Source organism: Pseudochaenichthys georgianus, chromosome 18 (genome assembly GCF_902827115.2).
Source record: "Pseudochaenichthys georgianus chromosome 18, fPseGeo1.2, whole genome shotgun sequence".
NCBI lineage: Eukaryota > Metazoa > Chordata > Actinopteri > Perciformes > Channichthyidae > Pseudochaenichthys > Pseudochaenichthys georgianus.
This window is the reverse complement of record NC_047520.1, coordinates 13,438,639-13,708,121: the sequence shown is the minus strand read 5'-3', so window position 1 is coordinate 13,708,121 and position 269,483 is coordinate 13,438,639. Positions and strand designations below refer to the sequence as shown.

Sequence of the window (269,483 nt, the reverse complement as noted above, 5' to 3'; positions counted from 1 at the left end):
CAAAAAACCTTTGAATCAAGTTAAGGATGATATGTGATTGTTTTCTAGAAAGTTATATTAATTAGATTTTGTCAATTTTTAATGTTTTAAATATATTCCAGTCTAAACGTCAACATGTAGGTTATCCTTCAGGTTGTTTTTCTTACCTAAACAAGTATGATATGTAATTTTCTTTGCTACAAATCTGTAACAACTTTTTTTTCTTTCAACTAAGTACCTGATATCATATTTACATTTATTTATCACTTAAAAGGTCATTCAATATAAAAGTGCTCAGAAATCAATCACATGGTCTTACTGAAAACTGTCCTTTACCTATTCATTGTACTCCAGCAGAATACTGACATCTAGTGGACATGAATTGCAACAACACCCACTTTAAACTCAGGATTTCTCTTTCTAATTGTTATTTTTAAAACATAAAGACATGATGGAACCTTAAACATTTCTTAATTGTACCTGAAAATTAAATTAAAGACATTCAATTTAAAAACACAACCGTAGCCTCAAGACATGCAAAGTGAATTAAGAAGAGCAACTATCTGCAATTGACAACAACTTAATGTTTAAGTACAGTTGTCCCAACTGAAGCTCCCGTCACAGTGTACTGACTGATTCTGCAGTCCATTGCTGCTGTCATCAAACATCTCCACACACAGACAACACATCATATCTGTCTACTGATTTATCGAGAAGGGTCCAGCTGCGGCCGCGGCCAGTGGAGGTTGAACCTGTAGAAGTTGTAGGAAATTGTACTTCCAAATATGGTCAGAAGAGAGCACGCCCAACACGTGAGACTCTGACACGAGGATATTTAACGAGAAATGGGCCCTTCTCACTTCTCTTACTTTTCATTTCCTCGCTCCTCGGTCTCGGTCTCACCGGAAGTTGATTTGTTCTAGGCGAAGTCACGCCCATCTACTTCCGGCCCATGGGACCCCGGAAGCAAAAAATGTACATTGAATTCAATGGAGAGAGAAAACGTATCTTTTCATCCCGTTTGAATTGTGCCACGAACTACACATATGATGTTTGTCAATCTTAAACAATAAGTTCCATGTCAAAAAAGTCACATTTTGTCGTAAAACTGTTGAAATATAAGACTACGAAAAATACTCGACTACAAATCCCAAATCCCATTCTGGCTCGCGTAAGTGATGTCACAGGCGATAATGCTCCAAGTGGTTGCGACTCGTAATTAAAGCGAAGAAGAAGAAGATCTCATAACTGATTTATTCCCTCCAATAAATAAGAGATTGCTAAAAATAAATTCACTTTTACAAGATGCCTGTGTGCTTTGTACCAGGTTGTAATCACATAAGTGATCATACCACTTGCTCGTTCTATCGCTTCCCGTCTGATGAAAGGACCAGGAGTTGTTGGATCAGACATATCAGGTAATACACATGTTTTGCATGGAACATAGTCAAGTTAGCTACATAGCTAGTAGCGAGCACGTTAGTTAGCATCACATTACTTAGCCTTGTCATTTGTATTAGCCTTAACATGAAGTAAACCCAAATGTTAAACAGTAAGAGTAGTCATGATGGTAAGTATTTTGTGAAACATTTGAAGAGGAGCCTATCGCCCCCTCTACCAGGTGCCAAGGGGGCGGGAGGTAGGCTAACGGCACATTAGCATCTGCGATCTTTTCTACTTAATGCTATCTGCTCAAATGGTTAACATTGAACATTAAAAGATCCTGCAGTTCATGGAGAGTCGAAGGAAGGCAGGCAGGCAGCTTTGCATGACATTTATTTATTTATTTATAGAAGGACCATGCATACAAAAACATTAATCTCAGCAAAGAGAAGAGATGCAATATGCCAGATTATAGCTAATAGCTAATTTCCATCTGTGGTCCATTCTTCTGGACGTGTTTCATTGTGATGATAGTGAGTCAATCTGTTTGTTGGAAAGACAGTAGTTGAGTGATTACTGATAGAACATTATTAAAAGAGATAATTATTCAAAGTGTTGTTACTTTAAAGTGTTGTTACTGACCTTTTTCTCTTTTATTTTCTTTCCCTCACCTGTAACTGCTGAGACCCTGAGGAACATGCACACTGGACTGACCTGCTCTGGCAACCTGATTTCCACTGTACGTAATAGTATTTGGTTATGGTATATTATTTATATACATCAAAGGCACAATGCACCCCCAGAGACACACATGTATTGAGTGTGATATTGTGCATAGGTCATGTGAAATCATCTTTACACACTAGAAAACTGTAGGAGCGGCAACTTGTTTTGAAATTGAATTTTTAATATCTGATAATAAAGTTGATCTGTTTTCTTTATTCTTCTCTCTTCCCAGGTCCATCCATCACCATGCTCTGTTCCTGCAGGTCCTGCTTGCTAATCAATGCTCATATTTGTTTACACAATTACAAATAAAGTCAATGTATTGTATGACATGAAGTTGTGTTTCATTCGGAGTCAATAATAAATTCATTCTGCCTTCATCCATTCTGCCTTCAACTGCACAATGATTGTGGACTGTACCGACATCCATGTAGCTGCCCCCCAGTAAGATGAACCAAGCAAAGAGGGTCACCATCATGCCCAAGGACATCCAGCTGGCCCGCTGCATCCGCGAGAGAGGGCTTAAACTGACCTGAGACCAGCACACCCAAACACAACGGCTCTTTTAAGAGCCACTACAGTTTCAAAGAGTTGCAATCCTACGTTATTATAATGATTAAACTGGTTCATGTATCACTTAGTTTACTGAACCGTGATGAATGGAAGAAATTAGTGAGGTAGTGGTTTACTGAAGTTACAATGACATTAATATATGAGTAACAGGTCAGTGTAAACACAAGCTTCTGTCAATTATGGATCATTCAAACTATTTATATAAAAATATGTATTAAAGTTCTAAAACAAGTATTCGGTATATTCCTTGATAGCTTTTGGAGAAGGTTGTTTTTAAGTTTACTAAAATCTATCGTTTCAACTGTTTCACTTTATAAAAAGGAACAGGTGAGTAGAGCATCATTGAGTTTCTTATTCTGTCAGTAAATTATCCAAATGAAATGTTTATCATTATTTTATTCAACCCTAAACAAATTGATTGTACCTTTTTAATAATGACCTTACATGGTCGGCAAAGTTAAATTAACTTCAGAAAATTAAATCTGTTGAGAAAAAACTAATAAATGTTTAAAGATAGGAACTTGCCATCCTACTGAAGAACAGTCCGTAGAGATTTAAAGGCGTAGTTGTAGTTCAGTCCAACGTTTAATTTGGATTAATTTCGCCAACAGGCAACTATTTTCATAAAGAATTATTTTTTTTTTCAAAGTCAACTTTGTTGTCAATCTTACTCAGTTTGTGTTTATAGACAGAGAGATCAAAAAGACGTTTAAATAAAATTATACAATTTACAGATATGTATACAAATATATATATATCCTATATACACCATCATGTATAATGATGGTGTATATGATGTAGAAGGGAGTGTGGTAGATAACAAGTAAATATAGAGTTACATACAGATCCATGTTACAGCAAAAGATGGAATAACTAAGAAGCACGCAGTATAATAATAATTACATGCAACAATTAAATAACAGACTCCGGTCTGTGATGTGCAGCTGCCCTTGGACTGGTGCCAGTATGGGTGATATATGACCCACCCTCCTCACGGAGACAGAAGGATGGTAACTGGACTGCCTCCGCGATGGTAACGTTCATGTCACCAAAATCCTTGAATCTACACACAGCAAATAAACTCAAATGACACAACGAGATGTAAAAGGAGATCACACATACAGTATAGACTATACTGTATAGTCGATATAAAACTGGCCGCTTCAATCTGAAGAGCAACTAAAACAAAACACGTTAGTGTACCTTGTTAGCTAATGTTAGCTAGCTGACATTAACGTTACACATTGCACTCATATTACTCACCGAAACCTTGTAAAGCCGGTCCCGCTGCTCTTACAGAACCGACTAACTCCCCTTTCGTGTATGTACAGCTCTCAACGTGTCCAGACTTGTAGTGATGTTCACCTCGTTTTATACTTTTATTCTCATTCTGAAAGAAACAGGTGAAATTTGCTAACGTGACGGCCGTCTTTGTGATGGTGACGCGTATTGTGCGAGACCAGAGACCTGTAGTTCACTCAGCGGTTTCACACAAAAAAAATTGTAACTTCACAGTTTTACGACACATTTTTATTTTTTTGACTTGCAAAATATTCTTTAAAATTGACAAACATCATATGTGTCATTTGTGGCACAATTCAAACGGGATCAAAAGATAACCTTTCTCTCTCCATTGACTTCAATGTATAATTTTACGCTTCCGGGGTCCCATGGAGGCTCCCGGAAAGGGAGGGACTTCGCCTCTCTATGGCCTTATTTTTGCCGGAGGACCAAGGAGCGATAATGGAGGAGCTATAACAGAGGAACCACCAGACCAGAGCCATATAATAGAAGAGTTACGACATCTCCGTTCACTCCAATGGACCACTTTTTTACAGCAATGGCGGATCGTGGAGCCTCTCAATCGTTCCCCGGAAGTTAGCGCCAAGGCTGGCAGAGCTGTTGAGTTGCAGCATAATAGACCGTTCGTGACGGACTTTTAAAGGTAAGAAGAAGTTTAAAGATTTATATTGCGGATATTATCAGTACATCTGATTCAAATTAACATGTGTATTAAAGGATGTCAGTGGATTATCCCTAAATTAGTAGATTTAGGGAACGTTTACAGATAACAGATTAAGCTAGCATACCGAAGCAAGTTAGCAACACACATTGAACAGCCTTTTAATTGTAAATTCCGTTCTCTTAATGTCATTTCGTCCAACATGTTGAATTAGAGAAGAGGGGCTTCTAAACGGGATTGTATGCGGGGGTGGAGGGAGTTAAATATGAGATAAATATAACTTTGGTGCGTGTAAGAGTGAGTGTTTTTAGCAGAGCCATATTGTGTCCTTGTGATTCTGTTGATTATTACCTGTCTGTATAATGTTGCAGCTCAGCTGATTCTGGATTGATGGCAAAGGGAGAGGGACTTAAGTGAGAGTGAAAACACAAGGTAAGTTTAATACTACTGTTTTATATAAGTAAACACCTTATCTCCCCAAGGCAATTTCCCATCCAATAGGTGTGCTGAGTTCTATCTCCTGTTATCAATGCATTCACATTGCCCGCCATGAACTTCCGGGGAACGATCCTCGTCTACATGAACCACGTGACGATAACCGTTTTTGGACTTCCGTTGTCGTAACTCTTCTATCTATATGGCGCTGGGCCTGTATATATAAATGGACGTAGGGTCCGTGACGTCACCCATAGGATTCTGCAGAGTTGCCGAGAAGCCCTTAGTAGGCGGAGTCAGCGAACACTAACGGCTCAACAGCAGTGCCTGCAGGGGCCCCTGGGCACTGAGCGCTCATGGGCCCCCCAACCCAACAAGTAACACCACGCCTACCCAATCCTACCAACATGACCAATATTTAGAATTTTCAGTCAATCTGGCATGTCAAATCGCACACCTATTTGTCAAAAGCAGGGACGCAGCCACATAGTTCAACCAAAGTAGGTCTAGCCTTTTGCCCTTTTAATCAAACATCACAAGACAAAATACAATGGATAAGATTCCAAGACAGTGTATGGCTCAGGAATACCTAGGTAATATCACTCAAAACCTCAGAGTAGCACCCGACTTAATGCCAAAATATGACTGGCTGGCTGTACACGTACACGAGGAGTTTTATTAGTTACAAACATTGAGAGTTACAAAAGTATAATATGTAGTGAAATGGTGTGGTTGCTCAACTAAGTGATCAGTATATGTGATGGAAGATAGTGTGTATATGTGAGAGGGAGAGAGAGTGAGCGTGTGTGAGAGAGAGAGTGAATGAATGAGTGTATGAGAGACAGTGGATCTTACCTTTTAGAAGTGTTTCTTCCTTGCCTTTCTCTTTGAAAAGTCTGTGATTAGGTCATCAAAATCCTGATCCCTCACAAGATCAGACTCGATGGCCATCAAAGAAAGGGCTGAAAGTCTCTTCTGAGCCATGGTTGTCCTAAATTCATTTTTTGATGCGTTTAAGCTGTGAAAAGGACCTCTCACCCTCGCAGTTGGTTACAGGTAGTGTGAGAAAAATCCTGAGCGCAACAAAAACATTGGGGAATGTTGTCTGTAGTCCATGTTTTAGCACCACCTGCAGTCTGTTTGCAGGAGTTTTATCTGGCTCTGTGCTGACAAAAGCCCTAAACTGGATCAGCTCATCTCCAAATGACTTATCCAAGTCAGTAGGATATGATGAGGAGAGAATATTGGCCCGTCTGCGGAGATCAGTGTCATCACAGCAAATGTCAAATAGGACTCCAAAGTGATCATTTATGACTTTGTATGCATCCAGGCGTTTGCTAAGTCCTGAAAGCAACCTGTCAATAATGACATTGAATGTCTCAACCTGGAATTTTGTACTGCCAGTCAGTACCACCTCGTGCTCCACTGTCTCGTCATCAAATACTCGTCTTTTACCAACACGGTGAGTCTCGTGCTGGTATGTCTGTGTCACGCCGGTGACGGCCCGGGCAGATGTCTCAAAGTCCGAAAATGTCCCTCGTAGTGATACAACAAGTGTGCAGCGATTCCAAAAGTCGCACAGCTGTCATTAGGTCAATGTCTTTCTTTTGCAAGCTAGTGCTCATAAGCTTGAATTGGTGCAGTACAGCGTCCCAAAATATTGTCAGCAGAGCAGTCTCTAGTTTCCCAAGTTTGCCACACAGCGCAGAGGCCTCTCGCCGTGTGTCCTGGCGCTCTTCGTCATCAGCCGCCAACATTTGTAAAGCCCCTCTTATTGCAGTGTAATTCTCACAAAGAGCTCTTGTGGAGTCTCCTCTGCAGCTCCATCTTGTACAGGAGAGAGATTTTAGCTTCAGTGTGATGTTTTCAGTGAACACTTTATTCCATCGGTGGGTAGAAGCAGAGCAAAAAGCATAAAGTGCTTGAAGTATATCAAAAAACTGGCTTGCTTCACGACAACTACTTTCAACACAGTTGACACCAACCAAATTCAAGGAGTGTGCTGCGCACGGAATGTAATGTATGAGTGGGTTGCTTTTCTTGAGATGAGCTTGCAGCCCATTATATTTTCCTGACATGTTGGATGCGTTGTCATAAGCCTGGCCACGGCAGTTTGAGAGATCCAGCCCCATATCAATGACCATCTTCATCACGCAGTCAGCCAGACTTGACCCAGTGTGACTGTGAATGGGTTCAAATCCAATAAATCTCTCAATGACTTTTCCTTTCTCACTCACAAATCGGAAAACGAAAGTTAATTGGTCGACGTGAGACATATCAGGTGTAGAATCTACGATGACAGAGAAATACCTTGCTCGCTGTAGTTCTGTTGCTATTGCTTCCTTTGTTCTGTCACCCATCAAACCAATAAACTCCTCACAGATAGTTGATGACAAGTATGAAGTCCTACCACGTCCCTTCTGGCCAAACTTCTGCAAATTATCCTTTAAAAATTGATCAAACTGCGCGAGCAGCTCCAGGATTCCCAGGTAGTTCCCGTTATGTGCGGATCCTAAAAGTTCGTAATTTCCCCGGAAAGGAAGCCCCCTCTCACTCAAGAATTTAATCACTGCAACTACAGGTCTCAATACATCCTTCCAGTACTGACTTTCTGTGTCGACCTGCATCCCTAGAGAAGCATCCACAGTGCCCATGAGTTTAGTGCGATGCATAAGTGAAAGTATGCATTTTCTGTGCTCACCACTCGTCTCATGTTCCGTTATCCTCTCGGGATGCTTCCAATCACTAAAGCTGAGAACAAATGCATTACTGTGGCTGTGAGTGGATACAAGTTTGCAGGCAAAACAATAAATTGCTCCGGTAGATGGAGAATAAATAATCCAATCGCGTTGAACGATTTCTCCATTGTGAAGCTGTCTGGTCAGCATATCATTGGTCAGTGAGCGTGTCTGGCCGCTAGCATCGGTCTCCCTCCGAGATGCTGGATACTTCGTTGCCCGATTATGAAAGTATGAAACCTCTTTCATCAAAGTCTCCTCCCGGACATTTCCAGCAATTTATCCCCATTGTGCAGGGAACTTCCGATGAACTCGAACCTTCACCCTGCTCTGTGACGTCCTCGTCAGGCTCGTCTTTAACTTCCTCTTCTACTCGCTGCTGCGTTAGCATGCTAGGTTCAAGGCTAACATTGCTCGCTAGCTCAACAACATCCTCCGTGACCGCCGCCACTGTTCCTTGTGGTTGTTGCTGGCCTATTTCGTGACTTTTTGCTTTTTTGAAAAAGCTATTTATTGTTGACACATTTTTTAATGCAGCCGCCACTCTCTCTTCTTTTTCTTTCTTTTTCTTTCTTTCTTTTCGCAGCCCCGCTGGGCGTTCGGCTACCGGCCCCATCCATTTTTTCTGCTCACGTGACAAAATGTGACATGAGTGAGGGTGCGGCTGTGATTCGGCTATACACTGCCGCCGCGTAGTAATACATTTGAGCGCATACATGGTGAGACCTACAGTAAAGAGACGGTTTAGAAAATATATTAATTTGACCCTATAGAAAAGCTGTGTTATTTATAGCGAAGAGTGAGTGTCATTTAAAAACAATGTATGATGAGTGAGGTTGTGTCCGAAAAAAATAAAAATAATAATAAATATATATATTTTTTAAATCTTGTCACTGAGGGCCCTCTTTCCTCAAGGGCCCCTGGGCACTTGCCCAGGTTGCCCATATGGTTAATCCAGCCCTGCTCAACAGTGACGTCAGAGTTTAACTCCCGCCTACTCCAAATAAGGGCAAAGAGGCGGAGCCGAGGCGGGACCTGCTGCCACCAAGAAGTTCCAGAGCTAGCTGAAGCTACCAAGCTAAGCTAACATGCTCCCCATCTGTACACTGCCGTGTCATTTTACGTTTCTAAGGTAAGCGGACATGAAACTATTCAGCAAAACTATAAATAATAATCTAAGTTATTGAGTTTTTAGCATAATACTTCAGAATCTTAAAATCCCTTAACGTTTGTATGCAATTGTGCTAAATTCAATACTGGAATCAAGCAAATATTAATGATTGCATGACATTAGTCATTTATATTTTGATATCACTTAACTATACGTTTAATACATTTAAGTCAAGCTAAGGTATGCCTCCTCCAATCAGCATAATAACCAGACTGTATCATTAAAACTAAGTACCAGTTCTAGATCCTTGACTTTAGATAAACAATTCAAAAAACATGTATTTAAAGACCAATCTTTATTTGAATGTGCCTCTTAACCTGATATATTAGTTATACAGTAATAGTATTGACAATCTAACAAAACTGAGCAACTCAACAGTCAACTTTATGTTTCTTATTGTCTAAAGCATTTATTATTTTCATTTTCCCCCTCTCATATTCAGTGTGGACGGATTGAGACAGCGTGGTGTCCAGAGAGCTGCAGAGACTTCAGGGAGAAACCTCCATGTGATGGACGTCCAGTCTGTTGGTTTGGAGAGGACTGAGGGTCTTTCCTCAGCGAGGAGGACCAGGCCTGATGGAGGAGCCCATGCTGGGCATAGCTGATACCAACTGCACAGGCCTAGTCTGTCACTTTATTTGACTAAATGTGTTCACTTATACATTTAATAGCTTTACACCTTCTGTCCATATGTGCTTTTTATTTAAAACATTTGATTAACTTTTGGTTCACATTTCAATAAATTGTATTTGTACTCCTTTTGTCCATTATTCTTACTGAAAATGTTAGATTACACATTCACATCTGACTGAAGATTGGCCCCATTTATTTGTGACGTTGCAAACTCTGCGGTACAAGGCACCAGCGATGTGAAGCTCATAAAGTGAGGCAAATATAAATAATCAGCTGATGGAGTGTAGATGTGGAAATAGGTGCATTCGATCAGCTGACTGTTTTTACAATAAAAGTAGTTTCTTAGTGTACTGGTCTTAAAATCTCATAACATCAGCTTTTAATGTTACTCTTGGATGTTCTTCTTGACCCTCAGAGAAGGAGAAAATGTCGTGTCTTTCAGGCATGTCGTTTCCTAACAAAATTTACAGGAAACATAACATATTATTGCAGAACAAGTGTGTTATTTATGAAAGCGGTGTGTTTGTGTGTTTAGGGGCTGTAGATATAATTATTTTGTAATTGTAAAGTTTTTCTTTTTTTCAACAGTGAGCGACGAAGACATCAGATTATGAATTAACCGTATGAAATATATGTTATCATCAAAATAATATTTAACTGTTATCAAAACGTAGTGCAACTGTAGAAGCTTGCTCTGTTGTCTCACTGAAATAATAACTTTTACCACGTTTTTTACAGACAATATTGAGAGATAAATAGTAGCAGTTCTCACTATGTGTTAAATATCTTTGCCTTCAATACATTAAATTAGAAAGCTGACAAAGTTATATTGCTTGTTAACATCTAAATGTAACTTTTTGCATGGAAAAAACCCTCAACTTAACTGATGTGTAGGTGATCTAGTATTTAGTATTGTTTAATGGAATGTATATCAGTGTATTCAAGTCAATACTTCATTCATTTAAACCAATATCTTTCTTGATTCTTTGTACAGTATGAAAAAAAGAGTCTTTGTACCTGTGCTGAAGTTCACTGCTGTGAGGAGTCCAGTTCTGTCTCTCACTCTCTGGTCCAGCCTGCCTGCATCACCTGGACACCTTAAACAAACAGATATATATGTAAAGTACCATGTGTACAAACAATATGACTGATTCTCTTCTGTTGAACATGTTGGATTGTGTATTGTCCGAGTCAGGGTCCTTTTTATTTTACTGTAACTTTGGAAGTTGTGTTACCAATGTTTATTTGATACCCATTTAGTAATGCAATTAATAAAAACAACAAGGTTTGGGTTCGTTCTTCAGATGACTGTGACGTTAACGTGTAAGCTCGATAATGAACTCCAGCTCAACCAACCATATTGTAATATCTAAGTAATCATCTTGAAATATGACATTAATAATTGTAATATACACACATCTTATTGTGAGGTTGATTTCACACAATACTTCGACATTAGCTTGTCTACATACTTGAGCATAGCCAATTTAAATTAACCTTAGCAATGCATACAGTTTCTACCTACATAATAATATATCTCTCTAAGTTACAAGGATGTAACCTTATTTTATCAACCTCAAACAGAAGCCGTTTGTTCAACAGTATTATCCCACTTAACGCTTGTCTATTTCATTTTAACCTTTATATATGCAATCTATGATTTTAACTTGGAGGCTACGATTAGCATCGTTAGCACCGATGTAGCTACCACTAGCTTACATGCTAACCCAAGCCTTACGGCCCGTCCACACAGCGGCGTGCGTTGATGCTTGCCGGCGGGCGTGTCTGGCCAACAACCAATCACATGAATCTCCCGCCCCTGACACACAAGCAGTGGTTTGATTGGCTAGAGCTTGTACTGGCATATGATTAGATTGGCTGACGCTTCTGCAGAGGCGTCAAAAGTTGACCATTGCTCAACTTTTGCAGCGAGCCACGCCAGCAACGCTCCCCGTCGCTTCCCACGATGCAGTTCGGCTAAAGGTGACGTCACCCCATTCAAAGTGAATGGGCAGAAGCGTTGGAAGCGTCAACACTGTGTGGACGGGCCGTAACCATTCATTACGTAGCTGATTAAAATCATTAACACATAAATAAAGCACTCAAATTTCACTTACCACATTCATGCACAGTCTGTTTTAACCGCAGAGCGAGACACAATAGTCCGATATATAAGCATGAAGAACAAACAACCACGGCCGGCTTCAAGTTGTGTTTCCTGGATGAACTGACCAGGCAGAGTCCCCGTAGCTAGCTTCACGGAGCAGGTAGCAGAGAGACAAGAAGCTAGCAGCAGCAGGCACTTGACAGAGCCGTCACTCAATGTGACCACGCCCTAATTTATGCACAAACTTTAAGACCTAATATAAATAAAAGGGTCGCGTTAGAAAACAATTCACTCACAGATCCATAATCATGAAGGTGGAATCTAACTATATCGATAATATTGTATGGAGCCAGGGGTAGAAACATGTTTTTTTCTGCTGTAAAATTGGGCATTTTAACATGGGGGTCTATGGAAATTGCTCCTTTCTGCAGCCATCGCCTATCGGCCAGTATATGAGCTGCAGTGTGTGGCACTTCCGTATTGGCGTCCCGGTTCTACCCCACAGTTTGCCGCTTGGTTCAAATCCAGTTTTGGACAGTCTGCCGTGGTTCCATCCCATTTCAAGTGCTGTTCGACGCTCGGCGTAACCCTCGGAGCACACTCAAACATCCAATCACAGAGCTTGAGGACTATCATAGGGTTTGTCAAGCGAAGCGGAGAGAATACTTACTTCCGGGTGTAATATTCTCTAAAGCAAATGAGCTGCTCCGACCCTCGGTCCCAATAGTATGAAGCTGCAGCGTCGGAGGCTGCACCCTCAGGACCGCACTCCCACGACCCTAGTTGTTTTGCGTATTGTGTTGTGTACTTACTGTGGTGGTGTGGTGTAGGTAAGAGTTTGTGCTGCCAACAACGCCACCTAAGGGAGTTTCACCCCCAGGAACTAACTATTCATTATAAAAGATTACCCCACAAGGAACACAGGTTCGTTTTACATAACGGGCCAGAGACAGTTTCAGTTACAGTTAACACAATTACTTTATTTTATAACGATCAATTAACTATTCTAAAAACACCAGATCCACATAATACAATCAGCTAAAAGTTCATACTGGGGCATAGGAGGTACAAGACAGGGCTGGGGCTTACCAGGCGGCAATAAATAAATAGGGGGGAAGGGTCCAACTCAAAACCACCCGTGATACCGCAAACCAAACAATAGGACTTGTGAAGACCACCACCACCAGGGACTGGGGTTGCCGCCTCAGGCCCACAGCACCTGTCTGACAAGAGGAAGACGGTTAAAACCTCCACACAGTATTACACTAAAATAAACTCACTAAATAAATAACCAAACAAACAAAACCAAATGAATGAAGGTATCCAAATAAAGTCGGTGCACCATGGTTAATATAAAATAAGAAAAACACTAGTATATAAACTAAATTAACAAAAGAAAATAACAAAACCAAAATAACAGTTTCTCAAAGTAAACAGTGAGTTGTATCAGGGAGACTTGGTTGGCGAGTTCCCTGAGAGCCCGAACCGCTCCAGAGTCCCGAAAGGGGGGGGGTACGTCACCAGACACGGAGCTCGCAACGCAACGGCAAGTTATTCCAGTAGTGAGTCACTGCAAAGAGCCAAAACAGCAGGACCAGTTGTCCGAAGGTGGGCCTAGCAGTTAATAGCACCCCTGAAAAGGGCACACGTACATATAATATTATTTAGAGGCCAATTAAACACATGGATATCAATAACTGAATTTACCGGTTCCCATACATACAATCCATTCAGCCACAGCATAGCACCCGAGCCGTCAGGGGAGAGGGGCGCACAGGCCATGGCAAAATCCCGCTGCCGCAATAAATAATATAAAATAAGCCAGGAGCCAAGTGTCAGATGATAAAGGGAGGCAGACAATGGAAACTCACCAGGTGATAACAACACTGCGCCCAGGGGAGTCCTCAGCGGAGCAATTTCTCCGCCACTGCACCGGCAGTCAGATGTGCTGTCCAGATGCGAGTGTTGCAAAACGGCTGCCACGACAAACAATTCATTCGGGCCACGCCGTGCTCCAGCCACCAGCGAAGGGTAACAGGTAAGTCACGAGCTAAGCCACACCCCTGTATTTATACTTCCGGCGCGCCCAGCAGTGACAAATGCGGAGGCGCATGGCACAGTGCCGTGCAGCGGTATGGAGGGAGAAAACCTCCGGTCACATCCACCCCCAGCTTTTGCATCATCGACCCGATGATGGATTTCAAAAAGGGTGGAATCAACACCAAGGCCTGAAAACTACAGATTGGGCGTTGGACATAGGGCTTGCATGTGCACTGTCTGAATCGTCCTGAGGACCAGAAGGACGAGGAAGATGGTGGACATTAGAATGGTGGCCAGCAGTAGGGCGGACAGTTCTACGCAAAGCCTGCTGGCTAGAACTCGGCTGGTTGGTCGTGGATGTAGAAGGGACTGAGGGTGAGGAGACTCCATGCAATGAGGCTTCCGGCACTGGTCAGGACTGGTACAAGATTTCATCAGAGGGACCCAGTGGACCAGAGGCCCTTGGAGCCACTTAAAGTTGTGGAATGTGGTTATCAGGGACCAAGAGCCAAAGGTCACTGTTGCTAGAGCAGTCAAGGTCTAATGCGGGCACGGCAGGTGGAGATGGCACGCGGGATGGAGGAGCGGCATTCTCAGGCTGGAGAACCGCCTTCATCATATCCCGATGTACATTCCGTACCCTCTGTGGGTTGTTGACATGGGGCAACAGTATAAACTGTTCCTTCACCAGAGGGGGCCCGTACAACCTGGTAGACCACAGAGCTCCAGAGATCCTGTATTTTATGTCGACCTCTAACACCATGGTTCTTTAGGTACACCATTTGGCCCACTGGGAAAGGTGCACCCCGGACTCTCTGATCGTGCCGATCTTTCCGGCGGCCAGCAGCCACTAGCAGCCGCTCACGAGCACCCTCAAAAGCAACCCTGAGTCTTGCCTGGTGTTCAACCACCCAGTCCTGTACCTCACCCGGTACTGGATCCTGTATTCGACCCAAAAGGAAATCTACAGTAAGCTGGGGTTCCTGTCCAAACATCAGGTAGTAGGGCGATTCACCCAGTGCCTTGATGAGTAGTGATATAATAAAACAACACCTGAGGCAAACAGGAGGCCCAGTCCCATTTCCGTGATACTGGCAGGGTGCGAAGGAGATTATGCAGAGTTTGGTTAAACCGTTCGCATTGCCCATTATTGAGCTTCCAGTTTGTGTTCGGGCGGCAGACACCCTATCCGTTTTTAAGAGTGCGCTTAAGACCTTCCTTTTTGATAAAGCTTATAGTTAGGGCTGATTAGATTCAGCCCCTAGTTTTGCTGATATAGGCTTAGTTTGTCGGGGGACATCTTACTTCTTCCTTCTCTCTGTTTATACCTGTGTACTCTCATGTTCCGATTAATCCAGCTTCCCCAAATTTCTTTCTTTTTGGTGTCTATATACGCCGGGATCCGGAGTCATGGATGATCCTGCGGTCCTGTGTCCTGGATCGTGAGCCCTGGATCGTGAGTCGTGGCTGTGGTCCTGGATCATCGGTCCTGGATGGATATCCTCGTGGATTCATCTTCCTATTATACACACATGCATTTCCAAACATTTGGACTACCTATGTTGCAAATGTATTATCTTTTCAATTTACACACGGCATCTATTGCACGTCTGTCCGTCCTGGGAGAGGGATCCCTCCTCTGTTGCTCTCCCTGAGGTTTCTCCCATTTCCCCCTTTAAACTGTGGGTTTTCTCTGGAAGTTTTTCCTTGCACGATGTGAGGGTCTGAGGACAGAGGGTGTCGTATTGTCATACTGATATTCTGTACACACTGTGAAGACCACTGAGACAAATGTAACATTTGTGATATTGGGCTATATAAATAAACATTGATTGATTGATTGATTACCCGCAGGATGGTATGGGGTCGTACAGGATTTTGTGATGCCGTACAAAGAGCAAAGCTGTTGGATCAGGGAACTCTCGAAGCTCCTGCCTTGGTCTGAGTGAAGACGGCTCGGAACACCAAACTTGTAGAACCACTCGCAGATCAATACTTGGGCCACGGTAGAGGCCCGTTGATCCCGAGTAGGAACAGCTACAGAAAATTTGCTGAACACATCTGTCATGACCAATACATTCTCAAGCCCATTTCCGGAAGGTTCCAACAGAGTGAAATCGATAGCCAAGATCTCATTGGGCCGTGAAGCAAGCAAATGGCCCATACAACTATGGGGCACCTGGCCTGAGTCCTTGGCCACTTGGCATCGTTCACACTCTTGGACCCAACTCTTTATATCGGAAGACATACCCGGCCAATAGCAGCGCTGTCGGACCAGCTCTGTGGTCCGTTTAATACCTTGGTGGCCATGCTGTTGATGCAGCTGGGTTAAGGTCTCCGGTTTGAGAACTGCAGGCAAAATGAGTTGGAAAGACTCTTCCCCCCCATCAGAGCGGAACACCCGTCGAAAAAGTATGCCATCTTTCTCCACCAGGCGGTCCCATTGGCGTCCAATTGCCATGACTGGCCGCTGAAGTTGCCGCTTCTCAGCTGAGGTAGGTGGGGTTTTACGTCACCAAAACACCAACACCTCCTTTAGGAGGGAATCATTTTCCTGCAATGAACGGAGATCTGGCACAGAGTGGGATGGAAGGACTGAGATCAAGGACTGAGACACAGGCACCACAGAACCTGAAGGTGAGTTGTGGTAAAGGCCATCAGGGATGGGAGTACCAGGCACATACTGGCGTGAAAGTGCGTCAGCATTTCGGTTGCTTCGACCGGAGCGGTACTTGATATCAAAATCAAAAGAGGCAAGCTGGGCCGCCCACCATTGCTCAGTGGCCCCAAGTTTTGCCGACTGGATGTAGCTCAATGGATTGTTGTTGGTATAAACGATGCACTTATGCCCCAATAAGTACTCCCGAAACTTTTCCGTCATGGCCCACTTGAGCCCAAGGAATTCCAGTTTCATGGAGCTATAGTTGGACATGTTGCGCTCCGTGGGCCGAAGGCCTCGGCTAGCATAGGCCACTGGTCTCACAGCACCGTCCGTGTCCTGGGAGAGGACAGCCCCAAGGCCACTATGACTAGCGTCAATCTCCAAAATTAAGGGGCGTGAGAAGTCTGCATAAGTCAACACTGGGGCTGAGACCAACTTTGACTTCAAGGCTTCAAGGCCTTCCTCACAACTGAAGAGTCCATTCGGCAGCCAAAAACTGACCTGATTTTGTCTTGGTCTTGGTGCCTGCCAGTTTAGCCACTAACTGGTGCAGAGGTCCTACCAGCTTTGCAAAGCCCTCTACAAAGCGGCGGTAATAGCTGGCGAAACCCAAAAAGGAACGCAGCTCGGAAACATGACGGGGACGCTTCCAATTAGCGACAGCCTCAACTCTCTGAGGGTCGGTTGCAACACCCTGGCTCGAGATGACATGCCCCAAGTATTTAACCTCATGTTGAAGGAAAGCACATTTGTCAAGCTTTACTTTAAGGCCCTCTCTTTCAAGTCGACCAAGCACCAATTCCAACCGTTGCAGATGTTGCTCAACAGAGGATGAAAAGACGATGATGTCATCAAGGTAGAGCAACAACGACCGGCCCTGTTGGTTGCCAAACATCCTCTGCATCAGCCGCTGGAAGGTACTTGGGGCGTTGCATAAGCCAAAAGGCATCTGATTTAACTCAAAGAGGCCGAAGGATGTACAGAAGGCAATTTTGGCCCGGTCGGGTTCCGACATCGGAGCCTGATTGTAGCCACTGGCAAGGTCAAGGGTGGAGAACCAACGGGCCCCAGAAAGTGCATCGGGTTAGGGTCTTTAACAACAAGAATCCCACAGCTAGCCATCTCCTTGCCACACAGTTTGATATCTAGCTCCAAGTAGCCAATATATGGAATGGATAGGCCATTAGCTGCTCGCAGCTGTAGCCAGTGACAGGAGCGGAGGCGATCGTTGCCCCAAGGTGCAAAATGCGACAAGAAGAAACTTTCCGTGACTGTGGACACCATGGAACCAGTGTCCACCAAGCAGGTAACAATTACACCTCCTATCAAGACATTTATGTTTGGGCAAGGAGCAATCAAGTCGACCGTTGCCCTTTCCTGTGAGCCTGTGGTCTCCCCAACTGAGTTGTGACTCGAAAGCTCAGTGGGCTCTAGTTTTCCACCTGGTGGGATGAATGGGAAGGCCCAGCAGCACTGGAGTTTACGCCAGCATCAGGAAAAGCACGGGGCCGGGAGGGAACCCGCTCACTTTCACACTCTCGAGCTATATGGCCAGGCTGCTGACACCTTCTGCAGATCAAAGGACCATTACGGGACGTTTGACCTTGGAAGCAAGGGGCCTGCAGGGAGGTTACAGTCTGGGTGAGTTGGTTAAGCTGTTCTTGCTGACGCTTCAAAAGGTCCATCAGGTCACTCAACCCTGGCTCAGGCGGAGTGACAGGAGGAGTGTGTTGGAAGCGTCCCTGCACCCCATACTGAAAACCATAAGCAGATGGCAAAGAAGAGCTGCACACCCTGGCACCCCCTGGAAGACCCTCCCTCTCCCACCTAATAGCCTCACCACAAAGGTCCAGCAAGGTGGTATGGTGGTGGCGACGGACAACTTGTTTGAGCTCCCGGCGAAGAGAACTGTCAAGAACGTGCTCAATGAACTGATCACGTAGTAGGATATCTGCGTTGGGCATCCCATCAGGTGCATGTTGCGTGACCTGAGCCATTAAAGCCATAAGGACTAAGGAATACTCCTGCAGGGTCTCACCTTCGAGTTGGTGACGAGAAAAGAAAGCCTGTTGTAAGGTGACGTAAGACTGAGCGCAACCATATAGCTCCTTTAAGATAGCGAGCACCCAAGCTGGGTCTCCTCGCTCTGCACTAGTGCAAAACTTGATCTCTTCTTTGGCTTCGCCCTCAAGATGATCAAAGAGGAATAGGGCTTGGTCGGCCGCAGAAAGATGGCGGGCACGCGCACATGCCTGCACCTCCTCTGACCACTCAGCTATGCTTATGCCTGTCTTTCCGTTAAACATGGGACATTTACGGTCCCTTGGAATAACAACTAGCCTCTCAGTGACAGCAGCAGCAACCCCCGCAGGCGGGGCCTGACTAACCGTAGCAGAAGAGGAAGAAGCACCACCAGAGTCCGCCAGGGGAACAGTACGCTCCTGACGAAGTCGCTCGTTGTCTGCCCTAAGCTCATACACTAGGTCCCGGAGCTGCTGCATCTCCTCCTCCATAACGACTGGGGAAAGCTACACCAAAGCTAAGAAAAATGGTATGGAGGGGTTACTTTTGGGATTACGCACGCACGCACGCAATATAGAAATTAACGGCGGGATATCTCTCCCAGCTTAGACGCGGTTTGATTGGCTACGGCTTGAGCCGTCAGATTTTGCTACCCACAATTCAGTTCGGCGAAAAAGCGAGGCAACGTGACGTCACCCCATTCAAAGTGAATGGGCAGATTGAAGCTGTCGACGCTGTAGTGTGGACGCTCCGTAACGGAGCGTCCACACTACAGCTTAAAAAAAAGCTTGGAGCTGGGCGTGTCTGGAGCTTGGGGATTTTATTCAAGCAACACGACCAACAACCAATCACATGAATCTCCCGCCCCCGACATACAAAGCAAAAAACCCCGGGGATTTTATGGGAGCAATATATATATATAAACTCCCCAAACAGGCGAAAACCTACCAGTTTCACCCACTGTCTCTGCCACCTCCCTCCATGCCTGGTTCCTCCGGTTTGTATCCCGGTAGGTGAAGAGGGTCTGGTCATACAAAACCGGGTGATTTGCTACAGCGATAATTAGTTTCTCCTCCAACTGTTTTTAAAATATAGAAATGAACGGCGGGATATTTCTCCCAGTTTAGACGCGGTTTGATTGGCTATGGCTTGAGCTGTCAGATTTTCAGAAACGGGATTTGATTGGCTGGCGCTGGCTACTCCGGCGTCTCCGGCGTCAGAAGTTGAACTTTCAACTTCTGACGGTGGAGACGGCGGAGACGGACCGCTCTGCTACCCACAATTCAGTTCGGCGAAAAAGCGAGGCAACGTGACGTCACCCCATTCAAAGTGAATGGGCAGATTGGAGCTGTTTGTTAATCTAACAAATAAATAAACACAAGGATAATTGTGTGTTATTGTTGAGTAAATGGAGAATTGCACAGGGGAAAATAACGTAGATCTATGCCACAATTTTAGATGCGGATTTTGTTAAACTAATAAGTTTGCGCTGTGGACCAACACTATACATTGACGGGGAAGGGGGTAGCAATACAGATAACACCATTAAACAGTTACACAACATAACAGAAATAATATCGATACCAGCGTCTCTAGCAACCACCTTGGTAACAATGAAAACGTTGAATGGACACAATTTCCTGAAGTAATCTTCGTAATAACTAGCAAACTAAAGATCATGTACATCCACTGCACACATAATCTGAAATAACAACTCATATTTCTCGCATCAAATTACATCAAAACGCAATGGCCAACTAACCTTAAAATAGGCATTTTACACCGAGAATAAAACGAATGTCGACCATGTTTTTTTTTTCTGCAGGGAGAAATTTGAAGATCACGTGACATATACGCCAGCCATTGGAATGAAAGGTGAAAAAAATCGTAGGGATCTTACAATTTCAGAGGCGTTTTTGTAGAAATACTACGTCCCAAGTTGTGGACCAACGTAGTTATTACACGTTTTTTTGTGAGACTGGGTTGGAATGACCTTCAATCATGCCTCAAACTGATGGCACTTGTCTCAATAGCATGTTTTACATTGAAGTTGTCTGAGGTCCTTACCACCAGCTGCTCTTGCAGTAATAAGTATTGTACCTTTCTTACTGTCCTAATGTGCACAATGTAGTGACTGCTTTTTTCGTCTTTTGTTTTCTTAGTTATGTTCTCTGTATTTTATATGTTTGTGTTATCTGTTATGTGTAACGTTGCTGCCTTCTTGGTCAGGTCAGCATTGCAAGTGAGATTCTATCTCAATGCTTTTATCTGGTTAAATAAAGGTTAAATACAAAATAAATATATATATTGTTAACATGTATACTTTACTATTTCAATAAAGAGACCAAATCTGCAGACTGGCTATGAATGTCTTTAATGTTTCCCAGATTAGAATCACAGCATACAGTGTATAATAACTTCTAAAGTAAACAGAAATATCATCAGCTCATTTATTTATATAGTTTTACTATACTTTTTTTTAATAATCATCTTTTTTTTTTATTCCATTATTTAACATTTTTCTTCATCTCAAGTCTTGGGTTTCTGAATTCAACAAATAATGTAAAAACAAGACAACAGGTGCAACTCCGCAATGGAGGTTGTGTGTGTGTGTGTGTGTGTGTGTGTGTGTGTCCCTGTCTTTACCGTGGGCCATATGAAGTCATTTTGGTTTGCTTGTCTGATATACATCCAGTCTGATCCACAGCTAAACACACACATTCAACCTCTGTAAGTGCACTGGCCTTTTTGAAATGTACTTAAAATGTCCTCCCTTTCTTCACGGTTACGAAGATGAAACTGTTCACTGCTACATCAAATGGTCCACACAACCTCCATGATCACAGCGGAACACAGTGAGTGTAGGGAAAAGGTCAGCCCCAGCTGTGTGATCTCATTACCTCTGTGAGGCATCTTGGTATCAAAGCCCTCATGTGGGCCCACGTGTTTAGGGGCCACAGGTTAACAGTGCTACATGTGAAGTGAGCTAACATTGAACTGTCTTTGTGTTTAGTGTCTTGACCATTGTTCAAACGCCAGGTCCTAGGTTAGTTTGCTTTTATCAGTGCTCTTAACCTCCATAAATACTTTGAAGTTAAATCCCTCACACATTCATCAGGACAATAGTTGGATCATATCCCTAAATAATAGATTGCTAAAGCTTAAACCAAAAAGAGAATAACAAAATGCAGAGTAATTGACCCCCTACTACAACCTCAGATAAAGAAGACTTAAACTATATTTTTACGTTTTAAATTGTAATATTCAAACTAACTACAGAGTCTGGGGCCCTCTGTCGTGTGTGGGCTGCAGTGGAGATGAATTTCTGCTACAGTGACTTTCCTGCTAATGAATCAGGATGCTACAGGATACCCACGTGATAATGGGCGACATGACACAAAGTAAAGGGAAAGGTCATTTTTGAATGGCATGAAAGGGATGTCGGCAATCAGTCGATGTGAAACCTCAAGCTGGTGGCCCTTTCTTTTGCTCACTGCACCTGTTGTCTTTTTGTTGTCACAAAGTAAGCATTTCATTCATTCACTCAAAAAGAAAAAAAGAAAAAACAAACAAGAAACTTAATATTTACAAATATTTTGTCTGTTTGATTCTTACACATAAAAATGTACAGTTTTGATCTTCTTCCAGATGTTGAGTGTCTGTTTGCTGTCCATTTTGGCGTTTTTCTTCACACATCCAGTTTCCTCAGATGTGGTGTGTTTGTGTGTTTAGGGGCTGTAGATATAATTATTTTGTAATTGTAAAGTTTTTCTTTTTTTCAACAGTGAGCGACGAAGACATCAGATTATGAATTAACCGTATGAAATATATGTTATCATCAAAATAATATTTAACTGTTATCAAAACGTAGTGCAACTGTAGAAGCTTGCTCTGTTGTCTCACTGAAATAATAACTTTTACCACGTTTTTTACAGACAATATTGAGAGATAAATAGTAGCAGTTCTCACTATGTGTTAAATATCTTTGCCTTCAATACATTAAATTAGAAAGCTGACAAAGTTATATTGCTTGTTAACATCTAAATGTAACTTTTTGCATGGAAAAAACCCTCAACTTAACTGATGTGTAGGTGATCTAGTATTTAGTATTGTTTAATGGAATGTATATCAGTGTATTCAAGTCAATACTTCATTCATTTAAACCAATATCTTTCTTGATTCTTTGTACAGTATGAAAAAAAGAGTCTTTGTACCTGTGCTGAAGTTCACTGCTGTGAGGAGTCCAGTTCTGTCTCTCACTCTCTGGTCCAGCCTGCCTGCATCACCTGGACACCTTAAACAAACAGATATATATGTAAAGTACCATGTGTACAAACAATATGACTGATTCTCTTCTGTTGAACATGTTGGATTGTGTATTGTCCGAGTCAGGGTCCTTTTTATTTTACTGTAACTTTGGAAGTTGTGTTACCAATGTTTATTTGATACCCATTTAGTAATGCAATTAATAAAAACAACAAGGTTTGGGTTCGTTCTTCAGATGACTGTGACGTTAACGTGTAAGCTCGATAATGAACTCCAGCTCAACCAACCATATTGTAATATCTAAGTAATCATCTTGAAATATGACATTAATAATTGTAATATACACACATCTTATTGTGAGGTTGATTTCACACAATACTTCGACATTAGCTTGTCTACATACTTGAGCATAGCCAATTTAAATTAACCTTAGCAATGCATACAGTTTCTACCTACATAATAATATATCTCTCTAAGTTACAAGGATGTAACCTTATTTTATCAACCTCAAACAGAAGCCGTTTGTTCAACAGTATTATCCCACTTAACGCTTGTCTATTTCATTTTAAACCTTTATATATGCAATCTATGATTTTAACTTGGAGGCTACGATTAGCATCGTTAGCACCGATGTAGCTACCACTAGCTTACATGCTAACCCAAGCCTTACGGCCCGTTCCACACAGCGGCGTGCGTTGATGCTTGCCGGCGGGCGTGTCTGGCCAACAACCAATCACATGAATCTCCCGCCCCTGACACACAAGCAGTGGTTTGATTGGCTAGAGCTTGTACTGGCATATGATTAGATTGGCTGACGCTTCTGCAGAGGCGTCAAAAGTTGACCATTGCTCAACTTTTGCAGCGAGCCACGCCAGCAACGCTCCCCGTCGCTTCCCACGATGCAGTTCGGCTAAAGGTGACGTCACCCCATTCAAAGTGAATGGGCAGAAGCGTTGGAAGCGTCAACACTGTGTGGACGGGCCGTAACCATTCATTACGTAGCTGATTAAAATCATTAACACATAAATAAAGCACTCAAATTTCACTTACCACCATTCATGCACCGTCTGTTTTAACCGCAGAGCGAGACACAATAGTCCGATATATAAGCATGAAGAACAAACAACCACGGCCGGCTTCAAGTTGTGTTTCCTGGATGAAACTGACCAGGCAGAGTCCCCGTAGCTAGCTTCACGGAGCAGGTAGCAGAGAGACAAGAAGCTAGCAGCAGCAGGCACTTGACAGAGCCGTCACTCAATGTGACCACGCCCTAATTTATGCACAAACTTTAAGACCTAATATAAATAAAAGGGTCGCGTTAGAAAACAATTCACTCACAGATCCATAATCATGAAGGTGGAATCTAACTATATCGATAATATTGTATGGAGCCAGGGGTAGAAACATGTTTTTTTCTGCTGTAAAATTGGGCATTTTTAACATGGGGGTCTATGGAAATTGCTCCTTTCTGCAGCCATCGCCTATCGGCCAGTATATGAGCTGCAGTGTGTGGCACTTCCGTATTGGCGTCCCGGTTCTACCCCACAGTTTGCCGCTTGGTTCAAATCCAGTTTTGGACAGTCTGCCGTGGTTCCATCCCATTTCAAGTGCTGTTCGACGCTCGGCGTAACCCTCGGAGCACACTCAAACATCCAATCACAGAGCTTGAGGACTATCATAGGGTTGTCAAGCGAAGCGGAGAGAATACTTACTTCCGGGTGTAATATTCTCTAAAGCAAATGAGCTGCTCCGACCCTCGGTCCCAATAGTATGAAGCTGCAGCGTCGGAGGCTGCACCCTCAGGACCGCACTCCCACGACCCTAGTTGTTTTGCGTATTGTGTTGTGTACTTACTGTGGTGGTGTGGTGTAGGTAAGAGTTTGTGCTGCCAACAACGCCACCTAAGGGAGTTTCACCCCCAGGAACTAACTATTCATTATAAAAGATTACCCCACAAGGAACACAGGTTCGTTTTACATAACGGGCCAGAGACAGTTTCAGTTACAGTTAACACAATTACTTTATTTTATAACGATCAATTAACTATTCTAAAAACACCAGATCCACATAATACAATCAGCTAAAAGTTCATACTGGGGCATAGGAGGTACAAGACAGGGCTGGGGCTTACCAGGCGGCAATAAATAAATAGGGGGGAAGGGTCCAACTCAAAACCACCCGTGATACCGCAAACCAAACAATAGGACTTGTGAAGACCACCACCACCAGGGACTGGGGTTGCCGCCTCAGGCCCACAGCACCTGTCTGACAAGAGGAAGACGGTTAAAACCTCCACACAGTATTACACTAAAATAAACTCACTAAATAAATAACCAAACAAACAAAACCAAATGAATGAAGGTATCCAAATAAAGTCGGTGCACCATGGTTAATATAAAATAAGAAAAACACTAGTATATAAACTAAATTAACAAAAGAAAATAACAAAACCAAAATAACAGTTTCTCAAAGTAAACAGTGAGTTGTATCAGGGAGACTTGGTTGGCGAGTTCCCTGAGAGCCCGAACCGCTCCAGAGTCCCGAAAGGGGGGGGGTACGTCACCAGACACGGAGCTCGCAACGCAACGGCAAGTTATTCCAGTAGTGAGTCACTGCAAAGAGCCAAAACAGCAGGACCAGTTGTCCGAAGGTGGGCCTAGCAGTTAATAGCACCCCTGAAAAGGGCACACGTACATATAATATTATTTAGAGGCCAATTAAACACATGGATATCAATAACTGAATTTACCGGTTCCCATACATACAATCCATTCAGCCACAGCATAGCACCCGAGCCGTCAGGGGAGAGGGGCGCACAGGCCATGGCAAAATCCCGCTGCCGCAATAAATAATATAAAATAAGCCAGGAGCCAAGTGTCAGATGATAAAGGGAGGCAGACAATGGAAACTCACCAGGTGATAACAACACTGCGCCCAGGGGAGTCCTCAGCGGAGCAATTTCTCCGCCACTGCACCGGCAGTCAGATGTGCTGTCCAGATGCGAGTGTTGCAAAACGGCTGCCACGACAAACAATTCATTCGGGCCACGCCGTGCTCCAGCCACCAGCGAAGGGTAACAGGTAAGTCACGAGCTAAGCCACACCCCTGTATTTATACTTCCGGCGCGCCCAGCAGTGACAAATGCGGAGGCGCATGGCACAGTGCCGTGCAGCGGTATGGAGGGAGAAAACCTCCGGTCACATCCACCCCCAGCTTTTGCATCATCGACCCGATGATGGATTTCAAAAAGGGTGGAATCAACACCAAGGCCTGAAAACTACAGATTGGGCGTTGGACATAGGGCTTGCATGTGCACTGTCTGAATCGTCCTGAGGACCAGAAGGACGAGGAAGATGGTGGACATTAGAATGGTGGCCAGCAGTAGGGCGGACAGTTCTACGCAAAGCCTGCTGGCTAGAACTCGGCTGGTTGGTCGTGGATGTAGAAGGGACTGAGGGTGAGGAGACTCCATGCAATGAGGCTTCCGGCACTGGTCAGGACTGGTACAAGATTTCATCAGAGGGACCCAGTGGACCAGAGGCCCTTGGAGCCACTTAAAGTTGTGGAATGTGGTTATCAGGGACCAAGAGCCAAAGGTCACTGTTGCTAGAGCAGTCAAGGTCTAATGCGGGCACGGCAGGTGGAGATGGCACGCGGGATGGAGGAGCGGCATTCTCAGGCTGGAGAACCGCCTTCATCATATCCCGATGTACATTCCGTACCCTCTGTGGGTTGTTGACATGGGGCAACAGTATAAACTGTTCCTTCACCAGAGGGGGCCCGTACAACCTGGTAGACCACAGAGCTCCAGAGATCCTGTATTTTATGTCGACCTCTAACACCATGGTTCTTTAGGTACACCATTTGGCCCACTGGGAAAGGTGCACCCCGGACTCTCTGATCGTGCCGATCTTTCCGGCGGCCAGCAGCCACTAGCAGCCGCTCACGAGCACCCTCAAAAGCAACCCTGAGTCTTGCCTGGTGTTCAACCACCCAGTCCTGTACCTCACCCGGTACTGGATCCTGTATTCGACCCAAAAGGAAATCTACAGTAAGCTGGGGTTCCTGTCCAAACATCAGGTAGTAGGGCGATTCACCCAGTGCCTTGATGAGTAGTGATATAATAAAACAACACCTGAGGCAAACAGGAGGCCCAGTCCCATTTCCGTGATACTGGCAGGGTGCGAAGGAGATTATGCAGAGTTTGGTTAAACCGTTCGCATTGCCCATTATTGAGCTTCCAGTTTGTGTTCGGGCGGCAGACACCCTATCCGTTTTTAAGAGTGCGCTTAAGACCTTCCTTTTTGATAAAGCTTATAGTTAGGGCTGATTAGATTCAGCCCCTAGTTTTGCTGATATAGGCTTAGTTTGTCGGGGGACATCTTACTTCTTCCTTCTCTCTGTTTATACCTGTGTACTCTCATGTTCCGATTAATCCAGCTTCCCCAAATTTCTTTCTTTTTGGTGTCTATATACGCCGGGATCCGGAGTCATGGATGATCCTGCGGTCCTGTGTCCTGGATCGTGAGCCCTGGATCGTGAGTCGTGGCTGTGGTCCTGGATCATCGGTCCTGGATGGATATCCTCGTGGATTCATCTTCCTATTATACACACATGCATTTCCAAACATTTGGACTACCTATGTTGCAAATGTATTATCTTTTCAATTTACACACGGCATCTATTGCACGTCTGTCCGTCCTGGGAGAGGGATCCCTCCTCTGTTGCTCTCCCTGAGGTTTCTCCCATTTCCCCCTTTAAACTGTGGGTTTTCTCTGGAAGTTTTTCCTTGCACGATGTGAGGGTCTGAGGACAGAGGGTGTCGTATTGTCATACTGATATTCTGTACACACTGTGAAGACCACTGAGACAAATGTAACATTTGTGATATTGGGCTATATAAATAAACATTGATTGATTGATTGATTACCCGCAGGATGGTATGGGGTCGTACAGGATTTTGTGATGCCGTACAAAGAGCAAAGCTGTTGGATCAGGGAACTCTCGAAGCTCCTGCCTTGGTCTGAGTGAAGACGGCTCGGAACACCAAACTTGTAGAACCACTCGCAGATCAATACTTGGGCCACGGTAGAGGCCCGTTGATCCCGAGTAGGAACAGCTACAGAAAATTTGCTGAACACATCTGTCATGACCAATACATTCTCAAGCCCATTTCCGGAAGGTTCCAACAGAGTGAAATCGATAGCCAAGATCTCATTGGGCCGTGAAGCAAGCAAATGGCCCATACAACTATGGGGCACCTGGCCTGAGTCCTTGGCCACTTGGCATCGTTCACACTCTTGGACCCAACTCTTTATATCGGAAGACATACCCGGCCAATAGCAGCGCTGTCGGACCAGCTCTGTGGTCCGTTTAATACCTTGGTGGCCATGCTGTTGATGCAGCTGGGTTAAGGTCTCCGGTTTGAGAACTGCAGGCAAAATGAGTTGGAAAGACTCTTCCCCCCCATCAGAGCGGAACACCCGTCGAAAAAGTATGCCATCTTTCTCCACCAGGCGGTCCCATTGGCGTCCAATTGCCATGACTGGCCGCTGAAGTTGCCGCTTCTCAGCTGAGGTAGGTGGGGTTTTACGTCACCAAAACACCAACACCTCCTTTAGGAGGGAATCATTTTCCTGCAATGAACGGAGATCTGGCACAGAGTGGGATGGAAGGACTGAGATCAAGGACTGAGACACAGGCACCACAGAACCTGAAGGTGAGTTGTGGTAAAGGCCATCAGGGATGGGAGTACCAGGCACATACTGGCGTGAAAGTGCGTCAGCATTTCGGTTGCTTCGACCGGAGCGGTACTTGATATCAAAATCAAAAGAGGCAAGCTGGGCCGCCCACCATTGCTCAGTGGCCCCAAGTTTTGCCGACTGGATGTAGCTCAATGGATTGTTGTTGGTATAAACGATGCACTTATGCCCCAATAAGTACTCCCGAAACTTTTCCGTCATGGCCCACTTGAGCCCAAGGAATTCCAGTTTCATGGAGCTATAGTTGGACATGTTGCGCTCCGTGGGCCGAAGGCCTCGGCTAGCATAGGCCACTGGTCTCACAGCACCGTCCGTGTCCTGGGAGAGGACAGCCCCAAGGCCACTATGACTAGCGTCAATCTCCAAAATTAAGGGGCGTGAGAAGTCTGCATAAGTCAACACTGGGGCTGAGACCAACTTTGACTTCAAGGCTTCAAGGCCTTCCTCACAACTGAAGAGTCCATTCGGCAGCCAAAAACTGACCTGATTTTGTCTTGGTCTTGGTGCCTGCCAGTTTAGCCACTAACTGGTGCAGAGGTCCTACCAGCTTTGCAAAGCCCTCTACAAAGCGGCGGTAATAGCTGGCGAAACCCAAAAAGGAACGCAGCTCGGAAACATGACGGGGACGCTTCCAATTAGCGACAGCCTCAACTCTCTGAGGGTCGGTTGCAACACCCTGGCTCGAGATGACATGCCCCAAGTATTTAACCTCATGTTGAAGGAAAGCACATTTGTCAAGCTTTACTTTAAGGCCCTCTCTTTCAAGTCGACCAAGCACCAATTCCAACCGTTGCAGATGTTGCTCAACAGAGGATGAAAAGACGATGATGTCATCAAGGTAGAGCAACAACGACCGGCCCTGTTGGTTGCCAAACATCCTCTGCATCAGCCGCTGGAAGGTACTTGGGGCGTTGCATAAGCCAAAAGGCATCTGATTTAACTCAAAGAGGCCGAAGGATGTACAGAAGGCAATTTTGGCCCGGTCGGGTTCCGACATCGGAGCCTGATTGTAGCCACTGGCAAGGTCAAGGGTGGAGAACCAACGGGCCCCAGAAAGTGCATCGGGTTAGGGTCTTTAACAACAAGAATCCCACAGCTAGCCATCTCCTTGCCACACAGTTTGATATCTAGCTCCAAGTAGCCAATATATGGAATGGATAGGCCATTAGCTGCTCGCAGCTGTAGCCAGTGACAGGAGCGGAGGCGATCGTTGCCCCAAGGTGCAAAATGCGACAAGAAGAAACTTTCCGTGACTGTGGACACCATGGAACCAGTGTCCACCAAGCAGGTAACAATTACACCTCCTATCAAGACATTTATGTTTGGGCAAGGAGCAATCAAGTCGACCGTTGCCCTTTCCTGTGAGCCTGTGGTCTCCCCAACTGAGTTGTGACTCGAAAGCTCAGTGGGCTCTAGTTTTCCACCTGGTGGGATGAATGGGAAGGCCCAGCAGCACTGGAGTTTACGCCAGCATCAGGAAAAGCACGGGGCCGGGAGGGAACCCGCTCACTTTCACACTCTCGAGCTATATGGCCAGGCTGCTGACACCTTCTGCAGATCAAAGGACCATTACGGGACGTTTGACCTTGGAAGCAAGGGGCCTGCAGGGAGGTTACAGTCTGGGTGAGTTGGTTAAGCTGTTCTTGCTGACGCTTCAAAAGGTCCATCAGGTCACTCAACCCTGGCTCAGGCGGAGTGACAGGAGGAGTGTGTTGGAAGCGTCCCTGCACCCCATACTGAAAACCATAAGCAGATGGCAAAGAAGAGCTGCACACCCTGGCACCCCCTGGAAGACCCTCCCTCTCCCACCTAATAGCCTCACCACAAAGGTCCAGCAAGGTGGTATGGTGGTGGCGACGGACAACTTGTTTGAGCTCCCGGCGAAGAGAACTGTCAAGAACGTGCTCAATGAACTGATCACGTAGTAGGATATCTGCGTTGGGCATCCCATCAGGTGCATGTTGCGTGACCTGAGCCATTAAAGCCATAAGGACTAAGGAATACTCCTGCAGGGTCTCACCTTCGAGTTGGTGACGAGAAAAGAAAGCCTGTTGTAAGGTGACGTAAGACTGAGCGCAACCATATAGCTCCTTTAAGATAGCGAGCACCCAAGCTGGGTCTCCTCGCTCTGCACTAGTGCAAAACTTGATCTCTTCTTTGGCTTCGCCCTCAAGATGATCAAAGAGGAATAGGGCTTGGTCGGCCGCAGAAAGATGGCGGGCACGCGCACATGCCTGCACCTCCTCTGACCACTCAGCTATGCTTATGCCTGTCTTTCCGTTAAACATGGGACATTTACGGTCCCTTGGAATAACAACTAGCCTCTCAGTGACAGCAGCAGCAACCCCCGCAGGCGGGGCCTGACTAACCGTAGCAGAAGAGGAAGAAGCACCACCAGAGTCCGCCAGGGGAACAGTACGCTCCTGACGAAGTCGCTCGTTGTCTGCCCTAAGCTCATACACTAGGTCCCGGAGCTGCTGCATCTCCTCCTCCATAACGACTGGGGAAAGCTACACCAAAGCTAAGAAAAATGGTATGGAGGGGTTACTTTTGGGATTACGCACGCACGCACGCAATATAGAAATTAACGGCGGGATATCTCTCCCAGCTTAGACGCGGTTTGATTGGCTACGGCTTGAGCCGTCAGATTTTGCTACCCACAATTCAGTTCGGCGAAAAAGCGAGGCAACGTGACGTCACCCCATTCAAAGTGAATGGGCAGATTGAAGCTGTCGACGCTGTAGTGTGGACGGGCCGTAACGGAGCGTCCACACTACAGCTTAAAAAAAAGCTTGGAGCTGGGCGTGTCTGGAGCTTGGGGATTTTATTCAAGCAACACGACCAACAACCAATCACATGAATCTCCCGCCCCCGACATACAAAGCAAAAAACCCCGGGGATTTTATGGGAGCAATATATATATATAAACTCCCCAAACAGGCGAAAACCTACCAGTTTCACCCACTGTCTCTGCCACCTCCCTCCATGCCTGGTTCCTCCGGTTTGTATCCCGGTAGGTGAAGAGGGTCTGGTCATACAAAACCGGGTGATTTGCTACAGCGATAATTAGTTTCTCCTCCAACTGTTTTTAAAATATAGAAATGAACGGCGGGATATTTCTCCCAGTTTAGACGCGGTTTGATTGGCTATGGCTTGAGCTGTCAGATTTTCAGAAACGGGATTTGATTGGCTGGCGCTGGCTACTCCGGCGTCTCCGGCGTCAGAAGTTGAACTTTCAACTTCTGACGGTGGAGACGGCGGAGACGGACCGCTCTGCTACCCACAATTCAGTTCGGCGAAAAAGCGAGGCAACGTGACGTCACCCCATTCAAAGTGAATGGGCAGATTGGAGCTGTTTGTTAATCTAACAAATAAATAAACACAAGGATAATTGTGTGTTATTGTTGAGTAAATGGAGAATTGCACAGGGGAAAATAACGTAGATCTATGCCACAATTTTAGATGCGGATTTTGTTAAACTAATAAGTTTGCGCTGTGGACCAACACTATACATTGACGGGGAAGGGGGGTAGCAATACAGATAACACCATTAAACAGTTACACAACATAACAGAAATAATATCGATACCAGCGTCTCTAGCAACCACCTTGGTAACAATGAAAACGTTGAATGGACACAATTTCCTGAAGTAATCTTCGTAATAACTAGCAAACTAAAGATCATGTACATCCACTGCACACATAATCTGAAATAACAACTCATATTTCTCGCATCAAATTACATCAAAACGCAATGGCCAACTAACCTTAAAATAGGCATTTTACACCGAGAATAAAACGAATGTCGACCATGTTTTTTTTTTCTGCAGGGAGAAATTTGAAGATCACGTGACATATACGCCAGCCATTGGAATGAAAGGTGAAAAAAATCGTAGGGATCTTACAATTTCAGAGGCGTTTTTGTAGAAATACTACGTCCCAAGTTGTGGACCAACGTAGTTATTACACGTTTTTTTGTGAGACTGGGTTGGAATGACCTTCAATCATGCCTCAAACTGATGGCACTTGTCTCAATAGCATGTTTTACATTGAAGTTGTCTGAGGTCCTTACCACCAGCTGCTCTTGCAGTAATAAGTATTGTACCTTTCTTACTGTCCTAATGTGCACAATGTAGTGACTGCTTTTTTCGTCTTTTGTTTTCTTAGTTATGTTCTCTGTATTTTATATGTTTGTGTTATCTGTTATGTGTAACGTTGCTGCCTTCTTGGTCAGGTCAGCATTGCAAGTGAGATTCTATCTCAATGCTTTTATCTGGTTAAATAAAGGTTAAATACAAAATAAATATATATATTGTTAACATGTATACTTTACTATTTCAATAAAGAGACCAAATCTGCAGACTGGCTATGAATGTCTTTAATGTTTCCCAGATTAGAATCACAGCATACAGTGTATAATAACTTCTAAAGTAAACAGAAATATCATCAGCTCATTTATTTATATAGTTTTACTATACTTTTTTTTAATAATCATCTTTTTTTTTTTATTCCATTATTTAACATTTTTCTTCATCTCAAGTCTTGGGTTTCTGAATTCAACAAATAATGTAAAAACAAGACAACAGGTGCAACTCCGCAATGGAGGTTGTGTGTGTGTGTGTGTGTGTGTGTGTGTGTGTGTCCCTGTCTTTACCGTGGGCCATATGAAGTCATTTTGGTTTGCTTGTCTGATATACATCCAGTCTGATCCACAGCTAAACACACACATTCAACCTCTGTAAGTGCACTGGCCTTTTTGAAATGTACTTAAAATGTCCTCCCTTTCTTCACGGTTACGAAGATGAAACTGTTCACTGCTACATCAAATGGTCCACACAACCTCCATGATCACAGCGGAACACAGTGAGTGTAGGGAAAAGGTCAGCCCAGCTGTGTGATCTCATTACTCTGTGAGGCATCTTGGTATCAAAGCCCTCATGTGGGCCCACGTGTTTAGGGGCCACAGGTTAACAGTGCTACATGTGAAGTGAGCTAACATTGAACTGTCTTTGTGTTTAGTGTCTTGACCATTGTTCAAACGCCAGGTCCTAGGTTAGTTTGCTTTTATCAGTGCTCTTAACCTCCATAAATACTTTGAAGTTAAATCCCTCACACATTCATCAGGACAATAGTTGGATCATATCCCTAAATAATAGATTGCTAAAGCTTAAACCAAAAAGAGAATAACAAAATGCAGAGTAATTGACCCCCTACTACAACCTCAGATAAAGAAGACTTAAACTATATTTTTACGTTTTAAATTGTAATATTCAAACTAACTACAGAGTCTGGGGCCCTCTGTCGTGTGTGGGCTGCAGTGGAGATGAATTTCTGCTACAGTGACTTTCCTGCTAATGAATCAGGATGCTACAGGATACCCACGTGATAATGGGCGACATGACACAAAGTAAAGGGAAAGGTCATTTTTGAATGGCATGAAAGGGATGTCGGCAATCAGTCGATGTGAAACCTCAAGCTGGTGGCCCTTTCTTTTGCTCACTGCACCTGTTGTCTTTTTGTTGTCACAAAGTAAGCATTTCATTCATTCACTCAAAAAGAAAAAAAGAAAAAACAAACAAGAAACTTAATATTTACAAATATTTTGTCTGTTTGATTCTTACACATAAAAATGTACAGTTTTGATCTTCTTCCAGATGTTGAGTGTCTGTTTGCTGTCCATTTTGGCGTTTTTCTTCACACATCCAGTTTCCTCAGAGTGGGTTGACTGCAGTGAAGCCGCCTCAACGCTGCCCTCCAGTGTTAGCTTATAAAATAGACAGGGGAAAACAGACCAAACTGAAGACCTTGTTGCTGTTTTCACCTCTGATGGTGTCATTGTAGCTGTGTTGTGGTGAGGTTAACCTCACAACCACTCACTGCCTCATTATCTGCAGCAGTGAGTAGATTACACCCATCAGTCCCTCCATGGGACGATGAGCAGGGTATCCTCCTGTCAAACATTGTGGGTAGAAAGATGGTCATGCCTTTGAATGTCTTTATTTGCTAATGATTAGTTTCCCCTCGCTGTCCATCATCTGTTCCACAGCATTTATCCACGGGCAGCACACCCAAGTCAGTTGTTTTGTGTTTTACATTGTGCACAATTCCTTTTCAGCGGGCTTACAAAATCTCTGACAGGAGCAGCCAGGTATATCTCCTCCTCTGCAGCCCTCCCCCGCTACCCTGGTAGGCAGTAATAAAATAGAAAACAAACAAACAGGCTAAAGCTAGGGCACAAGCAAAGACAGCACCAGTGACTTATCCCATACTGGACGTAGGCTACCATGTGTTCCTGTGGGCTCAAACAACAGTTCATTAACGCACTGTACTAACCAGAGATGACCCATTTTTGAGATCCAGCAGAGAATTGGAGGAGGTGAGGGGAATCGCTGTTGGCCTGCACACTCTTACTCCAAAGAAAGGAGCACAATCAGAGACAGCAGCTGTCCACCGTGTTGCTTTTACCCTGTTTAGGAGATCCGAACCCCTTTTTCATCTTGCAGCTCTGCGATGCAGGCCACGGTTACCCTCAGTGTGCTTAAAGTTTAATTTACAACACAAACAAAGTCACAAGCTTAGTGAATTAACCCTTGAATGTGAGAGCTGAACTGAGGTCGGAAATTGTGTGGAACGCAGCTGACACAGTGAAGTCAGGTGTTTCTGAGTGTTGCGGTCACGGCAGGGAGTCGGTCGCGGGCGATCACCGCAATATGGGTGCAAGAAATCAGTGGGAGGGGAGTAAGTGCTGTAGATATGGAGCGGGATGTTGGCGTACGCAGCTGGACGGAGCCCTACGTTTTTTTACCACAGGGGGGATCCTGCCTGTCTGCCTCACTATGTCATTGCTGTTTAAATAGGGCCCACTGACGCCCATGTTAAACAGTTCTGACAACAGGCACAAATAAAACAGAATATGCATGTGCTGGAAATAGGGGTGCAGACAGGAGGACGGTGTACGCTAACGAGCAAAGGCTGCCTGTTTCTGTTTTGTTTCTCACCCTTACTGAAATACAAAAATAATTCTGTACAGGCAAGCTACAACGACAGATTTGGTACCCTACAAAACGATCGTCTTCATACAGATGGGAAGAAAAAGTAGCTCCTGTAGGATGGTTACTCACACCTTGTGGGAGAGAACCCTCTAAATAACGTCATATAGGAGAAAATGATTGGAAGAGTTATTCAACAGCTCATGAGATTTGTGGCGATTACTCTTTTTTTTTTTTTTAATAATAAATGTTTGGAGGTGAAGGGATACCACAGGACCTTCTGTGTTGCTTTTGATCTGTGAGATAAAACAAGATATCCAGAGTGGACCGATATGATTTGATTAGATTTGGGAAACGTGCATTGACAGATACAGTGTCCTCCCCGCCCCCCCGCCCCCGTCATCCTCTTTAAAAATAATTCATGCATAGATCCCCACTGAGAAAACCCATTTATATACTTTCTCCTTTGTACACATTTATATATAACTATATATAATATCATTTCTCTATATCTATATTTTCAGCAAAAAGATCTTTCCACAAAAAACAACAATTAAACAAATGCTTGAAAAAAAGAGAACAGAAGATGTGAGAAAGAATAAAACACAATCAAGGGCCAGTTTGGCACTTTGTCATGAGAACACACAGCATCTGTTCATTGACAGTAAATAGGAATACTCGAGAATCTTCTTTAGTTTTTTTCTCCCTCGATGCAAACACAGTAGTACATACTTGGCACAAAGAATGCTGGTAGTAATGAAAGTATCAGATATCAATGTTTTCATAGCTATGTGATTACTGTATGTACTCTATGCCCACTCCTACAGCTCAGCTGCTTGTGAGTCCTTGGAGCAAAGGAGTGCTAGGGAGAGGGAGAGAACCACATGTCGAATGAGAGGAACAAAGCAGGGAAGGAGACACAGATGTAGAAAAGAGAACAATATATGCACATAACACACCAGGGAGCGAAAAGAAGAAGATGATGGAAACTGCATGGGTCGAAAAAAGCATTCGTCCTTCTGACAAATGTCAGGGGGCTTCAGTCTAGAAAGAGCAGACCTTTGAAGAAAGTATCTTTGAAAGATCTGAGTCACCCCTTAACTGATCATCTGCTGCCATGCAGTTCAGTTGCTTCTCCACACGCCACCAATGGAGCTGCTAAGTTTGACAGCATGATGGAGGAGGTGGAGTTGTTTTTGGAGAAACAAGAGTATAAGAGAACAGAACAAAGGCCCAAATCCAGAGGCCTCCCTTCTCGAGCCAGTATTTCTGGTCCTTAGTCCCTACTATACCCTGGTGGTGGAGTGGGGATGGGGCAGGGTGTTGTTGTGGCCGGTGGAGGGGAACGTGTTGAAGGCATGAAGAGGCTGCATGCCAGTGATGGTACTGGGGATCATGGTGATGGTGTTAGGCGTCATCAGCGGCACGTCGTCGGGGGCACGGCGCAGCGCCAGCGTGTAGTCGGGCGGGCAGGCGGGTCGTAGGATGTCGTGGGGCCGGAGAGGCTCCATGTCGTGGTGAGGGTCGTGCTCCGAGTGCTTCATCTGCAGCGACATGATCTCCTCCTCCTGGCTGTGAGCCAGATCATTGGCTGGCCCGCCCCGTTGGGGAGACAGCCGGTGTCGTCGCATCTCGTGCCGCTTGTCACGCTTGTAGTAAAGTGCGGCAAAGGCCAGGATGTTGAGGAAGAGCAGTGACGCCCCCACAGCGACTGTCACACTCAGCTCAGTCGAATAGTCCCGGGTGTCTCCGGGGAAAAGCTCCTGCCGTGGACGCTCCGAACCATAAGGCTCCGGATCAGACGGGAAGGTAGGGTAGGGGTGACGCGTGGTGCGAGGACCCGGTGTTCTTGGCCAGGGTCTCTGGCTGCCTGAGCCAGGACCCGACGGAGAGCGGGTGGTTGTGGGGAAGAGCTCCTCATGTAGACTGTGGAGATGGGGGACTAACTCCAGCCAGAAAGCCACCTTGTTGGCCCTGTAGTTGTCCCTAACACGAGGTTTTAAGCCAATGTGGAGGTACTGCTTGTCCTTGGAGTTGAACTTGGTCCAGATGACCTCTTCAAAGCGGTTGGGCTTTGTGTGAATGAACTTGGTATCCTGAGGGACTGGCAGGTTGGGGTCCCTAGTGAAGGAGAGAGGGGACATATCGTCAATATTTTAATCAATCTGGTTCAAAGTATATAATAATTGTGTTGACATCTGAAAAAACCTTTCAGACTCAGGACACTTAGCTTTTAGAAACTCTACCGATATCTGGTTAGTAAACAGAAAGAAAGAAAGACACTACTCTACAACTGAAGAGGCCCTACCCTTAGCTAGTCCATCCTGCATTTGCACTACAACGCAAAAAGAGACATTTTAATATACCGTTACGAAAATTATCAGAAAGACCTACCCAGTCTTGGCGAAGTTGGTCCAGTAAGTCATGACCACGGCACTCAGCATCACGTCGTTCTTCGAGAAGTTGCATGGGAACAGATCCGTAGCACCGATCATGGGCACGCCAAATACGTACGGTATCTCATCTCCATGTGCGGCATCGGCCCATTCGGGGCGCGTCTCCGTCTGGCAGTGGTGGTAAAATGTGTAAAAGTAAACCGGAGACTGAAACTCGGCGTGGAGTTTGGCGGTGGCCACTGCCGGCGCCACCCACTGGTGGTCTGTGAACAGCGCTAAGAGGGTCTTCCTTCGCATATCGCCATTGTCTCTGTCTGCCCAGTCTGTGTACATGAATTTTATAGTCTCCCTCAGGATGTCTTTGCCTGGAGGATAAGATGCGGGAAGGGAAAGGGACAGGAAAAAAAAGGAGAAGGGGGGAAAAGAGAAAATTGTGATAAGTTGAGACATGGATAGAAGATTTTCATAGACGTACAAAGAACTGGAATGACAGGTAAAGAGTCTTTGTATGCATGTGTGATAGATACAACTGAGTCAAATAGTGACACAAAGGGCAAAAGCGGAAATATGCCTCTCGTAGAGAAGAATGAGTGACAGGCACTTGAGAGGAAGCGTGACTGCATTATCAAAATGCGTTAGTATTTTGACTGTGGCCCGCTGTGAGGGCTTTGCAGGCTGATCTGTGGAGAACAACAGCACTGTGATTGGGAGCTGCCTGGGGGATGATGAGAGACGGCATTCGTGTCCACGGAGTCTCAAAGGCCAAAGCACAGACCCACCACGGTGAAAGATCATCTCGATGATAGGCAATCTCTTTAGCATGCCTGTCTTGGTTGGTGCTCTTTGCCGGGCTCACATCGTATCTCTTTTTCTCATTCTTTGCCCACATATTGTGTTTAAAAACATTTGATTCCAATGGGAGTTGCGACGAAGTTTTTGTATTTTAATTTTTTTAGAAAGCCTACATTATAATGATGAATAACAGAATATGAACCCCTTTTTTCATAGTGTGTAACACACTCATCTACCAGGGAATATTACAGTATTTATTAAATAGTTTAGGTCAGTTTTGTGCTAATCATTTATTCTGTTACTGATTTTTTTTTGGTTTGGCAATTGATCCTTTCATTTGAGTTGTGTGTGTGTGTGTGTGTGTGTGTGTGTGTGTGTGTGTGTGTGTGTGTGTGTGTGTGTGTGGACCCCAGGAAGTTTTCATTACATGGGGGTGTCATCTTAGAGGTGGTACACTCAGAGAGAGTACATTACAGCCTGGATGGAGTACAATGTCGACAGTCCCTACCTTCAGGGTAGCCGTAGAGGTTGTCCACGAAGTTGGAGATGGTGTAGTCGAAAGCAGCAGCTGTGATGCCGTCGTTGTCCTCACTGTCGTCCACAAACTTCAGCCCCTCGCCTTGGTTCACTCCTATCAGGATGTCATAGTTGAGGAACTCCCCCTGGTGGTGCAAGAAGGGAAGAACATGTTGAGGGCTGAATTCAGTACACTTATGAAGGCTGCTAAACACGACTTTGTTTTGTGCATTTGTAAAGTAAAATCAGCTTGTTTCCTACTTGTATGTGATATCTATGCCAATAGTGTTGATGTATAGCTTTTGTTGTGGGACAATAACAGGAGCAAGGTGAAGGAGTATCGCTTAAAATAAGGGCAGTAGCAGTATTACATAATGAGCTTTTAATGTAATTTCCCCAAGATAATGCAATCTTTTCTTAACATATGTTTCAGGTTTGAGTTATTGTTGCATGTTAAGATTATATTGTCATTTTGGTCTATCGTGAAAGCAATAAAGTATTTATCATAATAAAAGTAAGAAACCAGGAAAATAAATCCAGTTTAGATACATTTATATTACATTTATCCAATTATACCGTATCCATTATATGATAATAATCATAGTAGTATATTGGAACTAATCACTTTTTGTATTAGGACTGCATTTCTTTACAATACTTTCCCTCAGTCCGTCACATTTTTGTACCCTTATGTGAGAAATGTAAACAAACTGACGTTAATTGTGAGTATTAAGAACTTATAGAGCTTACAAGTAAAAGCAATATTAAGAATAGCAAAATAAGAATGACAAATAACTAAATATGAAATCAGAACGTTTTTAAAAAAATCTTTTGGACTATTCCTTATCTTTCCTATGTCCTTGTGTAATACTGTATGGTTTTACCTCCTAAACTGACTCCATTTAAGCTGAAAAAATAAAATCAGTCGTGGATTGAATGAATCACACAACCTGTGAAGAAAGGATTTGCAAGTACTTTTTCCCTCATTTTTCTTGTACAGCTAACGGCCACTAGGGAACCTCCTAAATCTATGGATTTTACAGGTAAAATTAACCACCTTTAACACTATGGGCTCTATGACCGGTCCGCGCCCGCCACCTCTAAGCGGCGGGCTCCAGCAGGAAAAGCTGGAGGCCGGAAAAGAGTGAGACAGGTAGCACGCGAAAGTAAAAGTGGAACCGAGAGACAGAACGAGAGCAAGACAGACGGATAATTTAGCTGCTGCGGATTATATGCAGGTGCGCTTTATAGTCCGAAAAGTACGGTACACAATGATTGAGATAACAAGCATAAATAAGTTGTGAACCATGGGTATAGAATCCACCACCGAGGCAGTGTGTTTCAGCGTTTTAGGATGCGAGGTCACACCAGCTGCTAAATGTCACAGCCAGACCCTAACTCTGTGGAAAGGTCACACCTCTTTCATCAAGTTGTCCATGTTCTCTTTGCATGGTAGACCCTCACCTGCTGCATGAGGATCTCAGGGTCGTCGGGCACCACGTCTCCGTCCACCACGGGGCCAAAGGCGATGTGGTAGCGGGCTGGCTGGATGTCCTGGTCCACCAGCTCCCGGAAGTTTTTGCGCCTCAGGCAGTCAACCAGGTCGGCCGTCTCCGTGTACGTGCAGCCCACCTTCCGGGCCAGGATCTTTGTGTACTTGAGGGGCTGGTAGTTGACGGACCAGCTGGAGATGGCTGTTCCACTCTGAGCTATGGCCCTGTGGAACAAACCTGAGGATATGAAAGAAAAAGAGGATTATAATACTGTATGAAGGGGTGAATATGACCAACATCGTTTACAAATATTGGGTGATCTCTCTAAATGTCATGTGCTTTTTCCCGCCACATTTGTTTTTTGCCGGCAGGACGGAAACGTTCTCTGTTAAGAGAGACTTCTTGATATGAATATCGCACATCTCTTTTTCCACTAAAAGAATTACCCTTTATAAAAAAAATCTTCCAATTTTACTTTTTCATCTCATTATTCTCATTGGAATACAGTTGGCAGAGGTATTATGTCACTACAGACCCCAGGCATCTTGAATAGAGCATGCTACAGGGCTACAAAAGAAGCCAGACTGGGAATAAGCACATCTGAGACGTCAAGAGAGCCATTTTCCTCTTTTTCGTGCGAGCTGTTTCTTCTCTCACTCTCCCTGGCTGTGTTCTTCCCTCCCCCTCTTCCTCTTTGTCTCTCTCCGTCTCTATGGTTCCGCCTTTCCGGTGCCGTTTGAACCACTCAAGTGGCTCGTTGAGAGGCCGGCTGACTCACTCCTTTCCTCTTGCGCTCCCCTTTTTCTTTCTCTTCCCTCTCTTGGGCTGAAGATTGGTCAGTTAATTATTAAGCAGAGCTGCAGAGCCTTCTTTCCCTGGGAAATCAATTATAGTAAGAAGCAGCTCGGAAACAGCTATACCTACACATCTGCACCGAAAAATACGCTATTATTTAATTCAAAATAAGTTCTCACTCCAAGAGAGCCTTCGCCGCTCAGTATTTAGCTAGATTTGGCTACTATATTCTTCCTCAATAATGTTATAATGTCTCCACCTCTTTCCTTAAATAGAGGATGCTTTGGGTGATGTGTCTCCCCCCTTTATCATATCAGCATCACTTACAACCCCTCTCTCCGTCATGTCTACCACTTCCCTCCTGCCATCCATCCTGTGCGTGTCTGCTGTCGTTTTTGATTTGCGACGGCGTGTAGGTGACATGATTGGTGTCCCTAAAGGGTGGAGATGACAGACTCCTTACCTGGTGTCCCTGGCGGGGGAGAGGGGGGGAGAATGACAGACAGGCGGCGTCTAGAGGGCTGGTGTTAGATGCGGATGATGACGATGGGTTGATGACAAAAGCGGAGGCATGAGAATGGACTGGTGGCGGGGTGAGGGGGGTTGGTTGTCAGCAACAGGAGACAAGGGGTTAATACAGGCTTTCCCAACCGTTAGGGTCTGTCTGCTGCTAAAAGGGGGGGTCCCTGAAAACATATAATTGAGCTACAATGAGTGTCAATGGCTGGTTGCTATCTGAACATAAACAAGCAAGCAAGATAGCCAGTGCACATAGGCCATCTGAGAAATCAACCCAGTCTCACGGCATTTCGTGTTCACCAACACGACTTTTAATCTATTGATTCGTGTTCACATCACGATTTGCCCCTTTTTTTTCGTGTTGCACAGCACGATTTTAAAAGCAATGTATTTCTACTGGTAATGTGTTTCGTGCCTGCAGGCTGCAGCACGTCTTTTTCTCCGGTCGGGTCGTGGAAGACCGGAAGCTGTGTGGTTCATAAAAACATGTTCTTACTCAATATCAAGCCACAGTTATTGCTTTTATTTTAAATCGTATAATTTCAGACTTTTGTTGCCGTCTGTGAGGAAAATAAATGGGGCTCAGAGCCTCAGGATACTGAAATCTGTATTTTAAAATATTTTTTTCCTTCTAATTTGTTATTCTTTTCAAAATAACACACTGTTATTTACTCACCAATAACACACAATTATCCTTGCTTTTATTTATTGGTTTAATTCCATTATTTTTATTTTGAAATTCAGTTCCTGACGGACGCCAAAAAAGCCCGAGATTATGGAATTAAACCAATAAATAAAAGCAAGGATAATTGTGTGTTATTGGTGAGTAAATAACAGTGTGTTATTTTGAAAAGAATAACAAATTAGAAGGAAAAAAATATTTAAAAGATACAGATTTCAGTATCCTGAGGCTCTGAGCCCCATTTATTTTCCTCACAAACGACAAAAAAGTCCGAAATTATACGATTTAAAATAAAAGCAATAACTGTGGCTTGATATTGAGTAAGAACATGTTTTTATGAACCACACAGCTTCCGGTCTTCCTCGACCCGACCGGAGAAAAAGACGTGCTGCAGGCAGTAGAAATACATTGCTTTTAAAATCGTGCTGTGCAACACGAAAAAAAGGGGCAAATCGTGTTGGTGAACACGAATCAATAGATTAAAAATCGTGTTGTTGAACACGAAATGCCGTGAGACTGGGTTGGAGAAATACTACATCATCAATAAACTTCATTTACTTTTCTACAGTCAAATGAAATGTATTCAACACTTGTGTCTGTACTGTTGGTTAAGAACAGACCTGGAGCTGGGAGGTAACTAAGCTAGTGATGTGTATTTTAGTGTAAAGCCAAGCTAGCTGTTTACCTTTCTTCTCTGCCTTTATGTTAAGCTACTGTAGACTAACCATCCTGACTCAGGCTTCATACCTTATGCAAAGACAAGAGTGGCATGATATAGTATGCTTCTGAGATATGACTTTACTTCATGTCATTTCGAGTTACAAAATATCATAAACAAGGTGGTTTAAATGTTGCTTTCTTCATTCTAGAGATGCTAATAACCTAAAAAAGGCATGGTTAGCAGTCATGCTAATGTCAATGCTAATTCTCGACACTGGAATTCATTTTTAATATTTGCTCTTTCCATATTTTGATTCCTAAACACAGTGCAGAAACGTAAGGAAAACATGTGATATTTTCTCGAATGCATTAGAAACACACTGGAAATGATTTACTGCTTATAGCACTGTTTACAAAGTTATAAGCACTCATACCGACACAGTCTCACGGCATTTCGTGTTATAGTCACAAAATTAATCTATGGATTCGTGTTCACCAACACCATTTCGCCATTTTTTTCGTGTCACACAGAACGATTTTAAAAGCAATGTAAATAATAACAAATTAGAAGGAAAAAAAGATGACAAAAATACAGATTTCAGAATTCTGAGGTTCCTCGCGGACGGCAAAAAAACTCCGACATTATACAATTTAAAATAAAAGGGTTAGGCTTAGGGTAAGATATTGAGTAAGAACATGTTTTTATGAACCCCACAGCTTCCGGTCTTCCAAGACCCGACCGGACAAAAATACGTGGTGCAGGCACGAAACACACTACCGATAGAAATACATTGCTTTTAAAATCGTTCTGTGTGACACGAAAAAAATGCGAAAATCGTGTTGTTGAACACAAATCAATAGATTCAATTAATTTCGTGACTATAACACGAAATGCCGTGAGACTGGGTTGCTCATACATATTCAAAATGCTTTATAGCAAAACATTGAACATTTGAATAACTTAAATTGCTAGTCAGTCCATGACATTTGTTTTTGCAGGAATTAAAGCATATAATAATTCCCATAAAACATCATCTTTTTATAATGGCTTATCCATTAACTATCCTGAGATATAGATATGTATAAGTGCTTATAACTATTGAAAGTAAAACGCATACTATAATGCAGTATAAGTATGTTTATATTGTATTATAGACATCACAGAAATAAGTTAAAACTTTCCACACACTATGCATGGCCCCTGTTACGATATCAATATCAAATAATTGGGGTTATGGGAGGTTGCTAACGGCTAATTGGGTCACCTGCCGATGAGTGGAGAAAGGTTGGGTGTGCTGGGTTAATATGAAGGGTAGGCAGACATCAGTGTAATTATAGAGGCTGGGATAAATGGACACAGTGACACGGCAGCAGAGTACAGATGCTCGCTGGAGCTTTGACAACAGACATTTGTTACTAAAGCAGATTTACACAGACAGAATGAGTCAAAGTTAGAGGCGTCTGCTTGGTGCTTCAGACACAAACAAACACACTTAGACACACACACACACAGAGAGGATTGAAACAGATGTGAGGTTTTTCTCTCTTAAATCTCTCTATCCACCGTTTCTTCCCTGTGTCTGTCCTACACGGTTTATGAATGAATAGAGGAGAGCGATATTGAGAGAGAGTCCTTGAGCAGTGTCGAGTTACGATTTGAGGAGGGCAGCTTCAAGAACGGCATGATCAAAGGCGCCGAGTGCGTGACCGTGTGGCTGCGGGTCGGCAGCCACACTGATCTCAATTCAGATCAAAGTGGATCGGTCCGTAGGCGTCTCTCTTTTGGTGGTGCAATGTTAACACTTAGCCCTCGGGGTGTGCTGTTGGTAATGGGGAGCATGAGGTCAGACGGATGTAGCTTTTTTCCGACGGAGGTAGAGCCTCTCTGCTGCAGAGCGGTGGACCGTTAACAGGAGCGCTCGCATACTCCGGTAATGTGGGGAAATGTTGGGGATTCATCCTCCGCAGACATGTACGACACACCCTGAATCAAACCTTAACATGACTGGTCAAATTCTTCAGTTCAAAGGATGCGCAGTGTTTTCCTCCGACGATAGAGGTGTCAAGCGAACATCACAGGACTTAACGATTTCTGCAGTCTCCATCTGACCACATGGGACAGGACCTTGCTGCTATGATTACATTTACACGGGTCATGAAATAGCCAAAGGCTGTATGAAGGAACAATTATGTTTAAATACAGAGCGAGTCATTCCAGCGACAGATACAGGATCACACATTGTTTGTTTAGAGTTTTCAAGGTCGAATGGGACATGAATGGGACATTTCCCAGCAAATATGCATTGTGGATGTGCGGGGATCAGCGAGGAATGATCTCAGCTTTAACATGAATGGATCAGGTGGAATTCATGCAACCAACCACAATCCGTTTGTCAAAAACGGTCCTTTTCAGGGTTGGGCCGAGACTATTAGCATCACAATGTTTTTTAAATCCAGGAATCCTGTGACCAGTGGGAAGAAGCTGCATGGTAGCTTTTCTATTAAAACAAATGGTGAGACACAAACACAGTGAGTCTCTAATTACCTTCCGAGTGGTGCGAGAGGATGAGGAGGTTGACGCAGGACGCCCCAGCTCCGGAACCGAAGATGGTGATCCTCTCTGGGTCTCCTCCGAAGTGGCCGATGTTCTCGTTGAGCCAGCGCAGGGCCTGAATCTGGTCCAGCAGGCCGTAGTTCCCCTTTGCAGACTGATCGCCGGTACTGAGGAAGCCTGAGAGAGGATATTAAAGAGGGAGAAGGGATGGGAGGAGGATAAAGAGAGAGACAAGAGGACGTTAGTATCAGGACATTTAGTACCTGTCAGGCAAATGTTCCCTACTTTGGCCTGTAGATCATCTTCTGACTGTGAGAGATTTGCATATGTTTGAGCGTGTGCGCGACATCGTCATTCACCAGGAGCAACAGACAGAGAAAGCGAAGTGAGTGAGAGACGAACTTGCTATCTCAGCTCCTCTCTTAATAACGTTTACTCTAATGGCAGGGACACAAAGCCACTTACAGTACAGCAGCCCCAGAAATATAGGTGACCCCAATCTGAATCACACCCATAACTGGATTACAAGTGATGACACATCATGCTTGGAATCAGGATTGTGCAATGTATGTGTTTCTTCTTTTTTTGGGAGTAAAACAACTTTTCTTAACCAACCATTTTTGGCATGAGAAAACATAACTTTTTAAGTGAAATGATTTTCCTTTGGCTTTTTTTAGGCAGCAGACTTTCTGATTTTGTCACAGGAGAGAAAGCACAGATGTTACTTAAGTTTCCCAGCATGCCATGGTACAGTGTGAAAGTGAGCAGCATGCACAGCACCAGGAAAACAGGAGGAGCTAAATGAAAAGCAGACGTCATTCATTTTCATACTGTGACATTTTAAAATGCCTTGAAGGAAAAATGTCTTAGAAGCCAAAATATGATGTGATATCCCTTAAAGTGCACCTGTCATGCTATTTTTAGGCAATAGCATAGGTCTCAGATATATACAAATATATAAAAAAACATGTCTATGAAGCGTTTTGCTCAAAATACCAAACAGATCACCCATTCTAGCCATGCCTCATATCCCTCTATTTCACTTCCTGTTGCAAAAGTGCTGATTTGGGGTATAAAGCTTTACAAAAAAAAAGAATTAATAAAAAAAAAGAGGGGGCGGAGCTCATGTGGGACCCGGCAGCTACTGTCTAAACTAAATGCTGCCGTGATGAAACGCCATATCATGGATTATCAAGGATTATCTCTGAAACAGTCTGGAGCTCAACGGCTTTCTCTCTTGCCGGTTATACCACAGGTTAGCTCTGAGTGTTAGCGATGCTAATGTGACACCTGAGCATATTACGTCCAAAACAGTCGGGCATTGTTTCTGATAGCAACTTTCTGATAGTGCCGTGGGTCCACATTTTTTCACATTACGTCATATCGGACGCAAATCTGGATCAGCTCCGTTGTACCCCCGTTTTTAGAGATTTGGGTACGGAGGAAAAGAGAGAGGGCTTTTTATTTTCTGACGCTGCTTGAGTTCCCCGACACATATTTATCTATAAAAGACATAAAAAAGTACATTTTGCATGATAGGTCCCCTTTAAACGTGTATGATAATTTAAGAATAAACTGTTTAATGTTTAAATTCCCTGGTAAAGGATAAGACTTGTAGCATTCTATTTGTGTGATTTCAACACATCCCAAAACATTGAGTGATATTTTCATTCATTAATATGAACATGGACACTTTAATTTGATTCAATCCCAAATACATAAATAGAAATTCTCTCTAGAGGACAGACATGTGTATTAATCCGCAACTGAAAATAGTCCCCAATAAATGTATTATTTACCCCTCTAATAAGACTCAACGTAAAAATACGCAACTAGAAAGACTACAAATCCCAGAATCCAGGTCCTGCATGCTGGCTCTTACGGAACCGACTAACTCCCCTTGTGTATGTACAGCTCTCAACATGCCCAGACTTGTATATACTTTTCGCCTCATTCTGAAAGAAATAAGTGAAATATTTCAACGTGACGGCCGTCTTGGTGTGTGGTGCGAGACGGGAGATGTAGTTCATTGAGCGGTTTCACAAAAAAAAGTGTTACTTCCCAGTTTTACGACACATTTAAAAAAATGTTGACTTGCAAAATTATCTTTTAAATTGACAAACATCATATGTGTAATTCGTGGCACAATTCAAACGGGATCGTAGTATACTTTTTCCGAAATAAGGTCCCATGGAGGTCCACCAGAAAGGGAGGGACTTCGGCACTCTAGTCTATACAGTTTGCAGCGCTCCTCCGAGGCTGTGAGCCAATGGTAGCGCTCGTAGCTAGTGGTGGGCGGACAAACCCTTTCCCCGGCTGCAACATGTTTGCTAGCTTCGACCAAATCAATTTCTCTTCCGCTGTCAGCGATTGTGGGCTGAAAAAAACGCTCTAAAATCTAAACACAAATATTTGTACCTTGTGCAGGTAGCTAAGGAGGCTACAGATGCTGTGTGCCAGCCGTTCGTTACCGGTAGCTACCGCAACACACGCAAGTGTTTGCTAATGAAAAGTGAACCGTGAATATGCCGACGTCATCGTAGGCCTGCTAGATGGCCCCGGTGTCGCCAACTCGAAATCTGATTGGTCAATGCAACAGTTCATTGCCACTTTTTTAAACTACAAGCGCACGCACTGCTGATTCTGAATGTCTCCAGCAGATTCATTTGACCCAGCAACACATTCTGACTCAAATATGATTAGATAAAAGAAGCCCCAATACCAACATTAACAACTATTACTGGACGCAGCGCAACCGAGCGCAACACAGAGAAAATGCTATGAAATGAAGAGAATATACTATTCTATTGGAAATAATTGAATACATGTCAGTTAGGGGTGTAACGGTTCACAAACATTTCGGTTCGGTACGTACCTCGGTTTTTTGGTCATGGTTCGGTTCGGTACAGCAGAATTTTTTTTCACAAAACAAAACATATATATATATATTTTTTTATTATTATTAAACTGTCAATAATGTATTCACTCAAATAAATGCAAAATATAATAAAATAAACATTAAGGTGCAGCATTTCGATGAACTGAAATAATCTGTATTTGAACTTTACTGTACAAGTACTCACAAAACATAAACTATTAGTTTTGGGTTTTTAATTATTATTAAACTGTGAATATTCACTCAAATAAATACAAAATATAATAAAATAAACATTAAGGTGCAGCATTTCGATGAACTGAAATAATCTGTATTTGAACTTTACAGTACTAGTACTCACAAAACATACACTATTAGTTTTGGGTTTTTAATTATTATTAAACTGTGAATATTCACTCAAATAAATACAAAATATAATCAAATGAACATTAAGGTGCAGCATTTCGATGAACTGAAATTATCTGTATTTGAACTGTACTGTACTAGCACCTAAGCAGCCAGTTTGACATTAGGACTTGCTTGTCATTGTATTTTCATGTTGTTTAAAGAAAAATGAACTTTTCCACATTGCTTGCCGAAAGGGCAGATCAGCTGGCACTAGCAATGTCTCCTGCTGTGGAGAAAACCCTCTCGCTAGGGACAGAGGTAGCAGATACAGCCAGGTAGCGCTTTGCTAACATGGCAACATAAGGATATTTGGCGTTTGTAATAGCTTTGGCTCGGTCTGAACTTTTTGCGAGTGGTGGAGGCTAAATGCTAGCGGGAGTTGGGTTTGCACTTCAGTCTTTTTTCTTTTGGTACCGGTTATATTCACGTTCCGGTGATGCCTTTTCAAGAGTGTGCAAGTTTGATGTATTGCCAGCCGCGTAATTAATTTTAGTTGAACAATGCCGACAAACAGCTTTGGTTTGGTCCACCTGTCTTTGTCCGTCATCCTTGTACGTAACTGCGATACCAAAATGTTCCCAAACCGGAGACTTCAATGATGCTGGAGGATTTTCGAGCTCAACTTTATCTGCGTTCGCCATTAATTTTCGACAGTTCCTCAAATTACTGACTAAATTTGAACGCATCCCTCTGACCAGCTCTCATAGCATGCCCTCTCATCCAATGAAATGACTTGCTCGCTCTATGACGCGATGAGCTCAATGTGAGGAAATTACTCTGAATGCTGCGACGCAGCACCTGAGATTACTTCCAAGAAGTTGTTCACGTTCTCAATTTTTTACGTTTAACGTTATATTCGTTCGGTACACTTCGGTACACACGTGTACCGAACCGAAGGGCCCGTACCGAATAATTTCGGTACGGGTACGTGTACCGTTACACCCCTAATGTCAGTAAAACATATATTAAAAGGTTAGTCAGTAATCCGGATAGACTTTAGGCAGAGAAGGCCTTGCTGGCCGCCAATGACAAAACTCTTAACGGTTCTGGATGTGTATTTTGTAATTTATAGTTTTATCTTTAATATTTGTATGCATGCTTCTTAATACTAAGCTATCTTTGGTTCTTAGCTGTACCAATGTAAATGACCCCTCTGTGGGAAGAATAAAGGTGTTCTGAGTCTCATTAATTTCTTAAATGCAACAATTATAGTTGTGTTTTTAACATGGAATCCTTTTTGCAAAATGTTCCATGTTGAAATGAAAAAGTACTAAATATTCCTCAACGTTTACCTCTCTAGACTATCATTCATTTATCAGATTACTGCAATAACAGCTAACCTCTTCTGTTTGCTGACATTTGCCTCGAGTGATTACCTCTGAGTATCTTCCACCAAACACCTAACTCTTTTTTATTTAAGCACCCATTAACTGGTAGCCGCTCAGGTCCTCGTGGCTCTCTTAATTAGAGCTTTATTAAAGGCAGGTGAACTGGAAAGGTCATCCATTAGGCCTGTACAGTAGAGGTTAAACACTCAGACCAGATGCTAGGAGACAAGCACGCAGTGTGTTGTCTGCTCTGGGTGGCTAATTAGTGTTATCAAGATCCTTGATCAACATTTCTAATTAGACTCAATATAAAGTCACAAGCATTCCTCACTTAACTACGCTTATTGGATCATGAGCCTACTCCTACGGATATGAATAAGGTGCACTTTCTCTGAATATTATAGAAATATTAGGATGTGCATTTAATTCAAAACTATAATGCAAAACAATACAATTCACAACGGCTGATTCATACAAATCTGGCATAATAATAATAAGTTAAATTATTAATAATACTTGATTTAACCAAGTCTGCCTTATCACCCTTTTACACATGCATATGTGTACTGAAAGTAAAAGTGTATGTGTCTGCCTGTAATATCCATACTTATAGTAAAGGCTAACACCGACTGAAGTTACAATATCACTTGATAATTTCTGTCTTCATCCTTGAAATATAACCAAAACTAATCGATAATAATAACCTCCGATGATCCTGAAAAAGGGGGATCGAAGCACAGGCAGTAACCGCATGTTGTGCTGCCCTTTAAACACACCAGAAACAAGCCGCTGTGTTAGAGTGCATTAATTAAAGCGGGCACAAACACGAGCGAATAAGCCGCCTAATGCCCTACTGTAATCACCATGATATATTAAACATAACCAATTATGCTCATGAGGTCCTTAATTAAGCTAATTAATGCAACACAAAGCAATGTTTCTAAGTCAGTGGAGTTCTTGCACAGAAAATAGGAGTGAGTCCAAAAATGTATTAAGGAAAATACACTTTGAGACACTTTTTTGTTAGCATTCTTATAAAAATAGTGCTGGTGGGGCTTTAAAGGCTGATCTAGGTTACACAGTGCTGGAAGACACCCTACATCCCAACGTTATCTTGTTACAGTCAAGCTGCCGTCTTTCCTGCACCTCCACGCAGCGTCCATCTGACTGTGAGTCAGTGCACACCAGCGGGCCACTTCACCCGTCCTGCTCTTCCTCTATAATCTGATAAAAGGCTCGGGAAAGGGAAAAAACAGAGGAGCTGGTTAAAGCGGCGCAATGCAAGATGAAAGCGCGGCTCGACATGAATAGCCTTTAAAATGGCTGTGATAAGGAATGGTGGTTAGGGGGGGGGGTAAAGGGAGCGAGAAAGGAGAGAAGGATAGAGGGTGTTCTGTGAGTCCCGGATAGAGGCACAGTGTTTCATCTGCCTCCAAGACCCCAGAGGTTGGCTCTAACACACACACACACACACACACACACACACACACACACACACACACACACACACACACACACACACACACACACACACACACACACACACACACACACACACACACACACACACACACACACACACACACACACACACACACACACACACACACACACACACACACCACACACACACACACACACACACACACACACACACACACACACACACACACACACACACACACACACACACACACACACACACACACACACACACACACACACACACAGGGATCAAAGGCTGACACGACAGAGAAGACTGCCTCCTTCTCTCTTCACCTCCTTCTCTCATCCACACACGAGGACAGAGGAATAATGCAAATACATACCCTTAACCCTTTTGTCTCCAGTGCACATACAAACAGGACACACAGCAAGTCAACACATAATCATAATCATGCTAGCGCCCACCCATGCTAAATGTTTCTGTGTATCCATCGTGCAGTCACAAGGAGCCGTTTATGAGTCACCATGACATCTTTTGATAGAATGCACGAACAGGTGTCTTGAATGTATGCAGCCATATTTGTCATAATCATTTGTGCGTGTGCGGAGTTGCGTGCATCTGTGACTTTGAGTGCAGCCGCACATGTGATTATTATTTGTGTGCGTACAAACCCTATGGTACAAACAGAGCTCCTAACACACTGCGCCCCATGGGAATCCATTGTTAGAGGTTGACATGGGTGCCAGAGCTCTCAGCGGCAGAGTGTGTGTGTTCTTGGCAGCAGAGTAATTATTGTTTATCAGAGGAGAGAGTGTGTCGTCTGGAGAAATGAACAGATGTGGGTGGCTCGGAGCATCTGAATAATGTATTGGACACACACACACACACACCTCGGATTGGTTATTTCGGAGGGGATGAACGCCGATAGAATGCACGTTTGCAAACTAAGTATATTATTGCGATTACAGCAGCGTACCTCACTGCCACCACGCCTGTGTAAAAACGCACTTTCATCCTGCAGCCCTGCTAAACGCTTCACTTTTAGAGCGTCACGCCAAAGAAGGGGGAAAACGAAGTGGTTTATAAAAAAAGAAATCCCCTTTTTTTTTTTCAGCCAGCGAATAAAAAGGGCTTCTTTTCCACAAACACCGCTCTGGCTTAGACACAGAGATTGGCCTTGGGTGATTGGCTCCGCTCCTCTCCTCCTTTCTTATTCCCTCTCTAATGTTGTTATTACTATTGGCTGTCTGTGACAACCAAATTATCTGTGAAATTATTCAGATGTTATGCCATCATACTGGCCAGGACCCTTCTAAGTGTGTGGTCTAATGTAAAGCACTTCCAGAGCAGTAAACAGAATCATTTAAAGATGTGAACGGCTGAATGCAATGGAGACGTGCGTGGTGTCAGTCAGCACGTCTCCCTAATCTCTTTTCCTATTTCACTGTCTTGCTCTTTTTCTCTCCCATCTCTCTCCCAAATGTACTTTTCATCCATTTATTCCCGTCACAGTAATCTTTGACTCTGTTTTTAGCAGCTACTATCTATAGCAAGTATTTTAGTGTAGTTGAACTTGTCATTACTGCATTAGATTAACATTTCCTAACTATGTATAAGGGATTCCAAATATTGGATGCGTTTAATCCAGAGTTACTGTAGTTTTATCTAACTGTTCTCTTACCTAATGCCACATCCGATTAAAGGGGCCCTATTATGCTAATTGTCTGGTTCATATTTGTATGTAGTGTCTCCACGGTGACTTGTCTCCATGCTTTAATGTTCAGAAAGCTCTTTATTTGTATCATACTGCCTGTGCTGCAGCACCTCTTGTCACCCTCTGTCTGAAACCAGAGCCCAGTCTGCTCTGATTGGTTGGCTTGCCAGCTCTGTTGTGATTGGTCCACCGCGATATCACATACAATTTCTTTGAGCACTAACCAATAGAAACGTAAGTGTTCCTGAGTCCAATGGAGGTGTTTCAGGCACAGGGGGAGTGTACTGGAGGGAACACCGGGATTGTAGCCCCATTTGCAGTACATGCACACACACCTATATAACGCACTACAGCACAGGGGAAACCCCAGAGAGCACTAGAGAGCATCTTTAGGTTTCTGCTAATGCTAACCAAGCATCTCCTCCTATAATAACTCAACTGGTAAATGGTGGAGTGGCTTATATTGTCAAGTTGACGCAGATAATGCAATGTGGATGCTAATGAATGCAAAGGAAACGGATCAGGCGAGACTTGGAAATGAGTACACATATCTTTGACCAACATTCCTAGTTGTTGTGCAGATTTCCGTGGCCATTCCCTCGACTTTATACAGGCCGGAACTCATTTTTCAGAATATAAAAATGCCAAATTAGTTTTTTGGTAATCCTGCTGATAAACAAAAAGGACAAACGAAAAACCCAACTTCCCTAAAGGAGGTAAGCATGCTTTGGTGATTCAAAGTTTAAATGTTGTCAAAGTTTCTTGAGTTTCTGGCACTTTTCCTCCATCTCTCTTTCACTGGTTGTCCTTTTCATAGAGGCTCCTTCATTCCCTCTCTCATCCCTCTGGGTTCAGTCTGGGGCCTCTGAAGTCCTGTCCTTTGTGTGTGTGTGTGTGTGTGTGTGTGTGTGTGTGTTTGTGTTTGTTTGGTGGTTATCGGACGCACTGTCAGTGGACTTTCTTTTAAGCCTCGTCACTGTCTCGCCTACCCTTTAATGAAGTCGTAGTGTGTGTGTGTGTATGTGTTTGTGTGTGTTCGCTCGCATCAATGTGTTTTGATGTTGTCTCAAGCTGTCTCAAGTGTCGTATAACAACACAGACATACCGCAACAGCAGAAGTCAAACGTGTGTGTGTGTGTGTGTGAAGGCTGGTGAAAGAGAAACCAGGCCAACTCCCAGCAGATTAGGGCTGTGTGCACAAAAAGTGTTTCTCAGAGCTTCACTCTGCACATGCACTTTTATTTGAAAATGTGCATGTGCGCGTTTAGCATTGAGGAGTGTGATTGCTTGTGTTTTTGTCGCGGGCCGGTCCAAGTGTGACACACACACACACACACACACACACACACACACACACACACACACACACACACACACACACACACACACACACACACACACACACACACACACACACACACACACACACACACACACACACACACACACACACACACACACACACACACACACACACACACACACACACACACACACACCACACACACACACACACACACACACACACACACACACACACACACACACACACACACACACACACACACACACACACACAGAGGGAGAAGGACGAAAGCTTCTGACAGAGACAGAATGAGTCACAAAGGTACAAACACAGTCGGAGGAAGTGAGATGATACATTGTCAGGTGTGTGTGTGTGTGTGTGTGTGTGGGGACAAATAGGAGTGCCGGTATCCATTTCACTCTCCTTCTTTAACTAGAGTCTTTACAGAGTGGCGTTGTGCGTCTATCGATCAGGTTTTGTTGCCTTGTGAACATGTTTACAGCCCCCAGGAACAATAGCTCACCTGCCTGATCACACACTCCCGTCATGATCCTTTCGTGTGACTGTGCTCAGAATTGCAAAGCCTTCACCTGCCATGTCTCCTTCTTCTCCTTCTTTGTGTTGGATCTCTTCCTCGGCCTCCTTCCATCCCCTCCCCTCCTGCTTAGCCATCATTTGGCTCCCCCGGGTGTTGCTCTCTCTCGGGGCTTCTAACCAGTCAGAGGGTAATGGCGGGTGAAATGGGGGTGCTATAGGCCAGATCGGTATGATGTGTGTGCGTCGGTGTGTGTTACATTCCTACAAAGCTACAGTAATTGTTTTTAGTCATTGCTGTGTTTGACACCGGAACTGTAAAGACTTGAACGCCTCCCCTGATGCTTTTGAATACAGTTATTATTGCTGCCAGACTCATGGTGAACGTGAGAGTAATATATTTCATTTCATTTGATAATTGAGGTCAGGTCCTTGGATTGTTGAGTACTCTGCCTCAAGCTGATCAAAAAATAGTAGTCAGTTGTTTGGTTACATTATGTGAAAATGTTTCAGATGCTAAAATAGTAAAAGTATGTTCAGCAAGTAGAAATTCTCCTTTTTTGGCCACTGACGAGCCGTAATCTGACTTTTAAAGACGGTAAATACCACATTTCTCAACCACTTGTCCATTAAGCCAAATGTACCCTTACAATTTGACAAAGTTTATGACAAATGTAACCAGTTTTGGTAATTTTCATTGACAAATTGTGTTATTTTTGCTTCTGTAACCAGCATTGTTAATATAATCAGATCAGACCACGCCCACACAGTCCTGATAAAGACGAGTGTGAGTATTTGACTTAAAAAAGAATACCTTAGGAGGCTTGTTTCATTACTTTTACTTGAATTGTTGCTTTTTTAGTCGGTAATGTTTAATACTACAGATCATTTCAACATGATAACGTTTTCAGGGCCTTTTATGGGGCACTAAAGTGATTTTATATTACACTTACATAGAGTTGAGGGACTTAAGCAGCAGAAGATATCATAACTTGTATTTCAAAAAATGTGTGAAGCTCCAAAGACACTGGAACCTATTTCCCATGATCTTACTGAATAGTATGTTAAGTTATCGCTTCATGTGTAGGGCCAAGCTGAGATAACCCTGATGACATAATGTTTGCCATTTAACAGTTCCTCTAGAGACCTATTGGGGTCAACACTGATCAAGGATTCGGTGGAGTGGCTAAAACTCCCCCCAAAAAGAAAACATCCCAAAAAGCTCCAGAGGGAGACAGAGGGAGGAGGAGAGGAGCTAATGAATCCCCAGACTGCTGTCCACGCGGCTCCAGCAGCAGCAGCAGCTGTGCGTGGTTGGGATTTATCGAGCAAAACAAACAAAAGTAAATGGATAAATACTCACTGTGCGTCTGCAGGGGCGTGCAGATGTGTGTGTGTCTCGCATGCAGGTGTTTTTTCTCATGTTTATGTGCATGTGTGTGTCTTCTATTTATGTGTTTTTCCTCCACGGATGCTAGTGGAGTGATTAGCCGTTGTGTCGGTGCATCTCTGGAGCTAAAAGTAGACTTTTGCTATTCCACTACGCGCTGGCAAAATGCTGCAACACTTCAAACGGAGCCCATGCTGGGTTGGCCTAGATATTGTCCCTCCTCCTCCTCACACATCACTCAGTGTGTATGGCACCCAGTATCACCAGCATGGTGCGGTTCAGCTGAGCGTGGGTTTTGTTCAGCTGGCACCTAAAATGCTTTTATTGGATTTTTATTTGAGCATTTGTTATAGATTATTACAAAATGGACCCTAAGCTTCAGGAGTAACGGGTGTCATGTAATGGGATACAAAATAAATACGTTCTAAGATTACAAGCAGGATTACATTGTTAGTATAAACTAGAAGAGCATATTGTGTGAAAGGAGTAGATTTCATTTTGTTCTTTGTAAGCTGTACTTTACCGCAGGCTAATACTCGAAGTGCTCAATACGCCTACTGCCTCGAAGGAGTACATTCTTAATATACATATACGTTTGAGTAAAGGTTTTAATAAATAAGTGGTTTTTCCTTCTGTGAACTAAGCGTGAGACCTGTTTTGAGCCATAACATATCCAACATTATTGAGGATAACATTTTCCTATGTTCTGCAGTGACCAGAAAGCCTTTCCCCTTACAAATACATATTTAAAAAGGCTCTGTTCTAAAGTGTTGGATTAGTTATTCAGCTGCTAACCTCCTCCTCAACTTGATACTAAAACTCAGCACTGCTAACTCAACACCTCACTATACACATCGTCCCCACACAGCACATATTTACTGTCCATCAGACGCACAACAACAGAACAGACACTAATGGAGACGCCTGATATTCCCCCTTCCATGGCAGTGTAATTAAAATATGCAAATGTACAATAATATGTATTTCTCTCTGATGTCAGTTACTCAGTATTGGAAGGTGATTGCGAGATAAGGCTGCTTTGCGTTAGAGTGTGGATGGCATGGGTGTGTGTGTGTGTGTGTGTGTGTGTGTGTGTGTGTGTGTGTGTGACAAAGAGAAGTTTATCTCAAGCGCATAAAGAAACCAATCTGACTCGTGCTTCATACGTTTGGAGGACGACTTCTCAAATCCTCTGATGACTTTGAATGGCTGACCTTTCTCTTGCAGTAATATTGGGTAAACAATTGAAATAAACCTACGCGTTTGTTGTGTATTTGTCGAGATATGCAGCTCAAGATAACAATATTAAATTGTCCTCCGATGTTCACAAAATGGTACTTCAGTACAGTTACTTTCCACCACTGTGTGATTTCATCCCGGTGCTCACCAGGGGCAGCCATGGTGAGCAGAAAGGCAACTCGTGAGCAGAAAACTCAAGGGAAAGCTAATAAAAGCGTCTTCATGTCAGTGGAAATAAGTGACCAATCAGCAGGGTGAACAGCACAGAGGGCAAGCAGCTGTCAGGGAACAGAACGCAGTATACCTTGATAGGCAGAGCGGATCTATTCATCCAATTCCCCCCCACTCTCTCTTCCTCTGTTATCTCCTGTATCTGTGCCTCGCTGCCTTTCTTCTCTCTCATTCAGCTGTGGACCAGCCCAGGTTTACACTTTGTGTGTGTCTCAGTACCAGTGGGTACATCTACTCAAGTACTGTACTCGACTACTTTATACTTGCACTTTACTGCATTTTGGAGTCTTTTTCTTTTAACACTAATACACTTATTTATACAGCTTTAGTTACTTCTTTGCAGATATAAATGAATAATACAGAATATAAATTAGCTAATACATTATTATGTATTAGTATAGGCAAAACTACCCAACGGTATATCAATTAATTCAAATAAACTGCACCAAGTGAAATATTGACATTAATGCATTCATTCATCATAAAACAACAATGTATTATATTTAAATAAGGTATATTTTGATGCCAATACTTTTTTTACTTGTACTAGAGTACTATTCTGCAGCACTTGTAACAGGATATATTTGTACTGTAGTAATGCTGCTTTTACTGTGCTGCACTTCATCTCACCTTTCCCCCCTTTCTCCCTGAAGCTATTCTATCCATTACAGCAACAAAGCCCGACTACTAAAGCAGTATTCAGAGACAGTCCCTGAGCAGCTGACTCTAGCAACAAGACTGTAGAAAACATTTCATCTCCTCTCCTCTTTTTTAATCTCGCCGTCCATCGCTGCCCTCTTTGATCTCTGAAGCAGACTAAACTGCCCGTATATAAGAAGTGTCTGAGCAGCAGAGCAAGCACTCGCCCTGTGAGTTACGCGCCGTGTTCAGGGTCAGGGAAATACAATTCATGACGCAGAAAGAATGATTCACGCTTCCACAAGAAATGAAGATGCCTTTGTGGAACTCACGTCTCGAATACTGGAAAAGTGAGTAAGTACAGGAGAAAGACAACAATATAAACCTGGTAGCTTCAATTGGTGACTTATCCTGAAGCTTCAACAAGGACTTGATATTAAAGATAGCCCCTCATGTACACATTCTTTTAAGTTGCTAACTGCTCCCAGCGTGCCAACAAGGTTCTTAGGATTTAGTTTTCTTTTACATGACATCATCATTATCCGTGTTCCTATTGTTTGGTATTGGTTTGACAGTCTGTATTATTGCCAATTATTTGTTATGGTGTTACAGTTGATAGTCATTAAACAGTGAGCAAGCAAAATAATATTTGAGCTAATAATTCTGATAATACACTCAAATATTTCAGAAACGATAGGATAGGGAATCCAAAAAAATATCCGTGCTAAAAAAAAACAAAGGGGGCGGCCTGTGGGGACTTGGCTTTGAAACTGAAGGGTCTCCAGTTCAAGTCCCTGATCACACCAATGATGATGGAGTATGGACAAACTGGCAGCCTTGATTTCTTTCCATATGACCAACAAATGCATGTGTTTATAATATGTATTTATGTTGATGTAATCAGACCTACTTGTGTATATTTCCTTCGTGTATTGTACTGTGTGAACAACAGCATTTCCCCTTTGGGAGGAATAAAGGGTCCTCTTCTTCAAATACTGCTACTCAAACATATTGGAGAGAAGCCCTTTTTACCCCCCTCTTGTTAGCCAGAGAAACCTTTGGCTTTCCAATTGGACCATACAGAGTTTGAAGAGTACACCCTTTTTCAAAGTGCTTCAGCACCATGGACAGCTCCAGGCAGAGTCACTGAACTAACATAACACATAGTATTCCACCTCTCCCGGGTTGTCAAAACACCTACACAAAAAGACACAGATCCTTTGAAAACCCTCTGTCTTTCATTTTTTATTCTAACGTTTCATGGGGTTGTGATTATTGATTATAGGTCACCATTTTTACAGTGAGGTATAGTTTCAAAAATGGGTATACTAAGGGGAATAGCCATAACACACATGAATAGAAGTGTGCATAAAGTCAGTATGTGTGTGTGTGTATCGTCAATCTACAAAAGACTCATATGAAAGTTGTCTAAAGCCGTTATGAATAATGCATCGAACAATATAAATAGATGCAAGGCAACCTGGAAACCCTTCAAAGTGTAACGTTTCCTTTACAACACATTTCACGGTTGTGTACACCAGAAATGTCCATTATTCAAATCATTTTTAAGCCACCATCAAAAACCAAGCTATGAAGTCTTTAAGCGTAGCAGACCACACAAACACCAAAGGAACACAAACACACTCGGCTGCAGTGGAGCTTTTTGAGGATTATTTACACTTCAGCACAGGGATTCAATCTTCTGACCCATCCAGAGTCACAGTTTGGCCGATCCATTTTGCGAGGGGAAATGTTGCCAACAAAGATTGGCACTGGGCTTGCTTCTGCTGGACTAACCCATGAGTGGAAATTGCAAATAGGCGTCATCTTTTTTTCTGGCAGAGAAACTGCGTTGACTGTTCACCGACAGTAAGCCATGTTGTTTTGCGTGGATACTTCCTGCATCCAGGTGTTATTTTGAACGTGACATGTGTGCAGCGTCTCACCAGTTTAAGTAGAAAAAATACATGTATTTTCTTCTCCTCCCTTCCTCACAACCTTTGCTTTCTTCTTCTTAACCCCCCCCCTCCCTCCCTCGCAGCCCCCACACCATCAGCCCTCAAGGCGAGCCACAGTCTATCACCCTCCCGCAGCATGAGACTATTAGACTTATCTTAGCCGGAGTTGCTCCTAATTTGGCAGCCTCAGAGCAGTGGGTGTTGTGTGTTGAAAGTTATCAGAGTGAGGCCAGCTCGCTATTTGGCAGGCGGAGGGGCAGTGCCACCGCTGTCCGTCTGCCAGGTTGATTAATAAGCAGTGGCAGCGCGGCTACGCTAAGAGACTGGCCTGCCTTAGCGCTTCCAGAACCCTGCTAAATTAATGGCACACAAACAAGATGTGTTTACCTAACACAAACACACCGCTCTCTCTTCCACGTTTCCTTTGCACACACTCAAAACGGCAAGCAATAATGCAGCACAGCACCACCGGTGTGCTGATAGCACAGGACAGACATGCTAGATTAGCATAAACATGAGGAAACCCACACACATGCACTCACGCTATTAAACGGCCTCATCTGTTTGAGCAGCGTGTTGTTTGAGTGACACCTCATCAGAGCAGCTTTACCGTATTGTTGTGAATGCACCATTGCTCTTAAGCAGCGCAGGCAGCCAGGCAGAACGGAGTGCTTCCTGCTTTTACTGACAGTAGCTACCAACAAGACGGGGGAGGGGCGGAACAGCATTCACAACAAAGAAGTGTTTTGTCACTCTCATTTTCATTAACAGACCCGTTAATGAAAATGAGTGACACAATTCTTGATTTGTCTAATTGAGACTAAATCTCTAAAAATACATATATCTCTTTTGCATAATTCCCCTTTTTTTGGTGAGGGTGTCAATCTTTCAAAAATAAATCACATACATAGTTTGTTTTTCAATAGTGCCCTATTTTGGGGTTTTCCCATTCCTGTAGTATGTTTTTGTGCATTTAAAAAGGTCCCAAAAAGCTACAATCCCTGTGACCTTCTCTGATTTACTTTTGTAACAAAGTGACATCACTATGTAACACTCACGCTATTTGCTATTGCGCTCCAGCATATTGGAAGTTATAGGATAAGGATAATGAGTTTGTATACGTTTTTGATGGAACATACATTTTCGTTGTAGTCATTTAAATAATTGTTGTTGGTAAATTAAACTACAATTTAATATATCATATTATATTAATATAATATATCTTCAGACTCAATTCGGACTTTCAAAACGAGACTTCTGAACTTTCCTTTTTGCACTCATCAAGAACTGTCTGATTCCGTGTAATGTTCCTACTCTAACCCTGAAATGCAGCTACTGTTGCAGCGACTGGAGGTGTTTCTTCTCCACTCCCACTGTGGCTGTTCAGTTTGTGTGTGCGTGCATCAACGGTAGCATTAGCATAAGCAACAGGTGTAAACAGTTGTGGGTCTCCATGAAGGTGTTAGCTCGGGGAGTAAGGGGGAGCAAAACACGGGCAGGTGGGCTTACGCGGTGGGACGCACATATATTCACTTATTCATGGGCTCAGCGTGAGACGGTGGGGAGGAGTATAAACAAGCGTACATATACACAAACGACTGCCAAATTCTGACTCTGATATTAACACCCACGCTGTTGGGCTTACATGGATATGTTTCTATTGGTGTGTGTACCCAAGCTTGGGGAGTCACGGAATACATGCAATTGATTTTCGTAAAAGTAACTGTATACCTTTATTACGATAGTAGCCGATTAGTGGTACTTGCAGAAATAAAATACTGCAATACATACCTGTGTGTGTGTGTACCTGTGTGTAAGTGTGCGAATGTGATACGACCGTATCTCTTGACACACGCCAAAGGAGCATGCCATGCTGTTTTCTCTGTTCTCCCGTTGGTAAAAGATGAGTGCCCTCATATTGACCTTGTGTGTGTGTTTCGAGGGGAAGGTTGTTTGACATTGGCTACCCACGATTCCTCGCTGCGACCGGAGAGACATATAACTCATCCCCGGCGGTTGTCAAGCACACCGTTGCCTGGCAACTGGCCTAAGGTAGCACGTCGCAGGAGATGACGAGAGGAACGACCTGTCTGTTTGTCTTCTCACTATTTGTCTTCACTCATCCGTTATTTTTCCTCAACTCCATCAGAATTCCCTATTCATCCTGTGGCCTTACACCACTTCCTGTTAGATTGATTTCAGAGTATCAGTAAAGACTTTTATAAACAACTTTTGATGTGACTTTTAATGTACAGTTAATTAAATGTACTCTAAAACATGAGCCTGAGCTAGAAGAGGGAGTAAGACATCTTCTGATACTGTACATTTGTTTCCTGCTCTCTTATTATCTCTCCTTTCTCCCTTCCTTGTGTCGTCTATGTCAACACAAACACATGTTTCTTGCTCTACTGACTACAAAAAACAACATGTGTTTGTATTGATGAAGGAACAGTATTTCACTTTTAAAGTATTCCCTCTGTTCTCAGAATAATTAAAGGAAAGTGGAAACAATGCCTTCAAATCCAACATCATTCAAAACGTGTTACTGGTAGGTTTGTTATTTTTCTATATGTGAATTACACAGAAGGCTAGGCTATCATTAGCATCCTAATCATTGTTGTATTTTTCCTATAGCAAGTAGCACATTGCAAATATATGTGTAATTACGTCCAATTTTTCAAGTGTTTACAGGCACACAACAAGGAAACCCTGACAACAGAAAGAGTAACATCACATCTAACTTTCCTCACCTAATCCTTTCCTGTTCCCTTGCTTCCTTCCTCTTCCCTCCCTCCACATCGATCGTACTAACTCGACTCTCTGGATGCCTGGCTGTGTTTGCGCTGAGGGCAGCACTTTGTCACGTTCCTCATACATATGCAACACACACTCCGGGTGAGACAGGAGAGAGGGAGAGGAGCCTGAAGTGAGGTAATGAGGAGATGGAAAGGTAATGGAGGAAACAAATGGACAAACGGAAGGGAAAGGCACGGAAGGGGATGGCGGCGGTATGGAGGTGAGGGAGACTGGCGGAGATTTAGACGGAGAGAGCAAACATTTGACTAAGACAAAGAAATGACGGAGAGAGAGGGGGAGACGGAAAGAGTGAGAGAGATGGAGTGGACAGGAGTCAAAGCCATTAACCTGCAGTCTTGCTGCTGCGCGTGCGTGCGTGCGTGCGTGTTTGGTAGGTGGATGGAGACATAGTTGCATCCCGGGGCTAGGCCAGCTAGGTCTGTTGTCAACCTAACCCCCCCCCCCAGTCCTCTCCACCACCCAAGATGGATGGCCGGCAGTGGAGGCTAATCACGCGCTCCGCTGGCCGAGACAGGCACACCTGAGGCCAACGGACACATGCATCTGTAACAGGTGCACTCTGGGAATGGTGTGCACCATTTTGTACCATAATGAACCAAACATACAGTGGTCATTGGTGCTACGTGCAGCCATGTGTTGAAACTGTGATGAAGCAATGTATGAAGTCCCCCGCTCTTTAACTAAAGTGCTTTTTTGGCTTAAACATGCCCACATGCAGTATGTGAACCCTGTTTTCCAATGTCCCGCTGCTGTGCTTTGATTTGGTGCGTACAACAATGTAGCACATCCTTAAAGCCGTCCTTTATTTTTGTTTGGGGGGGGGGGTTTCCCTATCCTGTAGTTTGTTATATAGGGTTGTGTGCATGTATATGGTCTGCAAAGGCTAAAGTTCCCTCCAAAGAGAGTTTCTCTCCCACACTCTCCCCCCCTGCCTCAAACAACACCCTTGTAGTCCTTCGTTTACTTCTGTAACATAGTGACATAACTCTCTCGTTTCTATTGGATATCGCTCCAACACATTTAAAGTGATATACGGGGCGGGGCATGTGTATGCGGTTGATCTATCACAACAGAGCCAGCCAGCTAACCAATCAGAGCAGACTGGGCTCTGGTTTCAGACAGAGGGTGAAAAGAGGTGCTGCAGCACAGGCAGCATGAGAGAGATAAAGAGCTTTCTGAACATTAAAGCATGGAGACAAGTCACAGTAGAGGAACACCATATAAAGATGGAACTGAAAATGAGCATCATTGGGACCCTTTAAAGATCCCCTACACCAGGGGTGTCAAACTCAATTTCATCGCGGGCCACATTCACATAAAGGTTGCACTCAAAGGGCCGGTTGTAACTATATAAATATACAATATATATAAAATAATGTATTATATTACTTTATTGCCTCTGAATTGGATTATTATCGGATAGGATAATAGCTTAGTAATTAACTACATCTGAAAGCAGAAGTCCAGGTCTCTTCAGTGCGCACGTCACAAGACGAGATGGGCAACCTGCTTCTGTAAAGTGGCATGTAACCGTATAATAAACTTATTATATTCTTTGCAAGCCCTTGCTGGGCCACATAAAATGAAGTCGCCGGCCGGATTTGGCCCCCCCCTGAGTTTGAGACCCCTGCCCTACACTCAATGATGTGTTTTTCTTATGTTTATCTCACTCAAAATGTCTGACCTTGCCTAACAGGCTTCTTATATCTGTGCACATGTTTCCACATGTCTTACCTAGGACCTGAGATGCAAACATACCTTAAGCAAACTGAAGTCACCAAATTGAAGAACGTAAAGCACAAATGTATGAAAAATGTGCCTGAAAATTGTTTTTCACTTAGAAACCTGTCAGGTTAAGTGTTTGTAAATGTGTTGTATACACCTTATGTCTAAGGCTTGCTCTAACACTCTTAATAGTCTTATACTCGGTGTCTCTGAAAGGTTCTATAAATACTAATGTCTGCTCCTAGCTTTATTTTTAACAGAAGCCCGAGCCAAAGAATAAATGCAAACACTCACAGAATGTGCCTGCTGTTCTACAAATAGATCCACTCACACTCACACACTTCCTCCCAAAAGCACAGGACATTATTGGGCTTTCTACTGATGTATCTGTGCAGAGAGCTTTCAGAAGAGTCCAAATGCCCTCCTCTCCTCTTCCTCTTGTAAAGGCAGATGAGAGATTCCAAGTCCCTCCATCCGTCTCTTATTTCAGCGTGTCAGAACTTGGAGTTATTAGCCTGCTAATTACCTCTCAGAATCCCTCATTTACCCCCAGAATCCAATCACTCTCTGATTATAATGAGAAAATTATGAGAGACCGCATTAAAGATAGAATGTGGGATTGATTGGTCCGCAACGAGACTGGAGGGGGGGGGGGGGGGGGAAAGAGCGGGAAAAGTGGAGAGGAAGAACAGAGAGAAAACAATGAGCATGTAGTTACATCTGTAGTTGAGGAAATAATCAAGCACTATCCTAGAATAACACCACTCCACATGTTCCTTTGGAGAAAAAACATGGCGCTGCAACACCAATAGAGTGTCAATACGTCAATGTGTCTATGTGTGTGTGAGAGTGTGTGTTCAAGCCTCCAGACTGAATGGTAGCAGATTGGTTGTGGTGATTTAATCGCAGCTTGTAATTATGGAAAGTTTATTCACACATGGCCCTTTATCATGGCTATTGGCTGGGCTCACACACACACACACACACACACACACACACACACACACACACACACACACACACACACACACACACACACACACACACACACACACACACACACACACACACACACACACACACACACACACACACACACACACACACACACACACACACACACACACACACACACACACACACACACACACACACACACACACACACACACACACACACACACACACACACACACACTGTCTTTGTCAGCTGGTCTCGGACTACGTTTCATCCACACACACCTTTCTCCCTGAAGATATAGGTTACCCACAGAGTAATTGGTTCGCTATCTCTGCATTCTATCATTCACGGTGTACATTTGTGGGCAAATATGTAAAAACTGGAATTATATAACCACGGTTTCTACAATGGCGGAAGATTAAGGTTTGTTCTAGCCTCTCACAGGAAATTAATCATGTTTTAATGACATGTTAGGGAAGGTGGAAACACACAGATGTGTTGCTAGTGGCCATGGATGGAACAGGAGGCTTACAATGTGCGTGTGTGGGGGATAATCACGTTGTATGTTTTCCACAATCATGCAAAATAAGTATGACATTATCAAACTACATGCAGCTCTCACAGACAATGCATACAATCTGTACATCCATCTCCCCAGCAGCTGATAATGACGGGCAGATTGCACTGCTTTCACTCTTCCGCGCCATATGCTCTTGCCGCCTCCCCATTTTACGAGAAAAGCAAATCTTGACCGTGCTGAGAAAACAAGAACAAGCTGCCGCTGTGGACATGGGGGGGGGGAGGGAAGTGGGACAACACTGTGATAACATTGGGGATGTGTGAATATGGGTTGTTTTTTGGGGATGAGGTGGAGGTGGAAAAGCTGGGTGCTCATCCTAACAAAAGGCTTTATGCTCTCATTGTTTTCTTGGCAGGGCAACAGGGTGCCTGTGGAAAGGCCGATAACAGCAAAAAAAAGAGATTCCATTCAATAATATCCCTCTCCCGACCGAACTAGAGGTGGGGAGCATGTATGTATGTTCGGTGCAGGCGCATTAAGCCATCCTAATGCTGTTGTTTTCTTTGGGGAGTTTGAACAGATACAGTGTTCATCCACATTCCCATTAGCACATAGGCAGGATTAGGTGCTGTGTGGATGGTATGTCAGCGCTGATAAGGTGACTTGACTGGCATGTTTCACAGGATTACACTGTGTGCTAGCATCAGCCCTATTTTGCTGCAGCTGCTGCATGTGCGATTTCATTCAAATGCACCTCCAATAACAAACTAAATGGTGCCGAGGCATGATATGTGTTTCTCATTTCCTGCCTACACAATGATTTCCGGTGTGCTGCGATGGCTATCAGCGGAAAGTAACCACGATGATTAAGATGCTAATGATAGCTTAGCCTTCTGTCGCCGGTGGAGCGTGACCAAAGCCGTTAATCTTGAGCACCGCACGTAGTCCGCAACAGGTTAGGGTGAAACGCTTCCCGTGTGCGGCCTGACACTGTGGCAGAGAGCGATGACCTCACTGTATGGATCGCTTCGCCGAGGTGTCTTGTGATGTTGATCAGCGCGTGCTAAAGAGGAAGGAGAGGGTGCTGAGCGAAGGAAAGCGAAGGCAGTCGATGCGTCATTAGACTTGCTAATTGTTATTGTATCCGGGCGTGAGTTATACCACAGCGGAACAGCATCGAAGATCACACTTTAAACAATGTCAGAGTCTAATTCTGTGTGTGCGGTTGTGTGTCACGCTGAGCGAGTGAATGAAGAATCAATAAACAACTAGTAGGGGATACAGTAAGGAGTATCTTTGAGTTGTTTACAACATTGAATCAAAGTCGATTCATTGACACTGAGAAACAAAAAGACTCTTTCATTTCAAAGTGAAAATAGGTGATTTAACACAAACTGATACGAGCTACTTGTTTGCATCAAGTATTAACACTCTCAGGACCAGCTTAGTAGATTCTCCTTTTCACATCCAACCCATCTTGGGTTTAGAATGTCACGTCTCCAGAGAACAGATTGGCATTGAGCCTCCATTTCTATTCACTTTGCATTCACGTAGACAATGAAAATCAGGCAATGGTTGCAAATGTGACCGCCTTGACACCATCAACACAGTGGTAACATCCTGTATACACACTAACACACACTAGGCGTGAGGTATTATGGAAAAGGCCCCTGAAATTAAAGTGAATATATGAACGCCTTTTTAAAATTTAACATATGGTTAAAGCATTTATATAATAGCCACATTAATTTTCTTCATAAGCGTATTTACTTGAATTTAAGGATTTATTTAATATTGAAAGGGATAGCATTTAATATACAGGGCTTTTTTTCTTTACATTGGCTTCTTACCATAACTGAACTCGACAAGGACGACGGCTATAGCTGACAGAATAATAAGAAAAACCTATATGACACATAACACATATATCTCTGCACAAACACTCCATTAAAGACGAATGACCCTTGGTCCTGGGGAGATGGAGCTCTATCTAGATCACCAACAACAACACAGAGCCCCTCGATGCGCTAATTGCTTTCGTCAACTCCACTTGCACACCGACTATCTGATCACTGGAGGCCACTGGGGAGTACAAGGGCTCTTAAGTTGCTGTTCCACGAACGACAACAGGTAACAAAATGGTCGAGAGAGGCGATCAGGAAATGAGGATACGAACAAGCAGAGTGAAAGAACATGTAGGTTAATGAGAGGTCTCGCCATGACAGGGAAAAGAGCTTTTGGAGTTAAGGCAGAAAAACAGTGGTGTCTCATTAAGAGATTCTTCATCGGGTTCACAAAGAACAGAACAAGACGAGCACGGACTGAACATTGTTAACTCCAAACCCACTTGGGATAAGAGAGTAGGGTCGGCAACAACAAAGCGTACATCAGAGGAAGATTCTTCAAATCGCCCTTTCTGAATCTAACAGGGTGTTATACTGGAGTGGGACTTAATTAGGAAAGCTTTTTGACCTGAAAAAGATCTTTCCATCACCAACTAGACAAAACATTAAGTGATTGTGGCTTGTTATAGAACGTCTTTTCAAAAACTGACCTCAAAAGGACTTTTTAAGACTTGCTTTTTTCATTGAAGATATGAAACCTCGGTAATAAACATCCCTAAAAGACTCCTCCATTTGTCAAGTCATGCAACACTGCTAAAAGTGACTCGGCGATCGTGTGTCTGGTTGCGTTGATGACATTTTGACGGATAGTGTTTCCTAGCCCGACCTGTCTGCACTCTCTGCCCTGATTACGAGGCAACCACCTCTTCCACACACACGCACACAAAAAGTCAAAGTGCACACTGCTCGACATTGGGGAATTGAAGTGGACAAAGTATGGAGCTTTGCCTCAATTTACTTGATTGCACCTCTGTCCTGTATTCACTCCCCGCAAAGTGGGTCTCTGTGATGCTATTTTGCCGGTGAATAGGTGAGCCAGCCACCTGGAAGTAGTGCAGAGAACACGCGTGAGGGGGAGAGAGGAAGCGTTGTCACATGCCACTCAAGCTACTTTTTTACATGAATTCATCACTCTGAAATGAAGCAGTGGGCCGACAGATTCCACTCTCAGCAATATTATTATCATTACTACACATAATGTGGGGTAATTATAGCTGTATACCGCGCTCTACGCCTTCAGCATTTCCCTCCCGCCTTCCCCTCCATTCCTTGCACATACCAGTAGCGACGTGAATTAATAAATAGAAAATGAAAAAGGCATTGCTACCGTAGGCAGCGTCAACAACTCAGGAGCTTGCCAGGTCTCTCTGCCGTCTGGCTGGAGCGGCAGCGGCTTCGCCCTGTTCATCCTGGGCCTGATTCATAATTAATGGAGGTTATAATTGCAAAGCGAGAGCATGACAGCGAGCGTGCGGGAGAGAGAGATAGAAAGAGATGGGAGCAATAATGGAAATTAAAAATCGCACACACACATGCATGTGCGCAGTTGACATTTTACACAGCCTTTAATTTAGCCATCTTTCCATTCCTTATATCATTAACATTTACACCCACACATAAACACGCACACACCGCTCATCGGATGGCTAATGAAATCACCGTCCTCTGCTCCTGTGTTTCAAGGTCTCTTCAGCTATAAGTGAGGAGGTCAGATCACAAAGATGAACTTTGTCCTCAAACTCAAGTTAAACACATTTTCTATACCTTTTTTACACTGACTTTATTTTCATTTTGTTTAGGATTTATCTCCCCTGCTTGATCATCATTGATGAAAGGTATATACATTTTGAAGTACCTGATGACGTTGAACAGTACAATGTGAATCTGAAGGATGCGATATAAGGGAGTAAACTGCACGAACAGAGCTGTGACAACATCTGTCCATTTAAAGCCATAAGTAGACCACTAATCCCTTAAGAATGACTAAGAGGAGAGTGACTAAGAAAGGGTTTATTTAGTTTATTACGAACCACTGGTTTTATCAGTGGTAACAGCTATTTTACCTTGCGTTCATTGGCAGAAAGAAACACAAAAAATAAATGTCCTTAAAGGTCCCATGTCATGCTTTTCTGGTTTTTACCCGTCCCCTTGTGAGTTATGTAGCTTTGCATGTAAACGGTCTGCAGAGTCACACACCTCAAAGTACACCCTGTAGCGAGTAAAACTCTAACACAGAAAAGACCTGTCCATGCTGCCCCAGAACGCCTCGTTGGAGATTTCTCTTTTTCCATTGTTTACTTCTCGGGTATAGTGACGTATTTTGGGGATAGTGACGTTACGTTACGTCCGCGGAGCCGTTACGTTTGGACCAATCTGCGGACTTCCTCACACACACACACACACACACACACACACACACACACACACTCGGTGGGACGTTGCGAGGCTTGCTGCTGCGAGGAGCGGGACATTGAGCACGCTCACTGGTGTGGGGTCAGCGAGACACTGCGGAACCCAGCCTGAGCACACATACAAACTCCCAGCCAGGCTGCGGGTGTGTGTGTTCGGGCTGGGTTTTGCTGTGTCTCGCAGACGGCCACTGGGCTCACAGGGAGGGGGGGGGCAGGAGCTCCAACAAGCCGTTTAGGACAGAGAGTGAATACACAGACTATACAGAGATGCTGTTTGAGAAACCAATGTGAGTTTGGAATATTGCACAATATAAATCTATTTTAGTAGACCTCAACAATGGAATTATGATCAGTAGAAATGGCCATGACATGGGATCAGAGGTTGCGCTAGACTTTTTCACTGCCCGTAATTTTGACTCCACTTCGAGCGATAGAATTACTAACAAAGAACTGCTAACAGAGCACTTATATACTAATAAAGGACTGGCTTATCTATAGCCAGTTGAGTAGCACTTGAAATGCTTGGCTCTATGAAACCTGATGTACTTTATGATTCTGTTTTCTTCAAGGTTGTGTCTTCCTGGTCGAATGTACTTATTGTAAGTCGCTTTGGATAAAAGCGTCAGCTAAATGCAATGTAATGTAATGACGGACAGGATCGTAAAATGTCTGTCAAAATTACCCATCTGCCTTTACACTCTGGGGGGGGGGGGGGAGCGCACGCTCGTGAACTGTTAGCGCCGTGTTATGCATGTCCACTGCACCTCACGGGAGTGTGCACAGCGTAAAGCCAAAACTCACAGACATTTCAATGATTTGTACGGCAAAGTTGGGTTTGGAAACGGTATCATTTCCTTTTTGGCAGGCATGCTTAACACCGGAGCCTCGCTGCGGGTAAACTTTGGTGCTGTTCCGAGTTTGTGCTAATCTGTCAAAATGATGGACTGCTTTCAGATTTTTCCGTCATTGTTAAAAAAAATCTGTCATAGACGGAAAATATTCGGTTAAGGCGACCTCTGCATGGGACCTTTAATATATATTTGCTGGTAAGTGTAACTTTTTTACATAAAATATATTTTTGGGATGCTGAGAGGCCTTTCTTTTATTTTTGTAAATTAGGGGTTTCCCCCATACTGATATGTGCTACTCTACTATATTTTGAGTATAAAGTTGCATTGTCTAGTTACTTATAGGTCTTTAACTCCATAGCTAGTGCAGGTCTAGGTGCAATGTTTAGGACTGTGCATCAGCTATTGCGTGAGGATTGAACATATCTGCATTCTCAACATCAGAAGTCAATGCTGTGAAAACATGTTTAGACAAGTACAGCTGTGGATCGGTTAATTATCAATCTAGCGAAGAACAACTTCTGTGTTATCTTATATAAGAAACGGCATATCTATACAAGTACAAAACACAGCTCTTTGATCTCAGTCTCCTTTTTGATGGCCAACACGCTGCACTCAGATTTCTCTGTGTCTCTATGTGCATCTGTAAATGCCAGCAGAGAGAAAAATGCGACAATAAAGTAACCTTCGATTTCCTTGACTTTGCCACCTTCGCTTTCAACAAAAGCGAGGCGAGCGGCTGTGAGCTATTGAAGCTAGAGAGATGTAGGACTTCTGCAGAGGATGTGAATTAAAGGGATTCATAATTCATTAGCAACCTTGAGAAGGGAAGATGGAGGTTGTGGGAGGAATGTGGGAAAGGAAGATGGAGTGAGGGGTGGAGGAGCGGCGAGGGGGCTGGAGGACATTGATTTCCGTCGTGTTCGGGTCAGCTGAACATGATCGCCGCCATGGCTGGTTTAGTTCCCATCAGATTCTTGCCTTTGGGATTAAGAGCCACGAGTGGAACAACGAGTGGAACAATGGGCCAGAGGAAGCGTGTTCCAGTTTAAGTGCTCAATGCGGCGACATAAATTGAGTGCCTCTCTGTGATTCTTAGACGAGGTAATCAGCAGGTACACGTAATTGGGTCAATCTTTCCTCGACATTGCACCCACTCTTAGTATGGATGACTGAACTTTGATTAAGAAGCTCTTGGAGGAATGACTCAGGCCTTTTGAATAAAATAGTCATAGACCACTCTGAGCTCTAGCATCCTTTTAAATTCAACAGCCTGAATTATACTTGTGTTAAAGGAGTTACGGTGAAGCGCGCTCTATGTTGGTTGGCTATTGATCTAAGTGCAGCCTGTGATTGGTCAACTTGGGCAGCTTGTTCCACATTACACACGTTTCGGAGGGACATTGGGGGTTGACACTGAAGACCTTATCAAGCAAGGTGAGATCGATAGTACATTCTAGACCCAGTCAACAAAGAAGATCTCAAGACAACTTCTACCCAGTTCCTGTTCTGGAACTTTTTTGATCGAGAACATTGGCTTAAACATTAATGCTTGACCTTGGTAAAAGAACCAGAAGTTCAGTGAAGTAGCTGTTCTGGAGCTCGATTAGCTTTCAAAATCTTCAAAGGCGTAGTAACGAGGCAGCAAAAGTGGAACCATGAAAAGACTAAAGCTTGTGACTAAACCTTAAAAATAGCAGTTATGATGTCCCCCTGCCGATAGTCAGATTGGAAGACACTTGTATGCTATTTTGTTGTTTATTTGAAAGACTTTTTGGGGACTAGTCATGTCACATCTGTTTACCCTCAGAGAAAACCTCAATTTCCATATGGAAAGCTCTGTCCTTGTCACGCTGTGAATCTGTGATCTTTGTTCCATCTTCTCACTTGACTGCTTTGACTTGTGTTTGATTTAGGTAACGACTAACACACACAAAAGTTGAGTGATTGATGGATGAACCGATTGGCTAGTACATGCATTTAGGAAAGGAGTGTCTGAGCATTAATCCACTGTCAACAACTGAACATCAAACCATCCTTCCCGAGTGGCCTGCAGAGAGACGGAAGATATGAGACCCCTTTGTTTTCTTTGACGAGTGTCTGGAGTGGTTATCGTTCTGTCCTCCTACCCTTCTTCCCTCCTCCTCCCCACGGATCGATCTTTTCCCCGGGAAACCTGAGGCAATCAGGAGGTGTTGATTGGTGTCCCTTTCGCTTGCCTGATCAGTCCTTTCCATTCTCATCAACTCTGATACGTCGCATACATTCTCCTTCTGTCCAATTCTCCTACTCTCATTGCCATCCCTCATCAACCCTCTTCTTTCCTTGCCAATCACTCTGACTGATAACTCACTCCGATGCCTTCTTCTTCTTCTCTCTCTCCATCTTTCCTCCCACCCTTGAGTTCTTCATCCCTTTTCTGTGTGGTCTCTCACGTCTTCTTGCAACTCTTAAGGATCATTGAGCATTGAGTCGTGCCTCTTAGGAGCTGCGGATGTTCCTAGAGATCCTCAGTCAATGCATTTATATAGTTACTGACATTTACGGGGATTATAAGAAGGCATCGCTTATCAGGGTTTCTTTTACTTCACTAATTACCAACTTTCGATAGCATAACGTTAAATAATTTGCAACGGGTAGCATCTAAAACCCAATGTAATATATGAAGAGATTTTAAATTAAGTTCAGAGTAATAAGCACACACCATGGTTAAAATAATGGACCGATCTTGAATACTTGACCAGATTGAACATTCATTCTTGTTTGGTGTATAACTGCTCAATATCAAGAGATGCTACTCATAAAATATTAAGCATGGAGGATGCAACACCTCATCTCCGGTGAGACATACTCATGGATGTAGCTCAACAACCCCTATAAATTGCGTGATAGTGGAATCAATAAAGTATTGGCTTTGCATTCTCAGGCCGGTGTAAACACATTTATCACTTGTTAAATAATTTAAGCCTTCAAGGGTAAGGGTAAAGACGTATTATTGTATTGAGAATATGAGGCGAGTTTATTTTTGCAGCTGTACTTTAGAAGGCCCAGAAACAAGCACAACACAATCAAAAATACTGAACATGATAGCAACGAAGCGTAGCCACAAGGGCACTCAATCTGGCAGCCGCTGCATGAGGATATGGAAACCAGAAGCATGACCCAGAAAAACTGCATAACAGATATACTCTGCCTCCTGTGCCACACACCCAAGCTCCATTGTTGGCTATGTGCACATACACATCAAACTGCTAAGAGACTTTTGGGCATTTTCTCACCATATAGCTCAACAAGCTTTAGATGTTCATGTTGATTCAGAGGTGCAATGTATCATCCTTATCCTTGAAAATAGTCAGAAGCTGATGCATAAAGGGAAATGTATCTTGTATTTGTTGTTTAGAAGTGATGGAAGTGCTATGTACTTGTGATCATATGACGACAATAGTGGCTTGTGTGCATCATCTGCTGGCTGTTTGTTTGTTTGTGTGTGTTGGATGCATAAGCAGAGTGAAATGCGCGCTGGTCTATCGTCCTCTGAGTGTTTAGTTCTCCTCCAGACGGCTGGTCTGTCAGTCACAGTAATGGGAAGGGAAAGCCGGGGCTAAACAGCTGCCAATGGGAGATGACTAGGGAAACGTTAGCACTGCCCTCGCTAACTGCTAATGCAACCCAGTGAAGAGGCGAGAACCTAGCACTGTCTCGGCTAATGCTGACTGCTAATTTAAAGTAATGAATAGCGAAAACTCTGATAACACAAGAGAGAAATATTAAGACTGTCAGTGCTTATGGTAACCATTAATTTAAACCAAAATGTGACATTTGCTAATACTGGTTTGCAAACTAATGAGGCTGGAAACATAACAGTCTCACTGGCCTCAATAATGGCTGCCGATGCGATGACCAATTAGTTCCATAACACTCATAATGTGATGCAGGAATCTCTCTTCACTAATGCCCTTTCCGACAAGAGGTCAGGGATCAAGGTTAGGTACAAAAACAACTGTGCAACCTCAGCTTTTTTTCCCTCTTTCCAAGTGGTAGTTACAAACATACAGGGTTCAGGAAAGTCCATTTACATTTTCAGAATTATACAATGATAGATGAATAGCAGCGGAGTCACTTTAGAAGCTAAAGTGAACATGAAGTATCTGGTTCTTTCATAAAAGATAATAATAATACTAATCATTTGGGCATTTTGGAAGATACACTTGTTTTCTATCTTGCAAAGAGTTAGATGAAGAAATCAATGTCTCTAGTATATGCAACCCAGGAGGCGTGTGGCGCAGTGGATAGAGCGTTGGTGTTCGGATCAAGGGAGCACAGGTTCAAACCCCACTGCAGTCAGCATGTCGTTGTGTCCCTGAGACACTTCACCCCAAAGTGCTCCTGTGGGGATTGTCCACAGTATTGAGTATGTAAGTCGCTTTGGATAAAAGTGTCTAACATGTAATGTAATATATTGTAATATTTCCAAACAACTTGAAGCTGGAGACCGCAGATGGTAAACTTACTGTAGCTTAGCATTGAGAAACAAGGGAAACAGCTACTGTGCCAAACTGTAAAATCCTTTGCATACATGCATCTCAAAAGATCAACAATTTACACCATATATTTAGTTTCTTGAATCAGTATAAAACGAGATTTAGTGTAAACCACAACTTTACTATTAGCTAACCACCCCCGATAAATTATGTTCATACAATACTGTGAACATATGCTTTTGTTTAATGTCGCAAGAGTCTTCCGTGTTTCTCTGGTGGGGAGCAGTCAGACAATCTATAAAAGACTTGGATTGAATTCACACGGATGGAAATGCAACAAAATGCTTCTACCACCCCATAGCTTTAGTCGTTGCCAATACCAACAAGCTAGCATCCCAGTTAGTATGTTCTCCACTGTTTGCTGCATTATAGGCTCCTTGAGATAAACACCTCCATAGGGAATATGTTGCAAGGTTATGATGTAAAGTGAATAAATTAAGATCAACATTGATTCCGTTCCATGTAAAGGCACGCTCACTATCAGATGTAATTATACAAGGTTGAGGTTTCATTCGTACCCATCACTAATTGCTGAAGTGTTAGTGCAACAAATCAGCTCTGTGAAAATAAACACGTACAGGTAGTATATATTTCAGACGGGAGTGCGTTTCATCTGAGAAAGAGTGGTTGGAAGTTTGGAGGAGCTACATATAGAGGCAGATAGATGATAGATTAGATGGAGGAAGACAGGGGAGTGCTAAAGATTAATGAACAGACGGACCGCTTGTAACGTGAGAAAATGAAGATGAATGATCACCAGGTTCAGAACGAACGGATCTTTTCATTAAGAAAAAGTACAAAAACAGAAGAGAAATGGGAGAGGGGGAAGGGTGACGGATGAGGGACGGAGGAAGGGTGATGCGCGAGAGGAGGAGACAGATTTACTGATGGAGACGGAGACAGAGGGACAGCCATTAAGGGTTTGAGACACATGCACGGCAACGAGAGGGGACAAGATGAGCCGGTGATGGATGGGAGGGCCAACGCGGGGTTACAGGGCAAGAAGGAGAGATGACAGCGGCTGGACGCGAGCACGGGGGGAGAGGGGGGGGGGGAGGAGGAAGGAGTGGGATCACAGTGTGAGGGTGGATCAGGAGAAGAGAGGAAAGAGGAAGGTGTATTCACTCGGACAGGCTGTCATAACCGGAGCCGACTGCGCATCCTGACGCTGTGAACTGGCGTGACCCGCAGTGGTGAGGGGGATGAAAAGAAGGGCATGGATGAAATGATGAAGATGGAGGATGAGATAAGACGGCCAACAGAGAGAAAGTTGGAGGCGTCACTTTGGATATCACAGAGAAAGAGAGAAGTATAGATGGAAGGAGAGAAGGGGCTCTGGACTCATCTACTTTGTTGTAGGGAGGGAGATGGAGAGAAGAAAAAGGGAGGGGGGGGTGTAGAGAGCAGCAGGAGATGTGTCTGAATGTTGTCAGATTCATACTTGAGTTGCATCACATGTAATACTCGAAGAAACAGACCATGGTTGCTTGGATTTTTTTGCAAATAGTCTGCAAAAAGTGTAAATAGAGTAACTCACTTTTGGAATTGTTATGAAAATGCTTATTCTCAGGTTCATGTTTGTATTGTGTGCTTCTACTGTGATATATTTTCATGCTTTAATGTTCAAAAAGCTCTTTCTTTTTCTCATACCGTCTGAAACCAGAGTCCAGTCTGTGCTGATTGGTGAGTTAGCCAGCTATGTTGTGATTGGTCAACCATTTAGAGCTGTCCCGCCCCCTAACTTTGGGATTGGGATGAACGCACTACAGGAGAGAGAGAACCCCACGAATAGTGCCACTTTAAGAAAGTGTTCATTTACCATGCCTTACAGTACATATTAGAATAGTTATATACTTGGTTGGGAAGGAGAACGTGATAAATGAAGTGTATATGGAATATATGTGTTGTGTTACCTTAGTCAAACACAAATGATATACAATATGTATTGTTTACATTTTTTGGTGTAGTAAGTCTGCATGAGTCAAATAAGATGTACTTCTATATTCGAGCAACTCAGCTTTGTGTAAATGAGCAACAAGGCTTGGCTTTGTTAATGGATGTTTTTTGGACGTTACACTGCAAATGGTTTCGCTCTGAGCATTTCCACTATTTATTTAATATCACACATACTCGTGAATTATTGTTTTCAACTCAGTTCAAAACAATTTAGTTCTTTTTAAAATGATCTAATAAGGTTTTTAACTGTAAGTGTGAATAGGAAATATCAGCTGACAATATCAACCACGTCAGTAATACTTCAAATTCCTCGTCATCATCTCTGAGAGCGGGGATACATCGTTTGATAAAATAAAGTGGCACAAACTTTCAAATGAGCTGAGAGCAAGCTTTTTGTCTTTTAAAAGCTTCATCTTTGACCTAAAAGCAGATGATCGAGTCCTGACATTGAGTTATTTGTGACGGGTGTAAAAGAAAAATGGTGACAAGTAACAATGATGTTGCTGTCATTCTTTCACTCAATGACATGTTCCTTGTTACCTATATTAAACGTGGAATGAGTGAACTTGTCAAACTCTTCTCATCCTCTGAGAGAACAAGGACTCATTATTTTAAGAAGAGGGAAATAAGAGGATGATCAGAACATGTTGGATATCTCATCATTAATCTTGCGGAGGGACAAGAACAGTTATTTTTTTAATTAAAACTAATGACTGAAGTGGCTCTTTCAAAGTTTCCCTCCCTTGGTCATCTTGTGTGTTTTATTTTTTGCAAAAGAAAATTAGGAACAAAAGAAAGGAAATGGACTTATTTTGAATCACACTGAGGAACAGAAAAGGAGGATGGAGAAATGGAGGGTGGTTGCCGGACTAAAAGGTTGGGTTTGAGGAGTACCTGGTGGTGCTTTCTGCAGATTTCCTCACAACCAAAGGTGGGAAACATAAATCCATTCCATACATCAGGAATCCATTCCCTCTCTGTCCTTCCTAAATCTCAATTCTGCCTGGAAATCTGTCACACACACACACACACACACACACACACACACACACACACACACACACACACACACACACACACACACACACACACACACACACACACACACACACACACACACACACACACACACACACACACACACACCACACACACACACACACACACACACACACACACACACACACACACACACACACACACACACACACACACACACACACACACACACACACACACACACACACACACACACACACACACACACACACACACACACACACACACACACAGTATACATCACTTCAGGGGACATTACATTGACTTACATGCATTTCCTGGGGACTTATCCTAACCTTAACCATAACCAACACATGCCTAACCCTAACCCTAACCCCTACCCTTACCCTAACCAAGTCTTCACCCTAAAATTAATGATGCCCCTTATGGGGACCTCCAATTTGTCCCCATAAGGGAGGCGAGTCCCCACACGTGACTGTGTAAACAGATTTAGGTCCCCACACGTATAGTAATGCTAGTACACACACACACACACACACACACACACACACACACACACACACACACACACACACACACACACACACACACACACACACACACACACACACACACACACACACACACACACACACACACACACACACACACACACACACACACACACACACACACACACACACACACACACACACACACACACACACACACACACACACACACACACACACACACACACACACACACACACAAGCTATATTCATGCCATGCATTATCCATGGTATCTCTATTGCATTATTGAACAGTGTACGCGGCAAGTGTAAGGAATCAAAATGTACTGCGTAAACCTAAAACTCAAATGGTTTATGTCATGTTTAAAATGTGTCGTACAGCCTTCTACAGTTTGAAGCTATTTAGAAATAAAAGCAGGCGGTAAAACTTGCTGCCAAAAATACATTTCTTTAACTCCAAAGGGAGTGCTCTTTTAAGGATGGGCAAATCTATGTGAGCCAGGAAAGAGAAATAAACAAATATATTCTTTTTCTTCCCATATTAGCTTCTACTTAATTTACCGTATGTCATCTGACAACCGCCAAGTTGTCAGATGAGGTGCCAATACCACCCCTCACATCTGCTGAAAGACATTTCATTTTCGCAAAGTCACCGGGACGTCTCGTGCTTTCGTGTTTAACGCAACTGCCACCGTTTAATCCTACTCTATTTTCAAATAAAATACAAAGTGTCTCGACACATGTACAAGGATTTCCCTTTTTGATCTCCATGCACGAGCAGAGGACGATATCTTTTCATTTGTTTTGTTTTCGTCTTTCCTTCAGTCTTATCCTTTATAGTCAGCCAGTTAATAAGCACATTGCTTCTTTCTAATTAAAACAACACAAGCACGCGGGCAAATGTGCGAGGTGGAGAAGGAGGTCAGATAAAGGCTTTAAATAACATGTTTTGTCGCTGGATATGAAATACGGTTGATAATATGTATTCTGCACAATTAATTATACTCTCCGCCCACACCACAAAGGACAGAATTCTCCTGCGGTGTAATAAGAGAGAAGAGGCATTTGAAAAAGTGGCACAAGAGAGCTAACCAAGCACAGATCAGAGGCTGGACAGAAGCTCCAGTATGTGTTCATGTTCAAAACACGTTATAAAACACCTAAGAGTCAATGAATCCCCCGGCTTTCGAGACCAACTATTTGACGCTCTACTCCTTTAATGAGTGAATGTCCTGCGGAGGAGCGCTCCCTGTTTCTTGGGAGTCGCAGGGTCGTACATCACACGGTCTGCTCGTGCGTTAGCCTTCAGGGTGCCGTAGCGCTAATGCTTCAGACAGCGATGTATATGGATGGCCACGCAGCTGCGGGCTGGAATACATTACAGACAACTCTCAACTGTGAATCACAAGCTCGGATATATGCTCACAGTCACTCACATACGGTTTAATATTGTAACACACAGCGAGTTCACGACTTCACAGCCAGGTTAGCCTCAGTCTGCAGTAGGACGTATCTCCATCAGACCATTGGCTCTTGGAGACAGTCTGGAATGCCGTATTGATATTCTGCACAAACTGTAAAGTCCACTGAGACAAATGTAACTTTTGTGATATTGGGCTATATAAATAAACATTGATTGATTGATTGATTGATTGAACACCTTAACTGCTTGTCAAGCCCCGCCCCCCTCAATAACAGCTGCTATGCAGATTTAGCATCAGATTTGAGCAGCAAGAGCTATCAAGCTTAAGCTAATGCTAGGTCTGTTGGGATGTACTGGTATTGAACATAATCATAATATTCAAAAATGGTATGTTGATACAATTTTTATATTAATAAATGATCCAGACTCTTTTTACTCTTGTTTTTGTACAGTTATGGTTATAGCTTCTCGTCTTCAACTCTCCATATTGGGAAGCAGAGTGAAATCCTTTGCACTAAAACGAGACAAAACGTATAATAGAGACAATTAGAAAGGAATTTGACTGATAGAAAATGTGGAATAAAACAAAATAGGCTATAGATACCAGAATGATATGCGTTTTCACTTGGATGCAGAATACTTGTGGCAGTATTATTCTTATATTTCAGCGGTGAGCTACTTAACCCGACACCAACAACAATCGGGTTTCTATCTCCACCGAGGGTAGTTATGATAAACACTTTTTCATCTTCTCCCTGCACTTTACCATTTGCATGTTTGGTTCAGCAGAGGTTTAAAACAACTCTAAATCTTAACAGGCCTGCCGTGCCTAGTTATGTTTCCGAGCTATGATTCAATAATTGCTGTTTGGGGAAGGGTTTAGCAAACGGTCGCTGGGCTCTAGCAGGGTTTTGTCTGTGCTGCGCTTTTTGGATTCCTAGTGTGAATAAACACACTTAGAAGCAAAGAAACACACACCGAGGACAAAGCGGCTTCATAACTGTGTTCATCATTACTAATTCAACAGTCCACTGTTATGCTCTGAGTGTGTGTACACATATTGACAAGAGACTAGCAGAGGGCACAAGAGAAGCCATGAGTTGCTGTCGAGAGATCAGCATGCAAACCGGCGAATGGGCATGAATCACAAACACTGATCAGGGTTATATAATAATAATAATACGTTTTATTTCGAGGCGCCTTTCAGGACACCCAAGGTCGCCTTACAGTGCATTTAAAAGTTAAAACAGCTAAAACAAAAACGGAAAAAAATGAATCGAACCGACAAGGCAATACAGCAGCATAAAAGCATAACACAGGCAAGACAAGAGTGTGGAGTGACGGAGTGACGGAGTGAGAGGGGGATCTGTGATGGCAGGTTGAATGTGAATATCCAAGCATATTACATCTCCTTAATTAAAATGAAAGCCTGTAATAACTTCTGTTTTCCATTTACGTTCCACGGATCATGGTGTTTGCAAAGCCACGAGGCTTTGTGCCACAATTTGAAGCCGTCGTTCATTTGGTGCGCTTTGAAACGTTCCAGGAAATAGCCTCACACGGAGGGAAAAATGTTTTTGATACACGAGCTCCAGTCTTTTTTTTTTTTTTTCGTGGCACCACCTTTGGAGGTACCATCTGCCACATTCAAAGCTCAACAGATTACAGAGCTTTCCAAATTCCAAACTAATTTCAGCGCGTGTGTGTGTGTGCATCTGTCCAGGACACGGCACTGTTTGTACAATTAAGCTTCCATTATCATCAGCCAGGCTTTGGTGTGAGCAGTGGGAGGAAGATACACAGGCGAGCGGCACCTTCCCTTTAGGTTAGCGATAGCGTCCCGTATAGGCTCTCTGATTGGCAGAGGGCTGGTTCCCGCAATGGGCTGCTTAATTACTTAATTAGCTTAAGCAGCTTCCTAATGAGATGCCTACGCTGCTTCATCCTTGATCAGAGTAGAAGAGCTGGAGTAGTACAGGTGGAGAACACACACACACACACTACCCACACCTTGTACATATGTATATCCCATCTCCACCACATGAACACGTACACATACATTCGTTAATATGCTGGACTGGGGAATATGTGCAAATGCGCTCCCACACACAGGAAGCCCCTGAGAGAACCACGGAAGGGTTTCAATTAAAAGGCCAGGTGTTGAAGCAGGTTGAAAAGGAAAGTGTGTGTAGCTACTTAAGACTGCAGTATACCAGAAATTAACATGGATTTTTAAGCTCTTAATATCACAGCTTGGCTTTAAAGTTAATTAACAAGGGTTAATTTGCATGCATGCATAACGAGTGCGATAAGAGAAATACACATAGAACTTTGTAGGGCAAAGCCGAAGTTCTTGGTGTAAATGGAATTGCCAGCTGTGAAAAGCCGATGTTAGGCTATACACAATGCAGCCTCATTTATGTCACTGTCTGTAAGCTAAAGGTGGATCAGATTATTACGTGATACATTTCTGAGAAAATGCTTTTTTAAGACGCGTAAAAGCATCAAACTTCACAATTGAGTATTTACAGATGTATTATATGTCGTAGTAATGATATTCACAGACCGTATTTTAGGCATCAAACCAAAACCAGGCATGTTAGGCAACAGGAATATGTAATCAGGATACAATAAAAAGTAATCTGTAATAGATTACTCGCACATTTACATACACACAATACACTTAAGGCTATCTGATTGATATTGTTCTCTATGGTTCTCTATATATATGTATTGCATTCGATCACGAGGTAATCCAAAAGTAATGGAAAGTAATCAGGTTACATTACTTATATATTGTGATACTTCGATAAGGTTAAGGCATTTGTAATTGCAATGGTAACCCTGCCAACACATTTTCTTTTTAACGGTGTGTGCGTCTGTTTTTGTTGGACAGCTTTGTGTGGGGGAACCAGGTGGCGAAAAAGAGGGGGGCATGGCTCGGGAAGTGTCCAGGCCGAGAGGTGTCCTGGCTGGGGAAGGGGAGAGGCAGTGTGTGAGGATGTGTGTATGGATGTGTGGCTGAGGACCAAAGCGGAGAGCAGCTGTAGCCTGGCTCCCACACTGCTCGCAGCATCTGTTACTGTGCCACCGAGTTACTACGGCCAGCCTGTGTTTGGCGTGTGTGTGTGTGTGTGTGTGTGTGTGTGTGTGTGTGTGGAGGCGAGTGAACTGCACGGTCGAGTGAACTCCATTCCTCTCACTGCTCTCCTCGCTTAACCTTTGTCCAACTCCCTCTCCCTCGGCCCTCTGCTGTTTCATTGTATTATGCGTGTGTGTGCGCGCAACTGTGCGCGTGTGTGTTCACGTCAGGCGTGCTATCGCCTCTGACATTATCATGCTTTCTCCCCCTGTCAATCACGGGGCACCCTGGACGACCGCGCAGTCGCGTCCTTGACCTCACCTTCCCGATAATGCGAATGACTTTGTATTACCATGCATGTGTGTTAAAAGTAGTGCCGCCTGACATGAGTAATGAGGTGTACACGGCCACACACACTCTCCTGGCTCCAGGTGCTGCGTGAGCCAGGCTTGATGGGTTAATGCAGTTGTGATGGCAGGGTGGAGATGCATGTGAGAAGGGAGTAGCTGGGTCACGGTGCCCCCCGATGCCCCGGCGCAGAGCCTCCTCCAGCTGGAGCCTGACGATGATCCAGTGTTTCTGGAACCAAAGAGATGTGGCAACAGGGCAGCCTGGCATGGAGAGGCTGGAATAATGGGCTTAGGAAGTCGCAGGCGGCGAGGCAGCAACGAGGAAATGATGCGAATAGAAGCGGGAACACATCGTGGTTGAAGCACGGGGTAAAAAAAAGAAAAGCTCATTAAATAACGATACGCAATAATACTACTTGGTTATGTGAAGGGAACAAAACTACATGGTTCAATTTAAGTATTTGTAACAGTTATTTACATTAAGAGCTGCCTTTAGGGCTAAAATAATTAGATTTATAATAAAATAGGGAGAAAAATGTATCACTGTATGCATTTGTTTACCACCAAGAGCAGCTCTATGCAACCTATAGTGAATAGAACCACTTTTTGCGTACACACTGCAGAAGCCTCTGTAGACTGGGATGTAATGCAGTCTAACAATGAGGTTATTCTCCAGGAAGAGGCACAGCAAAAGAACCTCAATTGACTGGCAAACGTCTTTTCTGCTGCTTCTGTCTCGCTTACCAACAACCAACAGGTGCCAGCATCAGCGTCACACTCTCAGGAGTAAGTCAGTCAAGAAAGCTGACGCTAAGGAAAAACCAGGAAGTACGTACAGAAAAATGTAAATACACTAACGAGCTGAATTGATGAGTAAACAAACACACACACAGCCTACAGTTCAGCAGAATATGAATACTGCTGCATCCCGACGCCATATGCTGTTTATTTTATGTTAAGTGTTGAGCTCAAAGGCTGTTAGTTTCAGTCCACAAACATCGTGTCACAGCAGATTCTCGCGCAAATGCTTGTCTTTGCCGAAACACTGTGTGTACACTCGCTAACAGCTTGTCTTTACGAGTGTCAATCCCAGTGTTAAGATGCATGGGATGTTATTTTGGCTCCCCAAACAATTCTGTCGTTCCGGAGGGAGAAGTAGTCTCCCATTTAGCCCGTAGCGCCGCGCGATGACTCAAACGGCTGTCATCCCTCCGTAATGATGATCCATCCGCGGCTATTACCAGCCCATGGTTCCTCACTTACAAAGCTGATTGTTTGACATGTGAAACATACATCAGCATAATCTGCCCCATAACTCAGTTGCCCACAGAAAATTGTAGGGGGGGGGGGGGGGGGGGGGGGGGTTTGAGGTTTGAAGGGAAGATTAAAATAAAAAAGAAGAGTATTGCAACAGATACAGGAGAGAAAGGAGACATATGAAGAAAACAGAGTTGATTGAGATTGAGAAGACAGAGAGGAGAACAACAAGAGACATATGTTGGATCTGGAACACTTAGTGATTCATTCCTCTGTCATTATCTCATTACTTTAACACAAGTGTTGAATGCTAAGTTGTTAATATATCCCCAAAAACCCCTACATGTAACAGGAGGTGATATTATGGGACGGGTGGCGCAGTGGTCTGTGCGTTTGATCATCAGATCAAGGGGGCGTTGGGGAACTCCAGTTCGAAACCCGCTCCCGCCCCACTGCGTCAGGCCGTTGTGTCCTTGGAAGACACTTCACCCGAATGTGCTCCTGTGGGTATTGTCCACAGTCGATGACCATTACATGTATGATCTGTATGTGTAATGTGTATTTGTAAAGCGCTTTGAGTCTTTGATAAAGCGCTATAATAAATATAAGGATTATTATTATATCATTTCAATATGTTTAAAAGAACACTGAAATTGAATTTGTATCAAAAAGAGTTACCATGCCCAGACTGTGCAAGAAAACAACACAAATACAGTTGTGTTATGATTCGCTTTATGTGCCGTGATGCAACATGGAACTCGGATAGTTCAAGTGGATTATTACGGTGGCCGACAACAGCTTCCATTAAGACAAATGTGTAGCACTTTCAAAAGTGATGCAAATCTAAAAACACAAAAGTGCCAAAACACATGCAATGAAGAACCATCTTCACCAACTTGACAACACATGCGCAGCGTCGACTGAAAGCGCTGCACGAAGCTCCAAACACAACGGAAACCAGCGGACACAGCTGGGGATGGAGCACTTGTTGACGTTCAGGGATTATAAGGTTTGCAAAGTGTCACTGTTGGCAGAGTTTGCCTGTTTCACCGCGTTTCTCCAATGGTTAAGATGTCGGCCATCGTGACGCACCTGTCGGCCACCGTAGATCACAGACTTAAAACCTAATTCTTTTCAGATTTTTTTAAAGTAAAATTGTCTTTTTTCCAATATGGGTCTCATTTTCAATAAGTAAACAAAAGCCATGTTCTCTATGCATTCACATACCTGCTATAATAATATGAATAACATGGTTAAGGAGGAAAAAATCACATGGTAAACTTCCTGAATAGTTTGGTCACGGAAAGTTTCTCTTTTGAGCTAAATCCCTATGCAGGTAGTTACAACACTTAACCTTTTATGCATATTTTCACTTCAAAGTTGCAACTGACATTATTACCTTCATAGGTATAAGCATAACTCTTGTGTCGTCCTCTTCCTTTGTGTCGTAAATCAAGCCTTCATTGTCCCACAGAATTGCATAGTGGAAGCGAGACTTCTAGAGAACCACACATTACTCTGCGACCATTACATGGGGCAATCAACATTTACTTCAGTTAAAGTCAAAACAAGTCTATCGCCACTTTAATATTGCATCGTTAAAGAGGCGAATCCACTGCAGCGCGGGGGAAACTAACTAATGGCATCAATGTGTAGAACTACTTGTAAAATAAATATTTAACGAGGAGACCCTGGGCATACACTTTAAGAGCATTTATTACGTTGTGAGACTGAGAGATTTGCAATTAAAGAAGTGAAATATACCTGGATTGATGATAAGAGAAGACAAGACGTCCTTTTTAAGAACCGGTACACATAGCACTTGGAATATTTTCTTCTAGGAAAGAGGCGAATTAAAGACATTAGACGGTATCTATACATGAATTTTTCACAAGCTCCTGTTGGTGTGAATCTATAGGAGGAGACGGGTGGGAAAATAGACGAGCGGATAATTAGAGGAAGACGAGAAGAAAAAAAGGTGATAGAGCATCGAGGCCACGGACAAACAGAGGAGAAGCAACATCTGGGGAGCGATGAGATACAACACAAGTCTGTGTCAAGGTGTGTGTGTGTGTGTGTGTGTGTGTGTGTGTGTGTGTGTCCCACCTGTGTGTGTGTGTGATGCCGGCCAGATGAGGTGCTAATCCCCTCTCGGAAAATAGTGTCCTCTTTTTCAAAGTCACACTCCATCCCGCCACACACACACACACACACACACACACACACACACACACACACACACACACACACACACACACACACACACACACACACACACACACACACACACACACACACACACACACACACACACACACACACACACACACACACACACACACACACACACACACACACACACACACACACACACACACACACACACACACACACACACACACACACACACACACACACACACACACACACACACACACACACACACACACACACACACACACACACACACACACACACACACACACACACTTAAAGACACTACAGTCCCCCTGTCTCTCCCGTAGCACGGAGTCAAGAGGACTCAATTCTGCCGGGGGTTGCTATGGCGACCGGGGAGTGTGTACGGGAGAGTTGTTCAACCTGTGTGTCTTAATATCTTGTCTGGTTTTCGCACCGTTGTCTGGTGGTAGGACCGCACACACGGACAGGACTTCCTGCTGAAGGCGTTTTAACACTCCACACTCCCTGAATACCACATGTTGACATGGTAACAGTGTGTGAGTGTGACACGTTTCGAGCAGGACTCCTCACAGCCCGTGTGTGCACAAGAAGCCGTATCTGCTTTGAGCACGTGCAGCGCGGTGCATACAGTATATAATTGTGCGCTGGATGGTTGTCTGCTCTGGTGCACATTCAGAAGTGGCTCTGCAGGTTTTATTTTTAGCATCACAGGCAAATGCTGCCCCTCTCTTCCATCCTCCCCCCGCTCTCTGCCCTCTCCCTCTCATCTCTCTCCCACTGTCACTTCTCTCATCTCTCCGCGTGTGTGTGGCCACAGCGTGCATACAGTATCGGTGTCGACATAAGTGCTGCAGCTCCCAACAAAAAAAAAAAGGAGAAAAAAAAGAGAAAATGCTCCGAGCTTTGTACGCCGCTGTTCCACCTCTCTGCTCTCATCATCATTGTTAATGTCTGAATGAATGCGTCGTCTCACTTTCATCTCTGTCTTTGTCTCGCTCTCGTTCTGCCTCCCCGACTTTTGCATTGGCGGGTGTAGGGAGGGGAGGGGGGAGGGGGGGTATAAAAAGCTCATTGGGGTGGAGGTGACGTACGTTCTGTAAGCATGTCTGTCGCTAAGGCAGCCGAGGCAAGGTCAAGTGCTCAGTGGCCCGGCGAAGCTTTTCAGTACATATTGAACTCCGCAGAATTCCACACACACACACACACACACACACACACACACACACACACACACACACACACACACACACACACACACACACACACACACACACACACACACACACACACACACACACACACACACACACACACACACACACACACACACACACACACACACACACACACACACACACACACACACACACACACACACACACACACACACACACACACACACACACACACACACAGCTGGAGAGACTCGTCTGTGGGTGCAGACAGGTACTTTTCCACATTAGCATACGGACAGGCGTGTTGCGCTATGTGAGTGATTAAATGGCGGTTAGCATTAGCGTAGCGCTGGCATTTAAATAAGGGGAATCGGTGGAGACGGAGAGATCACGTCTCTCAATCACTAAGATGGAAAGAAGATTGAGACGGATGATTTCTCTGCCCCGACCGCCGTTAATGCCGTTCCTGTCTCTGTGCTCTATTTTCTTATGTGCTTTTTATAAAAAGGACAATGCATGAGTGCAAACAGACGGATACTAGAGAGTGCGGAATATATTTCCATAGTTTGCATATTAAATATAGTATAAATATATAGTTAACTCAGAAAACTGTTTTATAATAATTAAAGAGGACATATCATGATTTTGTGTGTTTCTTATAGTGTGCTATATAGTGCATGTAAATGGCTAAAATCCCTGTGTCCCCATTGGGCTCCTTTGTTTACTTCCATAACATAGTGACATCACTTCCTAACACATGCTTCTATTGGCTAGCTCTCCAACACATTGTACGTGATATGCTAAGGGGGGGGGACATCTCTAAGCAGTTGACCAATCACATCAGAGCCGGCCAGCTAATCAATCAGAGCAGACTGGGCTCTGGTTTCAGACAGAGGGTGAAAAGAGGTGCTGCAGCACAGGCAGTATGAGAGAGATAAAGAGCTTTCTGAACATTAAAGCATGGAGACAAGTAGAGACACTACATACTGATAATTAGCATCGTAGCTCCTTTCAGAAAAGAATGCAGAGCAGAGACTAGGGTTGAATGATTGGACGAATATATTGATATTTGTTTCAGGCAATTACATTGGGGCAAAAAAACGTTGTATAAAGAGGACATATTTTGACTATAAAATATTCAAAATGGCCGTTCAAAATGGCAGCACACTGCTCCTAACACTAGGATGGGTCAAATGCAGAGAAACAATTTCCCCACGGGGATTAATAAAGTATATCAAAATCAAAACAAAAACAAATCAAAAAAAATATGAATCCAGGGTTTATTTTGACCAAATTAATGTACAGTATATGACATCCTTTTTTGGAAGACTCCGTGTTTAAAGATTTCACGTTGGCAGAGCGCTTTGCAATCGACAGTCCGTTGCTTCTAGAATCCATGTTTTAAAGAGCAGCTTTACATTTGAATTAGCAGCGGTGCATTCAAATGAACTCCAGCTGCAATCATTTATTTGATCGTGAATATTAAATACCCGGCTAAATTGAAAACATATGGAACTGCAAAACTCAAGGTAATTCTGGAAGGCTTGCTAAACCTTGACCGCTGATTGAAACTGCAAAAGTGTACAGCATCCAATATGTGTGACCCTCGAGAGATTGTGGGTCATCTCATGCAAAGATAACCACTTGCGTCTGGCAGGCTTGCAAACATTGAGTTTCACATGACCACATCTAGCTTCCTGTATCAATACTTCCTGCTTTCCCCCTTTCCAAATCAGCATGTCCGATTGCTGAAGCAAGAACACAAACACAGCGGGAGCAGCAGCACACATCGATATGCATGAATGCACTCGGCTACTATGTGCTACTAAAACACACACACACATATATACTGGCTTCTCTGTGTGTCTCTCTCTGTCAAAGTTAAACACCATCCATCATATGGGATGCATGGTGCGAGAGATTACTCACATTTCTCCCAATGATGGCCAAATTGCACTGGATGGCTCTCATATTGGGGAGATAGCGGCGGCGTTCTCTTTGCATACAAATGACAAAGTCTCCGTCTCAATTTGATTTCTCCTCGACTCAAAGAATACGATCAGAGTGTCGCGGATGGGAAAGATGAGGATGCGAAACATGCCACCAGACTAGCGAAGAGAGAGATGAAAGATAAAGGGATAAATCCGTCCTACCTACCGCATCCGCTGACATGTAATCATCGGAGAGAAGGAACTTGTTTCATTGAAAAACTAAACTTCTGTTACTAATCCACTCACTTGGATTCCCTCGGATTATTTTTGTCCATCTGAAAAATCTACATATGAAGGTTAAAGTTGGATAAAAAGACTAATCTGAAAAGAAAAACAGCTGATGTCTCATGCCGAAGAACCTTCAGTGGCAATTAGGAACCGTCACACATTGATTGGATCAAAGATCTGATGATAAACTCCAACAATCAGAAAGACGATGCAGCTAGTTTTTATATCTAAAGGAAAATTCCCTTTTTTCACAACTTATTATTGCCATGATTACACGGCACAAAGTAGTTCCTAGATATGTGAACTCAGGCCCATTGATACAAGATGGCTGCATGAACAAAAACACTTTCCAAAGGTTGTAACAAGCCAACACCCGGGCCAGAGTATTGACACCACTTCAGTTGGAGGTGATGCAAACCACAAACAACTGTGTGTGTGTTCGTTATTTCAAACGGTTCCGGTTACAATAGTCCTTCTCAGAAAGGCGGCTGTGTTCCCAGATCTGAGCAATTAACATGGAGAAATACTTTTTGACAGAGGAAGATAAAACATTTTCTACCACTGCTCAGCAATGATAAATAAAGGCAACACGCTGCTCCTGACAGCTTCACGGATCTCTGATCATAGTCACATTTTAAATTGCAGAACCAAAACACTTTAGGTAATTGCCGGCAAATGAAAATCTTTCATCATTGTAAAGTCTGTGTAAGTGCCTCGGAAAAAACAACACTGTTGTTTCTTTAAAAACAAATGTGAGGCAGCCGATTATGAAACGGCTTCCAGCAGCCCACTCTCTCCCCAGCTAATGAAATATCTAATGCACTTAGGTTCCTTTAGTTAGCACCTGCCTCCTTCGAGGCATGTTCCTCCTCTCAGAGCTAAATGACTTGGTCTCAGTGGAGCGAGACAGAGTGCGGTGAGTAACACAGAGGGGAAGTCAAGTGTATTTTCATGAAAAGGATGACAAGCTCGTGCTGGAGGTGACAGGTGAAGCAGTTTCTTGCTCACAGCGACCGGAGGAGACAGTATACTTACAGCGCTCGGCCTCTAAAAGCCACCTTTTCAAATCTTTGCCGGTAGCGGAAGCTCAAAAGTGCATCGTCGTAACTGTGCCTTCTTCAAGCAAAACACTTTGTAAAGGCCTTTTTACAATCCTCGCTCTTTGTGGAATGAATTATACAGCTTTGGAAACAGAGCTGGAGAGATTGGAGGCGAGGCGGCAGGCGAGGGTGGGCCGTTAAAATGAAGAATCGTGAGGTTCTGGGTCAGTAAAAATGCCAGATCTGCATCTGATTTGCATGCTTGTTGCTGTCTCCGCGTCCCTCCTCATAAAGGCCTTTCCAGTAGAGTTACTGGCAGAGTCAGAAAACATGCAGGACTCAGTGGCAGAATAAACAACACCATAAATATATTTTAAGTGTAAGGGTGTAAATATTTGCATGTTGACCTGACAGATAAATAGACAAACAGAACTCTCCCTGCTTGGAACAAGTAGATGTCATCATGTGACCTTTATCTTGTACATTGGAAAAGGATGGATTTACTTGATGTATAGAACAACATCTAAAACTAATATATATCCATACAAATATAGACAATGTTGAGTCTTTGTCTTTACTCAAACAAATGTTCCTGTCATTTATCTTCCAACTAGAGCATTTCATTGATTTGTCTTTTTTTAAAGAGGCCCTATTAGGATGTTCGGGCTTTTCCATTTCCTGTACTGGGTTATATACTGTAGGTTTGCGTGCATGTAAATGGTCTGCAAAGGATAACATCCATGTGTTCCCTGAGAGGGAGTTTCTCTCCCACTCCCCCGCCTGAAAGGCCTCCATTGTAGTCCTTTGTTTACTTCTGTAAAATAGTGACATCACTATGTAACACTTGCGGCTAGCTCTCCAACACATTGTACGTGATAGACTAAGGGGCGGGACATCTCTAAGTGGTTGACCAATCACAACAGAGCCGGCCAGCTAACCAATCAGAGCAGACTGGGTGAAAAGAGATGCTGCAGCACAGGCAGGGTGAGAAAATAAAGAGCTTTCTGAATATGACAGCATGGAGACAGGTCACAGTCGAGACACAAAATACAATTCTGAATTCTGAAGAGGAGCATAATAGGGCCCCTTTAACTTTATCATCTTTGAAAATAAATAGTTTTAACGACAAAGACAACAATCTGATAAGATCTTCAAAAACTGCAGTGACAAAACGTGTCCAACATATTAAATGCCTCTTCTAAACTAAACTCAAGAAGTACTGTTTTTTTGTGCGAGGATACAAGTGACAGATGAATACAGTGCTTTTTTAGTGCGAGGGGGGGGGGGGGGGGTAAATGTGACTGTTTGCAGCGCTTTCATGCAGCATTCAAAGAAAGCACATAATTACATAATCAGAGTGTTGAGACTGGAATAATCAACAAAAGAAATCCATAGGAAAGTGAGCGCTCACGATCAACGGCGGCACGGCTTGTCATTAGATTGATGAATTCTATTGATGCCATCCATCAACGACTAATCACGAAGAGTCTGCGGAGGCGAGATCGACTTGCATGTGTGCGCGGATGATTGAGTGCAGAGGGAAAATGAGAAGATGTGCGCTTTTGATTTCCAAACACTTACCGAGCACGCCCAGTCGGTAGTTCATGGTGACCACGATGACGTTGCCGTAGGCGGCCAGGACGCTGGCGTCAAACATGTTTCCGGTGCCTTCCATGTAGGAGCCTCCGTGGATAAACAGCATCACCGGCTTCTTCCTGCGGTCACGAATATCTAAACGGGAGAAAACAACAAGTCAATAAGTGTATGTACTCTTCTCATATTCTTTTTGATCACATATTGTGTTGGACTATAATATGCTCAACAAACTGAAAATTGCTCGGCGGGATGAAAATAAACATTTATGTCAGAGCAACTCCCTGCAGCTGGATGTCAGCTCTTAATAAAAAGGGAGCACAAGGTAATTTAGATTCCAAGCACCGGTTCCAGCAATAACAAGAGTGATCTCATCAAATGTTTCCTGGTGATTAAAGCAGTAATGCTGGAAGAAAAGCACCGGGTGGTGAAGCATATCGCAGCTTAACCTGTCTATCAAGCCTCTGACAGTCTTTATAGCACACTGAAGCTAGGGCTGACCAAACCACTCGAACAAGGAGACATGTGCGATGGATTCGAGGTGTTAATAAAGCACAAACTGGGTGATGAGTTGTAGCTGATCAGAAGTCAGAATCAGAAACAGGTTAATTGCCAAGAACAAATAGAAGGAATTGCCCTTGGTATGGTGCATACATAAACACAGTTAAAGAAGATAACATGTAAGGAAAACAACCAGGACATGTTAACTATTATACAAAATTATTATAACATTAAGATATAGAAAATTATTTACATGAAATATAGATATACCAAAAACCTATGTACAGTATACTATGACAAAATACTCATATGTGCAAAGTTGTTCTGAAAAGTGGAGAGCTCTAGTAGATATTAAGACAGGTAGCTTGTGTACAAATGTGCAGGGAAAACGCTACTGGCCCCAACAAGCGCAATATACAGGTACAACATATCAGCGTCAATATGTCACGAGGAGCGTTATTAGGGAGGAAGAAGGAGAACCTGAAGAACATTCTGTGAAACCGACAGATAACAAAAGGCCATCGGCTCCTAATGTATCTCGTCTTTACAGAATTTCCTCATTTTATTTTTGCACATTGGAACTCCCAAAAATGCAAATGGAAACTTACCCTGAGCTGAAGACACAGCAATATCAACCTTTTTCTAGGTCAATTACCCTGTGGGGAATCTCTAGAGAACTGCTTTCTTGGATGCTATCGCTTGTGGCAAAAGGATCCTACCTTGAGGTTCAAAAATGGAAAGATAACTAAAAGGTTTTATGTGAAAGTCACTTCTATTATTAGAACACAACGTTTAGGGTTGGTTTTATTGAGAAACTCTCAGCAAGTGATGATGATGATGATGATGAGGATGAGGATGATGATGATGAGGATGAGGATGATGAGGATGATGACGACGACGACTATATCATGGGTTATTTTGGCTGATTAATTACGTTTCTCCTTTAGCAGAATAAACATTGTGCCCGGGCAAAGTGAACAAAATATAGGCAGCCTATTATCTTATTAATGATGCTGAGAGACTGAAGGGGCTACATCCTTCTTTCTGTCATTTTTACTTATTTTAAGATTGTTGTAGGTTTTATCGTGCAATTATAGACCTCCACACTGCAGACACACTTGTTGCACCCACTAAATCAATGCTTCACGATGCATAACTAAAGCGCAATTTCATTGGCTGAAGTGTTTTATACACAGGCCGGAGCGGACATTGGCCGACAACCACGGCATGCTGATATCGACTCACAAGGTTTTATCCAAAAGTGAGTCTCAGATTGTTATTTATCTTAAAACAACATTTGATTTCACTTAGAATTGGCTTGATTGTCATCTGTCATGTCCTTGATTTAATGGTGTTATTCTGCTTATTAAATAGGGAGTGAGTCCTTAAATGGAATTGCTAAATGATGACACATTCCAGCAACATTCTTCCAAAATGCATGCAGGAAATATCAAGTGAATGTCAATGTCAGATGCTATAACATACGGCTGGTACCACGGCGCTGTGTTCACGGTCCCTGATGGGCCCTCGTTGGCCTTTGAACCAGTCCCCAGCTGACCGAGAGCAACGATACTCCTGCCTGCCAGGGGCCTCGCTGTAGCATATGGCTCACAAGTCTTAGAACCGTGGCACAGTGACAGTCCTCTGTGTGTGTGTGTGTGTGTGTGTGTGTGTGTGTGTGTGTGTGTGTGTGTGTGTGTGTGTGTGGCCTGGGGATATGAAATAGCAGTAGTGCAGAACAACCACATAAATAAACACTACAGCATCTGTTAGAAGGGAAGAGAGATGAGAGGGTGTCTGGCTCCCTGAGTAACCTGCTCACACACACACACACACACACACACACAAATATATGTGTAATACCTGCTGAAACGTGCATCACATGTTACACAAATGCTGATATTCCAGTGACTCAGGGTATCACACACACACACACACACACACACACACACACACACACACACACACACACACACACACACACACACACACACACACACACACACACACACACACACACACACACACACACACACACACACACACACACACACACACACACACACACACACACACACACACACACACACACACACACACAAAGCTGAAACCAGTGCATCGGGAGGGAGGGAGAAATGTACAGGCAGCTGCAATGGAGAGTCGCTATGGCAACTGCTTCTCCTCCACTTGCTTCTCTCTCTCTCTCTCTCTCTCTCTCTCTCTCGGAAGTCTCATCGACTGTTGCTGTGGCAACATATTGCTCTCGTTCATCTCTAACCCATGGTGCCCTTCGCCATGTCGCTACCTGAATCTCATTTCATTAGTGGGGAATGACCACACACACACACACACACACACACACACACACACACACACACACACACACACACACACACACACACACACACACACACACACACACACACACACACACACACACACACACACACACACACACACACACACACACACACACACACACACACACACACACACACACACACACACACCACACACACACACACACACACACACACACACACACACACACACACACACACACACACACACACACACACACACACACACACACACACACACACACACACACACACACACCTCTGCATCAGGAGATGAAGACTGACAGCCGCTGACATCATGGGAGACAGAATGCAGATGCACTTGATGTACACACCCACGCCCGCATAAGACACAAACACACACACACACCATGAAGCTGTCACAGCTGACCTGTAGACTCTGTGGGCATGGATCAGTAACGGGGCGAATTGTTCTGGCACGGTGACAGGAAGGAGTGAGGCTCTCCGGCTACGAGCCTCCCTCTGTCTCTCCTCCTGTCTCAGGCCTTCTATTTCTCTCGGCCTCTGGCTTTGTTGCATTTCTACTGAAAGAAAAGTCTGGAATGCCACGCATGAACGAGTGATCCCGGCCTCAGAATTCACACAATCGATCAATCAATGTCGGATGAACTGCTTTTCAAAGTAATATTTCCGCATTAAAATGTTTAAAATGGACTTGATCTGTTGAACTTTGTACTTACATTACGCCAAATGTCTCCAACAGTATTCAAACTCTGAGGCATACGTATGTTTTTAAGAGTTAATGGTCCGTTTCATCTGGTCATTTGTTAGTGTGATGTATCCCCTTTCTTTATGAATTACCATCGTGGTTTTTCTACCAGAAGCTGCAATACATTTACTTTTTATCCAAATCTCTACAATAAATAATTTAGACCTTGGACATTTGTAACTATATGTAGTTCTAATGAAGGATCTTAGCCATTAGATGTCTGGATGTTAAGTTATCAGAGAAACATGCAAACAAATGTTAAGGGCAGCCCTCTGAGAGACCTCTGCAGAATAGTCTGCTTCCGTTTAAAACCTTACGAACGATGAATAGTGAAGGAATCTTGACCGGGAGCTGACTGCGATAACATCAATGAATAGCACCATCTTTTTATTGTATTCTATAAGACACTATTATAATGACATCACGTGTTCAAAGCTTCCAAAAAAAATCCCTGCCACCCAAGGCTGCCATCATCCATCTCCTAAAATTATGCAAATGTTATGCATCAAGGTGCTTCAAAACCTAATCACATCATCAGCTCCACTCGGAGAACCTGTGGTATGTGTATAATAATGCCATCATATGCTTCCCATTAGTCATGTTGTTTAGCATGTCTACAGACAGACAGAACAGGTGCTGAAGGACAACATTGTATACCATGTACTGTACCATGGAGACAGTTGGGGACAGCTACCAGAATATACATGCAACGCCTCAACAAATCCTAGACATCCTATACTAGATTATCGGCTGGGGAACGAGAGGCGTACTCATAGTGACATGGCAAGCTCTGATTTGTGTTGAAGTGTTAACTATGTCTAAAGGAAGAGCAGAAGTTCAGCAATAGGCGCATTCACACTGCGGTACTTTTCCCACAAAGGTTCATGCGAACTTAGTTCATGCGAACTCTTTAGTTCGCATGAACTAAAGAAAGTACAGATCGCGTTCACACCGGAATAAGTCCCTGGGGGTGGATTCAGGGTGGATTAGGTGGCTTTGGGTTTACTGGCAGGCCGCAAACCACTTCACGGCGTATACTGCCGCCCAAAGTCCCCGGCCGGAAGTCCCCGGAGTTGGGGACTGGCTTCAGTAGAAGCTGCTGGGAGTCCCAGCAGCTTCTACTGAAGCCTTCCGAGTCAATCGCCTGAACGCCGACACCTCCTCATCTCCACCGCTCCCATGTTTTATTTTGTGTTGCCATAAGTTAGTCTCTCTGCGTTTCTGCGCTGGACTAATGCTAATGCTAATAATGCTAATGCGAGGATAATAAAATGGCAGCTTCACACAACTTTTTGGGAGTTTTACGGGCGTGGTTTGCAATCCGCCCAGCCAATCAGGAATATAGCTCTTTTCTCACAAAAGAGCCGCTCGAAAGTCCCTGCTCTCTAGCAGGGACTTTCGAGGGTAATTTTAGTACCGGCTCTTTTTGGTGTGAACGCGATCATGAACTAAGTTCGCATGAACCTTTGTGGGAAAAGTACCGCAGTGTGAATGTGCCTAATAGGTCAACGTCACCAAACGATATCACTCTTACTTTGCTTTTCGGAACGAGGACTGGCGATACGTCGGAAATCACATATCACATGTTGAACCCTACCTCTAATACCTCGATATCGATATTGCAACGATTTGGTAAGCTTGACCCCTGACGCTTTTAGAAAATATAAACATAATGAACATTTCATTTTGTATGTATTTAATGACTAAGTAACCAAATAAATAGAACAGGTAGAACAGTCAAACTCAGAAAATAGCATCACTTTATTCTAAAGCAGATTTCACAACCAGGAAAATACGAGACGTATTAGGATATCTGAAATCTAAGATATCCATACATCGCCAGCTTCAATTGGAAAAAACGGGATAATACAGAACAAATAAAGGTGTGAATTCCTACAGACAAGGGATACTGACAGGCAGTGTCACTTCCTCTGTACCAGCACCGCAAGAACGACAGAAGGGAACCATAATGAACTGGAAACCAACATTGAAAAGGTGAACAAAATAAGAAAAAAAAGACAATGCCACTGAAAAAAAGAATCAACAAACAACAAGATGGCAGAGAGCAGCTGAGGGCTGGTACCCAGAGGAGCTTAGCACGGCTGCTGATCCTCTCAAGCAGAACGGAGACAATGAGACGATTAGGCCTGAACTTGTATTGGAGTGTTCCAGTTTAGCTCGCCGCCCACCGCGGCACTCGGAGACGCCACCCCCCACGGGCCCCTGATGAGACGCGGCCCTTAGCTTCCACCACTTTATCAAGCAACTGATTAGTCACGACGATAGAGCGCGGTCCGCTGTGCCCATACGTCACTGTCTGCTGTTGATTTGATGGGAAATGATGTTGGCTGTCAGTAAACACTGAGGGCCAGCAGAAGAGGAGAGGAATGATTGATATGCTGTTAAGAGGCCGGCTGAACTTCACGGTGTAACAGGATAGATAACAGATGAAAAGCCTTAGATTGTAAAGTCTTTGTTAATATTTTCTGGTAGATTTTTCTTGTTGTTGTTTTTTCAGGGTAATATGGATGTAAAAAGAGGACTGGATACAGCTTTGAAGGCGGGACACATTGATCCCAATAAAAGTTTCTCAGTGGGGCATGAAGCCAAAATGGCATGCCACTATGAGCCCCTATGTTCCCTGGATCTTCGACCATTGGGCTAATAGAGCATGCTCACTTGGGTTCTGATGGATGTCGTCTTCGAGCACCTGTAAAAGCGCTAACAAAATAAATCTATTATTATGTTGTTGGAGAACTGAATCCACCTATGGAGGCGGGACCTTGTTCCTACCTACCAAAGTTGCTTAGTGGCACATTAAGCTATAGAGGGCCTTACTTTAAAAGTAAATGCAGATTGAACATAGTAAAAAAATGTAAAGTATAGTGTCCGTCCAAAGAAAAACCATTACTTATAGTGAAAACCACCCTTAATGATGGGATAGTAGACTAAAATATAACATATAATAAGTACCCTGTATCAAGATTGATGCATAATAAGTGACATTTGATCTTTATAGAGAGATTTAGAAAAGAAAACCCACTTCTGGGGTAATTTGGGTGCATTTTCCATATCTCTGGCCCCCTCGGTCGAATTTGATGATTGACACCTCTTTTTACCCGTTAGAGCCAATAGAATCGAGGGGGAGTTCCTAAAATCCATCTAAACATTACCCATTGGTGAATGAGTGATGTGCAGCCAGAATGCCCCGGAACCGGAAGCTGTCATACACTCTAGTCTAGTAGCTATCGTAGCAGCTAATATGAAATCTCCGTTATTGACATACAAATTGAATGATGGATTATCAGTAATAATTTCAAAGTGACACAGACACAGCGGATTAACCTATGGATTAACATTCAGCAGCAGTTTTCTCATTTTAATGCCATTGAACACGACTTTTGATCAGAAAACAACAAAGGTATGACGTTTTTTGCCGTGTTGGCTCCGTAAAGCAATTTATTTTATTGTTGTTCGTTGTCGTTTCGCCACGAGTTCTGGTCACTCAGTGATGATAGTTATACGTCTGGAATCTGTGGAATCTCAGCTTGCTAATCGATCTCGTTTGTGCAGATCCGATAAGTAATAAGGGTGTTTTACCTTGAATTCTGTGCTAAGTGCGTTAGCATTTCTTCGCTCAGGGCTAATTCAGAGCCTTTGTTATTACCCTTTTGTTTCGTTTAGCTAAAAATTGTTAATATTGTCTGATAGCTGAGTTTCTTCCCGTTAAGTGGGTATGACACATTCATAGTTTGTTAAATATTAAGAAGCCCTCAGACGCTGTTTCTTGCAAGATGTTGCGTTTTTGCAATGTGCTTCCTCAGGCAGCGTCACATGCGGTCTCGAGTCGGATTAATGGAGAGGAAAAATATGGAATCAGGACGTTATCATTTAAACAAAGGCTATTCAAGTGCTCGTAATGGGTAGTTTATTTACCTAAAAAAAAGTTAAAGGCTGATGCATCAGCTCACTTCCTAGGAACTTCAGCCCACATACTTTCCTGTTCCTCACTGTAGAGGGAAAAAGCATTTGACTTAACAAAGGAGAGAGCGTGGGAGCCTGCCGAGATATCATCTTCCCATACGTTAAACTGAGAGATGAAACCCTCTCCTTACACAGAGCCGTAATTTAAAAAGATATTGAATCCCATCGTGGTGAAACGACAACTCAACGCAGAACTTCATACCTCCTCAAAATTTGCATTTTCATTTCTCCCACATACGCTCTACTTGAGTATATTCTCCTACCTTTCCTTTGTCATTGCCATTATTATGGATATGCCATGGAGTGTGTGCACAAGCACATGTGGGGGTGAGCTGTAGATAAATATTGACCTTTTACGTTGGAGGTTCAACGCTGTAATAATAGGGAACTTGCTCATGGCAAATGATGAACTGTCATCTGTGTGCAAATACACAGAAGCTCTTTGTACAAGTGGTCCAATTAACAGAAAGGTTACAGAGCGCTGGTAATATTGTAACAGCGTAATGGAAGGACTACTTCTCGGCATTTTTCTGTGTTTCTGAGACCTGTCATTTGTCTCATGATGGGATTGAATTATTACTGCTTATCTTCTTTGAGAAAGTCAAAAACATGTAGATTTATATATATAATTTAAAGTCTTGAATGAGGTTTTATTCACAATATGTATCTTATTTATTTAAATACTAATGACATGTGTATTATTATTGTGACCAAAACCATCTACAAGCATCTATTTAAAGGTGATCTGCTGCATATTTTGTAAAACAAAGTTTCAAAACTTTAATTTGTACATAAACACGTTGTTTTACATTTATGATGATCTCCAGCTCTTATTTTCATTAAAGTGCAAAAAACATAACGGCAAAACTGTATTTGTAACTTTACATTTAGATTATCTGTATAATATTCATGGATGTGTAGGAATGCCAGTTTGAAAGTGACTGATTTGAATTAAAATAGAACAGTGGGCAACAAAGATCTTCTATTGACGAGCGCATTTGCTTCTTAACCTTGAGTTAGGCATAAACTGAGGTTCCTTCAGGAAAAAAAAAAAAGACACACTGTGCCATTATCTTTGTGTGTGGCTGTCCGTCTCTCGTGAGTGTGTGTGTGTGTGTGTGTGTGTGTGTGTGTGTGTGTGTGTGTGTGTGTGTGTGTGTGTGTGTGTGTCAATAGTAGGTCATGGCAGGCAGACAGGGTGATGAATGGGATGTGATGAGATGCACAGCAGCAGAGCAGCCTATAGGCCACCAAGCCGGGCTAAAGCTGAATCATTAGAGCACAATGGATCAAGGCAAAGGCCATACGGATTGCATCGGGGACATGCGTGTGTGTGTCCATGCTGTGGCATTTTTATAATGGGTTTTTGATACAGGGAATGAGAAGAAAAAGAAGACATATCACAATATCGCTGTTTTTGCGTGATTTAACTATTTAACATTGACTGATGTCAATGTATGTCCTGTTATAACCTCGATACAGAGTGAACATCAAATAACAACGATGGGAATCTTGCTTTATTAATGATATTCTAAGTTATAAATATCATGTCACTTTGACCTATTGATGTATTTTTTGGAAAACGTTTATGTTTGTAGCGTAGAACATGGACTCAATTGCAGGTAATGCTTTAAAACATCTTCCCTGGTGGTGCATTCAAGTTCTCATAGCAACCTTTTGCACTCAAAGGTGGGGGTCAGCTGCTAGATAGGAATGCATTTTCAAAATGTGCGTTCAGAAAATCCAAAGCCGAACAAACAAGCAAACTAAACTGAAGTATTGAGAGTTTCTGCATCCTAAGCTTTCTCTCAAGTGTCTGTCCCAGGGCACTGTGAGCCACTTCCACCCTGATTGAAGCATGCATAATCATATAAAGATAATTAACAATTATATTGCCTTGTAAAAGATTCATAAATTCTTAAACTCTTTTTTCATAACATTTGCATTTTGTAACACAATTAAAACCTGTTTTGACAGATTATTTGACACATATGATACAATATACTTTATTTGTTATGGACTGTGTCCTGCAGTTCCACATACATGAACGTAAACAAGCAGTTAACATTAGAAGACATTAACATACTATCACTCATACATCGATCTCACATACACAATACAAAGACACACCTACTGACAATGGCGACCTATTGAACAACCCTCATGGCCAACATTTAATTGTATATTACATGACGTGATGTGAGTGTTGAGAAGTGTAATGGACATAGGCAGGAGTGAGTGCTTATCGCGGTTCAGCCTGCTCTTGGGAACCCCCGAATCTTGTACCAGAAGGTAGGAGCTGGAATTCTGGGTGGAGAATGTGGGATGGATCAGATAATCAATGAGCCTGTCTAATAAGGGACAGCTCATATATGTTTTAGAGAGATGGATGTTTTTTAACCCCCATCAGTTCATAGCAGTCTGTACCAGGCGAGCGATCTGTGGCAGTGATACCATATATTATGCAACACTGCGTGGTGAAACAATAACATGCACTTCTGTTCCTTAGGCCCTGAGTATATGCAATACATCAGCTTGAACTTTCCATTCTCAGCATGCAACATATGGTATGAGGGTTTATGGGATGATCATGTTAAGTGGAATACACAAGGCACATAGTGTGTAATGTGTGTCTGTATTAAATGTTTTTATTTTTATTTTAAAGCTTCTATTGAGGTTTTTCAAAAAAGTTTATACTTTTCTCAATTTGAATTACATAATCGGATTAAATTAGTATGTTTTTTGTATATACAATCAACTTTCCTTATATAAATAAATAGGATATATAATATACATAATAATATTTAAAAGATATTTAAGAAACATGTTTGAAATGATCTCTTTTTAATTATTTTATATTTTCGAAATATTGGCGTATTGGTAATGTCTGGATCACAGACGTCACGTAATCCTATGCAGACATCAATGGCAACTTATACAAATAGTGAAAAAACAAACATAATATAAATAAATCCTACTGTAATGTTTATCTGCAACTACATATCAGCATAAAACACAAGAAAAAAAGGGTGCAGAATATGAATAATAAATGAAGCTTCACACTGAGAGAAAATGTATCTGATCCGTCACATAATTAGAAAATATTCCAAGTCTATTTTTGTATCATGTGTTATCATCAACTACAAGAAACACTCACACATCCTAGAAGCTCCATGCCCTCCACACTGGTCGGTGCACGACTGAGAAAATACACACGTACGTACACAGTCAGCAGACAGCTCTGCTCTCACTGTCTGCCTGAGCTTACAGCACGGGGCTGTGGGGAGCAGCGTGGAGTTGAGGTGATCCTCACTGCTGTACTATTTGTTCTCCGTCTACACCTACTGCAGCAGCCAGTAAAGACCCATCTCACAGCTCAATATGCTTCAGAATATCAGAGCAGCAAACCTATCCAGCTGAGAAACAAGCAAACAACTGCTGCTCAAAAGGAATCCGGAGTATCTACACTTTCTTTCTGGGGCTGTATAACAATTATCACGGCTTTAATACACGTAAATACTGTCAACAACAACAAGAAATAAACAAAAAAGCTATTTTTCAAGCAATTAGCTGTAGCCGAGGGGTGTCCAAACTAGAGCTGCCAACACTCTGGCTAATCTAAAACACTGGTTCTCCTGTTGCTGTGAGTCTATTAGCAACCATCGTTGTTTCTCCCTCCATTTGTCTTCCTCTATCTCGCTGTCATAGGGGTTTTTGTAGTACTTCCACTGTTGCATTATATCTCTCCCCCCCCTCCCCCATTTGTGTTATAAATAGAGGTTGGATTAGGCTGACTTTTTGTTTTGCTCACTATTAGGGAGTGGATCAATTCTACAAATTGAGTGGGTGGGGAAGGGAACTAACACACAACTCTGTCGTCCAAAATGTCACGGTGACAAAGACGACTCAAACACAGGCATTGTCCTTGTTTCCTCACTGCTGCCTCTCTCCATGTCCCTCATAACAGTCTTCCTCTATTCCATTGTGGAAGTCTCTTTCTTTCAGCCTTTTGAACTCCAGTTGACCCCCTTTCCTCTTCCTTCCTTCCTTCCTTCCTTCCTTCCTTCCTCTCCAGTTTTTATGAATCTTTTTCTGATAAAAAACAAAATATCTGTGTGCCAGCGTCTGACTGCAGGAGTCGTAACAATTACTGAGTCTTGTTTGAAGATGCATGTTAACAAAAAACATATTTCACCACACAAATGCCTCCATTGGACTTCTTTGTTTACTTCTAGTACATAGTGACATCGCTATGTAACACTCAAGCTTCTATTGCTATTGCTACAACACATTGTGTTTTTTCTTTAGTCCTTTTCCCCGGTCACAAGGATATAAAATACTCTAGTGAGGATACTAACATAATACATTAGATGTGGGGAAAACAGGAAGTAGGGATATCACCCAATTGATTTAATAAGATAATATAGGCTTACTGGCAGGTTACAAAGGTAGGCAGTCCGGGTAAAGGGGCCAAGTAAGGGACGCTACAAAGCCAAAATCAAAAACTATTCGGGTCTGGCAGGGAATGAAAGGGCCAGAGAGAGGCTGATGAGGGGATGAGATGCAGGTTGGGGTGAGGTCAGGTAACTGCAGAGCTGATGAGGAAAGTGGGAACAGGTGTGTAGATAAGTGGGGCAGTCATGTGACGAGGGCCTGGTTAATTGGGAGTGTGGCTCTAACAGAGAGACATAAAAAGGATTACATCCAGAATAAAACTCAATTTGTGAATACATGTGGGCTTGGAGTTAAGATGTATTTGTGTGGAAACAATCCCTAACTGGCCCTGGGTTTAACACTCCTGTGTAAAATGACTTGTACCCCCATAAGAAAGTAGCAATATTGATTTGTTTATATTGCATATGCTGCAGGTTATTACTGTAAGGAAGCGCGAGGAATGTCAATGAAAGGCTCTGAAGATATCCTTTGTGTCCTGTAGAGAAATGTACATCAGTTTTCTTTCCTCTGCTATGTTCACTCTGGTGGATGTCTCTGCATATAATCAAGGCCGCTCCTCCTCATCTCCCTCCTGGTCTGTCCTCATGCAACCTCCCATTATCCCCACTCCACCTCCCTCCCTCCTTGCCTCTCGGCCCTCGTTACTTCCCTCCCTCCTAGAACGATGTGTCCGCATGGGGCTGTCACAGGGTGTCTGGGATCTAATTGAGACTCGGTGTGTGTGTGCGCGTATGTGTGTGTGTGTGTGTGTGTGTGTGTTGCTGCGGGGCATCATTGACACATGCTGGGATCCTACAGAGAGGGGGTCTCTACCAGAGGTCGCGTTAACCGAATATTTTCCGTCTATGGCAATTTTTTTTTTAACAATCTGAAAGCAGTCCGTCACTTTGAAAGATTAGAGCAAACTCGGAACAGCGGCAAAGTTTCCCCGCAGCGAGGCTCCGATGTTATGCCGTGTTATGCATGCCCGTCAAAAAGGAAATGGTACCGTTTCCAAACCTAACTTTGCCGTACAAATCATTGACATGTCTGCAAGTTTTTGCTTTACGCTGTGCGCGATCCCGCGAGGTGCAGTGGGCATGCATAACACGAATAAATTCCTTATTATAAGCTGCTGAGTAGTATATTAAATAATTTCAATAAACACTGAAGGGACGAACACAATAATGCACTCATTATTATAATACAATAATTTAATATATATAGTGCATATTTGTGCCATTTTGCATTGTGGGTACTTTTAATTGCGGTACTTAAAGTATATTTAAATGCAAATTGTATAATGTTACTTAATAACAATTGAATGCATCACTTTTACTTGTAACCGAGTATGTTTACACTGTAGCATGGCTTAGTTTACTTAAGTAAATAATCTGAGTACTTCTTCCACCTCTGTTTACATTCAAGATGTGACTCAAATGTGTGTTCGACCTCGAGTAGATTAATACAAACTACATTCTTCACATTTGTATGATCGAACATTGATTTTTGTCTAGGCCTATACACGTTAAGCTGCCTCTTCTGGGGTCTGAAAAACAGTTGCAAGAAGCAGGCGATTTATATGATTATTTTTCTATTTGTGAGTGTCGCGGGAGGAGAAGGGGAAAATAAAAGCAGGTGTAGAGAGTCTCCGCTGTCGTATTCCATTCAGACACCAGCGTTCCCATTAGGCTCTGCTGTCAGATCAGCCTCCAGCAACTCCATCTCATACATAACAATAGCTCCATAATTGGAATGCTGCTACTGACAGTAACAGTACAACTCAGGTGAGAAAGAGACAAAACACCGACGTGGCTACGAGTCAGAGTGGGCGGAACATGTACCAGCATAACTCCATGTGCACAGGGGATTGGTCCTTCCTGCTGTGGTGTTGTGAGCGTGCCGTTCCTCAGCAGGTGTTGCCGGGAGCTTGGCTTTTCGTTTCACTGCGGGGGGTGTGTGTGCTGCCGTTCATCCGTAATCGAACATTTTCACATGCATGGAGACCATCCTGTTCGTGCTGCAAGCCGCCCCGGGGGGTGGGGGTGGGATTATCAGCAGCCACTTATCTCGTCTTGTCTGTCTTGACAGTTAATCTGATGGTGGAGTTGCAAATTCTTGCTGTCAGACCTCCAGCTCCGATTTGGGTTTAGCAACTCAAATTCAACACATCCTTATTTTCCTCCTCTATCCATGCAGCTAAAACAAAATGCCCGCTGGTAAACATTGTGTTGCAACAAGATTAGGGGAAGTGTTCTACCTGTAGTCATCACATCTGTCCCCTTAATTCCCTTCCAAATACTAGTAAATTTATGTGCCAAGAATATTTTTTACAATTTCTTTTTAAAATAACATCACTATAACAAAAGGTTTTCCTACACGTTTTTTATTTGGTTTTTGACATTATTGAAAGCTGGTTAAGTTAGGATTCATGCAGTGTATACATACTTCTATGAAGCTACTGGTGTTTCTGGATACAGCCTATTTGTGTAACTGCTTCACTTTGATGACTATGTATTACTTATTTACTTTGATTAACCTCAACTAGCTGTTTAATTCACAGTCAAAGATACATTCATTTACATAATCAAGGAATTCAGACAGCAGCAATAATCAATACTGTCTTTTCAAAGTTAAGTTTAAACGATTACTTCCTGTTTTAAATTCAATTCAATTAAAAGGATTATGTGTACCATTCATGAGAGTTTTACACGATTGTAGTATTTTATCCAAACCACGGGGTTGTCAAAGTGTAAGGGGTTTACCTTTTGAAACATATCCCATTTTTTCTCTTACCTAATTCTGTGTCAAAACACATCCATTAAAAAACTTAAACGGATATTATATTCAAAGAGCAGGAAAAAATATATATTGCAAATGTTATTTACTTGGAGAAACAGATGCAAATATATATTGTATCAGTTTCATTCACTGGAATTAGTTTTTGTGGAATAAAAGAGACAATTACAGGTTTACTTTATTTAAAATAAAACCTTTACATGTATTTCTTATTTAAGCTAAGGCACCAGCAACACAGTGCTTAAGGTACTGGTTATCCATTTCATCAAAATCTGTAATATTATACCATTTTCAGTATGCTTAAACGTGCATTAGCTTCCAAAGTCATGCTTCACCACTATTTTCCTGGAGCATATTCCTGCAGTGCTATTTTTATATTGAGGACTTCTCTGCAACACAATTTTATATTTTCCAAACTTAATTTGTTTTTAGTGTACACTTTGAAAGTTCTTTGATTTGGAATAAATAAACCCATGACAGCTCATGGCCGAAATCAAAGCCAGCATGGTATTCACGGAGTTCCAGGAGTGGAAGCGGAGCCGAGCCAACCTTCGCTGTTGCTTCCCTTCAGTCCCTTATAGCCATTACACATGGAAATAAACCCAGCCAAGTGAAAAACACAGAAACTGTGTTGAGCTTTTTTCCCAAGCGCTACGCTAACTGACAGGCGACGAGGCGCCAACTACTTCTCTTTCCTCGTCTCGTTCTTACTTTCTTTCTGGGCCCCTCGTCCCGCTCCGTCTCCCGGTACCTTCCAAACCTTTTCATCTCCATCCTTCCCTCATCCTGCCTCGGCTCCCTCCTCCTCCTCACTTTCTTTGTCTTGTCAAAGGGGGATTTCAAGCTCAATAAAATACTATCTGTCAGGAGCGATGGAGTAGGTGTATTCGACATAATATTGACACAACCTTGACACAACGTGGGCCGAGAATCGAGGTAATGGGGAGGATTGGAGCTAAGGCAGGAAAAAAACCGACAGGTCTAGCGAGAGAGGAGTCATAGAAGGGGATTGAGTCTCTGTAGTAATGTTAAAATAAAGTTGGTTTGACGGATCTGTTCCTGTAGAAGATTACATGGTGCTATTTCAGTCACGTTCACGTCTTCTTTCTGCTCTTTAACTGTTTTTATTTCCATTTTAGTTCTTTAATACGCTGCTCATTCATGTCTCTGTGCCACCTTTCAAGTTCCTAGAAATTTGTACTCGGCACATAACGATGTAGAAATTGAATAGTTGGCATTTGCTTAGGGCTGCACGATTTTGGGAAAAAATCTAATTGCGATTTTTCTGACAAATATTGTGATTGCGATTGGAATTGCGATATTTATTTTTAAGCGAACCAACAGAAGTTTATTGTAAAATGCGGCCATAACTCCGGCTAGGAAGGTCGTATCAACATGCTCCCGTCTCTAGCACCCCCGCAGCCCGAGCTACGAGTGAAATAACTAAACTTACATGAAACTTCCGTTGGGTTGCTTTAAAGTCAAGCTTCAGTTTAAGATTCACCCTGTAATAGAAACATGTGATGGAGCATTACTAACCTGACTCAGATGCTTTGTTTCACCAAACCATCTAGGAAAGCTCCATTGGAAGCCATTTGGAAAGGGCAGGCACTTTCAAAGATACTTGGCAGGTGATTGGATCAATCTGTCTATCACCTTCTATCATGGGCCACTTCTGATTGGTTAACAATGGCTGGTACATGTGGAACACAGCACTTCTGATTGGTGTGGATGACTGACATACAAGAAGAAAAAAAAAAAAATTGGAAAAAAAAAAATAAATAAAAGTTTTTAAAATATTGCAGGCTTTGCGATTTGATAATCGCATCATTTCAAATCGCAATTTCTATTTAAAATTGATTAATTGTTCAGCCCTACATTTGCTGCGTCCATTTCTATTACAAATGTTGTATTTTTGTGTATTGAATATTAGGCTGTGTCCATGGTGAAGATGTAGCCGGAGAGCAAGTCCCTGGATGCTCCTAATTAAACGAAAAAAGGGGAAATATGCCAAGTCTCCAGCCTTGCATGGTGCTTTCCCCCAAAACAAGGGAGTGTGGGAGAGGATTGCGATAGAAGGAAGTGTTTTAGAATGAATGTGTGTATCAGAGAGCACGAACAGAGAAGCCGATATGCAGTGATGCTGCGTTGCCCACGGGCCAGCGTCTGTTAACAGAGTTATAACCACAGTGGAAGCAGCGCATAATACAGAAAAACAGGAAGGAGGAGAGGAGAGGCACAAAGAGGAGGGAATTGAGAAAAATACGTTGGCGCAGACAAAAACAGAGCGGAGACTTATTATTTCTCGTCAAGTCGTCCGGGAGAAAGCATTGGATGTCTCGTAATGTTTGCTGAAGTGTCTCCGCGATAAAGCCACTCTGACGTCTTTCATCTAGCTCGCCATCAACAAACACAAAGCATCGACTTGCTCCGGAGCCGCCATCGCTCTCACTAATGCCCCCTTCATGTCTCTGTGTCCATTTTTCTTCCCTCAGATTTCAATCACGAGCAGTCAAAACTCTTTTTCTGGGTAATACTGTGGCCATTGTCAGCCATATTTCACTAAGAGACACATTCATTTAAAGCTGCTTCAGTAAACTGTGCCCGCTCACCCAGCAGGGGGTGGACCAGTTTCCACAGAGCCGGTGGCAGGCAGTTAATCAACAGCCGCTTTGATACAGAGCCATTGTTTCTCTCCAGTGGTCAGCAGAGACAGTAACTTTTATAGATAACGTTTAACAAGGCTTCGGTGCTTGGTCAGTATACTGTAAATGTAAAGACCCTGCGTTTAGTCACGCATTGTGTTTCAGGGTTGCGGCTTATGCCGGTTATAATATCCTGGATGAGATAAAGACTTGTGAGAAACAAAAATGAATGCCGAAGTTTCTAAATGGAGCTGTTAACACTGAATCCTGGTCATTGTTGTTTTATTAATACATGGTCATTTGAGTTAGTAACTTAAACCAGCAGGAAATGGGTCAAGATTAGACTGTTTTTTTTGTATTTCTTCATATATGATATATATAGATTAGATATAATATAAGGTTGTATTTGTGTGTGAGAATGTTTTTCAATGGCTCTTTTTTTCCTTTTATATTGCAGGGTTGTGTAACATTAATGCTGAGGGCTTTTGTGTCCAATGCCACAAAGATTCTCCTTTTATATTTTAGTTTCAAAGACTGCATTACGCTGCACTGAACTTATTTGACCTTAAAAAACGTGCCTTGAAACATCACACCGTAATTCATTCTGTCTGTAGCTAAAAGCACTTATGATGTACTGATAGAATATAAATGTGCATCCTGCAATTGACTTTTACCGCAAAGTATTTTTTAAGACGCCATAAACAGAGGTTACACAAATAGTATTTAATCCCTGGCAATGTTGTACTTTTCTATACAAATAAATACAGAAGGTCTTAGATAATTATCTTGCTTATTGTCTGTAAACGGTGTTGCCGTGAAGTAAAAGAGCTAGCTTGTGGTGGTTAGCGTAGCATTTAGCGGCTAACACGTTTGATTTGTTGGTGATGAAAAAAAAGGCTAAAACAAGTATAAATTGTCGACTTGGATACAAGTTATTATTCCTGATGCTCTGAGTCAAACTGTGACCTCAGTTGTGTTTTAATCAGGGCTGTCAAATTAACGCCGCTAATTATTTTAACGCGATTAACGCATGTGTATTTTTTGTCCAGGCAGCTCCCGTTCGAGCATATGCCTTGAGCTGCACATAGCTCCAACGATCGATCGCACGCACGCACGCACGCACTCACGCACTCTGACCTGTGAATCAATCGGAGACTAATAACTGGTCAAAATCTCTGGTTTTAACCCCTTTTTTCATTTCGCAATAATAAACGGAATTTTGTTAGACGTATAAACATATGCCATCATTTAACTTTTTTAATTACTGCCTTATTGGGATCTAGCAGTGTCCTGATCGCAATAATAAAAATAAAAAAACCTATACTTTACTGCATTATCCTAGAAATCCTAATAATACATGTCACCTGTACATGTTTGATTTATGTTATTGCAAAACAAATGGAATTTCCTTGGGCATAGGAAAGTACAAGTAAGAGTGACATTCATTACATATTATTACATTTCTGTAGTACAGCTTGTTCCCATGAAAGGCAGTATTATATAGCATTAATAGTCTTTTAAGTATTAAAGAAATAGAAGTAGGGTCTGTTTGATCAATGGACTTATATCCTACCAATTCAGTTCACGTGCTTGTTATAAAAATAGAAAATCTGCAGTCTACCTTATTATGAGAGCTGATTAATTGAGTGTAAATTGAAACCTTTCACTGCTGTTTGATTAATGATGTTCAATACTGTACTGTAATTAAATAGTATATTTGAAATGACTTGGTTAGCTATCATAGCTAGCTAGCTTACAGCAGATCTGCAATAATACCTGAAGGAATCATGCGATCACATTGTTAAAATAAGCCAATACAACTTACATTTTAGGTATGTTTCCAGTCACAGCGACAGGTCAATTTTATATTCCCAAAACATCAACAAGCACTCCGGTTCCAGCTGTGTGCATCACTTTTTGATGTCCCCATTTCTGTTGTGTTTTGAGATTCTTGCAGCGACTTTTATTTGCAGCGTAATGTATTTACAGCATTTGGTTTATGCAGCGCTTTCAGTAAACCCTGCGCATGTGTTGTCAAGTTGGTGAAGATGTTTCTTCACTTGCATGTGTTTTGGCACATTTGTGTTTCCGTTCGCATCGTTCTTGAAACTGTAGCGTCTAATGGAGATGTTTTTTACCGTGGTAGCGCGTTTACACCTGTCAGCCACCCTACTCCTCAGATATAAATCATACAACATGAAGAAGTCCTAGCTTATCCCTATACTAAATGGATTTATGCAATGTGAAATTGTAATACTATAAACTGTATTTCATCTGGGTCTGTCAATTAGGTTTTGATTGGACATTTCCTTTTATGGGCATGTCCATGTTTGTATCGTGTGGCCCTGTTTATTTTTTACTGTGTGTGTGTGTGTAGGTGTGTGTCAGAGAGAGGTGACATTGTCCCTGGCAGAAATATGTTCCAGGTCGGGGCTCAGGTGGCTCTGGTTTGTCTCTGATCAGAGCTGACACACACACACACGATGGAATAGTAACACACTCCCTGTCTCTTTCTTGATTTAGCTCAATCTCGCTCTGATTTGTAATCCCACACACACACACACACACACACACACACACACACACACACACACACACACACACACACACACACACACACACACACACACACACACACACACACACACACACACACACACACACACACACACACACACACACACACACACACACACACACACACACACACACACACACACACACACACACACACACACACACACACACACACACACACACACACACACACACACACACACACACACACACACACACACACACACACACACACACACACACACACACACACACACAGAGCTGTGCTGTGCTGTGCTGTAAGCCCTATCAATCTTTTTGAACACTGCGGCCCAGCATCCTCTGCTCTCTCACACCTGATGCAGAGTGCTGAGTAAAGACATCTCACCGGGTGGAGGATGCTTTAATTCCTCGCTGCTCCTCTTGAGTGTACAGTGTTGCTTTTCACTTGAATAGATCACCTCATGAAAAGGATCCTGCTTGGTATACTGCTTCAAAGCATGCCGAATTTGATACAAGCTGTTGATACACAGCTGAAAGAATGTGGACAAACTGATTGAACTGCTGTGATAACAAATTGAATCTGGCCGGGTATTTAGAAAATTGTCCGGAATGTTTTTTGTTGGTTTGGAAAATAATTTTCTTAAGAGGGATTGGCCTTGTTATTATAAGTCTATAACACTGTTTGCGATCTGGTTTCTAACACTGGGATTTAATTTGTGCAACAATTCAAACCGTTGCATCGTCTTTTGACAGTTAACATTGCCTCTCCTCAGGGTGGAGGATTGCGCAGGTCGTGCTTCGGGCAGCTTTGATCAGACTGCATGTATCACAGCACTGACTGAGTATGAATCATTTTCACCAGGCTTGTACAGTAGGAGCCAAAAGGTCAACGTGCAAACAGCTATCCATTCTGCTGGATTACTTGAGTTCCAGTTTGGCTTTCTTTATAGAGTAATACATGTTCGGATTTCCAAAGGGAGGTTCTGTGAATAAATTAAAAATCAAGAAACAAAATAATTGAACTATTCATATTTTAGACTGCACTGTAACTTTTATCTTTTAATGTTTATTTTATTAGCTTTTCTTTTTAATGACTGATTTTAAATGCCATTTTCTTAATGTCTTTCATTTTTCTTTTAATGTTTCTTTTATTATCTTTTACTGTTTTTAAATGCCTTTGTCTGAATGTCTTTCATTTGTGTAAAGCACCTTGAATTGCCTGGTGCTGAAAGGGGCTATATAGATAAACTTGCCTTGCCTAATAATTAGTGCTGGAGTGACGCGTCGACTTCAAAATATCGTCGACGACATATTTCCGCGTCGACGCGTCGCTACACACACGTGGGTGTGTAAACAAAGCAACAAGCAGTTCGCAATCGCACTTCAAACACAATGGAGACTGAAACGGCTACCACCTCCTCACAGGATTGCGCACGAAGCCCTCAAACGAAAACATCTCGCCCTAGGTCTTCAAAAGCATGGGAATATTTTAAAGTTAGTCCAAAACGCAAAGATATTGTCATTTGCAGTCTTTGCCGAATGGAGTTGGCATATCACACAAGCACAACGGCTATGTTGGAACATTTAAAGCGGCAGCTAGCTGTGGTGGCTACCATTAGCAGCTAGCATTTGCTCTCCGATTTTTACATAAAAATGGAATTATGGATTATAAATTCAATCATTTTTTTATACATAGACGTTAAAAACCTATGGATTAACCGATTCAGCCGCGTTTTTTCTCATTTTAATGCCATTGAACACGTCTTTTGATCAGATTGACAGCTACGGTGGTGAGATGATCTCCCTAGAAGCTCTGTAAAGGTACGTGTTGTGATGACTGTATTTGCTTCCCCTGTCGCGAGTCCGGATCACTCAGTGATGATACTATATACCTACATAATCTGTGGAGTCTCAGCTTTAATCGGATATCTTGTATGTGCAGCTACGATGAGTAATAAGGGTACTTTTATCTTGAGTTCTGTGCCAATGTCCGTTAGCATTTTTCGCTCATGGGTCATTTAGATGCTTCTTATGAGACTTGTGTTTTTTTTTGGTAAACATGGTTTGTATCGGCAGTTAGCTGAGATTATTGCCGTTAATCTGGTATAACACATTAATAGTTTGTTAAATATTAAGATCCCCTGAGACACAGTATTGTGAAATTTTTTTTTTTTACATTACGTTTTTTATTAATTGAACAACAGAAAAATAATCGTTAGATTAGTCGACTAATCGATCAAATAATCGCCCGATTAATCGTTTTCGAAATAATCGTTTCCCCTCAGCACTACTAATAATGCACCTTTATTGCATCTAAAGGAGAATTTTTTTTCAATCGATATACTGTACACTCTTTAAACACAATCTCACTTGTTGTCAGCTTATCCCGATGTCGACTAGTAGACCTTTGCAGGGTTGTAGCTACCTATGAGGAAACGTATTCACTACCTCCGTGTTTGAAGATATTTTAACAACCTAAAGAGGAGTTTACATCATGCAGGTGGCAGGTTTTGGATACTGGTCCTGATACTGTTTTGGACTATTTGAAGACGGTGAATAATGATCTGTTTTAAGATATATGTATGTCTAATATCGATTTTCCACAACGTGTGACGTTATCAAATGTTTTTAAAATGACATCTACTTATTCTCTCTCACCAAGAAATCCAAATTCTACAAATATCCTAATAGAAAATATCTCCTCCTTTAGCAGATACATGTGAACATATAAAGTGTTAAGTGCATATCATTCTGAAGTGATAATAATCCAAACATGTTTTTGAAGGAGGGGGACTTTAAATTGGACTCCTTTTAGGCAAAATCTTTCAAATATATTGAAATACCGTCAGGGATTCAGGCTTTATCTCCCAGGATTATATGCAGGGATATGGAGGTCCATTTAATCAGAAACATTTGAGAATATTTTAATTTTTTCAGGCTGATGACGTTTGTTTTTGTTGATTTCCCATGCATTTATTTCATGTTATGGTTGAACAGTATTTCTTAAATCCTGCCCATGATAGCAGTGCAACTAATTGGACTTAATCCAAATGAGTCCAGAACCTATAGAAGAAAGTCTGATAACATTACCTGCCTTTTTCTATTAACAATGCTTTTTTTTGTTGTGTTTTTATTTATTTATTTTTTTTACTTCTGTGTTGGTAGGATGCTGTTATCTGTTCACTGACTGACTCCAGTTTCCCCCCTTTATCTCAGCTGCTGAGTTAGTGCAATGGTATTTCCCAATTACATGAGGATAATCACAGGTCGTGATGAGGGATGAAATACATATCTTAAAGGAAGGTGGAAAGGCATCTTCTCCGGGCTCGACTTTTCCTGGTGTTTGCCAACTGCTTTCGGCTGGAAAAGTTGTGTCTGTGCCTCGCCGTTTGATCACCAAGAAAAATCCTCCTTATGTCAAACTTCCTCCGACTCCCGACTCAAAAAAACACCCCAAATCAAAGAGCATCACGGAGCGAGAAAAAGACTCGCCCCGCACAACCCTCAAAATAGCATAAAGAGAAATATGTAGCAAAATATCATATTTTTTCCTCCAATGAACAAGTCCAAAAGAACAAGAAGGGAAGAAGTAGGGGGGGGCAGATCAAATCACCTCCACAGTGTGTATGCTGCAGGAAGGAGATAAATTAACTGTGAATTCTGTATTGTAGCAAACCCAAACCTTCCAAAGCAGGGCACAAGCGTCCTTGGATGTCCCCGATTCTCTTCCTTGATTTGATGTTATCATCGCCGACTCAGAATGAGGCTAGCCTAATATTTGTCTAGGTCCTTACTCAATAGCAATTTCATCCTTGAGCTGGGGATTGAGGCGCAATAATAATACACCTCATTGTGTACGCTGGTCTCAATGGGTGCTTTGTTGCGCCGGGACAATGCTGTTAGTTGGCCAATGTGTTTTCAAGGGCACAGTGGTGATGATGATGTCCGAGGCGCGCTCTTTTTTTTTTTATGAGGATCTTTGGAAAATGCATTATGACTTTATAATGAAGGGTGTCTGGGTTCCATTGTTATGATCATCCGAAGTTACACAAGGCTAATGATGTTCATAGGAAAGACAGCTTTTTTTGTCAAACTGCAAATGGACATACACTTACACCAACACATCGGTATGCATCTCATATCCAAAAGTCCCACCTGATGTTTGACGTGTGTGTGTGTTCTCCACTCTATGTGTACACATCCCCCAAAAAGACTTCAAAACAAGAAAAAAGGAAAAACATGCAACAAAAATACCTTCGTCTCGAGGCTTGTTCATTGAAGATTCATCATGTTTTTTTGTGAGCGGACCTAGGGTTAAGAAAAAAAGGGGGGAAAAAGAGAAAAGAGAAAATTCAAAAAAGATTACTGGCAAAAACGGGAAAAAAAAGAATATCAAAAAAAGAAAAGAAGAAAGAGCAAAAAGGACAAATCAGCAAGAGTTCATGGTTGCTTATTGTTTTTGTTTTTTTTCTGTTTTTTGCTTTTAAAAAGAGTACAAAAGCAAAAACAAAAGGCATCACAGACACAGTTTTATCACAAGAAAAGACACAAGATCAAAGAAAGCTGTTTTTCTTTCTCGCCCCCTGCAGAAGAAAATGGCTGCCTCTTTGTCTCTCTTATTTAACCTTGTTTGTTCCCTGAACCTTTTTTTCGGTTGTGGGGTTGGGAAAAAGGAGAATGTGGAGTACTAAGGCCTTTGTGGATTGAAGAACAGGACCCTGCCTTTTTTTCTCCCAACATATGACCAGAAAAACTTTGATTTTTGAAAAATGAACAGGCAAAGAAGCGGACACCTAAAGGAAGAACGGTGGGTCCTGATGCTCAAACCCCAAAATCTTAAATGCAGCGAAAACACAGAACACTTTAAAGGGCATTTAAACAACATTAATCATTTTGTACACAACACAGACACTTTTATTGACCCTGTAACGGTAAAAGACATGTTAAACACAATTCAAGATAAGTAGGGCACAGGTGATTTTTGTTTTGAAGTGTGTGTGTGTGTGTGTGTGTGTGTGTGTGTGTGTGTGTGTGTGTGTGTGTGTGTGTGTGTGTGTGTTTGTAATTTTCCCCAGGCGGGTAAATAATTACATAGCACAACAGCAGTGTGTCAATTTGAAATGACAAGTAAGCGTGACGCTAATTGCGCAGAGGAGTGCAGGTAAAAGGTGAATGCAATTTGATCCACATCTTCCCACTGGCTGTTTTTCTTTTTGGTAAATTAAAAGAGTGGGATGGAGAAAGAGGGGAAGAAGGAGAGAAAAAGCACAGAGAGGGGAAAGCAAGAGAAAAATAATCCTGTTTTTCTCCCTCATCCATCTCTTTTCTTGTATTTGTTGATGACAACTCGCGTTACATTCAAGGAACCTGACTCTCACACTTCTCATGGATTCATTATCAGGTAGTGAGGTTGTTAAGGAAAAAATACACCCTTGGCAGATGTCACAGTAAACCTTCTTCACAAAGGTGAAAAGTATTTTCGGTAAAAGTACTTTGCACCTTTTTATTGCTTTCACCCACTTTGGGAACTTTGGCACAGAATGTTATTCAGTTAAATCTGTGAAAATAAACACTTGTGTAACCCAACACTAAGTGACATTTTGGAACAGGTTACCACCTCGAAAGGGTGTTGCAAGGTGAATTACATCCATTTCAAGACTTTGAATTTTATTTTTTGTGTTGGAAATGCTACATCCTTGAGAAAAAAATGACAACAAAATGTTAGAGTAACTCAGAGAATACACAATCAGGATACAATTTAAGACATGAAGAAAACAACCCAGGTTTAAAGTTGGGAAAAAAGCTAGAAAGCGACCATGAGGAAGGATTTGGTGTTTTCGATTAGGAATTATGAAAAGCAGGAACTTCCTTCAAATCAAAGTGTTTGACAATTTTCCGCAGAACCACCCTCTCCACTTATCAGATGAATAAGTGACTTTATGGTTTAACCAAATGCCTTGAGTAGAAAATGTATTATAACACATTGGCGAGGTTTTCCAATCCAGGATGCGTAACATTCTTGCCAAAATGGAGGAGGTTTTGGTAGCTGGTAGGCATACGGAACAACCCTTTGTGTTAGCATGCTAATTAGCATTGAACACAAAAAACGGCTGCGACAGATGGATATGTAATTGTTGTCAACCTGCTGGTGGCCCTCTAGCAAAGTTATAGTCTGGGAACAATGAATGTTTGTTTGGGACTTTTTGAGTAAATGTGGAAATTGCATCAAATAGATGATACAATTGACATGATTGTGGCTCTGGTGAAAAAATGGGCGGAAACATCAACGTCATGAGGCGTTTCCGTAGACCATGAATGTCTGTCTGTACCTCATTTCACAGCATCAGATATGTGAAATGTTTCAGTCTGTGGTAAAGTATTTGACGGATGACAGAGCGACATTGCAACCAACATTTAACAAAGAAATGGCTTAGGATGGCATTTTGATAGAAAGCGTTTAAACAGAAAAGTAAAGTGTAAGACTTAAAGGTTGAGGTTTACAATATCTAGCAGTGGAAGCTGAAACAAAGTACAGTGGGGCAAAAAAGTGTTTAGTCAGCCACCAATTGTGCAAGTTCTCCCACTTAAAAAGATGAGAGAGGCCTGTAATGTTCATCCTAGGTACACTTCAACTATGAGAGACAGAATGGGGGAAAATAATCCAGGAAATCACATTGTAGGATTTTTAATGAATTAATTGGTAAATTCCCCGGTAAAATAAGTATTTGGTCACCTACAAACAAACAAGATTGCTGGCTCTCACAGACCTGTAACTTCTTCTTTAAGAGCCTCCTCTGTCCTCCACTCGTTAACTGTATTAATGGCACCTGTTTGAACTCGTTATCAGTATAAAAGACACCTGTCCACAACCTCAAACAGTCACACTCCAAACTCCACTATGGCCAAGACCAAAGAGCTGTCAAAGGACACCAGAAACAAAATTGTAGACCTGCACCAGGCTGGGAAGACTGAATCTGCAATAGGTAAGCAGCTTGGTGTGAAGAAATCAACTGTGGGAGCAATTATTAGAAAATGGAAGACATACAAGACCACTGATAATCTCCCTCGATCTGGGGCTCCACGCAAGATCTCACCCCGTGGGGTCAAAATGATCACAAGAACGGTGAGCAAAAATCCCAGAACCACACGGGGGGACCTAGTCAATTACCTGCAGAGAGCTGGGACCAAAGTAACAAAGGCTACCATCAGTAACACACTACGCCGCCAAGGACTCAAATCCTGCAGTGCCTGACGTGTCCCCCTGCTTAAGCCAGTACATGTCCAGGCCCGTCCGAAGTTTGCTAGAGAGCTTAGATGATCCAGAAGAGGATTGGGAGAATGTCATATGGTCAGATGAAACCAAAATAGAACTTTTTGGTAAAAACTCAACTAGACGTGTTTGGAGGAGAAAGAATGCTGAGTTGCATCCAAAGAACACCATACCTACTAGGGGTGTTGAAAATAATCGTGTCTACGATGCATTGCGATGCGGACGATTCGGTCTCGATGCAGTGACGGAAGATAATCGGTTATAGAGTAGTAACGTTGCTTCCTGATTTTCCGGCCGCGGCTTTACTATAACGTTTTTTCTGTCACTTTAATATCAAATCGGTCGGTGACGCAGAGATCAGGGAACATACGTGACAGCGGCACAGCAACACCGAACACGGAGCAGTCTGCTTTATCCACCAACACAAGAACACCAGTCCAGAACCCACAGCAGAAGGACCCGCTCTGAATCACTCCGTGTTGCTGCGGCTCAGAGACACAGACAGGGATTTATGTTTTTCAAAAATAATCGCGTTACAATCATGTCAGGTTTTTGGTGGATTTAATTAAGTCTTGGATTGCAGAGTATGAATGTCCTCTAGCAATTTTCAGATGATATATACGTGTGTAAAGTTTGTGAAGGCAGGAGGAAAAAAGCTTCCGCGATCACCGTCTCCTCTCCGTTCCTCCAAGCCCCGCCCCCTCCCTGAAAATAATGAGTGACATGCTTATAGTGACCCGATAGAAACTTTATTATTCACTTAATCACTGAGATATAATGAAGCTAATTTTATCTTTCATTCATTGGATTTATGTAACAGTAAAACAGAGAATGTAAGTGTGCACCCACATGCAGTATTTTAGTTTGTATATGCTGTTGTAAATACTCCTGTTGTCTGCTGTGTTCAGACTCACGTCCTGTGTGTGATGCCTCATTCAGGACATTCAGTGTCCTTTCTTAACAGAAGGCCGTGGCTAGAAGCTGCAGCTAGACTGCAGAAGCATTAGCTTTTTGTTTTTGAGGATGGAACAACTTCACACACGGAAGCTAGACCTATACAATTCATTTATTTTGGTTTATAAATTAATGTCAAGACATTTATGTTATTGATTTCTGAAGCACTTTCTAAATAATAAAAAGAGAGTTCATATGTATTGACTGCATGTATGCATTGATGAAAAATAAGCCATGTGCAGTAATATAGAAAATTGAGGATGCAACGCATTGGTATGAATCGAGATGCACCGTGATGCACCGGGATATCGAACCGAATCGAATCGTTGACAGGATAATCGTAATCGAATCGAATCGTGAGACCAGTGAAGATGCACAGCCCTAATACCTACTGTGAAACATGGGGGTGGAACCATCAGGCTTTGGGGCTGTTTTTCTGCAAAGGGACCAGGACGACTGATCCGTGTAAAGGAAAGAATGAATGGGGCCATGTATCGTGAGATTTTGAGTGACAACCTCCTTCCATCAGCAAGGGCATTGAAGATGAAACGTGGCTGGGTCTTTCAGCATGACAATGATCCCAAACACACCGCCCGGGCAATGAAGGAGTGGCTTCGTAAGAAGCATTTCAAGGTCCTGGAGTGGCCTAGCCGGTCTCCAGATCTCAACCCCATAGAAAATCTTTGGAGGGAGTTGAAAGTCCGTGTTGCCCAGCGACAGCCCCAAAACATCACTGCTCTAGAGGAGATCTGCATGGAGGAATGGGCCAAAATCCCAGCAACAGTGTGTGAAAACCTTGTGAAGACTTACAGAAAACGTTTGACCTCTGTCATTGCCAACAAAGGGTATATAACAAAGTATTGAGATGAACTTTTGTTATTGAACAAATACTTGTGATTTTCTGGATTTTTCTCATTTTGTCTCTCATAGTTGAGGTATACCTAGGATTACAGGCCTCTCATCTTTTTAAGTGGGAGAACTTGCACAATTGGTGGCAGACTAAATACTTTTTTTCCCCACTGTATATATATTATGAATTATTATCACCTGAAATCAAACATTGAAAATCTTCGAGGCTAAAGATTGAGACATGTATGGTATTTTCCAGTATTTCTTTTACATTTTACAGATATTTGTTCAGTCATTTATGCATTTGCCACCTTATAATTAATCAGGGAAAACGTTGAATAACTCTTAACCTTGCAAAGAGGAGATGTTAAGCTCAAGGTCCACCTTCAAAACTTCTTGACCTAAGTTTTTCATTGACATACTGTAGCTAATGTACAAATGACAATAAAGCCTTGAATCTTGAATCTTCTAGCTCTCTACAGATTGTTCAGTGTATAACTATAGGGACATGTTATTGACTGAGGTCCAAACTTTTTACTTAAAAGTTTCTCAAGTGATAAAAAGGTCTAAATAGCAACCTTCCCATCAAAGACACCAGAAATCACAACACATTTTTTCGGTGGGGGAAAATTGGGAAAAGCAGAAATCAAGCCACCATTATGAGCCGGGCACCACGCTGAGAAAAAGCGTAGAAACTGAGCTTGATTGACGTATTTTTTCCGCAATGAGTGGAGTAGAAGCCTAGCGGTGTAAATCAAGCAGAGCGAGAAAAAAATAGCTGCTTTTTCTGGATATTTCCAATCAAGGGGGGCACGAAGACAAGAAAGTGTGCAATTGACCCCCCTCCACACACACACACCTGTCTGTAAATGATGACAAATAACAGCAAATACAGTTATAATACACACAGAGTAGACATTTCGGTACAAAAAGAGGAATAAAGCACCATATATTGTTGTCTTTAGCACCATATTTAGACTGACTCATATAGTTTTCCATATGTTGTTACTAAACAAGCATGCTGCTTAAGAGTTTGTTTGTAGCCTTTATTTAACCAGGTGAAAATCCCATTGAGATCAACGATCTCTTTTTCAAGGGAGACCTGCGAGAGTATCTTCCACCTTAAGTTGCTTACACCCTCTCTCCTCTACACACTCATTCTTTTATCCCCTCTCTCTTTGCCACTTTGAAGCGGGTTATATAAGGCTTCACTTCGGCTCCTCTTCTCCCAACGCCCACACACACATCCTCGTCCAGTGCACATTCATGCAAAACAGTCATACAACACTGAATTAAATGCAACAGGGGGGAAGACATATATACACAAAGGGTCAGCAGAAAGAAATAATACGATACAGAGACTAAAGAGATCGATATTTGTGGTATGATGTGTGAATGCAGCTATTGAACCGTCAGCTGTGTGTGATCATCAAGGGCTAGACAGACAGGGTTTATATATACTGTATACTGTAGGGCTGCTCAATTAATTGTATTTTAATCGCAATTACGATTTTGGCTTGCAACGATTATGAAAACAACATAACCGAAATAAAACGATTTTTTTTTATTTATTTTTTTTATTGGTTTTTCAGTTGAATTGTACTTAAAGTTCAGGGTCATCAACTGTTAAACACATACTGTTCAAATAATTTTTGCAATAAATGGATGTTTTCAAAGTAAATGGATAATCGTTTTTAATAATCATGATGTCAATTATTGACCCAAATAATCGAGATTATGATTTTTACCATAATCGAGCCGCCCTAATCTACAGCCTATGTTTAGAACAGAGGCTGTTCCAGTTCACCTACATGGTGCAGAGATAGTTCCTATGGAGTAATCACTAACAAAAAGCATCTTTCTGAATTGCTGCATTGGGCTACTACGAGACTACTACCTTTTATAGAAATAGGTAGTGCTCTTGATTGATGTCTTTATTCTTCAAATGTATTATATTTTACAGTTAAATATCTAAAGGGCCCACTTTGAAGTTTTACAATAGAAATATAAGTTTGTGGTCATTGACAATGGTATTTATAGCACTGATTGAATTGCCTTGCGTTGAAAAGTGCTCTATAAATAAACTTGCCTTGCCTTGCCTTGCCTCGATTGAAATGTTTTCTTTCATTATATTTTTTTATATTTTCCGTAACCTATACACTGTACTGTATGTTTACATCCTTTTCCAGGACGTTTTTTTGTTATTATTTTGATTATTGACCGTATTTCTTAAGATGCCTTTTATTAAAACTCTTAGAATTCTTTTTTTTTCTTTACATGGTCAGTTTTTAAATATACTGCTGCTTGATTTTTTACCATGGTGTAATTATCGCTGTGATGCCGGAAATTCAACTTACTGTGGGACAAATAAAAGATTTGGGACTTTGATTTTGATAATTATAATTTTTTCTATGAAGAACTACTCTTAAGTAAGGGAAGGCAGAAGAGCTCAGATTATTCCTTATTTATTTTTTGCATATATATTTTATATATAATCTCCTTTATAATCAGGGCTGCACATAACTAGTGCGCAGGTGCGCACCTCCGCCAACAAAAGAGCACCGGGTCATTTGAAAAAAGGGGCATTTGCATACCAGCATTGAGAGAGGGAGAGATAGAAGGGAGAAGAGAAAAGAGAGGAGAGAGAGAGAGAAAGATATTTGTGAGTTGCATATGAACTCAGGGCCGGCCCGTAGCACTGGCGTTATAGATATTTTCGCCTAGGGTGCCAGATCTGGGGGGCGCTGCGCTGGCAGTTCTGGGAGGGAAAAAAACATTTTTGTCGGTTGGGGCTCATCCTATTTTTCGGCCTTGATGTAAAAATATTCATAATTAAGTCAATGTAACACCCTTTTCCCCCCCGGTTACACGTTTCATTCGCCCTGTACGATGGGTGCTGTAAGTGATGAAAATCGGGGATGTTGGCTTATCTGGCGCCCGCAGCTCACAGCCAAAATGCGAGTGAGCGAGAGAGGGAGGGAGGGTGCACCGATACCGGCGCTGTTGTTATTATAATCTGGTGCTAGCTGCGGATATAAGAAGAAGATGTGTCTATAATAACGTGGAGGAGAGCTCTCTCCAGTCAGGCTGAGAGGCTGATAACTGCAGCTCAGTGAGGTAAAGGACTCTTGAGTGTTTAGATAGTTCACTTTAGTTCAAACGGTTTGGTCACAATTTATGTAAACACATATTTCCAAGGTACTCCTTTATAATTATTGGGATAAACAGGTTTGAAATAATGTCAATGTATACTATAGGACAGTAACCAAAAATATGTTTTCAAACTGGAGATAAAAAAAAAAAAATGCATAAATAAATAAATAAATGTTAAGGTAAAATAAGATCTGAACAACACAAATAAAATAAGTTACATTCATTTGTTATTGGCTATGGTAGGTTATTGGTTATGTTCACATACTTATTTGATTACATCCACTTGTCTAAGATGACAACAGAGACTTTCGACCCAAACCCAGCTGTTGACTTGTGGATGCAAGCATCTAATTGCAGACTCAACCAGAGAGGAAGAAGTAGGCCTACATCATCAGCTACCATGTCTGACAGAGAGGAAGACAGTGAGGAGAACAGTCAGGAGGGAGTGATGACGGCTTGTAGGATTACTGGTCGTGCTAATGTTGTCTTGTGTTCACCACTGCATGTGTGTTCTGTGTTCACCTCTGCATGTGTGTTCGGTGTTCACCTCTGCACGTGTGTTCAGTGCCGTGTGTCTGGCAAATAAAGTCAAGACCCCTCAAAAGTTACAGTTCATTTCATTTTAAGGATGAGCACCAAGCAACATCTCCAGGTGCCCCTTTGAGAACCAGGGCAAAAAAGTTATGTGCACCCCTGGAGATAATATTAAAATAGTCTTTCAAAATCTCCTCAGCCTGCCATATGCAATATGTTGTTTAGGCTAAGATGTAGCAATGTAGCATTGTACAGAATACAGTATGCATATGTACTTTTTTTAAGCATCTAAGTCAGCATTTCACTGATATCACTTGGTACTGTGATTTAAGGTAGACAGTAGGCCTTTTGGAAAACAAAAGGCCTATTCGTTTGTGCTTATGGATATGAGCGTGTGTGCAGGCACAAGAGTAAGTAGGTGTTGAGTAGCTCATTTAGGCAATGTGTGCCAGTCCGGCATGATCTACGGGGAAATGGAAGTGTGTGTGACAGCTTGTGAGTGAGCATAGACAAAGGACTGTGTGTGTGTGTGTGTGTGTGTGTGTGTGTGTGTGTGTGTGTGTGTGTGTGTGTGTGTGTGTGTGTGTGTGTGTGTGTGTGTGTGTGTGTGTGTGTGTGTGTGTGTGAGAGAGAGAGAGAGAGAAGAGATGGGGACATTGTCATTGTCCTAGGGCTAAAATACTGCAGCCGAAATGCAGCGAATAACTCAATAAGATTTGTGCAGAAGTGTGTGCACGGTAGAGTCGGCTGTGTATGAGTAACTGGGATAAGTGAGATGTGACTGAGAGTCGCTCACCCACACACACACATTCTCAACAGCACACTTTGTAAGTAGATGTTCTGGTGTGAGATACAGTACTTAAATGTACAGACAATCAAGCAGGCAGACTACACTGACTATCTTCTGCCTCACTAACACACACCACCAAACGGTGAGTGTGTGTGTGTGTGTGTGTGTGTGTGTGTGTGTGTGTGTGTGTGTGTGTGTGTGTGTGTGTGTGTGTGTGTGTGTGCGCAGGTTGAGGATGAGTAAGATGTGACTACACTACAAACAACTGTGAAGTCCATGTTCACATGAATGGCAGCTAAAATAGGCTTTCACTGAAAAATACTCTAAAAGGATTTGTATGGTCGTCATTAGTCACCCTGTCGCAATTAGTGTTCTGTTGCTCTCGTAACATTAAGCCTCTACTCACTTCTCTCTATTACATATTTATTAGAAAATGTCAAAGAACAAACCATTTGAAAAGCTAAAAAGCTAAAAGCTAAAAAGAAAAATAGAGGGTGCATTTCGGAACAATGATCTGCTCATTGAACTGCTACAAAGGGAATCGATCAATCATTTCACAGAGGGCAAGGGAAATACATGACTATTATATCCATATGATGATATGAGAGTTGATATCACATTTATATTGTCTTTTTCTGGTTTCAAAGGCTCGATACCGTAAATTGATCTTTGAATTGACCAGACTAGTGTTTTACCTTTACTTCACTAAAAATGATTGTTATTCATTGCAGTGGTGTGCTAAAACGCCATGGACTACAATCATCGGCCAATCAAAATATCATTAAAGCTATGTAACAATATAAAAAGGACATAATTACTAGTACTCCATAACTAATCAAAGTTGTATATACACATCTAAATAAGGTGGAGTGCAATCGCAGTAAGTGCAACTTTCAAGTTCAAGGCAAAATATGTAAAAATATATTTCTGAATGTATTATGCTGCAGTTCTAAGGTCTTGGCCTACAAATAATATTCTACAAATACAATTAAAAGTTCTTGTTTGGTAGAGGTCCTCTAAAAATATATTTCATATATTTTCCATTGATAATGCCCTCAAATATTGGGAAAGATATGAGTCAAAATATATAAATGTGGAGGGCAGTAATGCTGATTCAAATAATGAAAACACATGTTCAGGTTCATATCAGTATGTAGTGTCTCTACTGGGACATGTCTCCATGCTTTCATGTCCAGAAAGCTCTTTATTTGTCTCATACTGCCTGTGCTGCTGCACCTCTTTTCACCCTCTGTCTGAAACCAGAGCCCAGTCTGCTCTGATTGGTTAGCTGGATGGCCCTGTCGTGATTGGTCAACCGCTTAGAGATGTCCCGCCCCTAAGCTTATCACGTACAATGTATTGTAGCAATTGAAGCAATAAAGAATACATTTGTGTTACATAGTGATGTCACTATGTTAAGGAAGTAAACAAAGGAGTTAAATGGAGGCATTACAGACGGGGGATGGGAACTTTGGGATTTTAGCCTTTCCAGCACATTTACATGCACTAAAACCCATATGACACACAGCGACAACCCCATACTGTAGTACAAAATAGGGCCCCTTTATAGATAGAAAATGCAACATGTACACACACTGTCTTTCTGTTGTGGTCATTACAATGATTCAGCAGTGTGCCTTTCTTTCTGATGCTGTTGAGTCACAAGACCTTGACTGAGGAGGACGAGGGGGGCTCTTCTGCTTCTGGCCTGTCCATCTCACTCAATGCTCAGCAACCTTGCCTGTAGCAGCGTTAGGTGAATAATGGGCTGCTTGGGGTTTTGAAAGTTACAGGACAAGGACATGACACTGTCCCAGCAGTCTACCTGAAGTGAACACTAGAATAAATAACTGACGGCTGTATGAACTGTTTTTGTGGGGTGCAAATATAGAAAACGGGATTGCGGTGACGCTCCGGGATTCTGCTGCCCATCTCAAATTCAGTTCTGCTTTCATTCCATCCTTGGGTTTTTGTTATAAGCAGTAGATGTTGTGGCTGAGCTGGCAGGCTTTAATCTCATTCTACATTCTTCTCGGGGGAGGATATGCACATAAAAAAATAAATATATGTAGAAGGTTTCGGCAAATATATTCGATGTATTTATATCTGAACTCAAAAAGGGTTATTTTTGAAGCATCAACCGTACGAAATACAATCTTTGCTGCTAGCTGCAAAAACTGTAAATTAGAAATGTGTTTGGGGAGCCAAAAATAATACACAAATAAATAAAGGAAAATGTTTCCTTTTTATTTAAACATAGGGTTATTTTGTCATAAACATCTTTACAATTTGACTCCTTTTTGCAACCAGAGGCCATGTTGGATATTTAAATAATGCAGGTTCAAATCAATTACACACATTCTTAGTTCTTTAGATATGGATGTTGCCGCTGGGTGTGATTTCCCCGTAGGCTTCCATACAATCTCACTTTTGTTTGCAACCACAGGCCAAATTTGCTTTTTGAAATGACGCAGATTTGAATTAATTCCACACTATCTTTGCTTTTAAACACGGATGTTGACACTGGGCGTGGAGTAGGGTGGTTTTCTCATAGACCTCTATACAATCAGACTTCTTTTTGAACCCAAACACCCATTTCGCTTTTTGAAATAATGCAGGGTTTAAATAATTTCCGCACTGGCTTGGCTTTTCAAACATGGATGTTGATGCTTTGAGTGAATAGCAAACAGAGGCTACAAAGGATGGAACAATAGAAGATTGGAAACATTTCTACATGGTCCGATGATTTATGCTGCGGAAGGACTCTGTAGTAAAAGCTGACTGTGCGCTGTAGTTGATGTATGTACATATTGATACACTGGCTTTTTTTCTAAATGCAACATACAGTTTTTGACAGCAGGCTGGCTGACTGCCTCACATCAAGTAAATAAACTGACACACTGTACGGCTCCTCATTCAGATACTCTCAGCTTTTAGATCTGTCTAATCAGAGCTGTTGGGTACCATGTTCCTGCCTTGCTTGATCCAGCTGTGATTTTTACTCCTCCGCTCTCTTTTTTAATTTCTACTTTTTTCCCCCTTGTTCCCCAATGATGTTCCCCCACTCGCCATTTTTCTTTCTTTCCCTCTATCTGTCAGCTTTCTCTCTCTTTTCATTCTCCTGCTGCCACATTCTGAAGCTTCAGTCTGCGAGCCTGAAAAATGTTTCCAACGTGGCTGAAGGGGAGAATTAGAAAGAAAAGGAATGTAGAGGACGAGGGAGCACAGGGTTCGCTGAGATACGTTTTTTAAATAGTGCTTGTGATAAAGACGGAGTGACAGAGACGCAGTGTATGCTTAAGAAAGAGAGAAATTAGAGAAAGTGATTACAATGTATTTTCACAGTGGAGGAAGTGAGAGAGATAGTTGAAGTTAGAGAACATATGAAGTATAAATGGAGAAGAAAAAGGAGAAGATAAAGAATCGGAGATGGGAAATGAAAGCATGGAAGACCAAATATGGAGGTGGGGAGGGGAATGAAATGTATAGAGGGGGGGAAATAGAGATAAAAGTGAGAAAAAGATAGACAGATTCTGTGAGGCAAAGAGAGACCGAAAGAGGTAAACAAATGTAGTGACATTTACAGAGTGGTGATGATCGAGTAGGCATGAAGGTTAAAGCCATTTTCTCCCCATGTAGCCACACACACGCACACGCACACGCACGCACACACACACACACACACACACACACACACACACACACACACACACACACACACACACACACACACACACACACACACACACACACACACACACACACACACACACACACACACACACACACACACACACACACACACACACACACACACACAGCTTATCTGCTCATGCGTTCATGCATCCACAACGTCTACAAATGTGTGCTTTAGAGTTTAGATTGCAGTCTGAATGTGGATTACAATGCACTTACTATGGAATTATTACTATACAGTAGTTGTAAAAATGATTATGGGATTAGCAGCAAACTCTCACACTGTCAACTGTAAACCCTGAGCAAGAATATTGCTCGAGGATATATCCTCGTGGATTCATCTTCTTATTACAGACACATGCATTTCCTAACATTCGGTCTATATGCTGTAAAATGTATTATCTCTTCGATTTACACACGGCATCTATTGCACGTCTGTCCGTCCTGGGAGGGACGTCCTCTGTTGCTCTCCCTGAGGTTTCTCCCATTTTTTCCCCTCGTTTATAAATGTGCTATATAAATAAAACTTGATTTGATTGATTGATTTGATTTGAATATTGAACAGAATTGTGATCCCGTGTATACTTTTCATAAGTTGACCAAACAAACAAAATACAACAGACAATGCATGTTGAGTCACTGCACACACTTGTAATGAAAAACGAATCAGACCTAACCAACCATCAGATGCATTATTATATCTGATGGTATCATTTAGTACAAACTATAATACCATATAAACCGTAAATACCGTTTAATTGAAAGAAAATGATCACATTTTGTCATATGTGAGCAGGGGCGGTTCCAGGGGCGGTTCTAGGGGGGGCAGTGCCCCCCTAACACTGACTTTGGACCCCCCCTGTGGCTCCCCTAAAAATGAAAGGTTTATGATTAAACGATTTCTTGGCTGACGGAATAGGCGGAAGTAACGATATTTGCCATTCTAGTCGGACCCATTAGAGCAGGGGTCTCCAACACGTCGGTCACGAGATACCGGTATCTCGCAAGCCCTCAATAGACCCCACTTCACAAATATGTAAGAAATCATTCCAATGTGAACTATAGGACACTAAAAAAAAAAAAAGTTTGAAAGGGGAGTGATTAGTAAAATATGCATATATAAAAAGAAAGAATACTAACTATAGGTAACATAAGATAAGAATAAACTAGTTTAAATGATTTGTTATTGGTTGTGATCATATTCTAAAGATTTGTTGATTATTGAAAAGTATACAGCTCTCTTTCATGAGTGTTGAGAGCTGTATCCATAAATTCATTTTGTGCTCAAAGTGCACCAGATTTAAAAAAAAAATCTTCCCGGGGTGTGTGTGTGTACAGTATGTGTATGTGTGTGTGTTGATCCAGTCAATTCCAGATCTCAATAGTGTGACTCCCTGCGCTCCAGAGGTGATAGATTGCTGGAGAGACTCTCTCACTCCATCTCCCATGATACCCCGGGAGTGTCAGAACAGCGCCCGATGTTTGTCTCCTCATGTAAAAGATAAGTTGAGAAAAAGCCCATTTTTAACCGTTTTGACATTTGCAGTTTTGTCAGCAGAGCTCCGTGTGTGTGTCTATTGGGCTAACCTTTGAAGAGGCTTTATGCTGTCTGACATATGGGGAAGGTGGAGAGGGAGAAAGGGATGGGGAACAGGAAATATATGGAGGGTGGTTGTTATGTTGATCTATCAAAATGTGGACAGGTTCAGGTGCTCTGTTGCCATTTCATGTTTCATTTCTCAGGTATGTGTATATGTTGCTTTTCTCTGTGAAAATAAGAACCAGTGTTTGTGTTTGAACCCCTGGGCTATTTGTGACCTACACAAAGGCTTGTAGGTGATCTGTGCAAAAACCTTCCAGTATGATCCGAGAGCCCTGTCGCTGTCCAGGTGGGCTTTGAACTCTCCCTGCTGCTTCAACACTAAAGCAGTTTCCATTACATGGTACACAGAGGTCTTCTTCCTACCCCTAACCCTTCTTTTCTCAGTCAGATCATTAAAGATACGCTTATAGGTTTAGATACTAAACATATATCAGGCTCAAAATCCTTGTTTGTAATTGTTCCTGCTATGAAAAGATCCAATTAGAACATGGAAATTCAGTTAAATTGTTTTTGTTTCTGTTGTTTATACACTTAGCCGAATTGAATTAGCACTGAGACAATTTTCGTTAATCATGTAATTTATTTATAATGCCAAAAATTAGTGCCACCTAATGAAATGAGTTTTCCTGATTTCTATTTTATGGATCACGTTGACGTTGGAGAATTCACCTTGAGCTCTTGGAAGTTCTGATGGGATTTCTTATGTCTACTGACATTTGATAGACTTTTTTGCGAAAAATTAACTATCAAGTTATCAGCGAGCTAAATAACTTTTGCTGAAAAGTGCACACTTGCAGGACAATGGCATGTACGGAAGTACCATTTGGGATGTTTGACATATACTGTATAACAAGCTACAGGAAAAGGGAAAACCCCAAATAGCATAACAGGGCCGCTCCGTAGATTATTCAACTTTTCAAGTGTCTGTAAGAAGACTTAAACTTTAGATAAGTGTCCTAAAAGTTGTATTATTACACACTTTAAGCTGCAGACTTAAGTGACAAAGTCTAAAATATGAAGGCTTCTTAATATCATCCTCTAGGAACACTTGAAAGCTCACAACAGGCAGAGGAAACAGCAGCATCAGTCTCCATAAGAGATCCAGGCTGAATGATGACACAAAGAAGGTGAAGCACGAAGCCTGTTTTGCCCACCCGTCCTCCCTGTCTCCAATCTCCATCTGAATCCATCTCCTCCTCCGGGGTCAGCGTAGGAAAAGCGTATTCCTCCGCGGGCCGCAGCGCTGGGACATTACTAACCAGAGAGCTTCTAATGCTGACGGAGAGGAACACTGAGGGAGTGCCGGGACGGAGCACGGCAGTAATTTAGGTCAAAGGCCCCGGAGGGACACAACGATGCAGACATATATTTTTAAACTTTCTTTGTGTCCTCTTGTGGCTCTTCTTCTGTCTGTATGCCAGCTGCAGAAGACATCGGAAGTATGCCTGCTAACACTGAGTGAGGAAGAGATGTTCCTTTCATAATCTGTCCCACTGATAGAATCGCAATCCAGTAGAGGAGACTCCTGGGAAATAAGGTGGAGCTGACACCAGCGATATAGCAGAATACATGTTATTTTAATGCTTTTGGACATTTAAATTGCCATCTCTCTTCCAAGCCCCCGAAGCTACAACACCCCCAAAACAGCAACAGCGCAATCTGTTGTGTCACTAGAGAGTAACGCCGGAGCGTGCACTGACTGTACAATCAGGTAAGGGTCTGTGGACTTTTGATTGGATATGTCAATAGAAAGCTTGATTAAGAAAAAATAAACATTTAATATATCGAGCACCTTAAGGAGAAGTGTTTATATCCTTGTAGGATGACTTAATGTTGTGTTGAAGTGCTGAAAAATTGACTACATTTTCTCCGTTGGGCCAGGGAATTATTTGTAATCTTTTAAAAACGTACTGAAGTTGTTAAAGCCAGATGGGGTGAACTGAACTTGAATGTATATTATTTAGTTTTAATAAAGCTCAAAATGTGCCAAATTGAATTTATATTTGACTGCATGAATCAATTTTTTTATTTATTCACGGAGTGCTGAATATTTAGCAAAATATATAATATTAACCATTTCCGATGAGCAAAATGTACTGTACTTCAAATATCAGTGTAAATGTACTCAGCAGAGTGGTTTTTTCACAGTATTTTCAAATATTAGATTCGACATATCTCTGTAACAGAGATATGTCGAATGCAATGCAACATGTATTGTACAAATACATGTAACATCATCTGCATGTTGTATTTTGTCAATGGGGAGCCAATTTCAGTTTACTTTTAATAATACTGGGTTGATTTCTGCATCATACTCAGATCAGCCATAACATTATGACCACCTGCCTAATATTGTGTCGGTCCCCCTTACACACAAACAGCCCTGACCACTCGATCCATGGACCCCAGTAGATCTCTGAAGGTGTGCTGTGGTGTCTGGCACCAACACATTAGCAGCAGATCCTTTATGTCCTGTAAGTTTCGAGGGGGGGGCTCCATGGATCGGACTTGTTTATCGAGCACATCCCACAGATGCTCGACTGGATTGAGATCTGGGGAATTTGGAGGCAAAGTCAAAACTTTGAGCTCGTGTTGGTGTTCCTCAACCTGCTGAAAGAGGCCACTGCCATTATGGAATACCATCTCAATGAAGGGGTTGGCATGGGCACCCTGACCAGTCTGTGGCTACTCAGACATACGTGACAAACTACCATGCACTGTGTGTTCTGACACCTTTCTAACAGAACCAGCATGAACTGTTTCAGCAATTTCAGCTACAGCAAATTGGATCAGACCACACGGGCCAGCCTTCGCTCTATTTGCGCATCAATGAGCCTTTTCTACCCGTGACCCTGACGCCGGTTCACTGGTTTTCCATTCCCTGAACACTTTTGGTAGGTACTACTGATCACTGCAGACCTGGAACACCCCACAAGAGCTGCCGTTTTGGAGATGCTCTGACCCAGTCGTCTAGCCTTCACAATTTGGCCCTCGTCACTCACATCCTTACGCTTGCCCATTTTTCCTGCTTCCAACACATCAGCTTTCAGAACAAAGTGTCCACTTGCTGCCTAACACATCCCGCCCACGGACAGATGCCATTGTAACGAGATAATCACTGTTCTTCACTTCACCTGTCAGTGGTCATAATGTTATGGCTGATCGGTGTACAGGACCACATCATCATTAAAGCATTGGATTGGATTGGATATACTTTATTAATCCCCGTGGGGAAATTGTTTCTCTGCATTTGACCCATCCTAGTGTTAGGAGCAGTGGGCTGCCATTTTGAACAGCGCCCGGGGAGCAGTGTGGGGAACGGTGCCTTGCTCAGGGACACCTCGGTAGCACTTGGTCTTGCCGGGACTTGAACTGGTGACCTTCCAGTTGCCAAGCCAAGTCCCTATCGACTATCACCATATTGTGTGTTATCATATGTATAAACTATAGCAAGAAGAAATGTTAAATAGATGAGGTGGAGGACAATATTTGCCACTAAAATGTAGTAGATAGGAGGCATATGTAGCATAAAATGGAAATACTCAAGTGTGTTAAAATAGTACTTAAGTATAGTACTTGGGGTAATGTTACTTTACATGCCTTGACACTTGATGCATGTGTCTACAACCAAAAGTGCTGTAGGTCAAATTATGAAGAAATGAGTAAGAAAAAATGTAATAAAGGTTTAAGAAACACAATTAATCATCTTGAGAAGCCGAGAAAGGTGGTGTATAATTAATGAGAGCTCGCTAGTTAGCATTCTGTGAGGGGAAATTAAGCCTCTCGTATGAAAGGAACAGCCTGAGTAGTTCCTGAAATGTTTGTATTATATCCGTAGAATTCCCTATGAAGTGAGTCGTCAACGGATTGGAGGAATACAGGTTTACACTTGATCCATCACGACTGGCTCCTCTGACGCCGTCCATTATTGCTTTCTTAAAACCCAGCACACTAAATGAACCCTAGATTGCCAGACTGACTGCCTGATGCATTGCGGTAGTTAATAATAATTAAAATTAAAAGAAGATGCTGGAAACAGAAGTCAATCTAAACCGCTTTCTATCCCCAGTGGAGTAAAACCCACCAACATCTTGCTTTTATATTTACGTAACGTTTACGAACGCACACTGTAACTGCTTCTTATACTTGCTTTCCAGCACTTTTGTGACAACAAGGGAGGGACACCACGAAATAAACTGAAATAAATATGTTGTGTGTATCTTCTGTGTTTAAAAACCTAGATTAAAGCCCTATTTTGGTGGAGAAATCGTTTTGGGAACCATCTTTAGGATGATCTTAAATTCAATTTTAAAAATAACGTTTTAGCTAAAGACAAGATTATGATTTAAAATTGTCATTTTGTAATTGATTGTGCTCACATAAGCATGAATTGAAAGTGTGCTAAACCCAGTGTGTTTACATGTGTGGCCCAAGTGTTGGAGCATAGCTGAGCGAATCCCAACGCTATGGATTGCACTGATGCTCCAGTCATTAATACAAGGTGTCAGGTTGAGCCCAGCAGCGACTCTGGCTAACTAGTGATGAATAGGGTGGAAGCGAAGCATTGGCGTTCTCCGGTGTGAACACATCAGCTGACTATTCCACCAGAGGAGGAGGATAACCTTACCTCCGGATAACCTCCTGCTCTCCACGTCTATTCCTCTCCCCTTCCTTTCTTCTAATCTCTCCTTTTTTCTCACTGCCTTGTGTTGTGGGAGGCACCGAGCAGCAGGACCTGGCAGAAGGAGCTGTATATATGTGTGTGTGTGTGTGTGCGTGTGCGTGTGCGTGTGCGTGCAGGAGGGCTGATTTGCATTCCCTGCCACCGGCCACCTCGGCTTCAGAAGCCCTGAAGAGATGGCCCTTTGAGCTGTATTGAAAGAGATGGAGTGTGTGTGAGGGGGAGAGGCGGAGGGGAGGTAAGTGAGAAAAGGCAATATATAACTCATAATGCAGTGAGGAATTCATGTGGATGTGTCAACAAGTGTGTTGGTTTCTGTGTGTACACGTGCCAACAAGTGTGTTGGTTTCTGTGTGTACACGTGCCAACAAGTGTCTGCCTATGTGTGTGTGTGTGTGTGTGTGTGTGTGTGTGTGTGTGTGTGTGTGTGTGTGTGTGTGTGTGTGTGTGTGTGTGTGTGTGTGTGAGTGTGTGAGTGTGCATACATCTTCAGTAACAGCCAACCAGAGCCATTATTAATCCCCTGCCAGCTGAATGCTGCTGTGCGCTTTATAGGGTGCTGGGCCTCTTTGGTCTTCCTATATCGCCTTTTTTCCAAGGTTACATTGTTAAGTACACTTCCAGTATGACCACTGTTTTTTTCCAAATGCCATGGGCAAGGAGCAAAGGTCGATATGACCCTGTAAGAGGTCCAGTGTGTACTGTAATCCTTAAGATGTTCTTCTTTCTATAAAAGTGAAAATACATTCTATTCATAAGTATATCAATATCATTCAATTAAATACTACAACTCAATAGAACTCCCCGGTTTCTATACCCGAGCTTATCTCCTTTGCACAGCATTGCTCAGTCATTTTAAAATGGGCTCGGTCTCATCAACAACATGGTAACAGAATAGCTGACCATGCTGTCCTGAAAGGGCCGACTCAGCAGTTCCGCATGTGAACTGTATCAATAAACCGGAGGATTAATTATAAGAGGGAAACGCACCGAGAGCTGAGGACAATTTACGACTTTTCAATCGGGCTATATGTTATATGACAAAGCTGAAGGCTGTTTATCCTGAAGTACACAGGAAAGGTTAGCTGAAGTTCGGCAGAGAATGCGTCACTAAAGAACTACGAATACATACAACTTTATATGGGATACAACATGAAAAGCAACAACTTAACAACAAGAGAATGTTAGGTTTAATATATAACCAATACACTTGGACATTTTCCCTGGAACAAACAAGTAAATAGCAAGTGGAAGGGTATTGAAAGAAAACCCTGACTCTAATACTCTAATAGAGGTCTGGTTGTATAGAAGTCTACGAAAGAATTACCCTCATTCTCACTTCAATTATATTAAAACTTTGTAACTGAAAATGAGTTCAACGTCTGAATTGCTTCATTAAGGTCTTTGTCAACACAATGATGGTCCTATTCAGAGTGAAATACACGTTATAGGTTTTAGGGAGGGGCTACCATGTGATTGACAGGTCACTACAACAGAGTTTTTGACAGCTAAATATATATTTTTCAGCATTAAGTTCATCCCTGTAATATATAAAAAAGATGGGGATGGCAAAAAGACAAACCTTAAAGGTCCCATGTCATTGCCATTTCTACTGATCATAATTCCATTGTTGAGGTCGACTAGAATCGATTTATATTGTGCAATTTTCCAAACTCACATTGGTTTCTCATACAGCATCTCTGTGTAGTATGTGTATTCACTCTCTGTCCTAAACGGCTTGTTGGAGCTCCTGCCCCCCCCTCCCTGTGAGCTCAGTGGCCGTCTGCAAGACAGCGAGACACAGCGAAACTCAGCCCGAACACACACACACACACACACACACACACCCGCAGCCTGGCTGGGAGTTTTTTGATATAGAAGTTTGTAAATATCCAGCTATCAAACAGGGGATACAGTGTAACTGTATATATTCTGTAGCTTTGTCAATGCATGTTTAAATTAAATACAAATTGATAAATAAGTTAGCTAGTGTCCCATTTTTTGGTATTACTAAATATATCAATATATAAATAATACTGTACAGCTTTCAAGTCTTTTTAATGAGTTGGAAAACACCTGTGTGACATTTAAAGACAGACTTGATCAGAAAGTCCGTGTCAGAAAGCTGTGACAGAAGGTGTTCCTTTAGATGACTGTGTCTGAACCGCTGTCCCACCTGAGCCTTTTTATAATGGAATGTTTCATTAATAGGAGCGAGTACATCGGGCTTCATCGAATCCCATTAGACGTCCTTAATCAATCCCCGAGTGAAATCGGATGATATCCCAGATTGTGCCGGAGCGCTGCCACAGAAGCAAAGCCAAAAGAACATGCGTAGTCAAAAGCCTGGGAGCTTATTCTTTAAGTACTGTTGTAAAGTCAATTCACTCTCCTGAGGCTAAAGCCATCATTTAAATGCACTGGTTACAGATAAATCCTATTTCTGCCTTCATTGCTCATCCAAAACATATGGGCATGATGATGGGAAGCTGGGACAATTGAAGGTGGTAAAAAGAGAAAAAGGAAAACGGTATGCGGCGTGGAATGTAAAGTGAAGAGAGGTTCAACGAAAAGGGTTGCAATGCATGAAGAAGAGGAATAAAATAAGCTGAGGGAGAAAGAAAGATGGAGGGAGGACAGTGGATCAAACCGATGACCCACATGAACGCGACAAAATGGGTAAAAACACACCGCTGACTGCGATTTTTAAGATCATGTGATGTGCATGCATTCACACACACCCACTGAATAAGAAAAAGCCACACACGCGTCCACACACGCGTCCACACACGCGTCCACACACACTCCCTCTTTCTCTCCCTCTCTCGGGCTTACAGGCTATAAATAGCTGGAACTGAGCCCTCGCTAATTCCTTCATTCAGAGTCTAGTGGAAAGGCAAAATGCAAGCAGCCTTTGATGCGCGCCCTGACAGGAAGATACAGGAAGTGGTGGATGGTTGCCAAGACAACCCCCTCCCCACATCCTTGGATCTACATTCTGCACTCCTTCATCCTCCCTCCCTGGTGCTCGTTTCAATGCCTCTCACTAACCATACTCCTAACTGAAGGCATCAAAATGGGATCAATATCATAATCTCTCTCCGTCTCAGTGATGTAATCGCATTATGAAAGCGCCACATCCTCGCGCAGCCACAATAAGTAAAGATACGGAGTAAATTAAGCAAATCATTCCTACTATTAGAGTCATTATGAGGAGATTATTTTGACACAGTTACACTTAATTAAAATGGGGGCTAAGACATTACTCAGGTCAGTTCAATGGTTTTAAATGTGTACGATCTGGAAAGAACATTGACTTCTGATCAAGCTTAGCAACTGTAAATGACTAGGAAAGCGTGTCAGAGTGGCACAGTTTGGAATCTGGAGGATGGCCTTTTATGAAACCGAAGGAAAGTCTTTGTTCGTTTCTAAGATAAATTGAAAGGTGGCGTGCCAAGAAGAGAAAATCATCTTAAAAGCAGCCTCTGCAATATGATGTTTTTCTGGATTTATTTGATTCAACACGTAGCCCCTTTTTGATTTTAAGTGATTTTATTAATTGTTGAAAAGTTGTCAAATATTACGATTGGTCTCTGTATAACTCAATTTCATCGCGGGCCACATTCGCATAAAGGTTGCACTCAAAGGGCCGGTTGTAACTATATAAATACATAATATATATATAAAATAATGTATTATATTACATTATTGCCTTTGAATTAGATTATTATTGGATAGGATAATAGCTTAGTAATTAACTACGTCTGAAAGCAGAAGTCCAGGGCAAATAATTGCAAGTCTCTTCAGTGCCATGTCATAAAACGAGATGCATTGTGGGACATGTAGTTTATGGGCAACCTGCTTCTGTAAAGTGGCATGTAACCGTATAATAAACTTATTATATTCTTTGCAAGCACTTGCGGGGCCACATAAAATGAAGTCGCGGGCCGGATTTGGCCCCCGGGCCTTGAGTTTGAGACCCCTGGTATAACTGCAGTCAGATTTCTCAAAATATTTGTTTTACTATTAATATCATAACACGAAATACTGTACAGATCTTTGAGAAATATTAAAACTTTAACTTTAGATATTGATTTTGATGATGTCGAAAGAGTGTCTCGTTTTATTTTCATCTCTATTTATTTATCTCTAAATGTCTTTTTAATTTGTTGACAACCATTAATACATTGCTTGCTTGTTCAAATACCTTAACTTTTGTCATGTTATCAACAAATGCCTGTTTGATAAATGAATACTATGGCACACTATGTATCTCTAATGTCGCGCTTTACTTTGAAAAGATGATTCCCTGCAGGATTGCTGACAGCGTTACATGATGCAAGAAGAAATGTACTTTAATGAACTCATATTTCAAAACTTTTAAAACCATAAGACATTCCTAAACTCCAGGAATTTCACAGAAAATACATCAAATCGGACAGACTGATCCGGGATCTGCCCAACTCTCCTCTTTCTCCTCACAGTTATCATTCGTCAGCCTCAGTATTTATAATAAACTTTCCTCCGTTGCAACAGTCCATCAAACCTACGGGCTACACCGGCTTAGCAGTCAGCAATTTAAAAATCCCTCAGCCCATGTTTCGTGTTGGATATTGTAGATCTGTGCTGGAAGGAGTGATGTTACTGTGCACGTGATTGGTAATATCAAACAGAGAAAGACTTGAGCCAACCCCGGGGAAATGTCTTGCCATCTTTACTGACATGTTGAGTAAAAATAACTGTCGAGTATCCAAGAAGGCTTTTACATCAGAGACTCAGGCCTAAATCCGAGCACACTTGGACCCAAAGTCCAGTTTTGTTGGTTTAGTGTGAAAACTGTGCATCAAACCCAGGCACGGTTCGTCTTTTGGGGCCACTTAAAGAGGTTGTGTAACGATGAGTTAGGGGTACTGGTACAGTTCACATCATCTGTATAAACCAACGGTACCAAAACACGGAAGTGGACCACTATTTAAGTCAAATCAGAAAGTAGGAATACAAGGCCTTTTCCTCAACACTGCTGATCTCCGAATTCTGTTTATTCGCGAATGAAGGCAGGCGTTTTCTGACCAATGTCTCCAAAATATAAACAAAAGGTTGCTTCGATTGGGACTTGTAATTTATCTTTTCTACCCTGTAGCGACAACCTCATCGAAGGTCACGTAGCATAAATGCTGACGCAAGTGCACTACGGTACGAAAAAGCATTACTAATTTGAAGAAAGAGTCCTCGGGCACTATTTTACAAGATCAATCATACCAGATATAAAAACCCCCTGAAAAATCTCCAGCTAGCTAAAAGGATCCCTATCTTAAATTGGCAGGACTTTGAAGATATTGCTATCACTGAACAACTTTGAGTGAGGAGGCCTATGCCCTATGGTGTAGTATCAGAAAAGCAACATCTTTAAAAAGGGACAAACTTTCTTAATGTTATTCTTTGTCAGAGTTTTAAACACCCCTGTGTACTGTAGCCGCCACCAGCCTTTTCTGCTGTCCTAGATGAATGGGAAAGATCAAAGCGAGTGACTGACCCCGACTGATTTGATTCTCTCTCATTCGGCCTCCCCCACCTCCCGGAGTAAGACAAAGCCTTTTGAGCGAGCGGGCCACTCGGAGTCTGCTCCACTGCGCCTCAGGGTGGAGCAGAGAGGAATGGAGGATGAAGCAAGAGAGCAGTCGCAAGAGCAAAGATGGATTCTGTCAGATTTGTTTGTAAGGGTTGGACCAGAGGCAGGAGAAGCTCTGACCTCCATCTTCTGTAAAATGATAATGATACGACTTCAAATCTCCTTGTCGTTTTGATCACCGCCTACGTTTTGTCTCCTTCAGTTCTAGCGAGTACATCACAGACAACGTGTGGGTAAGGGGGAAGAAAGACTGAGGATATTTAACAAGTCCCTTTGGGAGCTACAGGCTGTAGGTATCTGCAATTGTTCATTTAATGGAAGTGTATTCCGCCTGCAGAAAGAAGGTATTCTATTTGCCCCTCCCTTTTTCTCCAATTTGTGTTCTTCAGGGTTAGGGTATCAGTAGAAGGAGATGACATTAAAAAAACAGATGGAGCAGAATAATCAAGGTATTTTCTGGCATCACAAGCAATATGTATCATATTTCCACTGCTGTGTATGTTGGCAAGGCTCTCTCTTTTTCCATTATTTATCTGTTTGTTTTATCTTTTTTATTTATTTATTCATCTCGAGCCGTTTGGCGATGCCCATGCCGCAGCGCAGCCCTCCGCCGCCCGTGCGCATTATTGTGTTAGTATTGATGAATCTGCTCAGAAAATTAAAACATTGCAAGATGGGGAGATGTGGGAGTTTGATGCATGGAGATAGATGAAGTATCGGCTGGCATAATGTATGAGGCCCGAAGCTCATACCCTGTGGCGCAGCCCAAGAAGCTGACAACGCTGAGGTTAGCGGTTCAAATCCCCCAGGATTATCTGGCAAAACTGATGTGTATCCTCCTCCGACAGAGCTAATTGAATAGAACTTGCCACTTAAAAAGCATTTTGTAAAGACGTATCAGGGTTAAACTGCAGCCTACCACCAATAAAGTTATTCTTATTGTTGTGGAATCAATCTGTTTGTTCAAGGTCCTTTTTATTTTGTTTGTTTTAAATCTGAATTCCATCCTTAAAAAGGGCTAATTTGCAGGTTCATATTAGTATGTAGTGCCTGTACTGGGACATGTTTCCATGCTTTAATGTCCAAAAAGGTCTTTATTTTTCTCATACTGTGCTGCAGCACCTTTTTCACCCTCTGTCTGAAACCAGAGCCCAGTCTGTTCTGGTTGGTTGACTGGCCAGCTCTGTTGCGATTGGTCAACCGCTTAGAGATGTCCCGCCCATTAGCCTATCACGTACACTATGTTGTAGCGCTAGCCAATACAAGTGCGAGTGTTACATAGTGATGTCATTATTCCATGAAGGCTTTTCAGGCAGGGGGGGGTGTGGGAGCAAAACTCCTTCTGGAGGGAACTTTGGGAGTTTACATGCACACAAACCTATATAACACACTACAGGAAAAGGAACAAACAAACAAAAGTTAAAATGGAAACTATTGATATGCAAAATACCAACCACTGCACTAGTATCATATTTAGATGCCTCAGAGAAGTCTTTTCATTGTTTTTTAACAAAGAGGTCATCTGAAAGCTTGTCTTGGGTTGTTGTCCTAGTGCCAATCAGAAATTGGCACTAGGATTGGCAGGAAGATGTATGAAAGAACAGGAAGGAAAGAATAGACAAAAACAAAAACTATGACTTCCTTTAGGAAATGGTGCATTTCAAATGTGATTCCCTGTATTGGAAAATAATCTTCGCAAAAGATAACCTTATGCAAAATAATCAAAGGAAGAATGGAGAGCACTGTTTGATATGTGGTCGGAAAATGTGTGGGAAGCTTGTAGAATAAAAGGTCACGGTTCTCAATGTTTTGAAGCCTGGACTCCACACAGTGAGTAAGAGACCACACAGCTGGTGTAGACTTTTCAGCAGGGGTTTTGAGTCTACTGACAAGATACAGTAAGCCTTTCTACACACACTCAGAAGCAATCCATATCTAACATCAAAGTGATGGTTTATCTATCCTTCCTATGCCCTCTGCCTAATTGTGCAATGGGCAGCCATACGAGATCCTGTATGTTTTTATAGCCAGTTCTCATTTAAGGGATGCTGGGCCCTGGCTACTTATTTACCATGAAGCCTTGCTCTGAGCTAATGGCTGCTGACTGCTGAGAGAACACGCGGTTAGTTTGCGGGGCCTGAGGCGCGGCAGCAGCATCGGCCGGTCCTTCCCTCCCCTTCCCCTCTTCCATCGATCCACTGTGACTCTGCAGGAGCCAGATGAAAACCTCTCGCTATGATTTATGGGATGTCATCTGCAGGGGAACCGGCACAGTCCCCTCCCTCCCCTTTCCGAAGAGCGAGTAACATGCCAGAGGGTTTAACCAGTTCCCCTGGGTCTTAAGGCCTGATGTTTTACCACAGGGACACAGAAACTAGCTGGCTTTGTAGTCAACGATTTACATTACAGTGGTATTCCAATTACCATTGATGTATTGCAGAGTTACTGGTAAAGCGAAGCAAAGACTATCCGTTATTGAACGAACTTAGGGGATACCGCAAAAAAATACCCCAAAATAAATGTGTTGGGTCAAACTGATTATTATGTATTTGCACGTATAACGTAACATAATTTCTCTATTTATTAAAACATATATTAATTGTGACGGCCCCAGAGCCTGGGGCCTGTGAGGGTGTGAATGTTGTTGCAGGTCCTATCAGCGTGATCGGGGACACCTGGCCGGAGGTGCTACTTAAAGCCCAGCTGCCCGGAGTTACAGCCCGTCATGACTCTCTCCAAGCCTGCTGCGGAGGAACTGACCGTGATCCTTTCCCCTCGTCCACACTCTGCTGTTTTTTGGTGTTGCCGAATAAAGTGTGGAGATTGTTGGAAACTTTGAGCGTCTCTCCTGGTTTTTCTGTTGTGGCCAACGGGCCGGTCATAACATAATAATGATTCATTAAGTCATGTTCCATTTCTTGTTTTTTTCCCCTTAAGTATTACACATATTTAACCAGACCACCATGGAATTAATGAATAAATGACAACACATGACTAGCTTAGCATCCTACTAAGTACTTAAGTATTAATTAAGGAGCCATGAGTAACTGCCAAATGTTAAAGTATTTGTTTATCTGTGAACAAACACACATTCATGTCAGTGTGTCCCACTTTCCTCCATTTGCACTGATGGGAGCATTAAGAAGTAATTCTGCAGGATTAATCCACTTAACATGAGGAAGTTTTTTGTTAAGGATTCTAACCCTATAAAAAGGAAACGAGTAAAAGGCCACAGGAGACTTCAAGATGAAATGTTCATTATTTAAAAGCATGCAGGATAGAAGAGGAATCACCAGCGAGAGAAAAGGGCGAGGGTGTGTTAGTATGTGAACATATTCAGCTTCATGTGGTGTGGTGTGTCCCTGTGGACAGCGAGCCAGGGCTGATTTTTTGATCTGCTGCCCAAAACCTTTTCTGCTTTCCTCTTTTCCTCCCCTCCCTCCCAAGCGGGACGTGTACAAAAAAAAGAGACTTAAAATCAATGCGGGAGGAGAAGCAGAGGAAAGGAGGAGCAAGGAGAAAGACAACCCTGGAGTGCTGAGGCTAGCAATGTCATGCCTGACCTGACCAACATCAATCAACCAGCGATATAAAGAGGGATACGTACAAAAAAAAATTCATATGTGAATGTGTTTTTAACAATAAATAAAGCCATAATGTTAAAACTATGTGTGTATTTAATTAAAGGGGCGCTTTTATGCTCAAATTACTATTTTTCTCATACTGCCTGTGCTGCAGCACCTTTTTTCACCCTCTGTCTGAAACCAGAGCCTAGTCTGCTCTGATTGGTTAGCAGGACGGCTCTGTTGTGATTGGTCAACCACTTAGAGATGTTCCACCCTTTAAGCCTATCAAGTACAATGTGTTGGAGCGCTGCCCAATAGAGTAGTACATAGTGATGTCACTTTGTCACGGAAGTAAACAAAGGGAAAAGGGAATAGCCCAAAAAGCATATTCCCACACCCTCACTGATATTGTGTTATGCTGATAATGTTACGTTGATGCTTCAAATTAAGGAATGAACGCCACTATTTTACACCTGTGTGACATTTCCAGAGAGTGCACTGTACACCAAAGAGACAGTGTGTTAGCGATTGTGTGCGACTCTCTGTATTATGGCACTTGTATTTCCACAGGGTCGTATAACACAAAATACTGTAAAAACAAGCCGTGGGAAATGACTGTATAGTGCACTATACGTGCCCGAGCAGCTATAAGTGGCAATGACGGGGTGCTGAGAGCTGTGGTGTTGGGGGTAGAGAGGCGGAAGGAAGGAAGGAAGGCAGGAAGGAAGGGTGTTGAGCTGTGAGGGGCTACAAAAAAAGTCCAGCCGAGTGATGGAAGTGCTGACAGATAGGCCGAAATGTGTTGGAGTGAAAAAAAAGGAAATCAGTGGCTCCTCACTACACTGACATGAACACTGATGTGCACATAGACAGCAAGAGAGGCATAGAAGAATACAAATGGACATACACGTTGATATTGATTCTCCTATGCGAGGTGGGGTATTCTTTTCTAGCTGAATTGTATATGTCAAAACTTGAGTTATAATATGTGCTCTTTCTGAAGACTTTTAGTTGTTTGAGGTCAAACCAAAAAAGATTTCCGCATAGGAAACTTGATTCTTACAGCCTTCTCTCCGTGAAAGGTTATGGCTTTGAGCAGCTTAGATATAGAAATGAAAAGACAAATGTGAAACACGCTTTAAGATAGGCAAAGAGAGAGTGCACACGACGACAAAATGGTAATTTTTTTGGCTAACACAGAACCCCGGCAGACAAAAAGGTCCGCGGAAAGATCTGAGATGAGAGAAGAGGGTTCTTGACGGTAACAAAAAGTATGAAAAATCAAATATCACCTAATCCTTTTCTTATAAAGCCCCTGGAAACTGATTCAGTCCTGGCCTTTGTTCTCTTGCTTTAGAACACCTTGAATGGGATGTAATGTGAAAACCAAATTGAACAGTTCTTTGACCCAAAATGGAATATTTTAAATATTGTTCCCTTTGTATGAAACACACACACCCCTTCATATGCAATTTTTAAAGTGTAAAGTAATGAACCTGCAAAATAATTAAAACAATCACAAGGCATGTTTTTCAAATTAGGTGAACTTTCCATGACTACTCGCCCTTATGAGTAGTCCTAATTGACTGTTCGCTAAACCCTGACACTGAAAAGTGATTGTCCAATGATAGATTAGCAACGGTATCTGGGTATGTCAGGCCTGTCAAGCTCTTGATTACTCCGTATGTTGACAGGGTTCTTGTTTTATACGAGCTAACTGGAAACATTAAAAAGTCATTTCCAACCACCTCCTACCTGCCAGCTTGAATTCAACCGAAAAAATAGACGGTGACTGGCGAGAAACTAGAAGAGAATTGTTCTGCCCTTGTCTGAAATCAAGGAGGACGGAAAGCTTGACAGGCATAGCAAAAGTAACTTAGGCGATGGTGCTTAGCGAACAGTCAATCATCTGTTCATTCTGTACACTGTTACCCACTAAATCCCTCATCTCCCAGCCTCCCCCTAAATCCTCCATGTAATAAAGTCCACTCACCATCCTCCGTGGGCACGTAGACGTTGAGGTAGAGGCAGTCCTCGCTCTGGTTCTGGATGTAACCCGCCGCCACGTCCAGGTTGTCCGTGAACCAAACGGGAAGCATAATCTCCGGGAGCACGCCGTGGACGTTCTGAGGGCACACAGGGGCAAACTGGGTGGCGTTGCGGATCTCCTGCCAGGATCCTGGGGCTTCGGGCGGCTGGAAGCGGCGGTCGCCGATGGGTGCCGTGGCGTAGGGGACGCCCAGGTACTGCTCTACAGGGCCCAGGATCTCGTTGTTCAAGTCCTTCTTGATGCCTCGGATCTTGCCGTAGTTGGTGGTGACTATGGGGTTTTTGGAAGGGTCCATTTTCTGGCTCGAAGCCAGGCTGCAGAGCAGGATGAGGCCGAGCACACCCATTAGGCACCAGTCTGCCATGAGACTAAGGGGTAGCGTCCTGGACAACAAACCCTGTTGCCTTTGTTTACTTCGAGCAAGTGGAAGAGGTTGCATGGTTGGATGCGTACTGTTCAGCCAACTGCTTATAGTCTGTTCTGGAGAACTACAGTCCTTTATATGGGATTATAACCACCAGTCTGGAAGCACCCCTAACCCTAAAAGACCATGTGGAGCTTTTTTGAAGGTTTGATCAAGACCAGGAGTGCTGAGTAACAGTGAGATGGAGGGCAAAGCAGCTGTTGGGGGAAAGAAGGGTCCTCGGGGTGTCGGAGGAGGAGGCCTGACCTCGGTGTGGGTGCCAGGTCAGTGTTGGTTCAGAGCAACAAGGATCTGAAACGCTTCCCTCGCCATGGTTCTGTTTCGTTTAATCCCTATTGGTCCCCCATTATCCAGATTGTTTTCTACAGCTGCGGAATTCTGAAAGAAACAGAGAAGGAGGATATTTAAAGCACAGTGATACATAAAGAAATAATAGTAAGAGAGAAGGAGGATAAGAGAGATTCTAGTTTATCTAAAGCAGATATATTCCATTAGATGTTGTTGGAGGAACATTTTCCTTTCAACTGTTTCCAAGTGAAATATTGTTCCTGAAATAAAAGCAATGGGATGAAAAGCCCTCTACAGACAGCGTTGTAGTGATCAAGTCAAAAATACACAATGAAGTTACAGTAATGTATGTACACGGCCATATACTAAGCAAACTACAGAGCCCATTCCGTGTTCCTGTTGGTGTTTACTTCCTGTCTGCCTTCTCCTGGTGATTTATCTGACGTCCAGCGCTCCGTCTTTTAACCTCTTTTCCTTCCTCTTTCTTGATCCTCCTTAGCAACCTTCATTATAGTCCTTGACAGTGGTCTGTACTGCAGTATAACAACGTGTCACAAGTTAAGAAGTTACAATCAGAATCGAGTATTCCACTAAGCCGTGTAATACAAGTTGTTAGTAGCCTAAGGGCCTACACAGTTGTTATGCTATACCACATCGCCCTTCACCGGATGTATAATGAGCTGCACTAAACCACATTTCAGCATTTAAAATACCTAGCCATTCTTTTGAGATTATGTTGGTGAAAGTAACTCAAAAGTTATATAAAAGTAGTGTAACTCATTACATTTCAGAGACAGTAATATTGTAATGTAACTTATTACTTAAAAAAGACAGTAATATGTACTGTATTACATTTTGGAAGTAACTTGCCCAACACTGGTGATGATCAACATGTTGTGGTCATCCTTGCATCACAGGTTGAAAAGAAACACAGTTTCCCTGCGTGTAGGAACTATCGAATGCAAACTGATTCTACTTCCTCTGGTTTTTGCTACATAATCTAACCCATGGAAATGTCATGTTTACTCTATTTCGAGTGCACATGTCAACATGAGCAGTCCTACTTGTCTGCATGAAACCCTACATTGGACATGTCCACCCTGTCCTCATTTGACATGTGTGAGGATACACTCCAAATCCTTGTTGTTGAACTGTGTTGAACCTGCCAGCTTACCCGGGTTACCCCTACCACATCTCAGCAGGGAGCTAATGTAGTCTACAGCAAGTCTTACTTCAACAACCCGGCTTCTGATGCCTCAATATCTATGGTTCATTTCTTAAAAGGCTTTCAGCGCCGCTTCTGGAGATAGAAATACAACGGACTGCGTGGACGAGGAGTGGAGGCTAGAGATAAGGGTGAGCCTTTCACTGCCCAGTAAGGTCAAAGGGCAATACTGTGCGCATGTAAGCAGCTTAGGACTGCCCAGGACCCTTTCGGGCTGCATGCACAGAGACAGAGACAGAGACAGAGACAGAGACAGAGACAGAGACAGAGACACACACACACACACACACACACACACACACACACACACACACACACACACACACACACACACACACACACACACACACACACACACACACACACACACACACACACACACACACACACACACACACACACACACACACACACACACACACACACACACACACACACACACACACACACACACACACACACGTAATCTACTGCGGAAAAGTGCAAATCCCCATGTCAGAAATGCACGACGCATGCAGGAGATTATGCCGTCATAACATTGTTGCGTGGCGTTATGTAATGGTAGGGGGCGATCACCCTTGCAGTGATGCAGACGGTGCAGAAAAAAGAAATCCCTTTCATGTTCTCACCCACTCTTTTTGTCATGATATCTGATTTAAACTCACCGTTGATCTCTTTTTTAACGCCCTTTCTTGCTTTATAACCCGCCATAATTGTCCCATTTTAAGCCATCATTAACCGTCTTAGTGCATCGCCAGCATCCATTGAAGCGACTCTTCGTTTTCGTTGCATTTCTCCCACTCTCAATAGAGCCATTTAAAATGTGAAAGTTAAGTGTCCTGAAGCATGACGACAGATAATTAGAGTGTATGGGCTCATGCGACCAGTCTCACTCACACTGATGTAAGACATACAAATAGGGACGCTCATTCAACGTGATAATAACGTTTTGTAATGTACAAGTGTGAGTGTGGTGAAAACACATTTGTGTCCTTTCACAGAGCGGTAATTGCGAGCGAGTGCGTAGCATCTGTAATCGCTCAGTGTTCTTTTGGTACAGTGCGTTCAACCTAAATGTATTGGTGGCTGCCTTTGTTCCTCTCAGTATGGACTTTGTTGTTCTACCCACGCAGCCATGTGCCTGGGAGTGTACCCTATCGTAGCAGAGCGGGCCGCGCGATGTGGGCGCTAATGAAACCGCAGAGGCCGGCGTGTGTTGCTCGGCGCGCAGGGACGAGCCCTCCAACCCACACACATTTACCATTAAACTGACATCCTCTAAAACACATGAAAAGGACTGGGAGACGGGACGACGGAGATGAAGAGAGAGTGGGAGACAAAGCAGGGTTGCATGAGAGATGAGAAGTAGACATGTTCTGGTGTGAATTAAAAGCTTCCCTGTGTTCAGCGGAGACTCTGCAGAGTGTTTGAGTAAAAGCCACATGAGGTGCTTCTTCACTGACCCCTCGAGTCCATTGGAGAAGTGGGCATCCGAGGGCCGTCAACGTGCACCTCAAGACCAGGCAACGGGCAGAAAAGGCTGCTTCAAAATGCTGGCATGTGCATTGAGGGACCTCCAGAATTTCAGGGTGCATCTGAGTGTTTAATTGCTTATTGGCCCAATTAGAAGGCTTAATTGGTCCAGCTTTGCAGTTAGCAGTGGGAGAGCTTAAGTGATTGATGAAGCAGAGCGGGAGAAACGAAAGGCGGAGAAGAGCCATGTCGGAGATATCCATTGGTGTGTGTGTGTGTGTGTGTGTGTGTGTGTGTGTGTGTGTGTGTGTGTGTGTGTGTGTGTGGTATTTGATATGCAGGTAGCGCTGACACTCGGAGACACAGAGTTAAAGGAGCAGCTTCTCCCGGAACACTGTATCTCAGTGCACTCACACGGAACTATGGCAGACATGCATGCTCATCCATGATTCATGTCATCAGGAGAATGTTTTTTCCTCTCCCCCGGGAGAAAGGGAGGAAAGAGAGGCGGAGGAGGAGGAGGAGGAGGACACTTGTCGTTCCGAGGAAGACCATGAGTACAAACCTCATCTTTCTCTCTCGCACTTTCTAATTTAAATGTGTTCCACTTCCAAGGACGACGCGATACAATGGATTCTATTTTCAATTCTTGACCAGCCTGTTAACGGCAGGCCGTGTTGCTACTGGGCGACGTTGTGTCATTGTGTATGAGAAAAAGATGCAAAATAAATGGTAAAATCTCCCATGACTAAATATTATTCAAATTAGGTTCAAACTTCGCCTTGAGCTGACATTTCTATTCACAGCATTGTCAAATCTGAAGACTCGTGTTTTAGGAATCACAGGATTTAAACCTGTAGCCCTCATATTTTTGTTCATTTGTCTCCCGTCTGTTACATTCCAATAATTGGTGCAGACATTTTCTTTTTATTAGGCCCTTAGCAAGCCTGTAACAATGTCCCCATTGCTCAGTACTGTCGACATCCCCTCTGCCGTTGCAAACAAAAAAGAACGGCGTGCAAAAGAGGAGAGTCGACAGTGAACATATTACACAGAATGGACAGCTAAATACGTCTCAGTGAGGCGGAGAAGAAAGAACAATGACTGATCTGTCGGGAGTCGGCAACTTCAGACACCATTTTTCCAGCATCCACTAAAAGGAAAGTGAGGCAGCTTAATGTCTCGTGAGCTCGCAAGCGCAGCGAGACAGAGCTTGTTTACACAACCACGTACAATACAGCAGCAAGTAAACAAGTCAAGTTACATTTGTTTACAAGAAAGCACATTTTCGTTTTCAAATGATTGAAGGTTGGAAAAATAAGCAACCAATGGAATACTATTTGTGTCAATTGCTTAAGCTATACTTAAAGGAATAGCTTGTTATTTTGGTAAACTCTCATTCACAGTCTTACAGAGCGAATTGAGAAGTGTTTACTCATTATCTTTTTTTTTATTTCCAGAATGAACATGCAAGGTATTCTATGTAAGAGGCACTGGTAGGAGAATTGTGTCACCATTGGACAGAGCGAGGCTAAGAAAACCTACAATGTTAGCGTTTATGCTAAGCTAACTCTGTCCTGGTTGTAGATATTATTTTTGCCACTAGGGGGCACTCTACCATCAAAACACTGACATTATTTCCAATGGCAATTTATTTCTGTAAACAGTTGCCTTACCATATATCCAAATAAAGATAATATATTTAGGAAGATTAATGGAATAAGCATATTTTACAAAATGTGAAAAATATTGCTCAACGTAAGTTTCAGAAACCGGCTCGAGATACACTTTTTGTTATATTCCATGGAATGCTCTTAACATCCCGATAGCAATGAATATCTTAAGTGCTTTGACAAAAAATCCATAAAAAAACCTCATCTGTAGAAGCCGTAATACTGTAAAAAGTACAACCAATCGATTGGATGGCCTACCTGCCTGTCAGCCTTCCATCGGGGCACAAACTTATCTCGTGCCCTCATTGGTCATGTGCGCGTTCGTGTGTGTTGGAGGAGGGGCTCTATAAGGAAGTGGCAGATTTTCTCCGGTTGTGTATTTTCAAATTCTAGCGATCTCGAGCCGGTTTCTCAAACTTACCTACCCCACCTTTAAATAACTTTCCATTAAAATAAATTATTTGCAGTGTGGTAATTATGCAAGGGCAGATTTATTTGACCCAATTTGGAAAACAGTGAATCCACAGTGGAGCACCATCACAATAAATAGGTCGCCAAGTGCATTGGATAGATATCACCTCTGAGAGGAAATACAAGACAAAGTAAGAAAAGACAAACCTGAATTTCACCCAGAAAAGACTTGAAGCCTGTAATTGACAGTCTGAGCAAAAACAGACTTAGTTTTAATATGAACTGCTTTTCATGTGTGAAGTTTGTCTGTTTGTATTAGTTATAAAAGGACATCATATGGCACACGTGATGAGTTGTCCTTTATTCTGCGGATCCCTACTTCAAAAACTGACACAAGGCTTTGATGTTCTTGCCACGAGGGCTAGAGCTGCTTCAGTGCACATATTTAAGACAAGCATTACATAAAGAGCTTATGATTCCATGTGTTCAACGGTTTGTTATCTCTAATTGCTGTGAGGGGTTTCTGCAACACTTCTATGTGATGTGAGAGTCCTATCCTATTAACCTGCAGATCGTCTTCCATGTGATCCGTGAGTGTGATTTAAACGACACCTCATTTGGGAGGGAATAAAGGCACCCTTTGTGTTTCTATATCCTGGGCGTGGATCTGGATTAGATGAGGTTGTGTAATCGACTCATGTATACATCAGAAAGGAAACGGTCATTTGGGGAACATGGTTTGATGCTTGGGCCTTTTCATATTCCATCATACTTTTGTGGTAAGCTCTTCTGCTTGGATTTATGAGTTTCTTCCATCTTGTTCATTTTTATTTAAAAAAGGAGGCAAATCTCTCTTTTTTGTTAAATTGTAAATAACAACAAAATGTTTTGGGGGGGGTTTTCTCTTTCTTGTAGTGTGTTTTGTGCATGGAAATGTTCTGGCAAAGGCTACAATCCCAAAGTCTTTTTTTCATTGGACCCCTTTGTTTACTTCCGTAACATAATGACATCACAATGTAACACTTGCACTTCTATCTGCTAGCGCTCCCACACATTGTACGCGATATGCTGAGGGGCGGGACATTTCCAACACATCCATACACCGTTGCCCAATCACAACAGGGCAGGCTAGCTAATTTTTTTTTGAACATTAAAGAATGCAAACATGTCATAGAAGAGGCATAAAATACAAATATGAACCTGAACATTTGCATAATATGTCTTCTATAAATTAAAATTGATCTTTGAAAGATTATGTATACACAGCCAAAACTAAAACTGTCTAAAATTGTCCATATTCTAAATATAGACTTATTATATTAATCTTCTCAATACAAATCTTTGGACCAATCCAAAACAAATCCCCAAAGCAAACCTACTAAAAGTGGGATCCAAAGGGAACTAAAGGACAATCAGTCTGAAATACACCCAGAGAATATTAGACTGTATTTAAAGCACAATGCACTGAAACTGAGCCTATAACAGAACACTCCATTATTTAAATATCAGTTAAAAAAGTACCCAAAGAATGTAATTGTCCAAGCCCTCACATCTCACTTTAAAGAACCTATATTTCCTCTTGCAATGATAATGCCTCACCACTTTAACCGTGTTAACGATCCCCTCGATGTTAGATATGTACAGTATAGGGAACATGTGAGCTGAGACCCATGGCTAAGGACACATTCTGCCAGGTAAGGTGACAAACTAATAACTTTCTCCGTTTTTATACCCTCCTCATTCCAAACATAGCTGTTCAATGTGGCTCTTTTGCTAAAAAAAACTTTCCCCAGTTTTTCTCCAGCGGGCAAATCAGCCCTGGGATCAGAGCCTCGGAATCAAATCCATCCCCATTCTGCCACATAGCTTACCGAGCACAATCTAAATCCCACCAAAACCAATTCCACCCAATTCTACTCCAACACAGCCGCAGAAACCCCCACTAAGACCTCCCCTGTAATTGCTTGCCACCTCGTCCTGCCTTTTGTGTTGCCAGTCAGTCTGTCAGCGCACTGGGTTCAACTTAATGATAGATAATAACCCGACTTTGCCAGGGTGGTGGTGGAGTCCACTGCCCGAAGGGTGCTGGACGAAGGAGTTGCTGCCGTAAAATGATCGTGAGGGGTCCGTAGGGAGAGAGACAGATGGACAAAAGCAGAGCATGTGAATAAATCGACGTGGGTAATCGCAGAAAAAAGCAAGACGGTATACAGCCCATTTACCATGTCAGTGTGCAGCCGAGCACACACATGCACACACAAAGACATTACCCTCATTATCATCTCGAGCCTTTCAAGGTCTGACGGTATTTGATTTAGCACAGCTCATTTGTTTGCACATTTGCTAATTAACACATCAAGGCAGAGACACGAAAAGGCAGAGACACGAAAAGTGGACATTTGCACGTCGATGCGTCCACGTGACTGCGTGTGTGTGTTTGTCCGTACACACATGTGAGGTTGTTTGGAGTTTTTCTCTGTATCTCCAGAATGTGCCAGCGTGTGCTTTTATCTCTGTGACAGCAGTTTGACGTGTTGATCGCAACATAATTTCCGAGGGCACGGTAGAGTGGTTGCCGAGTGGTCGGACAGAATAAAAAGGGCGTTGTTTCATCTCTGCAGATGTCACATCCATGCCAGTGGATGGGGTTGGTGTAAGTGTGTGTGTGTGTATGTTTGCCATCCCGCTGACAGCCGCCGTGTGCTGCGAATAGAACGAGCCGGCGGCCAGGTCATTGCTCACTCACGCTCCTGTCAATGCCTGTTTTTTTGTTTCTATTTGCTCTCGATGCAACTCGATGTACAAATCACCAGATTCAGGCCACATTTAATACATGCTGATGTTTGGAAGATGCAAACATGTCAAGAGCGGACTAATCAACTTATAATTAGCTCTTCAGATATATTAAACAGCTAAATAAGAAAATAAACTAATAAGTTAACCATCCTTCCATGATATTACACATCATAAGTTTCAATGTATTACATTTTCAAATTGTGTATTTTTAAGTAGCTTCAGAAATTGTCTGCTGATTTACTGTAATTATTCAACGCAAATAAAGCTTTCAAGCAACATTTGTGTTATTTACCATGACTGTTATGTGTTGGCTCCCTGCTGTGCTGCACTCTAACAACACTATTAATTCAACAGTTTTGTAAGTATGGCTATTAAGATGCAAATGCTGCAGTCCACAGTCTAGCTTACACATAAATAAGCATGGTTTGTTCTACTGTAATCAATCAAGACACAATTTAATAAAGATTGTTGATACGGTTAAATTAGAATAGGGTGGATTTGAGGTGAAAAGAAAGGCATCTATAAAGAGTAAGCAGCCACATATGATGGATAGTTTATTTTTTTTTAAACTGGGAAATCAATGCAAGATATATACTTTCCTAGCCCTGCGAGAAGCATATGTTGTAGCCTTGAGTTGTTAGCCTCAAGCCGAGATGAGGCCAGGGCTTCAGAGGTCTGGTAATGAAACGTATTTCTAATACCACACGCTCAGATGTTTTCAACCTCAACTTCAGGCCACTTTTCCACACATGCAGTAGTCAGTAGTCCTTACAACAGAATCAGAAAAAGTGGCCTATATAGGCAACGTTCTGTTTTGAGGACATCTAGATTACACAGGCTTTGCAAGGCTATAGGACATGTATTTATATAAAGTTCTTAACACATGTCTAATTGCGCGTTACTGCAGTAAAAGCAACATTTTACCAGAATACCAAATAGCTATTAAAAGAATATTTGGAAACATTTTGTATGCCCCACAAAAGCATAAAACTGTCCTGTCATTTTTTAGCAATCTACGCGGACTGTACTGTTTCTATTCAGCCTCTCTATCTGTATACATTGTCTTCCTTCTGTCCTCCCCCCCCCCCCACTCTATTCACGCTTTATGGAGCCTAGACTGGACTGACAGTGGAAGAGAATGGGTTGATAGACTGCCAGCTACAACACAGACACAATGGGAGGATGCAGAGACAGAGGGAGGAGGAGGAGGAGTTAAGGAGCTGACAGTGGACTTGTTGACAACACAAAGATGTGCATAGACATCAGTGTTAGGTAGCGGTGGTGTAGTGTGTGAAGCGAGGGGTGTTGGGGTTGCGGACCACCGGAGCGCAAAATTGGAAACAATGTGTCGGCAAGAGTTAAAAGCAAATATTTACAGGGCTTTAAATTTGCATGGGGAGCAGTGAGTTTCCGGTGTGGGTCAGCGCGTCTACAGGCTGCGGCGGCGGAACACGGAGGGGCACGGGTGGTAATTAGACAGACAGTGGTAGATTAATCACAGGCTGACAGTGCAGCCTCACAGACACACACACACGCACAATCACACTAGCAAGCTATTCGCAGCCCCGTCACTTCATCTGGCTCGGCTGGCAAAACACTCCGGACGTTTTTCCTTTGCGACATCCAAAGAGGAAGAGTGGACGAGCCAATTCTCTCCGCTATTCCTTTAAAGACACACTGGTAAACACTCCCCTTCCATCGTGCTATAGTAACCTGCTTCTTGGTGCAGTGATAACGTGTTGTTGTAGGCCAGGGGTATTCAACTCAAATTAAACGAGGTCCAGTTAGAGAAAATGTCCCCATGCAAAGGTCCGGAACATCAAAATGTCTAACTTATTTTATGAATTAGTGTGATATATATTGAAGTGACCTGTAGCTTTATCAACGTCTGCATGTAATCAACAACTGACTGCCAATCAAATAAAGAAAGTATAATTAAAAAAACAACAATATGTATTGTCTATGAACATTGAACTGTACAGATATACAGTAAGTACTGTGGATATGTGTAATGTTCCTATCGGGCTGCATTTAAAAATAAAATAGAGAAAATAAATAAAATAGCTTTTGAAAATATGTGCATCTTAAAAGTGCTTAATTTTAGATAAATAAAATAAAGCGTAGCAGCAGCTTGAGAGTCCCTTTTTCTTTGTTAACCGTTTCACATCATAACTTGACAGTTTCAGACGATTATAGAACAACATCAGTCTTTACACATCATAACAATTTAACAGTTTTAAAGTTTCTCTTTCTTTCCCTCTTATATTGCAGTCCCTCACTCACTTTTTTTTTAAATTCAGTGTAAGAATTGAGCTGGAGCTTGTCCTGCCATGAGTTTGTAAATCTGGGCTGAAATGGAGTCAGGGCCATTCTCATACACATGCAGGTGCTCATTGGTTACAGTGATGCAAACACAGGTATGGTGAAAAAAGAGAGAACTATTCGAAGCAGAAAAAAAACTGCGTAATATACCATCTGACAAAGGCCTGTGCTATAATGCTTTAATTAACTGGCTATTCTACTCGGATCAATAGGAGACAGAGATGTTAAGTTAAAAATCAAGGGTTTTTATTATTATTTACAGCAGGGGTGGGGACCTTTTTCTTTTCAATTTTTACAACATCCTTCGAGGGTCGTACAAATGATTGAACTCAACCTCTGCTTAAAAAAACTAAAATCACAGCCCATTCATTTGGCCTTTCTTTCATGCTGTGCAAAGAAAAAGCAACCTCTTAATCCAGATATCTCACCATGACTCGCGCATGCATGCACGTGCACGGTGTGGCATGACCACCAAAACAGAAAGATATGGACACAAGATGTGTGCAAATGTATTTAGTATCCTATCCATGACTTAAGTGGGGGGACACACCTAACCTCCTCTAGGGGGGTCCGGGGGCATGCTCCCCCGGGAATATTACATATTGAAGTTAAAAGCATCAATCTGGTGCACTTTGAGAGCAACATGAAGAGATCTATGGATACATCTTTCAACACCCATATGAAACAGAACTGTTAGCAGATTTTTCTTTTTGGATAGTTTACAAATCACTCCCCTTTTAAACTCTATTCCTGTTATTTTTAACAACTTTTTTGTTACTGTCATATAGTATTTTATACCTGTTTTTCATTTAGTCTCATTAATAACTATAATGATCATATCAAGGTGTGCCTTAACCTCACTGAGCTGAGGTTATTTGAGCCTCTCAGGAGAGAGCTCTCTTCCACCTGTTGTAGAAAAGCTCTTTAAATTCGTTAGCCTAGCTAGCTAACCAGATGCTAATAACAACAGATCGCCACTGTGCTTACAACTAAAGACACAGCCATCCCACGTAAACACTGTGGCATGTGCGGCGTTCCGGTGCTTTCTGTCAGCACTCCTTTCAGACGAGACATACCACGTGAAGACACGTTACGCTCGTGTTGTGTTCAAGGAACCTGTCCTTGGTCAGGAAAAACAGGTACTCACTTGTTTAATTATTTTTGAGGTCTCGATTTCTTCTTCTTTTTTGAAGTGAGAAGTTGTCCATCAGTCGGACTGACGGACGGACTCCCCACCCCCAAAACGAAAACTCTTCGGTTCTCCACGAATTACACAAGTCACCCAAATCAGCGTTAAAAAAGCGGGAGGCGCCGAAAAATCCCCTATTAATGTATTGAGTATAGCTCCGGGTCCGTATTGGTCGGCGTCTGGGTCCGGATCCGGACCGCGGTCCACCTGTTGCCGACCCCTGTTGTAGGCCGACACGCATGTTAGCATAAAATAACAACGTTTATTTGTATAGCCCAATATCACAAAACACGTTTGTCTATGTGGGCTTTAGAGATTAACCAAGATAAGTAAATAAATGCTTGGTAAACAAATTAAATTAAAAGAAAGTAATGGTAAGACAAGATAGATTGTGAAATACAAATCAATTTGATTAAAATAATACGAGCTAAAATACAAAGTAAAAAATAACAACAAAATAAAAATCCATAAAATGTAGGACTCAGGAGGACAAACATAGGGTAAATCATCAAATCCAAAATAGTCCGCTTTGACAAAGAGAAAAGGGATTTTCCGATTTCAGAATATTAGGCATCACCGTCCGTGGCTGCGCACCACCACCGCTAAGCTAAAGGCGGCTAGTGTTCCGCATGATAACGTTTATTGGTCTTATTTGTTAGCAACTGTTGTTTTTATGACAAATAGAAGTGTCAGACTGAACAAGTAGGGTATTTACTGATGTGAAAAAACTTGAATCTCTTTGAAGGACACTGCCACTATGGGGGAAGACATGGTAGTTGGCCAGGGGAGCGCTGCCATTAAACATGTTCCATACATCATTAATATGTTTACCTTCTTCTAAGTGGTTTTGACCTTGCATCAGCAGAACACTTTTTAAACTTTTCAACAGTATTAATTCAATTGTTCTACATGATCGAAAACTGACTTTAACTTTAGATTTGAACACAAAGGAGCTACACTTCTTTTATAGACGACCATCATCAAACGCTGGGTTTTAGCATTCATGATAAGTCTAATGAATACTGAACAGGTTTTGATAATGCTATAATGTTAAAGTAATGAAAACTGCTTTTAACTTCTAAGGAATTTAAAGCAGGGGTGTCAAACTCAATTTCATCGCGGGCCACATTCGCATAAAGGGTGCACTCAAAGGGCCGGTTGTAACTATATAAATATATAATATATATATATATATATAAAATAATGTATTATATTACATTATTGCCTCTGAATTGGATTATTATCGGATAGGATAATAACTTCGTAATTAACTACGTCTGAAAGCAGAAGTCCAGGGCAAATAATTGCAAGTCTCGTAGTAGTTTATGGGCAACCTGCTTCTATAAGTGGCATGTAACCGTATAATAAACGTATTATATTCCTTTGCAAGCTCTTGCGGGGCCACATAAAATGAAGTCGCAGGCCGGATTTGGCCCCCGGGCCTTGAGTTTGAGACCCCTGCTTTAAAGTGATGTATAATGAATGCTGAAATGCAACTTTAAAGGGGTACACGCCCTTTCCTCTAACACCATGGGGTCAAGGTTAGGGTTAACCACTTGTTGAAGCACTGTGGGACGTCAGCATTTTAAAAAGCTACATTTTGACTTGATCTCTGCGAGAAAATATACTGATTGCAGATTTTCTAGCAAGTGCACTTAGTCATTAAAAGAGGTACTAGCCCTGCCAAGCATCAAATATTAGGCAAACTCTGAAAGGTTGTCTGCTAACTGTCAATAATGTGATGTAAATGGCCTAAAGTAGGAGTGAATGGAGGGTCATATTAAAACTGGGTGAGTGAGACGCACCAATGGTGAGGTTTTAGCCCAAGGCAACTTAGGGCACAGTTTAAAAAAATATCTACTCTGTGTTTGGTAGACGGGGTGAATGAGGTGTAATTGAGCAAATGAGCGCTGCTGAATGGGAAGTGCCACATAGAAAACAGCAGTGGCAGAATGGAGGGCACATAAGGACAAACATTCCCCAAGCCCAGGCTAACGTAAAGATGATGAATGTCAGTTGTAGCTTACAGCCGCTCACTTAACAAGCGGAAAGCCACTTGGAATTTGTTCACAGGGATTTTGCGACCTGGGACGGATAAAAGCTTTCCATTCAAATGTTGACTTAGAGGATTAGGAAGGTTGGAGAAGTTGTGTAAAGTGACAGAAATATGTAATTTTCCAACTGAGATGCCATCGAGTCTCTCGAGGACATTAGTAGTTTAATTGAACGTTACGTTTGTAGATTACAATACAGCAAATATACAGAAGATAGTAATGATCACAGCCCTCTTAAAGTTGTTATCAGTGAAGCGAAAAGTTGTTTTAAAGGCTTTCCTCACACTTGTATGTTCAAGAAATAAATAGAAGACTCTGGATAGCTGGTCATTAGAGGCAATATAGTGTTTTGCTGGCTATTTAGTATGTTGAGGCAGTAAGGCGAGATTCTGTTTTATATTAAATTACTATTTTAAAGTTAAGGGTTTGAGAAATGGGGTTAGGGTCAGAGTTAGGGTTGCCAATCTGCAGAATGAGTACTTTTACTTTTGGTACTTATATGTTGATGCTAACACGTTGTACTTCTACTTACATGTAAGTAACATTTTGATTGCAGGACTTTCACTTGCAACAGAGTATTCCCTTAAGTACATGATCGGAGTACTTCTTCCACCTCTGACTAGCGGAGATTACAGTGAGGACACTAAAAGCAGAGTGGCGGGGCCAGCTGAGGACATGACACTGAGTAATGTAGTGAGCATCATTTGACTGGTAACGACCGACTATGAACCTTGAGCGTGAGTGATATACATAAAGATGAATGCCACTGAGAGTGATAAAGACAGAGGAAGAGGGAGGGCTTGGAGCGCTGCCATCCTGATCTAGTTGTCCCTGACAGACGGCCGGCGAGACACATGAGCAGCCAATGTGGACCATCGTCTGCTCCCAACAACGCGAGGACATGTCAACGCGTCCCTCTCTACCTGTTCTCTGCACCCTCATTTGTTTTAATGTAATGTGGAGAAGACGTTTGTTCTGCATCCTTCTGAAGCCAAGGAGAGGATACATATCAAAGGAAAGGGCATGGTGAGTTACCCTCCGATTCTAATCAGCATTATTATTAATAACAAGCATCCAAACACTCTCCCCCGCATCTTCCGTCCTCTCTTCGTCAGCCATTACCATGTTGAATATTCATGGGGTCCTTTAATCTATAGCTGAGCTCATGGAGAAGAGCCCGTGTTTGTTTTACAACCAGGGGAGAGCTGGAGGAGGAAGAGGCGCTCATAGATATACTGATCAGCGCGGTAGAATACTGTGTTTCTCTCAAAAGTATGTGATGTGCATGGTGATGCTGGAATGTACAGCACAGAGTGTTCTATGTGAGCCAGTACATGCAGTTATTTTCCATAGGTAGCTCATTATGCTAACGTTAGCTCATGTCTGATTTAAATATGTAAAAGCATGTAGAATACTGGCCAAATGGCTACATATATCTCAGGGTCTCACTGAGGAGACATGTGTACACTTTCGTAATAATAGAAACAAGTACTTTACTCAAGTACTGTACTTAAGTACATTTTTGAGTACTTTACTTGAGTATGTTGATTGTATGCTACTTTATACTTCTACTCCACTACATTTTGGCCCCAAATATTGTACTTTCTTCACACAACATTTATTTGAAAACTTTAGTTATTACTTTTGCAGGTACATTTTTATTAATAAAAAAATGGAATCCACTAAAACACTTTAATGTAATATTATGGAACGAGAATTCTAGCGGTATACAAAGTTATCAATGTTTTCTTATCCTTTAACAGCTGCACAATTAAAATGATAGACACCTGAATGCATCACCAATTATACTCCATAATATATATATTGAAAAAAATAGCCACTTTGAGTAATGAGTACTTTTATATTTGTTACATATATAGATGGTATATTTTGCTACTAATACGTTTTACTTAAGTAACATTTTGAATGCAGGACTAGTTGTAACAGAGTAATTCTACATCATGGTCTTATTATTTGTACTTAAGTACAAGATCTTAGTACTTCTTCCACCACTGTCTAGGGTTTAAATGACTGACTGAGGTATGTTCATTTGCAGCAAAAATAAGCATGTCTTCGGCTACTGCCAGCAACACTTTCACTTATTCCCTCTTCTGTCTTTCTTCTTCCACACTTCCCTCTGCTCCTACTCTCTTTTTAGCTGAGCTATCCCCCCTCCGAATCCATCTCAGACAGTTAGTCTATTCCCTCCTCGCCGTCTCAGCCTTTCTGTCGCCAATCCTTATAATCCCCCCTTTTCCCTGCGCTGCTACTGTACTTCAATGTGTATGTGAGGCATGTTTGAGGTGTCACAGCAGTGTGGCGCAGCGCAGCGGGATATCGAACGCCGCCTCTCCCCGTCACTCCTTTTTTTTCAGTCTATCTCTGCATCTCTGCATCTAAGGAATTGAGAGTCTTTGCCCCCCGGCTGCCGAGGAAATAATGAGGTGCAAGCAGAGAGCGCTGAACAGAGGCCGACTGAAGCGTGAGGGTAGCAGGAGGAGGCCTGAGAGACTTGTTCCACTTGGTGTTTGGGGGGGGGGGGGGGGGGGGGGGGGGGTCAAGCTTTGGTAGCATGTTGCTTCAAATCCCACATGGGTAAGGGTGTGTGCATGTTCTTATAAGTTCCCTTTTTTTATCAGCTTGAGTGTTGCTTCAATCTTACAGGGGGAAAAAGCTTCTCATGTGTGTTGCTACATCTACATAGATGCAGTGCAAAAATAAAAAGTAGGTTACTCAATTCTTTTTTCCCCAGCCTCTCGGTTGTGTTTCCTCTCAACCCTTTCCTTTGCTTCCTCTGTGCAGCGGCATGAAAAATGAATACGACTGTGCAGCCTCTTTGATCCCCTCTCGCTGTGAGACGGGCGGGGCGGGGTTAGGGGGTTAAGACGACTACTTTTTAAAAAGATGACGCAAATATAGATGTGGCAACTGCAGCCCATTAAGCCCTGAACTCGTCTCGTTTTCCTCCCATAACTGTCCCGCTTTTTTCCCTCCCTTTGTTTTGCCCTCTATTTAGCCCTCGGTGCCTATTCCTCTTCTCCCCAGGGTGCAATTTTCACCGAGATATATTCAACGCTCAATACTCATCTGCTGCTCTCCTAAATCTTGGCACCTGTGTGTATTGTGAGTTCTTTTTTCAGTGTGTGGGCAGGCAGCAACAGCCCTCTGACCACAAGGAGAGGACAAATCCCCTCCTTACAAACCCATAATCTTTATGGCCTCTAACAAGAATAAGTGCCCTTTGAGGCCAACGGCAGGCACTTCCACTGACTGAGAAGTCTCATTCCCAAATGTAACGGCATACTTTGGATTGATAGCTTCATTGAATTGCCAATATGTAATGTTGAATCTAAGCTTGTGATATGCACAATAGCTATGGCGTAGCTTTAGCAATGAAAATGGTCCCAGGCTCCTCCAACAGTGAAACATAGAAAATACTCATAAACAACAACAAAGAAGACATACAATTGTGAAATACACTTACTTGCAAGTAAGAAATAAAAAAAATAAAATAAGAGAAAAAAGGATGTAAAATAAAACACTGTAGAATAAAGCGGACAAGTCAAATCAAGCAATCTGATTGGTTCTTCCCCGTGATATAATGAGCGTATACCACGGGTAGAATTGTAGTTACTTTTCACAACAAGTCAGTATCCCTCCGCATCTGAGAAAAGCTACAACCGTTACATTATGTCCGTTACGAAACTAACTAACTAACAAAGCTTAAGATGGCAACATGTAAGGGAAAATGTGCAGCAAGGATTGACCGTTGTTAAAGGACGCTCACATCTGCAGAAAGAAGTCCGGTCGATTGGACAGCATACAGTTGGGCAGAAAAGCATGCAGTTTGCTTTTCAGACTGGAACAAGAAAGCAGCGGAGAAGTAACGGGGCAGAAACCCTCCTTTTTACGCAGCGGTCCAGACATAGACATCAAACGGCGACACCTATTCAGTGTGCAGTTCCTTTGGCATTAGGGCAGGGATATCTAGATACTTTCCAAGGTTTGACATCATGAATTGTGCTACTTTTAAAGCAAGCAACGATGTTTTCAAATCTGTAATCAAAGAGGTCCGCAAAAACGCTACCGACCAATCAGATTGCTTGATTTGACTTGTCCGTTTTATAAATATATTTACATTTTGTCCATTACGAAACAAACTTACAAAGCTTAAAATGGAAACATTTAAGGTTAACTTCGACCTCCGCGGGGGTCTTACTATGGAGGAGTGGATTGAGCAGTGCCTATCTCCAGAAAAAAAAGCACCTAAACGACGACATGCAGAGCTACGTGAAGAGCAGGTAGACCAACTGGAAACGTACCTCCATTCAAAAGCTTTCTGATGCGGGTCTTGAAACAAAGCAGAGGTTTCGCGTTGAACCACGCCCCTTAGCTGTGATATAATGTAATGAGCATATACCACGGCCTGTCGTGAGCTATTGCTTAAGTATATGCAGCAGATTATACCGACATCATTCACTATTGTCTGTGGTTAAACACTAGCAAGCAACTCATTTGACTTTTTTATGATGGTTTACCTTCACACTAATACAGTTCCAGAAAGGGTCAGTTTGTTCCTATGGAAACCTACGGTGTTAATACAAATTGTTTCCAATGGTGTTTTTTTTAGTAGTCAAAGATAGAAGTTGTTCAATAGAAGTTGAGCGTTGATTTTCCACAACTTCTACATATGTATACATCAGTCATTCTAATATTGAACCATATGCGAGTCCCTAAACGTTTGCCTAATCAAAAGTGAGCATCAAACTGCAACATGTCACAATTGGCGCAGACTTGCCGCTTGTGGAAAAGCCGCTCCAAACGGGATCGCCCGGTCTCAGGGACAGCCACCACAACAGTCCCAAAAATAACACCAAATGACAGCACTAAAATCAGAGAGCGAGCCTAGATTATATCTGCCGGCTGCTCAGAGGCCTTGTAATTAATTACAGCAGCCAATAATAATTAGGGCTGGCCACCAGCGAGCGGTCGCTGGTGTCCGTCCACAGCCTCCAACCCTGTGGGTGCTTCCATGCCATGCTAGCACCTGCTCGAAAAACCGCAGCAGCTAACAGCTTTCAGTGTGTGTGTGTGTGTGTGTGTGTGTGTGTGTGTGTGTGTGTGTGTGTGTGTGTGTGTGTGTGTGTGTGTGTGTGTGTGTGTGTGTGTGTGTGTGTGTGTGTTGGCAAGGAAGCTGGGTGACACGGGCTGTTAGGAAAGGGAGGGAAGACGGGGCACAGTGAGCTCTGACAGGGTGGTTGATTCACAACAATACGCTAGCGTCAGCCTCTTGGGCTCGCTGAGCTGTGATTCATCTGCTTTAATTCACTGGAGCTGGATAGCTTTGTGACTGGGGAACACACACACACACACACACACACACACACACACACACACACACACACACACACACACACACACACACACACACACCACACACACACACACACACACACACACACACACACACACACACACACACACACACACACACACACACACACACACACACACACACACACACACACACACACACACCACACACACACACACACACACACACACACACACACACACACACACACACACACACACACACACACACACACACACACACACACACACACATTGAGCAAACAGGTGTGTGAACGAACAGTGTACACACGAGGGCCATAACATAGCATCAAGTGCCCAATAGCACACATGTTCAGAAAGTAACAGAAAGTACAAAGTGAACTTAATCGTCTCGCACTGATCGACCTGAGGATGTATCGGGACCACACGGTTCATACAGAGATGTGTGTGCTGCTTGGGCAGAGATTGTTGTCATGGCGGTGTGCTAAAATGTGTTAATTATGTTCTTTGTTCATTCAGTGGGCAATTACCAATATGAGCAACTGTGCACTTTCTTATAAATAGAATTATAAACATGTATTTTTGCTTGTGTTTACACACATGGGCTCTGCAAAATCCCTGCAATAAAATGTGTTTATTTTGGTTTGTATAACCCCCATTTGAAAATCTGATTAAGGGTTAGCTTAGTTAGCGGTTTGCACATCTGCACAGCTCATTAAGGTTAAGAACAACCAATGCCCACTGGCACATTTGCTTGTAACCTATAAACCGCTCAAAAGTACATGTTGTATTTGACTGCGTTATTATATATTTTGCATTCATTTCACAATGTCTGATTGTTATTGGCGCTTTGATAATAGTTTTTCTGCCTTTTTTTAAACTCTGGTCTCACAATTATCATTGAGAATGCTGATTAAAAAAGGCACTACATTTTTTCCAGTTGCATTATTAAAGCTGTATACGAGAACAAAACAAATAAAATAAGCGTTTTCTCTGAATTCAAGTGTATCAAAGTATAATATGTAACTTATCATCAGAAATAATAATAATAATAATTAATTATTGAAAATGCATTTAATTTATAGAACAAAAAACGGCTTTAATGTATAGTTTTTAATCAGCTTTAACCCCCATATGGAATGAGTTTATTGTATTAAAATATAATTAATATTAAATGTAATTGCTCTCAATCTACGTGTGTTCGCTCCCTCCTGGGATTTCTCAGTGCTTACATCACCATGGTCTAAAATGAGCATTTAGCATCACTGCTACATTAGGAATGGCTTCGCACTGCACCTACCTCAATTCAAGCTAACAGGGGCAATTGCCAAAATATAATAATAGGCGCGTTCACACCGCAGTGCTTTTCGCTAATCGCACCACATATGAACCCTCGCCCCCACTGCCTCCCCGTTTTCCCCCTCCTCTCTCTGTAACATCTCCTTGACGACCTTTGGACTCTGCAGCATCTGGAAAGCTTGCTCGAAGGCACGCTGATCTGCATTTCACTCCCACTAATGCAGTTGCGAGGGTGCTCATTTGTTTTTGCCAAATTAGGACTTTTTTTTTTTTTTTTTTTTAAAAGCGGTTAGGATTTTAGCAAAAGGATTTGTGGGGGTACTTTACATTCACCCCACCCACTCACATCTCAATGTTAACATACAGCCGCATAAACAATGTGGTTCTGTTTAACATGCGTTTAATGGGATGTATAGCATTTCTTTAACTGCTTATCGATAGCTTTAGATCATTTAAAGAAGGCCGTAGTTGTGACGGTTAACGGCTGCAAATAAAAACAAGCCAAGTGATTCATGGGTAAGAAACACTATTTCAATGAACACACTCAAACACATGTGTATTGTCACTCCTGAGGCTTTGAAGGGGTTTTGTTGTTACGTTTACATACCGTATGGTGCCTAGGGCGCTGATAAGGTACCACAAACTAATATTAATACATTGTGTCTTTTAATACTAATCAAGTGTATTTTTTACAAACAAATAGTTGATTGAAAGTTTAATAAAACTGATGACATGTGTTTCATAAGGTGCTTTTTTGTTAATTTTGTGTGTATCTTTATGTGAATGTACTTTTGTACTCGGTTTGAAAGGTGCTATATCAATAAAGTGAGTTAGTAGTATATGATGTAGCATCGGATTCTCCAAATAGACATTATTTTTAGGATCATACTTGCATTTGGTGTTGGACTTAAAAATGTTTTACTAGCTTTAATGTCCAAAAAGAAATGTAGGGTCTCATGCGGAATCCTCCACTGTAGATCCTTTCAGGGCATTAATGCGTGTTTGAGATATGACACCAACGCATTATTCTCCTGTGAAAGAATACGTCTGACAAGTGGATGAGTGTGCTGGTACCACAGTAACCAAGATAAAAGGGATTAGTATGATGTTCAGAGGGATGATTAGAGAAGCAGGGCTTAAGAGTGCATCTGGACACTAATGATGACTGCAGGATAAAAAGGGATTCCATTTAAATTAACATTTTGCGAGTCAATGTGATCATCCAAGAGAAATATGGAGCTTTTTTTATTTAAAAAAGGCTAAAGGAATATATGATTTCTCACCAATTGGAGTCAGCTGGCCTGAATATTAAGTATTCAAAAGGTTTAATAAAAAGGTTAAAGGGAAAATGATACAGTTCTCAATTAAGACTTTAAATACTGCAGCTCATGGTAATTAATGTCCGACTTTAATTAGCAGGGAGATTGGCTCACATTCAATGTCATTCATACTGTAAAAACACATGTAGTTTCAGGCATTGCATGGTTGATTATTTTCATAATTGATTATTTTATCGGTTGTTTTCTTGATTTGAAATACTTTTTAGTTTTAAAATGTTGTAAAAATGTGAAAACCGTTGATCGCAGTTCTTCCAAATCTCTTGTTTTGCCAAAGAAATGCAGTTGCATATTAGATTCAATAGAAAAAAGCAGGACATTTTGCTACTTGAAAAATACAAATTATTCCCATTTCACTTGAAAAATGACTACGATTGATCTATAATCAAAGAAAATTTGGAATTTGTCCGTTAATGTACCTATCAATTAGTCAACAATGTTTAAAAATATTAAGAAAATTGTCATTGAGGAGTACATTTTTTTTGAATATTCACATTCAGGAAGGTATAATCAAAGTATTTTGATCTTTAATAATGACAAAAATACTTAAATCTAGTCGCACATTACCGAAATATTGAGCAATTTATGTAATAGAAATTGTTATTTCGAGTAGTTGATACATTTTGCAACTCTGCATGTCGGACACTTCACAGTATGGGTCCTCCAATGTGTGTTTTGGAAAGTAATTAAGCTTAACTAAAACTTGGAGAAAGTGTGTCTATTTCACATGTCTAACAGTGTGTGTGTGTGTGTGTGTGTGTGTGTGTGTGTGTGTGTGTGTGTGTGTGTGTGTGTTCGCTGCATGGAGCACGAGGGACCATCGCTGAGAATAATTAACTCAGCTGACCCAGTCACCGCAGGGACGGGGCACCCGCTGTGACGGGGACGCCTGTCAAATAGAGCGGTCATCACACTCCTCGGGCACCACACACACACACACACACACACACACACACACACACACACACACACACACACACACACACACACACACACACACACACACACACACACACACACACACACACACACACACACACACACACACACACACACACACACACACACACACACACACACACACACACACACACACACACACACACACACACACACACACACACAGAGGCTCGTTTCCAGAGCTACTGTATTAATTAACACATTCAACACCTCTATAGGCTGGATATAAACACACCATGTGACACCTGTAAAATGGTCTCCTCACATCGGCTCTATATACACCTGTACTCGTCTGTTTAGTACACTCAGCACACACTCGTTCACACCCTGCTGCAGCAGCGGTATAGACGTGCTCGTGCACACACGCCCACACTCACGCGGGCATATGGCAAGAAACTGGCTGTTCGTTAGCACCCTTGACATCCCTGACAAATTGACTCCTTTATGCGAGTGGAAGTGTGCGGCAGAGAGTGGGGTGGAGGAAGGGGGGGGGGGGCGGTGTTGGAGGCAGGGAGGCTCAAGAAGGTGGATCATCTCATTCAAATGGTACAGGCAAAGCGACGTCATTCTGAGACACACACACACACACACACACACACCCTTAAGCTACACCTGTGACATCGACAGGATTGTACAAACAGTTACGAGATAAGAAGGAGGAGCAGGTTGGAGAAGGAGGTGAGGGATGAGGAGGTGGGCTGATAGGAGGGGGGACATGAAGGGCAGGTGGAGGAGGAGAAGGACAGATGTCAAGGATACAGTTTTGAGGATGAAAGGAAGTAAAAGGAGTGAATAGAGACTGATAAAGAGGCTTTTGAGAGGAGATGTAAGGGGCGGAGCAGCAGGGATGTACTCCATCTCTGTTTACCACGCCGTTTAGTTAGGAACGAAAGTTAGCTCGTCTTTAGTGAACTTATATAAAACTACATGAAAAGAGTTCCAAGCATCAGATACAAGAAACTCTTTGACCTTCCATGAGATCAGAGTGTTCTTTAGGTAGGGATGTGAGTTAAAGCAACGTTTTTCCGGAGGGTTCCATTTACCCTTATACATTTTTGAGAACATATATTTCTATAATATTAGATTACTTTTATCCAAAGCAACTTTCATGCACTATAAGACGAAAGACTTGTCTATGAGCAAATTGGGGTAAATGTCTTGCCCAAGGATCGAACCGGTGACCCTCTCATTGTCATACGCCCAATTTTATCTTAACTACGCACCTGGCAAATACTTGTAATTAAGGGTGCAACAACTAATCGACTTAATCGATTAAAATCAATTGCCAAATTAGTTGCCAACTAATTCAGTCGTCGATTCGTTGGTGACGTCATCACGCGCCGTTAAGCTCCAACGTTATTGGTCTTTTTATCGGTACCAGAGACATTTAAAAAATACATGTCATGTATTATTGCTACATAAGCATTATATTGCAGTCTTAGTGTCTCCAACTCGTTTCTAATATGCAAAAAGACAAACAAATGCGTCTATGATGTATTTTCGATCTTTCCAATCCAGAAGAGAGATCTTTCTCTCCCCGTCTGTGTGCGAATTTAATTTAAATAAAAAGCAATGTTAATTTTGTTCAAAATGTGTTTAGTTAATTTAATAATATGTATTTTTGAATCAAGTATTCATCTTTGTTGTCTTCATTGTTAGTTTCCACATGCCTAAAACAACCTCAAGCTAAATCTAAAAGTGTATGGCTAAATAAGAGCGTTTGAGAAATGGTGCAAGGCATAATAGTCTGAACAGTCGATTAATCATTAATCGATAGATTAATCGATTATCAAATTAGTCGTTTGTTGCAGCCCTATTGTAATCCAAATCCTTGTTAGTCTTTGCCACACAGCAAACAAAAGGACCAAACCTAAAACCGCGTAAAAGTCAACTTTTGGTCATGTCTTTAAAAAACCCTTAGTAAAAGCTTGCATTTGAAAAAAGACCCTACATGGGCAAAAAGATCAAGTAACTCTGGCAAAACCATCAAACCAACGGTCAAACCAAATCTGTAAATATTCAGATTCAGCTGAAGCACCTGGGGTCATCATGGATACTGCAGTTTTTTGTACATTTTTAACTTGAAAGGAATAATTGCCGGTCTGTGCTACAGTAGGAAATGAACTCCAGTGACCTGTATAAAAAATAGATGCATTACAAGCTCCTCCACCACCCTGACCTTCAAAGCCATACTTTCCACTCCACCACATACAGTAAAAGCAAACACTACTTCCTGCATGGGTACATGTACAGAGAAATGAAACCAGCTGCAATATTTAAACATTTCAAGAGGTAGTCGTGTCAAGAATGACATCACAATCTTCTACAACTCTGACCTTGACGCCTTGTTGCACATTAGAATTTCATTTTATTAAACTGAGATAGGACATTAATCGTAATTCAGTTTCCATTGCCGTTAATGTGACAGAAATAGCTAATGAGCTAATTGTAATCTGTAGTCCCTGGGCAGGATATTACAAATGATTTGCCTCGTGTTAGTATAGAGCGAATTCTCAACCAACGCAAACCTTTGGGCCTTTTTTTGGATTTGATTAGAGGGGAGGAAGTACTCGGATCTTTTACTTAGAAGTGTTGTTGTGCTTTGTGGGGTTTTCCCTGTCCTGGTTTTCCTTTTCCCTTCTACACTCGCGCTTATATTGTACATGATAGGCAAAAGGGTGGGACATCTCTAAGCGGTTGACCAATCACAACAGAGCCGGCCAGCTAACCAATCAGAGCAGACTGGGCTCTGGTTTCAGACATAGGGTGAAAAGAGGTGCTGCAGCACAGGCAGTATGATAAAAATAAAGAGCTTTCTGAACATTAAAACATAGAGACATGTGGAGACACTACATACTGATATACACCTGAAAATGAGCATTATAGGGCCCCTTTAAGTCAAAGTAGTAAAGCCACAATGTTCTGTCCAGTATGAAAGACTACAAGTACTTATTATGCAGAATGGTCATTTATGGACTAATATATATATTAGGTCCCTGGATTAGATTTACGGATCCATTATAATGAGAATCAGTTGAATTTGATGAATTTTGCAGCTGGTAAGAACGAGCTGACTGAATAATTACTTTGTATACTACCAGGTATCTTAATACACCATCATTTAGCAGTTAATTTACATTTTGTATTAATAATTCAACCTACGAAGTATAACATTAATGTAGAGGAGAAACAATACAAATATTTGCTGCCAAATTCTAGTGGAGTATAGATTGGCACGAAATAAAAATGTTTACCTTAAATGTGTACTTGTGTACAGTACAAGTTAATATAGTTAGTTACTTTTCAACACTGGATTTGACAACATATGAATAAGCTTTAGATATTAAAAGGGGAAGTAATTTTTTCTAAAGATATTCCAAAAAAAGTGTCAACTTAAAGGTGGGGTAGGTAAGTTTGAGAAACCGGCTCGAGATCGCTAGAATTTGAAAATACACAACCGGAGAAAATCTACCACTTCCTTATAGAGCCCCTCCTCCAACACACACGAACGCGCACATGACCAATGAGGACACGAGATAAGTTTGTGCCCCGATGGAAGGCTGACAGGCAGGTAGGCCATCCAATCCGTTTAGCCAGCCCGGCTAATACTTTTTACAGTATTACGGCTTCTACAGATGAACTTTTGTATGGGTTTTTGTCAAAGCACTTAAGATATTCATTGCTATCGGGATGTTAAGAGCATTCCATGGAATATAACAAAAAGTGTATCTCGAGCCGGTTTCTGAAACTTACCTACCCCACCTTTAATGATGACACTTTACTCAAATTGAAGGAGCAGGTTTTTAGTGTCGCTGGAAACAGAGATTTCAGACAAAACGAAAGTGCATCACACGCTATGTGATTTGGGTTGCCATGCAACAGTAATCTCCACTGAAATAAAAAGTCCGTGAAAATAAATCCATCCCTCTAGGTACAACTTAATTTCTGTCTCACAGCGTGCGGCATCATTTAGGCACGGCCTGAAGGTGCCAAAAAGCCACCGTGGAACAGGTCGATGATGTCTCAGTTTGGAATGAAAGTGGCGTGTTGCTAATCATCTCATTTTCCTCTCATAATGGATTCGGCTGCTTCTCCGTTTGTCTCTTAATCTTGGTCTTATTTGTAAAGCAAGACGTACATCGCACCTCACTGCTGATGACAATACATCCGAGCATTAGAAACACAACCCGAGGAAGACAGAGATGAATGAGACGGGGGGGAAATGGGTGAGGGATGGGACGGCCTCACAACTCTTAAGTAATTCCTTCAGCGGGGGACGACACGGAGCATGATTCATATCCGGCTTGATGAAGAGAATGCTGAATCTGGTGCCGTTGGCCGTGCATTGTCCTCCGCTCTGTTACATATTGAGAGTATTCCTACATCCAACACAAGCGGTGAACTCTATCGCGTAACGATAACACAGTGTGCTGTTGAATATATTCATGAAATTCTATGCTCTGGGAAACAGAACTGAATTACAACTTTAGGTGGATTAATATTCCCTTAAGAGTGATACTCGTAATAATCGACTAGATAGTAAAGAGCGGGAACTTGCCTTAAATTCTGTCTTTAGTGTGATTACATTATATATCATTGAGCTTTTATCCAAATTGGCTTATTCACACTCAATACTGTATGGCTATTGGAACACATTTGGGTTAAGTGTCCAGCCCAAGGACACTGACCTTTTCTCAGGTGGGGGGTTGGAACTCTAGACCCCCTAATTTTACAGATTGGCGCACTACTGTCCTAAATCCAACATCTAAAATATTTTTGGAATGATGTACATTTTAGACATCAACTAATTATTGTGCACTTTAAACCAATCACCTGATGATGTGCAATTTCTTAGCTTATATGTTTATTTTATTAAACATTGTCATGTTTTGGAGGGTATAAAAAAGAAAGGCAGTCTAAGCCTACCACGTTATTAATGTAACATGAATGCATTTGTATTTGTTGAATAGATTATACTTAGGTATATTTGTTGGTCACTGACAGTCGTGAAATACATTAAAAGTGTTCATTTGTTGAGTTGTTTTGAGTCCATTTTGAATTAAATCACGTGCCCTGAATCAAAATGGAATCCAATCTAAAGATAAGGACATATTAACATCCCCAATATACACTGTTACTGCAAACTTACCCTCCCATTTAGAAACCAACAGTTTAAATTGGACAGCTAGTGGTTCATGAGGAGACATTTGCTGTATTTGCCAAAAAAAGTGTATCTGATAGTAATCGCTGCTCGCTGGTATTGTTTTTTTGTAAAGCAGTAATATAATGATGCAATGACGAGAAACAGTCATTTCAACAGATTCCCTGTGTGTGCCCCCATCACACCTGTCCCACATCCTAACCCGAAAAACACATCAAATGTTTCTTTATGAGATGGTTTGACATTTCCAATTTGTTTAGCCTCCCCCCCCACCCCACCCTCACCTGCTGAGGAGGCCCCGGGGCTGTTTGTTTGTGGCTGGCTGCACAAGTGTTTGTTTGTGGCTGCTGCTTATTGCTGATGCTGTTTGATATCTTGGCCGGGGTCTTATCTGTTCCGAGGTGCTGAAGTCGCTCTGATATCTGCAAAAGGCTGCTCGGTTTGGGCAGCTGTCAGTGTCTGCACCTTCCTCTCTTCATATCGCTCAATCTCCCCCCAGCCGGTTCAATCATTCAGATCAAAACAAGAGTGGCAAATCTGATAGTGGAATAATTGTAAATGTTGTAGATGCATCTGCTAATTAATTTCCTTTTCTACAAAATTGGTGACTGTTATAGACTCTCCTAAAGTGCCATTTGTATGCATCGAACTGTTGTAGATCCTAAATCTTAACAGGAGAATAAAGCATAACACAAAGGAAATCTTAAAACACGGACACAGATGTGGTTGAATTTAAATGTTATATTGCTGTACAGAAGTATAAGGAACAGATTACCTTGCATCAAGTTAGTCAAGAGTACATGTCCAAAGATGAGAAGAATCACACAGATTGTATACACCTCTTTATGGTTTACACAACACTATACCTTTAAACCAGGGGTGGGGAACCTCCGGCCTTGGGGCCGTATACTCTCGAGATAATTTATAAACACACCCAAAAAAGAAAAAAATGCAAGAAATCTAGACCGCAAAATAATTAAACAAGCGAGTGCCTGTTTTTCCTGGCCAAGGTCAGGGTCCTTGAACACAACACGAGCCTAACGTGTCATCACATGGTGTAATGCTGCCGGAGAGCACGAGAACGCGGCTCCGGGCCGGTGTTGGTACCATATCTGCATGGCCTACCAGATCAGCACGGGGTCTGTTATGCTTACTAATGACGTCACGCATGGGATGCTGTACGGCAACCCAAGTGGACATTTTACACGGCCAAATTCCAAAGAATATTAAAAAAAATAACAATCGACAGTGAATGTATGTTAGTGGAACTGTGTCAGGAAAGTGAAGTGTTAATTAAGTAATGTTATTGAAGAACTGATATGCATAAAATTGAAAGTTAATATGTATCATATTCCCCCGAAATGGTATCTGGTGTTTCCATAGCAACAACAACTTCCTGTCAACAGCGTAAACTCCCACAGACAGTACACACGTTCATTACTGTTTGTTCAAAAAACTGCAGGAACCCAGAACACAGACAAAAAAAGATAACCCCCTTCACATCTCAACTATTGTAAATGTTACGGTTCCCCGATGTGACCACAGTAGCAGTGATGATAACTGTATTAAGCAGGTGAAACAGGAGCTGTTGACAGGAAGTTGTTGTTGTTGCTATGGAAACAACATGACGGTATCTGATATGATAAAGACGGAGAAAGTAAAGAATAAAGTTTATGTTTAAATGTTATCACCCCCCGAAGCTCTTACGTTGAGTCTGCAGTTTCAATAAATTCTAAATCATCAGTAAAGTCGACGACCATATTTCGGAGGGATATGATATTAACTTTCAATTTTATGCATTTCAGTTCTTCAATAACATTACTTAATTAACACTTCACTTTCCTGACACAGTTCCACTGTCTATTGTTATTTTTTAATATTCTTTGCGGAATTTGGCCGTGTAAAATGTCCTCTTGGGTTGCCGTACAGCCAATGCGTGACGTCATTAGTAAGCGTAACGGACACCGTGCTGATCTGTTAGGCCGTGCAGATATGGTACCTACACCGGGACTTCACAAATTGCAGTACCCATAAGGAGCCGTACACATGCCGCAGTTTTTGCGTGGCTGTGTCTTTAGTTGTAAGCCCAGTGGCGATCTGTTCATCTGTCGTACTGAGCATACACTCAATACCGTTGTTGTTATTAGCATCTGGTTAGCTAGCTAGTGATGGCAAAATGAAGCTTTGAATGAAGCATCGAACCACTTGGACAATTGTGTCGGAAATAGGTTCATTTCTCGAAGCTTCAGTTACAGCGACGTCTCCTGGCGAAGTGCAAGGCTGCAGTGGGTTTAACGTATCTTTGCCTTGAAACATATTCGATGCACACACACACACTAAGACTGAATATCATGTTCTATTTGCATTTAAAGATTGATAATTGTGTGTATTGGGTTATTGAGAAGAGACTAGAGAGTGCTGGACATTTTTTTGGGAGCAGAGGGCCTTTTAACAGTTATTAAAGTATTAAAGTTGAAAAGCAATGATTAAAAGTTCATCCGTTCCGAGCTTTGAACCAGCTGCGCAGAGGACATCGCTGCATTCGGGCCGCCGGCTCTACCCACTGGGCTATCTATTCTTTCAAATATTGAACTGTTTTTATATTAGTCATAATTGTCTTTTTGTTCACAACTTCTCCAAATTTCGAAGTGTTTCCCGAGCCAGAACGACCTTACTTTCTTCCTGGCTTGCTCTATAATGATACTACAATTCAAATGCAATACCAACAACAACTCAACAGCAACAACGCAAACTACGACAACAACCCGCGCATTGCGCATTGTTTAGAGCGGTCATAAAGTGTTGAAGCGCTCAAATTTGAAACTGTTTCAACCTGTCACCTGTCAGAATCGAGACGATGCAGTGCATTGAATCGCGTGAATGGACCGCGAAGCAGTCAAGTGATTCATTCAGGAAATGAAGCAGTTGCTGCTTCGGACGTCACATGTCACGTGATTTGAAGCAGTTGCTGCTTCTGACGTCACATGTCACGTGATTTGAAGCAAGCTTCGAATCACTGCAACCAGTGAGGTAAAGGCACATCTTTATATGATCATTATAGTTCTAAAAAAATAAGAGAATAAAGTAAACAGGTATAAAATACTATATGATAATAAAAAAAAGTTGTTATTAATAAACAAGAATAGAGTTTATAAGGGGAGTGATTTGTAAAATATCCATAAAGCAAAAGTAAATCTGCTTACAGTTCTGTTTCATATGTGTTGAGAGATGTATCCATAGATCTCTTAATGTTGCTCTCAAAGTGCACCAGATTGATGCTTTGAACTGCAGCATGTAAAAAAAAATCTAGGAAACTAAATACATTTGCACACATCTTGTGTCCATATCTTTCTGTTTTGGAGGTCATGCCACAACCGTGCACGTGCATGCATGCACGAGTCATGGTGAGATATCTGGATTAAGAGGTTGCTTTTTCTTTGCTCAGCATGAAAGAAAGGCCAAATGAATGGGCTGTGATTTTTGTTTTTTTTAAGCAGAGGTCAATCATTTGTACGGCCCTCGGAGGATGTTGGAAAGATTGAAATGGCCCTTGAGAGGAAAAAGGTTCCCCACCCCTGATCTAAACCTTTCACAATCACATGTAACAAAACCCTATGCTCAATAACACGTTGCAAACAGACATGTGTGCATTCATGCTACAAAAGGACTGACAAACTAGTATAGCTTGCAAACCATGATCATATCATACATATCATTTCTACAGAACCTTTGTTTTTGTCTTTATTATTATAGGGGAAGGTTGTGTGAGTATAGATGCTGCAGTGGCTGCTGTGTACCGTAGCCTACCTCAGGGAGAAGCCTAAGTTCCTAGCATGCTGGTGTTAACACGTAGCTCTTAAACAGCAGGAAGCTATTGTAGCATATGGAGAACACGGAGGGACATTAACAACGCATGTTGAGGCTCGCATGACATGAAAGAGTAACAGCAAAGGGATATGTGGCTCTCTACTGCAGTCTGATGGCAAGCGTATTGTCTTTTTGCCGCTGCCTTCTATTAAATCAAATAAATATTCATATCTTACACGGCACTGTAATTTATATGTTGTATCTTATCCAGGTTGAGCTTGTTTTATTTGGGATTACTAGGCTTTTTTAAATGTATTTTATAATGTGTTTATTTTTCCATTATACAGTATATACCTATGCATTGTGCTCTACACATATACTGCCTTGCTCCTACTGTAGGGGCTTTGAATTCTAGAGATGGCATGTAAGTGTGGTTTTCTGAGTGGTGGCAGAAATATGCAGATCCTTTGCTTAAGTAAAAGTACTAAAACTATCCTGAAAAGATACTAAAGTGAAAGTGCTGCATTAAAAATAGTACTTACTGTAAGTAGGAAAATGTACTTAAAGTTGTTATATAGTAGGAGTAAAAAGTACTCATTGCAGATAAAAAAAACTACTCAAAAAGGTATTAAGAATAAATTAAAAGAACAAAAATAAAACGCTGAACATATTCACATTAGAGAAGTCAAAACTGAACTGTTTCTACGTAAAAAAAATACAGAAACAATTAGCAAAATGGCTGCCAAATAATCCCACCCACTCCTACTTAAAGGGGCCCTCTTTGGCACATGTCGCCATGCTTTAATGTTCAAAAAGCTTTTTATTTGTCTCATACTGCCTGTACCTCTTTTCACCCTCTGTCTGAAACCAGAGCCCAGTCTGCTCTGATTGGTTAGCTGGCCTGCTTGGCTGTGATTGGTCAACCACTTAGAAATGTGTACGACAACGCGTACAATGTGCGAGTGTTACATAGTGATGTCATAACATTAAGGAAGTAAACAAAGTAGTGAAGTAAAAAGCCCAATATGTTTGCTTTGAATTGTAATGGAGTATAAAGATACAGAAAGACAATACTCAAGTAAAGTATACATCAAATATTCACTTCACACTTGGTAAATCTACTTAGTTTCAATGGTAGTGGTGGAGGCTAAAGTGCACTCATTATCTGTACAAATCTCAGCAATGCGGCACATTAATTCATAATGAAATGGATTCATGCATCATAAATAGAACATAGCTGTGTCCATGCATGCTTTTACAATTATGAAAGAATGATGAAAACGGTGGGCAGGGCCTTTTCCCCCCCGCTCTTCATTTCCTGGGCTCTAAACAAGGCAGTCAGCTGGTTAAACGTTATCAGAGCACCTGGAGCAAAATGAGTGGTAATGCCCCGTACATCCCTCTCTTGGGCTGATCAAAAAGCCGTCACGCCACATCGCGCCCTGTAATGGATTTAGTCTGGACTCGTTGCTATTCAAATGAACAAAAAAAGGAAATGTAGTGCTCGAACTGTTGGTGTGTATTCAGTGAGAGGGATGGTAATGTGAGGCGTGATATTATTTGTGTGAGGAAGAAAAATTAAGAAAAAGGGTGCTTTAAGTTTAAGTCATCGCTTGTGCCGATTACAAATGAGTTAGCACACACACAGGTTGGTGTTTTTGTGTCTGTGTGTCAGAGTTTGCTCCATCAAAGCGTTTCTATTAATAGCAGCCGCGGCGCTCGCCAGCTACGCAGCATGATGTGTTATATAACCTTGTGGAAATGCATACTGAGACCACATCAGCATCAACAACTAGGCTGCTACCTGCTCTGATGCTGCTCAGCGCCGCTCTCCAACAGGCAGCAACACCCATTACATACTCCTTTATTATTCATGCAGCGTTCTGTCTTTACTAGAAGGCACCCAGGAAGGAGATATGAAGTGTGAAATAGCAGGTTTACTGCCACGGCTTAGGAACGAGAATACATAAGTGATTATAATGTATGTTCCTCAAATGCAGCCTTAATTCAGCTTCGTTGCAGTATGTTCCGGATATGGCGCAAAAAGTGGAAGCATTTCCTTAATCCTTCAACATCCTTTTCAAATTTGGGGATACAAATTGGACTGATTTTCAGAATCAGAATCATCAAATTCAGAATTCTTTTTTTATCCGCGGGGAAATTGGGACAGCGGCTCCATTTGAGAATGAAAAAATAAAGATATTTATATCAACAAAAGGAGGTTAAGTTAGATTGTGTAATAAAAAATAAAAAAGGCATTTATATTAAAAATGTAATTTAAAGTAAAATATAGAATTAAAAATAAGATAAAATATAATACAAATATGGTTATAAACATAAGTTTTAAAGTAGGAATGTGCATAAAATAAGTAAAAAATAAAGATATGTATGTAAAAATATGAATTTAAAGTAAAATGTCAGATAAAAAAAAAAGATTTAACTTTTGTACTACAAAACATAACATACATGTTGTTTAATAAACATTGAAGTAGTATTTTGAGATTGTAATATCAGTGCCTCTGAGAGTTACGTTCTCCATAAGTAACTTACTTCCCACTACAGAGTTTCTAACGCTTGTCATATTTGTGAGTGATCCACTCCGTTATCTATCCCAACTCGCTGATCAATTTGATTTCCTTTGAAGAAAAACATTTTGAAAACCATTTCAGGATTCAGTGACTTTCATTTCATGTTCTGGATGAGCCCCCGCACAGTGTATGGATTAACTACGCGCCTCCATAAAACACTCGGCACCTCACAGGCATGGGGTGACACACACACACACACACACACACACACACACACACACACACACACACACACACACACACACACACACACACACACACACACACACACACACACACACACACACACACACACACACACACACACACACACACACACACACACACACACACACACACACACACACACACACACACACACACACACACACACACACACACACACACACACACACACACACACACACACACACACACACACACACACACACACACACACACACACACACACACACACACACACACACACACACACACACACACACACACACACACGCACACGCATCCCTCTGCCATCTTTATCACCCCATTGGCCCGCTGCATGATTCCCTGCATACTTTTAATCCAACGAGGTGTGTAATGGCTGCGCTGACGGGGGCTGTTGGAGATGACTGCTGCCGTCACGGCTCCTCTGCCATTCCTCCTATCTCTAACCACTTAGCACGGATCCAGCACAACATGATGGAGGGGGGGGGGGGGACTAATTGGGCTAAATGTCACAACTGGGTCATTTAGGAGCCAAATGAAGCTGTATTTACTGTCAACAGTAAATACACCCCTCGTGCATGTTTCAAGAATGTGTAATGCGTTACAGTTAAGAAGAAGATTCAACTTATTGTCATTACGTAGTAGAGGTGCTATGTAACGAAACGGTTTCTCTGCATTTGACCCATCCTAGTGTTAGGAGCAATGTGCTGCCATTATGTACGGCGCCCGGGGAGCAGTGCAGGGAACGGTGCCTTGCTCAGGGACACCTCGGTAGCACTTGGTCTTTCCGGGACTTGAACTGGTGACCTTCCAGTTGCCAAGTCCCTATCGACTTGGCCACCACTGCCCCTAAGATGAGGTGGGAAGTAGTGGAGTACAAATACTTTGTTACTGTACCAAAGTACATTTTTCCGGTGTCAGTACTTTACTCCACTACTTATTTTTCTGACGACTTTTTACTTTGACTTCTTACATTTTTAACACAAATCTGTGTTTGGTGGCGTGATCATTATTCTTTAGAGTCATTGCGTGCCTATTGATTTGAACACGATCCGTGTATCCATCACTTCCTGGTCTTCTCTAAAGAAGAGGGACCAATGGAAACGTTGTCATGTTGCCGTTGTTCAGCATGGAAACATTCATTAGCTAACAATGACATTATTGTTCTATTAAAGGAATGGTATGCTCATGACACTCATTTTTAAATAATTATCATCCGATAAAACAGACCAGTCTCTGCCAGTCTTTTTTTTTTTTTTTAATCCGATGACATTATCAGTGATTTTAAACTGATTATATACCAAAATAACATCAACACTGTGGGCGCCGCCATTTTCCGGACGTGACGTAAACCATGCGTTTGGTTTTCGAAGACACGTTGATCTCCATGTTATTTACTGTAGTTTCTCTCTTCAAATATGCCTCACTGTATCGCGAAATATTGCCACAATTCTGATAGGAACAATCCACGGAATGCTCTGTTCAATCTGTTGCCAAAAGGTAAGCGTAAGAAGTACATTCAGAGGCAGTGGCTAGCGAAATGTGGCCGGCCCGAACCGAAAGATTCACAGGCTCATGTATGCAGCGAACATTTCAAATTTCCGGACGACTACTCTGAGAGTATGATAAAACATAACATGGGATTTATGGAACAACCATTACTTAATGGAGATGCAGTACCATCGGTCTTTCTGGTGTCATCACCGACCAGGACACCAGTTCGGCCAGTTGAGAAATCGCCCTCTGCAAGTGTGAAGCGACGGAGGAGCAGAAGTAGTGCTCGGAGTAAGAATAAGGTATGTTATAGCGCATTTCCATTGCAGCGGCTAGCCCCGTTTTAACGTCCTTTAGCGTCCAGGCCAGGCCAGTTTTTGGTGGCCTTTCCATATAGCGTAGTACCGACTAGTGTGTATTTTCCCCCAGTTTTTTCCGGCCCCATAAAATCGTGATTCTATGGCCAGGGACAACGAAGCTGAGTATGCTAAACTAGAGAGGGAATCGCTAGCAAGGGTGGTACTACATGCATACATATAGTATCTTATATCATCTTCCTATTATACACACATGCATTTCCAAACATTTGGACTACCTATGTTGCAAATGTATTATCTTTTCAATTTACACACGGCATCTATTGCACGTCTGTCCGTCCTGGGAGAGGGATCCCTCCTCTGTTGCTCTCCCTGAGGTTTCTCCCATGTTCCCTTTAAACTGTGGGTTTTCTCTGGAAGTGTTTCCTTGTACGATGTGAGGGTCTAAGGACAGAGGGTGTCGTATTGTCATACTGATATGTATGGCTGAATTCCCCCATCCAATCTCTTCACATTGGTCAAAACTTCTTCCTCTGCTGACGAGTCCGAACTCAAATACTCCGCCATGTTTCCGTGTGTTGACAAAGTGAACGCATGGATGACGTCACGACCATCACGTGACTACTGAAAATGGCAAAAATGGCGGCGGCCAGACGGAATATACAGGTTTTGATAAAAAAAGAGCTATAAAATCATTATTTACCGGGGAATATCGCTGATTTCTTCAGGGTATGGTTTAAACATAATGTTTCACTAAATACTGAAGTTTTGATTAATTATCTAATGAGTGGACCAGGTACTCTTTAAAACAGCTGCTAGCTATGCGTACTTTTTACTGAAGTACACTTCAAAGCCCATACTTCTTTACTTTTATTTGAGTCAGTACTTCTACTTGAAGTATTTATAAACACGAGTATATGTACTTCTACTTGAGTAAAGGATGTGTGTACTTGTGCCATCTTTGCAGTCAAGAGATAACATGTGTCTGTAACGCGGTAATGTAACGCGTAGTGTATTAATTTAGTAATGTGCATTACTTGTTTGAGGTAACTACCCCAATACTGGTCTCTGGTCAGCGTAGCGTAGTAGCTGCCATCAAACAAACTCCACCCCCACACTGTCCGACAGGAACTGCTGACTCAGCACTCACACACACACAGATAGAGAGAAAGTCATAATTGGAGGAGGGGATCTATATAGGGACAAGTGTGTGAAGTGGATGGATTATGAAGAGTGTGTGTAGTCATGCGGGAAGGATATGGATGGGTAAATGTAAGGGCATGTGTGTGTGTGTGTGTGTGTGTGTGTGTGTGTGTGTGTGTGTGTGTGTGTGTGTGTGTGTGTGTGTGTGTGTGTGTGTGTGTGTGTGTGTGTGTGTGTGTGTGTGTGTGTGTGTGTGTGTGTGTGTGTGTGTGTGTGTGTGTTAAAGTATGCCCTTATCTTAATTGAGATTTGCATAATCAATTTGGGGTTTATCCCAAATTAGATCATTTGATGTGCTTTCCTGCGTGTGCACTGCATGGAAATCTCCCCAAAAACTGGAGTTAAAAGTTTCTACCTCTCCTTTTAGTGTCCTACTCCCTTCTTTGCAGTCCACCTTGTAGCCTTCACCCTCTCTGACTGCTCTCATCATACTCTACTCTTGGTTCAACCACTATGACTTTCACCTCTACCTTTCTGTATTCCACCTTTCCCCTCTCCATACCTTTCCTGCTCGTGTTGTTACGGTTCAGAACACACATGGAGCCAGACGTGCCGAACCAGTGACCGAAAATCCACTCCACTGCACCATGTCAGGGCACACCACACACTGATGTTGGAGAATACACACACCTTAACCCTAGCTTGGGTTGTTGCAGCTATATTAACCATCTTTATAAATACACATTTAACTCGCCGTCCCCAAATCGCTTGCTTGTTTCTCGTATTTGACATTTGACATGCCATCGTCTTAACCAGGACTCTCATTAAATATACATTTTTGAATCTCAAAGAGACCATTTCTGGTTAAAAACAAAGGTAAAATAAAAAAGTTTAATAAATCAGAAATGATTGCCACATTACTGATTAATAAAAAAAGTATTGATTTAAGGCTTGTAAGAAATATTTACTTTGAAGCAGCTTGATTTATAAGTGTGATTTTCCCAACAAAACCCAAGAAAATACTCAATTAATTGAAATGTCATCGAAATCGGGACAATATTCTTCGGTGGGAAAATGTGTGAAAATATCTGAATGAAAAATGGTGGTGCTGCAGAAACATCCAGGTATTCTACAGGCGTAATGCAAAAACAATCCTTGCTTGGTAATGCTCCTCTAAAATAAGAACAATCACTATATGATCATTATATTCTACTTTTCAGTGATAATCACAGTTATGTTTCAAACACGGTAATGTCAATCGTATTGCAGTGAAAATAATGAAAGTGTTATTTTTTCCAAATTGTGCAAGCCATAGTAAGTACAAATACATACACTGATAATGAATCATCAATAAAGAAATAATTGCTGTAGAATTCTGATTAAACAAAGCTTCATTCTTATGTCACTGAAAAAGCATCATCACCTGACTCTCAGCCTGAAGCCAATATGACCCGTTTCATTGACTCTGATAAAAAAATGTACACACATAAATATTTAAACTTTCCTACAACACGCATCTTAAGTGACAAAACTGTTTCCCCATGTTCTTTACACAGCATGGAGATCATTGTGCGATTACCGACAAAGGGAGAAAATGGAAGTGTGAATCAGAAAAAACACGGCAGAGTGCGGCCGAGATCAATAAAGACATGTATTTATTAGATTGAGGCGAGCTGTGACAGAAGCTGGCCCAGGAGTGGAACACTGGCGTGTAATCGTGTACTGTTTTCTCTCTCTCTCTGCGGAGCGGCAAACTCATTTACTCGCGCCTCTGGCTGTAGAGAAGTATGCAATATACAGCCGTCAATCTGGTTTGGGACTATCGACTGGATAGGGGGGGGGGGGGTAGTGGAGACATGGGGAGACATGTTTGATGTCCTGCTGGTGGGCTTTGCTGCTGCTATTAGATTCAGGTTACTTAAATCACAGGCACATTTGGTCGAGATCTATTGTTAGTGTGCCGCATTGTGTTCAAGATCTCATTTAACTTAACACTTAGAGTTAAGTATTCAACTCTTGAGTGGCAGACAGTTTTCGATAGTTCTGCCACCCAATTAGTGCGCTGCTACATTTGTTTCTTCATGTCCATTGGCCATTACTCTGGGTGCCAGTATTGATGCTTGTGATTATTCCTCAGCTGAACGCACCATCGGTCTCTCTAAACTCAGCCAAAAGGGCCATTTGTAAAAAGAGACTTTTGGCACGCGCTCACTTTTTATTTGTGTAATGAATACGTGGACTATTATTCATTTGTTATGCTTGGTAACATCCACAAAATAACTGAGCTGGAATGATAATGGAGGAATCTGGTGATTGAGACAAATGGAGCTCCACTGCGCAATGTACAGGGACAATATATCAGGCCCAGGCAGCAGGCATGTTGTTCCACAGAGGATTGATGGGGGAAATAGTGTGGAATGTGTTCTGCCCCTCATTACTGTGCTTATTCTTCACAGCAGTGTGCCAATGTGTCTAAAGCAGAGGGTTTACCAAATAGCTTGGACTCGAGCCCACTGTATGTACACGGACCAAAAGAAGATAGCTTGTGACATCTGGTGGCATCCGATAAAGTCTTAAAATAATGGGGAATATACAAACACAAGTCCAATGAATTCAATAGGGGGTGTAGGGATGTGTAACAAGTCCTTATGGGTAAATAGGCAGACAGAAATCAAGGTACCCAATTGGAATGGCAATCCGCCAAGGCCAATGGTGCATTAGAGTCCTTCGATGGCACCAACTGCTGAATTGGGAAGTCGTGTTTTCCAATTATTTCCAAGTTGTTGTTTCGATTTCCCAGTCTGGAAGTGTTTTTTATGAGGAAGGCAGCACACATGCACTTACTCGAAAGGTTAGTAAAATATCACCATTATTGATTCGGATCCACTCCAGAATTCCTTGGCCAATGCAACAACTTTCCAAGAACTTTCATTAAAATCAGGACAACAGTTGTTTCCATTATTCTGCTAACAGACTCATAAAGCCAAAAACATGACCTGCTTGGGGCGAGGTAATGAAAACTAGGTCATAACTAACAAACACAACTAGCTTTTAACAATTACCCAGCTTAGGCAATTTAGCCTTGCATCGATTCAAAGCGTTGAAATCATGTTTTCTGTTATATAACCAAATGACTTGAGGCGAGACAACTTCATTCATTTGTCAAATAAATCTAGAGGTTTGAATGGAGCGATTCTATTTGCCTAATTGTTACAGTACATTGTCTTGTTAGTGAACACTCATTACAACGAGATAGGAGGTGCAGCTGTCGTGGAGGCAAGGAAAGTAGTTTCTTTAAAAACACAAAAAATGTAATTTAAGAGCTTACTGTATTAAGTCATGTATTGAGATGGTAGGATGCAAGATGCACAGCTCGTTCATCTTGTCTGACAGTGAATTTCTATGAACGGCTTACACTATCGGAAACATCGAGCAGAAGTCCAACATCTGCAAGCCTGTCGGAAATCTGCACATGTATTACGGGATGGGTACTGAAGTGGCTCCGCTCCACCAGTGATTTAAGTCCATTCAGCATCTGCTCTGTCTGTGAGGAAACATGACGTGCCCTAGGAATGTAGCCATATTGTCAGCTTCTTCTAAATAGGGCTAGTGGGCAGATGCCTGAGTACCCCCCCCCCCCCTCCCATACCTGCATCTGTGCGAGTGTAGGTGTAAGTGTTTGTTCCGTTCTTTTATTAGCAGCGAACAAGCAAAACTAATTTAAGTATGGACCCACAGATACACCTTCACACGATGGCCTTGATAAGCCCTGAACGCAACAAACAATTGCAAACGATTACGCCCAAACACAGCTGTTGCATAAGGATATCGACTTCTCCTTAAACAGAGTTGCTGCATTCTAATAATAAGTTGTATGTGCAAGAAACGGGGGTGGATTTAAGCGCTAAAGACGATCTTAATGCAATGCTTTTTCTATCCAAGTTGACATACAGAAGTTTAAAAAATATATCCTTTTCGGTTTTCAAAGTAGGGATCTCACCGAATAGCCTGGTTCGATTTGGTTAAAGACAATACAAAAGAAAAGTTGAAAGAGTTTAGAAATACAGACATTTCTGGGAATTGTACGTTTTTTTCCCACTTTCCCAGAATCAGAAACTAATGAATGTCTTCGGACAGACCTTTATGTATCCGGTGTTATTAAGAGTTAGTCAAACAACAACATAAGGCTATCACAGCTCACTTTTTGGGTCCATCAATGGGATTAAAAAAACATAATCAGATCACAAAACCTCCAGGATTTGCAAGGTAAACGATTTAGACACATAAAAGATCCCCTTCACTCCCATATGAGTGTATTTTAGTACATGCAATTAAACATGTGTTGGCCTCACTCGTAGTGATACACAGACTAAACAATCTCTCTCAATGTTCTTTTGTCCTTGACTAGCAGGGCCACACTCATCCCAGAAGCGATGCCACGATACACATGAAAAACACACACGGTTACAGTCAGCCCTGGCAGAGCGCACACGTGCTACGGATCTTCTTCGGCACGTGGCACGTACTCCTGCGAAGTTGCCCTTTTGCCTGCTCTCGATACGTCTGCCCAAATGTCTCATTGAATATTTAATATGTGCACCAATCTAATGATGGCAGAGACCCAGAGCGTGGCTTTAATTATACAGGCTTCCACCGCTGAGTCATCGGGGCCACTATATGAGGGCTTTGGCTCCTTCTACGAAACCTCCTCACCTCCATTTCCCTCCGCTTCCCCTTCCTCGACCCTCCGTTCCTGCTCACCTCGATAGTCGCCACTTGTGACCTTGTGCTTTTTCGTCTTGGCAGGAAGAACCTCCATCTCCCTTCCTTCTCTGTCACTTTAAGTCTCTCTGCTTCCCAATGAAATTAAATGTTCATTGCGTGTCTATAAATAGTAGATTGATGGAGGCAGAAAGCAGAGTGCAGTGCAGTATGGGAGAGCAGTATTTAAACGCCTGTGTCACCCTGTTGCTCGATGTGGACTGCTGCCACATCTTTGGCACAAGCACATCTATGAATATGCAAAGCAGAGCTAAAACAAAATGCACACATGTAGCTGCCCTGCATTAAAGATGACAGGAGAGCAAGGCTATGCCCCCACAAAAGCCATCCTGAGTGCATGCATGTACATGTGTGTGTGTGTGTGTGTGTGTGTGTGTGTGTGTGTGTGTGTGTGTGTGTGTGTGTGTGTGTGTGTGTGTGTGTGTGTGTGTGTGTGTGTGTGTGTGTGTGTGTGTGTGTTCTCATGCGTGCAGGCTAGCATGCTAGCACTGTTCAACACGTCCCCAAACCGTATGCCCTTGAGCTAGGGGTCCCTTTCTGCTCTCTTGCATATATGCAGGGATAAATAGAGTATAAAAATAGAGAAAAGTGCATGTTAGCACGCATGAGTAATTCCATTTCATCTCCAGCTGACCAATCACGTGCAGTGAACCGGGAGAGGATAATGATTGACAATAATGGGAGAATGTATTTTTATTTCCCTTTATGCAATGAACAGCAACAGACAAGACAACAAGTGAAGCTAAGGAAATTAGGAACTGAAGGTTTCGAACATGGAAAACACAATTGTGTATCCATTCCTCTCCACACATGGCCAGCTCGGAGTCGACCGCGCTCAAAAACTGTGTGCCTTCCAATAGGGAGGCTTAACAGTCTGACTGCAAGTCGGGGAAAACAAAGCCTTCACCCAACAATGAATCCAAGCCATATTTCACACAACACTTTGATTTTTTTCTTTGGTTACCCAAGCACGACCTCGCCGGCTGCATCGGGGATTGTGGGGGATTGGAACTGAGGGACGGAACGAGTGTGTGAGTTTGTTTATCGGGGCACGAGTTAAGCAGGTAATTAGGCAGATGTTTGTGTGATAGCAACTTGCTTTTAACTTGGTGACCAGAATTTGGGTCGCATTGGGTAATACATAGTGTACTGTAAGTGCGTAGGCCTGTCGCGATAAGCAATTAATTGACTTATCGTACGATAAATAAAAAGGAACTTGATAACTTTTCTGACCTCGATAAATTGCTGTTTACATGCGAGTTTGTTTACATAAGGATGTGACCAGCATTTTAGCCAGGCGCGCTGTGGCTGCCGGCCCGGTGCGCTGTGAGGGGCGGGGCTCACACACAGCCAGGTCAGGACACTCCGCGTGCAGCAGTGTAGCAGCCAAATGAATACTATAGAGACAAGCAGGAGACAACGTGTGAGTTACTCCAGGGGAATTTGAAGTTAAATGGAATTGGTTGCAAAACCTAACTACACATCTCCGGTGTGGGAATATTTTGGATTTAAGCCAAATCAACGAGGCGAACCTACGGACTTGAATGAGCTGGGCGGTGTGTCGCATTTGTTTTAAAAAGATAGCAACAAAAGTTAGCAATACGACCAACTTTTTTTTTACATCTGAAACACACAACAATCCCATTCCGTGTTCCCAGCTGGAGATGGAGAGCCCCCACCTTCCCGACAGTTTACAATCAAAGATGCACTTGCTCGAAATCTTTGAAATACATATTTGGATATGGCCTGTTGAGGCATCTGGGTCTTTGTATGGACTGTGTGTATGTGTGTGTATATATTATATATATATTAGTGCTGTCAAAATTATCGCGTTAACGGCGGTAATACATTTTTTGAATTAATTGCGTTAAAATATTTAACGCATTTAACGCATGTGCAGAATGGCCCGCCCCATACGTGCCACCAGTGGCAGCGCCAGGGTATGGCTGGGGTAGGCTACACCCATACCAAGAAATGGCCCCACCATGAAAAATGATGTTAAAGTAAGCAAAATAAAGTCTGCCAACTCGCGGAGTAAATTGCACAGACAGCAGTTAGTAAGATTGATTTCAGTAGCCACGGTTGTGAAAACTTTTGTCACGTAGTGATCGTCTTCTCAATAGAACATCTTTGATAACGGCGTGGTGTTGTTGCAGGAAGTCCCGACGGAGAATACTCTTGCTGTAGTACAGGGCAGAGCCATATCATAGTAATAATATGGCTCTGGTACAGGGGTGCACATAACTGGTACGCAGGTTATGTGCGTAATCTGAAATGCGTACCGTCACTTGTGTCACAAAGCGCATTTGCGTACCGACGTACTTGTGAAGCTTTTCCAGAAGGCGGTTAGATCACCGGACGACAGAGTCGGTCTCCCTGTACACTGGGCTGCTGTTAACGTCGGTCTGTACAACGGAACTGTGCCAAAACTACGCCAACCGGCTGCGGAGGGAGACTCCCCCCTTCACTGGAGAACTGCGCTAAAACAGCTGATCACAACGTTCACACTCTGTGGTCACGAAGTACTCCACTAGCCCCCCCCCGTCCCGTCCCCCCCTCTGTCGACTTTCCTGAAGTACTCCCCCGTTGATAGAAATCAACACGTAATGAATTAAGACCCCACGGTTTGATGATTGATAGGTGTGTGCAGTGGCGACTGGTCATTAGGGGCAGGTGGGGCACAGCCCCACCTAGTGTCAGCAGAAAGTATTAAAATAATGATTACAACAAAATGCAAAAAATAAATTAAAAAATATATAAAATATATTTTAAGATCATGTTTAATCATCTGATTCGTCTGTACATTGCTGTTTTAGTATATGTTCTTCTAATTAGTGTCTACAGTGTGTGCCTATTGAGCTGTTTAGAGCCATGTGGGACAAAACCTGATCCTGCCCCTCCCTCTGACTGTCTAATAAGTGAACGGTGACTGCAAAAACTACACTGCGCATGCTCAGAGTATTTTCCTATTTAATGTGTGTGGCAAAAAATAATGACCATAGGGGCAAAGTGCTGCCGTCCCCACCATACGTCATCTCACATAATTCAGAGCTGATTGGCTGTAAGTACGTGTGCCGCGAAAAGTGTGGTGTGTGAAGAGGAGGAGAGAGAGCTGCAGTGAGGCGTCCTAAAACCAGGAAGTAAGCTGCGCATGGCTTCCCTCCACAAAAAAGCAACGAGATTTCTCCATAGAATTTTAGAAAATAGCTCAAAATAAGATCTGTGGGAAACGTAGCTGTTAGATAAATGTACGTTTTGTTCAGCCGGATAATATCCACATGTCTACCCTACTTTTATCATTTTCGAATAAAAAATATATTGATTAGATTAGATTTATGATACACTTTTGAAACTACAAGAAGATAAGGAGGACTTTTACAAAAAAGTAATAGAGATTTGTGTCCAGAAGGATAGGCAAATTGACTTAATCTTCAAGTCAAGGTAAGACTGCAATTTTATTGAAAATGGGATCTTACTAAGAGAGAACAATTCAATATTTAAATGATAAAATTACATTTTGTTGGGTATCCTTCGGTTGAACTGTCTGTTTGAAAGTAATTGAAGCATCAGACAAAAAAAGCTTTTGAAAATAATATTATATTTTGATTTAATATATTTGTAAACCTGAAGAGTCAGTGCCAGTGCCTCACCAGCCATGAACCTCTCTGCAGAAGCTTATATATAGACATCTGAGTTTTTTGTGCCCCACCACTTTTGTACATATAGAAACGCCACTGGGTGTGTGGGTTGTCTTTCATTTTGACATGCAGACATTTTTTATAATAAACATAGATACTGTATGTTAAATGGATATATCCGCCTTCTTTCATTTATCTTTCCATTCCCACAACAATATACATAAATAAATGGCATATTTTGGACATAGTTCGAATGGTGATTAATCATGATTAATTAATTTTTAAGCTGTGATTAATCTGATTAAAAATTGTAATCGTTTGACAGCCCTAATATATATATATATACCTATACTTCTCTTCTCTCTTCAGATGCACTTTTGAAATATTTTGGGTCACCTGCAGACACCTTCTCCACCTCAGCCCAGCACTGCAGCAGCATCAATAATACTGTGTATTTATACTGTAGTTTACTATATTTAGAATATATTATAATTTGTTGTGTCAGCTCTAATTTGTCACCTTATTTGTATTGTATTCATAATTCATTTTATGTTACTTGATTTTGTATTTAGGTTTTAATTTTGTATTTTGGTTGATTTAAAATAATACAAACTCAAAAAAAAACTTAGAAAGCTTCTGTGTGCTTTTATTAACGTAAAGTACAGTGATGCAAGCGGCCTGGGGGGGGGGGGGGTGCGGGGGCGCCAGCTAATCTTGCCTAAGGCAGCAAATTCTAGCGCACTCGAGCTGGTTTCTCCATTCTTACCTACCCTACCTTTAATGTATTTATTATATATCATTTATATATTTGAATAATATTTCACATTTCATTTGCAGTGTTGAATGTTCAATACAAAGTTATGTTTGAAAGGATGTACTTGAATTATTATTGTATATTATCATTATGTCAGTGGTCTAAAATGGTCTTACAACGGTGCCGACAATATTAACGTTTATCGCAATAATTCCCGGGAAAATGTATCGTCCAACAAAATGCATTATCGTGACAGGCCTATAAGTGTGTTTAATTAAGTTGAAGTTAATGGTGATATGGTACCTTTCCCTAAGAGAGAAACATGTTCTTGCTCTGTTATAATAAAGTACAGAGGATCCACACTGCGATGATGTGACCGATGCATATGAAGGACTTAAATAACCTCTTCCGCTTTTAAATCCTCATTTTAAATGTCTGCCATCTATTATTTACGCCAACAGGCTGTTCCTTAACCTTTCAAGACCATATCAGCTAGCATTTGCCAGATAGTCCTTAAGCGAAACACGGTTTCCCAACTAGCTTCAGGGTGCTTTTTTTTCTCATTTCAATTTTCATCCTGCCTTTTGTAAATTAAATGGCCTCCAGAGTGATGTTACCTTCAAAACCCGCCTCACCTAAACTTCAATTTCATTTTTAACTCTATATTAAACCTATTGTGTTATTATGTAATCTATTTTTGTCATTCAGTTGGATAACTTTAAATCACTGTCATAAACTGTTCCCAGGTAGCTGGAGCCGCACTGTGCTAGTCTGTTTAAATCCAATTGAGAGTGTAGCGAGCAGGATACAAGTGACCTATAAATAGTGTGCGGCTTTATAGCTGAAGGTTTTTGGATAATGCTGACATTACCGATACTGCAAAGTTTATATTCATTACTGTCTTAATTAATGATGTTGTCAATACGACAAAACGTATTTTCTGATCTACGGTTCTGATAAACATTTGTTTCCAAGTACAGGACAGACTATTCTGTTTCTTCCCTCTCCCTTCACTGCAGCACTTTGTAGTGAGTAAGAAAGGCGTGTTGAGAAAGAAAGGAGTGCATGGTGAATCTATTATTCCAGGAGACTTCAAATCTTTTCGCTTGGGGCAAATGTGACTACGCAAAAGCCAGTTTTGAAAAAGCCTGGCGATTCGGTGCTATATTTAGCTTCTACCTTCCCCCTTCTTCTTCTTCTTCTTCTCTGCTCTTAACCTGTGTCCATCTTATTATTATTCTGAGGAGGGCTCACTGCTGAAACACCGCTGTGCACACAGGTATTACCGAGTCCTCACAGTTCACCTTAACACCCTCCGTGCATGTGTGTGTGTGTGTGTGTGTGTGTGTGTGTGTGTGTGTGTGTGTGTGTGTGTGTGTGTGTGTGTGTGTGTGTGTGTGTGTGTGTGTGTGTGTGTGTGTGTGTGTGTGTGTGTGTGTGTGTGTGTGTGTGTGTGTGTGTGTGTGTGTCTCAGAAAGAGAACAGGACAGATGGAGTGATTTAGCTTGACAGACAGGTTTTGTAATACAGTGCTTTAAACTATATTCCCTCTGCCCTCACCTGCCTAAGTCACTTATTCACAGCTGGTCCTGGTCTATTGGAGACTACAGCCCGGGTTCATGACATTTTCAAAGAATTCTTCAAAAATGTCTTTGAGAAAGGCGATACATGCTGCCTTTTATTTAAGCGATGGCGAAAAAGACAATGCAGTCAGTGGGGTTCATCCTCTTGGGACCATGAGTAGACCAAAATTCAAAGAAATATCTGAATCTGGACCAAAGTAATGGACAAAAAAACGTATTTCATCAACCTTTGACATGTTCTTTGTACTTTCTTTTTTGTCATGCTTGTCCCGTGTCATATTTGCAAGTTGTATTTGACATTGAGTACAAGGGTTTTAATGTGAAGGATTGAGGGAGGTTTAAATGAACAGATTTGGCTCTGATTTTGAAGAGTCTGCAGCATATTAAATCACTGTCAGATGATTCTTTCTTCCTCCTGTTTCTGGAACGGAGCCCTGATGTACAGTTCTCAGCGCTATTGCTGAACGTTAAATTGAAAACGCAATATATCCTGAATGTAAAATATGTGTCCACTTGAATTGATAGATGTCCAGGCTTATATTCTTCTACACATGTAAGAAAACATAATTTTGGTAAAGACCCCCCAAAACAATTATTATGTGAAAAATATCAATCCCTCTAACATCCCAAGTTATATAACAAGTGCAATATCAGTCAAGATAATCACAAGAACGTATTTTTTCAGAATTGTCTCCCTGCCGAGCAATCTGACACATTGTTATAGTGGAGCAGTCCAACATGGAATGCTGTGAGACCCATTTACTTTCTCCCGTTCGATATACTCCATAAACAAGACATTTTTCAGCGCCGGTTAACGTGTGCTGGGGTCAGAGCAGGACAGTGCGATGAGTGATTCAGTCCAATGAAAAATCCCCTCTCATATTCAACCCTGCCTCATACATCAAACGTGTGTGTCACACATTGTCGATTAATGATTTAATCACCCAACAAATTCAAGTTCAGTCCGCCCTTCTGGGGACACAATATGACATCACTGGCAGGGGTGTTGGATTAACTCAAGTTCAATATTCATGAATGGTATTGGTTTGAAGGATTTAAATTAGAGTCTATTACGAGATAAAGTTATACTTATTGGGGTTTTCGTAATCAGAATCCTTTTTAATAAAGTAGGTTTAAACATACAAGGAATTTGCTTTGGTGGAAATGGTGTAAACAAAGACACTGAAAGAAGAATACGTCAGATTTTTGGGGGGGTTTCTTCTAAAAACTAGGGATGGGAACGATTAATCGAATATTCGAAATTATTCAGGTATTCGAATAATTATTCAGGTGTTCGAATATGAGTTATTCATTTCTTTATTCGTTTTTTTTTTTTTTTGGGAGGGATGCCTAAGTTGATTACATATTATCAAATTGAATAATTCAATGTATACGACAGTGCCATAGCTAAATGTGTTAGGTGACGTCTAAAGATATGTTTTGCTCCGCTCACCGGCCCCTCACAGCGGGCAGAGCTGCAGGTGCTGATCTCTCTCTCTCGCATCCGGTTATACTTCACTCGCGTTGATGTCCAAATCCATCAGATCTAGCTAGTTCTAGCCAATGATATGGCTGCTGCCCCTCCCTACACGCAGATCACGCAGACTCAAACCTCATCAAATGCCCAAATGCGGTGCAAAGCCGTTGCGAGGTTCCGGCGCTAACAGTTCATGAGCGTGCTCCCACGCCCCCTGTCAACACTCGCGACACATGAGTGGCCAGCCTAAACAACAATAAGCGCTGCTTGGCAACCGTGTGTGGCGGCAAAGTACATAGACATTTTGACAGGAGAGATTTAGTTTTGCCGGTATTCAACATATTTTACCAGTCATAGTCCGGTAATTATTTACACTCTAAGAAGAGTCCTACACAACAGACATGGCGTCAAAAAGGAGTAATATGTGGAAATATTTCGACCAGGTTAGTGAGTGCGGTGTAGATGTCAAACTATGCCAAATTAAACTTATATACACATGCTATACCTTGCTATACCCGCAACCTCCGTTCCAGCTGAGAGGGTCTTCTCTACAGCTGGCCTGATTGTGAATCCCGCACATGAAAGCTGTAGGCCTATTGCTGTCAAACTGTGATCACCAGTTCAATCAATTTGACAAATTCGACTTGGTTTCTACACTTATTTGAACATGTATTTATTTATTTCCAAAAATAATTGGAAAAAAAATGTGGGAATTATTTATTTTTTTTACCCAATGTTTTATTTTTTTATATAGGATATGTACATTTCGGTTAACCGGTTAACTGTTTTTGGGGGTTCGAATATTCGAATATACATTTGCTTTCAAATTCCCATCCCTACTAAAAACGGGAAGAAAATATGACTATTATAAAAACTAATTAAAAAAATATTTGAATGACTATTGTAACAAATAAAAAATAAAGACAATATATACCCAAAATATAAATATGTAAAAACTGAATACAGTAAAATAAAATATTACTAGGGCCGGGACTTTAACGCATTAATTAAGATTAATTAATTACACAAAAATTAACGTGTTAAAAAAATTTACGCATTTTAAATCGCACTTTAATCGCACTTATTTTTGCACAGCGGAACGTTTCTCACTGGATGAGTTTCCGGCGTACCGATTATACTGGAGCACCAACTAACGTTCATGACTTCAGCATGGGACTTCAAACAACAACAAACCACGGTGATCAATAGTCAAACATGAACGAACAAGCTGATGAGACCGCTTTGGTCGGCCCCGTGGATGAGAAATTTTGTTTTAAAAAACGGACGGATGGAAGCGTCGACAAGAGCATGGTTGTGTGCAAATTATGCAAAAAAGAATTTGCATATCACCGCAGCACATCAAGCCTAAAGTATCACCTAAATGCAAAGCATGTAGCAGCTAGCGTGGACGTTAGCCCGACTCCGAGTGCAAGGAACCACACCCTGACCCAACCCACACTCAACCAGATGACTGGTTTCAGGGCCAGGATAAGTAAATCCACGTCTGAGAAAATAACCAACTCCCTGGCTCACTGGATTGCACTCCACTTGGAGTAAAATCCATGTGAAAATTGCTTCTCACTGTTCTCAGGTCAAATATGTATATTTGATTAAAAATGCGATTAATTTCGATTAATTAATTACAAAGCCTCTAATTAATTAGATTACTTTTTTTAATCGAGTCCCGGCTCTAAATATTACAAATACTATATTCAAAGAGGAAAGTTGTGCACATTTAAAAAGAGATCGTGTGGAGCAGAAATGTGCAATAGGATCAAGATTTAAAGAATTGAAAAGAACTAAAGATGTGTCGAATTGTATTCTAGTCGAGTGTTGTTACAGTAGTGAATACGTTGAGAGAGAAAAAGAGAGATGCAGAAGGAGAGGTGATGGGGGTTACCAGGTGCCTGATGGTATGGTGGACATACAAGGTAAGTAATTGTTATTGAGGAGCCATTTGAGGGAGTGTGATTACTGGTTCGGGAGTTGTTTAGATGAGCGAGGAGCCGGGGTGAGGGAGGCAGGGTGTGCTGATCTATTGGTCAGGCCCTGCTGCACCCTTACCCCCAACCCCTGCCACATGAGACGGCTGAGCCAGCCAACACCGTCTCTCTGCCGCACCCCCCCCCCCCTCCGTCTCATGTACTAGTGTTTACTTACTGCTTCTGTAGAGTGGCGCATGAAAGAGTTAGCATTTTAGCACTTTCAGGCTCCCTTTTTTGGATATATTTAGGGGATTTCTTTGGACCAAAAATAAGGTCTGTGATTGAAACAAGCTAATGAAATATTCACATTTTGTTCTACAACATATCACATGTCAGTAAATACCCCAAAAACTGTGAATGGCTGACGCTTTTACGTGTCTTTAAAACAGTGTGTCTTAATGAGACTGCTAAATGTCATCATGCTGAACATTAGCCGCCTTTAGCTTAGCCGCATGTTGATTGTTTTTAGCATTATGTTAGCTATTCACTTCTGGCGATTGTATTTACACTTCAACTATTTTAAAAGTGGTGTTAATATGTTGCAATTATCCTGCTGAATTAAGTATCATAAATGTGTCTTTGCCCAAGATCGTATTTTGAAGAGCCATTGCGATGCTAACTTCTGGGTTGGCCCCCAAAATGAAGTCATCACCACACCACTCTATTGAGATATGGAATGAAGCTTTCAGTGTCTTATTTTATCACCTCATCACCCTTAAAAATGGAAATAAAATAGATTATTTTTGTTATAGTGGTTGTATAAATGTAATTTACGGGTAGCTGGTCATGCGCCTTGATAATACAGGTGCCCACCTCCCTTCGTCTGCAGCGAGCAAACAGGTTTATGACCTCAGTATTTGAAAGGCTTAAGGCCAACAAATATGGATTTGAGTAGAATATTTTCTTAGATAAGAAAACATGTGTTTTTACAATGCTCCAAAATTCAGAAGACCGATTATATCCCCTGTTGCTATCATTACAGCTAATGTTAGCACTTTCCAAGATACTCCACTGTAAAACAGGTCATTTAAATATATATACATATGTTATTTCCTGAATATGTATTTAATCATGAGTGAAACATATTTATGTGCAAATGTATATGCACATTTGAATAACTTGATTCTAGGAAAATGGGTAATGATACAATACAATTTAACAGTGGCACATCAAAAAGACAAACTGACTCAATGTAGCTGGCTTAAAGTAGCAGCATGATGTTTTGTACAATCACACATGTTTCTACATTAATCGTGCCTTTTCTTTACATGCCTTGATAAGGATTCAGTGGGGAATTAGAGTCAATAAACCTTAAGATGAAGATATGTCCTCGGCTGATCCTAGTCTATATCTTTATTGCTCAGCGAGTCGTGCAGCATTTGTCCTTGTTCAATCAAGCCGTCCCTCCCCTCCCCAGCACTCGTTCAAAGCCTCTGAGTCGATCTGTCTCCTTCTGTTTGCTGTCCTTGGTCTCTTTCTCTGACTCACTTTCTGCTCATCACTCTCCTCTCCGCTCTCTTTTTTATCTAATCCCTCTCCACATGCACTGCTGCATTGGCTCCAGCCTTCTTAGCGGCACGGTTATAAAAAAAAAACGGATGGAGAGGGAAGGCGTGTGGAAGGCAAGTGGTGGGGGAGAGGGCAAGGGTGAAAAAAGGAAGAGGGGGTAAAACAAAAAAGGCAAAATGAGTGCTGTCGGTGGGGGAAATGAGGGAGATAACGCGGGCTAAGACAGGCTGATGAGAGAGGGAGGTTGGGTCACGGTTCCAAACATATATGGCAGAGAGACAGCGAGGGGGGGGGGGGAGAGAGGAGAGGATTGATGGGTTTAGGAGGCGTAGAGCCATAAAGAGGCAGAGGTCTATTAAAAGTGGAGTGTTGGGACGTACACGGGTGCAGCCGTGATTTAAATGAAACGTGTGTGTGTGTGTGTGAGAGTCGGGCTGTGTGTGACAGTGGTCTTTGTGCATTTTAATGTGTCTGTATACTTCCCTCAGTTTGTACTTCAATGTGTCTGCATTTGATGTTCGCATGTGTGTGTGTGTGTGTGTGTGTGTGTGTGTGTGTGTGTGTGTGTGTGTGTGTGTGTGTGTGTGTGTGTGTGTGTGTGTGTGTGTGTGTGTGTGTGTGTGTGTGTGTGTGTGTGTGTGTGTGTGTGTGTGTGTGTGTGTGTGTGTGTGTGTGTGTGTGTGTGTGTGTGTGTGTGTGTGTGTGTGTGTGTGTGTGTGTGTGTGTGTGTGTGTGTGTGTGTGTGTGTGTGTGTGTGTGTGTGTGTGTGCTGCTGAGTCTTGTTGGAATAACCAGCCTCTATTTGAGAATGTTTCGGTCTGAACATACAACTCCCTGAACACAGAGGGGGTGGGGGGGAGAAGCAGTGGGTGAGGAAGAAGAGAGGTGATTGAGGACAGGCAGAGATGGAGGGCTGGAGCGGTAACTGCAGAGCAACATGGTGCCGCTCACGCTCACTGTGGCTCCCCGCCAGCGGACCACAGCTCAGAGTCTATTTCATCCACCGGTGCCGACTTTAGGACGAGTAATGAGTGTGTTTACACGCATACCGTACTCCGGTAAGTAGTCCCAAATAAGTTTTCATTCTCGAACACATTGTTAAGAACTGCTGTGTGGAGAGTAGAAGCATCAAAGCCTGCACATAAATAAAAACATGTCCAGATTAGAGCAAGACCGCCAGCAGCTTTACTGTTTCAAAGGCAGCGAGTAACGCGCGGCAGACATCATTAGCTGCTAGCTAGTGGACAGGAAGCCAGATATTTACTAAGCAAAAAGAGAGGGTTATGTGACTATTTATCAGATGTCCAGAAAATATAAGTAAAAAATCTAAGTATTTTTTTTAGTAATTTTTTTTGTATTCGTCCGTGACCACGACGCCATCTGCGATCGATTAACTTGTGGACAATGATCCCTCGCTGCCTTGCTCTGATCTCGCCTCCTTCTGGCCTGTTAAGTGGCCTGCCTCACACAGGGTGACTGGCTGTCCACATGATGTGGCCTGCCGACGTGGCCACTGTCATACAGATCATAAATCAAAGCCCTTGATTGGTCTCTTGTTGAGAGAAAACTAGTCTTTGCTGCTGCTGCCTCAAAGAGGAGCAGGGGGGAGAGGAGGGAGACAGGAGAGGCTGATTCAGGAGCACAGACACACTCGCAACTATAAATGAACCAAAAATAAATTAATAAACAAGTTTGTGTGTTTTTTTCATATTGGAAATGGTATGTTATTGGTTATGGCCATGATTTTATGATTATTGAAATGTATACAGTTCTGTTTAATATAGGTGTTTCCATAGATCTAGTCTCTTTATTTGCCCCTCAAAATGCACCAGATTGATGCATTTAACTCCAAAATAAAAAATAAAATCTTACCGGGGTCGACCCCCACTAAAAATCACATGGATAGGTTCCTAAAATACATTTATTTTTTTAAATAGTAACCCATTTCCATATGTTCATATGTGGGTAGTAGATTTAAACTATAGGGCTATCATTATGGGCCCTGCCTGTACCTGTTCGCTCTGCCGTTGCGTGAAGGGTCTGCTAACAAGCAACCAACATGTTGTTGTTGCACGTCACCTCAACCCTGTCAGCCTTCCATCTCGTGCACGCACAAATGTATCTCGAGCCCTCATTGGGCGTGCATTGCATCAGTACTTCAATGACTCGCCAGCAACCGGTGGGCCACTTTCACCAGTCTGCTGACATCATGTGCGCGTTCATGTGTGTTGGAGGAGGTGCTCTGGAAGGAAGTCTGAAGGAAGGGGCGGATTCTTTTCGGCTGTGTACTTTCAAATGTTAGTGCACTCGAGCCGGTTTCTGAAACTTACCTACCCCACCTTTCACTGTAACTACATTTTTTTTAACCACAAATGCTCAAAATCCTGACTGAAAACCCTGGCATGTGACATGAAATTCTGTTTGTAAGTTTGAACAAATAACCCCAAAACAGTCAATGTTCACATTTATTATTTTGCGCTGGAAAATAATTATCAAACGAACCATTTCACTTAAAAAAAAAAAAAAAGCCACTTAAAAGATGCGTTGAACAGCAAAACCTACCTGTTTTTAAGACAATATTGCTCTTTCTGGGTTTCTTACTTTTGCATATGAGCAATTACAGATATCGTTTTTTCCCTAGAACCAGATTACTGTAGCCCCAGTATGACATGTAATCCATTTCCTCCTAAATCTTTGTTGGCAGGAGCAGGTCTCTGTTGTCCTCGCTGGTGTCTGCCCTTCAGTGCCCACTGATGCCCAGCCAAGCCTCGCTCCAGCCCCCCCCCCCCCCCCGGGTCCGTTCTGCTGATGGCGTGGCCAGCTAATATCTGCTTATCTTGCTCCCACACTGCGCTCTGACACGGGGACTATTGGTAATATCTGGATGGGAGGTGCCGAGTCAGGAGAAACGGAAGCCATGAGGGAGCAATAGGAGCTGCCAATATAAGAGAGTCATCCGCGCAGGCGAGGGGAAACGCTGCTGTCACCAAAGAGGAGAGACAGGGAACAGTGCTGTGGCGTTTTGTACTGAGCCAATATAAAGGGTTTTATTCTATTCATGAGATATCTGTCTTTAGGGGAAAATGTGGCACCTACTCTAACACAAGGATTATCCAAACAATATGAAATATACCTTTTATATTTCCTAGGTAAGTGGGTCACCATAGACAGTATTCTATTCTAAGTGGTGTCGAAAATCTATTGGAAAACAGTTGAACCAAATCATATTAAATGATGTAGATATATATTTTGGAAAAAGGGCAAAATAACCACCAACACTCTTTAGATATTTTTGACATATTAAACCATAGGAATGGTTATGTAACAGGTAAATTAACTGTTTTTTATTTGCTGTCAAGATATCAGATTTGTTTCCGTGATTTCAAATAGCTTTAGTGTATTGACTGCAGGTTCACTGGTTGGAAAATCAATCATATTTCCATAGGTGGGTGAAGGGATTCAATCAGCATATTTATTTCGATCAACAGCACACACTTATTTAATAACTCCTGGCAACTGGTGTATTAATAAATAGGAAAGTTACTTTGAATTGATGCGTTTTGAAGGTATTGGATTAAGTTACTTATTATGGCTGTGCACAAGAAGCATTGTGGTAACTCCATTCATATTTAACAACACTCGACAGACTTCACTCCTGCTTCTACCCTTCACTATTCCCAGGGCGGCCCTGGACAACCCACAGCTTGTTAAACAATAAGTCAGCCCCCGGTATCGCTGAGCAGCCCTCAACATGGGGAGCCCGGCCTCTGCCCACCAGCCACTCGGGCCTCTCTTCAGCGGTCCTCAGCAGTGGTCCGCTGTGACCGAGGGGCTCCTAGAGATGTCATTATCATCTTTACACGAGGAGGTAAACGCCTGCTACTTCCTAATCAACCGGGGCCATCTTGACTCCGAGCCTCTCTAACTATTTTCTCAACCACTTGTGTGCCGACAGGTTTGGCGTCAAGAGCACGGTGAGAGCTAAGACTGTGTGTGTGTTTTTGGGGAGGCATTTGTGCTAGTCTTTGTGCAGGTACACTTCACACATCGTTCCAAAATAAATTCTTGTTTTCTCACAAATTGTAAGGAACTGCAGTGCGGACAGTAAAGGCATCAAAACGCGTAAAACTTGCACATAAATAAACATTTTTCCAGATTAAAGCAAAACTGCCAGCAGCTCTACTGTTTTGTTTAAAAGCAGTAAGTAAGCAGTAAGCATTTCAGTGAAAATAACCTGCAGCAGGCTACGTTAGCTGCTAGCTTGGTGGTGGGGACCAAAAAGGAGCAAGCAGAAAGAAAACGTGTACTCACATTCACCAGATGTAAAGAAAACTGACTATTTGAGTGTGTGTGTGTGTGTGTGTGTGTGTGTGTGTGTGTGTGTGTGTGTGTGTGTGTGTGTGTGTGTGTGTGTGTGTGTGTGTGTGTGTGTGTGTGTGTGTGTGTGTGTGTGTTTTGGTAAGCCTTTGTGTCTTTGTGCAGGTACGCCTCTCTTCGCATCACTTCCACCATGCACATTTCGAATGTGTAAGGACTTCTGTTTCTGTGTGTACCTGAAAGTGTCCCGTGTATGTGTTCACGGCACGCACCCTTCAGCGTCTCCCAGCACTTCTCTAAGTGTGTGCCAGAGCCGAGTACAAAAGAGCTCTGCTTCAATTAATGAAGACTGGCAGAGCTAGTTCCATTTTGCCCAGCAGAGCACTCCAGTCGCCACAGTGCAATTTGGAGACCTCTGCTTATGTGGCCCATTCTTAATCAAGACACCGACAAACCTTTCAAAGTCAAACATGCCAAAGCCCTAGTGAAAATGAAGCAGAGAAGACGTACTTTTCTTCCTGTCCTCGGTTCAGATAAGTGTGTTTTTCCCTCCTCCTGAGTTCTCTCTATCCTCCGTGATCGATTGTGAGGTTATTGCCTGAGCGCTTGGTCTCCTAGGCGCCGCGGTGATGGTGGCCCGGCAGAGTTGGCTCAGCTGAGCTCATAAACAGAGCATGCTGCCCAATTACTTTAATAGAGCGGATGCACAAAGAGCCTTGCAACTCGTAAAGAAACGGGACAATTAATATCGCCGACAGTAACACTGTAATGAAGAAGCAGGCCCACCTGATGAGCTGGAACATAATGCACCCATTGATTCTGTTGTCTGTGCAAATGCATGACAGAGTTATTTGTTATCTGAGGAATAAGAGAAATCCACACATACTGTAGTCATGGTTGCTTATTCCCTCATCTGCTGTCTAAATGCTGATCCTTCAACATTTAAAGCGGTAACAGACGGTTCGAATACAGACTGCATTACGTAGAACCTCCCAACAACAACAGTGTTATTAGTGATGTGTTCCACGTTCAATGTGTACCACTTTAAAGGGAAAGCGTCCCCATATGCTTTCAATGTGGCCTTTCACATTCTGTACGCACTCCACTTGATGACTATTTATTTGTTGATAACATTTACCAACTCACACAGTACTACACATTTGCTGTTGCGCAGCGCTCTCGCTATAGTTGGTCTCTCCTTTAAATGTGTTGTGCACTTTATGTATAGAAGCTACAGGGAAAAAAGCAATTTCACACGCCTGTATGGTAATGTCTTCTTCTCTTAAAGGATTTCAATTGTCTTCCCGGAAATTAGTAGGTTGAGAAATACAACCAATACTCTATCACGGCCTCACGGGTGGGATTGTGGAAGTGAGACAATATGACTCTAAATGCAAAACAGATTTGTGTTGAGTATAGGGTGTTTAAATGCCTTATAATATCTAATAAACAGTATTTGTGTTACACTTCCTGTCCCTCTCTGTTACTTCCTCTTTCCTAATACTCTCCTGTCAATCTCAACCTGGCCCAATCTGATTGTTTTGTACCCAGCAGCCCACAGAGAAGGGACCACTACGAGGTCCCTGATATGGCTTAATTGAACCAATGATTGGCACAAGCATCGATGTCTAATTGCATCAACCCCATTGGCCGATTGGCTTCTGAGAAACATCGGCTCCCTATCGACTGGCACAGAATTGTCCTAGCTACCTCTGTGGGCAACATAAAATACAAATTATCAACTGTCTGAGGCTTGGAGAGATCATTCAGATACAAATTAAGCTTCCCAGAAAGTCAGGCGAGGCGGATAGGGGACAGATAACAGCCTCCTTCTTGGCAGTCATTGGACTAACATGTGTGTTCCATGTTGGAGCTGTGTCCTATTAATGTGTGTGCAGTGGAGTTCAACATGCAGTGTTATGACTGGCTGACATCTGCCACATGTTCTCTCTGTTTCTCTGTAATCCCGCCTCCTTTGACCTGTGTCCATCATGTTCTGGCACAGCTGACCTGCATGTGCAGCTTACTGTAAGGTACATTGAGACATTACGTTATTGTATACACAAAGCATTACATTCCATGGTCAAATGGCAAACTCCTGATTAAACTACATCAAATGTAAATTATTTTTGCTATTTAGTTTAGTGTCTTGTGTTGTATTGTCTGTGCCTTGTACATTTCTGTTTCTTATTATGCTACTTTATCAGTTTAATCGACTACATTCTTAAGGAAAATGTTGTGCTTTTTCCTCCAATACATTTCTTTTAAGTATTTAGTTACTAGCTACTCTGCAGTTTACATTATTATTACATAACGTTTATAAAATAATGAATGATCCTACATTATTATAAATTAAGCAACCCAGTAATATATAAAGTAATTCAAATCATTTAAAGTGATTAACACATTATTGCATCAATCATTATAATACAAAGATATGGTGCCTAAATGGGCCATTCTGCATAATAAGTGCTTTTCCTATTTGTACTTAAAGTACGTTTTGATGTAATACTTTTACTCAAGAACCATTTTGAATGCAGGACTTCTACTTGTAACTGAATATGTTTACACTGGCGTATTGCTACTTTGATTTGAGTGAATAATTGGAGCACTTCTTCCACCTCTGCTATGAATAGACTAAACACATTGAAGGACATGTTATATATTTCATCATCTGCCATTCTAAAAAGGTGCTTTGTTCCAACAAAAAGTAAGCCAGTGGCTTACTGCTTAAAATATCAGAGTTCCCAGAAGAGAAGTTCAGACTTGCTATATAATATTCACAACTTTAACTACTGCCCACCAGAGACATTGGTGGGGCGTAATGTGACATAACTCTACAACTCCAATAACTCTCCAGGACAGATCTATGGTCATCTATGAAAGGACAAAGTTCTACACAATGTATCTTCTGCTTTCTATAAATAGTGTGGAGACAGATGTTATATACCGTACTCACAGTTCAGACTGAAGTTCCAGTGGTTTTAAAAGTAGCTTTGACAACTTAAAAAGGGCTCAGAAGTATCCCTTTACATTTAGCAATTCAACTATTTACGCAATATCTGCATATAAAGCTCAAGGTGCTGCAAAGTAATGGTTGAAAAGTGCTTTTAGTTAAAGAGTAAGAGAAAGCATAATGAGGAAAGTCACCGTAACGATTACATATATTTGACTGGACATACATCCAATCACAGCTTGGTTGGTGTTGATTGCGTCTTCGTTGAATACATTGGAATGACTCAGAGCCATTTAGTGTTTGACATGAATTGTCTCTGCGCTACTTGTCTAACACCCACTCATGTTTGGGTGATGGGTTCTAATAGTTTAATTTCTTAAGATATCATCAGATTAAATTATTTTCTTTTCTTACTGTGCGGTTAACCTATTGGCTTTGACTGACAGTGGCATAACCCACTCAAAGCCAATTCAAAACATCAAACTTAGCGTCAGTGTGCATTCACAGGCTTTAAAGCCATAACAGCTTTTGCCAATACATCCTATTATACTGTTTCTATAATACCACAGATCAGGACATTAAGTAACGCAAGGTGCTTTTAACGAGAATGAAAATGCCGACAAATGAAAATCCTAATGATATCTCCAAAGGTAGTCAAGCCCAATGCCACCGACACATATCATTTTCAATACAACAGCTATGTGATGGTTCTGAAAGCAAGGCAGAAACAACGGTTCAAGGTCAAAGATATGCAAAAATACAAATCAAGACTAATCGTTTACCATGAATTAATTCCCTATTTCAAAGAAACATCTCGTGTATATTAGGGCTGCGCGATATTCACATCGCAGGACGTGTACTTTTTAATTTTTTAGGACGTGCGACATAACACATCATGTTTGCTGCTTGCTACAAAAGGAAAACTTGCGTGACTCATGTCAGGGGTACTTGAGTGAGTGACATGCAGGCTCTGCATGCACAGCAAACCACGATTCACAATCAAATCTCCAAAGCAACCGGACCCGGTGATTAAAGGTAAAAACACTGAATAAGGTAGTTTCATGTGTTTCTCCAAGGCAATTCGGCGCTGCTAACCAAGCTAGCTCAGCTTGTTGCTCTAACAACTTAAGATCAGACGTCCGTGACTAAAATCCTTCATCCGGTTAAATAATGTTAAAAAAATACTAATTGTATAGCATTAAAGTTCAAGAAAGGTTGGTTTGCGGACAAAGAAAAACGGTCTTTTCTTCAATTCCTGTATTTTTTCATATCGCGGGGGGGGGGAATCGCAATGTCAGTTTTTTCCAATATCGTGCAGCCCTAGTGTATACAGTAGTTAACAAAGAGTTATATAAGAGAGCCGAGGCCATGCTTGTGAAAGGGACGCGCATAAAACCTAGGCTATCAGTAATCTCTTGTTTGTTTGTCCGTTGGTTTACTGTCCTATTTATCAGTTTTACAGAATAAGAGTCCTAAATCTATAGATTCAGTACGGCTGATAGAAGGTTGTGTTTGGACACACTCAAGGGCAACACTGGATTCAGGCTGTAAACAACAGTGATGTGCGTGCGTGTGCGTGTGTACTGTGCACATATCTCGTAAACAACAGGCCAACATAGGAACAGACAGGAGCCCAATCAAATCAATGCAGGTTCAACGTCTATTGCCCCTATGTGTGTGCGTCTGTGCGTGTGTGTGTACATAACTCGTAAACAGGCCAACATAGGAACAGACAGGAGCCCAATCAAATCAATGCAGGTGCAACGTCTATTGCCCCCATGTGTGTGCGTGTGTGTGCGTGCGTGTGCGTGTGTGTGTGTGTGTGTGTGGGCAAGTCAGATCCCAGGGGGGATCAGCCTTTTCCTCTCTATTTCTCCGTAGCCATGTTCTCCAATTTCTTACATTTCCCCCCTCTAGCCCTCCTCCTCAAATACACATCACCTTCTTCATCCCCCCCCCCCCTGTTCATCTCTTTCTCTCCTCCTGCAACACTGGTCCAGGAATAACTCGTCTCGGTTTTCCCTTTCATTCCATCTTTTCTCCATCTCACTGCCAACCGCAGTAATCCTCCATTTCTCTTTTGTTGCCAATCGCCTTTCTCTTCCCCTTTTTATAAAAATGCTCCTTTCAACCAGCCTCCCCTGCCCCGCTCCCAGCCGCAATAACTCAAACAGTCCTTTCTCTGATGCATCATTCATGGTTTTGTTCCCTAATGCACTCTATCTCTTCACAGCCACACTATCAAATCTTCATCATCGGCTTTTATCTAGTGTTCCAGAATCCCCCCCCCACTCCTTGTAATGTCCTGTCTTCTCTTGCCGCTGCTTCTTGCCCCTTTTTATATTTCCATCCATTCAGCAGTCTCCGCTCTCTCAACCCTCCCTCCTACATCCCTCTCATTCCCTTCTTCATCACTTTCACTTCCTCATTCAGCCCCCTCTTCTCATCTTCTTCACCCAACCGCAAAAACCCCATCACACGTCCCTCCGTTTTCTCCCCCCCCTCCTCTCCCTTTTCAGTCCCTCCGTCATTCCCTGAGGTGAGTGACTGAGTGCTAATGCCCAGGTCTCAGTAATGGGATAATCCTTTACATCGGAGCGGCGGCATCAGTCAGGCTACGAGTCATTCTCTAAAAGCCAACGTTATCATTGCAACGGGGGCTATAATCTACCCATGCTATTCACCGAATGTACACACGTATACTGCCGGGATGTTTCATGGCCGAGGCTCTGTCGCGCTTCAGATCCCATTTTGTTTCTTATCGGGTGAGTGCCGCAATCATGGAGAATGGTCCCTCGGTGTATTTACCTGCAGATAAACGTGTAGCCTCCGGGGTGTTTATCTTCCCTGTATGGCGGTTAGGAACGCATGTATGATGGAGCAAAATGTATATGCTGCTAAAGGTTAGATATCCGGCCTGAGGCTTTTACACTGGTGTCAGAGCAGTCTTTAAGTGCAAGATGGATGAATATCTGATTTGTGTGAGCAGATATTGTTTTGCTGCCATGCGCTAAGAGTTTTTCATGCAACACTGATGCACCTAAATGTACACACACACACACACACACACACACACACACACACACACACACACACACACACACACACACACACACACACACACACACACACACACACACACACACACACACACACACACACACACACACACACACACACACACACACACACACACACACACACACACACACACACACACACACACACACACACACACACACACACACACACACACAGGTCTATTCCTGCCACAGCTGAAACATCTGGGCTCCCGATTGGAAGGATCGTCTGGGGAGTGTTGATGTGTTGCTTTGACTCTCCATGTCCACCTGTGCCCAGAAATAGCTGGAAAAACACAATCTCTCCGAAACACCTGCTTTGGAGCCTTACATAACTGTAAGAGGGGAGACCACACAGAGAGGAGCGGGAGGGAGAAGAAGAAGAGGAGAAATGGATCGGGAAGTCAGGGAGAGCTGAGCCCCTGTGTGTCGGTTTATAAGTGTGTACTGTATATGTGTGTACATCAGATGAATGGAAAAAGAAGTAGGACCACATACAGCTGAAGTTATTTCTCATTATTGTCTTTCTATCATCAAGAAAGGAGTTCTGACAACATACAATTATTGGTTTGGCCTTGGCTCTTGGTGTAGTTTGAAGTTTATGCATTTTTTGAAATTATTTACAGCCATGGGTTTGGTTTGGCTACGTTTAGGCAATACAAACAACTCTGTTAAGGTTAGGGAAAGAAAACAATCACGAACAAAGTCATTTCAAGAGTTTGGCAGACAGAACAAGTTGGGTTTACGCTAAGGATATCTTATGGTCATGGTTAAGAGGATAAATACTTTGGTGCACTTGGGAAACAACCAACAGGTTTAGGCTTCTGTTATATCCGTGCTTCTTCTACCTATGCTCCTGAGGGAAACAGACAATATTGGCATGACTTACTAGAGTCACATGCCAGGAAAATGTCTTCTTTAAATGTGTCAAACAGCAGCCAATGCAGTCACTGACTGCTACATCTCCTTTGTACTTAGTGCTGCGTACCGGTACGCCGAACCGGTACTGGACTTGTAAAAAGTTTCGGTTCAAGTCCGGAACGTCGGGAACCGGTACTTGGACTCGCAAAAAAACTAGCACTTAAGTATATTCTCGTTTTTGTTCTAAACCATCTAAAACCTTCCATAGATCGAGAAATTTGCGCTGAGAAAAGATGAAAAACATTGTGTCGGCTTCTGATATGGCGGCCATTACTGAACTCACGAAGTCTCGCAAAATATCGCAACTGCTCGAGAGATCTGTGTGACGTCAAGGGAAGCTAGCGATGTACACTGACTGTACAGTCACTACAGTGTATACTGTATAGTAGGTGTGTAACAGTGTAATGCCTATAGTCTACTCTACACTCTACCATTCAGCAAAGTTGTAGGGATTTAGGCTCAGTCAGCTCAGGGACTGACTGGTTACTTTAGTTTGGTAAATGAAATAAATGTTTGAACTTTGTAGTAGTTCACTGTAGTTGCTGTCATAAGTCATTTGTAGACTTAGTGGCACAAAGTTTTTTTTTTTTACATTTGTACTTTGTAGAGAAATGTAGACACAAGTTGGAAGGGAGCACAATAAACCTGACGAGTTTGAATTTGAGTTGATTATGAGTTTATTTTCAATTGATAATTAGCTCACAATAAGTTCACTTTAGTTACTCACACAACTTGACACAAGCCATGGGTTCAGGTCCGGACTTATAAGTCCGGACCTGAACCTGAACCTCTGGACTTGAGTCCGGACCTGAACCTGAATGTGAGTCCAGGTACGCAGCACTATTTGTACTTATATAAAATGTCAGAAGAATACGACACAGTTCAAAGTGGAGTGGAGATCGAAGTACTAAAGATTGAAAGTAAAAGATGTATGCGTTGGTATTATAACACTTAACCTAACATTAAGTAAAAGCCCTGACTTGTGTGTTTTGATAGAGCCGGGTACTTACGCCATCTTTTCAGAACTACATTTTAGTGAAGACAAAGATAACGAGATGTAATGGTGTCAGTGCGCTTCATTTAAAAGATTGGCAAGCCAGCCGTTGATGTGACATGTATGCCACAGAGCGGCAAAACGATCCAAAGACTCAAATGAACCACTTAGAAGCCATTAGGAAAAGATGTTGTGTGTGGGATCTGTGTGGTGGGCACATTTTGTGCTTGACAGGTGTCGGTGCTTATGCTGAGTGTCATCCGTGTGTGCGATCATGCATACGTGTGCTCGTGTAAGTGTACAGTAATTTGATACACATTCAGGCTCGAGTGAGCTTAATGTGTGGAGACTGTGGTTGAGCATGCTCGGTGAGTCTGCAGACATTTACTGTACATTTATTTTTCACAAATTCACAAATGATCCTGCATGATGTAATTATGTGTGTGCATGTTGCCCGAGCACGGCTTTGTGTTTAGTCAAATAGAACTCGCTCCCGAAAAGGCAGCGCGATGTAAGTGCTGGGATCACACAAGCACTTTGAAATGTTGTGACATTACAACATGCAGGTTTGTGCACAAAGTGGTGTGTAGTTGAAGCCATGTTGTCTTGTCTGTGTGTATGGTATTGAGGTTGTTTCACACATACATACAAATGCAAATGATGCCAGTTTGAATTAGAAACTCCATTTGTTTTGCTCTCCCTTCACATGCATCTCCCTGGGATGCTTTCCTGAGCTTCTCAATGTGGAGAAGCTCTTTATATGCGGACGGTGCTCCGGTTGTCTTCCATAATGTGACGCAAAAAGCCGACAATAGTCCTGCGACGCGGCACCTACTCCATCACAGACACAGGCAGCCGAGTGAAGGATGACTCCGGCTTTCTGCCAGGGTCTGTACCCATCATGCATCAGTCCGAGATAACATGATAGACTGGGTGTTGGTTCGGATTTAGTGTGTCGCTCCTCGACACGAGGAGCACTGCCAGCAGCGGAGTCTTAAAGGTGGGGTAGGTAAGTTTGAGAAACTTTTTTTATGGATTTTTTGTCAAAGCACTTAAGATATTCATTGCTATCGGGATGTTAAGAGCATTCCATGGAATATAACAAAAAGTGTATCTCGAGCCGGTTTCTGAAACTTACCTACCCCACCTTTAATCTACCTGAACTTCAATTTGGGCTGAAAAGCAATGAATTTGACTCTTTTATGCAATAAAATGCTTGGATACCACTCGATAAAACAACACATATCCAATGCTTCTTCATCAATATGGCCTCAAACGCTTTGAGTATGGATTTTCACAAATATGTGATATGAGAATGCAATAAAAAAAAAAAAGCCCTTCCCCCAAGTCTGATGCTGGGTACTTACAGCTGGGGTATGGAGGCTCGTGTCAGCTGAATGGAGATGTATGATGATGACTGGCTGCAAGTCATCATTTACCAACACCTTGCTGCTTTCAGGTTGAGGATAATGGAGGGATTGGGGTACAGTAGATGGAAGGGGATGGTTTTAAGGGAACCGGCATCATGAAGGCTCTGCACAAGGTTCTCCATAGCTTACAAGTTAACAAGGCCTTATTGGAGATAAGCTCTTTATGAATCTTCTGGCAGTGTGAAGGTATAATAAACCAATAACTCCAACATGTGCAAACTACGCATTTCAAAAATACTATTCTATAATCGCAGGGAACTATTCAAGATCATCCTTTAAATCCAGGGAATTGTTGTATAGGTCAAGAGGAGAGTTGAATATACAGTTTGAATTTTTATGAATTGCTTAAATGCTTTCAAATTCATAAATTCCACCTATCCCTACGACCAACACACACTGCCACGTTTGCATGCTGAATTGAAATGTTAAACTAAAGAACACACTGCCATGCTTTCGGGATGGATTGATGATTTGATTTTAAATGAATGTGCTGAGTCATACATTGACAAACTGTGTTAGAGTATAAAAGTATATCCTTTACTTTTATGGGGGTTCAAATCTGCATCCATAAGTCGGCAGAGATATGGATTGGTGAAAATATACAATATTGTATTTCCATCGAGATTACACAGGTGATGAAAAGGCTGGATGTAAATGGGATAGGGCTTATTGTCCGTGCCGCGGTAAATAATACAATGAACAAAGGATTTTTTTGTACAGTATAACATTATGCATAAATATGCTGACTGAGGGCTCACAGGTATGCTAATCTCTGTAGGCTCTGTCACTCCGGAGATGAAGTTGTGATGGTTTTTAATATCCCCACCCAGCCAAATGTGATAGTGTTATCTCTGACCTTGACTTGTAGAATGCCTGGGAATCTTTTTTGCTCTAATGCGTAAAACCAAAATGTTTAACTTGTTCTCTGCTCAGCTCTGACTCTAAATCCCTGTCCGTCATGACTGACCTTGAAGCCTGGCTCTGACAAGAGTAAACGTAATAGCTATATAACTGTTATACAGAGAAGACTTGTGTGTTCGAGAGGGCACTTGGCAGATCGGATTATTCCCTGAAACATATTTGCTCATATGCCGCGGTGACAGCTATAGTGAAATGTGCCTGGGGCTAGTGAACCTCCATGTGTGTGTCCTTCCATGTAGAGCATGACAGGCTGAACCAAGAGAGCCATTTAGGCATACAGAAGTCAGCAGTCCAGCGAAACGTGGTCACATAGCAATGAGGACTCAGCTCTACAAAACGTCAGGCTATCAATCGCATGACAAAAGTCAAAATATTAATAAAATGTATAAGAAAACCACAAAACAGTTGTTTCCCCATTGCACATACAAAAAGAAAATGGAAATATGGATAGATACCCCCTTGGCAGAGCCCATTAGGGCGATCTCTGAAGTCATACATGGCAATAACATCTTCTGCAGAAGCTTTTTCCCTCAAGCCTTTGCAACAGTAGGCGACCACATGAGCAGAAAGGAATCTATTCACCCCCCCAGGGCAATCTCAGCTCTCCTTCGCCCTGAAGGCATTAGTGTACCTTTGAATGTTCACGCTCTTTGCTTTTTTTATTATTTGCAGGAGGCCACAAGGGATTGTACTATCTCCTGCCAGTTTGTATTACTATTGTAGGAGCCATCCATTCAGAAATAACAAAATGAGCACTTGCCAAGGTTGCAAGGACTATCAAACACAACAAAATGGTCATGTGGTACTAATAAAACCACTGAAAAACATGAGCCTTGTCACTTCTTCGTCCTACACATCGAAATGGGCGTAATGTACCGCAAGGTTGATACTAAAAGACGGGTCCATAGAGGCACTTGTGGATCCTGTACTGTAGTGTAGATAATGAACCCCGAACGACTTCCCTTCCATTTGGCCAAAGGTGTTGAGTAAGCACCCAATGTAGCTGGAAGCACTGCAGCCTAGAAGCAAACCCAACTCAGAGGTGGTGAGTATAAGTGTATATTTCCCCTGTGCCAGACAGGCGCTACCCAATGTGAGTTTTATTGTGACAAAGTTATTTTCACTACACTGTTAACAGAAAATATTTCTCTTCCATATGCATTCCCCTCAGCAGTTTGCGAAAACAGTCTGTATTTAACGGACTTCCACACGCACACCCATCGCTTCTGGTTCAGTTAATATTTCAATCCCTGGCTGTGGCCCTATAGCAGGAGACCTGGGGATATGAATGAACCCGCTGAGCCAAGCCTTTAAATCAAACCTTCCACCCACCCCGAATTGGACCGTAGATAACATATGTTCCCGGTTCGGATCCATTTAGCACCCTTAAACACTCCGTTAGGCAGGGATGAAAACTAGACGGGGTGCAAACGGTGAGACGCACCATGGGGCAAGGATACAACATTACAGTGGGGGTAAGGGTGAGAGTAGCACAGTCAGGAGTGTCAGGGAGAAACAGGTAATGATGGAATAGTAATAAAAGGGAATGAGTGGGCTTGAAGAGCTGAGGTTGAGGTGGAGAATGAAGATAGGTCGGAACTCATTAAGGGGATTTAAGCAATGTAAACAGGAAAAAGAGTCAGGACCGAAATGAAAGAAATGGTCAAGAGGATGTTGTGAAGGGGCAGTTATAATGACCTCCCTCCATAATGATCTCAGAGATCCCGCTAATTGGCCAAATCTCAGAGCACGGCCCCCAGCACCCTTCACTGGACAACGGGTCAGACGAGGAGCAAGGCAGGGAGACGGAAGGAAGGAAGCCGAAAACATTACAGGCACAAGGGGGGTGCCATGAAAAGGTTGAGCGATGCGAGTCTAATAAATTGAGGGGTTGTACGAGAGCAGCACTGACCTCCAACTCCCTGCTCTCCACTTGCCTTAATTCCACTCTCCACACTCTCCAGCTTTGGCCATTCTGCTGTAAATCTATGAGCAGCGGCATCGGAAAAAATACATTTGGCTGCAGATGAAGACACAACTGAGACCCGGGGACCTTGTTTGGAGCCGTGTGGCCAATGAACGAATGGCTCTGGGTGAGGGGTGAGAGAGGAGGTGAAGAGTGCTCTATGAGGGCCTCTCCGAAGACTAATTTATGAGCAACCTGATCAATGGGTTAATTAAGTGGAGAGGAGAAAATGGAGAGGCTGGCCCGAGTGGTCAGTGGCTGAAAAGAAAGAGGGAGGGATGGGAGGGCAAAGGGGTGGATGTTAGGAGAAGGGTGACAATGGGTGAGGCGAACATATTTTGGCAGGATGTGAAGATAAAAATGGGTCACATTCCCTCGTGTGCTTAACGAAATTGACCGGGACCATCCAATACTTCTCTGATGGGAATTACTCCATGTTAGTGATGACGGTGAGCTATTGGCTCACCTTCTGGAATCGATACTACTCCACCTCTTCAGATTTGTCAAAGTCGTGCAAAATAAGATGTCAAGAACGCAATCCATGGGCCAGTCTTCCATAGACCTTTGGAAAATCAATTCCGATATCTACTCGTCAAAAGATGCTCGGAGGCGGAAAGAACGTGTCAAGCAAACGCATGAGCCGTGTTACACAACACAACACAAAGCATGTGAAGCACGTTCTCCAGTAAGAAGGATGGAGCTCATCCTTTGAAATGTGTTTACTCCCCACAAAAGGAGAGAGAAAAAGAGGCACTGAGAGAAACAGGGCCAGAAAATCCTGCTGACTCGCCGCCTTCTAAATCGCCGCCCCCTTCTCCTATTCCCCTTCTTATTTCCAAGTCTCTGGAGTTTTAACCCAAACGGAAAGAGATTGTTTCATGTAAGCACCAGGGGAGCGACGGTTGCTTTCTTCCCAGGTCTTCATCTCTGCAGAAAACACCCCCACCTGACCACGCTCCGCCATCAATACAAGTTAACACATCCTAGCAAAGCAATCTCACCACTCATTAGCTGTTAGCGCTAGCATGCAATCAAGGTTATGCTCCCTTACCCTGGCTAATTAAGATGAGAAAGCCTCATCTTTCTTGCTGTAATGGGAAGATTTTTACTCGATATTTTCCACCTATATATTCCTGTTCCTTTTACTTTTATAATCCAAGCCTCCATTACTTGTATTTCTGATCTTGTATATTCTTATTGTGATCCCTCTTGCCTCTAGAAAATCGAAAACTTGTGAACCTAAAATCCCTTTCCCTCTTTCAGTAAATTCCAGACTTTCAGAGGGGACATCTGAAGGGCACAGCACAGGGAAGATGAGTCATTTTCACCAAGATAGTGTAGCCTGAGGGTAGCAGATAAGTGCACTCAATAAAGCTCAGTACGAGTCAGAACACTGACATTTATGTCCCCGGTGCTGTGAGCTGCTACCTGTACAAGTAAAGTCCACAGAAATCTGCTCATTCAGGGTGTTTGTCCCGGGAGTGATCCCCACAGATTGGAATAAAGCCCCTCTTTCCTTTCCCATTTGTCACCAGAGGAATGGCTTTAGCCTTGAGAGACAGTGTAAACACAGATGAATGATTCAACCGAAACACATTGTTTCCCATGAAGGATGCACATGGCGCATCCTTAAATAATGAGAGAAAACCAAGAGATAGTGTCTTTAGTTCAAACAAATGAAAGAACCATACACTGTGGCGTGTGTGTGTGTCTGTCCATCGTGCGGGTTAGTGTTTTCCTTGCTGATTGTGACAATAACAGCGACCATCATTGCCTGCTTGGCATCATCGGCCGCGAAAGTGTAACGCTGCCATTCTGGTGATCGTTCATCACTGTCGCGCCTTCGCTAACACACACGCTCCGCACATACACACAAACACCGCGAGAAACTAGGAAGAGCCTGTCAAGGAGGAGACATCCTAATTCACTACGTAGGCTTATTCTTTCATTAAAGGACGCCATCATGACAGCTGAAGCCCAGCAGCCTAACAACGCATCAACTGGAGCGAGACGGCGTACAGAAATACTTGAAATGCTCCATTAATTTAGAGGCGAAGAGGTCGAGGCTCAATTGTTAGAGTGAAATTGAAGTTGCAGCTTTTCACGCATGCATGCAACCAACACGTCCACTCCTTCGCAATAGATGTCATCGCAGTCGAGGAGGTAGTGAGTGACTATGTTGCTGCTAATCCAAAACTCCTCCAGGCCGAACCCGCGGGAGATCGACAACAGAATCACTTCGTGCTCAAGTGTTGCTATTAGCCTCCAGCTCTGGCCATCCGTAAAACCCAACCACTGCAATCCAATGCAACGTATGTACATCAAATGGATTAGGGCCAAGTCCGTACTACGGGGCAGCCACTGGCTATTCCGCCACGGAGGGCTCATTACGTTGACAGAGGCACCGGCACACATCAGCAAAAGATGTGTGTTGTTGTTAACAACCCTCATCATTATACAGTGCAGCCGCGGTGATAACACTTCAGCATGTTGGCCAACACAGCCGACTACTGCCGCTTCTTCCTTTGCCAAGCATTACAATTCCACCGGTCTTTCTCCAGATAGTTGTTAGGGCTCCAGCTGACAGCTCATACTAATATGTGTGGTGGTGTCTCAGCCATACTAATGTGCGTGCAGCAGCAGCAGGGGAGGAGGAGGAGGTAGAATGGAGCAGATGTAAGAGTGCAAAATAGAGATGGCGGTATTGTAATGTCGTGTCATACCTCTCTCCCAGTTGTACAGTCAACTCTTACGGCTTGTTTTTCTGAAACACTTCCTGTGTGTTCCGTTCTTTTCCTGTGACAACACTTGACTTTCGGAGCACATCCTGTTCTCCTCTATCTGTATGTGTCTGGGGTGGGAGGGCGGGACTATTCCTGCATACTTGCCCGTCTCCGGACCCGTTGACCCGCGGCTTGTTTGCGATGCTGAGGGTTTACTACGGAGTACTCCAGAGGATGTGGCTACTCCTGACCTTGAGATGCTGTCAACCATAACTCAATCAATCTCTCTGCGTCCCCATCGATGACGAAGTGTACCCGAGAGAAAGATTCACTGCAGTGCTGTGTGTGTGTGTGTGCGTGCGTGCGTGCGTGCGTGCGTGCTATAGAGACAACATGGACTGTAATCAATGACATGGAGGGGGTGGGGGAGGGGGGGGTCAAAACACATTAATCTCCAAAATTGTTGCAGTGAGATTTGTGCATGAATTCCCTGGACTACGAAAGAGATGTACAGAGGTGAACATTCCCATGGACGCAAGGGAGACATCCAGGGAAGTCTCTCAGTGTGCGAGAGGGATCAGCCGCACTGCTCAGAGCAACATGGATTCTGAATGTCAGTCAATCTGATTGGCTAGAAAGCAGGATGTATTTAATCCTGGCTGTTGCTGACTCTACTGCTGTTGATTCCATCAAATCTGTATCCCACTTTCTATTCAGTGCAGATTCTGCGCCACAGAGGCACGAAGTCCTGTTGAATGGTATTATTTGCTCAAAGATCACTCAACAGTGGTTTTGATCCTTGCAGGTGTTTTCTATTGTAGCTGTATCCAACCTCCGGCACTGTCCAACTAAAGAGTGGAGCTAGCAGCTTGGATCTGGCTTTTCTGGGTGGTTTCTCACCTTCCCTGTCTTCCTTTGGCTTTTATCTATTTGAAGAAAAAAGGAGTAAATGTTCATCGATCTTGGCCGGTGGTCAGTCAGGTTCTAGCGGGAGGAGTGGCAGTGTGAAGGTGTTGGCTGGAGACTTAGGAAGCCAACTTGAGTTTTTTTCAATCAAACGTATCACAGAGTGTTCGACCTTGATCTAACCCTAATGAGCCAACGGGGGACACTGCAGCACCATTCGCTTCGGGTTGACTGACGACATGTGGGATTGAAGACAAACGGAGGACACAGAGGAAGAAGTGTGTGAGGGGAAGATATAATAGCTAGGAACAATAAGGCGCCCAATTAAAAAAAAAAAGAAGAAAATGCCGCAATATGGAGGAAAAGAATACGACGAAAGAGAGGGACAAGTAATGGTTCCAAACCCCCGTCTTCATGTTGCACCCCAGAGGGAGAAGACCTCATTCAACAGGCTCAGACAAAGGAGAGAGATGGGCCACTGTGCAGGGACTGAGGGACACCAGCACTCTCAGAGAATGGCAACAAAACAGACTCACTGATGGGATGAGTTGATAGGATGAGCAGAGATGGGGGAACTTTCCCCAAAGAACAATCCTCAATAATACAACATGCATTGTTCAAATGAACTGAAAGACTTTTAAGTTACCTGTGTGTATGAAAAGTGCTATATAAATAAAGTTTCATTTGTATGCCCCTATTCCTACTTCAGATGCTTTTTTTGCAAGCTGTAAAAGCTGAAGTAAATAAGACTTGCTAATGGTAAGATTCCTCATTTTAATTGGAATGAAATATCTGGCCGTAACGATTTGATGTCAACACCAGAGACTGTGTTTACTGGGCTTTAACGTGAAGGGGGAAAATGCAGCCTTCAGCCATTTTCAACAGTGCAGCAGTCAATAAGGAGCAAGTTGTTTTGATGCATTTTGCAGCCCTAATATACACGCCCAAGAGCGCACATACGTACAGGCCAGTTTAAAAAAAACAAAAGCTTCAGGTTGTCAAACCTTTGCGGGCTTACCCTTCCAAAAAAGATGCTGCCATAGCAACCACGCACACTCCTCAAAGAGGACACAGCTAGGCTCCCTTTGAACCAAACGAATGAGTATGCCACGAATGGAGAGAGAGAAGAGAGACAGATTAATACGAGGAATAAAGGCGATAAAGGAGTCGTGCGGAGTATATATGGTGTTACGAAAGCATACTGTCTTTGGCAAAGGAGGGAGGTAGTGAAAAATGTATTTAAGAGAGCCGAAACATGACTCAAACACATGGGTGATTACACGGTGAGACTGGGGCTCAAGGGAGAAGGAGAGGCAAACTCCCCATTGTGAACAGCGTGTTGTCAATTACCAAGCCTGGTTTTATATCAAAAGAGCATCCATTGTTGAGCTATTCCATTTAATCAGCTTTATGCTGCACTAGAGAAGCAGAGGAAACAGGTTTCTCATGTTCAACAGGTACAGAAACTGGCAACATATTGAACAACACTCTTGGGTGTTCATTAACACACTGCTCTCAAGTTACCATTTCTAAAGAAATCCCACAATTATGCAATATTCCATCAATTATATAAACACACATTGGAACATTCATGTAAGCAGGGAGGTGGAAAACATATTCTTGCTGTTGGGGGAATGAAATGATGCCAGCACGACTGGATTTACATTTCTGCACCTTCAAAGCATCGACTGACACACACAGTTAACTTCCTCTGCTGCTAGTCACGGAAGGTAGATACGAACAACAGCGCCTCCCACAGGACGTGTGTGTTCAGCTAGCCTTGGCTTTTCACTCATTAATTTGGAGTGTGCCAAACAAACATTTTCATTTCACTATGATGCTGAAGATATTTCTTACGCAGATGACACCTCTCACCTAAAATTAGAAGCGTCATCTCCACAGTCAGAAAACATCCCAACACAATGGTGTCACTGATGTATCTCCGTGGGGAACAATAGTGAGGGATTTCATTATCAGTTCAAAACAGACAAGGACTATTAAAGTGTAAAACACACACATGCAAAATGGGCACAAAATGGGCACAAGCCACCTGTTCTCTGTTTTTGAAAATCAGCCACTGACCCAAAATGAATCACACCATATTGCACTGCTGCAGAAATGCCCTACAATGTCCCCCCCCCCCCCCCCCTCCATTCTGTGTGTAAATATTTCTCTCTCACACACTATCGCTCAGCACAATGCATTAGCCTGCCACCTTTATCCCTCCTTAAATATCTCCACAGGTCTTCAAAGAACCCAGCCAGCTGCCATCGAGATAAATAACAACTCCTCTATTTAGCACAACAACAGTCACATATCCCCCCCCACCTCCATTAAAATGCTTTCTCCCCAAGAGAAGCAACTATCTGCTATGTAGGGCAGGCGAGATGCTTTAACCGAGGAAGATGAGTGGAGCTGCCTTCCCCTTCTCGTCGCCGCAGATAAGAACAGAGGTCTTCTTGTCCCCGCTGAATTCTATCATCTAGCAGGCCCTGCCGATCCGAATGCCCCACAACACCCGCCACAGCATATAAATGCACCCCATTCTTCAGGCTGTGTGTGCGCATCTGTGTGTGTGTGTGCGTGGAGGAGAGTATTTAGGGGAATATGTTCTCATGGCCATGGCGTTTCCTGAGTGAAAAGGATTGAGTGAAGAAATGTATTAAGTTGAAGGATGATTTGACTGTTGAAGGGAGAGCTTTGTGAGTTCCGTCTGCAAAACAGGCCTGCTTGCTGGTAAAAAAAAAAGAAAAGTCACCCTTTTCACTCAATCGTTCCACTATTATTCCAGACAATGTACAATTTAATCAGTGCACAATGATCGCCATGTGAGCAATGACTGATGCGGCATTGATGCAATCGCAGGCGATGCTCTTTGATTAATAGGCGACATATTCTGCAAGTTACAAGGATGGGGAAATGAGCTCAGCCTGAGTGAATAGCAGCCTCTGTCTCTCTCATTCCACCAGAGGAGCTCCAACTCCAAGTTCTCATTAATGGAACAGAGGATGCATCTTCAGTGTTATGAAGGAGCCGATCGTGTGCATTAAGGCACGATTAACAACAGGTTTGACATCAACACACAGCAATCCATACAAAAACCTTATTGCATAATCCAACAGATTGGCTAAAAATACATTCATTGCAGACATGTTTTGGACAACTCCAAAAAATGCATTTGTTGAGGGGCCTGTTGACATCATATATCTCAAAATAAAATATTAAATGTGATTTTAGAAAATGACATGTAAGCAACAGATAGTTAAAGATGAATAATCAATTTGATCCCATATTCTGGTGTTGATTTCTTAAGATTTTGTTCACAATAGGTGTCAAAAACACCCCTTGAGCACAGTCTCTTTCACACCAAACACACACTCACACAATTAAAAATGCTAATTAAATGCACACAGGGAGGTGTAATTAAAACAGCGTTCTTAAGTATGCAGACAGGATTTCACAGAGAATTATCTCCTCAGAATTCAGCGTTGACCGTGTAATCTCAGCCTACCTGTTCATTTGTGATCCACGGCTGCAGCTGGGACGCCAGATTCCCGATGATGTGTTCGTCCTCAGATGTCTCCTTCTCCTCTTCACTAAACCTTCCTCCAGCGGTGGTAAATGTCAAGCGAGCAAAACAAAAGTGCTCGTTTCAGAAAAAATAAATACAAAAACCTCCACCACCTTGACAGCACTTTATCAATCCAACTGGGGAGGCAGGTGGGACTTCATGAGTAGAGACAGGGCACCAAAAAATGAAGCTGCTCTACCGCATTACACAGCACATACGGCAGGCTTTAGTATCATTCCCTGTCCGAGCTTGCAGGCTCGGCTTAGTCCCCGTCTTCTCCAGCTCGGCAGTATTTTCATTAATTTCTCGGCTGACAGCTTCAGGAGGATTGTCTGTTTTTACATAGGCCTTTAACGACCGAAAACAACCCCCAAACAACTCGTGTCTGCAGGCTCTCGGGACATTTGACAGCCGGGAAGAGTCACCTGTGCAGACCAATGGTGGCTCTGTTTTTTTGTTGCGTTTTTCGTCGGTAAATCCTCAATAAATCCCCTGAAGGAGACCTTTGACACCGCCGAGCACCAATTCAAGCCTCGGTTAGCTTCAGCTCGTCTCGGTAACAGCGGGCACAGACTGCGGGATGTTCCGGTAGTCTCGTATGAAGAGATGCTGCCTCCGCTGCCGCCGCTGCTGCTGCTGTGGACGCCGTAACCGCCTCGGAGAGCTGTCTCGCGCGCACGTGCGCACCCTCGCGAGCACGCACGCTCGTTCTCGGAGTATGACGCGCGCCGCAGTGTCCTCCCTAGCAAGCTGGTCGCCTTGGCAACGCTTTACTCTGACCTCAATATGGTCGCTTTTCAACTACAAAATGCGTGTCCCTGCCGTTTCTGTCGCCGTGACGCTCATTCAATGGTGAAAATAGGTATTAATCCAACAAGAATGTCGTCCGGTTTGTCTTCATGTTCTCCCTCAGAGAGATGTGAGAAATTAGTGCTGAGGAGTTTCATTTTTTCGGCATCCCTCTCCTCCTCTCACCCGCTCGCATCCAGATCTGCATCAGCATGACGTCAGAAGGAGTTAAAGAGATACTAGCCCATTTTTTCCCCCACCTCCTCTCCTTATTCATCCCTCCATCCTGCATCTTTCTTTTTCCCCCTCTCCCATTCACCCAACAGCCTGAAGCATCCCTCCATCGATCATAATTTACTCTTTCAACACAGAGAACGTGTAAGTCTCAATTTCTGCTTGGCTATTCCCTATATGAGGCTAAACATGCTCACTGAGGGATAAATATCACAGCAGTGTTTTGAGTGCCAAATGGGGTATTAAGTGAGTTGTATACTGATACAACAGGAAATAAAAAATGATATAATTTGATTAGGACAAGCAGTCATTAATAAGTCCCTTTTGGAAAAGATTTGTACTTATTATTTTAAAATTGTGTTCATGAAGTTATTGTATTTTTACTTCAGGGGTGATCTGAGTCCCTGATCTCATTATTGCAGATGGTAATGGCTGTGTGGGGGCAGCACCTGCTCCTCTGGATGCAGCAGCGCCACATGTTTGTTATTGGGTCGTATAACACAACCAAACATCTGCCTCCGTCACTCTCGCACTGCAGAACCATGTATCCATAGTTTGTGGGCTGATTTCCTGCCAGGACTTCCCAGCTCGTAGGATACAAAACATTCATATATGCTCCATCTTTGCTTGTTTTCAAGCTTTAACGGAATCAGACCTATAATGAACGCCTCCCACAGAACTACTCAAATGCCCATGTGCTCTCAGGCAGATCTCATTGTGGAGAAGATTTACTGCTTAACATCCGTGCGCCAGCGTTCATTCACTTCCCTGTATAAACCGCAGGCAGGGGAACAGGCTGCTGCCTCTCCACTCGTGTGGGGAGCCAGCCTGTCGTCAATCAGCCAAAACGTCATGTCAGCTCGCTGTGCTTTTTACCTTCGGACACATCCAGCTACCTGAGGGACATGGATGAAGCGGGAAGAGAGACTGCTCTGGGCCTACCATCACGGCTTTCAAGACAAATTGTCTTTGGTGGTGGATGAACATTCCCCCAGTGATATCCCATCAGGCCAAGGTGAGAAGGCCTCTGTGTGTGTGTATGTACAAGGGTAATGTTCATGTCCTGCACTTCATAGATCCTAGCCAAGCATCAGAGGTAATGGCCCACCAGGGAGACCTGACGGGTGAGCCACACTAAGACACACCGAGACACACACATCCCTTTTCCACAGAACTCCGTGTGGGTTGTCACTGATGTACTGCATTGATACACGGTAGCAAACCCATGTATCATGATGTAGCAAACAGTCCCTTTCGCTCTCCCTTAACACAGAAAAAACACACATTCCCTACACACACATCTGTCTCGTGATGTATGCTGTGTTCGAGGTCACCGTGGCTGTGGAGCCCCAGGGGGAGCTGCAGGTCTGTGGAGAATTCCTCTGTTGTGTGTATGTATGATCTTATTCCCCCAAAACCCCATTATAGCAGGCTGGGCAGTGCAGTTCTACCCACAAGTGACCAGTCAAGAGGCTCTTTCATGTGGCCCCCCGGGGGTCCTGGGTCCCTGCAGACACCTGCCTCTGGGTCTCTTTTCCTTTCTTTTCCACCTTCGAACAGCTTAGACTTTGCACAGTTGGGACAGAAGAAGGGAAAGTAAGATTTACACGTGCTAATTGGGCTTCATGCCGCAACATAATTTCTCTTATATTGTCTCTAATTTGTCCAATAGAGAGGAATAGGAGAATTTGCATTTTTTATTTTTTATTTGCACAGGTAAGGCCAAAGGGCAGCTGTTGTGCCGTGTGCAAATACTCAGAAAGATTGACAAAAACGGGGGAAATAAAAGCAAAAAAAAGCAGCTGTACGAAGAATTTCAGCAGTGGTGATATTGAGGTAAGCTACTGTTAATTAATTCAACTTAAACATATTAAACATGTTTATTTAGAGTGTTAGTTGCAGAAACATCTAAAATAGGATCCTGAAATAATAGAATAGAATGTGTTACTCAAATTTAAATTGTATGTGTTGGACTAACAATGTCTGGACACAAGATTATTTTCTGATCTTGAAGAGTGCCCTTGCTTCTCTGGACAGGAACATGTTATGTTCCTGTCCAGAGAAGCACATTACATTACATTGCATTTAGCTGACGCGTTTATCCAAAGCGACTTACAATAAGTGCATTCTGTTTTGTTTGTTAGTCTATTAATGAACTGACTCGTGCTCCGTGCTAAAGTGTTAGCCAAATTTAATCGAGAGGTCTTGTTCGGGTCCCTTACCGTACATGTGGATTTAAACATAGGTCACAACTATGTGGCGACACCTTGTGGTAGGAGTGTGTATCTATCTAATCAACACACATTCGACCAAGAAGATACAAACTTGAAGAAAACAGAATCATATAAGTACATCAGGCTTCATAGAGCAAAAACATTTCAAGTGCTACTCAACTTAAAATAAGCCAATTCTATCGCTCGAAGTGGAGTCGAAAGAGATGAGTTTTCAGTCTGCGCCGGAACGTGTGTAAGCTTTCTGCTGTCCTGATGTCAATGGGGAGCTCATTCCACCATTTTGGAGCCAGGATAGCAAACCCACGTGTTTTTGCAGATGGGAACTTGGGTCCCCCTCGCAGTGCGGGTGCAGCGAGCCGTTTAGCTGATGCAGAGCGGAGTGCACGTGCTGGGGTGTACAAAGCACAAATAAGAAAACACAGGTGTACTAACAAAATTAAAACAAATCGAGAATATGAAAAGAGAAAAATAGGACGTTTGTTTGTTTATCGCTTCCTGCATGAGGCCCATTGTCACATATAAAAATGCAAACATAAAACATGTACGTGCACCGTGTAGCTTCAAGCCGTTATCACACACATACACATCCCTGTGGATTTAATATTCCATTAACAACACGCGGCAACAACTACATTCTGCAATATTACAATCAAATAATTGTTTGCTTCACAATAATATGTCATTGCAATCTCATAAAGCCATTAACCTTTCTGTCGATAGCACCCAGAGCATGCAGAAAGCCCATTTTTCTCTCCCCGCCTAACTTACTTCTCCTGCTACCTGACCTATGGAGCACACAAATCCCTTCCACCTTCATGAAGATTGAAATATAATATCAAAGAGAAACAAATTATTTGGTTGTTTATTGCTAATTTAAACGATGGTGGGATTGTAAACATCAAACGCTTTATTAGTTTTCATCAGTGGGTGGCCGACAGGGGCCCAACTTGACAACAACCCAACGACACACGCCCAGGATTTACTAAAAGCAATATGAATAAACGAAAATCCTGCAAGAAGCTCAAAACACAACAGAAACCAGGGGACACTCAAAAGTGATAAAGGAGTGCTTTTTGACGTTGGGTTAGTCTGTTTCATAACTGTAAGTGTTTTGTAATTCAATTAAATAGGTTAGCGAAGGAGGGAATCATGTGATCACATTGTTCAAATAAGCCAATAAATCGTACATTTTAGGAGCGTTGCCCATGACAGTTACGGTACGTCCACACAGCAGCTTTTCAAAAATCTTGAAAATCTTGGAGCTGGGCGTGTCTGACAGCTTGGGGATTTTTTGCGAGCAATGCGACCAACAACCAATCACATGAATCTCCCGCCCCCGACATACAAAGCAAAAAACCCCGGGGATTTTATGCGAGCAATAGATATATATATAAACTCCCCAAACAGGCGAAAACCTACCAGTTTCACCCACTGTCTCTGCCACCTCCCTCCATGCCTGGTTCCTCCGGTTTGTATCCCGTTAATAGTTCTGGTCGTAAAGAACCGGGTGATTTGCTCCCGTAATTTCTCGTTTGGAATATGAGGAAATTAACTGGTTCTCCCTGCTTACACGCGGTTTGATTGGCTAGCGCTTCTACTGTCAGATTTGCATAAACGTGTTTGATTGGCTGGCGCTTCCAGCTCAGCTTCAAAAGTTGAACATTGCTCAACTTTGGAATCCTGGAAATCCTGGACATCCTGGAAATCTTCGCTTCGCTCCCCCACAATGCAGTTCGGCGAAAAGCGAGGCAAAGTGACGTCATCCCCATTCAAAGTCAATGGGCAGAGAAGCGTTGGAAGCGGTGGAAGATTCTTCTGAAGCTGCTGTGTGGGCGTACCGTTATTGTTGGATGACTTTATAATCCTCCAACGTCAACAAGCGCTCTGGTCCCAGCTGTGTCCATCACTTTTTAGTTTCCCTGTTTCCATTCTGTTTTGAGCTCCCAGCGCTTTTAGGAAACACTGCGCATGGTTTGTCAAGTTGGTGAATGGTTTTCTAAATGCTGCACATGTGTTCTCAAGTTGATGAAGATGTTTCTTAATTCCGCATGGTCTTGGCACATTTGTGTTTTTATATTTGAAAGTTTTGAAAGTGCAGCATATGTCTCCTAGTGTGAGTGTTCTGGGCCATTGTAGCGCTTTGCCCCTGTTGGCCACCATCGGAGGCCTGCAAAGAAGTCATTCCAAAAAGCTGAGAACAAAGTCTACTAAGAGGATGCCAGGAGCTTTTAATCCACAATTAAAAGGGAAAAAGAGACTGGGCTTTAGCCGGATGCTAGTTTGCCAGGAGAAACACAGGAAGTGCATGACACAATTGCCCTTACAATGAAGTGTTTCATGTTCCTGCAGCAGTGATTATCCTTTAATCGCCTCACAGTCATGACACTGTGCATTCAGAATCTCCCCTCTTTGCCCTTATCGTGTCCTTTGCATCCTCACCCTTACACCTTTAAACCTCTTACAAATGACACCCTGTCTGAATTCCTCACACTGATTTACCCCATTTCACGTTCAAATTCCTCACCGGTAATCTCTCTTGACTTCCTTGTAGCTTCACATTTATTCTCTTTCACTCATTGCTCTTTCTACCTTCCTCCCCGCGACGAGGCATCCGCCCTCCGGGTCGGTAACCGGCGCTCTCCCAACCTTCCTTTCCCTCCCTCTCTTTACCCTACCTCCTGGCATCCTGTTCCCACATACTCACTTATCACTGTAAGGTTGGATTTATCTCCGAGCCTTATGTCATTAATTCATTTGAACAGCGTCTGTTGTCGGGTACAGCAGCCTCTGAGAATGTGTTTCATGAGTCAGACGCGGGGCGGAATGATAGCTCGGGCATAATGTAGTTCAATGGAGCGTTAATGGCACTTAGCAGTAAACATGGCTGTCCGTTGTCAGTCACCCCGAGGTGTGACCCTAGCTGTAATGCAATAATAAATAAGCATTCAGAATGAACTCTGGAATTAATAGCCGACAACAGAATGATGCATTATTGCCCTCGAGATTATCACAAATCTTTTCGTCTGTCTGTGTGACAGTGTTGATGTCATTGCCCAATCCCAACGTAGCAGGCTCACGGATTTGGAGGCGAATCCTGGAAAAGTCTGTGAGAACGTGAGTGGGCACATTTGGATTGGCTTAGGGCCATTCTACAGTGAAATAGTCAATTGCACTGTCTCCCAGACAAATTCAAAACATTTCATAACACAATTCTGAGGGAAATACCCATAAATCATACATTTGGTAAACACAAGGGTTAGGGGAAGCCCAGCATGACATGGGAAATGACATAGAAACATTATCATTAGGGATTTAAATTGATGAAGTTAGAGGAATGCATACATTATGTTACACAGTTTTTAAAACCATCTACTATTTGTTTGAAGGTGCTATTTGACAAAATTGATTATTTGACAGATACATCTAATTTTGTAGCCCAAAATTAGTAATTAAAATCAATAAAAAACCTAAAATGTAACCCCACAATCTACAACATATCACAAGTTGATAGGCCCAAGGTAACAGGATAGGTCACTTCAAATTGCTGTCTTATTTGTATTTACCATTTCAAGCACTCAAAGTCTCTAAGCCAAAAGCATTTACCAGGTGACATCAGGGGTTCAGGGCTTAAGGCCTATATGTGCTGATTTGATTGATCATTAATACTAATTGCTAAGCAGGCTAGCATTATTTCCAGGGCAGTAAGCATAGCAAAATACGAAGGTGTCCCAGAAAGTTGGTCTAAAGCAAGCAGCTGTTGCAAGCAGGCATACCATTTCAAAAAGCTCCTACTAACATTTATTTTCACATGGAAATACTTTAAGGCAGCTTGAAACTGATACTTCCACATCACACTGCTCACTTTCCATTTACCTCGCCCACTTCGAGCTCACCTCCCAGTGGAGAGTGGTTTCCTCTGCCACTTCCACCGTATTTTAAATCCTCTCCCATGTAGCAGTAAGCCTATTCTTACACCTCCTTATCTCACCCCTCTTCTTCCCTCTCACCTCTGCAAGGATGCTGTTGCGCTTCCCGAGAAGTGACTGGAGATGAGAACCCGCTATGCAAGCACTAAAACTGAGACAGTGGTGAAGTGTCAAAAAAGGGCTTTCTTTTGTCCACGACTCACGACACTGGCAAGGAGTTGACAAAGAGCACATACTGTAGAGGGGAGACGTGGAGCTGGGCTGACCAGGAGGGGAGGCTGGACGTGGCAGGCAGAGCGGCTGGAGTATGTGGATCTGGAACAGGAAAAACAAGCAGGATTAGGAAAGAATATCCTTTCTCAAGGAGCATCAAAAAATCACTCGGAAAAATACTAGTAGGCCTGGACGATAGTTTACCACTGAAGAATAAACGAAGAACTGGCGAAGTCTGAGGATGGGAACCAGAGTTTTAAGCAGGTGCACGTGAGTAGTGGCAATCAGTGAGATAAACAACAGCAGCGGAGGTGAGTTGGCGGGAATCAGAATGTAGGTTAGCCACGCCCAGCCAGGAAGACAGACACACAGACAAACAGACAAAACAAACACAGAAGGGGGAAAAGAAGGAGGAAGTATTGCAGATCCTCACAGATGTGGTGATTTCCTACCATGCTACCAACCTGGCTCCCATTTCCCATGCTTGCTAAGATCTCTTCTACACTAACCACCAGTCTCCTCCATCCCTCCCTTTTCTTATATCTCTGCTCCTCAGCGAGCCTCTTGCCCCTTGGGGTCTGGCATCGTATCCTCCTCCTCTGATCTGTGGCAGTGGGGAGCCTGCCAGATTATTGCATAAGTAGTTCCACTTGCATCGGTTCCCATAGTAAGCCGCCACCCCATCTTTCTGCCGATATAACTCAACAACCCCGAACCACACACAGATACACACCCCATTAACTACAGTGGCATCTGCTTTTAATTGTAGCCCATTTGAGCTCTGGCGTAGTCCCCACCATGAATCGTCCGGTGCTAATTGCTGCGCCACATGTCCAATTGCCACGGCGAGGTATTAAAAAATAGACCCTCACAGTGTGACTTTGCATTTTTCATAATTTCCTCTGCCCTAGAAACTTTTGGGTTTACGGTCTTCTGATCACATATGCACATGTAGCTATTATTAACATTAACATAGTCTCCACTGTTCTCAGGCCTGTGTGTGTGTGCGTGCGTGCGTGCGTGCGTGTGTGTGTGTGTGTGTGTGTGTGTGTGTGTGTGTGTGTGTGTGTGTGTGTGTGTGTGTGTGTGTGTGTGTGTGTGTGTGTGTGGGACCATGCTGAGAGAGGAGCTCAGGGCTGATGTATTATTCATGCTAAGGAGATAGTAAACTCACATCAAGGGAAATTGTGCATACTGTATAAGCATGGAGGAGGCTTCCCCTTCTTATAGAGGTGATAGAAGACTGCAAATGTTAATGTCAGAATGTGGAATCCATTTGTACTGTATATAGCTGGAATTATCAGAGAATGTTTTTTGAATAAAGAGTTAGTATATTCAAGTTGAAAGTAGAAAGAAATAGGATTATTAATAGAATACACACTACAAAAAAAGGTTAAGTTAGAATATATATTAGACCAAACTACTACACATAAAATAGAAACATAGGTTACGATTCATATTATATAACTGTTCAAAGTACTTTGCACACTTTTTATGATAAACATATTCTCCAATCTTAAGCAAAACCACTTTATTTAATATTTGCTGTTGTTTTAGTTCCTCTTGCCATGGGAAAACTGTGTGCATGTACAGTAGATCAAATCAGAAACCAGGAAGTAACATGCACTGCGTAAAGAAAGGATAACAAAAACTACAAAGAAAACCTGAGATGAAATCATCCGCAAAGCTTTTTATCAGGCTCTATCTGGCGTTACATTTGAACAAGGAGTAATCTGATTACAGTTACTTTCGTAAACCTGAAGTGAATACATTTTGGAATACTTATTCCAAACTTCCAACTTCATCTGCGTTCGCCATTTCCTCAAATTACTGACTACATTTGAACGCATCCCTCTGACCAGCTCGTCCAATGAAATGACTTGCTCGCTCTATGACGCGTTGAACACAATGGGAGCAAATTACTCTGAATGCTGCGACGCAGCACCTGAGATTACTTCCAAGAAGTTGTTCATGTTCTCAATTTTTTACGTTTAACGTTATATTCGTGTACCGAACCGAAGGGCCCGTACCGAATAATTTCGGTACGGGTACGTGTACCGTTACACCCCTAGTATGTAGCAATAATACATATGACATATATTTTTTAAATGTCTCCAGTACCGATAAAAAGTCCGATAACGTCGGAGCTTAACGTTACCACTGTCTTTAATAATTCCGGCCCGGGGCCCGTTTAATACCGGGGCTCGGTACCCATCCCTACATGGGGAGAGGCGCAGCATATTGCTAAGGACTAAATACGATGGAGGGTTCTCTTCTCAGCCTTATTACCCATAGGGGATGAAGAGGAGTAAGTAAATAAAGAGGCCGGTGCTCCAGGGTCTGGTTCTGTTGTGCGTTTTTGTGATGTAACGGTAAAACATTTCAGAATTCCTCCACGGGATGCCATTGTACATCACTCAACCCGTGAAATACACACACTCAGTACATAGCTAGACCCGCGAATTTGCGGGCCAGGAATTCACGGGCACAGCCAGCTGGGCGGCTGGCTGACAGCCAGCGGCACAGCTGTAGCTAGTAGCCTACTGTGTGTGTATTTTGCGAGTTTCTAAATGTTTTGTGCGTGTGTGTTTATGTTGACAAGGAGGTTTAATAACTGTGTGCTACACAAAACGTGCAGTCGGTTTCATTTTCATCGCCGTTTGTAGTAGAGTTAGCAGGGTATTTTTATTTTAATTCTCGTCCCAAAATTATTTGTTATCCTCCCCGACACTATTTTTTTCGACGACGGGACATCCTTAAGCTCGAGCCCTGACCGAAGGTGAGCACCACATGTGGTATTGAGCTGAATACAGCAGAGCCGGCCTGGGTGGAAAAATGTACACAGCTTGTGCGTGCCACCACGCTGAGAGAGGAGCAGTCTCCGAGACCCGAAAGAGGATCTGCTGGGGGTGTGGACAACCTGGCCATCTGGTTCGAGATTTCCCTCGCAGCACAGCTAACCAGGGAAACGGGGCGGGGTCTGCATAACTGGGACAATGCGGAACCCTGATGATGTGTCCCGTCCCTCTTCAAATGAGGAAGCAGCGCATTAACCAAGCAGAAGTGTTACAACCAACAGAAGAGGCTGACGGCCAGCCTGAGCGAATCATCAGGCTGGGCCGAACCTGAGTTGAGGACTGCTGGTATGCCCCAGTGACTATTGCGGGAACAGACTGTTTTGCGCTGGTTCTTCAGCAACCCTGGTAAACCCTGAAACGGTGAGAAATAAAACAACTATTTTCCCCAACATAGTGAAATTATAGACAGTTACCGGGGAACGATCTCCGATGGTGGGAGAGACAATTGTAACAATGGGGGTGGGAAAGAAGTCTGTTCGCTGCCCAGTGTCGCAAACCTGGAAGATTGCATCATGGGGCTGGATGTTCTTGGGACATTTAGGTTGTATTTGAGTGTTGTATGTTTTGTAATAATGGACCAAGAGTCTCTTTAAATAAAGATGATGATGATGATGACTGTGCCACCTGGGTTCGAACAGTATGTTAAGGATCACACCAGAAAAGACAATATCCTGGACAAATGCTTTGTTAATGTTAAAGGAGCCTCTGTGACTAAATGTAGACCACCAATACTGAACATAATGTTGTGAATATGATACCAGTGTATAAGACCAAACTGAAGAGAAGTATACCGGAAAAGAAAGTAATAAGGACATGGACAAATGAAAGTAGGGAACAGTTGAAAGCCTGTTTTGATTTGACAGATTGGGACATTTTTCAGGAAGGTTCACTAGATGAAATAACTACTGTTACCAATGACTATATCAACTTCTGTGTAGAACTAGTTGTTCCCACTAAAGAAATACAAATCTATCCAAATAATAAATCTTATGTGACCAAGGACATTAAAACCGTTATAAATACCAGGAAAATAGCTTTCAAAAACAAAGACTATGGAGCACTTAAAACAGTCAGAGCAAGAACTGAAAGTCAAATTGAGGGAATCAAAACTGGCACACAGAGAGCTTTTGGAAAATGCTTTTAAAGCCAAAAACCCCCAAAAAGTATGGGACACCATGAAAACCATGACAGGAATGTCACCCTCAGCTAAACCCATTGTGACAGAAAATGAATTTTGTTTTGCGAACGAACTAAACACGTTCTTTACCCGTTTCGAGTCACTGGATAATTCTGCAAAGTGCACTGAAATGTTCGAAACCATAATACCTACTTCCTCTGACACAATTACCATCAGTGTCGAAGAGGTCAGAAAAACATTTCAGTGCACTAACACCAAGAAAGCGGCTGGGCCAGATGGTTGCAGCGGTTTTCTGCTGAAAAACTTTGCTACTGAGCTTACTCCTGTGTGGCAACCCATCTTTCAGGCTTCCATTGACACGCACACCATCCCTCTGTCATGGAAAACTTCCCACATCAAACCGCTGCCCAAAATTCCATGCCCAAAAGAACATAAGGACTACAGACCAATAGCCCTCACATCAGTGATTATGAAATCACTAGAAAGAATTCTGCTCCGATTCCTTATCAGTACAACACAAGACAAACTTGATCCATACCAATTTGCCTATAAACAAGGGTGCGGTACGGAAGATGCTGTGGCCACTTTGGTTCACATCATCACTAAACATTTAGACAAACGTAACACTTATGCAAGAGCCCTCTTCCTAGACTTCTCATCAGCATTCAACACAATACAAGCAGACATCTTGGTGTCAAAAATGGCCAAAATGGAAGTAAATCCATACCTGATTTACTGGTATGCTGTTTTCCTCACCAGTAGAGAGCAACTTGTGAAGGTTAACAAAACCCTGTCATCTGCCATCACAACCAATGTAGGGGCCCCCCAGGGCTGCGTGAGTTCAGCTGTGCTCTTTACTCTCTACACTGATGATTGTCGTACCAACACACTAAATCAATTAATCATTAAGTACTCTGATGATACTGCATTAATATCTCTGCTCAGTAACACAGACGACCCTGAGCTGCACCAACAGGCTGTAAATCAGGTGGTCGAGTGGACTGATAACAATGCTCTTGAGATCAACACCAAGAAAACTGAGGAAATCATTTTTGGCTCACCATCTGACTCCCATAAAGTCCCCATTGTCCTCCATACAGATGAGATCAAGCAGGGAGTTTCATACAAATACCTGGGTGTAATTATTGACCATCTGCTGTCATGGAGGGATCACATTGATTATCTGTGCAAAAGGACAAAACAAAGAATTTATTTTCTCCGCCGTCTTAGGTCTTTTGGGGCGAGCAGAGAAATTCTTCTGTTGTTCTTTACATCTGTGATCATGTCCATTCTACCTGGTACAAATGTCTGTCGGCAGCGTTAAAATCAAAACTGCTCCACCTGTTAAAGACATGCTCAAAGATTGTTGGTCAACCCTGTCAGAGACTCTATGACTCAGCCTATCATAACAACCTAGTGAGGCTGTCCAACAACATCATCTCCGACCCAAACCATGTTCTGAACAGTGAATATGAACCGCTACCATCTAATCGGAGATACAGGGTCCCACGATTCAATAAAGTCAGACTGAAGCACTCCTTTGTGCATCAGTCAGTCCTCACAGTAAATACAGAGCTAAATCCCAGACCAAATGCACGCTGAAGGCACTTTGACCATGTTTTTCTCTCACTGATTGTGCTGTTATGTTAAATATGTTTGTTTCATGTATTTGTGTATGATGATTTGTCTGTTGATGTTGGACATGGAGCTGCTGTGACGCAAGTCAAATTTCAGACTTGATCTGACAATAAAGTAATATCGTATCGTATCGTATGTCATTGATACAAAGAGGGGTACACTCACTTTTCCAGATGGACAGGTTGTTCAGATGTGTAGGCCGGACAAATCTCATCGAACACAACATCGACACTGGAGATGCACAGCCCATTAGAATGAGACCACGACGCTTCCCTCTGGCCAGACAAGCTGCAGCAGATAAAGCACTGGGGGAGATGCAACGGGCTGGACTCATCTAACCCTCCAACAGCCCCTGGGCCGCTCCAGTAGTCATGGTTCCCAAGAAAAAGAAGGAGGAGTTTCGGTTCTGCGTAGACTTCAGACAACTCAATAAAGTGACCAAAAGGACCTGTACCCCCTTCCTCGCATCGATGAGGCACTTGATACAGTGGCAGGGTCTTCCTGGTTCTCCTCCCTGGACCTGCACAGTGGATATTGGCATGTCCCCCTTGCCCCTGAGGCCAGACAGATAACAGACTTCATCACCAATGGAGGTTTATGGCAGTTTCAAGTTCTCCCATTCGGCCTCTTTAATGCCCCTGCCACGTTTGAGAGGCTTATGGACCAGGTGCTGGCAGACATCCCCCGCCATTAGTGTGTTGTTTACCTGGACGACAACCTGTTCCATGGGAAATCCTTCGATTCAGCTCTCGGGGCCCTCAAACGTGTGCTGGTGAGAGTGGCTGGAGCAGGACTGAAATTGCACCCCCAGAAGTGATGTTTCGTAAAGCTTGAGGTGACTTTTCTCGGTCACAGGCTAACGGAGGGCGGCGTCTGCACCATGGAAGAGAAGGTGCAGGCTGTGAAGGACTGGCCCACCCCCATCTCTGTGCAGGACCTGAAGAGCTTCCTGGGCCTGTCCTCCTACTACAGGAGGTTTGTGAAAGGGTTCTCCTGCATAGCTGCGCCACTGTTCCGCCTGTTACAGAAAGGAGAGGTGTTTTCATGGACAGTGGAGTGTCAGGCAGCATTTGCTTTACTACAGGAAGCCCTAGTGGAGGCACCAATCCTCTTCCCCCCTGACCACACCCTTCCCCAATTTAGAGACAATGGACGTCCATTCTCGGGAGACGTCTGACAGTGGTGCGGTTACCCAAAGTGACAGACCTAATTTTACCTCTATTTAGAGGCAATGAACGTCCACTCTCGGGAGAGAGACCTCCAGCATGTGTCCCTGAAATGGGGACTCAGGTTATTTCACACATCCAGGACAGAGACCTTTCTGTGGCCCCTCCAAGACCCCCAGATGACGGACTAAGCAGCTCCAGCATCTCTCCCTGACATGAGCAAACAGGCTATGTCAGACTTCCATGAAATACACCGGGAAAAGCACATTACCGGAGGCTGCTGGAGAGCGCATGAGAGTTTTGACCGGGGTTTTGAGAGGGGTCTCATTACCGGAGGCTGCTGGGGAGCGCATGAGAGTCTTGACCGGGGTTTTGAGAGGGGTCTGACTACCGGAGGCTACTGTGTTTATGCCCGAGGTACTTGAGATTGCCTGGCCCTTAAATCGTATACATTCTTCCTCTTCCTCAAGCACAGAAGCAGTGGCACTCTGCTTCCTGGGTTTTAGCCCCTTTTTCAGCCTGGAGCGCAGGGTCTTCACCTCATCAATGAGGGCATCCTTCTGAGCTCTCAATGCCACATTTTCCAGCATCCCCTGCCTGCAGTCCTCTTCGTCACACTCAGTATGTGGGGAGAAGGGTGGAGGGTGCACCGGGTATTCCTCCTCATTGTCTATATCCAATGATGTAGCCATTCCAATGATGGGATTAGTCTCTCTGAGGTCATGGAGCAACTGCAGGGCCACACTATGCTTCAGCCTTGCCAGGACCTGATGTGCTTCATCTCGGGAGAACTCAGGGTGGCCATGAGTCACATGACGGTCTAGTTTCTTCCCAGCATACGAACACCCTGTGATGGGACAGGGTTTGGTCCGAACATTTATTCTGCCACTAGCCATTTTAAGAACGATGCCTCTTTCCTCCAAGTTACGCACTGCATGTTTGTGCTTAAGGTGCTTGTTCAAAGCCAGATAGAAGAGTCTGCACACCGGGCATTCGGACGACATCCTTACTGAAACAGACACAGTGAATTGTATTTAAATTCTTTTATGTTTCTCCGTTTATATGCGTTAGCGTTCCGGTGATTGCAATGATGCAATTGATGCTTCAATGTCTGGTACACGGACCAAGGGAGGACTTGGGTTACCACCGGGTTAAATGGTCCCACCTCTGCACCAATGCGGGGCTGGTGATGGCAACATTGGGTCCGATGCATCAATTCATGGTGCCCCGACCATGAGAGGGTTTGGGGTGCCCCGGAACCAGGCAGTACCCCGGAACCAGGCAGTACCCCAGCAGGAAACACGTTTTATGGTCATATCCGAGGCATCAATTCATGTTTCTCACCCAGAAAATGAGTCACAAACTGACCCGTAACCGGGCGTCAGTAGGGAGAACCGGGGGGCTGGGAAAGAAGATTGAGTTGAGGAGAGTAGATCCATACCGGGGGTAAAGCAAAGAAAGGGTCCGAAAATAGTGACTTGTAACCCGGGTAGAGAGTATGTCATATATCGGTCCTATCTTCCAGACAACATGGTAACGTGGGGACAACAGTACCTCCGGGCGCAGGACCCTCTCTAAGTGCACTATGTCTCGGATATATCTGATGCCTGGAGACCCCCCTAGCCTGGTTCTTAACTTTAAGTCCAAACTGGTCTCTGGAGGAATCCAAGGGGAGTCGAAAGGGGACTCTTCTTGCTGTTTGTCTTTTCAAAATGAGGGGTTTGTTTGAGGGGAGGGCCCTGGCTGTTTCGGCAGCCTCCGCTCCTCTCTTCTCTCTTCTAATTACCCGGAATTTGATTTATATAGCCCCATGATAGTGAATAAAAATCATTTTCATGGAAAAAAGTGTTAACATGCCTGATTTAATATGTGTGTAATGCTGGCAGCAGGTTCACACACTCAAAGGCACCTAGGCAGAGATCCAGGGTGATGCACATGGCTTTCTTACCCAGGAATAAGTGTGTGAAAGCTGGGTAAAAGTGCTGTGAATACAGGGAGAGAGCAGCCAGAGAGAAGCTTTCTGTGAGAGCCCCAGAGCACACCCAGAGATCTCCTTGCAGCACATGGCTCTTGCACCCACACTGCACCCACAAACAGGCTGCTTCACAGCACTTTGCAAGCCAGGAAAAGTGATTGAATCCTGGGTATACATGTTTTAATTGTTTAAGTGTTTTTAAATGTGTGAAACAGTGTTTTGTCACTTTCAAAACTCTCCCGTCATTGACCGGAGAAATTGGGTCGATGTTGTATTCAATCTGACCGTTAATATTCCAGTGAGACGAAGTACGTACAATGACCGGAGTGATCCCATGTTAATTTTGTCCCAATACCTGAGCATTCCCTAACCTTCATCCTCGACACAGATGCCAGCAACAGTGGAGCAGGAGCCGTGCTGGCCCAGGTGACACCAGAAGGAGAGAGAGTAGTGGGCTACTATAGCAGAACATTTAACAAAGCTGAACGCCGCTACTGTGTCACCAGACAGGAACTGCTTGCTGTGGTCAGCGCCATCCGGCACTTCAGGTCCTACCTAGGGGGCCTCCACTTCACGGTCCGGACTGATCACTCTGCCTTACAGTGGCTCATGTCCTTCAAAGAACCAGAAGGCCAGCTGGCACGCTGGATTGAAGAGTTACAAGCATATGACTTCACCATAATTCACAGACCTGGCGTGCAGCACGGCAACGCTGATGCATTCTTCCGCCGCCCCTGCTACAGTGATGACTGCCGCTACTGCGCGAAGAGAGAGACACAGGAGAGGGAATGTCTTCAGGCTGAGGTGATATGTGCAGCGGTGGGACCAGTCGGGGCATCAACTGACCATGGACTTTTAGCTGTAGATGCTGCCAAATGGAGGAAGAATCCGGAGGGAGATGTTGACATCAGGACAGTAACCGCTTGGGTGGCTGCACAACACAAACCCCGGTGGGAACAGGTCTCTGAGTTTTCTCGTGCCACTAAAGGGCTATGGTCAATGTTTGAAGCCCTGCGCCTGTGTGATGGAGTGGGGGTGGAAGGAACCGGCTGCAGGAGAGACACGGTGGCAGGTGGTGGTGCCGAGGACCCTGCGGGAGACGGTACTTCAGTGCATGGAACTCCAGGATCTGGTCACTTTGGGGTCTCTAAGACTCTCCGCCGCCTGCGACAGAGATTCTACTGGGGCCAACACAGACTAGATGTGGAAGATTACTGTCGCCGCTGCGACAGCTGCACTACACGTAAGGGCCCTACCGACAGATCTCAAGTCCAGCTCCAGCTGTTTCCGGTAAGGTGCACAATGGAGAGGATCGGGATCGACGTTCTTGGGCCGATTCCCCGCACAGAAAAAGGGAACTGCTACATCATCACAGCCATGGACTACTTCACTAAGTGGCCTGAGGCATACAGCCTACCAGATCAAGAGGCAGAGACTATTGTGGACGCTTTGGTGGATGTAATGTTTAGCAGGTTCGGAGCGCCTGAAGTCATACACACAGACCAGGGCCGGAACTTTGAGTCCCGAGTGTTTAAGGCTATGTGCGAAAAACTGGGATCCCATAAGACCCGCACCACACCCCTTAACCCACAGAGCGATGGCCTCGTAGAAAGGTTCAACCGCACACTGGCTCAACAGCTTGCCATAGTGACGGCAAAACACCAAAGAGACTGTCCCCCTCGTGCTGATGGCGTACCGGTCTGCGACCCAAGATTCCACTTCCTGCTCCCCTGCCCTCCTCGTGTTAGGAAGGGAGATGCGCACGCCAAGTGAAATGATGATGGGCTTGCCCCCAACGCTCCTGTGGACCCCCCAGAGTTCGAATATGCCAGGAAACTCCAGGAACGGTTGCAGTCTGCTCACAACTTTGCCAGGCGCCAGCTACAGAGTGCAGGGGCGAGGCAGAAGAGGAACTACGACGTGCATGCTAGAGGACGGCATTTCAGTGCAAGCGAGTTGGTCTGGGTGTATAACCCACAGAGGAAGAAGGGCAGATGCCCAAAGCTGGACAGCAACTGGGAAGGGCCCTGCAGGGTTCTGGAGAGACTGAGTGAGGTCGTCTACAGGGTCCAACTGCAGCGGAGAGGGAGAATAGTTGCCCTTCACCGGGACAGGTTGGCACCCTATCGGGGTACAGCGACACCACTAGGATCAGGTGGTGAGACACAGGGGGCTAGGGACACTTCTTCTTCCCAACCCCCCTCTCACGACCCGGGGACCTTGCCTGGTTCCCCACAACCTGACTTTTTTCCCTTGCCCTACTCTGGGCCCCACGGTGGGCCTGTCTCCCCCTGCCGCAGACCAGGCACGGCCGCAGAGAAATCGCAGGGGGACTGGTTATAATGTTGATGTTTGATGTGTTTGTTGTTCAGAGTTTGTTTGCATTTTACAGAGTGTCAGTGAACGTGCCACTGTTTTGATGGACGGTTCTTGTTTTGTGCGTTAATTGTTGTAAATACTTGTCTTTAGCATCCTTTTTTAATGCTAAATTGTTTCTTAAAAATCTTTTTTTTTGTTATCCTTATTGTTAGAAAAATATCACTCATCACCGGTTAGAGCTTCAATAATCAGTATACATGTATTTATTTTCCTTGCAAGAATGGAAGTAGTCATCACATACAGAGCATTTGGTTAAAATAGTTCCCCGAACAGTGTCCTTCAGATGCTTTATATACAAGAGAGGGTGTTATTCAGTCACAAGATACATGTACAGTATACCAGTTCAAAGCAGTATTCTATGCTTAGTTCAGATTAGCTAAGGCCTAAGCAATAAACATGACAGTCATATGTCTATCTCTATCTTTTTTTTGCAAATATATCTCAAAAAATAGTAACCAGAGACCATCTGGAGATGGGATTACACCAGCCACACTTATATCTCACACAGGCTTCGCCCTCTACTGGACTCTATGGGTACTACTCTCAACCATGCTATGCGAGCATTCACATACTGAGTTGCATAAACGTAGCCGGCCAATCGGGGCGAGCCTACCTGAATGCGCATGTAGGCCCACAGTATATAAGGCGGCTACCCCTCCTGACTGTCATCCTTTTTCTCTTCAGCGAGCAGGACAAACAACTGACAATAAATAAACGTGAGAAGAGGAAAGAATAAGAAAGAAAAAGTTACCTTCGTCATGGATGCACCACTCCTTGAGCCCCGGCCCTGTCCTACATGTCCTGGCTTAATTGCAGGTGCCGATCTCCACCGCTTTTGTTTCAAGTGTTTGGGGCCTGACCACGCCGTGGATGGCGTAGCCTTTCCCCATCCTGCAATGCCTGCCGATTGCTCCCACGGCTCAGACGCCAGCACCGTCTGGAGCACTTCCAGGAACACCATGTCTCGCCAGCGGAGTACCAGGGGGAACTCAATGTGGTGGAGATGGAGGAACAGGATGTGGCCGGGGAGGTGCCGTTCACATTCACCATTCCGGCAGGCCAGGCGGCCCCGTTTGTCGAGGACTTCTCGGTGTTGGGCGCTTCCGGGTCAGGCATCCATGAGGGGCCACCAAGGTCTGCCCGTCAGGATTTATATTTGGTGATGGCCATGGCGGCGGAGCGTGAAGGACTACCGCTCCCCCCACCACTACCACTGAAGCCGGTGAGCCGCCTCCGTCAGGGGTTCTTTGCACAGCCGGCCTTTGTTTCGTCCCCGTTACCAGATATCTGGCAGTGTGTGGAGGCGACGTGGCGACAGCCACTGAAGACGAAGGCTCCAGTGGCTGGTATGGCGGGAATCCTCAGGGTGCAGGCCCACACGGACCCGGCCTGGCCCCCTTGTTGAGAGCCTGGCGGCCCATCTGCTCCCACAGGTAGCAGGTTGGGCGGAGGGGAAAAAGCTTCTGCCCCCGCTGCCTCGTGACTGAGAAACGCTGGAATACCTGGACCAGGGCTCTCTCTCAGCCCCACTGTGCATGCCCCCACTCACCATCACTGCATAGGACGTGAGGGGAGACTTCAGCCGACTACACTCATGGAAGGCTGCAGGGCCTGACGGCCTCAGGACCAGTCTGCTGAAAGGATGTGCTACTCAGCTGTGTGAAGTTTTTGTGGCACATTTTCAACCTGAGCCTGGACATGATGACCGTCCCTGCCCTGTGGAAGACAACATGCCTGGTTCCTGTGCCGAAGAAGATACATCCACGCACACACAGTGACTACAGACTGGTGGCTTTGACATTACATGCCATGAAGTCACTGGGGAGGCTGGTCCTTAAACACCTCCGTACATTGGTCACACCATCACTAGACCCCCTGCAGTTTGCATATCAGCCTCGTATTGGAGTAGAGGACGTCATCATCTTCCTGCTGCACAGAGTACACACACACCTTGAGAAGGCAGGCAGCACTGTGAGAGTCATATTTTTTTACTTTTCCAGTGCTTTCAATACCATCAGACCTGCCCTGCTCAGAAGTAAGCTCCTGGACATGCAGGTGGATGCTCCACTGGTGAGCTGGATAACTATCTCACAGCTCGGCCACAGTACGTAAAGCTGCAGAACAACACCTCTGACATTATATTGAGCAGCATACATCAGACTTCAGACACTGCTCACAGTCCTGCCATCTGCAGAAATTCTCAGATGACTCTGCCATTGTGGGCATCAGAGATCAGGAAGCTGGTGGACAGTTTTGTGGAGTGGTGTGGTCAGAACCACCTGCAGCTCAACGTCACAAAAACTAAGGAGCTAGTGGTTGACTTCAGGAAGCGGAGTACCGCCCCAAGCCCAATTACCATCGTGGGCATGGATGTGGACATTGTGGACAGCTACAAGTTCCTGGGTGTCCACATAGACAATAAACTGGACTGGAGTAAAAACACTGACACCCTATTATATATAAGAAAAGGCCAGAGTCACCTGTATTTTCCTCAGGAGACTCAGGTCCTTTAACGTCTGCAGCACTATGTTGCAGATGTGTTATGACTCGTTGGTCTCCAGTGTGATCTTCTTTGCTGTAGTGTGTTGGGGCAGCGGGGTGAAGACAGCTGATGCCAACAGACTCAACAAGCTCATCAGGAGAGCAGGCTCTGTCCTGGGAGTGGATCAGGAGTCGTTGGCAGTGGTGTCGGCGGGGAGAATGCTGAGGAAACTTCTCAGCATTCTGGACAACGGGTCTCATCCCCTGCATGCCACACTGGTTTTCTACCGGAGCACTTTCAGCCATAGACTGATATCACCGATAACCACCACACAGCGCCACAGGAGGTCTTTCCTCCCAGTGGCAATCAAACTCTTTAACTCTTCACCCTTAAGTAAAGGGAACTGAGAACTTCCACACCAACACTATGTGCAATATACATATCAATATAATTACCATCATTACAATACACTCGCTGCTATATATAACTATGTGCAATATTATTATTATTAGTATTATTAATAATGCTATGATAACGTGCAATTACGTAACTGCCACTACCAATCCAATCCAACTTTATTTATATAGCACTTTAAAACCTTCAGACCAAAGTGCTGTGAGATAAGCTCACACAACATAATATAAATACATTTAAAATGCAAGATACAAACACAAAACAAACCAGAATAAACGTAATAATTAAAAAATAAATAACAGCCATATAATAAAAACAATAGACCACTGAAAGCAAATAAAAGCAACAATCTACTTGTTTCTGAATGCTAGGAGAAGAGGTGGGTTTTAAGACAGGATTTAAAAGCAGTCAGTGTGGGAGCCTGTCTGATGAGCAAGGGCAGGTCGTTCCACAGTTTAGGGGAGGCAGCAGAGAAAGCACGGTCCCCTCTGCGCTTAGACTTTGTTTTTGGCACCCTCAGGAGCAACTGATCAGCTGACCTGAGAGTGCGAGTGGGCGTGTAGCTGTGTAACAGCTCAGAGAGGTAGGGCGGGGTCAGGCCATTGAGGGCTTTAAAAGTAAATAAGAGTTTTAAAATGAATCCTCAAATGAACGGGCAGCCAGTGGAGCGAAGAAAAAATGGGGGAAATGTGCTTGTATTTGCGTGTACCAGTTAGTAGCCGTGCTGCTGCATTTTGCACCATCTGCAGGCGAGCAAGGGAGGATGCACTTATCCCCATATATAGTGCATTACAATAATCCAAGCGGGAGGTGATGAAGGCATGGATTACCGTTTCAAAGAGGTCACTATTTAAAAAAGGCTTTATTTTGGCTAGCTGCCTGAGGTGGAAGAAGCTGTTTTTAACAACTGCCTTGATCTGGCTGTCAAGCTTCAGTTCAGGGTCCATCTTTATCCCAAGATTTGTGATGGTAGGCCTGGTGGAGTGGCCCAGGGATCCTAGGTCTATAGGAGTGGTCCGAGGGGCACCAAAAACCATCACTTCGGTTTCGTCATCATTTAATTTTAAAAAGTTGCATGACATCCAGGATTGAATGTCTTCAAGGCAGTTTAACAGCGGTTTAATTGAATATGAGTCGTTCTTTTTAAGTGGCACATATATTTGGCAATCGTCTGCATAGCAATGGAAAGCGATACCGTGCTTCCTAAGAATGGACCCAAGAGGGAGCAAATACAGGGAGAACAACAGGGGGCCTAATCAATCAATCAATCATCAATCAATGTTTATTTATATAGCCCAATATCAAAAATGTTACATTTGTCTCAGTGCCCTCACATCGTACAAGGCAAGGCAAGGCAAGGCAAGGCAAGTTTATTTATATAGAACTTTTCGACGCAGGGTAATTCAAAGTGCTTTACAAAAAAAAAAAAAAATGAAAGACATTAAGCATTAAAAAAGAAAAGCTAATAAAATAAACATTAAGGAAAAATACATGGATAAAAGTTACAGTGCAGTCTAAAATATGAATAGTTCAATTAAACATTGCAAGAAAAAGTACATGGATAAAAGTTACAGTGCAGTTTAAGATATGAATAGTTCAATTAAAAGCAGCGACAAAAAGAAAAGTCTTCAGCCTGGATTTAAAAGTAGTAAGAGTTGCAGCGGACCTGCAGGTTTCTGGGAGTTTTTCCAGATATTTGGAGCATAATAACTGAACGCTGCTTCTCCATGTTTAGTTCTGACTCTGGGGACAGAAAGCTGACCAGTCCCTGAAGACCTGAGAGATCTGGATGGTTCATAGTTTAGCAGGAGGTCAGTAATGTATTTTGGGCCTAAACCATTCAGTGCTTTATAAACCAGCAGCAATATTTTGAAATCTATTCTTTGACACACAGGAAGCCAGTGTAAAGACTTCAGAACAGGAGTGATGTGATCCACTTTCTTAGTGTTAGTGAGGACTCGAGCAGCGGCGTTCTGAATCAGCTGCAGCTTTCTAATAGATTTTTTAGTGAGACCTGTGAAGACACCATTGCAGTAGTCGAGTCTACTGAAGATAAAAGCATGGACAAGTTTTTCCAAATCCTGCTGTGACATTAGTCTTTTAATCCTAGATATATTCTTTAGGTGATAGTAGGCTGATTTAGTAACTGTTTTAATGTGACTGTTGAAACTCAGGTCAGAGTCCATGACTACACCTAGATTTCTGGCTTTATCTGTTGGTTTGAACATTGCAGACTGAAGCTCAGCGCTAACTTTTAAACGTTCTGCCTTGGCTCCAAAGACCATTACCTCAGTTTTATCTTTGTTTAATTGGAGAAAGTTCTGACACATCCAGTCATTGATTTGTTCAATGCACTTACTCAGTGTTTGAATTGGAGCATAGTCTCCTGGTGAAATTGTTACGTACATTTGTGTGTCATCTGCATAGCTATGGTAACTTATTTTGTTGTTCTTCATTATCTGAGCCAGTGATAGCATGTAGATGTTAAAGAGAAGAGGCCCCAAGATGGAGCCTTGAGGAACCCCACATGTCATATTTGTCAACTCAGATGTGTATTTACCTATAGAAACAAAGTTGTTTCTATCCTTTAAGTAGGATTTAAACCAATTTAGAACTGTTTCCGAAAGTCCCACCCAGTTTTCCAGTCGGTCTAGTAATATGCTGTGGTCAACAGTGTCAAACGCAGCACTGAGATCTAATAATACTAACACTGAAGTTCTGCCACTGTCTGTGTTTAAGTGGATGTCATTGAAGACCTTTACAAGAGCAGTCTCGGTGCTGTGGTTTGGACGAAAGCCTGACTGGAACACATCGAAACAACTATTTAAATGCAAGAAATTACTCAACTGTTGAAAAACAACTTTTTCAATGATTTTACCTAGAAATGGCAGGTTTGATATGGGCCTGTAATTGTTCATTACTGAAGCATCTAGATTATTCTTTTTTAAGAGCGGTTTAATGACTGCAGTTTTCAGGGCCTGTGGAAAAATACCTGAGTGAAGAGATTTGTTTACTATATGAAGTAGTTCTGAGGCCATGCAAGGCAAAACATCTTTGAAAAATCCTGTTGGAATAATATCAAGGCAGCAGGAGGAGGACTTCAGAAGTTGTATAATGTCCTCTAGGTTTTTATCATTAATCTGATGGAATTGTGTCATGATGTCTGAATTGATGTTAAGTGGACACAGAGACAACACATTTGCTGTTCCTGATGCAGAGGCACTGACTGCTTGTCTGATTTTCTGAATTTTGTCAGTGAAAAAGGAGGCAAAATCATTGCACGCCCTGGTGGTTAGAAATTCAGAGGCTACTGACACTGGGGGGTTAGTTAGTCTGTCGACGGTAGCAAACAAGGCACGTGCGTTGTTTTTGTTTTTGGTAATGATGTCAGAGAAGAATGATTGTCGTGCGTTTTTCAATTCCAAATTATAAAGGCCAAGTCTCTCTTTATAAATTTCAAAGTGAACCTGGAGATTTGTTTTTCGCCACCTGCGTTCAGCTTTTCGACATTCTCTTTTTTCTGTTTTAACGGTCATGGCCTTTCTCCATGGAGATATTTTCTTCCCAGTCACTTCCTTTACCTTAATTGGAGCAATGGCATCTATGACATTTTTTTTATTTTTGAATTAAAATGATCTACTAGCTCTTCTACTGAGATGTTAGCAGGGGCAAGTGTGGAAGAAAAATTCTGAGTAAACATTTCCCTAGTATTTTCAGTTAAATATCGCTTTGTGGTTACCTCTTTTTGAACACTTGTGTGAACAGAAATAGAGCTCTCAAAGAAAACACAGGAATGGTCAGAGAGCGCAACATCAGTCACCACAACCTTAGAGATATTCAGACCCTTTGAGATAATTAAGTCCAGAGTGTGCCCCTTATTGTGCGTGGGCTCCGTCACATGCTGAGTCAGTCCATAGCTATCAAGAACACAAAACAGTTCTTTAGCCCCTCTGTCCTGGGGGTTGTCAACATGGATGTTAAAATCACCAACAATGACTAGACGGTCAAAGTCAATACACACTATAGACAGCAGTTCAGTAAAGTCATCAAAAAAGCTTGCACAGTATTTGGGTGGCCTATAGATATTTAGGAACAGAGCTCGAGAGGAGCATTTCAGCTGAAGGGCCACATATTCAAAAGAATCAAAGTTTCCATACGATGTCTTCCTGCATTGAAGGGAATCATTGAACAGAATAGCAACTCCACCCCCTTTCTTATGCATTCTTTCCTGACTCATAAAACTAAAGTTGGGAGTGGTTGATTCGATAAGAACAGCTGCACTGTTATTTTGTTCAATCCAAGTTTCTGTTAAAAACATAAAATCAAGATTGTGCTCAATGATAAAATCATTGATTAAAAATGTTTTTCCTGCCAAAGACCTGACATTTAATAAAGCTAGTTTAAGTTTGTTAAACACACTATCAGTCATGTTTTTTGTAACAAGCTGTGGCTGACATGGAATCACTGCTAAATTAGATAAACTCACACAAACGTTTGAGCGCTTCCTGTATCTAAGATGATTTACCGCTCCTAATCTATTTCCTATCAACACAGATATCGGCAAAGCTACTGGCATGCAGGGCCCCGGCATGTCCTGGAAAGAGTTGAGAGTGCCATACGCCCTTGAGCCTGGACCCAGCTGATATCAGTTTGCAGATTGTTTTGGTTTGGATGATTGTGGTAGGCATGGTGATGAAGCCGGGGGAGATGGTGCGCGTCTCTGCAGTGATTTTGGTGGGCGTCGTTGAGGGGCGAGGGTAAAGGACATGCTGCCAGCCCTGCGCATCGCCTTAGTTTGGTCTTTGAAATCCAGGAAGGAATCGGTGCCAGCCCTCTGTATCTCCTTCATGTGTTCAACGATCTCCAGGATGGTGGGCGTGGGTGAAAGGGTGAACGGAGTATCCTCAAAGGCGTTGACAGGGGAGGGGTGACGGGCGGTGGGGACTCCTCCGTGTGTTTCATAGGTCTCCCATAATCAGAACATTCCTCAGGCGGGTGCAGTGATACTTCTTCAGGGTTTTCTGCACGATGTGTTGTGTCTATCTCCTGTTTTGATTCCTCTTGCCGCTTGTCCTTGGCAGAGGGAACAGATTGATGACGCAGGCAGTTGAATATGTTAGAGATAAACAATTTCACTCCTGACTTGTTCAGGCAAACTCCATTTGCCTTGAAAAGATGTCTGCGATCCCAGAAAAAGTTAAAATTGTCAATAAAATGCACAGAATGGTCAGTACAGGCAGTTGAAAGCCAGTGCAAACAATCTGCTGAATCTCTCCACTCCTCTTCTGACTGGCGGTAGAGGGCCACTGATGAACACCTCTGCATTTAGAGAGCTGGCAGTTTCCAACAAACATTTAAAGTCTTTTTTCAGCACTTCTGACTCTTGTTTCACAACATCATTTGTTCCAATGTGCAGTACCACATTCTTCACAGTCGGATGTTCAGCCCCAATATGCAGGATCTTCTCAGCCAAGTCAGAGACCGTATTCTTGGGAAAACAGAGTACTTTGATGTTGTTCTTACTACACAGACCTTTTACATCTCTTACAGCAGAGTCACCCACAATAAGAGTTTCAGGCCCAGTCGTTAGCTTTCCCTCTAGTCTTTTACTTTTGGAGTAGCTATTGGTCCTTACCCTGCTGTGTGAAGAGGACGGGTTATCCAGGTCATCAGAAAGGGATCTCCGGTTCTCGGTCAGCGGAGCGTATCTGTTCTGGATTGGCACACTTGATGGTTTAGGAGGATTTTTTGTAATTCTCCCTTTAGCAGCTGTCCACTGCTGTTTAGGGGTTGAAGAGGCGCTCTTCCTGGGTGATAACAATGCAGGCCAGCCGGTCGCATCACATATTTCTGAGTGTTGGGCTCTGCCTGTTATCCGTCCTCCCAAATCCCATGGAAATGATTTACTCTTCGGCTTTGCACCCAGAGAGTTCCAGGGAGGACTACCACTTGTAGATTTATTACCCGGTACACAGCCCTCCTGTTCCTTGGAATCCTTGTAGCTGCTAACTAGCTGTGAGTTAGCATACCCTTTTCCACTATTTTGCAACACTGGTAAAGTGGTGTCATTCCCACAACATAGTCCATTCACTTCCACGTTAACTTCCAACCGTTGCATTTTCATTTCCAGCACAACTATCTTCTGTAGAAGTTTGTGGAAGTCATCTGTAGAGAACGGAGGCATTTTTCTACCAACTAGCTTAAGCTAAATAGCATTTGCAGTAGCCTACCAGGCTTTAGCTGTTGCTAGGCCACGCTACTGTAAGACTGGGGTCGTCGTAAAAATGTTGAAATATGGCTGAAAACCTCCGTCTATTTACGAAGATGAACTGTCCCAGTGATAGGTTAATGTCCAGGAGCCGCTGCTCGAAGTTTTCAGAGAATAAGAATAGGAGAATCAGCATAAAAAGTAAGCAGAGGCAGGAGCAAGCAGAAAAGCGTCTGCACTGTAAGAAAGATAAGCAGCAACGGATCAAGGAAAGGAAAAACTTCCGAAGAAAACCCAGTTTAAAGGGGAAAATGGGAGAAACCTCAGGGAGAGCAACAGAGGAGGGATCCCTCTACCAGGACGGACAGACGTGCAATACATGCCGTGTGTAAATTGAAAAGATAATACATTTGCAACATAGGTAGTCCAAATGTTTGGAAATGCATGTGTGTATAATAGGAAGATGAATCCACGAGGATATCCATCCAGGACCGATGATCCAGGACCACAGCCACGACTTGCGATCCAGGGCTCACGATCCAGGACACAGGACCGCAGGATCATCCATGACTCCGGATCCCGGCGTATATAGACACCAAAAAGAAAGAAATGTGGGGAAGCTGGGTTAATCGGAACATGAGAGTACACAGGTATAGACAGAGAGAAGGAAGAAGTCAGATGTCCCCCGACAAACTAAGCCTATATCAGCAAAACTAGGGGCTGAATCTAATCAGCCCTAACAATAAGCGTTATCAAAAAGGAAGGTCTTAAGCGCACTCTTAAAAACAGATAGGGTGTCTGCCGCCCGAACACAAACTGGAAGCTGATTCCACAAATGTGGAGCTTGATAAGAAAAGGCTCTGGCTCCCATTGTACTTTTAGAGACTCTAGGAACAACCAACAACCCTGCATTCTTGGAACGCAATGCCATAGTAGGACAGTAGGGTATAATGAGTTCTTTAAGGTAAGATGGCGCCTGCCCATTAAGGGCTTTGTAGGCGAGAAGAAGAATTTTAAATTCTATCCTGTGTTCTATAGGGAGCCAGTGTAAGGCAGCCAGAACAGGAGTAATGTGGTCCCTTTTCCTAACTCTGGTTAGTACACGAGCTGCAGCATTTTGAATCAGCTGAAGCGACTTGACTGACTTCTTGGTACTCATGGACTAGTTTCTCTGCATCGTTTTGAAGCAAGATATGCCTGATTTTTGCAATGTTACGTAGATGGAAGTAGGCGGTCCTTGAAATTGATTTTATGTGGGCGTTAAAGGATAAATCCTGATCAAATATAACACCAAGATTCCTTACAGTCTCACTGGAGGCCAAATTAATGCCATCCATAGTTAGTATATCTTTAGATAATTTGTTTCGTAGATTATTCGGGCCAAGTACAATAACTTCAGTTTTGGTCGTGTTTAACATCAAAAAGTTTAAGGTCATCCACGTTTTTAAGTCCTTAAGGCAGTCTTGAATTTTATTTAGATGATTCATTTCATCAGGCTTGATTGATAAATATAGTTGAGTATCATCCGCATAACAATGAAAGTTTACAGAATGATTCCTAATAATATTGCCTAACGGAAGCAAACTTTGGTTTGCGTGGAAGATTCATCGTTAACACGTACAAACTGAGAGCGTTCAGATAGATAGGACCTAAACCAGCCTAAAGCAGTTCCCTGTATGCCAACTAAGTGCTCTAGTCTTTGCAATAGGATATCATGGTCGATAGTATCAAATGCAGCACTGAGATCGAGCAAAACAAGAATAGAGACAAGTCCCTTGTCTGAGGCTATTAGAATGTCATTTGTGACATTAACCAGAGCTGTCTCTGTGCTATGATGTGTTCTAAAGCCAGACTGAAAATCTTCAAATAAATCATTGTTTTTTAATTTTTGAGAGGAACGGAAGATTAGAAATAGGTCTATAGTTGGCTAAAGCCTCTGGATCAAGGTTGTGCTTTTTAAGAAGCGATTTTATCACTGCTACTTTGAATGATTGTGGAACATAGCCTGATAATAAAGACATATTCATAATATTTAATAAAGAAGTTCTAATTAATGGAAAAACTTCCTTCAACAGCTTAGTTGGAATTGGGTCTAACATGCACGTTGATGGTTTAGAAGAGAGAATCATTGAATGTAATTGTTCAAGGTTTATGGCTGAAAATCATTCTATTTTACTATCTAGTGAAATATTAGAACACTGAGCCCTGTGGAACCCCACAGAGGAGAGGAGCAGACGAGGACTCAGAGTCCCCAAGGCTGACGCAGAAAGACCTACCAGTCAGATACGACCTAAACCATTCAAGGGCTTTGCCCCTAATGCCCACCCACTGCTCCAAACGAGCTATCAGGATCTCATGGTCCACTGTATCAAAAGCGGCCGTTAGATCAAGGAGTAAAAGGATAATGCATTCACCTGAGTCGGTTGCTAAAAGGATATCATTAAAAACTCTTAAAAGAGCTGATTCCGTGCTGTGCAAGGTTTTAAAACCAGATTGGAAGACCTCGAGTACCTTGTGCTCTTCCAGAAAAGCGAGAAGTTGACTGACTACAATCTTCTCTAGGAGCTTGGACATAAAAGGTAATTTGGAAATGGGCCTAAAGTTTGCAAGCACTGTGGGATCCAGACTAGGTTTCTTAATAAGTGGTTGTACAACGGCATGTTTCCAATTTTCCGGAACAACCCCTGTGAGCAGACTGCTGTTAAAAAGGTCAAGAACAAAAGGTCCTATAGTGGGGAATACCTCTTAAAAAAATCGAGGAGGGACAGGGTCGATTGGAGAACCAGAGGGTTTTATTTTGGAGACAATCTCCTGCACAGAGGACAGAGTCATAGGCTCAAAACGGTCAAAAACAGCAAAGCAGGGGGCAGAGACAGAGGTGTCGTTTGAGTCCGAGTTTAAGTGACTTTATTAATACAAATTTGAAGAAAATGTTCACAGACTGCAGGGGAGGTCTCCACACAGGTAGTCTGAGGGGCATTAAGAGCTGAATATATTGTTTGAAATAGTACACGAGGTTTGTGACAGTTTAAAAGAATGATGTCAGAGAAATGTTTTCTTTTTGCCTCTTTTACAGTTTTCTGATAGAGACGCCAACACTGCCTCAGCATTTGAAAAGAGACTTGTCCTTATTCCATCTTCTTTCAGCTCTACGGCATTCACGTCGGGCAGCCGGAGTCGTGGCATTTAGCCAAGGCTCGGATTTAGTTTTGGGTTGCCTTGTTTTTAATGGAGCCACAGTGTCCATAGCAGCTTTACATGTGGAGTGAAACCATAAGCTAAGCTCCTCCGTAGTGTTAGACATAGGCTCATGGATAACACCGTTTTTATGATTAAACACGGCCGAAAACTGACCAGCAGTGGAAGTGTTAATGATACGAGATAGCCCGGGCAGCAGCGCGCGGTTTGACAGTAGTACAGGCAACAGGCGAGGCACGGCGAGGTATTCAGTCCTTGAGATAGGACAAGCTGAAAATTCCTTCATCCTCACCAGTCGACCACTGTGTTTTCCGCGGTGGCGTTTACGGCGGGTATCTATGTTTCTATTTTTCATGTTGTCTGTCGATGTTAATTGCTCTTTTTGCTGCACTTTTAGTGTACAGTGTTGCTGTTGTGCTGCTGTGTTTATTGTATTTTGTTACTTTAGCACAACAATTTCTTTCGGGATAAATAAAGTCTTATCTTATCTTAAGATATTCCGGCTCGGAGCACAGATGGCGGCAGTGGCCAATAATCCTCATCAGGACACCCCCGCCACCCCGTTTCAGGACCGGCGCGATTATTTGGACCGCTACAATGAACAGATGAACAATCCAGCCTGTCCTCCTACAAAAAACGACCATATAGGTTGATTGTTCAGCAGCTAAATACGACCCAGAGACACGTTTTAAAGTGTAGCGCCTCTAGTGGTCGTGTAAGAAACAACATGCTCTTGTCGATTGCAAACGCTCCGGAGGGTCGTTTATTCACAAATAACCCTCTCTGGAAAATCCTAAATTGTGGAATAGTTTGGCCATTAAAATGCTTTTTTATTAGATTTCTAGCGAGAAGTGTATATTGTACTTTTATAATCCACGTCCAGTGGATGTGTAGGATCTACAGTTTGATAGATATACGAACATGATTTGAGGTCTCGCCAGGAGAACGTGTATATGGGGCAGCTTCCATGTAAAGTTAGCGTGGGTGAAAACAGTATTTCCGGTCTCGAAGTTTTCATAATAAAACCGGAAGTATTCCCCACACTGTCAAATGATTACGCATGATTACTCATCCACTAAAAAACATCAGTTTATCCTTGTTAATTACACAATATTGATTGGTTTAAATTGTGTACAATGCTTTTGTGTTTTTAACCTTCGATTCGGAGAAACAAATAGTTTTTTCGGAGTTTAGACACTACAGAGTTTCCGAAGACACTACACTACCCAGAATCCCCAGCTATCGTTTGGGACTACAACATCCGCCTTGCTTTACAAACCCCGTGATTAGCCCTCAAGCTCTGTGATTGGATATTGGAGTGGCTGTCAAAGCTCTTTGAAATGGAATGGAACCACGCCAGACTATCCAAAACTGGACTTGGACGGGTCCAGCCCGGCCCTCCCCCCCAGAATTACACTTGCTGGCTATTGTGTGTTTCGCAACATGTTCTATGGCACGTCTCTACTGGGAAATGTAGTTTTAAAAGACGTTTTCGTATTTCCCACAATTAGAAGTTGCCAGTATTAAACTGTATACATCCCTGGAGGTTTAGGGGACACGAAACACATTGGTGTTATCAAATTTAAAACATATAATTAATACATGGGTGAAAATTGCTTGTGTCCATAATGGGCAGCATTAATACCACATGACAGCTGGTCTTATGTCTGTGTCTTATGGTCTTATGTCTGTTGTTAATTGATAAGCCTGAAACATGCACTTGTCAAGGTTCAGATGCACATTTAGCAAATATGGCAGTAGCCATCGATCATCTTAAGATAAGATACTTTATTGATCCCAAGTTGGGAAATGTTTTTGTTACAGCAGCATGTACTACTTTGTTCTACTCCACTACAATTCAGAGGTTAACCTGGTATTTTTACTCTACTACATTTATTTGTGTTACTTTGCAGATTCTGATTAATGATGTGAAATATAAACAACCCTTAAATCAGACTTTAGTTACACCTGAGTAAAATTCAGCCTTATCAGTTTGTCTGTTTTGCACATCCTCCTGTTAATATCTTTGGACGTCCTGCACTAAACTGTTTTATTGTAGAGATCACTGCAGTATCTTCTTGATATTTTCCATTCTATATTTCTATCATTGACCCCTATTTTGTATGTAGGCTACTCTTAATATTTAAATGTTTTCATCAATAACTAAATAAATATAACTTATTCAACAACTACATTCAATAACGTGCTTTAACCACTAGGAGGTGCGGTTTAGACCAGTGGTCTAGTTAATAAAACATAATAATATCGTACATAATATGACTATTCACTTTATTGTGAGTTTAAAACAGAACGGTAAAGGAAAATACAGTTTCAGTCTCTCGATGTGAAGCTTATGCATTGTACCATGAACCTGTATAGACCTGTAACAGTCAACTGCATGAGGAGTTGGAAAGGTAGTTCAGAAAATCAGTAATATCTTTAAAAACTACAAAAAAGTCCCTTTCTGTCAGCTGTGTAAATACAGACTATCTACTAATTGGATCAAATATAAAAGTCAGCCGAATTAGTGTTGATACTGCAAGGAGACGTATTGTGTGAAAAGAAATGGAAGATGTTGTTTAATTGTTGATATATTTATGGTCCACGTCACGTTTTCAGTTTTGGCGGCATCTCTTCCAGTTTGTCAAAAGGTCTTCTGATCAGGGCTCTATAAATACATATCTAGGGCAGGTATGTAATATTTAATGCAGCCGAACCGTGTATTACAATGCCGTTATGTGATGACTTTCAAAGAGAAAAGCAAGAACACTCGGAATAAAGTATTATTATTATTTTTTTTAATGTTTTCCGATTTCATATCACATAAACACCATATCCCGACGTGCATTGCGGCGTGATTTTAGCATATCAAAACCTCTGAAAAAAGAAACGTGTCTCTCAGAATCGAAAGAGAAAAACCTATGGGAAAAACACAAAAGCATTGTACACAATTTAAACCAATTAATGTCGTATAATTAACTAGGATAAACTGATGTTTTTTTAGTGGATGAGTAGTGCAGATATCACTGTTAAATCATTTGATCATTGGTTTTATTATGAAAACGGCGAGACCGGAAATACTGTTTTCAACCCGTAACTTTACATGGAAGCTTGCCGCATATACACGTTCTCCTGACGAAATCTCAAATCATCTTCGTAATATCTATCAAACTATAGATCCTACATATCGACTGGACGTGGATTCTAAAAGTACAATATATACTTCTCGCTAGAAATCTAATCATAACGCGTTTTAATGGCCAAACTATCCTACAATTTAGGATTTTACAGAGAGGGTTATTTGTGAATAAACAACCCTCTGTAACGTTTGCATTCAACGGGAGCACTCGAGGCCGACAATTTTCAAACGTAATTATAGGTCGTATTAAGCGCTTGAACAAACAACATATTTGGTCGTAATATGGGCTTAAACAATCGACCCATTTGGTCGTATGAGTTGGAGGACTTGTTGGAACAATCTGATCCATGGTGTAGCCGCCGCAGCTGGCCGTGTGATGTCCCTGGCCACAGTGGGATCACGTCACGTGTGGTTGGGACTCACAGCGCTTTCCAAGAAGGATCGTGATGATCTCCTTGGGGCCCCCGTATCCACAGAAGGGCTCTTTGGAACGATCACCTCGGTCACACAGCACTTCAGTCGCTTGGAGGAAGAAAGGGCAAAGCTCTGCCGTATGCTGCCTCTGGTTGTTCCTAAAAAAGGAGAGCGCTGCACCAGGGTGAGAAGGAGAGAGAGGCGCAGGTACAGAGCACCCACGGCTCCTGTTGCTTCTTCTACCTCCTCGGCTGGTCCCGCGGGGTGGACGCAATACCAGCACCCGCGGGGACAGGCTGTACGATCCCGACAGGCCTCTGTCCCGGCTCCGCGTCAACAGATGGCTTCAGGATGGGGTGCACTGTCCTCCCGGAGATGACGGGCAGTGGGAGGAAGTGTCCTGGCGGAGAGAGTATCTTTCTCCACCCAAGACTCAAGGGGGAATCCCTCCTCCTCCCTCTATGGCCGGTCAGGGGCAGTGTGATGGGTCGATGTTGTTGGACGACAGGGCGTTTATCCATCAGGGCTCCACCCACTGTACCCATAGAGGGCGGAGACTGTGTGAGATATAACGGGGGGGTTACGTATTGTAACCCTCTACCTAGGGGCCCTGTCTTTCCTATGCCGCTCGCTGAAGAGTGTGTAGGATGACAGTCAGGAGGCGTAGCTACCTTATATACTGTGGGCCTGCGTGTGCATTCAGGTAGGCTCGCCCCGATTGGCCGGCTATGTTTATGCAACTCAGTATGTGAGTGCTCGCATAGCATGGTTGAGAGTAGTACCCATAGTGTCCAGTAGAGGGCTCCGTCTGTGCCTATATTACTAGGGTTACAATACGTAACCCCCCGGTTTGTGTATGCATGTTCAAAATATTTCCACAGAAACCCACGCATATTCACACAAACAACTCTAAAGGTGTTGCGGCTGTTAAATAATGCATTTGTTTGTGACTACTTAATATTTACAGCAGCAATCAATCCATCAATGTTTATTTATATAGCCCAATATCACAAATGTTACATTTGTCTCAGTGGTCTTCACAGTGTGTACAGAATATCAGTATGACAATACGACACCCTCTGTCCTTAGACCCTCACAGTGTGTGGGATGGAGTCAAAATAATTCTGTTTATAGTGCTGAGGGAACATAACACCCAGTGTGGTGTGTTTGAGTGAAGCTCTGCTGCAGAAATTAGATATTTCAGGTACCAATAGTCGTACCTTAAAGCCACGGATTATGTGATAACCAGGAAGGCTGGTACTGAACGTAATTAAACAGACGTTGATTTGAAATGAGGGTAAATGAGAGCATTAATTTTGGATTCTATTATGTGCTCAGTGCAGGGGTAGAAAATGAATTTGTTCCCTGCTACGAAGCCGACGCTGTAGCAGTTTCCCCAGCTAGGGTATTTTTTTGGCCTAATTGCCGCCAGTGGCTAAATCCTAACCATTTGCATCGATCTCCTTTGAAGAGAGATGCAGATGAGCTTAACGAGTGTGATAATTATGCTCGCTCGGCGTGGGGAGCCTGCTGAAACCGCAACTTTGTGTGTGTGCGAGTGTGTGTGTGCATATTTCAGATTGTATGCCGGTGCATGCCTGAGTGTTTGTGCAAAAATGCCGGGGACAAACAACATGACATTTAGAAGAGAGTGACTTAGTGTGAATAACATTGAGTGGATTAATAACATCGGAGTGTGCTTTGATTGCATCGCACATACAGGCAGAAACACACAGCCACGGTATCAACAAAAGAAAGATTTATAAGATCATAAGATACAAATCATAAAAAAAACTGTATCACTCTACATTTCTTTATAAAATGTCGGAAACATAATTTGACCACTGTATGATGCCTGGTTTTCATATTCACTTCAGTGATACATTTAAATGTTAAAGGTCCCATGTCATGGCCATTTCTACTGATCATAATTCCATTGTTGAGGTCTACTAAAACAGATTTATACTGTGCAATTTTCCAAAATCACATTGGTTTCTCATACAGCATCTCTGTATAGTATGTGTATTCACTCTCTGTCCTAAACGGCTTGTTGGAGCTCCTGCCACCCCCTCCATATGAGCCCAGTGGCCGTCTGCGAGACAGTGAGACACAGCGAAACCCGCCCGAACACACACACACACACACACACACACACACACACACACACACACACACACACACACACACACACACACACACACACACACACACACACACACACACACACACACACACACACACACACACACACACACACACACACACACACACACACACACACACACACACACACACACACACACGCAGCCTGGCTGGGAGTTTGTGTGTGTGCTCACACACCGACTCACAGCCTCGCCGCGTCCCGCCATCTCAGGGAGGAGAAATTGGAGAAGCTGCAGCTGAGAAAAGATTGAGTGTGTGTGTTTGAGGAAGTCCGGATTGGTCCATTTGGACCAATCCACAGACTTAACGTAACGGCTCCGCGGATGTAACGTAACGGCTCCACAAATTGGTCCATTTGGACCAATGGGTCAATTTGGGCATGGGCACGTCACTGTACCCAGGAAGAAAACAATGGAAAAAGAGAAATCTCCAACGAGGCGTTCTGGGGCAGCATAGACAGGTATTTTCTGTGTTAGAGTTGTACTCGCTACAGGGTGTTCTTTGAGGGTTTGTGACTTTGCAGACCGTTTACATGCAGAAAAACCTTCATAACACACAAGGGGACGGGTAATAACTGGAAAAGCATGACATGGGACCTTTAAGTATAGAATATGTTGTTCTTTAAGGTTGCCATTTTTTATTGAATTCAAGCAATGGTGTGCAGGGGTTTTTCTCGAAAAATATAGTATGAGTAAAGTCACTTCCGGCCAAAATGAAGGCCCCCGCCCACTTTCCGGTGAAAATAATGCATTAGAGTTGTCACTACCCGATCTGCAGCTCTGCCCGATCTGCAGTGCGCATGTGCGAGATGGTCCGCCATATTGGACAACTCCGGTGATCGTGGATCACCGGAGCTGTATTGGATTAACATTAACTAACATGCTTATTGTAGTTGTAAGTGCACTGCCTTGCTGCCTGTAGCACCATCCTTGATGGTGCATATGTGTGGGCTGGACCTGTATTTTACAGGAAAGGAGTGAACAGAGGGTCGAGTTGTCCATTCTTGTTCTGTTTTCTGTGACTGACTATATTCCTCACCCTCTCAGACTTTCAGTTGCGCACGCTACTAAAGAGACGCGCTACCATGGAAACTAAACAATGGTGTAGCTGTATTAAAGTCCGAGTGGAAACAGTCCTGAGTAAATCTGATTTTGTCAGAAATCGGGAGAAATGCGGGAGAAATATGACCCCGGGAGGAAACCGGGAGAGGGCAATGAAATCGGGAGTCTCCCGCAAAAATCAGGAGGGTTGGCAAGTATGGCAGTGACACGTCCTAAAACCCGGAAGTAAGATAGCATTTTTAGCACTTCCGGTTCCTTCGTCTAAAAAGCAATGCATTTTCTCCATAGGGTTTTGGAAAATAGCTCGAAATAAGGTCTGTGGTTGACACAAATTTAAGAGATAAATCACATTTTGTTCTACGACATTAAATACATCAGCAGTGACCCCACTGTTGATTTTTGAAGAGTTTACGTGCCTGAAAAACAATGGTTGTTACCGAGTGGCTGAATAGGACTACAGAAATTGTCGAGGCCGTTGTACGTCATTACGCCGAACACGTAAACACTCCAGCAGGCTGAATGTTACTCCTTCCTTACTGACACAGAAGCCCTTCATTTGCAATGCTTCACTAATTGTCATTTCCCTGGCTCCGTAGGGACACTTTACCTCCAGACCATCTGGAGATGCCCCCAACAATCCTGATTGGGAGAGCCACAAACCTGACTCATGGACCTGCATTTGGGTTGCAGTGGTGAATGCCCTGACGCCCTCACATTCATTCATAGTCACCCAGACAAAACACCATCATGGGCCTGTTGTTACCCTAGCACCCTGGCAATAAGGGAAGCAGTCACACGCTTTGACCTCAGGACAGCTCCAAAGTTGCTGGCAGTCAACCTTCTTTCCTGAAAAAATCCTCTTGTCAGCGGGTTGAGTGAGTTATTGGTTGGATGAAATAGCTCCTCCACTGAATGTGTATGTTTAGCTGCCTTTGGCTTCTTCCACTGACAGGGGGTGTCAGTGCAGCTGAAATTGTGGATGGCAAAGATGGCTAATGCAGCTGCATGACTGCATTTCCATTCTCCACGTGGGCATTCACATTTTGTGGAGAGAATTCCCTCTTCTCCTGTAGATACCTGTGGTGGTGCTGGGATTGTTTTATTATTTAAAATATATTTACATTTGTAATGCCTTCCCAATTATCCCTTTAATTGTTTATAGCCTATACTGCAGGGGTCGGCAACAGGCGGACCGCGGTCCGGATCCGGACCCAGACCTATACGGACCCGGAGCTATAATCAATACATTAATACGGGATTTTTCGGCGCCTCCCGCTTTTTTAACGCTGATTTGGATGACTTGTGTAATTCGTGGAGAACCGAAGAGTTTTCGTTTTGGGGGTGGGGGGGAGGGAGTCAGTCCGACAGACGGACAACTTCTCACTTCAAAAAAGAAGAAGAAATCTAGACCGCAAAAATAATTAAACAAGCGAGTACCTGTTTTTCCTGGCCAAGGACAGGTTAATGAACACAACACGAGCGTAACGTGTCTTCACCATAGACTGTATATATAAATGGACGTAGGGTCCGTGACGTCACCCATAGGATTCTGCAGAGTTGCTGTGAAGCCCTTAGTAGGCGGAGTCGGCCACTAACGGCTCGACAGTGACGTCAGTGTCTAACTCTCGCCTTCTCCCGCCTGCTCCAAATAAGGGCAAAGAGGCGGTGCTGAGGCGGAGCCGAGGCGCGACAGGGCGGGACCTGCTGCCACCGAGCGTGACGTTCCAGACCTAGCTCAGGCTAAGAAGCTAAGCTAACATGCTCTCAGTATCAAGCTAACAACCTATGCTAACAACAGTCTATGCTAACAACCCAGCTTGCGGTCACTGCTCCTCGTTCCCGGCATATTCTGAAGGTAAGATACCCTGTAACTTTTGATTTCAGATGGTTGACATTACACACAAACATACTATACATATATGTATATATACGTGTGCACAATTGTAGATAAACAGCACACAGTATATACATATATATATATATAAACTGTGTGCTGTTAATCTGTTTTTTGAGGTTTTGCTCTCTTGTTACTTTTAACCATACAGGTGTGATTTCATAGTTATTTTGCATGTTATTGTCAAAGGAACAAAATGAGAAACCCTTTATAATTAATTTGATATTCCTCATTATCTGAAGCATTTGTTACTCTCATTTATTTTCCTCCCATAGTGACTGTATGGATAATCGGAGACAGCTATGTCCGGCGTGGAGCCCAGAGAGCTACAGAGACCATCAGCAGCAACCTTGGCCTCGACCTGAGGGTGTGCTGGTTCGGTTGGGGTGGACTGCGCTGGAGAGGTGTCCTCCCTTTCTTTTCCTACTCCCTGCGAGGAAGAGCAGTCCCGGATGTCCTCCTCATCCACTGTGGCGGAAATGACTTGGGGGATGTGCCCAGTGTTCAGTTGCTGAACCAGATGAAGGAGGACCTGGACCAGCTTCACCATCGGCACCCTGGCATGAAGATCATGCTCTCCCAGAGGCGCCGGTGGAGGGCTGGTGCAAATCCTGTCAAAATGGACAAGGCCCGGAAGTTTGTTAACAGTGTTATGGCTACTTTTGTTCATAGCCTAAATGGTGCCATTGTTGACCACTCCAACATGAGATATGACAGTCCTGGGCTGTTTTTTTTTCCCTAGGGGAAATTATATATTTTTTAAGTCACTAGCCAATTGCCTGAAAGACCACCTCCAAAGACTGTGAACTGCTTAGTCAGTATCACTGTCTTTGGATTTGGCCTTTAGAGTATGTATTCTAAGGCCCTTGCTAAGCCCAGACTGTCATGGCTTGAGTTAGATATTACATCTGTAGCCATAACACTGTTGACATGGCTGCTCTTCCAACAAATAAAAAACATCTTAATTTCCTTTAGGACAACATTGTGTTTATAACACCACTACATTAACAATAAGCATAGGAAAATGATAAATGTCAACATTTAAGATTGTGCTTTTACTCTTTATTTAATCAGATCTATTTCACATTGAAAATGTGATAAATACACATTGAAAGTTACATCTTGCATTTTATGAAAAGTAAAGGTTTCGAATCATTTTATGACTTAAGTACACTAGCAAATAAATTAAAGATGTGCAACAACTGTATCAGTAATTAAAATGATATAACTTATGTACAGGCTTGGGAGGGCTACTTGCCAAAAACACAACCAGTAACTTCATGTGAGTATCAAGATATAAAAGTAATGTAACGTGATAACTTTCTTTTTCTTTTGGATTACCTCAATATCAAATGCAATGCAAATAAACACAGGAGAGAAGGAATATGAATATGATTTGTTTACTTAAATGTATAATATAATACCATAAAGCAGATTCAGGCAGTAGGTGTACAGATTCACAATTAAAGTATTAGCCTACAGAACAGTACCGCTTCCAGAGAAGAGATACCATTTGATCATTTTACAACAACCACTATATGCTCTTTTTAGGTTTTGAATAAGATTGTAATCCTGAGTTTCCCTATTATTAAAAAAAGTTAAACTAATCCGATTACATCTTTTCCTATGTAACTAATGATTACACTTTCCTTTTTTTCTATACGATCTTGATTCGTGTTAGATGTAATCCATTACTGCCTAAGCCAATACAAGTCATAACTTTTGGAAAATGGTCTCAAGTTATAAATGATGCCTTCAATCTCTTTCACGTGGAGAAGACATTCCATTGGCCGAGGCGTTGCAACTTCCCTCAAGCGTCCTACATGAAAGAAAGATCACATGTTAAAAACATGTGCACAAACTATTCAGTATGACCCGTCTTAGTTTAAAGCCCACTCACCACGACAAGGTGCAGGTCAGGAATGGGAACATATAAGACGGGACAAAAATGCAAAATAAACTGAAAAGCATGGACACAGGACATGGACAAACAAAAAATAAAAATGAGACAAACACACACAACAAAGTCTGCACACAATGCTAAAAACCAGTGCAGAAGGGTCAAGAAGAAAAAACAGGTTAAGGCAGTTGTCAAAATCTTGAAAGATAGAGCTAAGATAAATGTTCGATAAAAATGTAATAGGAACGTGAATTTGATGAACAATCAAAAAGAGGTAAACAATGAACAAAAGAACACTGATACATTCCAAAAGTATGTTTTTACAGTTATAAACGACCTATATAAGAAAATATATAATATCACATGCCAAAAGTTACTTAGCCTTTCGTCAAAACAGCAATCGAAGAAAGAAATATGTTTTTATAAAAGTTTTACATTTTATAGATTTTTTTTTTTTTTTTTTTATTTGCATTGAACTGATCCTTAACTTGGACAAACACATCAAGAAACCATAGCATACAAATGAATATTTGAATAAGCATATGTTTAACAAATCAATATGAGATTAGGCCCCGTTCATGCAGACTCTAAGACATATTGAACAGTTTTCCATATGCTTACTCGTTTGGCAATGAACAGTTGTTTAACTTTGACACACAACTTATGAAACTATCTACAAAAACATGAATATGGAGGAGGTTGCAAATGTGGTTTATGGATCACAGATCAATATAAACGTAGGCCCCATTCATGCAGGCTCTAAGATATACTGAACAGTTGAGGTAGGCAATATGTTAAGGCTCTTTGAACAATTTAGTATGATACATTCCGATGGTTATGTCTTTGAGTAGCATCCCGGCTTTGATTTTTGAGAGTATTTTACAGTTGGGCCCCGTTCATGCAGACTCCAACTGATAATCGCAATAAACACTTCAAACACTGCAAACAACAAACCAATAATTTAATATATATTATATAGATGTATAATTATATTTACAGATATCTACAAATATGTACACACAAGTATAGACAAACACAGATAATAAACAGTTGTGCCCCGTTCATGCAGACTCCAACTGATAATCACAGTAAACACTGCAAACAACAAACCAATAATTTAATATATATTATATAGATGTATAATTATATTTACAAATATGTACACACAAGTATAGACAAACACAGATAATAAACAGTTGGGCCCCGTTCATGCAGACTCCAACTAATAATCAGGTTCACACAATACCCACACTGCAGTGCCACAAATACGTTGAAATTACCCAGAATATTTAACAGTAGACATTGAAAGTTACTCAGGCCCCTTTCGTGCGGGCTCCAAGCAACATATACAATGTTTTCCAAAGAGAGTAAGGCTTGCCACTAGTCATGTTCCTTGTTCTAGGTCCGTAAATTACAAAAAAGGTATTAATTGGCCATGACACGTAAAACACAAACCAATAACTTAATATATACGATATAGATATATGCATACACAATTTTTTACAAACACAGATAATAAACGTTGCAGCATCTGATATTTAAGAAGTGTGTTACATTTGAAATGGCAGGAAGTCTTGTTGCAATTTCCAGATATTAAAAGAGGTCCCTTGAGTTCCTCGGGTAATTATCAAATAGTAGCAGTTAAGTGAATACTGTTCAAACAATACCTGTGTTTGTGTTTTATATTGATTTATCTGTTTTATCCTTTCATAAATGTGAGGACTAAGGAAATATGTGTATGTATTCATGCAAACTAT

General features: G+C 42.7%; 1 protein-coding gene across 2 annotated transcripts; it reads right to left on the bottom strand.

Moving 5' to 3' along the window:
• Positions 1 to 35,858: 35,858 nt before the first annotated feature.
• Positions 35,859 to 227,276, bottom strand: nlgn2a (neuroligin 2a). Of its 2 annotated transcripts, XM_034106624.1 has the most exons (9): positions 226,244 to 227,276; positions 149,211 to 150,069; positions 118,747 to 118,800; positions 94,469 to 94,618; positions 45,848 to 46,033; positions 40,618 to 40,883; positions 39,146 to 39,299; positions 37,844 to 38,210; positions 35,859 to 37,570 (listed from the first exon to the last, which is right to left on the bottom strand). In XM_034106624.1, exons 2-9 carry the CDS (start codon positions 149,704 to 149,706, stop codon positions 36,736 to 36,738), a joined length of 2,508 nt encoding a protein of 835 aa, XP_033962515.1. In that variant the 5' UTR covers positions 149,707 to 150,069; positions 226,244 to 227,276; the 3' UTR covers positions 35,859 to 36,735. The 2 variants fall into 2 exon arrangements, with proteins under 2 accessions (XP_033962515.1, XP_033962516.1); XM_034106625.1 differs by lacking the exon at positions 118,747 to 118,800.
• Between the last annotated feature and the right edge of the window lie 42,207 nt (positions 227,277 to 269,483).

Excerpts from the sequence above, each read along its gene's own strand:
- nlgn2a (XM_034106624.1), bottom strand. The coding sequence starts at position 149,706 with ATGCAACCTCTTCCACTTGCTCGAAGTAAACAAAGGCAACAGGGTTTG. Across the intron at positions 118,801-149,210 it reads CTACGTGCCCACGGAGGATG|GTCCGCTCACAAAAAAACAT; the intron begins GTGAGTGGACTT and ends TCTTAACCCTAG. Across the intron at positions 46,034-94,468 it reads CTACCGACTGGGCGTGCTCG|GCTTCCTCAGTACCGGCGAT; the intron begins GTAAGTGTTTGG and ends ATCCTCTCTCAG.